Below are 286,839 nucleotides of genomic sequence, written 5' to 3' on the forward strand. Positions count from 1 at the left end.
TTAGTGAGGTTCCTCTGTACTTTTTGCTAAATCAGTGGTCTTGACTGACTGTCAGATGAAATAATAGAAAAAGAAAATTGCATGTAATAAGAATCTTGAAGAATATTGTTATATTTAAACATAGTGTAGAGTAAATGGCAGGTGGGGACATACTATAAAATGGTGAAAATAAATAGAACTGTGGACAAAAAGCCACGTTAAAAAAATGAACCAATTGATGTTTTATAAGGCTTTGATGAAAGCTTAAGAGTTCCTGTCATAGAGTAAATCTAAACGCTTTACAGGTCAGTTACTCTAGTTAAAAAAATGTAGACAGACAGAGTCCAATTTAATACACTTGAACTGTTTACTTTATTTAGAATGAAAAAACAAATATGTCTACGTTCTGTTTTGGTGTAAAGTTACAAACATCCTTTGGGACTCATCAGAAGATTCCGCTTCATATTTACCTTGTGAAAATAAACCAAGTACGTCTGTGTAAGATGATATAACTGGCATATTGACTCAGGTCAGGCTGCTATGGCTGTCAAAAACAAATATTGAATGGTCACTAACACACACACACACACACACACACACACACACACACACACACACACACACACACACACACACGTGGTTGGTTGAATAAAAATGATTGTTAGTCTTTAGTTAAGACAGTTTGCAAAGCGTTTCCCTGACTGTGACACATTTATTTCCACTCTGAGGTGCACAAAGATAGGCCAGCTATATTGTAGCAGATTTGTGTTTCTAGTGTGGGACAAAATATTATTAATTTATAATTGCCAATTATTCATTATTATTATTATTATTTATATGAAAAAATACAGCGCACTAAAAAGGCAATTTTCCTGGCAATTTGACTCACCTCATCACTACTTCGTGATCAAAAAAGAAGTTGCAGGATAAAAAAAAAGAAGACATAATGTTGGCGGCGGTGAAAAGAATGAAAAAGATGAAGCGTGATAGGTGAAACACCAAATTGTAGTGAATAAATACATTAAACCTGAACTTTACCCTTTATTTTTGGGCATTATGTATTCTAATGTCAATCAAATATTGAAATGTGATTTTTATATGATTGTGTTGAAATGGATTAATTATCACAGAATAGACGTATCATGATATTAAAGGTATCCTATCATATCATATCTATTGTATCTTGAGTTACCCTCTGAAATCCCACCACTGGCTGTTTCATTCCCCTTACTGTTGTGTTCAACAGCAACAAATGTTTTCTAACCAAAACAATTAAAACTCTGAAATTGTGGTGCTTAACAATAAAAAGTACAAAAAGAAAACATATTTCTGTTTCATAAAACATGATAGAAATTAATAACATTTCTAAAAAGTACAAAACAAAAATGACCAAAGTATTATTGCATGCAGTTGCTCAACATTCAAAAGTACAATAAAGTCAAAAACATGGATTTAAGATGTTTCTGCTGAGTGTGTGGAACATTTGCAACTTGAGTCTTATCTCTTATCAGGAACACAGAAACAGATTTAAATGTCAAGGTTGTTTCAACATGACTGTGCTCCTCGTCAAGGGCCCGTGTAGAATACAAGTTGTTGGTCTTCTGCTGGGTCAGGATTTATCCAAACTTGTGTAGTCATGGAGGGGACGACAGGGCCTGAAGCAGCCCTGAGGATCATGGAGGTGAATGTTTTTCAGCTCATCTCCATGACCTCATCTGTAGGGAATGTCTGTGTAATTCAAGCATTAGAGCAATTGCACTGTTGGGCTAAATGTGTACAAAAGTCACTGTAGACATATAGCTGAAAACAAGTCCTCACTGCACCACTTCACAAGGCAGGAAGACCACTGTCATTAAACAACACACTCACATGTGCTCGCTTGCAGGTACAATCAATAAAGGTCATGTGCTGATTGTTGCTGGGCCTCTCAGTTTCTTTTAAAATTCCTTTAACCTCTCTCCGTCTGCTGCTCGAGCCCTACAGACCCGGATGAGGCGGTGGGCGAGCAGGTGGAGGGGCTCGAACTGGAGGAGGTCCCTGTGGAGGAGGAGGCAGGGAACCAGTCGGGGAGCCAGAAGGTGGAGGGCTCGGGGGAAACATTGGCGGGGCAGGTATGTGCAGGTTGGTCAGAGGGAGAGCCCGGTTAGGAGGTGGAGTGTAAGGGGGCGGTGTGATGGGAGGGGAGGGACTGGAGGAGCCGGGTGGAGGTGTTGGAGGAAGCGGTGGCAGGGTTGAGAAAGAGAACGATGGAGATGATGAGGGGCTGTTGGGGGTTGGTGGGAGGCTGACCTGAGGTGGAGGTGGAGGCTTGTAGATCTGAGATGGGTGGAGGTTGTAGTGTGGGTAGTGAGGAGAGGGAGACTTTGAGCGGGAGAAGGTCATGCACCTACCCTGATGATTAAAAATAAGAGCAGATATTAGAGGAACTCACAGTGCTGAAGATTAATAACAAAACATTTGATATTTGATGAGATGGGCATGTCCATGTGGGCCTTTGTCCAGAGCAGTGACTGTGTGTGGCTGGCTAGCCAAATGGAAAACGATTGGGCAGTTTCTGAAATAATAACTTTATTTCATGAACCACTACAAAAGCCTCAGGTTGGTTTACTTTGCTGAGCAAAGTTAACTTTCATAACAGCATGTAGTGCCTTTCTCCAGTGTTTTTACACCAACATTCAGCACATTTAGTTTTGAGCTTGTTAGCAGAAATGCTGTCGACACGCCTTGTTTCCTTCCATTGATATAAAATAAGATTAACAGTCAATATTCAAACAGTCATATATTTTGCCTGTCATGTATAGTCCTACAAGCAGACAGAAAATCGTAGAAAACATCTTGCTAGCTAAACACAGTGCAGTGGCTTTTTAGCTAGCTACGGAATAAGCTAATGGTTTATTAAATTTATAAAATAATTCTTCACAGATGTTTCTCTGATAACTGTTAGTATTCGGTTTCGTAGCTTCATATGTTAGCAGTAATGGAGTAAAACCACGTTTATCTAATACCAGACATAGTCTACTAAATTGGACATAAAATAACATGACATGTGAAAATATCATTTAAGAAATGTTTTGTTTTGAAGAACATATGATTTGTCATTCAAAGTAGTTCCGCTGAGTTTGTTTCTCATCATGCTGCTTTATGTTAGTCTTAAAGTCTTGGACCTTGTAGATGATATACTTGCAAGAAGAAGTTTTCTAAACCTTTCATTTCCCACAAATTCTTTTTGCTTTCTGTTTGAAAATACAGATGATACAGCAACTCTCCCTTATAGAGGTCTTGCCCTTTGGAGACACTCGACATGCCTGTGTCTTCAACCTTAATCACAGCTGCCGTTGAGGACAGTTCAGGGCTTTCTGTGCTTAGCATGGACAAAATAAGCTGTCGTCACTCTTGCCCAAGATGAAGTCATGAAAGAGAGACTGCATATTTAAGAAAAAGCTACACCCAGGCCCGGGGACGAGATGCACTGAGGGGATCAGGGAGGTTCAGTGATATGGGATGACAGCGCTGCTCTGTGCCTCTTATTTACCAGAGGGGCGAGATGACCTCTGAGACAAATCCTGGAAAAATGTTGCATGTCATACATAAACAAGGAAGAAAAAATAATGTCAACTTTTATCATTCCCTCAGTGTTATGAGACAGTGAATACCATATATTTTATTGTCTCTTGGACTCTTCCATTGTTTTATAAAGTCTCAGCCAACCTGAATATTAGTTAACACTGAAGACAATGTAATAATATAGTAGTTCAATGTTTTATAATAATGAGTTTATTTTGCTGGGATGTTCTTAATGATTAATTTCCCTGTTAATTACCATTAATGGAGACGCAGACATTTATGTCAAGTAACAGGAACCTGACTTGTGTTTCTGTCTGGCAGGCAGTAGGATCAACATGCCTCCTACCCTCCTCCTACTTCTCCTAAAAGGATTCATTTAGGGGAAGTTATAAAAGCAAGGCTTTGACAAGAGGCTCTTAATTGCTACCAGAACAAGCTTGTTTACTGCAAACCATGAAGGAGACAAGTGCCCAGCTTTTTTTTCTTTTTTTTCCATGCACTAATGAAGAGTTTTAAAGTGTGTAGGACTACCTGATACACTTCTAATTAGAGTGCAGTGTGTTAGCTATAATAATTGTGCCTGATATTTCCTGTGAGCCCAAGGTAACTCTACATAAACTGAGCATATTGCTTGACTGTTTTTTTTTTCAAAATTGTATCAAAGTTGCCCTGAAGTAAGACCAGCTTGCCTTGTTGACTGGTTGACAGTTTCAGAAGGATTAATACTGAGAATAACTTGACAATAAGATAACCAGAACTTGTGTTTAAGTTGACAATTCAGAACAAATACAAAAAAATACTTAACTGTTGAAAATGTTAAAAGAATAACAAACTGTTCTTGCTTTGTTGGATAAGATTATTTATAAAACGAATGGTTATTAAATGTGATTGTCTCTGTATCAGATTCATACATATTCTGCTGATGGGAATTTAATGCTGCAGCTGAATTATAGAGCTAAAGATTTTCAGGCTACACTTCTACACTTCTCTCTAAAAAAGTTCACCTTCATTTACTTGTTAGAGGAGCACTTGTTTAAATATGGTATTCTGTGCATGGTGTGCAATCTGTTTTTGCACTCTGGCTTTAATTTAAATTGTCTGTTAGTGGGATATGTTGTAAACTGGTCCATAAAACGATTTCAAATGAACTGCTTAAAAAAGTCAAGCTTCCTGCTTCTTAGCACTCTGAGTGAACCACATTCAGTCAGCTAATCTAATCACTAACAGCTATCAAACACTTGCTCTGAGTGAAATACAAATCATTTAGTGGCTGTAGATGGAAATATTTCTATTAATTTATTGTTATGTTATTTTTACTTTACAGATGTCTCTACACTATCAGCTTAAGTTTTAAGTGAACTATATTGTACCCCTGGGTGCTGGGCTTCTGTTTTTCCTTCTCCACCTGTGTTCCTGAGGGCTCAAACAGCAGCAATTGATGGTGATAATGAAATCCATAAATCATGGCCACACTATAAAATCCTTTAAGACTAGAGAGCCAAAACAGCTGTGTGGTATCTTATACAGGTTCATGAAAATAACCAGCCAGTCATCAGACAGTTAATAAAAGGCTGTGTCTGAGAGCAGACATACTGTTTGGACTTCTTTTTTATAGGTTAACAAATGAAGTTGTCTTAAGGTATTATGGCTTAACCTAGACAGGAAATGATGCTTAAAGAAGGCGGAGGGGCCCTGCAAAAACAAAGTTTATTGGTATCATCTCTAGCCAAAAAGATCTGATTACACACTTAACTAGTTGCTGTACATTTTGCTTGTTGCACTGGCAGATATGTTTACTTCTTACAAGAAATTTAAGCATAATTTTTGAAATTAGACTAACATTCTTGCTAAGATTCTTTCTAATCTCACTTCTCTCACAACTCTGAATGTAGCGGCTGCCTGCATTTAATAACATTTGTTACTCAGTGAAAAGTGCAGCATAAGCCTTTTTTATTCTTATGGATGATCAATACAGAATCCCCTCAAACTCCTTTTCTTCAACACTTGAAGATCCCACAGTCTCAGACGCCGTGTTAGCTGCCAACAGTGGAGGTCATCACATAGTTATCCCCCCACTGCAGCTGGCCTTTGAGGAATTACATTTGCCTTTTCATAACGACTTCTTCAGACATCTTTACATCGCAGCATACTGCAGCCAGACGGTGCAGACCAAATCCTAACTCACCACAAGTTTTCCCATGAGCCTCTCTGTTCACACTTCATTGCTTACAGCTGGTCAGTTTTCTCAGCATTTTCAGATACAGATTAGTCTCGGCCAAAAAGCAAAAGCAGAGCCAAGGCTTTACGTCAGGCTGCTCTACAGTCATATTTTAAGACTATCAGTGCAGCTTTTCAGATATTCTTACCTTGTCACCTGGATGAGGTCTCATTACAGACACACGGTCGTAGCCTTTCCTTAAAAGTACCCACAATGCATCCAGTTTGCTCTATGGAAACAAAGAAGACATACATCTTAATTTCTCAAACACCTGAACAGGTTTATGGTATCTTTTCATTACACAACGCCTTTTAATCAAATTCCTGCAGCCATCTCACAGCAACACAGAACTAAATCATTTTAGTTCGTTGTTAGCTGACTTCTCATAGTTTTCAAACAGCAAATATTTGTCAGATAAGAGCAGGAAATGCAGCTGTTTTTCTTCACAAAACTGCTGGCTGTGCATCCTTGTTCCCTGTAGGTCAGTCCTAAAGGAGTCTGGTTTCTATTAGTGATCCCCCTGCGGACTGGAAGCCTTCAGAACAACTCCTTTAACCCTGTGCTGGCCCTGGAGAAAGCGACTGTGTGCCAGTAGTCACCTCAGCATGATGACCTTAACACTTCTTGTGCTTTTTTCACTTTGACATTTCAATAATGCTATAACTTACATATACTCAGACAGATTAATAATGAGGGATTTGTAGCAGATATTTACTGGATACACAACACATGCTAACAACTTTTAAAAAAAAAAAAAAGAATTTTTCCAGAAGAGTTTTTAAACAACCATGAGTGCTTGCATTAATTAAATGTAAGCTGAGCTCACAGACTTGTTGGACAACTATCTAACAAATCCTCCACCATATCTTGTTTTTTGTATGTCCCTCAGTTGAAATGTATTATTCCTGTGTTTATCAGTTTAGTCAACAATGAGACTTTCTTCAGACCAGATAAATCCCCCAGACAGTTTCCTCCTCCTCTTGTCGTTGTTGTTTACCTGAATGGGTGAGTACCACTTGCGGGGCCCCGGGGGTTTGTGCATGCCATTGTTGAGAACCCTCATGGGGGACGGAACATACTCCTGCTCAGGCATCTTCACTTTGGCATTTTTGGCCTTTTCCAGCTTTGCTCCTTCTTCTGTGGAGCCTTTTTCTCCCCAACGGACCTGAAATGGGGAGAAAAGAGAATCATAATGGTTCTTTACGCTACATTTAATGTATCACTAGCTGATCGGGAATAGATGGTCAAGAGTATCTAAATGTCTTGGTATTTAAAATGTATACATGAGATTGTTTTCAGAGTAGCGCAGGTGTTATGGGTTATTGGGTTGCTTTCAAGCCCTTCATCCTTGAGGGTTGAGATTTACATGATCTCACCTCCATCCTTTTTATTCCTCCTACTCCTCTCCCTCCGTAGTACGAGGCATCCACAGTCGGCCATTTCTTCTTGGGGGATTCAAAGTCTTCATCATCCTGTGGCAGAGGGAAAGTGAGTTGGTGTTATTGTTATATATTTATTCAAAAAAAGCTACTTCCAGTTGTAATCACAGGCAAAAAAAAAGACTTTGAATGTTTTTTTTCCAAATGCATACATTTCAAATAACACCCAGAATTTGAGTAACTTGTTTGAAATGTCCTTTCATTTGTCACTAGGAGTTAAATGAAATGCCTCTGTGTCTGGCCTCCCTCAAACCCCACCCTAATTTCTGTCCCCTCTGTGATGTCTGTCAGATCAGAGGAAATTAGAAAGCCCACTGGCTAAACCTTTGCTGTTTCAGCTCTCTAATACAGTCCCTCTGACTCATAATCTACCCGGATGTTGGACAGCAGAAGCCAGAATGAAGGCTGGAATTTGTCTTTGAGGCCATGAAAAAAACATTTTCTAGTTAAATTAATTTTCTTTTAAACAGGTGAAATTGATGCAGCCTAATGTGCTTCACTGTCCAAAGATATCTTGATGTTTTTGTGCAGAGGTTTTAGGCGGTCAAAAAAAAAAAAAAATTGTTGATCAAATTTATGTGAAATAATATGATGAGTCAGTTGTTTCTTCAGCGTTAACCTCTAAGACCCAAAAGTGATTTGATAAACACGAATTAAAGAAAATCAACATTTAAAAGAGTGAAGGTAAAAACAACAGTAGAAGTCAGGATTTCATTGTTATTCTAAGAGGGCGTTAACCCGCATCACATTTATGGAATTACTTAATGAGTGAAATCATAGATTAATGCCAGACAGCGAGAGTGTGACTCTGCATGGCCATTTAAGGTTTACAATGTCAGAATAATCAGAAAAATTACACAACCTAAGCACTGCCAGCTGTCTCAAAGTCTTAAATAATGGGATTTTTCTTTTGGAGACATAAGAAACAGATCAGTGTGCACGATGCAGCTCCTACCGAACTCTCGTCCACAGGTGGTGGTGGCGGCTCATGGATGATCTGAAACGATTGCATGCGAAGAGAAGGAAGTGAGGAAACAACAAAAAGTCACAAACAAGCATCTCAAAATAGATTTTTTTTAAATAAATTCTACATGTCACAGCAATGTTTATTTCGTGTGAAACAAGTTGAAAAAAACAGCAACACATGGTGGAGGAAATGTTTTCCTCCTTCATGTCTCTTCTCCTTTACAAGCGCAATCGATGCGCTGACCTAGAAATCTGCTCGCCAGATTCTTGGGCCTGACGCTGATTAGGGAAAGGGAGGAGTACTGGGCTCATAAATGTTGCATTGTTTGCTCTTACTCTCTGTATATAGCAATGCAATCCATTACATATGCTATGATATATCATATATGATATTTATTATTATTGTTTGTGACGTTATTTGATGCAAACTCTCAAATGTCAGAGCAGGTTGTGTGCTTCTACATGTTGTGGTTGCACAGGTAGTGCACAGTTGATACTACGCTTAAGTCTCTGTTTTGACCTTTTTCTCTTCTCATTATATATGTCACCACCTTAGCTGTCAGGGATTTTTTTTCCTGTAGTTTTTCTACATAAAATGCACTTGGCAAATTAAGTGATTCTAATTCAATTTGTTCCATTTTCCTCCGTGCATCACCAAATGCTGGACCTCAAACAATCCCCCATGGTAACCCAGCATCGCTTTCCTAAACAGACTTGCTGCACAGACTCCAATTTGCAACTTAATGGAAGAGAACAGAAAAAAAAATAAAGTAGGAACAGCCATGTAGTAAAAGCTGACATCTCTCTTTCTCTATCCCTCTCTCTCTCTCACTTTCTCTGGCAATTCCCAACACTCTTGTTTCCAGCACTGGAAACATTGAAGTTGGATGTAAAAGAGGCACTCTTCATTTGAGAGGACATGGACAGATTTTGGTAAAGGAGTGGCTGCCTATCAAGAGACTTTGATGACATATTTTCATGCTGGTGGTTTGACCACTGTCTAAATACTGGCACCGACATGTATGCACAGCAGATTGCAACCATTAAGCTTTCTTTCTCTGGTGAGTTATCTTCCCTCTCAAACTCTTAACCTAAAACAGCCTATTTGAGTTTTTGTTTCCTGACCACTCACTGGAAATTCAGCCCTAATGACTGATGGAAGAGTTTGCTAACTCTTACCAGTGGAGGTCTACCAGTTCATTTATCCTGGAAGTGTTGGCCAGAGGTCACCTTCTGTGACCTCTTGGAAAGGCAATTATTTCCAAGGCACCATAATTACTTAAACACACGTTAACCTGACAACCTTGACCTCTTCTGATTGTGGACTCATATACTGCAGGGATGCAAAAAGGCCAAACGCTCTTATTGACTCTTAGACCCTGACGTCCTCTGCAGGGTGAATGTTGTTGAGGTTAATGAGATGCCGTAAGGGGGTGTTACCCAGACCAAACAGACCAGCAAAATACATCTCTCTCTCTGTCTTATTGTCGAAAAAGCAAATGACTGCATTCCAAAAGTATTTGAAGCTGCCTAAAGTTAAGAAAGAATCGAAACAGACGCTTTCTGTTAAGCAGCATGCGGGCATGTTTTGATTGCATTAGTGTTTTTAGAGGAACTCACCACAGTGCAGCAGAGAGGCCAGAACCACCAGAGGAGAGCCAAGACCAGGAGCAGCATGAGGATGAGCAGAGCGATGGCCAGGATGGTCCCATCAGACTGGAACAGAGACAGACACGTCAACACAGACCGTCTGAATATGGAGAGCACCATTTAGATGTAAACCACTTCTCTCGGCTTTATTATTCATGCGGGAAAGAGGCTGTTTGGTTGGATCTTTCATGGAATCAGTGCTTACAAAACATTGTTTACATTGTCTCTTTTTAGCACGACTGCACAAGTCATTTTTTTTCTCTTTTATCATTTGAATAAATCATTGGCCATAACAAAAGGGTCTGAAGTTAAAGCGTGTACACTATATTGCACTCACACAGCCCACAGTGGTAATAGTGACCGAACTGGAGATGAAACTCAGTCCTTCGTTCATACTGACATAAAGGTTTGCTGCCCTGAAAAGAAAGGGAAAAATATCATGTTACTAGTTATTCAAGTGGTGTGTTACAAAATCAGAGTGGATGGGGTCATATGTATAAATGTCAGGACTTACATCCCTTCATCTTGAAGCACGGGTGCTGGGCAGAGAAGATATGTATCTTCCACAATCAAAGGCTTTACCACTATGGAAGAGACAAACATTACAACGGTGCCTTGTGGAAACAATTTAATAGTATTTAATTTGAAAGTATTACCACCAAATCTTGAATCAAGATAAGATAAGATACGATATTATACGATACGATAACTTGTTGCAACAGCCAAAGTCAAGGACAAGAGGAGTCAAGTTATGGATGGAAATGCAAAACACATGGATACAATACTGACAAAAATTAAGTAGAATATGAAAAAAATATTATAAAAATTATGTACACCATCATGAGATGATCGGTTATGGACAGAGAAATGCACAACATTGTCAGAACGTACACGGTGTGTCGCTTGTTTGCTGATGTAATTAATTGAAATACTGCAGACTATGACTATATTCAGCCTGGTTACTGTAAGATTAATCAGATTGCCTGACTTACATCACAACTTCCTCGTAACTGTGAGGCGTCTGGAAGAGCGAGAAATAAAACCATGCAGATTTCTAAAGAAGTGAAATGATGTCACTTCTTTCAGTGTGACTTGATTAACAAACTGTCTGATGGGAATGCCTCTTCAGAACAACTTCTTTGTTGTCTGCTTTGTCGTGATGTTTCTATCTCCTCTCAGAAACACTGATAGAACTATTTCACCATTGCTTTTGTTTTGCAGGCTAATCCAGATCTCCTCCTTATCCAGCTGGCTTTTAGGAAAGCAGCTCCAACTCGCATCATCGCCCAATTCTGTGTTTATTCTGGCAGGGGGAGTACATACCCCAAGACTGAGGGAATCAACACAAGCAGCAATACAGTTCACGGCTGATCTTCTCTAGAAACACCATGCAAGCATGAGAGGAGAGGAGGGGGAGATGGGGGAACAGTGCAGCCAGGAAAGCTCTGCGCCAATATAAACTGGCCCAGATATGGTCCAGCTCAGAGTTCATCTCAAGATCCACCTTGCACTCAGAATGGCCTCAAGCTAAAGTGGTAGAGCGTAACAAATAGGTCTCGACAAATTTCAACAAATTCTGGTAAAGAGCTGGGGGGGGGACCTGAGTTTACAGATTGCCACCACATCAATGACATGATGTTGACCAAGAGGTCAGAAACAATCTGCAGTCAATGTCTTGTAACGTCTGATGCAGAATGCCTCTGAAAGTGGAGGTCAATTTCTCAATAATTCTGGTGTAACCATCTGTTACCGTTAAACGACTTCCAGCTAAGACTTCTTTTACTGTGATGTGTTTCGGTAAATGTTTCCATTAGTACGTGTAGCGCTTGTTTATCTGTTTCTCTTGACTCTGACTTAAACAACTGATCAGTTACACTGCAAACTTGAAAAAAAAAAAAGAATTCTCTCTTGTTTTACCTGCAAACAACATGAGTCATGTTTGCACAAAATAACAACATCGTGATGAAACCGATTAGTAAAAAGTTAAAATGCAGGCTTTGTCACGTCTGTCCTCAAAAGGAGAAAAAAACGACTTTTAAAGTGCTTGCTAGTTAAATATGACATCAATGTATTACGGCCACAGAAAAGAAAGTTGTTATATTACAAGGATAGTCCTACATTTAAAAGACAAATGTTTTAAGAGAAGAAAGTCGTGATATTACAGATTAGTCATACATTTACAAGAATAATGTTGTAAACTAAGATCAAAGTCTTTATTTTACAAGATTAAATTTGGAAATATACTAGATTAAATTCGTTATTCTACAAGAATAAAGACGTAATGACCGTTGGGCAAGTGTTATAGTTAAAGCAAAGGGATTCCATTCATTTTTCAAAGCATTTTAAAAGGCAATGATTTCCATCGGAAATTTGCACATTTGTTTCATAAAATGGTTTATTCAGAATGTACATGGTTCGTATGCTTGACAAGTTATTTTCAATCTGAGACATTACCTAGAATCATTTTTTCATTCATACTCAGTTAGGCAAAATGGAAAACGTTAGTTTCTTTGAAACATTACGATTGTTTGCACCAAGGCTATTCCTTCAGTAGAAAAGATAGTCTTTTAAAGACACTTAAGAAGAACTTAACCAGATGCTCCATGTTCCTCTTTTAAACACAGGAGGGTGGCTGCTTTTCTGCTATGACCTTTCAAACTAACACATCTAACCATTCATTAAAGTCACCACTTTATTATTTTACAATTACAACTTTAATCTTGTGAAATTATGTCAGAAACTTTATTTTTTATTTTTTTCTAATTCTCCAATTGTAGATAAATGGCGTTTGAAGTGTACATGATGCATTTCAGGTAGTCAGGGAATTTAAACACACTGATCGGCACGAGGAGCGTTTTAGCGGCATACGCCATGTGTACAGATCTACATTTTCATGTAGCATCCATAAATAGAGATAAGTTTGACCAGAACTGAATTGACTGTTCGTGTTTTACCGATGGGCTGACTTAGACATGAGAAGCTTCTTCCTGCCACTCCATATGTGAAAGATCACTCAACATTCAGCATTTCCCAAATTAATTAATTACATCTTCAAAAACGTGTCTCTTGAGTAACATGGCTGAATATTATCCATAGCACAGTTTCAACATCTGTCACCAAAACAAAGGATAGCTCAGAACAGGACTTGTTTTTGCTGCTACTTTTTTCCTGGAGACACAAAGTTAAACAGTGATTCATCTGTTCAACATATGCACTTACATACCGCTGCTTTTCCTTTGAGCCATTTTACAATATTTGTGAGAAAAACAGGACTGGAGAGGAGGAGTCATTGAGGGTAAGTAAAGACATGTTAGAGAGAAAAGAAATGGCTTTTATTTTCCACATATTCCTCTCCAGGGGAGCCAATGTTGGCCTTATTATTTTTATTTACAGTTAACCCCTGATGTGAAGTAAATAATTTCCAGAGAATTGCGTGTAAACTTTCTGAGAGTTAGTGAATTCTGGAGGAGGAGTTAACAAGCATTATTGGATTGACGTAAGGAGATCATTTTACTCTAATTGTTTCCATGTCTGCAATGTGCCTGCAGGGAGGTTATGCTGTATTCTGAGGACATTTCAACAATAGTTTAAACACTGATAGGACTTTTTAAATACAGTTCATTGAATTTTATTTGAAGAGTAAGTTGTGCAGAATTTGCTTTTTTAGAAGATGTGCAGAATCTTGATGGCATCATCAAAGTAAACAAAATGTACTGTAGGAAACTCTCTCTCTCTCTGGATTGCTAATAAGTTCAAACTGTGTGCTAACTGTACAGATGTGAGAAAGCAGAAAAGATGGTAAACATGCAACGTGGTACTAACACAGAAACAGGCAACTTAAATGCAAGCCTAGAGAAAACAATAAACTCAACGTTTCCCTCAGAGGAGCAGACATTGTGTTTATGTCTCAGTGCTCATGAATACCTTGCCTTGTAATTAGACCAGCACCTCCTGCATCACTGTGGCACGCCTTGTAGGAAGTGGTTTAAAACTGTTACAATAAGCTACTAGTAAAACAAAAACATATGGAATCTGGCTGTATCCTCAAAGCCTTTCTTCTGCTGCTATGAGTGTGTACTGGTTTTTCTTGTTTCTGGCTTCTTTAAAGGTTGTAAAATGACTCAATATGTTGCCTTGATTAAAACAACCTCAGTATGGCTACTCCTTTTTATCACAGATGACCTAGTGCAGCTGACCTAGTGTTTGACTTTTGGAAAGCTAAGCTTTAAGAAGAATTTTACAACACACTCATCTGTTTATATAATGCCTGTATCAGCTTTTATAGTTTGAGTCAATGTACTCAGTAAAAACATTTGTGTAATGAAAAAGTTAATGCAGTGAAGCAGTGAAATTGAGAAGAAGCTCAGTGATGTTTCACTCACTCTTTGTGTGGGTCTCGTTGATGCGGAAGCTGCACAGAACCTTATCGACGTTGCGGGCGTGTAGGAACCCATTTCCTCTCACCACTACTTGGAAGGTCTCTGAGCGAGGAGAAGGAATAGAAAGGTCATCACACACAAAAAATCTAAATATATTTAAGTTTTATTTAAGTCCAAAATAAAACCCAAAAGCCATATAATGCTATAAAAAATACTGAACACTCTCCCTTATTGACTTCACCTCACTGTGTTACTGACTGAAATGACTTTTAGGAGACAAGTTTTGTGGTCAGGAAGGAAATACAGTAATACTGAACACATGCAACAATAACACCTTGTTAAATTATCTAAATAAAACCATGCAATGATTAACATTCATCTTAAAAAGGAGATTGTTCTGTGGTCTGTTAGTGTGATATCATTATTAACCCTCATGGGCCTTCTTTGATTCCTTATTACTTTTTCTAATTTAAAATGAATTTTTCATACAAAAAATATATATATTTAATTGATGACCTATTTTTAAACAGCTTTTTCCTCTTACAATCTCCAACTAAGTCAATTGAAACAGTAAATGATTTAGACATCCAACTGGAAGTTTGACCTCTCTGGGATCATCTTGAACCAAAACAACATTCCTTTTATATATATATATATATATATATATATATGTTGCAGAATATTATTATAGTACATTATTTAAAAAATATTAACCTATAAGTAACAGTAACATGTTGTTTTATGTCTTTCTTTTTTGTCCGATGTGCAAGCCTTATTAGTGGTTAAGGGAAGGGTTCCATTATTGTTAGTTTTATATATAGATACTGATAGATCAAATATTTAAGGAAAAAGTTAGATTATGGAATGATCATCAGTTTTACACTTACAACTGGAATGAAATGACAACAAGCTTAAAATTATGTCTCTGAAATATTTGTTTTAGGTGTTACACAAGGATCACTTCTAGGCTCTGTATTTTTTTAGAATGTATAATGTAGTGTCTTCAATTACTGATGTTAATATCTTAATGTGGATGATATTCTGTATTGTTTTTTTTCTGACTTTTCAACTTGCTCTTGAGTCCTAGAACTGTATTGTTGGTATTTTCAGAACGCTAAATCCTTATCATCCTAACTTTGACATAAACACAAGCTAATAGTACCTGATGAAAGGATAAGCGCACAGTGAAAAAAACTCTCATCACAAATATTCTAGTTCTCAGTGCCCAATATACCCACATGCAGAACTTTTATATATCTTACCCACTTTACCACATGGCCATCACAGCCCAAACAGCAATGCCTTCAACAGACCCAGGCTTGTTATGAAAGCTCCAGGTAGTGACAACACTGTTACTACCTACCCTCCCACATGGCCCCATAGTGGCCCCTCAACCAAAACGTAACTATTCCTATAAAGAAAAAGAACAGCAAAGACCACAAAAGAAAATAGAAAACCCCAGAGAAGTCTGAGGAGAGCTATAAGAAAGAGGACAAGGGATGTAGAGCCAAGGGTGAGTTGCCCTGTCTCTGGTGCCTATCGCTCAGGATAGGGCTGTTAGCCTACCTCCCCCTACTCCCTTATTTAATCCCCGTTTAATGAGGGAAGAGAAGTGAGGAAAAACAAATGAGAGAAATTGTTTTCTCCTACCATCTTCATTTGACATCTTCTTGACAGTCTTTCGTAAACCCTGTCCATGCATTCCCAGTTCTCCCAGTAATGAGATAGCTTATCGTGCTATGAATCTTTTACATTCCACTTTGATTGGAAGAACCCTAACTCCTCATTTTAGCTGTTCAGCTTCTGCTGCCAAATCTGCATACTTAAACCTTTTTCTTTGGTATGCTTCCTCCACAGAGTTTTGCAAAGGAACTGTCAGTTATATGAAATGAACTATCCGATAACTCGCAGACCAAAATACAATGTCAGGCCTCAGTTTAGTGAAAACTATTTCCTGTGGAAGAACGAGTTTTCCACTCAGGTCTAACAGCATCTCCCAATCCTAATGATTGGAAACAACAAAACCAATTTCATGTTTGTTTGTTTTTATAGAAAGTGATAATTATTAATTATGAATATTTGTTTTTTGTGCAACAACATGCAAGAACAAATTCTAAAGATCAGCACTAATTTATTTTATAGTCATTTTAAGACAATTATCTCAAACCTCTTCCCCTCAGTGCGACGTTGTTTTTACTGAGTATTATTCTGTTTGAATTCATTTGAATTCTGAATTTTTCTGTCTGTCATCGTCAATGTAAATTATTCAAACTTGAACTTTTTAGGCCTAAAAAGGTTTAATTGAATTATAGAAATTGTAAAGTTTCAACTATCATCCTGCTGTTTGATTTCTGTTATAGCCGGTGTCCTTAAATGTTTTAAGATCTAAAATAAAAAGACCTGAGAGCAGATTCTATAGGATGTTGATGTTTTTAGCTCGACTGCTTGACCTACTAACTCTCAGATTTGACTCTCTTAAAAGTTCTCTTTTAACGCGAATTTTAAGGTTTTGTAAATTGTACTTTGTCTCCCTTGTCTGTAACTTTGTGTTTTTCTGTAGTCTTGGCCAGGTCTCCCTTGGAAAAGAGGTTCTTAATCTCATTGGGGCCAACCTGGTCGAATTAAGGTTAAATACATAAATACAAAGTTATTGAGTTGTCTGAAGAATATTACTGAAGAGGTTACTCATCCTACCTCCTGCACAGATACTAGAGGGCTCAGCTGCCAGGATCTCAATACACGACTTCTTCAGGATCTGAGGAGAATAGGACAAAGGTAATGCAGAGCTCATCAATAAAGGTCTGTCTATTCAGCAGTCAGCCAGAAGATCTCAAAAGTTGGAGCTTTTTTTTTTTTTTTTTTTACAAAGCAACATGTAGGCTTTTAAAAATATCCTTTATCATTACTATTTGAAGATTCTATTTTGTTGCTTGCACAGTTAGTACAGCGTTTATCTCTTTCCGATTGTGATTATCTATACTCTCTAAACTGAAAGACTGGTTTACATTTGTCACAGGGGTCTGATGGCTTGAAGTTTCCGTTTATTCTCATTTCTGTACTGCAGATGGATATGCACCTGCTGCTCACAAGGAACAAAGTCATGGTTATCCGGAAGATGAAGAAGAGTGACTCGTGAAGGGCTTCACGCTCAGATAAATAAGAAATGACATCTTTCAGGTTGCCGCTAATCTGTTCCAGATGATGGACAGCTGCCAGACCTTTAACTCTGCTCACAACTTGTACCCTTTTGACGACAGCGGTATTACAACAACATGTTTTTTACTCATCAAAAACAACCATTTAAGTCATCATCACCAGGTGGGTCTTTAGAGATAAAAACCTTTTGATAATGTTTAAAAGACTTCATTCATGATGATGAAAAGTGAGAAAGTCACAGTTGCAGTAGGTTATCATAGAATTCGTCTGGCATGGACAAAATTACTTATCATGCTTTAAAACTATTTTGTATTCTGTATCTGTTTGATCACTGTGTTTGTAGATTAAAGTAGAGGTGACTAAAGCAAATACATGATGTTAAAGTAATATGACATCATGCTGACCTCTAAAATAATTGTGACTGTTTCTGATAGAGTAAGACTATATTTGACTCGTGGGTGCTGTTTGAAAATGATTTTGAGCAGAACTGAAACACTTACTGAGTCAATGACGCCTTGCAAGGCCTCAAATCCATCGTTGACAGGGAAGACATGATCCTTACTGTCAGCAATGTTTGCTAGCTGGAGAGAAAATATGTTTTTACAATCAAAAATATTAAGTGCATACTTATTAATCCAAGTCACAGATGTATCTTTGTTAACAGCTTAAATGATTAAAGGGGGACTCATATGATATAATTGAGTTTTGTTAAGACACGCTGTAATCCGTAAACTGCCAAAAACTTAAATGATGATGTATGTAAGACTTTTAATATGGTTGTGGATTTCTTTTAATCTGGGCTAACTTTGCCTTTAAGAAATAAAAATGACTTTGTAACTAAAAAAAAAATTGTTTCAGTGTTTTACAAATACTTTTTTAGGAGCTTAAAAAATACAATTATCATTTTTTTCTCTGTGTAGTTTAAACATCATGACACTTTAACAGTAAAAAAAAAAACACACACCTGTGTCTCATTGAAATCCTTCACCCCCACGCAGTAAACAGAGGCACCCAAACTTCGGGAGCGATTGGCCTGTAAGGTATGGAAAGATTCAGAACAGAAACAGGTAAGCTTAGCAACTGGGTTCAACTATGATCAGCATTTCATAACATTCAAAAGGCTCATATTTGCCCAGCATCTGACAAGAGTTTACAAGAAGCTGGGCAACACCATTAACAATTGAGACATCATAAAACAGTAGAAACATCACATAGATGCATGAATGCCAAACAGATCAGACAGATATTTTATTTTTAAGTAGTAATGCCTCTGTGTTGAATGATAACCTCAGAACTCCCACAGCTATCAAGAGCAACATTTCCAGCTACTGAGAGCTTCATCCTTCTGGCACAAGATGTGAACGTTTATCTGTCATCTGCATCTTGCGTTTGCACACCTTTATCTGTAGTTTCAGAATAAATCACATGACCTCAGTACATATGCAAGGAAAACCACTGGGCTTCAGTACAGACTCTGTGACCCAATTTTTTCCTGACTCTAGGAGGAGGATCAAAGTGGAGGTGTATAGGCGGGCAAGTTTTTGATCGGGTCCATCATGTGTTGGCTCAAATGTTCCACATGGAAATCATTTGTAACCCATTTAACTTCTCTTTTATCTCTCTCACCTCTCTCTCAGCGTAGTAGAAGAGATCCTCGTGCAGCTCTCCGTCTGTGAGCGCTATGATCACGCTTGCAGTGCGATAACCTGCAAAAAAGAAAGAACTTGGTCACCTTCGCTGCAATTTCACTCATCTTATCCTCCAATATAGCCTAGTTGGATGGCTCAAATTCTGTTCTTACAGCATTACTAAATTACAGGTTGGAAGTCATAAAAATGTAGGCTATACCTGACAATCCTTATCCAACTTTTCCATAGAAAAAAAGAAAATTGATTGTGAAAAACTGGAGGGAAATTTAACCACAGTCAAGTCAAGAAAAAAATAGCTACATTGAGACGACAGCTGATGCTAACAATCACGCACTTCCTGGGTTACCTTTTGTTATTTTACATCACATTAGCTGGTAGGTTGTTACAATTAGTTTTAATGTGTTCCAAGTTAACATTGTTTGATGAATTGAAGCATTTTCTCTTGTTCGATGTTTAAATACCCAACTGTTGGTTTGTAGAATCGCCCTTGCTAATGGTTATATTATCCAGAAACTGTCTGGATGCTAACGTTTTCTGTTATCTGACTGCAGCTAATGGGTCGTTGCTGGGCAATCATTGAGGAAAATAATTGATAACAATTTTCAGAATTACTCAATCTACACGATTACAACCTGGAATACTGCGGTTTGGCATTATAACCTAATTTGAGCTTCCATCTTGAATTTGACCTCAGAGAAATATGACCAATAAGATCATTTTGTCAGTTGCAAATAACCGTGCCTTGTTAAGATTTCTGAAATGTTGTACAATCAGCTGACAACTTAGCATGATTAATTGTAATATGAAACAAAGAAAAGTGATACTGACCTTCAGTGTTTCCATAGTAAATCTGCTCACTGGCCTGAGACAAAAATGAAGGGCTGGTTTGAAACAATATATGATCAATCTTGTGGCATGCAGTCAATTAAGGAACGCCTCTGTTATTTAACACAACATCCATTTAGCTCTCTGGACAGTGTTGTGATTGGACCCAGCACAGAAATAAAGCAGATGCTAATGGGGAGTTTGACATGCAGAGGCTGCTCACCCTCAGGATGCCCTCGTGCATGAAGGTGTCTCCTCCAGGTTGAACCCCCTGCAGCTCCTCTAGACCTTTACGAATGCGTTCCCTGAGCAGACATAAAAATATAGAGGTTAACAATCTCATTTTTTTCTAACATGTTTATTTTGTCAAATTCATTTGTGAACATACTTTTGACTAAAGCCAGACACTTCAAGGCGTGGTAACAATAACAGTTTCCATAAGGACAGAATTTGCAGAAAATACCAGCAATGTGTAACAGATGAGTGAAAAGAAACAGTATTGGTAAAACTGTTATGGAGATAGACAGGAAATTAGCCAAAAAATATATCTTTGTAGAATAAGATACAAGGAAGCAGTGATGCAGTAAAAACATTTTGTGGCCTTTTAGAAATTCAGCAGAAAAAATTCAAGACATGTAAGCTGCCCACAATGTGTCAAAAAGCACGCAGTGAAGTATTTGTCCAGATAGAGGACAGATCAGACGGATCACAGGGAGAAAAAGTATCCAACTGAAATCTCTTCATGGTCGTAAAAAGCAGAGAAATCATAACTTTGTGTAACCTTAGTCCAAATCTGGTATTACACTCATTTCTTGTAGCTGCATGATAGAAAACAAAGGATTAAAAGTCATTTTTTGAGGGGATCTGCACCCACCTGTCTTCTGTCAGGCTCATTAAGATCCTTCCCTCAGTGGAAAACACAATGAAGGACATTCGCAACTGTGGACTGAAGAAAGGAAAGAACTAATTATTCTCTATTAGATAAGTAACATAATTCCATGTTACATCTTTTCCCATGGTCACTTGACTTTTTTTTTACCTTAAGAATTTATGAGCTAGATGTTCAACAAAGCGGTAGATTTCAGTCCAGTGATTCTGCACACTCCCAGATCTGATGAGAGAAATTAAGAAACAAATTAATGTGAGGATTTATTCTTTACTGTTGTGATAGATCGACTGTATACGTGACTTCTCATCTGTGCTACTATTGAACAATATGCCACGGTGTATTAAACTACTTACAACTGTACAAAGACAGTATATAGCCTTGTACCCCTCTTATATTGAAGTACCACTGACTAAAAGAGACACAAACAACAAATGGACGTGTCTCTGTTTTGTGTCCATAGCTGTTTGTTTCTACTTGTAGTTGTTTGCTTTTATCTGGCATCTCTAGTTTGCATCTCTCTGTGGTCATTTTGTGTCCCTTTGTACTTGTTTTTATCCCTCTTGTACTTTTATGTGTTTTTTAGGTCTTTTGTGTATCCTACATTTCTGTTTGTCTCTCAGTTTTGCATCTCTTTAAAGTCATTTTGAGTCCCTTTGTTCAACTTTTTTGTCCCTTTGTGATACTTTGTGTGTTTTGTTGTTCTTCATGTAAATGGTGAATTTACATGAAGAACAACCGCCCACGTACAGGGGTAAACCAAAAGCTTCTAGGCTAGACTGGAGGAGGTTGGGGTGATGTTGCCAGCAGCTGTGGAGTGTGAGCAACATTGGTGTAGGAGGAATCAGTGAGAAGGAAGCTGTGATTACATGGACTGCCTTGTGAGAATTAGCTGTGATTGGTTTGTGAGTGATTAGAGGCAAGGATTCAATCTGCATGCTGCTCGCTGGGGTGTATGACTTGGGAGTCCTGCATTTCATAACTCAAAGCTTCATTTGATCATGTCTCTTTGTAGTATTTTGTGCCACAGTTTGTTGTCATTTTATATATCTTTGTAGTTGTAGTTGCAGTTGCATTTCTTTTTAGTAGTTTTGTTGTCAGTCTCCAACATCCTGATTCACAAAACTACTATAGAGAGAGACAAAATAACTACATTCATCATAACTTTGCAGAGGTTTACTGGCCCCCATTTTGACCTGAGCCCTGTGCCTAGTAGCCCAGTGATCCATTACTGGAATAAACTTTTAATGAGAAAAGAATTTAAAACAAATGTAAAAAGAGGAGTAACAACAGTTTCTTACGCCTCAGATTACAGTTTTTCGTCATTTAATACACCTGCAATACTGCACATACATGTTTTCAAAGTCAAATCAGTTTTCTACATTAAGCTTTCCTACTGCTCTTGGGTTACAACTAGCTCTCTTTCTGCCTCTCTCTCTCACACTGTCTCTCTCTATCTCTCTCTCCCTCTCCCTCCCTCTCTCCCATCCAGGCTAATCAACTTCAAAATAATCTGGTGCTTTTGATTTTAACTTGATATTTTAATTGGTTTGGATCATCCACACATAAGGAGTTGCCAGCTAGTCTTATTATGCAATTATCTTTAGATAAATAGTTGTATCAGGTTGATAAATAACTATATGGGAGCTTGAATGTATCATTTTTGATGATTATCAAAAAGTCTTTTATCTAAATTTTGTTTTTACTCTGTGCTTCCCTCGACATTTCTCCAAGTGCCTATTTTGCCAGTGTTACCATGACACGAGTCCCACCACAAACAGCCGGCCAACAGGCTGAAACACAGGAACATCTGGAGGTAATGGAGAGAAGGCAGTGCACAGAGAGGGATAGAAATCAAGCAGATACTGTAAGATTCCAGAGAGGGCAGGTGGAGGACATCACAAAGGCAGCAGAGGGCTTAGATCACACCCAAAGAAATACGTTGTTTTTTGTTAAGTTTAAAGAACAGCCATGCATTGAATTGAAGTCTGATGACAAACGCTGTCAGTGCATGCATGTTATATAAACAATTTGCTTATTTTCCCTCAGAAACACAACAGTGAGGCTGAAGTTGGCACCAACATTTACTGTAGGACAACTGGAAAATCCATCACCAGCTCTGCAGGAAGAGTTACATATTGTAATCCCCAATCCCATCATCAAAATGAGAGAAATGAGTTGAATGATGGTTATTGGGTTGACCTAGTTGGCAAACACTTGGTTAGGTAAGAAAACAAGCTGTTTAAAGTCAGGATTGCAGAACAAAAATGGCATAAGCGAAGTACTCTGTTGCAGTCCAAAGGAAACAGCCTGGCTTAGTTCATTGTCAATGCCAGAGGAGCTATGTGATCATATTCAGCTACAGTTTAAAGTGTGTTCCCTTCTAGTCCAAATCAACCGAGGTAAACACTGTTCATGTGTGATATTCCGACTTGTAATAACCATTTTCACATGACCATAATGACATCAGTTTTACTGAGAAATTATTTTTGTTTCTATCCTTCAGACAACTTAAAAAATGCAAAGAAATCTAATGAATAATTTAATCAATGTGACTGATAAGTTATGGGTCAAAGTTGTAGTTGAATGAAATGCCCACGTTGCATTTCTGACAGGAAACAGAGATAAATGAGAACCAGGTTAGACAAACATGGAAAGTATTTCCAAATCCAGAGCAGTGTCTCCACATTACGTTGAAGGGATGCCAAACATCCTGTTTCCTTCTTCTGTTTGCGGCTCATTTATGAATTTACCTGGAAGCAATTTTGGATAAAGTCTACTTACATGGCATAATTTATGTTAATGATGAAGAACACCGAACACAGCAGTCAAGTCTGCTTCAGCCGACTGTAGCTGACTAATGGATGGGGGAAACCCTACCAATAATTAAGACCATCTGAGGATGTATGCAAAGCTGAAATGTGGATTAAGAATACACAGTAAGTAATGCATCATCAGTCTGTCAGTAAATATATGACACCAGGGGCTGTGATGACATTTCATAAATGATGATGACATGATGATAATATTTTGGCAGACAGGAGAATCCATTAAACAGCATGAATGAATGCATATTAACTTCATGCATTCATATGCATTCATTAAAATGCATAAATCAATGCATCATGAAACCTGAGAAGAGGATTCAAATCAAGCTCAATAGGGTAATACACAACAGATTTATCATAGACTTTGAAAGTTAAATTAACTTTTCAACAAAGACCATCCTTATCCTCCCCCTTTAAATATGTCAGGTAGTGTGTGTCAGGTAACTCACTTGTCCAAAACAAAGTAGAGATCAAAGCCTCCGAAGCATGAGGAAGACCCAGCCTGCCTACTGTCTAGATTTGGTCCAGCATTACCAGCAGCAAGAACAACCAGCACAGCACCAAATACCACTGACAACCAGGAGCCTCTGCAGCAGGAATGCATTATTCCAGTAGAAAAAGCTTGAATATAGGATGAGATGATGAATTAAACCAACTTTGGTGGGAGAAAATCAGTTAATCCTTCATGCAGGTCTTCTTTCAATCCTCCTCAGGTATCTTCATCAAAAAAGCGATATTCCAAAGGGAAGCAGTGACTGTAACTGAAGTGGAGCTGAGTGAGCATGACAGTTGTTGGGACCCTCTCATCATCACTGGATCAGACACAGCATGCACATGGATGAGAGGAGCTCCACCAACCCCCACTGCTGCTTTTTCTTTCTCTAAGGACAAGGCCGTGCAACATAGAGATCATCAGACCATGGATGTCTAAGAGTCTTTGCAACACTTGCCTGGTTATTCAAGTCTCTCTATCTTTCTTTCTCTCACTGTCTCTCTCTCCCTGTTAAAATACACTTACTCTAAAGAGAAAGAGAGCAGTTAAAAGTTTCAGGTGAAAAACCAGAGTGTACTGCCACCTGGTGGTCATAAGTAGACGCTTTTACCGTACGCCAAGAAAGATCATTTTAAATATAACCTCAGTGAACCTGAACATATTTAGGAAATAAAGGAATGATTTGCTTGCACAAACATAAATTCTTTGCTTGTATACATCAATAATTTTTTTGTTTGCATATAAATAAACATACTTTCCTTTCACATACACATAGGCTACTCAAACTAAACTCTTGCAAAAACATACACTGTTAAGATTTATTTATCCAGGTAATTGACCCATTGAGGGCATGATCTCTTTCACATGGGTGACCTGGCAAAGAGGGCAGCAGCACAATTCATAAACATTACATGATCAAGAAACTGTTTACAACCATTAAGTTCAGAGCAAAACACAATTAAAATGTGCATATTGTTGTGTGCAGGAATTGCAGAAGATGTAAACACAGATAACAATTTGAAAACACAGGCACTGCCCAATGTTGTCTTTTAAGATATAGAGCCAAAAGCTTCAAGCAACGAGAATATTTGAGGTAAGAAATGGCATTGAATTTTAATATTTAGATTTATACGAACATGAGCCATTCCAGGGCTGTCATCCACATCTCTCTGGGCCCCATAGAGACACAGAAACCTCAGGACAGTCAGACCAAGTCTAACCTAGGTGAAATATGACTTTTTTTGTATTTTATTGTCATTTCTGTTCTATCAGTGTTCCTGAGTGATACAACATTATGTATTTACGGCTGCTCTGAGAAAGTTAGTGTGTATAAGATCACATTGGTAAGAGAAAGCTTGGACTGAAAAAATGTTGACCCACATATTTTTTTTTTCTTATTTTTTAAGAACCGTACGTAGCTCAAGGAACTACAGATTTTTGGACTTCCGCATTTGCTGTATTTTTCACACCTGAGGCTACTTAATTTCAGTCAAGCTGCTCTGTTTTCAATTAGGGTGCATGTTAACAAAACAGAGCTTCAGGATTGCCAACATAAGCAGGGCATGTCACACGTGTATCGGGAGTCTCAAAAGTAAAAATGGAAAAATGAAAAGAAAAAAAGCGAATCTCAGAAGTGTTGAAAATGTAAGCCAATACGGAAGTGCAAAATCCTAGAGATCGTAGAGTGTCCACTTGACGGTCGCTCCAAGAGCCCCGGATGTCACATACACACCACATTCAAAAAGGCCAGTTCTTTAAACCAGAAATGAACATGTTTACAGCCTGGTTAAAAAATTAAATGAACATTCTTTTCTCCCCTGCATCTTTTCGTTTATAAGATAGCCTACATTCATGCACAGCCTGCTCCGACCTCCACCTCAGCGGCAAGGAAGTGTGGAGAACAGGAACGTGAGAAATACGCCTACAAAGGAGAAATCCTTCTCACATCTCATCCCATCTCCCCCATCTCATTTTTGTTAACAATGAGTATGGTCTTTTATCTGCTCTTTTGTAAAGCGTCTCCAGATAACATTAAATATGAATTGGCGCTATACAAATAACAATTGATTGATTAATTGATTGATATGCAAAGACAGAGGTTGACACTAAGTGAAGTGGCTTTTCAAGACCCTTGGCCCCACTCTTGTAACTGCTGGCCCAGGAATATTAGGCCTATGTTTTATTTATTAGCTAACTTACCTTATCCTTTCTATACTTTACTTAGCCTATGTGTCTTTATATGTCGGCACTGATTGGCAGATATGGCAATAAGCTAATTTTGATTTAGCCTACATCATGTTCAAGGCGAATCCAGCGGTCTTGCCAAGGGGTCGAACTTGTTCTTCCTGTTTTCATACTTTGTCACGCTCCGTCGATTCTTCCGTTGATTTTCTTTTGTTTAGATATTTTTTCCTGGCTTTTGGCTTGGAACTGTTAGTTTTAGAAACAATGTTGCCATAGTCTTCTACTTTATGAAAACCTGTGCTACAATCCATCTGAATGTACAATCCAAGTGTAGTGAGCTGTGCAAGTGAAGCTGTCAGAGGCAGCTGCCATGACACGCATGTGCGGATGCTAATGAAATGTTCATGCTGTAGCAGTAATAAACAAGATCTCTCATGAATCACTGAAAACACCAATATAACTCGAAAAAGATGTGAAATTATAAATGATTTGTTAAGTGTGTTTAAGTGTGCCAGTGGAATGGGTAATCAGGTGGCGACGAGTCTTTTAATTGTGTGTGAGCAGGCCATATCAAGGCCTTAAAAAAAAAGAAAAATCCTCAATGGTTTTTTTTGTTTTTTTAATTTAAAAAAGCATTTTCTGAGCAGTACATTCTGTTTATTTGTACACTTCAGACCAGTGTACTATTTTCCAACTGCACCAAAAATCATGCATTGAACAGTTGGGTTATTCCTTTTGAACACTTTGTATTCACATGCCACTGGATCAAACACTGACACGCAGTCATCCGGGAACGACCTGGGGGTTGAATACCTACAATCACAGTTCAAAACAGTTAATATTACAAAATGTAAATGTGTCTATAATTTAAATATTTTTTTCTTTCAGAAGAATCTGAAATGTTGTGATATATCTACTTACGCGGCACAACATCCACTACAAGAACAGTCCATACATTCACTGTTTCTCCAGTTAGATCCTACTGCATGCCATGTCATATCTGTATCGTCTTGGCAATGGGTCATGCCTACAAAAAAATGTATCCACAGTTATTACATGGCATCCTGGGTGAATTTCAACTATATTTTGGATATGAGGATAACTTGTTATATATTGTAGGGCTATAATTGATGTACAGAATCAAAAAGCTTTATGCGTGCACAGGTTCCTGTGTTACCTGGTTTTAGGGCCTTAGAGTAGCATTGTGCATTTGACATGGACAAAAGTGCACATAGCATCAGAGATAGAGCCACACATTTCTACAGAAGGAAAATAGAAACAATGTTTTAATATTTTACTGCAGCATACTGAACCCATATGTTCATATGCTATTTGGCAACTTGGATATTCATGTGATTTTTAGTTAGGCTATTTTATTAAACCACAACATGAGACCCCTGCTATATAGACAGTTCACTAGATTGTTATACAGTTTTCTTAACATCCATGATTAACATGACTTTATCCAAACATAACACAAAGACAGCTCCCAAGAACAAATGGTAACATCACCAATCATCAATTTTTAAAAAACTCACCATGGTTGCAGGAAATGAATACCTGTCTCTAGTGAATCCTGTTTGAGTAAAACGATAAATTTATTGTTCAAGCAGATCAAGCAGAGCGCTGTCCTTTAAGTAGTGTGTCTGCAGGGACTTTGGATTCAAATAACAGGAAGGGGGTTGTCAGTTTACAAGAGGTCACAGCTGTTTGTTTAAATCTTAAAAGGAAAAAAAGAGAACATACAGGTTAATCACACAATTTGAAAAAGATAGTTCACAGAGTCACTGCTATTAGGAATATGTTATGCTGATTTGAGGTTGAATTTGAATATAAAATGTATTCATTTGTTGTTTGCATTGGACCACCCCTCAGCCTTAATTAAGAAAACATGTTGGGATACCATCAGTTGACACATCATGACCGGAATGATCATCTTATCATAAACTGTCTGGATCATAAGAATAAATAGACTAATTGTTAGTACGTCTTTTCATGAATTCATTCATCTTGATAATTTTGTGGATAAATCAGTGAATTGTGTCAACCATCTTAGGGTAATTCATCTTTTGGTTCTGTGAAGCTGTAACCTGGTGAAACATCTAAATTGTAGCAGATCTATGTTTGGATAGGAGCCAACCATATGTTGTCAACAACTGTTACGTATACAAATCACTGTCATGTCATCTTTATTACTTTAAAGTGATGTACCCAAATGGAAAGGAATTTGTGGGCTATACCTTCTAGTAGAATATAAGCCACACTGTGTGATGAAGACTTTGCCCATGATTGCCAATGATTGTGAGATCTTGGTCAGCATGGGTCAGCAATGGTCTGCTCTTTGTCAGCCATGTGTGTTGTGTTTCTATGTTGTCTGACCATGGCTGAATAAATCTAAAGTGATCCACAGTCTGTTTTACGGTTTCATCATTGTTCATCTACTACAGAAATAACCCCCACCTAACACTGATAATACTGTATGTTCAGAGCACTTTTCAAGACAGAAACTCAAAGTGCTTTACAGAAGCAATTTAAAAGTGCACATACAAAAACAGCACAAGTCAGACATACACAGATATCCTTTCTCTCCCACAAAAAAATTAAGCTGATTTAGGTCGTTGTTTGCTTTCAATACCATCTTTTGATAAATCTATCCCTTTTCAGCACTGGGCAACAGAAACCCTGTTTTCAACTGAAACTCTTTTTTCCCATGAGATTGAAAACACAAAATAATAACTATTTCTCACATGGGAATTGTTTTGGAATTTAAAAAAAAATATAGGCCTAAATTAAAATAATATATATAAAAACATATATATTTTATTTAGTTTGTCAAAATTATAGAACAAAGACATCCTGACAGGGCAGGATAAAACACACCAAGACAGCCATGTGCAACAAAACAAAACATAAACAAACAATAAAAGACAACAGTGGTAGCCTCGTTCTGTGAGGAAGGCCCTGAAGTGAAGACCTAACCGATCACGCCTCAGATCAGATGCCCAGCTGCCCCTCAGCAGGACATGGCTTGGACAGAGACATGGAAGGAGAGGGGGTGGGGGGTGACTATTCTAAATTACATGGTTAGAAAAATGATAAAGAATACAAATTGATCCATATACATACATACTACTACATGTATACATATGCATGCACAGTAATAAATAAACAAATTCATTTACCACATATATATTGGTTTCAGATTGTGATATAAAATGGGTGTGTTTAAAAAAAGAAAGAGAGAAGATGCATATACTTAAAAATATACCATAGACTGTACATATTAAGATACATACGCATACACATGTAGGCTACACATACCATGTACATATCCATAATAACCTCCAGGATGTTAAACAACAACATCTAAGTATAGTTACATTACACATTTTTAAGCCAGACAGGATAAGGCTCAAAGAACGTCCTAGGTCACTGCCCAGATCTTCAATAAAGGATGATGCTTGCTCCATAGACATCAACTCCAAGTAGTCTTTAAGTCAGCTGTCCATGTCAAAACAATTCGGCTTTCTCACCTTCCAATTAATAAGTGCTATCCGTTTGACAGATAGAAAAGCTAATCCAATCAAGTGTTGTTATTCTTTTGAAGGTACCCCATCTATCTTATTTCCCAGTATACCCACTTTTGGACTTAATGTGAAGTTTAAGTATTTTGCACAGAAGATCTTTCACATTGATCCAGAATTTCTGGACCCATGCCAGCACAAATCAGAAACATTACAGTTCATTTTTCTTCAATTTGTGTGGGGTGATAGGCTATATGACCGCCACAGAATTTTCATTTTGATAATTTTGTAACTTACACATTTTGAGAGGTGATTTAAATGACTCAGTATTGCATTCCACTGATCTGTTGTGGTGTACACCCAGATCTTTCTCCAATTGTGCGAGCATAGATGTGTTACAATAAGCAAAGGAATGACACAGTAATTTGTACAGTTTTGAGACAGTTCCTCCAGTGGCTGCATCTTTTAATTGAATTTCCATTTTTTTATTGTCCAGAGTGATGTTTTTAATTGTATAATTGTGCAGTATAGATTTCAGCTGTGAATACTGAAAGAGGTGTGAATTACTTAAACCAAAATGTATCTAAAATTCATGGAAGCTATATCTCCATCTTTTAATGACTGATCAAGCACAGGAATATTTTAGTTTTGTCATATGTTTTAGAAATTAACAGCGTATTTTGTAGCGAGAGGATGTGAAATGTACCACACTGTGGTGGAATCATGGACCGTAAATATTAACAGTCTATGGTGTTGGAATACAATTAGGCTGTAGGAATCCAGTCCACGTTTTGCGTCATCCACTGACGCGCCACAATCTGGGTTGCCAGTTTTTGCTGCAATGACGCCCCAACTGTCTGTCGTTTTCTAACCGCTCTGTAAAGGGAGGATATGGAGTAATACATGGCAACAAACCACACAACAGAAGGAAGGGAAGCTTGTACGCACATTATATTTGTGCTGTCTATAACCTTTTAAATGAACAGAGAAGTGCCTTTTGTTGATCTTACTTGTCTCGACAGAAGTGTTTTAAGCGTCAAGACAAACATGGAGCTATAAAATAAAAAGGTGAGCCTCAGCAGTCAGCGATAGCGCCTTTTAGTACGCGGTTAGCCTGCTAAGCTAATGTTAGCATGCAAGGCCAGCCCACGGCCGTAGGTCCCCTTACATAGCTGTGAAATTAATGATAAACATTGAGCTAGAAATCACGTGTAGTGGATGTGGAAATCACAAGTAAGCGCTTTTTAATGTTTGGCTTAGAAGTCGTATTCCCTAACAGGTCTCCATATTGTATAATCCACTTTACAGTGAATGTTTTTAATCTAATAAGGTACATTATGTTTCAGTAATGGGCTGTCTGTGGATACGTGTATGTATGAATGTCACGTTGTAATAGGGCTGTAACAAAGGTCCCTAACTTCATGATTTACAGTTTATTTACTATTTACCAGAAAGTCCATTATACCATCTTTAAACGTGTTTTTACCTGCAATTCAAAACCTAATGAGATCAAATGTTGTTTTATAGTAAAATGCAATTTGTTTGAAGAAATCTCTTATTTATTATCCAAAAATTGTAATTAGTATTATTATTTTTTGCATTTTTTTTTGCATTTAAACGTGAAAAATATTGTTTAATTGTTGAGTTTTTAGTGCTATTGCAGCAGATGTAGATTCAGCATAAGAAAATCATGTTTATCTCATAGTATGAAGGGTTGTTTCTGTCAGAAAGTAGGCCAATTTCATGAGGTTTGACACTCTTAAAATCACATTTGTTTCCATGTAGATAAATATTTTTGCATGTATCTTTAGATATGTGTGTGTGCATGTAATATTTTAAATTAAGCTCAACCTGCAAGCATCGATTTTGATTTCTTTCTTAGACGTGTTTTTGTTTTGTACGCTCACATTACCTTAAATATGTGGCTTACCAAACTCCTGCGTGATCTGGTCATCGTCCTGAACTGACCTGCCTGCCCAAATGAACAAACACTACATCAAGAAGAACAAAGTGACATCCTTTACAGTTACCGAGGTTAACTTCAGGGTCGACTCTGGTTGTTCACTTCTTACTTGGGTAGATCACTATGGTTACTTATGCTGAACATAACCTACTCCTCAGCGTGAAGTTCGAGATCATGTTCAAAATAAGAAATCTAGTCTGCTCACTGACCATCAGATCTCTTGAGCTGAGAATGAGAGGGGAGGAGAGAGATGCTGTGTTTCCCGTTAATATTCTGCATAGTCTTCAACTACGTTTTCCTATTAATTTTTACAAGAAATATAATTATAATCTAAGAAATATATTATATTAAACATTCACACATGCCACAAAGATTAAAAAATATATTTAATTCAAGGGGAGAAACAGGATTATATATTTGGATCTGTTGTGCACTAAGTGACATTATAAGCCTTTCACTGTCACATTTTTTTCTCCGCAGTTTTTGCTGCATTCATCGCTGCAACTGTGTTTTCATTTTGGATTATGTATTTAACTTCTTTATATTGTTTTTAAATCACAGTTTGCTCAGAGCTTGTAAAATGTGACAATCTGCTGATGGCCGACTTGTCCATGATTGTGAAAGCCTGGGTCTGTTGAACACAGTTTGTCCCTCTGGTTCTGCCACCTAGTGACATCAAAGTTGCATGCAATCCGACCTGGCTCTTCAGACTAAGGTCACATTGTAAAAGGTCCAAATTGTGGATCCACAGATGAAAGTGGCCCCAATCTTATTTGTAAAATTCAGATTCCCTATGAAAATTGATCTTGGTGGATTTTGAATACATGTTTTGTTTGTCTTCTAAACATCTCTCCTCTAAGTTTATTTTCTTTTCTTTTGTGCTAGTTTGGTCAGCACTGACAAGATTGTTTGAGCCCTTCCCAGGGCCCATTGGGCCCAGGAAGAGGATGCAACGAGGTGGGGATAAGGATTTCCAGTTATCGGCACGAAAGATGGGGACATCCCTGCTTTTCCAGCTGTCAGCTCATGAGAGAGAGCTGGATTTGGTTTTTCTGGACCACAGCTATGCCAAGCCATGGAACGCCCACCCAGATGCCAGCAGCGCCCGTCCCACAAGGACGCTGTTTGTTACCCCTCGTCGCCAGCCTGAAGCCTTATTGTGAGTCAAAATGAATCATTATCTCTACCTGGATTGGGTATCATACTACATTGCTGTGATTAAATGAATTCAGTGGTCATCAATGTAATTGATAAGCAGTTTTTTGCCTTGTTGTAACTTGATCTTCTTTCTTTGTCTGCAGAGACAGTGATTCTGTCATAGATGTGGAAACAGTCACCCCAATACCTGTTCCTCTGTATGATAACCAGAAAGCTTTAAGTGTGATGAAGGAGTGTGAGCGACATGTTCTGTTTGCTCGAACAGTTGCTGAGAGTCCTCCTCCACCAGAGGACTGGGAGGAACATATAAACAAGTAATTAAACCTCTGAAGGGATCCTCTCTTTATCCCCCTCTTATTTTCTGCTGTATTACCTTACATTCTAATGTTACTATAGAATAAGTGTTGCTCTAAATTAGAGTGCATTGTATTCTGTTTCAGGATGGGATGGTCAGTGGCCCAGAACAAACTGTTCAATAAAGTACTTAAAGCACTGCAAGCTGAAAGACTAGCCCGTTTGGCCAACGAACATGTAAGTTTGAATCTTTTTATTCCATTTTATTTTTAAGATCTGTACATTTGAAGGATTTTTGGATGTCCTTCTGCAAACTTTGAGTGCTGAAATAAATTGAGTTCAACATTTATTGCTGTGTGTAATTACCAGGTTATGATTATGTGAAATGCAGTGCTTCATTTTGTTTGTTTGACACTAGTGTTTATATAGCTTTATATTACCTTTCTGTGGGATTAATCTAATGCTCATGGATGTTTTCTTGCATGCAAAGATTAAAAGGGAATAACAAATGGGTTTGGCAAAAACCCTTCCACAACAGATCATAAAATGACAAAACGCTGTTTTCATTTTTTTTTTAACCCTCATATTTGCTTAAACTGTTAATATTTGTAACAAAACATGAACTAATCAAATGTTAAATATAAATATTGAAAGAAGGGAGCCTGATGAGGTCATGTTAATTTTGTAACTGAAGCCAAATAAAATTGGCGAGACAACACTTATTTTTAAGTTTTGTAGATTCAATTTCTGCATTGTTGTGAATATTTTTTAATCAGGCTGTATCGAGTGGTTCAAATAAGGTTTCTTGTTTTATCTTTTTTATCTTAGGCTTCCAATGAGCCAATCTTGCGGAGGATAGCTGTTGACAAGTGTGCAAGGAAGGTCCGCCATGCCTTAGCTAGTGTGAACTGGGACACCAAATTGACGCAGTGGTTACACAACATTATGATTGAATCCTTAAGCCTTGCTATGCTAGCTGCATACCTGGATGTGTTGCAGACTCTCAAAAGCAAGGTATGAACTGTCTATTAGAATGTATTATAAAATAGTCTGCATATCCTGTCAGGTGTGTGCTCTAGGATTCTGGATTCATCACTATTACTCTTTGTGTCTGTGAAGTTGCCCTTACTGATCGACAGAATGCTTCTAACGACGACAAAGACTGGAGCGCCGAGTGCAGAGGCCCTGTCACTACTACTGAAACGGCCCTGGGACCCCGCTGTAGGAGTCCTGTCCCAGAATAAACCAGTAAACACTTTCAGTCTATCCAGCTTTTTCCCTTTGTTCTCTGTGATCTTTAGCAGTTGAAAACCACAACCGTATCTGTTGATTTCATGTTTCAGTGCAAGCTTCCTGGATCACCGCTCATCCTAATAGCGCCATCAAGCCCCACCAATCCGGCCCTCTCTACTTCCCGGCGAATGAGATTCTGGCAGTCACAGCTCTCTTGTTTGGGAAAGGTATTTCTTAAAGAAATCTACATGTCTAACCAAAGTATGTTTTAATGATTATTAGATAAAGATCCTATAACAACTGTTCTTGTGTCAGGTCATCCCAGTGCACAGTCACGTGAACAGCGGAGCAAACATTGGCATCACTCAGTGCTTAGAGCACATGTTGGGCACTGTGAGGGCAAAGGTCATGGAGGTAGGACGTTCTGTTTTCCAAATCATCTACCGGTAACTGTTTTTCAAGTGCGATAGTGATGTTTGTGTTTTGGTCGGGGCAGATTTTTTCCCCCTTATTGGATAGGACAGCTGAAGAGAGATAGGAAATGTTGGGGGGGCGGGGGGGCATGCAGTAAAGGGCCGAGGTCGGATTCAAACCCACAGTCGCTGCGACGAGGACTACAACCTCTGTGGTGAAATACATGCTTCACAAATATTGCTTGTTGCTGTCCAAATTTGTTTAAAATACTCTCACCTTGATGTCTTAAACTAAATAATAAAAATATATTTTTTTACATTTATAAGTCCTCAACTCTGACCCTACAAAACAGCTTGCTTTCATTAGCTTATGATGCAGTTATTGATTTAAAATAAAAATGTATAATCCTCCTCAGTCTTTTCTACATTTTCTTAATCCTGGCAGTGTACTTTCTTTTTGTTGTTCATTACTAACACATCATCCTCTGTACGTGCACATTTGACAAAAATGAAATGCTAGACCTAATGTGTTAAATGTCTCTTTGAAATTCGTTACACAAAAATGACGTATTTCCAGTTACCTGAAAGGTTTTATGATCATTGTTTGTAAGGACAACAAAGAAAATCAAACTCTGTAAAATGCTTCTTTAGTAGTCTAATATTTCATGTTGTACTTGATAAGCCTGCAGCTGAATTGATTGTGTTTAAAATTTATCCACCAGGTGCACAGTCACTTCCCCCACAAACCCATCATCCTCGTTGGCTGGAACACAGGCGCTCTCATTGCTTGTCACGTAAGTCATTTATAGATGTGATCTGTGGAAAGAAGCAGATAATCTTTTTTTTTTCTTTTTTTTTTTTACAAGGTCATATTTGTTTATTAACCACTGCTTGACTACAGGTATCTCTTATGGAGTATCTGACAGCTGTGGTATGTCTCGGCTTCCCCCTTCTGACAGTCAACGGGCCAAGAGGGGTAAGAACTTATAATCTGCAGTTTTCCCTTTTCATGTTAATGCTTTTTATTTTTCGTTGTTTCTTGTAGTAAAGGTTGAGGTGTTATTGGTTTGCAGGATGTGGACGACCCCCTGCTTGACATGAAGACCCCAGTCCTGTTCGTGGTCGGCCAGAACGCTCTGCAGTGTAGCATCGAAGGCATGGAGGAGTTCAGAGAGAAGCTGCGGGCAGACAACAGCATGGTGTTGGTGGGAGGAGCAGACGACAACCTCAGGTCAGTCACAACCACTGATTTGAAGTGTCAGAAGAAAACAAACAAACAAATAGTACTCTTTTTAATTCAGTGTAAAGATTTTGATGTCATTTACTTGTGGTAGAAACATTAAATTGTCTCCCTCCACAGAATCAATTCAGCGAAGATGAAATCAGAGGGACTAACACAGACCATGGTGGATCGCTGTGTTCAGGTTAGTCATTATATCTTGAAATATCATTTTACAAAGTTAAGTCTGGAGTGTTTCTCAACTTTTGCAATATCTTTTAAAAGCAATTATATTTATGATGAGGAGGACTTTATCTTCTTTGATTTCTGACTGGCAGGATGAGATAGCTGACTTCTTGTCAGGCGTCCTCACACGAGCAGAGGGACACAGTCATGGCTCAGGTGAGATGAGGGACATGGACACAGAGAAGAAGAAAAGGCCTCGACGTGAACTTCCCTTTGACATGGAGCGAGGACGACCTTCATCCCCTGCTCTTAGAGTTCCCATCTCACCTTCAGGCTCAGAGGTCAGTAACATCAGCGAGCATAAATGCATTTTTAAGAGGTTTGAAATGTCAACGATTTTCTTTTGGTAACAGGAACCACCAGGGCTGCATTACATTAATAAGTTCATTACGAAAACCCTCTAGATACTTTCTGATATGTTTACTTCTGCATAGAATAGCACACTGATATAGTGAAGGAATACATCCATTGCTTCAAATCCCCAACATTGGGATGTTTTAGACTATCTGACCAGAAATTACTGAAAATCAGTGAAAGCAGTTGTGGTAATTTTTTTTTTCCTCCAGGTTTTAACTGTTTCTGCTTACTATAGTCACTGAATTCAGGACTGATATCTGTAAATTATCTTTTTGAATGAGGACCTCACACAAACTTGTAGGGTTGGTATGGCAGGGAAGTTCTTTTAATATCAAATTGTGCCTCTCTTTTGAGTCCAAGAAGAGGCTGGTTGCTGCCACTTTTATATCTATGCTGGACTACGGTAATGTTTTATACATGCATCGTCTCAATGCTTACATGCTCTGGACACTGTGTATCTTGAAGCTCTTAGGTTCACTGCTAAATTGAAATCCCTCACTCATCACTGTGTTGTATGTACGTGTTGGATAGACTTCTTTGACCCTGCGCAGGCTTACACAGTGGTTATCTACAAGTCTATGTTAGGTCTGCTGTCTTCACACCTTCTTACCTTCATCAGTCAGAAGAGTACAGGAACTTACAATCTTCGATCCCAGAACCTTTTGTTATTTTCTGTTCCAAAAGTCCAAAAACTGAACTCGGGGAAAAAGGTGTTTGCTGCTCCCTTTACTTGGAACGAGTCATAAAAAGAGCTGAAACTTAACGAGCTGGTCTCATTGGATGCTTTTAACACAATACATTTACAATGTGTACATTGTTTAGTTCCTGAAACCATTAATGAATTACTTGCGTGTTTCTCATCTTAAATCTTGTATTCAGGATCTGTCTAGTGTCTGCAGCAGTCCCACTTCAAGTCCCAAACCTAAGACGTCTGGTCTGTCACCAGCACAGAAGTCCAGTCTGATCACAGCAACACAGCTCCTCAAGACACACATGCAGCGCTCGGGCACAGTACTCACCCACAAACAGGCTCAAGGTTAGTTTTGTAAGCACTAATACGTCAGCACTCACGATAAGGAATAGAACTTTTGATAAAGTTCACTACATGCTCAACTAATACATTACCTACAAATTCACTCTCATCCACATGTGCAGAGTGATCATTGGTACCTGTGCATACACAGTACTCACATTTGCCCCCACTTCTTTATATAAACATGTCACAAAGAGTCATTCACCCCAACTTCTGCATCAGCCGAGCATACACGATGATATATGAGACGTGAAACTGGCTGCTTGTAAAAAGCAATTATCACAACACGACATATGATGGGGCAAGATGGAACATGACTGAAATACTCTCCTCTCTTTTTGTCTTTTCTCTTCTTCAAACTTTCTTTCCGTCTTTTTTTCCTATCATTCCAGCTCAGTTTGCTGCTTTTATGAAACAAAACATGCTTGTGAGGAAAAATCTTCCTCCTGGCACACCTCCTTGTATTTTTGGTAAGTGTCTATCTCTCTTCTTTCTCTTTCCTCTTTGTCTTTTTTTCACTTCTTTCTGTGTTTCCATTGCCCAAGTTTTGAAAATGAAAGTCACATATTTAAACACTGCACTCACTTAACGCCCAGTGCTGTGAATTTTACATATCTCACAATTGAATATCTAAAAAGTGCATGTTCAATATTGCTAAGCACTTTAGCAAGTGGTAGTAGAATAAAGACGGTACAAATGGGAAAACATTTTGGATTAAAAATCAATAGTAGGAGATACAACAGGCTAAAACAGTCAAGGTCAAAGGCACTTAATTAGCCTGTCTGTTCTTACATTTGTTTGTTTTTGTGGTGCAGTGCCAGTGACCAGTGATCAGATGGAAGGCCTGGACAGAGATGAAGTGAGATCGCATGGCAAGAGGAGGCAGATGCCTAGTCCCACTCCAAGCAAAGCCTCAAAGAGAGCAAAGATCAAGGTCACCATTGTTTCCCAAAGTGAGTCAGCAGGGGGCACCATCAGCCCGGCTACACAGGAAGGTAGGACATTTTGGAAGCAGTAAATTGATATTTACTTTGAAGGATTATTCTGGTTTCTTTGATCACTGAGAGAACTTTCCAAGGCTTTTTTAAAATCAGGATCAGAGTGGATACTCAGAGATGATACTCCTCTTACTTGTGACGTGGATTGATATAATCAGTAGACTGCAGATGAATCTGAAGTAAATACAGATCTCTAGATAAAATGATTTGAACAGAGACATGTTTTTGTTCTCTTTAGAATATTGCTCAAGAGAAAGTAGAGCAATTTATTTCACAAAAAGTATTGTACCAATTGCAACATATGACTACCAAGTTGTGCTTGTGTCAGTATTTTTGACACTGCATTGCCAGTATTAATGTACAAGTGAAATAACAGGTGATTTGATTCCTTTTCATGCAGTGGGTGTCTCTGGGAAGCCCTTAACAGTGACCGTTGGACAGACTGTTGCTGGAGCCAAGGAGCTCTCTGGACTTCTCACAAGCCAACGGTAAGCTAACGTGCCCTGCTACACACAGGCACATTCAGTCTAGAGGGCTTAAACCCGCCTATACACATGCCCAATCCCCAGCCTTTTGTACAAAGTGTGTCTGGTGCAGAGGGATTAATGAGTGGTGGACTCAGAGAAGCTGAGTGATGGCCAAACAGCACTTGCTGGGGTAGCTCCTGAGTGGACTGGTGGTTATGTGTGTCACTGCAGGTCTGGTAGTGTCTCAGAGGTGTCTGGTGCCCTGTCCCCAGGCTCCAACTCATTCAGCAGCAGCGTGCAGCCTTGCATGGTGTCAGGGTCGTCCACAACAGCCCAGGTGCAAGCTCCGGCTACTGCCCAAGGTATCTCTGTCCTGTCCTGCCCTGCACGCTGTTTGAAGTCTCAACTGTGCAGCTAATCTCAATGCAGTTGCTTCAGCAAAACAAGCAGCTAGCCTCTAACAGCTTTGTAGAGAGAGATTACAGTTTGGACCTCTGGATGAGATCAGTGTGTGAGGAGAACATATTTAAGCAAACGTCATCATTGATCACCTCTTGCGCCATCGCTGTTTGTCTCGTCCCAGACCTTACCCTTTGGACATGTTTGTCATGTGATGTGTGTATGTGTGTGTGTGTTTGTGTCAATCTAGATTAGGCTGGGGGGGAGATTGAGTTGGAGTAGAAATGTATTTAGCATTAATTTCACCTGAGTTTTCACCCCATCAATTCACTGTCTTTTTGTTTGTATGCAGCGGCTTCCGCCAGCAGTCTACTTCAAGGTCTAAGTTTCACTCTTCAGGAGATCGTCACCAAAGCTCCTAGCCTGCCCTCTGCAGCAGCAAACACAGGCAGCATCCAGGTACCTCTTGCATATATTGATATATTTGAAATACAGCCTAAAGCCTAGTGCTTCCTGGACTCAAAAAAGTGTATGTTGGTGAAGCTTTATAGAATGGGATACATGCACTAATGCACTCGTGCATTTACATCAGCCTGTAAACAACAACAAAATGTGTACATACCCTGAGAAAATGTGCCTACTGTCACAAAAGTTTTCTGATGGCATTAAATGAAATGAACCCTTGGTATGTATTTATGTACATTTACTGAGTCCTTAACACTATGTGCACTCTTCTCCTCCATCTTCAGGCGGTCTGTGGGAAGCCTCAGAGTCAGGTCCTGGGCTCGGTCTGTACCAGCAGTGGAACTCTGCTCCGGACGGTGCCTGTAGTCACCACAGGAGGAGTGGCTAAAAACACCGCCATCCACCAGCTGCTCACCAACGGTGGGCTGGCCAAACTTGCCAGCAGCTTACCCGGCTTGGCGCACATCACCAATCAGACTGCCGGTATGTCTCGCGCTGCCAAAACAAAACGGCCACGCTGAAAGCCCAGGGTTCACTCATCCTTTGCTTTGGTAACAGTAGTTCAGGACACCTGTAGGCCAGGGAGGATTATCACTGTAGAAGACAGTAGAGAGCCGCTCAGTCTACGTGTGTGTTGAAGGTTTGTCTGGAAGAGCCTGACAGGTGTTAGACCCTAGAGTCAGATGTGCAGCTATTCAGCATCCAGAGGACAACTTCAAATATGTTAATGTTTCATTTTCAGAAGAGCTATGGGAAAATCACATGGTCAAAAGTTTGAGTTTCAAGTTCATGCTTGAGTCTGTGTTAATGTGGAAAATTGATGCCATTGAACAATTTAATCGTATAAAACTATTTGATACAGAAAAATCATGATTTAAGTGAAATACGAGGTTTGTGAGGTTGACCAATTTTAATAAGAAACTCAAGTTAAATCCATGGTGCTTTTTGTTTGTTTTTTGTTAGCATTAGCCATTCCATGTTTGTGTTCATTTTGTTTGCCTCTTCATGTTGTAAATCCTTTCATTCAATCACCTGCTTAGAATATCCACAAGTTGATGCTGACATCTCAGAGAGACATGTTATAAAGCAAAAAAAAAGCAGCCCATGGCATTACTCAAGTTGTGTCCTTGTTGTAACAATAAAGACTGGAATCAAACTCACTTTTTCATTGCTGCTGTTTTTTTTCTTTCTTTTACTGTGAATTGCTCTCTCCTCTTGCTTGACTTAAATGTCAAACTTGTTTTAATTCTCCATTATCTTCATGTCAAACACCCTGTTGTTGTTTTAATTTGTTTAATAACAACAAAACAGGTCCTCCTGATGATTTCTTCATGACATATTTGGCAAAGTTTGTGTCACGTGATGCTAAAAGTTTCATTTTGGGGATAAGCATGAGTAGCTGTTAGTGTAAAGTGGTTTTGTTTGTGTGTCAGTAGGGCAAAAAGCCCCCACATCGATAACAGTCACCCTCCGAGGAGCACAGCCCAGTAGAGGGGGATCTCTCAGCCAAACTGCTGACATGATGCCGGCTCGCACCAGTGAGCCTAAGGTGTGTCTTAATGAACCATTTGACGACTCCTCATGTAGGCACATTTGACCTATAGCTCTTTATATGATAACTTACATGTAGCTGCATGTGTTGATCTGTATTTGTTGATTCATGCAACATCTGCCTTTTCTGTTTTTATAAATGATGACATTGTTCATACAATGCAAGGAAATGTATCTGGGTTTATCATCAATATCTTCACTGTCACTGCTTCCATAGTGCCATAATTTTTGTGTTTTATCATAAATAAAAATCTGCTCCAAATGTCCATCCTTCACTGCAATTATCAGATTATTTTAAATTTACACTACACACCAAGTGTAGAACACAAATGAATGCACAGATGAGTTGTTTAAGTGTATGAACAAATTAACAAATTCCTTATTCTTTTAACAAGTTTGATGTGTGGATTACTGCTTTTATTCAAATTGTTGGTAAAGATGTTTTTTTTTTTTTTACAGATGCCCCTTTATTTTAGAGTATGCTGGGCGGGAAAATATAGGGTTGAGTAATAATTTTTCACACTTTAATGAACAATCTTTCTAAAAAATGACATAAAAACCTGCTTTGACTGCAGAGTGAAAACAACTTCCTCAGCTAAGTGTTATCGGCATCTATCTAAATAGGCTGTGCACAAAAGGGAGCTGCACTTCAGAAAATGTTCATCTGATCAGGCTGAAAATACCTCACATTATTTCTGAAGAGTCTGCATGCACTCTGGAGCCTTTTTTTTTTTTTTAGAGCAAAAGAACTAGATGTCGGTCAAGAATTTCATATGAATACATTGTAGGTGAATCATTATTTACCCTGGACTGTGAGTTTATTCATTTCTTTGTGCCCTTTTACAGCAGTGAAAGTCTCTGCTCAAGGTTTTTCGATTTGGTGACACATCTGATGAAGTTGGTTCTGTGCCAGAGGCATCTGGGAGCCACAGCCTGCTGATGAGACGGTTTCCTCCCTGTGATGAGGAACACACTACCCGACAACACGCATAACACCTGCCTCCCATCCTCCTGAGAGGGGGCTGGAGAGGGTATTGTCTCCCTTGACTGGGGCTGAGCTGCTGGGACACATCACCTCTGTGTGCAGATGGGAAGCACAGACTCTAATAACATTGCTTTGTTGGTCTCTATGCTACAGTCTGTGCTCTCTATTTACACCTTTATGTTTTATGGGAACACATGGTATCCTCTGAGAATGATTCCATGTGAGAAGAAACTGCAACCCCAGAGTAAAATAATTCACTGTACAGCCAACAAAAGTATCAACAAATGGAAGAGGTTTCCTCTCGTTAATCAAAGGACTAGATATAAATAATTAACTTGAACGTCAGATTGTTTGTGGAGCGTTTTGATGTCACAACTAAATATCTCCGTGTTTGTGAGATGACTTCACTAGAGTGTTAGTCATGCCTTCGTTATTATTTATCACAGTAATTATATTCACATCACTAAAGCTTTTCATCATAATAATTGCTTTTTGTGAAGCAGTGTTCTTCCACAATAAAAAGATGACAACCGTATAATGTGTTAGAGGAAAAACTTATTTTAATTGCTAATTAAATGCCAGAATTGGTCATAATATTTTGATTTCAGAAGCCGCATTGAATAGCAACGTTAAAGTGCCATGCTAGTGTGGAATAGTAAGAACTATTTCCAGTAAAAGCTGCAGTACGTCTACAGTCCAAGTCTGTCAGCATTCATGTTAATCAGCACATTTTTCTCTCCCCCCTCTTTAACCTCATGTTCTGTGATGGCACTATTCCACCTCTGTACATTGTCATAATTTGACTGTAAATGGGTTTTTGTTTGAAACTGCCACAGTAAAAATAATCTGCATCAAGACTCTAACATTGTGTCGGTCTAAAGATGTGTTCCTGTTTGTTCTTGTAGAATTGAACAAGCCATGAAACCGTTCTTATTCAAATGATGATGAAGGTACTTACTCTAATGCGTCATGGTTAAACAGCAGTGTTGACAGCAGCAGAGATACAGCCTGATCATCTCAGCACACATCCGGTCTTACATTCCACACATAGGCCGTGCTCGGATCAGATAAAGAGTGGAGTGTTTCTCTTCCAGCTTATCTAAACCAGACTTTGTATGTAATAGTAAGAGACAGGATGGCTGTTGCCAGACAGACAACAGAACTGCTGGTAGAGTTTCACATCATAATCATCATAATCTTCAGCTGCAGCAGCAGACAGAGTCCACCTAAGGTCTAACCATTAAGTCCACTCCACATATAAGTGGTACAAATTTGGCTGTAGTCTAATAAAATAGAATTATTTATTTGCTGTGTAACACATTTCCTAGATGTTCTATTTTTAATTAAAAGGTTTTTTTTTTACATTACAGCGAGCATTAGCTGCACCTTCAGCTTTTACACTAATATGAATTGTACTGTTAAACACTGAGGAGAGTAATATACTTTGTGGGGTGTAAGTCAGAAGAATATCGGACAGATAACTGTCCTAAACAATACACTTCAACTAGCCGTACAAAAAATGTACTTACAGGTCGATATCTACAAAATAAGCTTAAGAATAGCTTGTATGGGCTTCTTGATGTTGGCCCATCTGTTTGTATAAATATATTTATTAAGAGCAGTGATACCAGTGTGGGAACTGAACACGCTGCAAGTGGGCTGAGAGCTCATTATAGTTTCTGTTGTTTGACTCTTAAAATGAACTTTTTGCCCTTGTTTGGTGCTTAACTTAGTCTGCATGTATCTGTATGGCTTCTTTTTTTTGCACTGCATTGCCATAGTCCCACTTAAAAAAAAAAAACATTGTTTTAAATGCATGCAATACTGTATTGACAAATAACTAATCTTGGGCTCAGAGTTATCTCTTAATGTTTAGATTTCAATTTGTGCCACTGCTTTTTTAAATTTGGTTGGTCCTATAGCTGATCAAGAGGTTCTGGAAAGAGCAAGAGAAAAGCGGACAGCAAGCCTTTTGAAGACAAGAAAATGTGATGTAAAAGAAGCAATAGTTAATGCTATTCATTTTTTTTCCAAGTGATCAGATTATATATGATTAACCTTAGGCCTCCCTGTCAGAGAGGCATCCCCTTTCTGTTCAGATCAATAATACCTCCCTCGCTAATCAGTGCTCTATTATTTTACCCACGTATTCTCGGAATCTCCAACAGGTGGCGCTCTGATCACTAAAATTCGCTGGTGTCTTCTTAATGGCCAACTTAAGCAGCGACTAAGTTCAAGATCATTCCGTTGGTTTGTTTGTTTATATATCGGCTACCTGCGTGCGTGTGACGTCACGACTGCGTGGCTGGAGTCGAATGCGCACGTGAGAATGTCTGTGCGTGCGTACAGTCCGCCTTTACGCTATGTTGTCGTTTGCGCTCCTGGGATTTAACAAAACAAGCTAGAGGGTGGATTTTAAGATTTAAAATAAACTGTAAAATAGAAGAAAAATGTTCTAACTTCTTAAGAACAGTTTCAGCTGAACTTTTGAATTGTATATGAACTGTTTCAACAGGCCTTCTTTCACAAACTCTGGCCTCTGGGAGCTGAAGGTGATTCTACTTTGGTAGATTAAATAGGCTACCACTGAATTAAGTCAGGCTTTATTACTAAAACAGGGAGTGTAAAGGAAGCTGAGGGGAAAATATAACCACAATAATAACTCATAGCCTACTCAATATCAAGTGAATCAAATTATAGTCCCCCGTGTCCTCTTCAAGGACCCCTGATGGAACGACAAGGGAGCAATAAAAACGCGCAGGGGCATCACCGACGTGTAAAAGCTCATTTCACAGCTACGGTGGGTCTGCCATATCATCAAAGTTTGTCAAGCAGTCCTGTGCACAAGCCCGGAGCTCCGGCTGCTGAAGGAGAAATCACCGGAGAGAGGCTGGATTTAAAACCCGCCCTCTAGAGGGATCTCGTTTTCCCCCCCAAAAAACCTCCCATTTCTCTCTCTCTCTCTCTTTCTCTCTCTCTCTTTCTCTCTGTCCATCTCTCGTCCTTTACCTTTTATCCCTCGCCTTTCGCCGTCTCCCCCACCACAATAATGGATCTCACGGCGAGATGTTTGCTTCTACTATCCTGTCTCGGCGTGATATTGGCGATCGATATGGAGTCGATTGATCCGGGCTACTATGTGGACCCCATTGCCACATCAGACGCGATCGACTATAAGGATCCCTGTAAAGCTGGTGAGCTTCTTTTTTTTTTCTCTCTCTTTTCCTTTGCTGTGTGATTTACCTTTTAAGAGGAGGCTGAAACATGCCACGAATCTGTTTGGGTAGCTTGCAGAGAGAGAGAGAGAGAGAGATCGACCGGAGAGACGCTTTTTTAGAGGGATGACAGCACTGGTTGTAGTTTGTAAAAGGTTTGAGGGAACATTATGTGCATTTGTTTTGTACTGTATGACATAGTTTGTGCAGTTTGAAAGATTTTAAGCACACACACGAGTCGCATAGAATAACAAAGCACAAAGAGTGGGTGCATGGTTGTAAGACTGAAAATAAAATAGGATGTGTCTCTGGGTGAATTTGTCGAGACTTGAAAAGTTTTGGCTCAAGTTTTTGTTGAAAAGTTACAACCGGCTCTTTGCAGCAGATCTGTTTTATTCTTTAAAATGTGGTCCTGTTCTTCCTGCTTGCTGTGAGTTATTAAAAATACGGAACTGTTGGTCAAACAAAGAAAACCGTGCACTTTGATTTTCTTTTAAAGACTTTTGCTCCCTTTCTGGTTGGTGTTTGTCAGTGCACAAATAGTCTTTTTTTTTTTTTTTCACCGGCTGTTCACACTGCCACTAAAACAAAGTGGAGGAGGGGAGAGAGCAGAGTACAGTGGAGCTTAGAAATTGTTCTCACTTTACTCTGTTGGATGTTCTCCTGTGGATCAAGGTGTACAAATGTCTGGACATTCTTCTTTTAATTTGGCAAAAGTATATCTGAATACTTGTCACTGTAATCTGTTTTGTGTGTGTGTGTGCGTGTGTTTGTGTGTGCGTGTACTGTGAACTCACTGTCTTGCCAAATCCCTTTGGGGGAGTTTGAACAGATTGTGTTTTCCATCTGGTGAAAGTATTCAGGTTACAGATACGGAGAGTTGGCTTCAGTCAAAATGACCTCTAAAGTCCTGGAAGTTCTTACTGATTTTGGCATTTGACAATTTCTGATGTGGCAGCAGAGGGGAAAAAAAACACACAATTCAATCATCCAGTCCCCGTCTACGATCTGTTTTCGTCATCTTTCCCCTGAGAGGCTGAGTGAAAGTGTCTGTGAAGCTTCAGGATTGTTGTGGTTTTACATACACATGAAAAAGTCAGGCTGCAGATGAACCATGTCCGTCGTAAGAGCTGCTGAAGATGTTGCTTCCTGTTTGGTTTAATGGGGAGCCGTTCAAGTGGTGACATTAGGTTGTTGTGCGTCAGCTGTGTGGATTTTTAGAGAACATGGACGTGATGTTCAGATAGAGAGGTAAACTGTTGAAGGGTCGATTGTGCCATGTTTATCTTTTTAAGCGATCGACTTTATTTCCAAGAAATCGTTGGTGATGTGACATCAGGGAACACTCGTGCTTGGTTCTCCCCATTCACGTTTGGTGTTTGTTTGAGTGAGGTTGTTACCATTATTAGTAATAAAGTTTCAAAACCGTCATCTGCGTGCTGTGCCGCTTTGTTTATGATTTCTTCTGAGCACGTCTCCAGACAGGTGGTTGAGAGACGATCACAAGCACAAACTCCCACTCTGCAAACCCTCCCAGTCTGCAGCGCGTCCAACACCCACCTGCTTTTCTCATTCCTACTAAGCAGCAAAGTAGCCAAGATCTCCTAGCTCTCCCTTTTGCTCCCTACTCCTCCTCCTCCTCACTCTGTTTCAACACACCAGAAGTCTAAATCTTTCTACTGTCATCTCGCATCTTTAACTAGCATGGGTTTGATGGTTCTTGAAAGATTGATAATTCCTGATTTGTTTCCTCCTCATTTTACAGCACATCGCTGCAGAGTCACCTTAACCGCTTTCTTTGGCCTCGAGCTCTTCATTTTATGTCACACTGCTTCCACCCCGGGAAACGGCTAACGGCTGTGTGAAGTTTCTGATGCAGGGAAGCATTTTAAGCTTGTCCTCTGTTTTGCATCACAGTTCCTTTTTTTTAATGACCGACTATGGCCAATTAATTCAACTTTACGTGAGTGTTGGTCAGTTTGCTAATAGACCAAGTTGTGAATATTACGTTTAATGTCCTCGTGTAATTTAAAGACACGCTGAATAACTTCCTGACTTTTTCCCCACAGGGCACATTTGCCACTCCGCCCTGGTTAAACCCATATAATCCCTCAAAAATGTTCCCATGTAGACAGGATTAAATAACTCATCTCTATCACAGGCGTGATAGAGATGTGCATTGATTGAAGCAAGCAGTGCAATAACACTGAAGTAATGCCGTCTATTTAGGAAGTTAACCAGTGGAAAATTCCTGAGTTTGCAGAACTCCAGACTTGGCAGCTTCCCAGGAAGTAATTTAGGACCCTGGCAGCATGCTGAGATTAGATCCACTCATTTTGTAATGAAAAATGGATGAGAACCAGTTGAGTTCATTGTCTGCTCTGCTTAAATAATAATTATGAGAACAGGGACAGGTTTGAGGTGAACAAATGCTTTTTTTTTGCTTTTTCTCTCTCTCTCTCTGTTTGTTTAAGTGTTGTTTACATTACTTTTTTTTTTCTGGTGATTTCGCTCCCGTGCTGCTGTGGCCTCGGCTGCAGACAGGTCAACCCTGAACACATCCTTCTTTTCTTGTCCTCTCTTATGCGAGTGGTTTTCTCTCCTCTCCTCTCCTTTCCTCTCCTCTCCTCTGGCTGGCTCTTACACAGACTGTAGGTCATTCACCTCGTGCCAGGCTGAAGCATGGCTGGGCAGGCCAGTCTGACTGTGCCACACCAGCTCAGGTGAAGTGAGAGCAGCCCATTCATGAGGGGGGTTCAATAGGTTATCTGCAGTGTTGTGCTAACTGCATATGAAGAGTTTTTCACTCCCTGCTACTCCACAAGAGAAAGACTTAAAGGTACAGTGTTTCACCTGATGTGGTTTTGTCATTTAAATTACAACAGATGGGTTCTTTTTTAGGATCGAGTTCCAGAGTTTTTTTTTTTTTACAAGTGTGTTGGTTTATATTCTCTGAAGTGTCACTCAAGAGCCTCTTAAGAGCCTCTGAAAAGCCTTTGTGGCAGAGTACATTAGGATTATTTAGTAGACAGGCACTTCTGTAGCATGAGAGATTTATAAAATGATGTTAAGATGTAAAACAATCCTCTGCTTAAAAGCATCAACATGTATATTTTAACATTAAGCAAACACATTGGGTTTTATTGAGTTGGGTTTTCTCTATCACTGTCTCCTTTATCAAAACTATGCGGTTTTCTTTACCTTGTATCTTTGTTCATTTGATTCTTGAAAAAAAATGGCCGGTGAAAACACCCACCTCCTCCTTTTAGTCTTGCTTGGGCTAATGTGATGGGGCTGCCTGTTGAACTTCATGATTGGGCTTTTAAACAACACTTAAGCTGCTGCTTTTCTTTTATCATGGATTGCAGGCTGTATAGGCGAGCCCACACTGGGTGTTTTTCTTACATTACAGGACCCCTGCCGCTTCACTCTCCGCAGGGTTCAGGTGATTAGGTAGCCGATCTATGGCCGGATCTCGCTGCACTAGTTGGAGCAATATGTTTGTCGTCAGAGCTAAGTAATAACTAATCTTGCATTGCATCAATACAAAGTGTGGGTGCAGAGTCTAAGTAACAAGAAATGCTTAGAGAGAGCTATTTTAAATAGTCAAAGGGACATTCAATTAGCCTTCCGTAATGAGCAGTGTAATAGCCACTTCTTCATTTCTCGCACTTTGATTCATCTAAGAAAAAAATCATCTGTGCTTCTTTGTTGTTTGTCTGAAGGAATTGTTTTTTCACCTGTGGTGCATACTTCAATTTTTTTTCAGCTGACGATAACTATTATTTATGGAAAGGGGTTGAAGTGCAATGAAATCTACCAGATTTAGTTTGTCAACAACCTCATTTAAACTTTCCTTTGGGCATGTGGGCAAGAAAGCCCACTCTTTCCTCACATCAGGCTGTGTGAGTGATTCTGCTGTCCAAAGAAGTCTGGAAGGTCAAAATGAGTTTTGTCAAAGGTGAAAATCCCTGCAGTAGAGATTGAGTATGATGAATTATTTATCCCTGTAATGAGGTCAAATGCTACGTGTTGTTGACATGAAAAGAAACAAATGGCTGCTGGGCTGATGAGTCATTACAGGGGGTTTGACTGGCAGTATGGTGTATCAGTAATCAGTGGCACAGATGAGCTGGGAAATCCAATCTGCTAATGGGCTTGATGGAGTGTGAAATGTTAAAGGGGCGGCAGTATCTTGCCGTGTGCCCTTTGCATCTGGCTCTCATTTTGTCACTAGAAGATTGAAGCTGCTGTGTGTTGACAGTAACTCAATGTCTTGATGAGACTTCAGCTCTTTTATTCGAAAAATAATTACTCAAATCTCAGGCCTGGAGCTTGAGACTTGAGCAGATTCTCTTTTCTAATTATACCTCAATTAACTTTTTGAAATGAGCAAGAGAGCACATCTGTCCTTGTCCTCTCCTACCTAGGACTCAAATTGCAGTGTTAAGAAATATGGAGGTAAGCATTTGCTGAAGAAATAACAGCTGGTGTTGTTTTTACAAAGGACAGAAGTAGCATATTTACACAATGGAAGTCCTGAATAATACAATTCATCACTCCTCAATTGGGATAATGTAGTTCATTTTCTTCTCACAAACACTTATTCTTATGTCGAAGGGTTTTTTTCTGCTTTTTTTAAATCTAGATTTAAACCCACAGTGTTTGTAGGGACAATGACTTCAGCGGCCAGCGTCCAGGGCTGCTGCAGAATGAAACCTGAAAAGTGATACTTACAATGTCATCTAATGGTAATCACCTTAACGCAATACACTATTGGCCTCTATTGGAATTCAAATGCAGCGTTTGTTTCCAAACACAGGCTGTGAAAGGCGGTGCCAGGGTATTGTGATGCATTCCAGGCTTACATATTGGCCAAGCTTTCTCATCCCTCATCATTAGGGCTTGTATAAAGAAAGCTTGTTTGAAACGTCTCTATAAGCACAGTGAGGAGTAAAGCGAGGCCTTTAGCCGAGCTGGCCTGCTAAATATAGGCTGGTGTTAGTGTCTGCGTAGGCTTAGTATTGATGTTTGTGCAGGTTTCAGTGGCAGATGTCGTGGTCTGGTATCCACAGAAGGAGATTTATGGGAATAGTCCTGGAGTATTTGACACCACAGAGGTCGAGGATAGGGCATTACATGAATCAATGGGATTAATTTGATTGAGATCTCCTGTGTAATCTGACTGGATAGGCTGATAGATGGGGCGGTTTTAGATGAGGAGGATTATGGTGGTTAAGATTAACTCAAAAAAAGTAAATGAAGGGGTGGTGGGCATATTCAATCCATTAATTCATCAAAAATATCTGTCATATCTTCATAATTAATCTCATAAATCTGTTATGTGTACACACACATAGATTTACACTTCATCTTTAACCCTCTCTATTAGATTTATAAGATGCAAAAGGTAAAATGAACCTAAAAAAAAAACCCTTCTATGATATAACTATTCAGCTTGGATATTTGTGCTGCAGCTTTTGTAATTAAGGTAATGAACAATGTTTGGAACAAGATGCAACCCTGGACTATGGTGATCACTTGCCATCTGCCGCGATCACTGGGTTTTTTAATCTACACTCCACCACACGAGTCTCCCTGTGTCATATCAGTGCGGAGCTACGGATCTAGATGAGTTTATCACCTTTCTCCATAGCCTGCCCTCAATCCCAGCCTGGAGTTTTGTACAAAAGATTCTCTAAAACCATGTGTGTGTGGATAATTAAAGCCAAGAGACAAGGGGGTTAATCCGCAATCCCTGTGAGTCTTTCCATAAACCTGCAACAGCGTCTCCAGGACGATTTGCTGTGCCCGGGGGAAATGAGTCCTAATGCCGCCAGGCCGTGCATTTGCTCACTTCAATCTCCACCGTTGTCTGAGAACAATGACACTGCGGATTAGCCGGCCCTGCCTTCAGCACAGCGGTGGAGATTTGGGCAGAGAGCTCAGCCCTCTGTGAACCTCATGGGGGTGGGAGAAAGCCTGCCCCCGTTTTTTTGGTCACAGCCCGCACATAAAACTACTAATACGTGCAAATTGACACTGCATGTGAAAAGAAATCTCATCCTAGTGTCACTTAATTTCTCCTCAGCCAGTATGAAGTAAAGAAAAGTTCCATGGAATTGTTTTGAACACTTTTTTTTTTTTTCTCTTCCGTTATGATATGACAGCAACTTGGATTTCATTGTTTCAAGGACTGCCTGTTCTGTTCAACTCTGGAGCACTTCTGAGAATAAATCATTAAATTGTGAAGATAAAAGAGAATACTGTCCTTCTGTAGCCCCCCCCCCCCCCCCCATCCTTTACTGCGCGACATCTGGAAGCTTCCCCTTATCAGCAGTGTTTTTGGCAGTGTGAGTGCTGAATGTGAGTGCTCTGTGTTGTGTCTCAGGGATTTAGTCTGAGGGAATTAGTGTGTTTTGCGAGCACAAATTAAAGGATCCCTCTGACCTCTGGAATTTAAACCTGTCCTCTGTGCGTGCCCTGTCATGCCATCAGTGATCTACACCTTTTTCTTATTGCTGTCATTATCCTGTAATCCCAAACAAAGTCGTTCTGCTGTGCAACCTCTACGACCTGCAGGGCGGAAGATGGGCCTGTGTAAACCAGAGCCGACTCCAGATTGTTTCAATAATACTCTGCTAGTGAATAGGGATGCATGCCTGCCAAGCGTTGTTTTTTTTTTTCTGGTCTTTGTTTCTATTGTGCTTTTTATCCCCATTTTCCCTTGTCTCAGACCTCTGTCAAACTTTTATAGCAGTTCCAGACATGAAAGAGCATTTCCCTGAATGTTTTTCTGCTACACTTAAGAGGAAAACAAAATTTGATTTACACATTTCTTGTATCAGGTTGACACTATAAAGGTTCTAAAGATTCAAATGTTTAACAAATGCCACCTCTTTAAATCACGGTCATTCATTCTACAGTTTAGTGGGTCCCTTGGCTTCCTACCCCTCTACGCCTGTCTCCCCTTCACCATACTAACCTCCAAACACACATCCAGACGGCTCTCATTTTCTCTGTGCTCCACATCTGCCTTCCCTTCTCAGAGCTGTGGTTTGGGACCAGAGGATGTCCCTTCTTTCTTTCCTTTCCCATCTCTCTCTCATTGTCATCCTCTGTTCAGACGGGGATTACTGTGCCAACTCTTTGCCCTTCTCTCCCCCTCTGCCTCTGCCCCCCACCCCCCCATCCCCCCAACGCAACTTCTGCATACAAACCAGGCCATAAATTGTAGAGTTGTGGTGGTGTTAAGAGCCTGTAAAAGTGAGACGACTCCTAGCTTATCCTCAGCAGAAATGAGGCATATAGTAAGGAATCCCATAAAGCACATTCCTCATAAAGGGAGACTGTTTGGTTATTTTTTCTCTCTCCTTGGCCTCATTAAGGACCTTTTACATGTTCAAGGTGCCCCATATTAGTCCATGGAGGCAGTGTCAGTGTCTCACTGTATTACATATGATTTTTCTCATTAACTATCCAGAGGCGCCAGAGCACACAGTGTGTTTTTTGTAACATCTGGATTGAACATGGTTTAATTAATCACATCAGTGGGCAGGTTTCTGAGTTCAAACTTTTTGTTTTTTTGCACTAAACTTTCACAAGCCATGCACAATATGTTGCTTATATTACAGTCCATATAAGGACTGAAATACTCCTTATAAGGGACTTTTGTTATTTAGACAGACATGCTGCACTTTCACGTCTCTTTTTCTGTTTACTGTTCAAAAAAACAAACTCAGGGAAGGAATGAAGTTTATATTTGTGAATGAGTTTGTTTTACATGCTCTAGGTTGTCCGCGAGTGCTTTGACCTCGGTGCAGCCTCACTCTGTCTGAGTGGCAGGAAAAGCTTGAGGCAACTGTCCTCCTCACAACGATATTCTCTAAATTGTGCAGTTTTCAAACAGTCTTCTGATATCTGCCATCTCTGTTTGTCTGTTTCAGTTGCCTTTCTGGGAGACATAGCTCTGGATGAAGAGGACCTTCGAATGTTCAAAGTGGACAGAATCATAGATTTGGCTCAGAGAACTGTCCACATGGTTAATCACACAGACCCAGGTAACAACAACAAAACAAGAGGGGGAAACTCCACATGATACTTATCAGAGTGTTTTTGTAAAAACAAGTTGAACTTTGCTTTCTGTACACAGACTTTTGAACTGTCCAAAGTACTTATATCATCTAGTTGAGAGTTTGTTTTGGCACATTGCCACACCTGTACCACCACGGTGGACAGTAATTTTTAGGCTTTGTAAAATGTGTCTGAATGAAAAGCAGTACTTAAGCGACAGCTGTGAGTCAACAGAAACCAATAGTCTTTACAGTCCTATAAAGTATAGGTGAGCATGAACCGACATGAGCGTGCATGTTGCTGTCTGTGCTTGAATGGTTTCAGTTCGCTTCTTTTCATCCGATTTAATGAGCATGTTGAGGTAAAAAGAGATTTTGGAGGATTAAAAATATGTTAGAACTGTACTTAAAATACTCACTGAGTAAGACTGATTGCAGACTGAATAGTGACCTCTGGAACAAGGATTTAAGATGAGCCTTAGGATTGAGATGGTGTATACAATTATTTCTAAAAATTGATTTGAGGTTATTGAGTGCGTTTAATTGACGCAAAGAAGAATACTTAAGCATGGTCGTGTCTCTTCACTGGCCCTGTCTTCCCTATGTTATTTAAAAAGTTGTGTAATTTGGTTTGAAAAAAATAATGCCAACAGAAAAATAATAATGAAATCTCTATGAGCATTCCCTATCGCATTAGATTTAATCATGTTGCTGTAATTAACACATCTTCTACAAGTTTGTCTCCAGCAATATTTCTTATCAGTTCGCCGAGGAGATTTGGCTGTTATCAGACTTTTCCTCAACACATGCACAAGTGTGGACATGCTAATTGATCTCTGCAGGCTGCTAAGATTTACTTCCTGCAGGCTGAAATTCAGCAGAACACATTGTCCAAGCAGAAAAGAAACATGCTGCGAACTGTGGCCTACATCTTAATCAAATCTAGTTTCAAACAGGACGAGAGCTGGGGGTGTTGTAATGGAACAGCAACCTTTGTGCTGCTGAATGTACTGAAACCAAATGTACTTGTTTTCTTGTTTCTGCAGCGATACTTTTAGGATAACGTTTATTGTGAAACCAGCATGTTTTGGCTTGTTGCCTTCATCAGGGTCATCCAGGTGAAGTTCTACAGTGTTTTTTATTATGTTGAAGTGAAGCCCTCCTATTCCACTTCCTCAAAACAAGCAAAGCAAACAAAGCTTTTCAATGGATACCATTCGACAAGTTTATTTTAATATATGCTAAAGGATTCACTAATGATCTAACTGAGGGACATTGTCTATCGAGGGACAGGCAGTGCAAACTTCGGCTATAAGTGTTGTAATGTGTAGCATCTGTTTATTTGCTTCATACTTGGCTCTATACAAATAAACATTGAAGTAATTATTGTATTGTATTCTAGGTTCTTGCATCAATAGGTTACTGCAGGTCCTCACTGAAGTGAAACACTGACAGATTTATTTACGGGATCACCTTCAAACTGGAGTGAAATCAGATGTTTGGATCTTTATGTGGAAAGAATCTGCAGATGCCAAACCCTCCAAGCACATAAACATGTTCAGCTAAATCCATATGATTTGGTTTGTAATATTTAAAAAGATAAAGGAATGAACAGAAGGAACAAAACTAAAATGTCCTTGTTTGTACATCATGAATCTGTTCAAACACACCTGTGACATTCCTACCCTTCATTAACTGAATGAACTAAAAACACATCGATAGTTATCAGACCGCTTCAGTTGTTCAGATGAAAACAATATGAACATATCCTACTTTACAAGGTGAAGAGTCTACAGTGCCTAAGAAAGGGTGATGCAATGTAGCATACATAATCAGAAGAGTTGATTCCTTGGAAGGTCAGAAGTCTTAAGTGTTTACCACATTGTTCATGGCCTGTGGTTTATAAGATAATGCTGTCTCTGTACTTCTCAACATGTCCTGCTTAAAATCAATGTTTACATGCTGAGGCGTCATTTCACTTTGCAGAAGTGATGCAATCCTCCATGAGATAGCTCAGGATGAATCTAATCTCTGTTTGTTTAACTTTTCAGCTTCATGGAAATAATAGAAACCTATCCATGTGAAACGTCTTCATGTTCCTTTACTGACCTCATGCTAAACATACGATGCTATTCAGAATTGAAGTTGTAATGGAAGAAACATTCTTATTATTTCCCCACAAAGCTGCATCATTCATTTAAAACCATTAAAAACACATGCGTGCTGTTATCTTTGATATTTGGGATGCACACTTTGTCCTATAACACTGAATATTTCTGTGAAATGGGTTCATATCTGAAAGAGTTTAATTAACAGTGGTTGCTTCAAAAACAAGTTGTGCCTGTTCTGCAGCCTAATGAAGAACAGGAGGGCGATTACACTATGTGTGTTTCACATATGGATGTGTCTCATTATAATGAGCAGGTTTAGGTGGGAGCTTAGTCTCCATGGTTACTCTGCATTAATGTGCGTTTGAGTGACATTAAAATGATGAAACTCATTTAGAAGAAGAAAGGAATAAGCTTCAGTGAAATCCCTTTGTGCAGAATAGGATGAACAATGTTATTTGAAGGAAGAAAAAGTAATTTCCCTAAATGAGCCTAATAATTCGATTTTCTGTTCGTTTAGTTTTAGGATAAAAAGTGGGAAACATATTTGCTCATTATGAATTAAGTGCTGGTGAAACTTTAATTCTGTCAGACAGGAATGATTCATCTTTGTTGTCTTGATTTTCAAATCTTCAGGATCAACCATTCAGAGTATCCCTAACAGGCCGGGCTCACGACGTAGGAAAAGAGCGGCCACCTCCAGACCTGAGCGTGTTTGGCCTGAAGGTGTTATTCCCTATGTCATCAGTGGGAACTTTAGTGGTAAGTAAAACATCTGTGCTCATTGATAGAAAAAGTCCATTCTGCTTTTTAACAGATAACATTTTGTATCCTTAAAATGTCAGCGATTTTCAAAGTCTGGTGGTCCAGAATGAAAAAAAGGACACAGTGTTTTGCTTCAGTTATGCACCATAACTCCAGTTGCAACAAAAAATGAAGCACTGAGGCATCAACTTTGGTTTCAACTTTTTTTATAACTCCTCGAAATGAAACAACAGATGAAGAAGTACATAGCTCTAAATAACAATGTGTGATTTGAGTTGTGTTAGGTAATTGCACAAAAGTAAAATACATTTTTTTTTATATAATTGATAAAATATTGTGTGTGTGTGTGTGTGTGTGTGTGTGTGTGTGTGTGTGTGTGTGTGTGTGTGTGTGTGTGTGTGTGTGTGTGTGTGTGTGTGTGTGTGTGTGTGTGTGTGTGTGTGTGTGTGTGTGTGTGTGTGTGTGTGTGTGTGTGTGTGTGTGTGTGTGTGTGTGTGTGTGTCAGCTCCACTGATCTCACTTTCTCTCTCGTCTTATTCAGGAAGCCAGCGGGCGATATTCCGGCAGGCCATGCGGCACTGGGAGAAGCACACCTGCGTGACCTTTATAGAGAGGACGCAGGAGGAGAGCTATATTGTCTTCACATACCGACCATGTGGGTGAGTCAGTGGGGTTTTCAGCTCCCACATGAAGACACTGAACAATGGTCGGGCTCTGTTGAGCCTTCATTATCTGCAGCTAATTATGTAGCGTCTTAGTACTCTTCCTTGCTTTCCGCTCAGCAGCCTTTCCCCATTGTTGATCCTTTCTGTCCGCAGTCTCTGTGTGAGCTGTTATTTCAACCCCCCCGCAGGTCCTGTGAGAGGTGACCAATCAGTGGTCAGGAATGTCTCCTATGCCTCATCATCACTCCTTATCCGTCACTGACCACTGGTGTCATGCATGATGTACATAATTGCGCCCAAGGGGGAGACTCAGCCTCAGCCTCTCCATAACCCTGTTTACCACTGAAGTTGGATTTAGTGTCCACTCAGCATTTCCTCTCAAACAAATACTCAGAGGAAGCTCTGGTTGTGGTTCTAGTTGTTGCTAAGCGACAATTGACAATCTGTTTGGACGTTTAGAGGTCTGTTTGTTTAATGATAAAATATTTTTAGATAAAAGCATTTGGTGCACACGAACCAGCACACCCTTATAATTTAAGGTTTGAGGGAAAAGAGGCTAGAGCTATTAGAGAAAGTATTAGAGAGGTTCCCAGGGGACACACAATCCTAAAACGTTCCCATGTTTTAACCTCACACAGATTTAGAAACACAAGCTGGAACCATTATGTCATCACACACAATGAACCTCTCCCACTGATATGCATCATTCAAAACAAACAGCTTAACAGAAAGAGGATGCAGATCATGAAACTTATTTTTTTTTTTCCAAACAACTGTTGATAGCCATTTTTAGCCTGGCCTCTAAAGCAAAAGCGATGACATTATCCACGCAGGCGGCAGCGGTTAGCAGTGGGAATACTTGACTCTGCTGCATATTCAGCAGGTCCCCATCTGTCCTGTGCAAAGTTCAAGGCGTGTCTCAGGAGAGCCTGGCTGGGCTCGCAGTAATTAGAGAGCTGCTGTCTGGCCCACAGGGCAGCCATGTGTGTGCCCGTCCTCCACACTCCCACACTGAACCTTTCAAGTCACGCTGAGATGGAGCGCCGAAGCCAACCAGCCTCCGTCCTCACTCTCAGCATTTGCATTGGCAGGCGGATGAATGAATGTCACTGCTGTATGTGTGGATGACAGGTAGCCTCATTAAGCTTTCTTGTAAAACAGACCAGAGGCTGTTAAGGTAATGTCGTTCTCATTACAAGAGTCATTATATATGTTCAGAGCAGGATGAAATATAGGCCAGTTAGACGTTACAGAGCCCGAGACACATTCCTTCTTCTTCTTCTTCTTCTCCCCTGGGGAACATGATTCTTTTTCTGGCCACTTGCTGTAGTTACTACTCGCTTGTTAAGGGTTTTTTCACGTACTAAGACATAAAATGTAGCCACTATATTTTGGCTTTGTTAACACTGTCTGTGTGTGTGTGTGTGTCTGGCTGTTGATTCACAGGTGCTGCTCCTATGTTGGTCGTCGAGGAGGGGGCCCCCAGGCTATATCCATCGGAAAAAACTGTGACAAGTTTGGTATTGTGGTGCACGAGTTGGGTCATGTGATCGGATTCTGGCACGAGCACACGAGGCCTGACCGAGACGAACACGTCAGCATTATCAGGGACAACATTCAGCCAGGTAGGGGCATAGGTCTCTCAACAATGACATTGGAAAGAAGAGACAAAATAATAAAAAAGACACACAGAATTGTGAGCCAGTTTTTGCTCATGCTAGGCCTGCTACGCTCTATTAATCCAGGTGTTTTTAGAGATAGACAACCCCACACAGAAGGCTTCTCATGACACATTCAGTAACCAGGCCAAACACCAACAACTACAACCTTAAGTACTACAGCCTGAAATATCACTGGCTTTCGCATGCACTAATGCAAGTGGCTTATTGGAATCTCTAGCCTCATTGTGTGATTCAGACGGAGTAAAACTGTATTCACCTTTGGCTCACATACGTAAGGTTGCACAGTGTGACTCAGCTTCATGTTCCAACTGTTCTTCTCACTGTCTCTTCTCACAGGGCAAGAGTATAACTTTCTGAAGATGGAGCCGGGGGAGGTGGACTCTTTGGGAGAAGTCTATGATTTTGACAGTATCATGCACTATGCCAGGAATACATTCTCCAGGTAGGAGCCAAGCCAAGTTCCACTGCTTGCACTCCAGACTTAAAAACTGGTGTTAGATCAAGTCAGGCTGAGCAGTTTCCCACTCTGCTGCAACCTTTTAACCCTTCTTGTTGTTTTCCATTTCTGCTGAGAGTCATTTTTTTTTTAAACATTATTTTATGACTATATTGATCTGTAATGCACCAGGTCTATGTCTTTGGGAGGCTGCTGAGAAATGTGGCAGGATTCCCAAAGAACTGAAAAGAAGAATGAAACACTTAATTCCCCTCAATAATAAATCACTTGAAGACTAACACGTAGCCTGAGGACACAAAGACAGAAAGGGCTTACTGTTCCTTCAGTGTCTGTCTTGGATGTGAATTGTTTCTTCACTATCGGAGTTTAAGTACAAAGAGACAGAAATGGCTTTCCAGGGAAAAGGTGGGTCTTTAGTGGGTATTTATATGTTGCTACTACAAAAGCTCTATTTAGAACAAAATGCTCTCCTTCTCTGGCCAAAGTTTCTCTTGGGTGAAATGTTTTTAAACAGCCATTGCTCCCATTGCATGTGGTTTAAGTAGATGGGGGAGCACTATTGTGATTTATGTAATATTTGGATACGATTTAAATGCTTATTGCTGCATTGGGAATGAGGAGGGTCAAAAAATAATATGCTTGTGTGAAACAGCTTGTGCTGACGACTCCAGTTTCATTGAGTATTTGCTTCATCATTTTTTCTTGCATCCTGATGAACATCTTTTTCCACTTTACTTTCTCATTCAGCTAACAAAGGCTCTGAGCTTTGTGTCAAAATGATACAAAATAAACACCTCTGACAAACTTGAATTGATTTTCTACTATGGTTTTTTTTTTTCTAAGAAGGGAAAGCCAAGTCTTTGTAGCAGTAGTGAAAGTGCCAGCTTCCTTCCCACAGCCTGCTCAAATTAAGGCCCTTCTCCTCGGTTCATGCTGCTTTTGCACCAGCAGCTGCAGTAAAGCAGCACCAGTCCTGATCCTGCTGCTGAGCTAGCCCACTTACAGTAGCCCTGCTTCCTCACAACATAGTTTCTGCACGCCACTTTCAAGGCTACGTGGAGCTTCTTGTAAAAGTTGTGCCTCAAACTATGAACCGCCTCATTATGCTCCTAATGACCTTTTCAAGAGGCTTTGATGATAAGTAGCGTCGTGGTCACCCGAGGCCTCTTCAGGGACTCTATTTATATATTTATTTATTTATGCCTGCTGCATAGTCTTCATATAGAACCTTCATAGCATTCAGGTGTTGTAATAAAATATCCTCTGCAGCACTATTTAGGCCAACCCCTGAAATGCTCCTACCTATGGTAAGGAACGGACAAGTGGAAATTTGTTGTACTCCCCAGGCTTTAAGACACATGTGACTTAAAATGTGTGTGTCTTAGACTTTGGGCAGTAGATAAATAAATAGACAAAAGTGGCTGAACTGTGTAGGCCCTGTATGTAGCCAAACTTGGTATTGAAATGCTGAACAGTGGAAACAACCTGCATAGAGGGACCTCTGTTTTTAAAAGCAGAACTGTGAATGTGTCATACTTATGATGCCACTTTATTTTGTTGCCAGCTGACCCCATTCACTACTCCCTGTTGTTGCTACAGGAAGTCCCTCCAGATGTTGTGATGTCATGCAGCACTACTAACTAAAAAAAATCCCAGTGACAAACACTGGTCAGTCTAGGATCTCACTCGAGTCATCGCAGGCTGTGTTTAGTTTGAAGTGCTTTTTACTAACAGGGTGACTATAGCCTAAAAAGACCCCTTGGGAGAAGTTGACTAAGATTTAGTGTCAGTTTAAGCATACTTTACATCAAGTTATATAAATATTATGGTAACCACTAGCTGACATGGGCAGGATGTGACCTTAGTCTTGTGTATGAAAGCGGCATTTTGACCATTTGACTCTATTGCATAGTTAAACAATGTGGGGTAATCTTTAGGACAGCTGCAGGAACAATTGTTTTCCAGTGTTTTACCTATAGCTGGAATATAATGGTCAGCAAGAAAGCCAGAGCTGCTGTAATATATTCCTTGTGCACACAAAAGTTAAAGCAAAAAAGTAAGTCCTGACTCACTTTTACCTAACTCTGATAGGAAAACCAGCTGTTGGCTCTCCCCTTGTTCTTACTCCTCAGCTGTATATGTATTTTTTCACTTCCCCCACCATCAACTCTCCCATGCCCTGTGTGACTCTCTTAGTGTATGGGCCTCTTCCCGAATCAACTGCAATGCTCCTGCGGCAAACAGAGTCTGGGAAGCAGAGAGGGAATCTTTGTCTAAGCTGAGGCTGCAGCTGGGTGGAGGCCAATGTACAGAAATGCCTGTCTGGCCCCGTGCATCCTAACTGTAGGTCAAAAATGCACTGCACATAGAATAAGACTGAAATTCTGCACCCTTTCTTTTCAAGAAATACATCATGCTTGGTTTTAGTGATTCGTTTAACACATTGAAATAAAAAGAATGTGGAAAAATAGAGGCATATAATAACTTCATTAGCAGGTTAGAACCGGTTAGAACATGAAAGGTACTTTTTTGAGCTGAACAAATTCCACTGCAGCTGATAAATGTTTGTATAATCATAAAGAGAGGTGTTTTAGATGATAGGTTTACAGATTAGATACAATTTAGATTACAGTCTGCTCAGCACTAAATGACAGGAGATCCATTGAGTTGATTTAGCTCTCAGGTCAAGAGTTGTGATCTAAATGTAACACAGTATGAACCACATTTTGCTTCACAATTCAGCAGGCCTGCCCTAAAGTATGTGTATGTCAGCTAATCCACCGCTCCAGCTCCAACTCTTTGTGTAACCATGTTGATCAATAAAAGCCCCTTTAGACTGACATGACAGAGGACTGACTGCCACTGCTGGGGAATGTTTCACAGAGCTGTATTAGCAGACAAGGGGCTCCTGTTAGCTTTTCACAGGTCATTCCCAGCACTTTTTTTTCTTGAGCACCGATTGGCTCATGTACCTGTGCCAGTGGCTGTCTTTGTTACCCCATTATTAGCAGGGGTGTTTGCTCTGTGTTTTACAGTAAATCACCGTGGGAAGCCAGGGCTTTTGCCGTGGGTGTTGTTTGAAAGATTTCATGGCTTGTCTTGATGTTTTGCAATGTCTCCTGGGGACAAGCAGAGCTGATCCCCTTTGCTTTTTTGTCTCAGCCGTGTTACCCGACCCACAACTTTGCACCCCTCTTTCCTTCACTCCAGATATATTTTTTAGTACTAGTGCATGGATTGGTGCCAACTCAAATAGAGACCTGCTAGTGTGCCTTTTGTCTGCTTTGACACCGGCTGCAGCGGCGTTTTTCACCAGCAGCCAGCATACCGGCTCCTGGAAGCTCACAGACATACAGGCAGGCAGGCAGGCAGGCAGGCAGAGTCTAAACTGTTAGCCCAGGCTGCTCTGTTTGCACATGCCTGGCGTTGATAGGCATGTCACCATGGGAACGACTACGGAGCCAGGCCGTTGCTCGCCAATACTTGAAAAAAATGGAGATGATAAACTAGCAAAGTGTCAAGTGAGACACTACTATGAGAACTCTGTTCTGCTGCGCCTGGTTGTTGTTTTTGTTTTTTTGTTTGTTTTTTGACAGTTTTCATATTAGACTTTAAACAAGGCGTGTGGCTGGTGTTCACCTCCCTGCCTTTTCCAGATTGTGCAGGTCATTCTCAGTAACTCTGGAGAAGAGTTCTTCGTTTGGGTCCATCTGTAGAGCAGACGTGTGTGTGTGTGTGTGTGAAGAATGATGTCAGCATTAACTTCAGAAACAGGCCGTGTGACCCTTGACCTCAAGGAGACTGTGATAAGTGAATGCAACAGTACATCTGTTACAATTTAGCCTGTGACAAATAGATCTGAAGGATCAAAACAAATAGATTTGTTTCCTTTTATTATGAAATAAAATGAAAATAATGACAATAAGGACCCCATCATACATGTAGACACACACGTACTTTAACCTTCACGCTTTTTGGTCAGACATGGAGAAGGAAAAAGTATTAAATAAATAAAATCAATGGTTCTGTATTCTTTTATTAGGAGAAAATGATTGAAATGCACTGATTGATTTTTACATCTCTTAGTTCTTGATCAGATATGTTTAGTAGGCTAAATCAATGTTTGAAAAAGAGTCAGGATTGTGTGCACACTGTCAGTGTTTTATGCCACATTAACGTCAGTCTCTCTCCCTGAATTACAGAGGCATTTTCCTGGACACCATCCTGCCACGCTATGATGTGAATGGAGTACGACCACCAATTGGCCAGAGAACCAGGCTGAGCAAAGGGGATATCACACAGGCACGCAAACTCTACAAATGCTCCAGTAAGACTAAAATGACAAATCCTGTCTGCTGTGGGTTTTTCCTGCCTATTTCTTTGCATCTGTGTGCAACATGAGAGAGAGAGAGAGAGAGAGAGAGAGAGAGAGAGAGAGAGAGAGCTGTGGAAATAGCCACGCAGCTACTCTTGATGTGGTTCTTTGGCTACAACGTCCGACAATCCCGAGCTGGGAGGAGTGCAAAGACTACCCAGGGACAGGAAGTGTGTCACCACTCGTTCCCAGATAGACCCAAAGGAACAGCTGTGATTGAGGAAGAGAATGACGAAAAGGATGTTGGGAACAGGGCTCATGTCCACACATCACAGCTTGTACAACGTAAACTGTGAGACGATACTCTAAGGAGCGTTACGTAAGCCTTTCTTAACCACTCACTGTGTTTACGCTTTGCAGAGAGGAGAGAGAGGATATAATGCTGTTGGAGTAAACACAATTGATTACATTAACAGATGTACATTGTGACCAGTCTCTGCTGAATATATTTTGCTTCAGACAGTTTAATTACAGATCAGTCCAGGACAAACTGAGCTGCCAGCCTTATTTTAAAGCCTAATGAATATACATTGTGACCAGAGCTGGACCAGCCGGTGTGGTTTATACGATTAGGACCGGAAGTTTTAACCCTAAATGAATCGGCTCTTCCTTCACAAAATTCTCTGTCTCGTGAGAAAGAGTCTGACTGGATGTTCTGACTCACTTTGTGAGGGATGAGGTAGTGAGTCTCCACATGCTCTTGAGGAAAAAACCTCCGTAAAGCGCCACGGATCTCCCATTCATGCAGCATTCCTGTTATCGTCTGTCATCCCTGGTGTGAACCTAAGTGCTTGTTAAGGAGCTAGTAATTGGCAAATCTCTACCGAGCATTATTACACACAACTCTTTAGCTAGTTTTATTGCTACAGCACAATTGATGGAAGCAAAGAAAAGTCATGGGGAAATGTTTCCTTCCTGCTTCTGTCTTTAGACAGAAAAAACTGAAGATGCATAGTTCTCTTGATCACTTCCTCTAAGTCTTAATGAAACACATCTACCCCCACTTGGCATGCTTCTTCCTCAGATGTTTTTACGAGGCCGTGTTTTGTGTTTGGAATCAGTTCTCTCACACTTGCACGCTTAGTTTTCAGCCAGTCAACGTAAGGCAGTTTCTTTCACAGGTAACACGAACATAGTGCATAACATCCTCCAGAGGCCTTGTTTATTCATCGTGGGTTTATTTTTGTTTATTTTATCTTCAGAGGATGCTCACACTCTCATTTCTTTTGTGTGATCATCATCTGGAGAAGGTGGGGGGAGGGGGAGGGGGGGGGGGGTGAATGAGAGGGGTGTGAGGTGCAGGGTTGTGTGTGAACATTGTCAGCAGATGTGCCTTTGAACATGAAAGAGTTGTCCTTTACTTCACATTTGCTGTTATGATTCCAGCTCCAGTGTCTGTCCCTGCAGCGAGGTTTAAGGGGATTTACCTTAGAGCTGATGGCTAGAGAGCTTGAGTTGAGTGGCTTAGGTGTTATTCAGGCAGGAACAAGTTGACAGTGCATCATGCTCACAGCTCAGGCCTCACGTGTGGGTCTGTGTGCGTTTGTTTCTGTGCTCAGGATGTGGGGACAGTCTGCAGGACAGCAGCGGGAACTTCTCCTCGCCTGGATTTCCAAATGGTTACTCAGCGTACATGCACTGCATCTGGAGGATATCAGTCACACCGGGCGAGAAGGTACTGAATGGAAATGCCAGGTCAACTTTGAACCCTTTAAATCAAGACTCACAAAGTGCTTAGACCAAAGCAAGGTCTCAGTTACTTGATATGAATCAAGAGTCAGTGTTTTTTATTCTTTAGTTCACTGTATCAGTACCCACTTTGTCTTTTGCTTCTTAGATCATTCTGAACTTTACCTCCATGGATCTGTACCGGAGTCACCTATGTTGGTACGACCATGTAGAAATCAGAGACGGATACTGGAGGAAGGCTCCTCTAAAAGGTTGGTTTTTAAGGAGTTGTACCCAAACTGGGGCTCCAACTTACAATTCATGAAAATATAGCTTCATTAGATCATTTGATTGTAAAGATTTTAAATGTCTAAACATCTTATTTGTCTAGCCAAAATTCTATCAAATACTGTTTACTGCGATGGAAGAAAAGTAAAGCTAGAAAGTAGCTTGACTTGGTGTTGCAATTTGTTTTTGCACTATTGATACAAGGATGAACAGCAGTGGCAGCTAGACAAAGGTTTTTACATGTGTTTAAATATATAAAATATTGAGATTATTTACAGGAACTGTAGGGAAAAGCCACGTTTTTGATTAGTCCAGTTACAAAATACACCAGACACTTCCATTGGTTCCAGGTATTCATACTGACAAACATTGTATGAATAAACCAAACTTTAAATACTAAATTAAAGATGCTTATTGTCAATATAGTCTCTTTATATACCTCACAACTGCCTCACAGCTGAATTTGTTGTCTGTAAAGTAAAAAGCTGTGTAGAGAATGTTCACAGCTATCTCAGGTGTCATAATGAAAAAAATGTGCTTTTTATGTTTGTGTCCTCACCTGTGACCCAGGTCGTTTCTGTGGTGATAAGCTGCCTGAACCAATCATCTCCACCGACAGTCGGCTGTGGATTGAATTCCGCAGCAGTAGCAACTGGGTGGGAAAAGGATTCTCCGCCGTCTATGAGGGTAAGCACCCGTACTCCCGACCTCCCTGAACCCCGCTCCAGTATGTAGCTCAGCTGACTGAACGCATGGCCGCTCACACATCCAACAATGTGCCTAGAAGCTGCAGTAATATCCCCAGTTTATTGGCTCCCCTACTGCTGATGTGTGAGGTTTTTTTACACTGCATTAATTAGACTTTAGCCGGCCTTCACATTAAGCTCCATTGTTTCCAGACGGCGCGAAGGGTTGGTGTGTATGTTTGCGTGTGTTGGAGCTGATGGTGCAGGTATATCCGTTAATCCACCCTGCATTAATCAGAACAGTGAGCGTTTGGTTTCTTTCCAGGCATGTGCTGATGATATTACTATCAAGGGGAACTCAGTATTGTTTTTTTATTGTCACATGCAGCTATCTGTGGTGGGGAGGTGAAGAAAGACAATGGCCAGATCCAATCCCCCAACTACCCTGATGACTACAGGCCCAACAAAGTGTGCGTGTGGAAAGTAACTGTAGCTCAGGGCTACCATGTAGGACTTACCTTCCAGTCTTTTGAAGTACGTCACCTATCCTTCTTTAAATATTTTCATTCAAGTAATTCTTTGCTGTGTGAATATTACAACTTATTTGAAGATTTTGACTAATGTCCCTCTCTTATTTTCTCAGATTGAGAGACATGACAGTTGTGCCTATGACTACCTGGAGGTGCGCGATGGAAACTCTGAAAACAGTCCCCTGCTGGGCCGATTCTGTGGCTACGACAAGCCAGATGACATCAAAACCAGCTCCAACCAGCTGTGGATGAAATTCGTGTCAGATGGCTCGGTGAACAAGGCTGGCTTTGCTGCAAACTTCTTTAAAGGTCAGACATTAAGGGTCATAATCTTATTTTACGCGTTCCAGCAATCGGTCTGTCCGTTGTTTTCTTTTGAATATTACAGCAGTTAACATTTGTAACACATTATTGCACAGCCAGATTCTGTGCGACCCTTTTTGTCTGGCTCTGGGGATGTTTTGAAGAGTTTCTTTTGTACACCAGCAATCCAGGGGGGCCGGCGAACAGGGTCCTAACATATCTTTGTGTTTTCAGAGATGGATGAGTGCTCCAAGCCGGACAACGGTCGCTGTGAGCAACGTTGTGTCAACACACTGGGCAGCTACAAGTGTGCCTGTGACCCGGGCTATGAGCTGGCTGCTGACAAGCGCAGCTGCGAGGGTAAGGACAGGGAGACAAGTCACCAGCTCTACTCACCTTTTAATTTACACGCTAAAGCACTTTACAGTGTTACTCATCCAGAAACAATAAGCTCAGTCATTCCATAAAGCCTACTGTGATGTCTGCGCTGGCTGATCACTGTCTTTTAAAGATTTGGGACAAACAATGCAAGCATTATTTTTAGCTCAAATTACATGTTGTTTCAGACCTGACAATAAGTAAACAAGCTGCAGAATATCTGGTTGACCACTTAACCACCGTCCACCCCCTCTAGAGGAAGTCGGCTGTCACTACAGCTTTATGTCTGACAGAATTCAATTTATTAAGTAGCTTCAGTTGAAAACAAAGAGAGCACAAATTAAAGAGCATCTAAGTATTTCTATTAAACAAATTACACAACAATTAAAAAAAGAAAGGATGGATACTATCTGTCAGATGTGTGATCAAATATATTGTCATATCCAACAACCCCCCAGGGGTGACAAATCAGCTTTACAGAGAACATTTTCAATTCAACAATCTTAAAATATGCTCTACTTTCATATTAATATTCTGTCAACTGTCAAATATAAAAAATGTTGCATTAAAGTATAAGGAAACCTGTTTTTAAATAGAGATACAGAAAAAATATGTATTAGTTGTGTTTCTATTGCATGTAAAAAAAAGGGAGCAGCATATTCTGGGGATAGTGCAAACACAAACAAACAAAGAAGCTACTATTTAAGGATAATTATATCTGCATTAATACACAGTGAGAAAGATTATATGTGAAACTGGTATATCTGTAGTTCGTGTGTATTGCTCTTCAAATAACCATTGAAACGTACATTTTTTACTTTGCAACATTTGGCCACATTTAATAACTTTAAATCCATGTGTCAACAAAACATGTATGCAGTTGGTTAAACAATGATTCACTGAAATATTGGCAGAAAATAGCAATGTACTGAAATGGGCGACACTAGTTTGTTCATCGTGTTGTGTTGCATAACTGTTGCAGAGCTTTTGTGAGTTGTCACACGCAGGTCAAGCACTAATCCCGATTAATTCAGGACACAGGAGGATACATCACAGGGGCTTTTGTTTTAGCTGTATGGTTTATGACATAAATGCATTTGGAGAACATCCTGTGGAGACATACGGTGATAAGCTGTTTTCTCTTTTCTGCACATCTGCATGTAACTACGAAGCTAACTATTACTTGTCTCTTCCCATGTTGTGTGTTCTGTCCAGCTGCCTGTGGAGGTTTCATCACCAAGCTGAACGGGTCCATTACCAGCCCCGGTTGGCCCAGAGAGTACCCCCCAAACAAGAACTGCATCTGGCAGCTTGTCGCCCCAACACAGTATCGCATAACTCTGCTCTTTGACGTCTTCGAGACTGAGGGCAATGATGTGAGCACTGGGGTTATTTTGAATCGGCGCGGGGTGGGTTTGTTCTGTGTTATCTCTCTGTCATTGCACAACTTCATAGCAAACAAAGCCTTAGTCTCCTCCAAGTGTTTTATTATTAAAACCAAATACACTGCCTCTTCACACGCTCTGTTTCTCTGCACAGGTTTGTAAGTACGACTATGTGGAGGTTCGCAGCGGGCTATCAGCCGATTCAAGATTACATGGGAAGTTCTGTGGGGCGGAGAAACCCGAAGCTATCACCTCCCAGTACAACAACATGCGCATTGAGTTTAAATCAGACAATACCGTGTCCAAGAAAGGCTTTAAAGCACAATTCTTCTCAGGTGAGTCTCCTAACAGTCCTCCTTAATGCATCACGTCTTCTCTTTAAGTCACTCAAGCTGCCATCAGGCGTTTTTCAAAGGAAAACAGTCACCAAGGTTGTGTCCTCTGTGCTCCCGCAGACAAAGATGAGTGCTCCAAGGAGAACGGAGGCTGTCAACACGAGTGTGTCAACACCTTTGGAAGCTACAGCTGTCAGTGCAGGAGCGGCTTTGTGCTGCATGAGAACAAACACGACTGCAAAGAAGGTACCTGACCTCAGATTCTTGTCACTTTAGTAGAGTTGCACATTTTTTCATACTCTTCACTTTTTTTGTAGCCTGAGTAGGTATTAAGTAGACTTACTGTTTGAACGCAATCAAATTGCACAATACAGATATATGTGATGACTGAAGGATGTCTTTTTACAGCCGGCTGTGATCATACTGTGAATAGCGTGAGTGGAACCATTACCAGCCCAAACTGGCCGGACAGATATCCCAGCAAGAAGGCCTGCACCTGGGCCCTCACCACCACTCCAGGCCACCGCATTAAAATCGTATGTGTCACTTCCTCCTGCTCTCTGTATACTTTCTTTGGTCAGTCATTTCTTTATTTGTATTTGTACCATTATGTAACAAAACTCCACTGAGCTGTTATCAGAAGCTGCTACAGAACAATGATGTGTGGCTCCCCCTTCTGTTTTTATTTGTATTCATGTCCAATATGTCACTGACAGTAAGAAACCTATTTTAAAACTTCACCTTTTTTTTCGCCTTTAGGTAGACATTCTTTTTCTATAAATAAAACTTATCACAGTCTAAAAAATGCCACTGATTCAAAGTTGAAATTCTGTTCCAACACTTTTTTTTAACAAGCCTCTTTGCCCATCGTCCTCTTTAACTACAGGCCTTTAACGAGATCGACATGGAGGCCCACCTGGAGTGTGCGTATGACCACATAGAGATTTATGACGGGCGAGATGGAAAATCTCCAAGTCTGGGTCGCTTCTGTGGAACCAAGAAGCCCCCACCCATCACGTCGACTGCAAACAAGCTGTTCGTTCGCTTCTTCTCTGATAACTCTGTGCAAAAGAAAGGCTTCGAGGCTTCCCATTCTGCAGGTAAGAATAGACACTATTAGAGCAGTGCTCAATTTTTCCTCTTGCTAAATGAAAAACCTAATAGTAGCCAAGAAGACAGAAGACAGTAAAACCTTGAAACCTTCATGTTTTGGGGGCATCAAGTTGATTTCAGGTTAGTTATTGACAAATCAGACTCCACAGCGGTGTCTGGACTGAACACATGCAAGTTTAGTTTTGCTTACATTTCACCACCCTTTCTGAGAATGATTATGACTCATATTTAACAACAGAGCGTGATTTAGACTCCTTTGTATCTGGATGACTGTGAAAACCACAAATGAGCCAGAGACCAATACGCACAGCAGCTGTACTCAACCCTTGTACAAAATGACTCAGCTCAACTTTTCTGCTCACAGAGTGCGGTGGTCACCTGAAGGCTGAAGTCAAAACCAAGGACCTGTTCTCCCACGCCCAGTTTGGGGACAATAACTACCCCGGAGCCTCTGACTGTCAGTGGGTGATATCTGCTGAGAAGGGCTATGGGGTGGAGCTCATCTTCCAGACCTTTGAGATTGAGGAGGAGGCGGATTGTGGCTATGACTACATGGAGCTCTTCGATGGCGCCGACACCAAGTCCCCTCGGCTGGGACGCTATTGTGGCTCGGGGGTAAGAGCATTTCTCTCTGACAAAAACAGCTGACCTCCCAGCACTTTTTCTGCTGTTTTACAGTAAAAGTAACAACGAGGGATTTCTGAGAATTACTAGAGAAACTTTGGCGGGGGTTTGTGAACTGCCCTGGGCTTTTGACTCACTCCGACTTTAATCGCTTTGTTAAAGTTGGGGTTTTCCTCCGGGTTTGGGAGTGTGGCTGTGGAGGCGCTTGTAAGTCGACTCACTTGCTTCGCTCCCTGGGTGCTGATAGCCTATCAGAGCCTCCGGCATTGGGCTGTAACTGCGAATTAAGCAGCCAATGCTAAGGCTGCAGCCCAAGTCTGGAACAATGACACCAGCAGGGAATAGAAACACAAGTTTCCTCAGGTCAGAGAACAGCTTGATCTCATTTACACACTTCAATAATAAGCTTGGGCTTTTCACTCACGCCTGTTCACTTGAATCGTTTGCTGGAGGGGATATAACACCCTCAGAACCCCCTGGGAGCTGCTTCTCAATCAAGTTTCTTTTTATAAAACAGGTCGAAATAAACTGACACAATTCAGTCAAAAGTAGTTGAAAGCTAATTATAGTGAGAGAAGGCTTACTTTAGCCCAGGGGCTTTTCTCTGTTTAATAGTAGACTACACATTGTTCTACAATCCAGTTTAAAGTGCATTTCCCCATTCCTAATAAACCAAGACCTATTAGCTGTTGTATATACATAATTCATGTTGAATGACACCAGTCTGGTGTTTTACTCTTGGTTGCACAGGCTCGTGATGCAGTGCTTTCTGATAGTCACAGAGCAGCTGCCTGAGCACCTCAACCAGCTAATTAATTTCCAGTATAATGTCTGAATTAATATTCATGTGATAACACTCTTCTGACAAACAGCCAGGTGCAGTGTTGCATAGCTTTGGGGCTCACATAAAGCAGTTAATTCTCTTTTTGTTTCACTGGAAACAGTTTGGCGACTCTTTACTCGTGGCAGCAGAAATATGTGATGTGTTGTGCTGTATATGGTTTTGTTCAGGGAAGAAGTAAGCTCTGTGCTCAGGTGCACCTGGAACTAATCATCAGACTGTATGTTATCCTCACTTCAATAGAAGCTAAAGCCTTATTTTCAATAAAGCTACAAAGGGCCAGTCCCAGTCCTAGGTCCCTTAGATGGCCCCTGTCTTTCACAGAACTGGCAATCCTCTGCAGTCAGAAGCCATTGGTCATGGTCGCTGATTTGACTTCAGGTTCAGCATGTGACACGTCTTTAGTTTGAATTGAAGTGCAGTCAAAGAAGCAGAAAGCAGCAGCACAAATGAATCTGTTGCTTTGTGTCTCCTCACAGCCTCCAGAGGAGATCTACTCGGCTGGTGACTCCATTGTGATCAAGTTCCGCTCTGACGATACAATCAACAAGAAAGGATTTCACGTCCGCTACACCAGCACCAAGTTCCAGGACACACTGCACTCACGCAAGTGACCAGCGGGGGCCGGAAGGGGCCGCGCGGGGCAAAGGGGCAAACGTAGGGGCCCCCAGGGGAGGCGCCAGCCCGACGCTCGGAAACCTTCGGCCACCAAGATGAATCAGACACGACAGAACAGCCGCAAGACCACCAACCGCACCTCAGCTCCTAGGGGATCTAGCTCCCCCCGCAGACTGTGAGGAGTAAAGCCATTCTGCAGTACACCTTGATTTTACCTTTCTATGGTTAGGGTTGGGGTGGGAGGAGGAACGTCCGCTTTAGGCGAGAGAGTTAATTGACCAAGTCCCCTCCAGATCTTTTTTTGTTTGTTTCTTTATTTTTTAACATGCCTCCTAATAAGAGGCACAAAGGAAAACAGTGGATTCTCAGGACCTGTAGGAAGGCAGGCATCAGCTGGACAGATCCCTGCTTTTGTCGGGCCAGCCCACCACATCCGGGGGGTGGGGGGGGAGAGGAAGAGGAGTATGGGAAGGTCTCCTGCTCTCCTCTCCTCTCCTCTCACTTTTACTCCTTTGGTTCAAGGATTCCTATCTGTAAGAGGATAAGAAGGACTTGACTTGAGATTCTGATACTGTATGTCAGTCAATTGCATGTAATTACAAGGAGAGAAGGAAAACTGTACAGTGACAACACCAGCATTTGTAATTGGCATTGTCCTGGCAACCAGTGGCAAGATTCTCGTTGTTACCATTAACAAGGAAATTAAGGAAGCAGTTATCTTATTAAAGGACTAATAAATGAATTGTGGTCCATGTCTTCTGGTTGGTAATTGCTCGCCTGACGACTGGCTTTTACTGTACCTCCATGTAAAAAGAAATGTGTATGATCTTTCAAAGGGAACATGTGCTTTTCATAGCTCAAACCAGTTAGCACTTTATAGTGAATTGTTCCAAAATCATGAGCTTATGAGTTTTTGTGAAATGCAATGCCAGTTCACTTATTTTTAAATGCATTTTATCTCTCTTATTCTTCATTGTTTTTTATTTCTCCATTTAGTCCCTCAGGCATACTTGAACATTGTGTGTGCCCTGCAACATGGGGTAATAAAGATATGACTTATGTTTCAGTGTTGAGTTACAGTTCTGATGTAAAATAATTTCTCTCCAGAGAAACTGCCTTTTCATGGTACAATGAAGTATTTCTCAAGAACCAAATGAGCCTGGTTATTTATTGTTAAAAGAAATGACATATATAATGTAAAGGTGGAAAGGTACTGTTGAAATTAACCCTATAATTGCATTCTAACGTGTAGCCATTGGTCTATGTTGAATATACTGTGTTGCACACTCGTTCCTTTCCTTCGTTTATTTCTCACTCAGCATGATGATGAGGATAATGTGCGGCAGGGCAGCAGTCTGACACATCTGTCTGATGTCTGACCTTTTCTTCGTATTATTAACAGTGGTCCTCTAACGTGACATTTCAGTTAGAGCTTGTCCTGCTCTGCACTCGCTGAGCTGCCGTGGAGTGCAGTCAAGGTCATGCGAAGAGGCGGAGTAACACACAGCTGAGGACAGAAAAACTTTCAGAGGATTATTCTTTCACCCAGGAAACATAACAAACATCTATAAATACCCCCTCACTTGTGTTATTTTTGATTCACTATTTATAGATTGAGCTTGTCATTTCAGGTATGAAAGCTTTTCTTTTTCCATCCTGCTGGATATTCATTACCTTACATGCAACCTCGCTCAACCTCAATCATTATTCCATTAAGTTGTTGCTTTTTAGAGCAGAACAGTGTTGATGCACAAAATCTACGCTACTGGCAAAATTTAAATGGATGACTTTTTTTGAAGGCAGCTAACGATAAATAAAACTCAGATAAAACAACATCAGGATTCTCTGGGTGAGACACAGATTTCACATTGATAAATATTCCTGAACGGTGCTTTCTTTTTGAATCTGTTGTTATTCCCTAATTGAATTCCACATCTTTTTTTTAATTATACAATTAGTCATAAATAATTTAGCCATTTTGTATTAGTTTATAGATATCAAATTGAAATGTGTCTTTACTGCATCTCTAATGTGACATGTATTATAGCCAGAAACAAAAGGAAGAGGCCACACATTAAATCATCTCAATACAGATTCTAATGTGAAAAGAAATAGAGCATCTTTAGTCCAATAAGTTCATGCTCTTCTTTCCCTTTCAGAAAGAAACAATAATTATTTATAAACACACTGGCCATACGTGTAATTTAAAGTGAAATGTTAATATCCATACAAGAACTGCTGCTGTTCAAAAAACACCTCGACAACTAATTTAAATGAAGCACAGATATTCAGATTCTATAGAAGCTCCTCAGTAAATATATACTGACAACATACAGTAGTTTATTTTTTTCCACTGCATCGTAATGTATTTGATGCTGATGCTGCTGCAATTGAATAAAATAGAGGACTCTGCTGAACAAAGGCTGCCAGGGTTTTTTTCTGATTTGACCAAAAGAAATACATTCTTAACATCCCTCTTCTTTAGTTTCCAGCACAATGAGTAGGAACGATTCTGTATGCAGAACACCTTTCCTTTTGTTCAATGAAACATTGATGCGCTGCAGTTCAATGTAACATCTGAGCTGTTTCTTATGAATAATTAACGTCAGCCAACTGGAGATGAGATGCTGTCTGCTGTAGCTCTCTCGGTAACTATGTGACTGTAAGTGAGCGGTGACAGGTCTTCATCGTTATGTAACGAGAGAGAAGAAAGCAGTGCTGAGCCTTCACAATAACAAACGACTCCAGGCTTTTCTGCACCTGTTTTTATTTGACTTTTACAAGGAACACACAATAACAGAAATGTACTGCTCTCTTCGCAATGGTGGGAGTCTCTCTCCCTAACCATTATTGTGTTATGTAGCTTGACAAATGGCCCTCACCTTCACCGCGGGGCAGAGCAGAGCCGGCATCGATGGGAGTGTGAGTGGTGCTCTAAATTATGTGAGAGCAACGTTACTTGTTGCGAGTGCTTACGAGCGGGTTGGAGGGTGAGTTTAGAGTACACCTGAGGACCTGACGAGAGGTTTTCTTTCAATCGGTTCTGATGACAAAAATAGATCTAAGATATAAACATGTTTAAGGGTCTCAAAAGAGGATCGTATCTTGTGGTGTGAAATGTGTGAGAGCAGCAGATTGAAACATTTACATCGCACATTACTTTTAACAAAACTGTGCAGCTTGAAATCTGAGCCACATCAGGACATCATAACCTTTTGTTTTAGAAATATGGCTGAAAAAAACATTCAATATCCATTACAGAAAACACAAACCAAAAAAAAAAAAAAAGGTTTAAAGTGCCTGTGAGTCAAGTGGACAGAGCGCTCTGCACTGACGGTTGTTCACAACGGTAGATCACGGCACAGTCAGCGGCTCTTCACAACTCCATTAGTTACACTGATGAAAACTGTGAGTCAGCCAGAGTTTCACAACGATTACTCAATCATCTCCACCTCAAGAGGAAACAAATTAATCAAAGGTGAATCATCATATCAACCGAGAAAGTGGTTGGTAAACTCATAAATATGAGTCACATATCGTTGACACAATATTTTAGGACTAACATTCCATCCATCGTTACAAGTGGAAAAGATGGATTTGGTGATGGGAAACAGTTTATGATTGTGTGATCAATTCTGACATCTTTGTGCTGTGAAGTTCAAATCATTCACTGATCTGATAATCCTCCTGAACATGGGAGGAGAATTGAGTGCTTACAGTTTCTCATGTTTGCATACAGAGGGTCTCCTCGGCCTGACATCAGTGTGACTTTGAGTGAAGCTTGGATCAGGTGCTGACTGATTGCCAGGCCAACGCACCCAGCTGTCCTCCCACCCAGCACACAACGGCTCCCAAGGCTGCTGCAGCCATCACCGCCAGGCTGGCCTTCAGCACAGCGCCGGGGGGTCTGCTGAAACGAGCCGGGGCCATGCATGCCAACATGGCCACGGTCACGGTCAGGGTGAACAAAATGGAGACGGCGGTGTTTATAGCGACTATCTGGCCGAACTTGGCGAAAGGCACAATGACACAGAAGAAGAGAGGGACAGTGGAGATCACCGTGGTAACGGCGCTGGACACTATCGCCACGCCCACATGGTTGACTGCCTCCAATGTCCGCCTCTGCCTCTCTGTAGCAAGATCCTGCAAAAGAATGAGTAAGTAAGAAAAGCTGCTCCTCTTTACTCAAAAGCCTTCAGGGCGCGTCTCACCTTAAGAAATTACAAAATCTTAGTCATTAGCTTGTATTAACATGTGCACAGAGGAAGCTGAGGAACGTTTTTTTTCAATTGGTCATAAATGGGAAAGTTAACACTCTCGTACCGAGTTTTGTCCTGGCGTTGAGAGCATTGCATCTCCAGCCAGCAGGTATCCCTCCACCAGGTGCAGACAGTAGTCCACTGAAGAACCCACAAGTATAGAGAGAGAAATGGCCTCCACTGCTCCCATCTCCCAGCCCAGCCAATACATGATGGCCACCACTAGACAGATTACTCCTGCGCAAAGTCAAAAACTCACAATAACACACATGATCCAAACGTACGTCTTCATATCCAAATTGAAATTATATTCATGAGTGTTTAAATAAGTCGATAAAACTTCTAAACTTGAATGAGAAACGTCAGGTCTTACCTAGTATGGTGATGAGCACTGGCAGGAGCAGTAGAGGATGAGCAGTAAATACAGACACAGCTGCCACACAGATGGCCAGAGACAGCAGCAGACTCCAGAGGGCACTCTCCACACCTACAAACAGAGCAGAGAGCAGTTTTTAGCAGATTTTCACACACTGCTGCTCCCACTCTCCCTGTGGATTAAGCTGTCTTCAGAAAGAACAAAACAAAACAAAAAAAGCATCTCTTGACATGCAATGCCACCTCTTTACTTGCCTATGATTTCCATGAAGATTTGCTTCCAGTGCTCGCAGGTTTGGAAACCCCGTTGCAGAGCGGAGGACTTGGGGAGAGAGGTGAGCTGCTCCTGGATGAAGGTTTCCCACTGGAGGAAGTCTGAGTAGGTTTGAAAGGAGGATTTCCCCTTGTATGTGGTCTTTGGATGAGAGAGGTAGAGCAGAAGAGTTGATAACGTACAGCTTTGTGATGAAGAGAGATTTAAAAAAAAAAAGCATGCAGGAAGATTAAGAGACTTACTGACTCGAAGGCCATGGACAGCCAGCGGACCTTTCCTCCATGCATTCCCACAGCTCCGTGTGAGAGCTGCCCCGGGAGCAGGTTTGGAGCAGGGAGAGAGTGACAATCAGGGTGGAGCAGAGGCAGAATAGACGACAATTTATTACCTAAAGAAAAAAGGGAACAGATGAAATTAAATTAATTTAACTTCACAATCAAGTGCAATTTTCCGTTATCTCTTTGTTAAGGATTTGTCTCGATAGGATCATTTTTACTCAGTTGTTAGGCACTTTTTACAGTATTGTATTAAGATATAATATATTTGTATTATCATTCTAATTTATCTATTACTTCTGCTCTAAAAAGAGATTTCACTCTGTTACCTGATGGCAAACACTGCGCTCCTCCCGGTTTCACGAGTTTTCTGTTTGCACTAATCGCTTTACAGATTTGGCAAAGATACCCCATTTCCTGGAAGATATCAAAGTCTGGATCCAATATGATGCTGCCCTTTGAAGAGATTCAAACACCATGTCAACCACATTAGAAAAAAATTGAACAATCTGGCTCTGCTGCATTTCTGTTGATTATTACGAGGTGCTGACACAGGTGTGACCCTTACCACATCTCCAATCACATGGTTGTCCCTGCGCCCTGTTCGGTTGACGCCCAAGATGCCAAACACAACAAAGACCATGGCCCCGGTGTCCACCAGAGGACGCACCGCCGGGTGGCCACACGCACCGCTGCTGCATGGGTTGAAGCCAGAAGTTTTGGATGGTTTCTTCTTGGCAGCAGATGAGGGATCTTTGAAAAACACAACCAGAGGAAATCTATAAACAGCGTTTATTTATGCGCAGTAAAAATATGTACAAGTGAAGTGCTGTTGAAAATCCTCAAGTGGGTTCAGAGAGTTCCACTTTAAGAGTCTAGATTTGAATAGGGAGTCATATCAGAGCATCTCTACTTATAAGACTCAATGATACTAAATGATATAAAAGAAGCTCCATGCAGTGTGAAAATCGCTGTCCTGATGGGCTAAAAGCCCCTCTTCATGTAGTAGATGCTGTGACACTTGCTCGCTCACCACCAGGAATAGGGACATAAAAGGATCCCTGTGTGGGTCCATCAGGCCCAGAACTGATGCCACAGCCAGGCGGGCTGACACACACACGGGTGGGATGAGGTCTCAGGCGGCGCTGGGCAAAGTACAGCCTCCTAACAGGAGAAGCAGAGCTGAAATGACAGATTGTTCCCTAAATCAACATGACAGTCAATCTAAACTTATTTCCATTCCTGTTTTCACCTGCTATGCTGCTGCGCAGATAATGCTCCATAAAAAGCAAACTCTGGCGCCCAGCCATGACGGGGGTCACACGAGGTGGATGTGATCATCCAGCTGGGGTACGGATGGTACACATGGGAAACACACACTGTCATTCTGCCAGTGTAATTGCTGCAGGGCTGATTATAAGCCTATTGAGATGAAACAGGATTAGTTTTAAACCACTTTTGTAGCACAGATTACAGATGGGAGACGTAGTGATACAACAAATTATAAATATCATTAAGTTGCCTCTTTTGCCCTCTAACCTGAAATGATGGCACCTCTTCATGATCTGGGCTGCAGAGTTTCCAGGGGGAGGGAGTGCTGGTGTTAAGGGAGAAGCGGTAAAGGGTTGTAGAGGCTCCAAGGTCCAACTTTGATATGTACACTGTAAGTAAAGAGCCTAAGAAACAGTACAAAGTTTAACATCTTTGAATGTCAAAACATGTTTATTTTTTATAAAGAATGTTCATTTTAGGTGCTGAATCTTTTACTTGTTTGGTTTGTGCTTAAATTTGGTCTCACTGAGCTCCGAGCAGCAGAAGAGGTCATTGTGCCCGGTGCGCGCTGATGTCCTGAAAACTTAAACGCTGATGAAGAAGTGTGGGTGTACAAAAGGTGGGGCTTCTCCATGAATACACCTGCATGACAAAATGTGCATTTCAGGTATTTTATCTTCGGTCCTCAGAGGATAAATGAGGAATATTTTTTTCCACTGCCACAGTCATACCTGAGCACATGGGGCAGGAGATACCCTGACCGCTGAGGTTGCTCCTCAGAGCCAGCAGGGACTGGAGGTTTGTGTCCTGGCGGAAAAGAAGGGGGGCATGAGTAGCCGGCCTCAGGAGACAGCAGCACCCGGCAGATAAGAGCAGAACCAGGAGAAAGACACCTGGGATGACAGGAAGACTATGATGAACAATGGCAGAGATGGGAGGGACTGATGGAGTAGATAGAGCAGCTAAGGGACAGATCGAGAGCAGGGATCAATTGCAGCAACTCCCGAAAAGGAAGAGGATGAATACTGCATGATGGGGACTTGCTCCTCCTCTGGTAAGATTCATTCATCCCCCTCAGGCTGAACAGAGATTACAGCATTGTTTCAACAGTTCGTGTGCTAGCTGGAGGTTCCTCTTATGTCTAAATCAGTCATTCTCGAAGTGTGGCTCAAAGAGACAGAAGATTGGCCGCAGGAGGTAGTTTAAAAATAAAAGGGTTTTATTTTTCATTTTCACAACTCACTTTTAGCCCTCATTTAACTCATTCTTACATGTTATCATATATGTTTGTGGATTACTTACTGGGCCCTGGATTTACTTCAGTTTTCAAATTGGGCTGTGGCATTATAAGGATTCTTATTGGCTGATTCTTCATCAAAACCTAGAGTATGAGAAATATATTTGAAACCCCAGGTGAATTCTCAGTCCACATCTCACCTAGAACAGCTCTTCGTCGCTCCACAGCTGGCTCTGCCACTAAATGCTTCAGGGCCCATTGGAGATTTGCGCTCACCACACCCGCATGCTGCCGCCCTGGAGGGGACAGAGGTGTCTCCACTGACAGGGAAAGAATAGCTGTATCGCTGTCTGCGTCACAGGAGCCTGGAAGAGACAAAGACAGGGGTTTTATGGTGGCTGGACAGCTGCTTTTACAGCCTGGACTCATTCCCCTTCCCCGAGATAATAATCTCACCTGGCTCCATCTCCACTGACAGAAGCGCCACATCATCATCCTCATCTGACAAAGGACTGTGGCTCGCTGACAGCCCGGAAAACAGCTTCCAGCTTCAGGGGGAGGAGGTAGTTTAGTGGGAGAGACAGCTGAAGGGATTACATTGTGTCTGTGGTGTTGCACAGCATGCAAAGAATAACATTTCACACAAAAAGTAAGGAAGGAACAGCTCACCAATTCAGCCAGGCATGTTCCTGCGGCTCCACGCATTCAGTCCAGATGCAAAGCGCGGCTGGCATCAGGATGGATACCCAGAGCCAGCAGCAGCTTACAATGAGGGCCATGAAAAGGCCGAAGTCATGCACGGCTGGGATCTAAGTGTCAGTTAAACGAAACACATTGTCAAGGACCTTGAAACATTTAATTTGTGCTTATCGCATGAACACGGCAGGCTGCTGAGAGAGGTACTTCTATTCATCCATAGCTGGGCAGTCTTTCAACTCTGCCAGTACAGATTCTATAAACGGCTGACTTTCTGTCCCATTACCTGAGAGAAGGTGTTGGCAGCATAGGCAGCCGCAGTGGTGAAGGAGGTGAGGAAAGTAGCTCTGCCAGCAGTTTTTATTGTGTAGATGATGCGTTGCTGCGGCTGACGCAGGTGGGAAGCCTGTCTGAAGGTACTGATGAACACAAATACATCATCCACCCCTGAGCAACAGTGAGAGAACAAAAAGAGTTGCATCATCATAAATGATGATAAATACACTGGGAGAAAGTGCTGATTCACAATTTTTGGGAAGAAAAAAAAACCCTCTTTTGCTAAGAGTTTGAATGAAATTTGTTGAACAATTTTACCGCTAACAAATGGTGGCTTTATGCATGTTATCTTAGCTAACCAGGTGCGGGGAGTTGTTTTAAGGGAGCTTATGTGCTGCATTATTTTTTGTTCTGGTGCTGTCACTTCCAAGATTCTCGACTGGTTGCCTCACAGTGGACAAGAAGACATCTGGAGCAAAAGATCAGGTCCAATAAATAGTCCTGCACAAGCCCTACACTCTAAAACACTCCATTCTTTACACTAAGGTTTATTTTTTATTAAACAGATGTTTTGCAAGAAGCCATGCCAGGAGTTCCTCTGTTTACAGCCTTTTTGCTAAGCTACGCTAACCAGAGGCTGGCTTTAGCAACATATTTGATACAGACACTAGACAAGGAAACTACTAAGCATATTTTCTAATTGTAGAACTTAAACTAAACGTGTGTTTCTTTCCCCTTACCTATACCGATGATTACAAAGGCTGCAACTCCATTGAGAATGCCAAGATACCTCACACCAAAGACAACATGGTACAAGAACAGGGCCGTCAAGCAGCTCAGTCCAATACTAGTGAGTCCAAAGAAAGTCAGAAACACTGCAAGACAAGAAAATAACAAAATCCAAATAACTCAAATGGACAATTCAATGGTCGAGCTATGCAAGGGGAGTAGGGAACAGGTCATACTGTACCAGAGAAGGAGGTAAGGACATAGACGAGCACAGTGATGCAGGCTCCACTGATGACAGCCAGCATCATGTCATTGTAGAAGGTGTGTCTCACCTCATCATCAAACAGCTCTGTTCCCCCATACAGCACCTTCACCTGGCTGGAATCAGGGACGCAGACACAAAAATAGCATTCAATTTCAGCACTTTACATCAGTGTGCATTATAATTACATTATTTGTCCATAACCCCTGAAGTTATAGATTGTGCATTATAATATCTGACAAATAATGTAAGAATATCTTGCTGACCTGGTGGACTGCTTGGCCAGCATTTCAGCATACTGAACCACAAAGGTTTTGAAGCGAGATCTTTGCTCCTCTGCTCGATCCTGCAGGGAGTAGTAAGAGGGAAGAGGGGCTCCAAAATGGATCTCACTGCGTAAGAGAGAGGAGGAGAGATGCTCTGGTGACAGACTCTCGTCCACGTACCAGTAGAACTGAGGGTGGGTGATGGCCAGACTCAGGGAACCTGAAAATACAGACACAGCACTGTTAGGACGACTCTTAACAGGTAGTCTTCTATAAAAATTGTCATTTTCTCTCCCTTTATTCTCCATGAATGAAAAAACCTTCAATATCAGCCAGGTCAGGGCCCATGCCGTCGTAGTAAATCTTCCCTCCTCTCTCACTGGGGTAGAGGTAGGACAGGAGGGAGCTTGGAGGGGAGCAGTAGGACGGCCCTAGTGGCAGATCCCTCAACATCTCCAGAGGCTTCCAGCAGAACTGATTAAACTGCGGATGCTGCATGAGCAGTCGCTCCACATGATGAACCGTCTGCAGACGTTCCGGGGTGAAAATGTTTCGATCACCTTCCCCTTGAGCCACAAACACTAGTTCGATCCTCCACAGAGCCTGGCTCTGTATGTAGTAATTCGGAGCAATCCTTCTTCTCCTAATGAGCGACAAACTTGAATTTCCCTCCCACGATCTGTCCTTGTCCTCCTCTTCTTTTTTATTAGAGTTCTTGTGCTTTTTCATTTTCTCTTGAGTCACATCCTGCGCTGTCCTTTTATCTCTGCCCGCTGCAGAGCCTCTCCTCTGATCATCTCCTGAGTCGACGGTGTCGTTTTGAAGAGTGGAGGACCTCTCGCCCTCATTATCCGTCCTGTTGAATGCTCCCTGCCTGCCCAGCTTCTCCAGCAAAAGCTCCTGCAGGGCCTCGGCCTCACTGTTATCTAAGTCCCTCCTCAGTCTGTCCCAGGAGCCCAGTTGAGTCTTCACAGCGATGGTGAGGGCATCAAAGCGCTCGGCAGAGAAGTGACTGTGGACTTCAAAGGCACTGTAGGAGAGGTCTATGTCCAGAGGAGGGCAGTAGAGGAGCATGTAGGCAAACAGGGAACATGGGAGCAGGATAGCTGCCCCTAAAACCACTCCACTGGCCCAGGGCTGTGTGTACACCCACCCCAGTGCCCTCCATGGCCCACAAACTCCAACCTCCTCAGACAAACAGCTCTGTCCTTCTGCATGAGCTACTCCATCCTCGTCGTCATCCTCCTCCTCCTCCTCCTCCTCCTCATCTTCCAACCCTCCCCAGCTGGTCTGAAACAGCAGCGGATCATCCTCCACGTCCATGCTTGCACCTGTCAGGGAAAAATAATACCAATTGTTGTCATCACTCACTTCAAGTACCAACTATCTTCCTCTCCTCAGGCAGGTGTACACAAACACAAAATAAATGTTTGAACTACATGCAGCTGACACAAGCATCAGACAGAAACAAAGGGCAAGGTGTCTTAGAAGTTGAAATCAGTGAGCAAGGACAAGAGAGTTAAGTCTGTCCTTGGGCAGCTGTCAACAACAAGGGTGCAAACGGAGGAGAAAATACTTTTATTCTGTTGAAATGATACTGGATTGGCTTAACCCTGCTTTAAGATGCTGATCACAAGAGCTTTGGGGTGAGACAGACGAAAAGCTTTGATTTAATTCTTCTTTTTTTCCGTGTGTGTGCCTGCCATTATCACCCAGGGACAGCCTGCTTGTGCGTCTCTACATATCAGTAGTCAAGGTAGCTGTGTCTGCTCTGCAGCAAATTAAATCATCTCACATGTCCAATTACTGACAAGAAGAGCCAGCTGCGATATTAGACAGAGTTGTGGAATAAGAAAGGGTTTATCTCCTGTGACAAGCACCCTTTGACTAATAGTGTCAATAGGTGCCACTTTTTTTCCTTCTCCTCCTCCACACTAAAGATGCTCTACACAGTTTGAATTCAAGTGGCAGTGAGCCTTCTAACTGCAGTAATTTATCACTTTAAAACAGGGCCTTAAGGTCAGCCAGGTAAGACAGTGAGATTCGATTGTCGCAAAATGATGCAGAAAAACTAGTTCATGCATTTGTTACCTCCAGACTGGATTATTGTAACTCTCTTTTGTCAGGGTGCTCTGGCAAGTCTCTAAAGACTCTTCAACTGGTCCAGAACGCTGCAGCTCGTGTACTGACCAGAACCAGGAAATGGGACCACATCACTCCTGTCTTGGCTTCTCTGCACTGGCTCCCTATACAGTCTAGAATAGAATTCAAGATCCTTCTTCTCACCTACAAAGCTCTAAATGGCCAGGCACCATTTTACCTTAAGGAGCTACTAGTGCCGTACTGTCCCTCGAGAGCGTTGCGGTCCCGGAGTGCGGGCCTGCTGGTGGTACCTACAGTCTCTAAGTGTACTATGTGAGGTAAAGCCTTCAGTTATCGGGCTCCTCTCCTCTGGAATCGTCTTCCAGCCGGGGTCCGGGAGGCTGACACAGTCTGTATTTTTAAGAATAGACTTAAAATAACTTATAGTTAGTGCTGGTGTAGACCAGCTCTTAGTTATGCTGCTATAGGCTTAGACTACCGGGGAAACTGGCACCTTGAGCTCCTCTCTCTCTCTCTCTCTCTCTCTGTGCATATACAGTACATCATATTACTGCATGTATCTATCTGTAAATCTCAGTCACTAACCACCTACTTTCCTGAGAGCTCTTGAGCTCTCTTAGGCCCCTCAAGATCGTTGGTTGATGGCCTGCCAGAACAAGTAAGGTCTTTTACCTGCTTTTTGTAACATAACCATGAGTAAGGTCTTTTTACCTGCTCTTTAGTAATGTTAACAGACAAAGAGTAAGGTATTTTACCTGCTTTTTGTAAAGTGTCTTGAGATAACACTTATGAGTTGACGCTATACAAATAAATTGAATTGAAATTAAATTGAATTGAATTGCTCAGCTCTGAAGTTTAGGAGAAAACCCAATCATGAAACAGAAGAATTTCAAAATGGTTCCATTAAATAAATATTTTTTAAAGATTACTTTTACGGTTGGAAAGCAGAGAAGAAAGAGTCTTGAGAGGCTAACCTTGGAGGTAAAAATGAACTGGTAGCTTGTTGTTTAATTGGATTTTTTGTTTTGTGCTCTTACACATGATTGAACTTTATTTCATGGTTCTGCTAAAGAAGAACAAATGCTCATGTCCGCTGAAGAAAGTTCACAGCTCATGTGCGGTCACCATGTCAACAATGTCAGTCTCCAGTTCGATGATCATTAAGCTCATGGGTGTTCCCATATTTTATAGCCTGAGCTCAACACTTTCCCACTTTCTAAGAGGAGCAGTTTTAATGCTCTTAAATATCCACAGGATAAGCATTTTGTTAATGTGTTTCTTTGCTGGATTCCCCTTTTATGGAAGAGATTAAAAGAGCCTGTTGAGTTGAAAACTAAGCGCTCCGCTGTGTCTAATACGCTTTGAAAGAAGGACCTATTTTGGGCCATTTTTTTTATCGGTGCAACACTTCCTTTTATTAATAACTATGTCATCGCTCTGCACAGACAAGGACTCTGGTTCACCTTTTAACAGGAGAGCAGCAGATCAGCATCTGCCTATACTGCGCGCAAACATAGATGGAGTCGGGGAAGTCTGGTTTTAGGTATAAAAAAAAATGGAATCAAACATTCTGGTCTAACAAAAATGTTTAGTAATTTGCAGTTATTTTTCAATACTATTGCTTTATGTTTCAAAAATAACAAGACAGTAACTTGTTTCAGCTTACAGGCCGTGATTTAAGTCTGTACTTGTTATCTGCACCCATCAATTGCTGCTGTTTCAAAATGAACACACGTTGTTTTCCACAATGCCGAAAGCAAAAATATTTTTCCTCTTCAAACATTTCTAATAACGTTTCATATGTCAAAGTAATATGGCTAATTATGTGACCAATCTTCCAGACGTAGGTGAGATATAATTGTGCAATTACAGAAAATTAAACGAACTACGGCTGCTAATTTTGGTAATTAGATTATTTTAATCCTGTTACGTTTCGTCTCTGCCTCAACAGCTTGTTTTGATGCTGCTGCTCTCATCATCAGGAGATGAGAGGAGGCATGCAGGCAAGCACAGAAACATGATGAGGGAGAGGTGGGGTGGAGGAAACGGGAGAGAATAAGCCTGGGGAATGACTGTAGTCACACAGAGACACAGACACACACACACTAACAACACAGCCGTCACTCTTCAAACAAACGACCAGCACCTAAAAGATCTTGCCTGCTGTTTATTATTCATGGAAAATCTAAATGAGACTTTCAGCATATCTTCATTTCTCTGTCTGTTTTTAAACCAAACCAGACTGATCAGTCCCTAGATGTCAAAGTCTGACAATCTGAAGAACTAATTGAAGACCGGTATGCAGTGCCTGCAGAGCGCTCCAACCCTCTATCACCTTGTGTGCACCTTGCAACAGACAGCATGCAAGTACAGTGGAGGAGAGAAATCTACAGTGACGCACGGCCTCTGGGAAACATCCTTTTCTCTCCGCTTGACGAGACTGACGTGTCTTCGCAGTCTAAAACATTGCAGCTTACATACAATAATCATGAGCAGTGTAAAGCTGCATAGCACTGCAGAGCCCAGTCTAACTAATATGTTTACAGGCTCCCACAATCGCTCATTCCGGATTAGCAGTACGCAAACTATTTAAGCACTCTGCAGGAGTGGAAATGGAGGGTAATTTGGCCCCAGCTTTCTGTCTTTATTCAAAATATGTTGCTGACATGACACAGCTCATATTAAAGCTATGCTGCTCTTAATATTGAGGCTGTTTCCTTGTCTTCGATGTTGTTCTAGTTTGCAACTAGAGACATATAAATGCACTGAAGCCTAAAATTAACAACTGTTTGCACATTTTAGATTTGAAATCCTCCCATCATTTTATAAAAGAAGCTGCTGATGTATTATGTATGCTGTTTGATTCTGTATTAAATACCCCTGGCTTATCTCACATGAAAAAACTCAGTTTTTAACTTTCTTTATATCTTTCTGATATCATTTAATCCCTTTAAACCAGGTGGAAGTACAGCAGCTGTATTTGATCGACTGTGTTTCGCAGCACTCAGCTGTTTTCATGCTGCTTGTGTAGTGTTCAGTCAGTTGTAAGCAAAAATGGGGCTGAACTGTAAGCTCCTCTGGACCTGAATTTTTCTCATGTTTTTTTTTTTCTCCAACAAAAAGGTGGATAAGCGGAGTGTCAGCAATTTTTTTTCCCTCCACTCTGTCTCTTTGAATGTTTGAGGTTGGTAAGGTATGAGCTCTGAGCAATCCCAGCCTGCTGTGAGCCTGAACTCATCACCTCTAACATCTCCATCATTCCTCCTTCAGCTCACCATGCCTCACTCTCTCGCCCCTTTTCTTCCCTTCAATCGTTCCCCCCTTTTTTTTTCTCTCCACACCTCTACCCTGTCGACCAAGGTGAGGGATTTGTAACCTTCTTTGCTGACAGCAGCTAAAAATAACCCCCATCCTCTTCAGTTTATCTCCTCTCCATCTCATCCAATATGGATATCACATGCTGCCTCCTGCCCCACACACACTCACGCACACACACGCGCACACACACACACACACACACACACACACACGCACACACACACACACACACACACACAAACACACACACACGCGCACACACACACACAGCCTGGTGTAAGGTCAGCCAGCATACCACCTCATTTAAAGGGGCATTGATTTCAGCACCAGTGCCCTATGAATATACTCCTTATGCATGAGCGCTCAGCAGTGTGTTTATAGAGGACGTGCTTCCTTTTCTTCACGCGTTGTGAATACGGAGTCAAGTCCAACTCTTGAGATCCATTTGCACCTAACAACGGTGTTCATTTTCTTATTGTCGACGAATTTATGCTCGCTCTGTGCCCGGTGTGTGAAGCCTTCTGGGGCTTAACCAGGCAATTTCTCTCACTCTGCTGAATAAAACTGATTAAATAAGCTCCATATAACAGCAATGGTACTTTCATTTTTTCTGGCAGCGTAAAAAACAACACATTCAAAGACATAATGAAGCCTATCTCCCAGAGCTGATCTGCTTCAGAGTTATTCTCATGAACCATACTTGTTATCCAAGCTGATAGGATGAGCTGTTATTGTTCGTTTGTCTTGAAAACAATCTTCTTACTTTTTACGGATAGTTGCATGGCTAACTGGTGTCAGTAATTCATCTTTTTTTTTATCATTAAATCAGACAAGAACAAAAGCGCTTCTATCAGAGAAAACATCTGTAACACTGAGGAGACTCTTACCTGAGGCTGATGAGACGAGAAATACAGGTGGAGTGTTCAGGCCTCCTGGGTCCACTTGTAATGTGCTAAACTTGTGCTCTTTAATTTCATATTGTCCATGTTCTATTGTGGCTGGAAAAAAAACATTTACTGTTTTATTGTCATAGTTAATAACTCATCAATAACAAGAAACATCAGGGGAATCCTCACAAGAGAAAAACACACAAATGTCCATTCACTCCCCGAAACACACAAATATTCTAAAGGAAACCTGCAATCTAAGCAGTTAATAATGTGTTGTTTTCTGCTCCCCGGTCCTTTATCTTTATCGTGCACCCTCCCCTCCTCTCTTACCCGGTTGTCCAGGCGACAGAGTCAGTGAGACATTTCTTCCCAGAAGCTCCTCTCTCTCCCATGGCTTTGTTCAGCCTTCTCTGCTGACTGGCTCACCAGCAGAGGAGAGGAGAGGCGAGGGGGGGGGGGTGGCGGGGGGGGGTGGGACGCAGCTTGAAATCCTCTCTACATATCTGCTGGAAGACAAAAGAGCCTGCAGGGCTAAATCCACAAATTCAAATGTGTATTTAGTTTGATTCCACGAACATGCAGCTGGTTTTATGAGACTTAAGGGGTAGAGCTGTCATAATGCTGCAGCCGAGTCCCCTCCATCGCTGTCAGAGTTGGTATGGTCGAGTCTAGCCTCAGTTGGTGGGGAGATGGGGTGTGTTAGAAGAGGGTGATCAGAATAACTGGCTACAGTGGGGGAACAAAGTGCAATAAGAAACAATCACCTGGAGTTAAAGCTCATTCGCTTGTGGTTAATCTCTCAGCAAACTCGGGTCTCTCACAGCAGACACAAGAAAGCAGTTTAATATGAATCAGTTATTGATGCAATCTGACTGCCGTGATAAATAATAACACTTACAGGGTTTCGGAGTTCACTGATATGACTTGTCATGTTGTTATTTCTTGTTGCGCAAAAACTGCTTGGCTTGTAGTGCCCTCGCTCACTCTCATCTAACATTAATGACGAGCTCCTGCCTCTCTCGCTGAAAGTCATCCATCCGTTCGAGTCATCCATCAGCTCACTTCTCCACCTCTGCTCAGGTTGAACTCAGATTGTGTTGACTTTAATTATCTATCATCTTGATGCAAGGGGAGATGGCTCACTCTATGTAGCTCTTTCTATAAAAGCGGGTTCAGTGTGAAGGCTTGGAGTTACGTTGATATTAGTACACGGGTGTGTTTGCTCCCTCCAGGACATCTTCACCCTGATAAAGCAGCAACCACAGTCCCTAACAGACTTTATTTCAACCGCTTCAGATCAATGAAGGGAAGAAGGATGAGCAAAATCATATCTATTGCTGCAGCACTGTGGGAGACAAACAAACAGACCTCATAAAAACTGATCAATTGTTTTAAGTGCATGCCATCAATAACAGCCAGACTCAGTACAGTGTCCTTTGTTAGGGTTTAATGAGTCGCCCTAATCTCAGCAGACTTCAATCAGTAAACATGTATCAAACATTGGCAGGCAAGAACTCAGAGGCAGTAGACAGTACACATTGATAATAATATATACTTAAATAATACAAAATATACATAATGGAGTCATTCATACGGCCACACATGCACAATGATCACACACATGCTAACGTACACCGAGGCTTTCAGAGAGACTGACTGACAAAATGTTGTGTTCGCTCCATGATCACACAGAGAAGCAACTTTTTGATGGTCCAGTTAAGGCAGGTCTTCTGTCAAAGCCTATGTTTGAGGACTGTGATTTGTTTTGGTTATGATAAGAGATTCACATTAAACACGACAGCGCTGCAGGGAGGAATTTGGCGTAACAACAGTTTCAGTTGGGAACAGATGGAAAAAGATGAACAATTAGCTCACGTCAAGCAACATTACACATTAAAATGACTGATGGCACAGAAGAAATGAAATCTGGCTAACTTTAGATGTAAGCTAAAGTTGGGGGGGAAATTGCATGCAGGTTGATATCTGCATAACGACTCTCTTATACTCCAGAAGTGTCCTGACTACTGGACAGGGATGAGTGATTGAGAATTTGATCCTAACAGGAAACTAGTGAAGAAATGGTTCAAAGAAAGGAAATGAAGCTACAGAAAATTGCATTTCTACTATCGTGATTTTAAATCGATCAAATGTTGCAGTGCCCTAATCCCCTAGCATAATCTCAACTATTTATACACCTTTTATAATCATAGAATTAATTTCTGTTCTCTAAGTACTTAAGCTTATATATACAATTCACAGGAAAGGTTTTCAAATCTACGTGGGAATTCTTTTTAAACTTTATATAAACTAAGGAGGAAAATGTATGCAGGGAATGTTTGGTCTCTTTGTTCATCAGTACACATCACACTAAAAGGTCAGTGCAACAGTCTAATGAGTCGATATGTAAATGTGTCTTTGAGAAATAAATATTTTTGATAAGCAGGAAAAAAAAAAAAAAAAAGACAATCTGCATTCACCATCCTCGGAGTTCTGTAAATGACTGTGCACTGTCTACAGTGTTGCATTGCAGTCTGCATCGATTGAGTATGAATTTCATTTCTAAATCTGGTGAATTATCTGAAGCTGGGGGATTTAAGTTGGAACACATCTAATCTAACATCATTTTAGCACCTGCTGTAGTGGCTCAGAGAAGCCAGGTTTTCTTTTTTTTTTTTTTTTTTAAAGGAGAGAGTGGAATGGAACACATTTTGATCACAAAAAAAAAAAGAGAGAGAGAGAGAGCAGCCTTGAGATCAACACAAATACTCAACATAACATCTATATTTTACAATTACAGCAGCAACCTTATACCCTACAAACATTTTGTTTCAAGAATGATTTTGTTCTCGGCTGTGTTGTTCTTATTTCAACTATACAAATGACACATTCCGCCTGAGTTTGTAATTAATTTCTGTCACAACGAACACGTTTACAGTGAAAATCGACAGCCCCAGTTTATCAGTCAGGGCGACAGCTGACAGGAATAAAAGACATCTTAATGTTCTATGGTCATTGGTCCATGAGAGCACAGTGGTACTGCTACACATGGCAAGCAAACACACACACACACACACACACACACACACACACACACACATACACACACACACACGGACATTTGCCTTCAGTGCTGTAAACTCACATACACTCTCATACTCTCAAAGCTGTCCTATGACTGGGGATTTGTTGGTATGCTCCGGCTACCACAGATGGGTCTCCCGGATCTCTGAGATGATGTTATTGGCCTTTTTGAGCGCCTGTAACGGGGGGGGGGGAAAGAGGGTAGTTAATTTACTGGCCTTGAAGTAGATGAAAGAAGAAGTGAAAGGACTTGCTTTTCCTTGATATTCACAGAAACTATTCAGAGAACAAAAGCATCAGCCAGTTTTACCTCCAGCATTTGCGCAACCTCTGTACGCTGCTGTGCCGTGTCCTGTGACTCAATGAGCAGCTCCTGCAGCAGTTGCTGTTTGTAAAGCTGACCCACCAGCTCACTCTGCAGATGCTCTTTCACAAAGTTGACCAGGAAGTGCATCACAGTCTTGGGCACACTGCAGACACACACAGAGCCCCGAGACAAAGTCAGAAAATCAGCATCAATAACAACTAATGGAGTCTACAATAGACAAAGAGGAAGAGATGGAAAAGGGGAGATAAGCCCCCCCCCCCCAGGAATCCTGGACTTCTCCCAGACAAACCTGTCTTGGATGCTTTTGCGGACAATGAGGAAGTAGCACTTGATGAGGCGTTGGATGACCTCACAGTCCCTCTGCTCCCTAGAACTCAGCTTGCGGGCCACAGGCACTGCCTGGCAGAGAGAGGTAAGGTAAAATGCTGACAGTCTGCAATGTATTCACTACTAAGTGTTTGGTCCTGCTGCTAATCCCACAACTCACTGTGTCAAGGAGGTTAATGGCCTGGCCTTTGCTGGGACTGCCAAAAGCTGCAGCAGGGGCTTTCTCTTCTGCTACCTTCTCATTCTTCCAGCGCTTCCCTCCATCGAGGCCCTCTGCCTACCAGCAAGAAATCAAGAGTCAGAGGGTCAAAGCAATTTGGGCTGAGCTTGGAATTCTACTATCAGCTTTAAAAGCAGTGTACTGATTGGATGTGAAACAAAGAAAACAACTTCATCTGATTATCCTGGTGGAATAAATGATAGATGTGAAGTACCTGCTGTAAAGGACAAATAACTACCTGCTGACTGTTGACAGTGGCTGAGACCTGTGCTGCATCCGTAAAGTCTGGATGTTTGGTGTTGATGTAGGCCAGCTCTATTGCTACTAAATTATGAACCTAAGGAGAAAAAGCAGGGAAAAAAACCACCTCAATCAGTTAAAAGAAACTCAGTTGATAGCTACTTTAATTAGTATAGAGAATCAGTTTATCTGTGGATTACCATATCATTAGTTATCGGCAGGCGCTTTCTCAGTAATCCGGTCACCACTTCCACAATGGAATCATGCAGTTTGGGGAAACGTAGGAGCTCCTAGCAGACAAAGACACACATTTTCTAAATATAGTGCCAGCATTAATTCAGTGCTGATCTTGTTTTTTTAAAAACTCAATCAAACATCTTTTGTCAAACCTGTGTGCTATAGGAGGAGCAGTGCTGGATGATCCTCTGCAGCTCTTCATGAACAAGCTCTACACAGCGTAGACTGGGCTCCTCCAGTCGCTTAATTTGCCGCTTCACCAGCAACTCAAAGGACACCTCAGGCACGAAAAGTGCTGGCCGCGGACCCTGCAAGGCAACACACAAACACAGCCATGCACCAACTCGCTCGCACAACAACTCGTTTTTCCTCCGAATAAACAAACGTCACTCGAATTTGGATTAAACAAAGTGCCAGAATAGAGATTAGGAGAAGCTCACCGTAGCATTGCGGATGGCAGTGAGGATGTCAAGCTCAGTCAGCCCTCCCAGGGGATCGATGGACTGCAGAGTGCGACCAAAGGTCTCATGGAATATGTAACACATCCGAGCACCGCCGCAGCTGTAAAAAAGATGGGTTCAGCTGTGACACCAATGCAGAATCTCAATGCTGAGTGTCAGCAGTGTTACATACGAGAAAATTAAACGCGGTAAAACCAAAAATGGTCAATATTTGCTTCCTACATATTTAAATACATCAATCACCGTGTGGTAAGAGAGCTGCAGAGATGCTGATACAACTCAAATTTACAAACACATTTCCCTAGGGGCGTACATCATAAAACTATTGTCAGATAATGCTAACTTTTGTAACAATGGTGCTAAATTAGACGATAACCCAAATCATTACAAACCATTCACTAAAACATGAGCAAAGGCTGCTCTCATCATGGATGTTTTTTAGTATTCAACAGAGATACAGTAACTGTAGAGAGGACACACTCACAGCTCTGTGGTCTGAATGTATCTGGCTGTTCCCTCGATGGTGTTGCAGTAATCGCTGGCGAACTTTGTGACAATCTGCAGCAGTGTGGCGCTGTGGTCTTCTACTGGCTGGCCATAGCTGTTGAGCCTTGCCTGGTACTGGGAGCTCAGCACAGTCACTCTGGTTTTGAGATCAGGCAGGCAGTCCCGGATGTGATGCATTAGAAGCCTGCTGAGAGTTTTGGCCAGATAGCGGGAGCCAGCGCGGGAGGCAAGAGAGGGGTAGTGGCGCTGCAAGAAGGCCTGCTCATCCCTTATTGAGTCCTCCAGGCTCTTCTGGGTATTGATGTCATGCTGGCTCCTTTAGGAACAACAATTAGGGACAGAGGGAGTGCAGTCAGATAATCAGGGTAATAAGCAAACTAACAACTTGACACGTCGCTGTTCTGTCAAATCTGAAGGGGGTGGCAGGAGCTCAGGCTGTAGGGACATGGGTTGGGAACTGGAGGGTTGCCTGAGTCTGGTTGCTGGATCAGTGCCAGAATACTTCTGAGTACTGCCAAAGTGCACTGGCAAGGCACTGAACCAGCAACTGCTCAAGGCAGATGACCCAGAACGCAGCAGCATGACAGGTCTTCAACCTACCTAAAAGAGCACATCACTCCGCTGTTCATATCCTTCCACTGGCTCCCAGTTCTTGCTCACATCAAATTTAAAACCCTTGCCAGAAAATAACAAAAACAGCTCCTCCTAACCTGAACTCCCTCATCCAGGTCTACAATCCCTCCCGCCCACTGTGCTCTGCCAATGAGAGGCGCCTGGTCCTACCCGAACAACAGGGCCCTAAGATGCAAGCTAGACACTTCTCTTGTTGTTACTGCTTTTATTGTTCTTACTCTTAGATTAACCTCACTACCTTCCTGTTTGAGCTTTCAGGTATGTTAAGTATCTCTTGATAACAGAGTGAATATTTCCATTTTGATGAATAAAGTATATATAATTTGAGAAAATAAAGAATATATCAATCATAGTACTAAAAGCAAACCTGTTTACTACCCCAATGATCCCAAGTCTGACTGGAATGACTCGACCCAGAAGGACTTCCAGTGCATCTGTCCCTGCATCCATCAGGTCCAGCTTACTGACTACCAGCAGTGTTCGGCGCCCTAAGACACACAACAACACAGAGACCTTTACTACACGTATTTTACAGAAAGTTATCAGTCATCCCAATTAAATTGTTTTTGTTTTTTTGAGAAAGGCAGAAGTAAAGTGTGCAGTAAAACCAGCAAGGCCAAAAATATCTGATGTAAAAGTATTTAGACCAGTAGGAGAACATCTGGACAAAGAAACTGATGTTTTAACCTGCCCACACTCTAAGTGGCATCTTAACATCGTATTGTAAAAGAATTAGACACATTCTACAGGCAGATTCTCAATGTGATAATGAAAGCTAAACATACTAGTACCTCTTAACTAACAGTATGCTGTTCACGATAAAGACATGGCAGGTTCAACAGCCTGAAATGACTTCAGCACAATGCAGTCTCTATGCACATTTAATAATTCATAATGCATTTCTACTTAAAGCTTGTTACGTAATAATCAATAATGAAGCGGAAAGAAAATGGAATGAAATCTAAGGAGACAAGTTGTCTGTAAATAAATATAGTGTCCTACCATCTGTATCAACCTCACGAGCCAACTTCAGGGCATCAGAGGTAGCCAAGTCAGAGTTGGCAGGAGAGACAGCAAGTATGAGTGAGTTTGGATTTGAGATGAAGGACAAGATCATCTCTTGTACTTGATTCTCAATGTCTTCTGGCTGATCCCCGACAGGAACCTGAGGTAAAAACAATGTTAAGCCTAACACAAATGGGGTGCTGCACTAAACATGTGATGATTATGCATGTCAAATGCAATCAGCATTAATCATGAACGAGTGCAACTATGTTTGTACATACAAACAAAATCAACCAAAATAAACATCCTCACCAAGTGGCAGATTTTACCTTAGTAATTCCAGGTAAATCCACAAGGGTGAGATTCATCACTTTGGGGGAGTATATCTTCAAATAGATTGGCTCGGGACTGATTCCCTTAAGAGTAAGAGAAAAGTAGGAGAGTCATGAATGCAGTTTCAAAAGCTTCATTTAAGGTGTCATTGAGCTCACATCAGTACTCTATTTCACCTTGTTGTCGCCTGAACTTCGCTCAGTCTCTGCTTCGATTTCCCGACGAATTTCCTGAAAATCTGAGAAGATCTGTCAGAAAGATGAGAGAACGATGCATTAAAAAACACAAGCACATGATAGAGGACAAAGAAAGCATTCACATTATTTGAATTGTTTGAATAAATGTACCTGGTTCTTGCAGTGCAGGAATGTACCCCATTCTTCAGCTTTGACACCTGAACAAACAAATAAGACTGAGTGTAAGTAGTTTCACACTATATCTCCAGGGAAATAAACTGTTTGGGAGAAGTAGGGAAACTGAAAAGATTACAAATGGATTCATATCATGCTTGACAGATGATCAGAACGAACAAAAATGTTTCGGGGGGGGCCACAAAACAAGTGACAAGGTTATACAAAGACTAGTCCGTGCAGACCAAAAATACAGTGACCTGGGTAGCTGTTTTGGACATTTAGTTTTACCCCATTTCCTGAGAAAGTGATGAAGAAGAAGAGGAAGAAAGACTGAATGTTAGCAACCACAAAAAGAGCTTCTTCAAGGAATGCAGTTTAAACAATAATTGAAATTGTGTGATAATCACACAAAAATACACAGAAGACAACAAACCTGCTGTCCTATTCTAACATGCTGATATCCATCTTATTCTAAACTGCAGTTTATTTAAACAATACCTCCTTTGTTTACAATAATAAAAGTGATGAGTGAATGTGAAAGTACCATTCTCAATCTTCAGTCTATCCTGCAGAGGGGAAACATTAATGAGCTGCAACACGAGGGGTCGTCTTGTGACTATTCCTGATCCCCGAGGCAAAAAATCCCGTCCAACCAGACTTTCCAACACGGAGCTCTTTCCACTGCTCTGTTATGGCACATAATGAAAGCAGCTGTTAAACCAGCATTACACCAGTGTGCAGAGCAGAATACACATATTCAATTTGTGATCAAAAACCTTTAGCTTGAAGATTCTTACAATTTAAATGGAACCTCTGAAGATTAAGCACAGGTTTACTTAATAATGAATTATCTAATTGTGTCATATATTATTCAAGCTGACCTGGGATCCAACCACGACTATCTGCGGCAGCTGTATGCTCTCTGCACCCACTGTGAGGAAGACCTCCTGCAGCCTGTTGATGGTGGGAATGAGGGTTTCCATTCTTCCAATGGACTGGTCACACTTACTAAAACGGAGAAAACATTGAGTGACAGACAAAGTGACAGATGGGTTAAACTACAGCTGAAGATAGGTTAACTCCAGACAAACGCAAGATCTTAAAATATGAATCCCCCGAAAATGTAATGCATTAATCTCTAAACAGAGGAAACTAAGCAGAACACTTGGCTGATTCATTGCAACATGTGAAGAAGAAACCACGAGATGCACTGAATCCCCTTGAATGTTTGTTTCTGTCGGGCCAAGGAGAGCGGTCCTGATGAGAGGGGTGTAACACCATGTTAGATCATCACTGTACCTAATCCCACCACCAGATTATTATTGTATTATTGTAGATTATTCACTGAAGCAGGATTTAAAATGTTAATCTAGCTCACAGTCATCAATCACTACTCGTTATCATTACATGGCAACAAATGATGAAGCAGCCCAGGCCGAAGCTAACTGAGCTGGCTAAAGCTAAAACACAGGAAGTGAAAGAGATGTGCTAGCTCGTGCTAACGCTAACGCAGAAATGTCGTATCTCCTTACCTACGTTCATAAAATAATGCCTCTCCTTATCCAATGTGTCCGCACTTCATAGTTTTGTAAAAAAAAATAAAGGGGTTAGTTAAAATCTTTCCATTTTTGTTGTGCAAAATAGGCAGAGGAGGAAATAAGCGTCGGTGCACAACACAGGCAGCGGTGACACGAGTCTTCAATGATCTGATTGGCCAGCTGATGACTCATGACTGTTGCCGACATCTGATTGGTCGGCACGCAAAATACTCACCGCATGGTCCCGCCTACACTCTATGCTTGAGACCCAACCAATATTCAGTCTATGGACCCAACTTGTTTCTTTCATATTTGACCGCTGTCTACTTTTTTTTTTACAGTCAAATTTCTAAGTTTAATATCACAGACTTTAATATCACTGAATATTTACAGACTACACTTTTGTCAAATAGCTGATCTATTTTTTTTGTACATTCTTAATTTTTATTTTTATTTAAATTGTACTGTGTTCACTTTTTGTCTGCAATCTTTGCTCTTTGCTGCTGTAACACTGTAAATTTCCCCATTGTGGGATAAATAAAGGATTATTTTATTTTATCTTATTAGCACATCACACAAAAATAAAAATCAACAACTGTCTGACTTTTTTTTTTTACTGTGTTTTAATGTTTGTATATATAAACATGATATTTACAAATCATACAATGAAAATCAGTTTAAGAATAAAACATGTATCACCTTCTCACAAATGATTAATAGAAAACATCAAGTCATCATGCTAACAAATACTTTTCAGTAGAAGTTAGTGTCAACTGAGGGGTTGTAGCAGCCAGAGATCCTGCAAAAACCAACAGCACAAATGGACTCTTATGTTGATGAGGTCTTGAGTCAGTGGCTGCTACACCAATGACAGGGACCTACACCAGTGGCAAAATCTCCTTATCCACAAACATTGATCATGGATAAGAAAGCCCTATTACTGAGATAATCAACAGTCAGTGCTATCTGTGTTCACTCAGCAGCTGATCAGGCACATAGCTGGGGCCCTCTGCAAGAAAACTCAGTGACTTTTTCTGTGCCTCACATTCTAAACATTGTATGCTCTTCCAAGCACAGAGCACCCTCAAAACACAATCACAATAAATAATTCTTAGTCCATGTAGGAGGTGTCCATTCCTTCACCGTCAGGGTGAAGCAACCTTCCCGCCAGGCGTTCAATGTCATCAAGGCTAAGTTGTCGAAGTGAACGTTCATAGTCCTTGAAGAAAAACAAATATATACTGAGACAGAGCAAGATAAAAAAAAAATATATCATTCTCGAGAATGTGATGAGGAGCTTTTAACACTGATAAACACAAAAATAACACATTTAGTGTCAGCAGTTTTACAATTACAAAAGGGAATATGGAGGACACTTGAACTGCTAATATCAATAAAATGTTGGAGAAATAGGTCCCTGAATTTAAGTACCTTAAGTATTGTTACTAACAGAAAGTTAAAGATCAGATGCTAGATTATAATAATATTCATGTGCAAGAAATGATCATGTTATTTACTTCTGACTAAGGTTGTATTATTGATACTTTTTGATACCACGAGTATTAGAACAATTTAATCTCCATTATTTAATGATCAACAGTATTGACAAGTATTGGAAAGTGGTCAGTGTATTTGTAAAATTTAGACAATATGCAGAAGCTTGATTACAATTTTTGAAGATTAAAAACAGGAAACTACCCAATATAGGGTACCCATTACTTTTGTTTTAGGTGCTGTGCTACTGAATAAAGCATCAATGTTGTCTGATTTTTTACAAGTATAGTATCAAATTTGAATTTTTGGCATAGTGACAACCCTACTTCTGACATATATATGTGATGTATATTCAACAAACATACATGGGTCAAAAGACTTTAAACAAGGATTTGATGTTTCCCTTCTGTTGAGTCTTGAGCCTCAAGTGCGAGCAACAAAACATTTTAAATGACAATTAGAAGCGATGAATACCCACGTCAAAATGGATTATCAATAATACCTTAATAAGCTGTTCATGGACTTTTGCTGCATCAGCTGGACTAAAATGTCTAGCAAGGATAGTAGACACAGTCTGCCACACTCTTCCCTGTGAGCTACTGCTGCTGCTGGCAGCCATCCCAGACGCTCCAGTCCTCTCTCCCACAGGACGGATTACCAGATTCAATTTAGCCTCTGGCCCAATGGAATAATCACTCAAACTGTGTTCATCTGAGGAAGAAAATAGAGTATGCATGCAATCATCAAAAATGTAAACTTTTAATCAATGTACTGAATAGATGTGTGTAAAAAAAGCAATTACAGTTATGCACAAAGGTTGCGAAACATCTGACTGTTGAAAAAAATCTACCTGCAAGTGCTTTCCCTTTATAGAGCAACCGCTGCTGGTTCGCTGGAATGTTAAGACGTTCAGACACAAGTTCCTTTACTTTGGATACTTTCTCGTCTTCAGCCACCTGAAAGATGATCAAAGTGATGTTGCAGTTGTACTGATTAAAACAATACATACATTTTGTTTTCAAAGACATTCGGCGAGCATTCTGCCTTCCTGTTTAGCTGAAGAGTATCAAAGATTAGATTAGATTCAACTTCATTGTCATTGTGCAGAGTACAAGCAGAGAGACAACAAAATGTTTTTGCCGTTCTAACCAAAAAAAAGTGCAAAAGAGCAACAAGGTGCAGTACAAACATGAATAGGCATAAAGTGCAATATGGTAGTAAGGTAATACGGTAAGCTGGTGCAGAGGATAACAGATAAGACTGGTATATTATAGAGCAGCATTGATGGATATAAGATAGTTACAGTATGAACAATATTTACAGTATGGACATTATAAACAATATGTTAATAAATATCAAGTGGAATAGGATATTATAAATACAGTCAAGTAGTATAGGAAGTGAAGTTTAGTGCAGTTCTTCTTCGGCATCAGTTTTACATTAAATCTTAGATATAATTCACACAGGGGGCATGTGCAATTTAATCTTAATAAGCCACTGGACCTTGACCACAGCACTGGTATTTGTCCCATTACGACTGTAGACATGACAGATATTAAACATGTTAGAGTTATGTTAAGAGCAGAGTTTAGTGAATCACTTCATGCCATTGACAACTTAGGCTAGGTTAATAAATAATAATTAACTATAATAATAACTAATAACATCAATGTTCCTTCTGTTCTGTACAGTAAAGTCTCTATTTTAACATATGTCACATACAAGGGTGAGGGCTGACCTACAGGAAACAACTTAAAGACAGGCTGTGTGAACAAAGTCAGACACCGTGTCCAGGATGAAGCTAACTATCTCTTGATCCACGACAGAGCGAAATGTGACGCTACAATATCGTACACGAGTTTAGTCACAAGCATTACATATATTGTTGCTTTACGTGCAGTCAGCTTAACATGCGAAAGGCCTGTCGCTTTCTATGGTCGCTATCTCGCTATCTAAAAGGCTCGTCATGTGGCTAGCGGGGCTACTAGTTAGCGAGGAGCTAGCTTGCTATACAGTCCGTGGCTTACCTGAACACTACACTCTTTTCCTTGCAGGGGTTTCACGGTAAGAATCATTTTCGATGTTAGCTGTGAACAAAGCTCAACCACTAAAATATCGGTTCACACGTTAAGCAACAACAAAATCGACCCCAGAATAACGCTACGTTGCTAGCGCGACTTAGCCACAGGGCATCTCTTGTCAACAGCCCATCTTCCTGTTCTTCGACGGTCGCGGGTTGCTAAGGTTACATCGACGCTCTGCTGCCGCCCGCTGGCAGGAGTATTGTCTGCCCCAAGTGCAAGACATTCACCCAGACACTTCTGTAAGTGAGGCAAGAAAGAAGGAAATTAACACTTTATTTTAACTCTTCTGTTTTTGGAAAGACCATAAATAAATAGCCATAGAAGGGAAGATGAAGGGTAACAGACCCCGACTGGGCTTTGGAATAATTAGAGTCTAAATTATAAAAAACATATATCCACACACCCAGTTCCTACATCGTAAAAATGATTGTTTACTCTCCATTTTTGTTACACGGAGGACTGAGCTTCAGGCATGTTTTTGTTTTTTTTTATTATTTATTTTTGGGTTGACTTTAAAATAAAAAAAATTAAAAATTAAACTAGCCTTTAATTGCTTATTGGGACTAAAACCAATATTGTTTGTGGGTATAAATATGAAAATATATATATTTTTTAAATTTAAAAGAAAACAGTAGCCTACTATTGTGGTACAAACTCAACTTTGAATTGTTTTTCTTCGACATATATCATCTATAGGCTATTTAATCAAATACAACGTTGTAATTTAGGTTATCAGGTTACCATGGAGAGTAAAACATTTTATCAGTACACACAGCCGACCTTTTTGTCTCTTTCCGAGGTGTCAGATAGCTGGGGAATTCTATGATTGATACGCATCGCTTAGTTTGCCTGAGATCCATTCATCCCCATGGGCTCGGAAATACCCCAAGGACCATCTGACCCAAATGGCATCCAGTCAATGCATTTCTCATTAGAACCTCCCGGATGGTCTCCTCTGTCTTTGTCATGTGATTGCCTGCTGTCAGTGCCCAGCTCTGACCAGCCCCGAGCAACAGAGGAGCATGTTTCACTCGGGCGTGTACACAGGAGATGCGCACCTGTCGAGTGGACTGTCTCCTGCCTAACAGGGACAAATCTGTTGAGGACCAGTGAGGGAGACTTCCACAACGCCAGACCGGCTGCATGTGGTGAGTGATGTACTTTATGGTTATGTTATATTTAACTGGAGATTGCATGCAGCTGTGTTTATATAGCCTACATTTATTGGACACATAAAACGCCGTTCTCAGATTATACCAACTCATCCATTGGTTACAGAGGCTTTTATGTGTGCGCATTGCTCCAGGCGCACATGCGACCCACAATGAAGACATCTATAGTCTTAATCATATTCCTGCAGGGACGCAAAGTGTGTGTGACTTAATAAATAGTCTTTACAATGACCTTGTCTGAGGCGTTTCATAATATCTTTGATTTTACTGCTCTTGTGATGTCTTTATTAGTATAATTCTGGTATCTTTGTGAAGTGTCCTTGAATTTCTATATTTCAATACAGTAGACTAATACAGTGATTACATAAACATACTGAATTTATAATCGCAATTTGGCATAAGCTACCCCTGATAACCAAATCAAGTGCTGCAAGAGGTATAACAGCACTGAACAAACAGAGCATATGTATGGTCTTCTATTTATTGCATGGGAAAATGTGTCATTGGATTATACCTGACAGTTTTCCTATTCAGTCAGTTAAAACATATACCCAGACATTACTCACATTACATATTGCTGGCTACTTCTGTACATCTGCCCATCCAGCAATCTAAGTTTTTACGAGCCTCTTTGTTTTTCTTTCTCTATATAAAGTAATAATTTGAATGTTCTAAGCCTAGTAAGCAAATATATTGTTTCCTCCATTTATATTCATTTTAATATAAGTAGTTTGGGGAGAGGCAGATACAGTAGAGGTTGACTCTCCAACTATAAGTTAACTGAGATTGTGGGGACAAAAAGGGACTTGATGCAACTCATTGTCAGACAAAAATCCAGTGTATCGTCATCCACTATCTCTACGTAGATACGTGTATGCATGTTGTATTTTGCAGTGTTTTATCATCTGGTGTTTACAGGTAATGGGTACACTTCGGGACCTCCAGTTTGCCCTGCAACTTAAGATCGAGGAGCTCCGCCAGCGGGACATGCTCATAGATGAGTTGGAGCTTGAGTTGGATACAAAGGATGAGCTCATTCGGAGACTTCAGGAAGAACTGGATCGCTACAGAGCCACTGTCACCATTCCAGGACCTTCTGAAGCTGGAGCAGGTTCACAACATGAGACTTTAGTATTATGTTAAAGCATCAACAGGTAGCTGAACAGTAGCCTTAATCCTGACTTACTGTCTGTGTCTTCTGTAGCTTGCTCAGCTAAAGTGGAGCACAAGCAAGAAGCCAAAGGGAAAACCGTCATATCTGAGCCCTTCACTTTGGACCCCGTGACTCTGGCCATGGTTTCACACAGAAGCTGTGACAAAAGCCTGGAGTAAGAGCACAATTTAAGTCTAAAATCTGTCTCTAAATTGTTCAAGACGTGGCGCCTTTCTGCAAGACTCAGAATCAATAAATATGTCTGATCTTTTTTTAAATAACTGTGGACACAGTATCACATTGAGTGTGTTAAATAACTTCAGTGTTACTTCAGTATCCTCCTTCATGTCCTCAGGTCCCAGAGACTGATTCATGCAGCGTTTTTGAAAAATGACTTGATGAAGAACCTTGATGAAGGGGAAATCAGAGCCATTACAGCCTGTATGCATCCCAGCACCATCAATCAAGGCTGCTATGTCATCCAGGAGGGGACCAATGGGGCTCAGGCTTATGTTTTAGAAGGTAAATAATTTTCGTTTTACAACTTCTAAGATTAGGATGTTTATTACATTTCTTTACATAACATAACATTGCATTTCTTATGTATTACGTTTGTTCAAGGTGTTGAGCACAATGCATATAATGAAAAGCTTCACCATATTTGTGATATTTGTGTATCAATTAATTTTTTGTGGCTCAGAGTTTGACAAGATATTAATCTCATGCTGTTGTGCCACACATTCGTGTGTAAATTGCATCTTTGAGCGAGAAAAGATGAGGCACTTTGGGGAATAAAGAGTGACCCACATTGATCGGTGCTTGATTGTCCTCAGGAATCTTGGCTGCTTTAATAATGTGACAGCAGGAGGGTATCTTGTTCTATCGTTGTCTGATGTTGGACGGTTTGGCTCAGGGATGATTGTTGGTTGTACAGTATGATTCAGAGTCTGGAAAGATTTTCCCTGTCTCCATGTTTCCTGACACAAAAAGCATGCACATAACAGTTCTTCACTTTGTATCTTCACTGACTGTGTTCTCTTTAACAGAAGGGAGGCTGGATGTGACAAAAGATGGATTGAAGCTTCTCACAGTCGAGCCAGAAAACATGTTTGGAGAGTTGGCTCTCCTCTACAGCTGCACCCACACCTTCTCTGTCTCAGGTATCAAAACGTTGTTTTGTATTCTTGGTCTTACATCAGACATCACTGGAGATTTGTCACATCCGAACAGTGTTGTTGAGTTGAGTTTGAGTGTGATAAAGTGAGGATTTATTTGTGATATAAATAATTCCTGTTTGAACAGAAATCCCAAACAGGCAGATTTATGATGCTAGTGGACACTAGATGTGTTGAAATTTAAAATCAAAGATCTGAGATAACACACAAGCTTCAAACAGTTTTCTCAGAGATGTGAGGAATTTCAAACATGTTCTTCTTCTGCATATACCCCGCCTGTCCCACTTTCTCCTCTTCTAACGACAATCCAACATGCATTAACCGCTTTTTACAAACATTGTCAGAATGAGTTCATATTCTCTCCACTCTTCTTGTGGTTTGATAAGAACTTATCGTACATTTCTAGTGAAAGAATGAGTGTTATTCCTTACAGAATAGAAGGTGTGCTGTCATTTCCTCCCAGCAGCTGATCCAAGAGTCCTTTGGGAAAATGTTCTTATCCATCGCCACATGAATCTGACCCGCTTTCACAAATAAATTGGCTGTGGAAATCGCAGAGAGAGGTTTAAATTGAAAAGAAAAAAAATCTGTTTATTTGCCTTGTTTGGTCCAAAAGCATCTCATTCCAGTTTTTAAACTGTTTTCTCTATCTCACGACCAGTCAGCCTCTCCAATTTGCTGTTTTCTTTACTATCTTCTCTTCGGTAACAATGCTGAGACGTGTTGTCTTTTTTTTCTTTTTCATTTCTGTCGGCACCTCTGTTTGATCTGATCAGGACACACCGTATTTATCCCTCTCCTCACCTGGAATTACTTTTTTTTTTTCCTCATCATTGCCACCTGAGACCATCAATAAGGCTGTGTTCTTTTTCATATTGAGGGTGATAAAGGTTGCAGCTGAAAACACGGCTGTATCGTCAGACCTTTGGGGTCAGTGTGACAGAGGACTTACAGCAGTAAATGTCTCACTTATTTCAAAAGAGAAACAGCGGACACAGCATTACAATGAAAATAAAGCCATGCATTGCCTTTTCACAAGGTGCTAGAGTAAAAACTGATGATGCAAATCTGAATGGGGGAATTGAGAAATCAGGGCTGCACCATGTTATCAGATGGTTGATCTAATTAGACTGTCTAGTGGATATCTACGTCCGTTTGCAGGAAGCTTCAGTGAACCAATCAATACGGGTCATTATTAATTTACAAGACCCTCTTTCAAACTCCATTTCACAGAGAGAGGGTAATAATATTTTGGGACGTCAGATTAGATTTAAATTAAAAGCTATTCCCTGTAAGAAAGAAAGTACTTTGATTTCTTTATACTCCACATGGGGAGCATTCAGTATAGTCTCTTAAAGCTGTAGCTGCTTTTTACATCTACTTGCATCACTTCTTGCATCCTAATTGTTTTACCACTTCAGCTGCAGTGTCACTTACACTCCGTCTTTGAACCTGCAGCACAAACCGACAGCATGCTATGGGTTATTGACCGCAAGAGCTACCAGACCATCCTTATGCAGAGTGGACTCAACAGCCTTTCTCATTCGATGGAGCTGCTTAGCAGGTGAACATCACAGCCCATTCACTTGATTTGACACAGAGCAGGCTCAGATCGCTCGATGCAATCTAGCATCTTTAACACAGTATCTTCCAAGGGTCACGCTCTTTTTCAGACATCTTAATGGTGCATTTAGGTTTTGTCACCCTGTCCAAAACCTCCCTATCCTTTCTGTATGTTTTTAAATATTCTAATGCACTGAGGAAAATGACACACGGCCCTTTTCAGAACTGCCATTGGGCTTGACTTGTTAACACACTTCATTTGTGTCTGCAGCGTTCCGTTCCTGCACTCGTTGCCAGAGGATGTCATCATGAAACTGTCTGACCTCACGGAGCAGGTACAAATTAAATACTTAAAACCTGCAGCACAGTGTTGTGCAACCAGCAATTCGTCTATTTATTCAAACAGAATACAGCCGGAAGATTATGTGTGCACACAGATGGAGCGCGTGTAAACAATCATGTTTACATGCGTTCCCCTCAGCTTTCTTTGTTTTGCATCAGTTCACTAGTACCTGCTTGGATGGAATCAGATTGAATCTTTTGTTATTACCAGCCTATATTTTCTGTCTTTTCATTGTTGTTTTCCCCGCATTCTTTTCTAATTATATTTCCTATGTTTTCTCTTCTACCTTTAATTTTTATTTCCACAGACGCACTATTCTGATGGTGACTATATCATTCGACAAGGGGCCACAGGAGACACCTTTTATATCATAAGCAAAGGCCAGGTAAAGCTGTGTGCTCTCTGCCTGCAGCACAGATGAAACATGGCTTTTCAAAGGAAAACGATATAGATTGTGGAGGACAAAATGTCAGCACAGCTTTAGAAACAGCTCTCTGATGGTCATAATTGAGTTCTACATCTATTGCTTTCCCACATCACCTCTTTTTCATTCCCTCTCTCTTTGCCTCACTGTTTGATCTGCCAGGCGAAAGTGACAGAAACGAAGCCGGGCCATGAAGAGCAGTTAGTCCTTTCTCAGCTCTGTGACGGACAGTGGTTTGGAGAAAAAGCTCTGTGGGGGTAAGGAGGGAAAAAAGTGTTATTGCAGAGGGAATTATGCAAAGGATACAGTAGATTTTAATGAAAGCAGTGCATGACGGTTGAAAGTGATATTTGTGGCATCTATGACATTATTTCTAATTATTGTGTGCTGTGCATGAATAAGTGTATGTTTCATTCTGTGTTTAGAGAGGATGTTCGGACTGTTAATGTGATCGCCTCTGGTGAAGTGACGTGCCTGGTCATAGATAGAGAGTAAGAAGATATATCTTATTGAAAATACATTTCGATCTGATTCAGTTGCTACAGCTTGATTTTTTGTAATGTAATTATGGTGGGTACTTGGAAAAGAATCAGATGTTTTGTGCTTCAGGACCTTCAAAGAAATCATCGGTGGGTTGGTATTTGACTGCAGTAATGAGCTGCAAAGCCAGGAATCTAAAATCCAGTGAGCCGCAAAAAAAGCACAATTTCTACAAATTTTATGGGCATGCTGTCTAGAAAGCACAAGGCATAACGTCGCCCATGTTTTTTTCTATGAGCATGCCAGATAAGGACCCTGACCTCCTCTCATCGTCCACTTTAAGTGATTTCCAGATAATCTGCACTCTGGCCTTTGGGGAGTTTGGTCACGTCGACTTGGTGAGGCTCAATCTTACAGACGCTCGCTCACAATGACTCCTATCTCCTGTGATGCTGCCTCCTCTTCTAGATTCTATGTTTCTATAATGTAATCTCTCTCAGGTGCAACTAAGGAGCAACATTCAGTGTGTGTTTGCCATGAGGGTCCTCAAGAAGACGCTGATCCTCAACAACAGCCAACGAGAGCACATTCTGAGAGAAGGACGCATCCTGATGGAGGCTCGTTGTCAATTCATAGTCAGGTGTCTGCTCTTCAACACTTATCTCACTTATTTTATTTATTTCATATTTAAAGTTTATAAAAGGTTGCCTAGAATGGTAATGATTGAAACAGATCTACAGCGTGAACCTGTAGTGGTCTGTAGCTAAGAAATGATCATGGATTTAAACCTACTTGTAATTTACATACCTAAACATACAATTAGGCTCCAAGTTGGGACAAAAGTACAACTTCCCTTTTAATTTGTTTTTACATTTCTTTCTGACCACAGGCTACATAAGACCTTTAGAGACACTGAATGCTTGTACATCTTGACAGAAGCTTGTCTTGGTGGGGATCTCTGCAGTCTCCTTAAAGATAGGTAAGTATGATAGAGACAATTATGATGAAAGGCACTTCTCGTCACAAGCCCCTTTGACACACACGCACTCCTGACAATTTCTAGAAAATGCCATGACAGTCTGCCCCTTATATATTCCAGAGTACTCCTTTTCCATATTCCCCTCACAGGAGATCTTCCCTGTCAGATGCTGTAGAAGTCACTGTGTAATGTATCCTATAACGTAACATATCCAAAGATGTCCAATGCTACGTGTAATTGGACATATTCACAATATGAATGGATGAGTGGAAAAGAACATATGGCTGCATACTTGCTCATCATCCCCTCCTGCTTGAACTGAATTTTTCCCGACTATTTCCTCCTGCGTTCACACTGAGGCTCGCTCACATTTTACTCATTATTCAAGTTAATGGATAATATTTGAAAAAATCAACTCGTGTTCACATTGTGAGCTGCGTTTTGGAAATTTCAGGAGTGCAGTGCACAAATGAGAGGCGGTGCTTATACAATTAAGACTCAACATGGGAATGAATACATCTGTCTACACCACATTTGATTTTTTTCCTTAGGGTGGTGGTGGTGGGGGGGGGGTGCTGGATGGCTAAAAGAGGTCTTCTACATTCTTTTTTCAGAGGATATTTGGATGAATGCAGCGCCCGGTTCTTCACAGCTTGTGTAATTGAGGCGTTGACCTTTCTCCACTGTCGAGGTGTTGTCTATAGAGACGTTAAGCCTGAAAATGTTGTTCTGGATCACCATGGTTATGCCAAACTGGTACTACAATCTCTTACAAACTTGTGTCTGCATTTTGATCAGTCTTGAAAGTTGTACCAAAGGTAACAAATTTTGTGATTTATGTTTTTCTAGATTGGCTCGAGATGCCTAAAGAGAATTGAGGTGGGTAAGAAAACCTGGACATTCTGTGGTACCCCTGGATATATGGCTCCTGAAATCATCCTAAGCAAAGGCCACAGTTTATCTGCAGACTTCTGGTCACTGGGAGTTTTTGTGTTTGAACTTCTGAGTGGTTGGTAAGTTTTATGGTTTTGTGCAGCCCACCCTTTTTAAGCTTATTTCTTCAGTTATGGATTGAAGTGATGGTGATAGGTTCATGCTTTTCTCTGCAGGCTCCCGTTCAGTGACCCTGACATGATGAAGATTCTCAGTGAAACCATTCGGGGCATCGATCACATTGACTTTCCAAAAACCATCAGCAAAAGCGCCTCCAGTATAATAAAGAAGCTGTGCAGGTGTTGTATATAATGTAATGTAATTGTATATCATACAATTATAATGTGTGTCCTAACGTTTTCTATTTTTAATAGTGCTTTTACAGACATTAAAACACACAAACAGGTAGAAGGATATTAGTGTTGCAGGTGTATTGGACATGTTATGTTCTATAACACCACCTCTTGAGTGACAGAATCTGATTACTAACTCAGTTTGTTTGTTGGTGTGTTCTTGTTTGCTTTCCATCACCAAGGAGCAATCCCTCGGAGAGAGTGGGCAGTCAGAGAAACGGGGCCAAGGACATTCAGAAGCACAAGTAAGGCGGCAGATTTATCGCAGCGGAGAAAAAACTCACAAATGGCCAGTGCTTGTTGTAAACAAGCTTTACAGGTTGTGATGCTTTGATTATTTTTCAGATGGTTTGATGGATTCAACTGGGATGGACTTTGTAAAAAAACATTAATCCCTCCAGTAATTCCCAAAGTAAGTGATGATCAGTTTTTCTGCTATTGCAATGAAAGGATCTACTTTACATTTCATGCAGATTTTTTTACCCTGTTTTCTGTCTTTTAGGTTAAGCATCCTTTGAACAGCCAAACAGATGGTCATTATACAAAGGGCTCGTCAGAGCTGTGTGTGAACTGGGATGATTTCTGATGTAATAGCTGTGAACTGGAAAAAAAATCTGTCTGATAACTCTTTTTCTTTAAGGTTTTGTCCTTTAAAAATATCACTGCCCTCAGTCTTGCTGCCATCAAGAATCAATTGTATATGAGTATTTTTTATTTTTTAATGAGATCAGAAACTGCAGATATTGATTGATAAAGGAATCACATTGCTGCCTGCTCTGTTGAGATCAGACTGATTCTGATGTAGACTCTCTAAAGATCTATAAACTATAAAGGTCAGTGCTGTCTCTGCTGTTGGATGTAACAGTTTTATAAACCATTGTACTCATGTCTCTATGGATGAATGTAACTCAGTAAACCAACATACTGCAAAACACTGTCTCCTCTTCCGTTTTATTTCTAATCTGCAGGTTCACCACCTTGAGTTCCACTGTTCTGGTGCAACTGTGTCATTATCTAATGTCCCAAAAAACTAAAAATGCAACAATAAGCGGTAATTTAAAAGTGACGTCAGAGTCATCGAGAAAGCGTCAGTCACAGAACAGCAGCGGGATAAATACAGGAAATGGCGTTTTCTAATTTCAAAATAAAGTAGCCTTACTGTTTAGTCAAAATGATGTTTCGTTATCGGGAAAAGTGGCAATATGCTGACATACCAGCAGTTACATTAGCTTAGAAATCATGGGAGGAGGCATGCTTGAAGTTCATGTTCTGTATTGACAGAAGGGTACCTCACCACAGGGGAAATATTTGTCTTGTAAAATAAACTAAAACTAATTAAATAGAAATGAAAAAATGTTAATGAGGAAATGCGAAAGATAAACATAAACACAACAAGACAACTTGCCTTTTTTTTTTTTGTAGTTTATGTTTGTACGCCTCATTTTCTTTGTCAACGTGACCGTGATATTTATCATAAAATCACATCTTCTTAATGAACATTTTTGTGATAACATTGAAAAAAAAAAAAAAAAAAATTGCATCTCAATGTGTGAAAAAAAAAAAAAAAGTTAAATTCTTCCTCTGCAGATGGCCAGTTAAGACAACTTTCATGTTTCATTGAGAAACCACAGATGTTTGCACGAGCAGTGTTGTCGTCGGACGTTTTACTTCAAAGGTTATGACCGGAAGCAAAAGCACGACGCCTCGCGCTTGTCCTGTGGACAGATTTGGATGGATTTGCGGCTGAACTAGAAAGTTTTGTAGCACAATCTGAGGAGACTTTGGAGGCCTGCGGTTTAACAAGGTAGGTTTCGTATGGTAGGCTATTCGTTTGATTTCTTTGGTTGTTGTTGGTTTATTTTTGCACGTATTTCTGCTCGGTAGGCAAACAAACACTTCGAAGGCTCACATTACGATGCACAAATACAAGTTTAGTTACAGCCCGCTGAGTTGCACCCGGCCACCGAGCTGAGACTTTGTTGCAGCTGAATCATTCTGAAACTTTTGTATGCATTTCAAATAATTGTTTGTATCCCGCTTAAAATCATTCACAGATGATACACGCCTCACAACGGTGTGTTTCTTGATGCTGCGTTCAAAGACCATTTGCAGAATTAATGTAGGATAAAGCAGAGACTTGAAGGTTTAATAGACATGTTTGCAAGCGTCCCTACAAATTCTTTAAAGACACTAGGGTGCACTTCTGTGTATCTATCAACCTTAGCACTGAGCTGTGGTATTTTGTTCCTGATCCAGCCTGGGAATAATTATAGTTGGCTAGTGTTTCCGCCCAGAATTGTAGTTTTTCTGACATTCCTTTCTTCCAACCACGGTCAGTGCATTTCTCATACTGTATCTGCTTTTTGTTTTTTTTTGTTTCTTTACCTGCAGCTCTGATATTCTGGGTCATGCTACATGTTTGAAGCTGCCCTATATGGCCTTGTTCCAACACTCTGGCATCCTCTTTTTGAGTATTTGACAGCTCTAGTGTAGGCTGTAGTGTGGCCGCCGAGCAGGGCTGCAAGATCTGCCACTTACTGATTCAGAGGTGACCTGTGAGGTGTGTTGACAGAAAGGCTAAATGTGGTGCACTACCTTACTCGCATGGTGATGTGTGAACCTGTTGCTGGCGAGAAAAGGCACAAATGCTACACTGTCTGTGAAAGTAATGACCCCTCCCCCTGACAGGAAAGGTGTTTGTTTGGATGGATGTCTGGTGAGGTTTTCCCTTATTCCCCTAAAACAGGAAAATGTCAGTGTGACCCAACGTGTGTGTGTGTGTGTGTGTGTGTGCGTGCGCGTGAGTTCTTCAGGCTTAATTTAGGAATCATAGCCAGAAAAAAAACCTGTGCGTTTCCTTCATTCATCGTTTCCTCCACTTGATGCCCGGGTAGCCTCACGTGTCCCTGCTCCTCCCTCCCCCTGCAACTCTCTCCTCATCTCCCCTCAGGACCATTCACTCCTCTGGGCACATTGGAAGAGCTCCGAGTTCATTCCTGCTTGTGCTGATGCTGGTGCTGGTGCCGGTGGTGTTGGTGTTGGCAGGCCACACAACACTGTCCCCTCTCTCTTCCCCATAAAATCCTCCCCCCCTCCTTGTGTCACCTCCTGTAGTTTTTTAGGTCAGAGGGAAGCATTCCCCAGCTCCGCTCTCATCACCACAGAGGCTCTGCAGGCTACTGTACAGAGCTGCCTCTCACTCTGTGTTGCAATTCAGAGAGCAAATTGAATTTTAAGGGGAAGAACTTAAGTCTGGCTCTACAAGAAGGCCATATACATTTTTTGATATTTATTATTAATTCTTAATATGATTGGGCTGTTAATGCCTACATTTTAGAGACAGGACAGTGGACAGAATCAGAAATCGGGCTGAAAGGGTCGGACCCAAACCTGGGCCACACACCCAGAGGACCATGTCTCCGCACATGGGGTGGATGTGCCAACTGCAAGGACACCTGCGGCTTTTTGTTTGTGTGGAAATACAAAGGAAAATAAATTCTGCAATCTGCATCCATATTTTTTTTAACTCTGTAAGGCTTAAACTATCAAATAATTGTCAAGAAATTATTTTCGTTGGGCCCAGGTAGCCTAGTGGCTACACCATGTACGGCGGCTGTAGTTCTCCCAGGCTGGGTTCGAATCTGACCTGTGGCTTCTTTCCTGTATGTCATTCCCTACTCTCTCTCTCTCTCTCTCTGATTTCTGACTCTATTTGTCCTTTCCTGTTCACAGGTTCTTTCTGTCCTGCATCATGCATCTCTGTTGAGTACTGATTTGTTACTCCATCTTTTGTTGGTTTGTAAATGTATGATGTGGGTGACTGTGGAACAGATATGCTTTAAATTGACAAAATCCCCCTTAATACCTGCTGTATCATATGATACACACATTTTACTTACCTGCTGTATCATAACAAAGAAAAAAACCTTCTTCGTTCTTTACCAATATCCTACCAAAACGTTTGGTGAAGCTTCCTTTGGCATTTATTGACCCTGTTAGGTTATTTCTCTGACTTTATCCGACTCTTTTTTTTAATTGACTTAATGTGAAGCTTGTTTTATTAAGGCCTCTGATATAACATTTGACATGAAAAACCCCTGAAACCCTGACCATGAAACTCGCATTTACATTTGATTCCAGGCCAGATCTCCAAACCAGTTTCTGGTTTCTGTTTTTGAACGTTCCACATCCTTCGCTGCTCTCTTGTTTGTCTACCTACTGAAGCTGTGAATCTCTTGTGTGCTCTCAGCTCTGCCTCTGCTTGTCAGCGTGTGTCAATGTGCACAGACATGCAGACGGCCTCGGGCTGCTGCCTTCCTGTGAGCTTGTGTTCTGCTCTTTAATGGCATTTATTGTTAACAACAGCTGAATGTAAATTTATTTTCAATTTTTACAAAATATAGTTTGATGGATCAGACAACCTTTTCCCCAAAATGTACATTTTGTACGTTAAATATCACTTAAAGTAGTGCCTCCATGTGTACCCGTCTTTTAATATGAATGAAGTGTAAAAAGGCATTCATTCATTTTTTTTCTCCTCTTTGCAGGCTATGAAAGTACATTTGGTTTATATCAGTTTATTTTCTCATGTGTTTGCTATTTCTTTTGTGTGGTGTCTTCCAGGGAGTAAAGGCTTGGAGCACAATGGTCCCTGTCTGGGCCTTGACAATAGGCCTGATGAATGGGAAAGAGAGAGAGGAGGGAACGATGGGGAGAGACAGAAAGGGGCTACAGGAAGCTCTCCTTACAGCCGGCTGTCATTTTCTTTTATTGTGTCACATTTCAAAAAGCCCTTTGTTTTCTGTCTTTTACTGACTTAAAGGAATCAATGGGATAAGCAGCAGTTTTTTCTCCAGCAGGGGTCAGATTTTAAACTCAGATAAATTGAAGCTTGAAGTGGATTCTGAGTGTGGCATCATTTTGCCCATACAGGGAAGGGAGGCAGCGCTGGAGCTTCATGGTCAGAGAGGAGGGGAGGGGTGTGTGGTATCAACCAGTATCCCCTCTCCTATTGGGTACTGGGGGAGAAAGTGGGTGAGAGGTTGAGGGGTGTGCGGGGAGGGGAGTGCATGTGGGAAAGCAGAGATTTATTCAGTGAGGTGAATTCCTTGCTGGGAGTCAAGAAGGGACTTTGACGAGCAGCACCTTGGCTAGGTTTTTGTTTTGGGGCTTTAGATGTTCTGAAGTTACCCCCCTCTCATCTACACTTACTCACTTACTCACTTTTGATATGAGCAATAAAATGTTTGGCAGAAAGTGATGGGGTTGGACTAAGTCGGTCCTCCCCCTCACCCTATCTCACCGCCAGCCCCTTGCTACCTTACACACCCTGGGGTCTCTCTCAATCTCGACATGACTGAGAGTAACCTCAGAGGCTGTTTCTTTTAAGCCAATCATTATTACTTCCTCATGTCTCTCCACCACCGCCACTCACCCCTCCTCCCCTGTGTGCAGCTCAGGCCTTTGCTTCTGTTCTTGTTCCCTCTGAGCGGTGCCAACAAGCATGCGTCCCAGTGTGGTGCAGCCTTTCAACCAGACTCTTAGACTGAGGTTTAACTGTTTCACAAGTGGAAACATGTTTCTAAAGATATCTTCTTTAAGGCTTTGAATATTAAAGGTAGAGTAGACTTTCTCTTGTAAGATAGATGTGTCAAAGTAAAAATCTTCTGACGCATGTTTACAGCTCTTACGAAAAACAAGTGGTGATGTGAAGAAAATGTATGAAAGAAGACCTTTACAGCTACAGAAGGATCTCTTTTGAGACTGAGGTAACCTAAGGCAGCGACAGTTGGGGTTTTGTAATGGGGTGGGGGAGTGAGGTCATGAGACCTCAGTACACTGCTTCTCATCTCTGCCCCAGGCTAGTCTTACAGGCTACATCATATGCTACTTGGATAACATATTGTAATATCTGCCTGAAATGTCACAAGTCAAGTTGCGTTGTGGGTAATAGAGACACCAGTATTTTTTTGCAAGCAATGAACATGCTTCGAATGAAATAGATAGATAAATGCTATTTTTAGATTGCAATTCCGCAGCTATTGGATGACTTCGTCCCACCATTACCCTGCCATGAAATTTACTCTGAAGTGGAGACGTTACATTAAAAAACGTTAACGTTAAATGTCCCGCTTTGAACTGGCAATATAAAGAGGCCACAATATAGTTCTGTCCATTTTTACGATGTCATTTAAGTCTCGTTTATTTTCCAACACTGATCCTTTTGGGATGTGATGAATAACTTTTCTTTAGCTGAGTGTCGATCACTGTCGCTAGAAAATCCTGAAAAAGAAAGCATTAACAACTTCAAAACTCCGACTCAAAATAAATCTCTTGTTCCTGTCTTCATTGTCTTTCTCTCTCTTTGTACTGACCTGCAGCTTCTTCGTTGAAGATGAAACTTCTTATAATTATATTTTGACCGATGAAAGTGGCTGAACGACTAGTCCATTGGTTCATTGCTTCATCAAGCAAATAATGTGAATAGTGATTGTCTGGTTTCAACTATATCAGTGTGAGGGTTTTGATACTTTTTATGATAAAACATTGAAAACTTTGAACTGTTATATTTAGAGAAGAGCACTTTGTAGATGTGCACTTCAGCTTTGGGATATTTTACTGGATACATATTTATTTGTTTATTTATTTTTACAATTTAAAGACATTTTGCAGACTAAACAATTCATTATTTAATTGGAAAGTCTTTGCAGTATTATGATATAAACTGATATAAACTCAGGCGGATTCAGATATTCTGAATTATACTTTACTATTTCTAACAAGGTGCAAACTTCAAACTACTTTTTTGTCAGTCAACTGAAATCATTTAAGGATAAATTTGCACTGAGCTGATAACTCAGCCTGACGGATTTATTGGTCGAGTTCAACCATTGACAAGTTAACAAGTATCTCTGTCATAAGTATCTATTAAGATCAATACTGATAACAATGTTTAAGAACGTTTTAGTTTGTTTTAAGTGCATTATAACAAAATAAACTAAATCAAATGGATGATAAAACAGGTTGAGACGAAAAGTAAACCTTATTCAATGTGCTTCATGTTTGTGTGGCGCCCTCTGCTGGAGATGCTGCATGTTTTCGTATTCCTGTATTGTATAGCAGAGCATTAAATGTTCCTCACTTTACTATTTTTGTTCCTTTTCATTTTTCCCATCCTCTCTTCTCAGCTATGCATTTCCAGGAGTGGTTACGGTCACTCCGTTCCAGCGCTGGACTCAAAGCATCGGAAACTGAGGACCTCTGGAATCTTCTGCCGTCTCTGCCTCTGTCGTCCTTCTCTCTGTCTTCCCTCAGTCTGTCCCCCGTCTCTCTGCTGGGTTTAGGAGCTCTTGCCTCTCTCACTGCGTACTGGCTGGTGACCCGTCCTCGGCCCATGCGTCCTCCTTGTGATCTCCAGGCCCAGTCTGTAGCTGTCAATGTGAGTGGATCATGATGGCTTTGGGCCTCAAAGTATTACTTTGTTTTTGTGACGGCATCGTTATTGTAGGAGGGTGGTGAAGTTTTGGATTGGGTGTGTGTCATAGGGAGATCCAAGCTGCAGGCGATCGGCTCTTCTTACAGATGATTCACTGCTGGAGTTTTACTACGATGACACCAGGACGGCCTACGACATGTTCCAGCGAGGCCTGAGGATAGCAGGTGGGGAAATATTCTTAAGACATTTCACTGAACCTTAACCTGAATTTTCTCATTCACAAGATAAACAAAAAATTTCAAGCTACCATGGACTCATACTCAGAATAATGCTTAAGTTAGCATTGATGTGTCACATCTGTCTGCTGTGCTTTAGGAAATGGCCCGTGTCTGGGCTTCAGAAAGCCAGGGCAGCCCTACGAGTGGATCCCCTACACTGAGGTGTGACATGTTTAAACATGAATTGTATTTGATCTCTAACTCTTTGCTGTTTTGTTAACTGAGCACCTCAAACCTCTTCAGGTGGCGGAGCGGGCGCAGGTGCTAGGCTCAGGGCTGCTGGCTAAAGGCTGTCAGCCCAACCCGCAGCAGTTTGTCGGGATATTTGCACAAAACAGACCAGAGGTATGGAATCATCACTGTGAGGATTATATTATTTATTCTCATACACAGATCTCCAGAGGTTTATTGATGTGTAGCCTTCTCTTAAACTGGATCACATTTTTTGATTAACTTACGATTAAAATAGGATTTTTTTTTTATTGTGCATCCTGAAATTGAGCTCTTTTTTTCAAATCGAGAGCTGGAGCTGGATATGGGTCTCCAGGGCAGCTCATATTGGAGTTTTCCTGCTCGCAAATATTTTTTTTATACAACCATCAGGCATTTTTGTTATTCCTGTGTGATGCTGAGAGTGAAAGATCATTTTCTGCTCCATCGGAGCTCTTAACCGCTCATCAGACACGTCCAAACACTTAGTGATGTTTGTTGTTTCAAGCTGAATATGTTTAATTTGCTTTATAAATCTGAACTGCATGGTGAGGTAAATCATAATGCATTTTGGACGTATGTTTAGATAAAGATCTCTTTAAAGCGCTCAGTAAAGAGGGTTATGAATGAGTCTAACCGTGCTGCTTTGTCTCCCTCTGCTGGTCAAAGTGGATTATCTCAGAGCTGGCCTGCTACACCTACTCCATGGCTGTGGTGCCGCTGTATGAAACGCTGGGGCTGGAGGCCATGGTCCACATCCTCAACCTGGGTGAGAAAACCTGCATGTGGATTTAACTAAATATTATTATTATTTAAAGGAAGAGTTCACCTAAAGTACCTGTTCTATCTCAGGTTTCATTTTTATATTCAACTTATTTGACTTTATTTTTAGTGAAAATATTGGATTCTTTTATACCATGTGGTCTCAAAGTCTAGATAAGCATCACCCTTAAGAAGATCTGATAATGACACAAACAGTGATAACTTTGAAAGAGTGTTTGAGGGGGAAAAATGTTTTAAAAGCAAAATTGACTTCAAAATTGTGACGTGAAGTCATGAGCAGTTCTAGCAATACGATTACTGTACTTGAATAGAAAATGTGAATAAGATCCTACATACGGTAACCTACTGTCCACCACTGGTTACCAGTTAAGACCTGTAGTTCATGTTGATGGTTTCCCATCTAGCCCCCAGAGTATTAATTTGTCTCAGGCGATTAAACAAAAAACATAAAACTAAAATCCCAAGGCTGAAATACTCGCATTAGGTGAGACCAACTTCTTCACATCTGGCTTGACAGCTTAGAGTCCGGCCCCCACAGTGTCTAGCAAGAAAAAAGCTGTCCCTTGTACAAATGTAGTTGATGACCCCTAGTTGATATCCTTGCATTTGACTGCTCTGACATTCCTGCACAGGTTTAGTAAAGGATGTGAGTTTTTTGGTGTCTTCCTAGCTGAGATCTCTCTGGTGATCTGTGACCGGGAGGAGAAAGCCGCGGCTCTGTTGGAGAACAAGGAGAGAGGCGTGACTCCGACGCTCTCCTGCCTGGTTCTCTTTGATGATTTCAGCGAGGCCTTTGTGCAGAGGGCGGAGAATTGTGAGGTGGAGGTTTTGAAACTGGAGCAGCTCATGGTGAGCGGGTTGGAAGTACTACGTCCCTGTAATGTAGACTCATTTAAGTGTTTCCCCTTTAATTAAGCCATCCATGGTGATATGTAAATTGCCTGAATATCTCCTCCTTGTCCACTTCTTAGAACCTGGGCAGGCAGAACCTCAAAGATCCTGTGGTGAGTCTATCAGCTGCTACATCAAACTGGTCCCAGTATATAGCTAATCCTCCGCTAAATTCCAGGATTATAGTGTTATCCTTATAAGATATCATTAACGCTCACTTGTAAACATGGCTTAAATTAAGTGAGGAGGTAGCCTGTTGTCACATTCTCATGTTTTATTGCCTCCTGCTGCAGCCGCCCCAGCCTCAGGATCTGGCTGTGGTTTGCTTCACCAGTGGAACCACAGGTAGCGTCTGATTTCTGCCTAATTATCCTTCACTCACATCGTTAGACAAGTGTCCTTCAGTGCCCACTAACTAACCTCTCCTCATGGCACCGCTGTAGTTTCCTTTGCACTGCAATAATGCCTTGTTTATTTATCCAGGGAAGCCCAAGGGAGCCATGATCACCCACGGCAACATCGCCTCCAACACTTCCTCTGTCATTAAGATCCTGGAGGTCTGTCTACATTTCCACCTCCTTGTTTAATTGAGAACAGGCTCACAGCTAGCATCACATCCCGTCTGCGTGTGTCTCTGTGTCTCCGAACTGTCCCTTTCCCTGCTGTGGCTAATGGTATGATTAATTGGCTGTTTGATTGCCCCTGTCGCTGCCAGGTACTTTAACTAATTGCCCCTGTGTAAAGACTCTGCTATCTAACTGCTGCTGAAAAAGACGTACGGTGTGTTTGATTGCCTGCGAGGCTTTTATCGCTCCCCTGTGCTTTGCTCATTTTTCTGTTTTCTCTCAGGGTTCGTTTGTGATCCGGCAGGAGGATGTGTCAATCTCATACCTGCCACTTGCCCACATGTTTGAAAGGATGATTCAGGTAGTTGATCCAACTCTCAGACATGTTTTAATGGTTGTGTGTGTGTGTGTGTGTTTAAACATGAGGTACATTTATCTCTGTCTCAGGTCTCCATGTTCTGCCATGGGGCCAGAGTAGGATTCTACCAGGGCGACATTTCTCTTCTCATGGATGACATTAAAACTCTCAAGCCGACCTTCTTCCCTGTTGTCCCTCGCTTACTCAATCGCATCTATGACAAGGTCAGTAAAAACATTCAAATGTTATATAACCTTGGAGGGCCTATGGGGCACTCAGAAGGCTAGCATCAGTTTTTTTTTGGTTGTGTTTGTGAACATTTTCACTGATCTCTGTGAAGATCCTGGGTTCGGTGACCTCTCCTTTGCGTCGAGCTTTGCTCCACTATGCTGTGAAGAGAAAACAGGCGGAGCTCAGCAGCGGCATTGTGCGAAACAACAGTCTGTGGGACAAACTGGTGTTCAACAGGATCCAGGTCAGTTGTTTGAAGCTCCATTTTTACTTTCCCTATTTTGCTGCTAATAATTATCACAACTTAAGACCTACACAGCCAGTGGCTTGTCAGAAATCCACCTCCAATGAAACTGTCATTACCCACCTGTCTTTTAACAACTTATTTCCCATCAATCACTGAACCCTAAAGTTGTCACTGCCTATATTTTTGCAGAACTCGACACAAAAGTTCAAGTGCACCAGCAGCCCTGCATATAGTGAATGTATTTCTATCCAAACTTTACAAGCGTAGCAGTGTTCCAGTAATCAATGCCAAAATCACCCAGAGCGCTTCAGTCCTCTGGGAGTGTATTGGAGAAGCGGGAATGTTTTGGCTCAGTATGGTCAATGTAGACAGAAATATTTTCTGCGGTGAAAAAAAAATGCAGTTATGTTTGTCTTCCTTGTATCTACAAGACAATTGTTTTTTTTAACCATACTTATACTCTGCCTGCATGACTTGTATATCAGGCCAACTTAGGGGGAAATCTGCGGTTTGCCCTGACGGCTTCAGCACCCATCTCCCCCACGGTGCTGTCCTTTCTAAGAGCCACGCTGGGCTGTCTGATCTTTGAGGGTTATGGACAGACAGAGTGCACCGCAGGCTGTACTTTCTCTATGCCGGGAGACTGGATCGCAGGTCAGAAACCTTTACATTGTGAACAATTGTAAAAAAAAAAATCTGTTATTAAAAATTATTTTTCCGATTTGCTGATTGAAAAGTTGAGATAAAAGGGTCATCGCAATTACCCAGAGCCCACTGGTGTCTTAAAATTGTTTTTGTTAAACCAACTGCTGAAAACCCCAAAACCTGCCATTTTCGAAATGACAAAAAGCACTTTTTTGCATCAAAAATCTGTATGCCGATCTCTTTATTGAACTATTTGAAGATTCATGTTATGTCATCTGTGGTCTCTCTGATTTTAAACTTGTTTTCTCTGAATTGCTTGTTTCTGTGTGTGTGTGTGCCTCATCTGTTAACGCTGTGCTAAGGAGTTGTGTGGATGTGTCTTGGTCAGGTCATGTTGGTGCTCCTCTGCCCTGTGCCATGGTGAAGCTGGTAGACATCCCCGACATGAACTACTATGCTAAGAACGGAGACGGAGAGGTGTGCTAATATAAAGATTTCAAATGACATATTTGACTAAAAAACCTTTTGTAATGCTGAAGTTCTCCACATCTTCTTTTGTCAGATCTGTATTCGTGGCCCCAGTGTGTTCAGAGGTTACCTGAAGGACCCAGAAAGGACGGCTGAGGCCTTGGACAGTGACGGCTGGCTGCACAGTGGTGATGTGGGCCAGTGGCTCCCAGTAAGATTACACAAGATAATCTGAGCTAAACTGAAAGATAATTATTTTCTTGACTACTGCAAGAGAGCAAATGTTTTTTTTTTTTTGTACTTTCTTCCATCAGAACGGGACACTCCGCATCATTGACAGGAAGAAGCACATCTTCAAGTTGTCCCAGGGAGAGTACATTGCTCCAGAGAAGATTGAAAATGTCTACATGCGTTGTGTTCCTGTGCTGCAGGTGTTTGTGCACGGAGATAGTTTACAGGTACAATACCATACAAACGATGAATGTGGTCCAAAGCTAAGCAGACTTAACATGTTGTGGTCTAAAGAGTTGATTTTCTCTTGTCTCGTGTTTAGTCTTTTCTAATAGGCATAGTTGTGCCTGATCCTGAAGTATTTGTCGACTGGGTAAAAGAGCGAGGAATTGTGGGATCATATGAAGAGCTGTGCCAGAATCATGTATGTTTAATAAGTCCTTATTCATTTCTCTTGATCACTAAAGATGACTTTATACTTTTGAACCAAAGTGATTGGGTTATTGATCTTCCATCAGGATGTAAAGAAGGAAGTATTAGAGGATATGAAAGCTGTCGGGAAGGAAGCAGGGTTAAAGTCTTTTGAACAAGTAAGGAGTTTCTCAGTTTTTTTGAGAGTAGGCACAAACCCCCACGATGCCAACTTTTTTTTGTCTTTCCCTTCAGGTAAAGGACCTTTACCTGCACCCAGAGGCGTTCAGTATCGCCAACGGCCTTCTCACCCCGACGCTAAAAAGTAGACGTGCAGACATCCGCAGAGTCTTCCAGGAACAAATATCCAACATGTACAGCAAGACGGCCATATAAAGGACTCTGTTCAGTAAACAACACATAGAGGCTTCTGTTGTCGAAGAAGGGAAACATGGGACATGGACCTGGGAGCAGAAAAATCACTTAACGTCTAGCAGTGCCTTATCTCATACTTGGGTATATTTTGGGATATTGATGAAGTTTTACCTCACATCCACCTCTTGCACAAAATGTTTTAACTCTTCACATAACAGGTTAGACCAATGCAACCAAACCACATCTCCTTTTTTTTTTATTCCAATGTCACTGTTGTCTTTGACATTAATTCAGAGATTAGATTCACGACTTGGTTTACTGATAAATCTTTTCTCTTTTTTAACCTTCACCTAAAGTTACATTTTTTAAACTAACGAGGGTTTTAACCAGCAATGATTTGTAGAAACAAAAATGTCTGAACTGTATATATTGCTTATACTGAGATTGTTGACAGGACACTACTTATTCCAGTGATGTGAAACTAAACAGAAATAAAGGTTAGTTACAGAAAATACTTGTGATTAAATGTTACATGACAAAATATCACAACTCTTGCACTCACACTGGAACTCATGCAGTAGACTTATAAGCAGCATATAATAATAATTAATTTCATTAAATCATTTTATTTCACTTTTGATTGCGTGCTGACATGACAGTTTAACAGATTGTAATATTAATACATCCAAAACCCTAACACAAACTAAATGTAATGTTAATAAAAAATATCCACTATCTTATCTTTAAACTTCATTATTTAGAAAAACACCTTCACTTAGACAGTTAAGTTACAGAACACAAAGACCATCGCTTGAAACTTTCCTTTGATAACTTAAAATGAAAACATCAATTATGGTATGACAAATCCAAAGAAATCTACTGACATGATCTGTGAACAATCATTATTTTAGTCCCATTGACCAGAGCATGTTCATCGTACTGAGGCTGTACCTGACTTAGCTCCTAATCAAAGGGATGGAAGGGCAGCTTGATTTGGTCCCTGGTGCAGATGTTACAAAGACGGGACTCTCTGTAGGTTGTTTTTAAAAAAAAATATTACTTGCATTTCATGCACCTCTGGTTAACAGTCTGACCATATGAACAAAATATTTGCTTCTACAGTTTCCTCTGCCATTTCAACAACATGTTTCCTATTGTTTTTGTCTTATTGTTAAGTTAAGAAAAGCAGTTGTCATTTCCTTGTGTAGGCGTTGGTGCAACCTAGAAATCAATGATTTCAATTCTTGCAAACAGACAAACTGAAGCACAACAATTGCACAATTGATAGCTGGCTGAACAAAAGGGAATAGTGTGTCATGATTGTTGTTTTCCACCAGAGGGAGCACCAGCCTTTGTTTTGGAGAGTTATTCTTCAGTAAACGGCAAGTTCTTCTCTCCGCAGCCTCAGTGATCGACCTTCAGACGCGGCTTCACCATCCCACTTAACACAAGCATGTTTTCACATCCACAGTCAGGAAAATGTAGGCACAAAATGCAAGGGTGATGCTAACAACACCATCCTGTACACCCCAGTGAAAAGCCCTCACAACATGGCACTGAGATAACCAGCTGAGGCCCAAAAAAACCCAGAAAAACATTTTCTTGCTGATAACCTGCAGTACATTAAGTAACATTCAGTCTGTAGTGTTTGTAATTTCAGAGTTGGGTAATAAAAAGTGTATTTCACAGATTGTGGGTGACATAGCAGATGAGACCAATAAAAACACTTCCGAGCTCATTTCCTACTTTGGAAACAATTGTCTATAGACATCTCTGAAACCAAGAAGTGTAACCTTGTTAATTAGTTCTGACGAGAATTGTTTGAGTCCTTACTGAAAAAAACAACAACATATTGGCTTATAATGTTGCACTTGGCTGATGGCTTAGTTAATGTGGCATTTCAGCTGCTCAGAGAGTTTTTTTGTAGAGGGAATGAGACATGAGAATATAGTGCAAGAGGAATGAGGGGTGATGAGGCCATAAAGGAAACAAACTAATAATCAGGTTAAGGCTTCTGCTGTCTCTTTGAGCTGCGCGAAGGAGCCTGAAAAGAGTGCAATCCATTTAGAGAGGCATGAAAGGAGCCCTTCTCAGTGTTTCTGCTCGCCTCTCTCAGTCGTCAGCGACAATGGACAAAGCACGCAACTCGCTGAGCTTGGCCTCGGTCTCCCTCTCCCTCTGCTCATCAGTCAACCCTGCCTGGTCGATCTGGTCTGTGAGGTCGCTAAAGATGTTGTACATTTCAGTGAAATAGACAACCTGGGGGCAAAAAGGAAAAAGACAAAGACTTAGTTTGTGATGGTAGGAAGAAAAGTGATGATTGGACACAGTCAATCCACAGACATTTCTTCAAAGCTTCTCAGAAAAAAACCCCTCCAAATTCAAACTCTGTTCCACTCGCAGTGTCTAACCTTACTTTTACTTACACTATTTGGAAGCTGCTGGTCTCAAACCTCTTCAACCCTGCTAATGAGAAGTGATTCAAGAGAAGAGGAAGCCCACAGATATCAAACAACTCCGACAAAGCCCCAAAAAACCCAGCACTTCAGCGGGTAGTGACCCTGCTTTTCTCTCACAATCTGAACAAGAGATAGAGAGTGTTCGCTGAAAGCTTTCTTGACACTTCCCACCCCTGCTTCTTCCCCTTAGTTCATGAGTCAGGCTCCCCTGAGAGTTGCTTTGATGATTAATAGACTTTAATCACATTACAAGACTCCAGAAGAGTAGGCAGAGAATGAAAGTACTGGGAAATACAACCCCTTGAAACCCACACACACATCTCAATATTTATTCATGCAGAGATGCGTACGATAAAGCATGCTCTTAAGGGGGCATTGTTGGCTTCTTTGAAATTGCATGTGTGTCCTATTGTAGGCCAAAACGGAAAGACCAACCAAGATTGCAGTAGGAGAAACGCTTCCTGATTCGCTCAGGGCCGTGACAGAATAAGAGCTAGGTCAAGCTGGAAATGAACGACAAATCACGCTTCGTTTCAGAAATAATGTTCGACTCACTCTGTCATGAGAAGATTTGACTATGTCAGGCAAAAAAAAAATCTTCCAAACGACTTTGTTCAGGTCAGGCTTTTAAGTGCTCAGTCTGAAGGACCTGTGGATGTTTATACCAATATTTGCCACCTAAACCACATGAGTGGGCCATAAGTATCGGGTAACTGCTGTTTGTGGGGGTAAAGCGGATATTTTTTCCTTGAAAAGTGGCTTGTTGACAGGACCATCGGAAATGTCCATATGGCCAGTGATGATAATGTACACCATATCAGTGTCTGGGTGCCCTCTGTAGGAGAAGACACTATTATTACAATTAGTCGAGTCACCACGAGGAGTAAACGCAGCCTTATACAACTGTGACCACCTACGATCCAGAGAGGAGCCTTTGGGTAAAGCAGAGCTTCAATTAACATGACTTCTGTCTGTACATTTCAACATACCCCAGTCCCAAGCTACTTAGTATTTATACAGAGAGATTACACTTTGACCTCTAAGCCTACAAAATAATAAATAATTTAAGTCGTGTTCTATTCAGGAAGTCTTTAAACAATGAGAGACCACTGTTTCAGGAAACAAAGAAAGGGAAAAAATGTAATCATGTGTTTTTTAGAATGAACAAATGCAACAGAGATTCAAGACAATGTCTCAATTCAGTAACATCTGTACAGGTGGACAGGTCAGGCCAAGTGTCCCACTGACAGTCGCTGGATGGGACTCATGAAGCTGAAGGCTCACAACAAAAGCAGCCTTTGTGTCTTTTCCTGCTGCCGCTGGGAGCGGAGCAGCAACAGCGAAGGGAGAAGGGAGTGGAGGATAATACTGAGCACATGCAGCAGCAGCAGCAGCAAGGCTGGGGAAGAGGTCCTCTGTTCAACTGGCCACCCACGTGTGGCTGCGAGTGTGTTAACATTTGTGGATGCTCATTCATGTGTGTAAGCTACATGAATAAACATAATAGGGAAACATTAAAATTGACTTATTTTGACTAATAAGAGGTCCTGCAGCACATGAAACAAGATTAAAAACATGATTTAACCTTAAAAGAAAAAAGAACATAAGCTCAGTTTGTGGTTTACAGCCGATTCTAACTTCAAAGTACTTCATAGAACTCCATCATTGTCATTAGGTCCAGGATAATCTAGTTTACCAATTAGGAGTGTGCCAGTGACAGTCCCAAAGAGGAAATGACTAGGGCAGGCAGGTGTGGGGCGGGGGAGGGGGACATGGTGGCGCTCTCTTGAGACGCCCAGCTGCTTTAAGAGAAGCTTCAGGTTGGATAATGTCTTTCTGCAGGGCTGCAGCGGAGCCAGACCGTGGAGGCCTTCCTGGACTAAACGCAGTAGTGTGGGCCGTCGCTGGGGGTTAATCACATTAGGGCTGCGTAGAGGGAGACAGACTCCCAGGATTATACACTCCCTTCCATCAGACACTTTATACGCTGTTTAACCAACAATCAGGGCGTAACAGCTCATTGAAGGGTGGGTGAGCGTGCAGGCGTGAGTGCTCCATTGTGTGTGCTTCCCCATGGGGGCGACTACTAACCTGGGCCCTGATAAGAGCCTCAAAACTGGGCTGGAAGTAGTCGATGCGACTGTGGTAGAACTTGGGCATCTCGTCCAGCAGCTGCTTGTTCTTGGCCTCAAAGTCTTCCTTGACTGGTCGCAGCTCCTCTCTGGCCTTGGGTGCAGAGGAAACAAAAGAACAGGTTACCAGCGGTAACTGGCAGTTTTAAATTTACATAACATCCACTCATTTAACCTTCAAAATCATGCCATTTTTTTTTCATCACATTCTTCCTCAAACACTGGTGTTGCACATAATGAGAAAAACAAAAACCTGTTAAGAAAAACAAGTTAGTTTAAAGTATTTCAACACTGGAGCCATCTCTTGTGTGCTTTTTTCTTATTGTTCAGAGAGATATTTGCCTAATTCCAACGGAGAAGCAGTGCAAAAAAAGGCTGTAATCACGACCACAGTGAGGAGGAGTGGGTAATGTGGGCAGACTTGGCTGTGAGTGGACTCCAGCACCACTGATCTGTGTGTGAATGTATTAGTGGGTAGTCTTCTGTAGGCATGGAGTTATGGAATGCACAATGGATATGTGTGTGAGAGGGTGAGAATTTTTTTATTAAAGGGGAAGGGGTAGCTGCTATATTCAAACTACATATTGTTTAGCTGCTGCATTATGGTGTAGTCATTAGTTAGTTTTTTTTTTACACAAACCAGTTAAAATGGCCTACGAGAGTTTTGTTAGGATCATTTCTTTAAGTGCACATGGATTCAAAGGGCAGGGATGCAGGGGCCTCTTCAAGGCTTTGTTCCCCTGACAGTGCTTTTCTCAACGTGTGTGGGTGGCTCGCCATGTGAGGATGTGTTAGAGGCAATAGCATAGGCAACACTGCAGCGCTATCTGTGAATGTGTGCGCTTCTGTAGTGGCTTCATACTGTGTATGTGTGTGTCTACAATTCTCAATTACGTGCCTGTAGATGTGCAGCAGTGCCTTTTTGAAAAGGCACTACTTGAGAGCCTGGTAGCTTGCGTGGGTGAAGGAGCGCACATGTACAGTATGCATGTGCTCAACTATTTCTGTTCATACCCAGTCAGCATTTGTGTCTTTTCCCACTTATTGTGCTCTATTCAAAATACGTGCAACATGCAAGAGAAGGTGAACTCTGCTCCTGTGCAGATAGAGGTAGCATTGGAGTGGACCAACACGTGCACTGATGCACGCTTTCGACTCACAGTACCTGATGTAGTTTGACCATGGCGGGCCCAGTTTTTTCTTTCTCTTCATACTTTTCCACTTTAGATTGCAGTCGTTTGTAGTCCTGCAGCGCCTGTTCGCGGCGCTTCACTGCCATGTTGAGGCTGGGGAAGACGCCACCATACCTGCACGAAGCAAACAGACAATCTTAGCATTCTCTGGGATGATGAACAGGGCACTATACAAAATACACACACAAATACAATCATGTAATCAAAAAATATCCAGACACACACTTAAATGGGGGGAATAAAATCAAGGAATCCTTCAAGGAGAAACTAAAATCATTAAAGCAGCTGTCTTCTCTCTATGAAGTACATTCTCTATCACATGCTCGCTTAATAAAAGTCATTATGAGTTAATAAAATCCTTCTCCTCAACATATTATTATAGAGGTACTCTCAAACCCCAGAGGACAGCTCTGCATTAAGTTTCTTCTAATCTATTATCTAATTACTGTAGTTCAAAACGGCATGAAACTATTCATTTTGTGACAATTATCATAATCCAAATGAAAATATATTCTTGCAAGAGGAATCCTGGTCTTCAGCACTAAAAATAGGAAAACACTCATCTGTAACTTAGCAACAGGAGTCTGAGCTTCATCCTGGGACTTGTTGCACTGGTGCTATTGCTGTTTATAATGGGAAGCAGGAATAATATATACAAGGAATATTCAACCCAATATATAGTAAACAATTGAATGAATGAGAGATAAAAACAATTGATATAACTACAAGATTAATGCATCATTATTGTCCAGAACATTTTTAAAATGTTATAATCTTTTATTAACACAAAAGCCGTTCTAGGGACAGACGCGGCAAATTAACATCCACTATAAACACTATGATAATTGCGTCGGCTGTTTTCAGGATGTCTTTGTATATTGTATATGCCCCTTTCAAATAAAGTGTAATAAATTAATAAAAGGCCCACCATTATTCTTTAAAGTGTGGTAGTTATGCTCCATTTTTTATTATTTCTTTAAAAGACAAAGGACATAAGATAGCGCATGAGCTATTTGACGTTAATGTTTAGACCGGCCTATGGTTAATCAGGTCCACCCAGTGTACCTACTCATCTATGTTTTATTGTTCCTGGTTATAGCAGGATTTCATAATGTTGTCCATGACGTACTCATTTTTTCATTTTTCTTCTTTCATTGCATGTATGCTGTTTTTGTGTTTTTTGTTGATGTAAAGCACTTCGTGACCTTTATCTGCGAAACGCGCTATATAAATAAACTTTTATTATTATTATTTAAAACTAGGCAAACATGAAGAAATTAACTTCCGATAAGAAAGAAATTGCTTGACCTTTCTTTCATGTAAACACAGAGCAGTGACAGTGTTTTCAAGCAGGCCACAAGATTATTCACCCAGGTGTCTGCTACATGTGAGTCAGTGATAAAAACAATCAGAATGCAGAGTGAGCTATAGCATTTTTGAATGACTCATTTAAAGCATTTCATCATCTGTGTAGGAGCACTACTACAACAGTTTAATATGTGTGCCTCCTCCCATATTGTAATTGGCCACAAAATGTGTGGGCTTCAGGATTTATTTTCCTTTTAATGTCAGTCCTTGTCCTGCTTTGATCAGCAGTAACAACTGATAACCTGTGTACTGATTGTGAAATACAATAATACAGCTGCCTTTGTACCTTAGCTAAGTTCTGGGGGGTAAAAGTGATGTGAACCTAAGCTCAGTCAGACAAGCAATGATTGTTTACTACAGGAAGTTAAGCAAGGAGTGGTCTTGTAGCATTTGAGTGACATCACAGAGCCTAGCTCAGCCCAGCCCCGCGGCCCACGCTCTACCGCTATTTATAAAATACCACTTTGGCCCTGTTTATGGCAGGGGTGGATGCCGATCCTCAAGTCTACTATCTGTTCCAGTGTACACATACTTGAAGCGCCAAGGGATTATGTAACTGCCCTCTAGGCATGACTGCACTCCAACACGATCCTATTGGCTGTTGACAACGTAGCGGCAAACCAGCTTTCGGCTGATGGCATTCTCACCAGCACACTTCACCTGACAGCACGGGGAAATTTCCTTATGACACCGTGATCACTGTCAGCCACTACTATCTATGAGAAAACTGAGGAAGTAAGTAAGGGCCGCTACTCTCCTGGCACTGAAAGAGGAGGAAGAAGAGCTAGACTTAAAGCCAATTGCTTGTTAACCCTTTCTTGTCTTTCTCATACTAGCTCCAGTTGTCTCACAGTTACACTCTGGTGTCTGTGTGCCAGAAGTTATGGTGACTCAGCTGTGTCAAAGGCTCCCACGCAAGACTATGCAGCAGAGTCCTGGATGAAGGTTAATATACAGACTTGGTGATGAATGTTTGTTCTAAAATTGTCCAGGCCTCGGACATTTCCCTCGATGTCCTGGCCTTGGCTGGATAACTACCGGTCAGGCAGCTACGGGTGCATTTGCTTGAGTGAGGTTTAACACTGGTTGAGGACTGTGCGGGGGCCAAGGGCACACCACTGTCCATGTGACAGGTCAGGGTGTGGTGAACAGGCTGGATGGAAATAGCATCTGGAGCAATGAGTGTGTTTATGAGCAGCTGCCAATCCACAGACAGGCCAGGCTGTCCCGTCAGCCAAGCCCAAGTCTGGTCTAGACACCCTCAGTCTAGGAGGCTTGCTGTCCCTCTCAACGTCCACCATCACATAACTCACTTTTAGCAAAAACACACAGCTAACCACTAAAAATATGGCAAAGGGCATTGTTTATGTGTAAATTACAAACTGCAATGTGTCATGTCTCAGAAAAAGACTGAAAGTGTGAGACAAGGTTGAATCATGTGGCAAGTATTCTAAAATGATGCTTACTGTGCAGGTAGAATCACTACGACCTGTTGTATAAATGGCTCAGGGCAGTGGGCCATGGGAACTTAATTGTGTGACGTACATGCCAGTAGAACCTCTTTTGTGTCAGCAGGGGAGAGTTTGATCTGCCACAACTTGTCTTGTACGTTGCTGATCCAAACTCATGACAACTCATGTAGCTCGCCTAGTTTCATGAAATACCAGATAAAATGAAAAAAGAAAAGGTTGGAAAAAATCATTGGTAAATAACAAAGCAGAACAGAGATTACAAAGACAAATTTTAGATCAAATTGATTTCCTGCCACTGAAAAAATGTGTGTCATCCCCACAACTGTGGCTAAATAGCTTGGTTGGCTCCTGGCCTTATGTTCTTGCTCTAGAGGCAGAGTCCTTCCGTCCTCCAGAAAGAGTTGAATGTGGCTTTTCTATTCAGTGCTCAGTCCAGGGTAGAGGTCTCAAAACAGGATTCAATTCTGTCTCATCCAAGAGAGCAACGACGCAGAAAGGGCTAGGTTAGGAGGCCTAGATAACACAAATGTCTCATGCACACGCACCCCCCCCCCCCACACACATAAACACAGGGCTGTCACTTAGTTACCCCGCTGAGAAGGATGAACTCAAGTCTGGGCCTGAGAGACAGAGACACACACACACACACACACACACACACACACACACACACACACACACACACACACACACACACACACACACACACACACACACACACACACACACACACACACACACACACACACACACACACACACACACACACACACACACACACACACACACACACACACACACACGGGGGAAGATGTGGGAGGATGCCTCTTTTTGTTTGTTTACTGTACATTTTACCACACCAAGAATTAAGGATGGATGGCAAATTTTTTAATAGCAATTACACATGGATACAAGCTGTACCCAACACACACACACACACACACACACACACACACACACACACACACACACACACACACACACACACACAGAGAACCCATTCAAGGTCTTCCATTAACATTAACGTTTTCCTTCTCAACTCTTCACTAATATTGTGACACAGGATCACCACAGAGTATTTGTAGACAAAGTAAACAATGACAAATATTCATTAGTGATGGACTAATGGAATCTTAATGGAAGCTTTAAAGTATAGTAGCTTTTGTGTCTCAGTTTTCTATAGAGGACACTTTGATACACTCATAACTAATAGCAACAGGAGAAAAAAAGTTAATGAAGAGGTCACTTAAGCTTTAAAAGTCATTTAGGAACTTCCTCTGTTTTATTTAAGAACCATGTTAATGCCTTACTTTATGGCCAAAATACAGTCAGAGTATGCAGTGTCCTGAGACAGTTCTCCTTTTCAACCAATCCACAGCTCTGGGCCCATGAAGCTGGGCCCTCTGCCATATTGTGAGCCTGCCCACACGTCCGCCTGCCGCCCACCAGGAAGAGGAAATTAGAACCATTCTATCCTGTCATTGCTCCGCCACCAGAGTACACGAGGAAGAAAGGGGTCACACACACACACACACGCACACACACGCACACACACGCACACACACACGCACACACACACACACGCACACACGCTCACACGCACACACCCAACCCATTCATGTTTTTCGGTAGGAATTTCTTCTCATTGGATACTTTCAAAAACAAGCTAACAGGCATATGGGGTTTAACATTAACATGAAATAGAAACGTGTGCACATGCTTTCTTAAAGAGCATATGTTGGATCTCCTGGGAGGAGCCAAGAGGAGGAAGCAAACCTTAACAAGCTCTCCGGAAGATGGGTGGGATTGTCCAGCCACTCCCTTCAGTACCTCTGCTTTGCATGTGTGTGTGTGTGTGTGTGTGTGTGTACTGTGTGTGTTTGGTGAGTGTGAATTTCTGAAGACGTGAGCGTTAGGGAATGGAAAAGCACTCACTGCCTGCTCAAATGGGGGCGAGTATTAGGAATGAAAACCAAATAAACTTTCTTCCAGACACACTAACACCACAGTAGAACCACTCAATACATTTTTACAATCCATGTTACTTCACTGCAGGACTTCCTGTGGTCCAGCACCATCAGGGTGAAGAGCAGAGCGGGGTCAATAATACAAATATTATGGGACACTGCCCTGAGTGTCATATGGATTTACAACATTAGGAACAATAAGCCACAAAAACTGTGCATGACTGCTTTTACAGTATTGTAGTTTTCTTTTGTTATGCAGTCAATTTATCACCCTGGGTGGAAAACTCCACCACTCTGCCAAACCAAAATAAAATCCTAAACTTATCAGAAAAACTATGAGGCCTAGATTCAGTATTGATAAATTTAGAGCCAACCTTTGACATAGCAGCAACAACAAACTCTAGAAGAACCACTAAAAACTCAAATGGAAACTTACTTTTTCAGAGGGTCGATAACTGTCTTCTGGATCTGGTTGACCTGAAATAAAATAAATCTTTTGTTAATGTAGGCAATAAGCACCTCTATATCAGGGGATGTGAAACTACAAATTGTTATTCATTGTCAACATGAGTTACATCAAAACTAGAGACTGAACAAAATAGCTCGTACATCTCTCTCTCATTAGCTGCTAAACTAATGCGGCTGAACAAACATAAGCAATTGTGTATATTTCAAACAGAGCACTCAAGAAAAATAAGGAGGGTGGGGGGGGGGGTGCTCGCAAAGAAACTTTCGTGACGTTTTTTATTGTACACAAGCCCTGAGGAGAAAACCCTGAATATTCATTGAGCTTGCGATACAAAAGGATGAAACTGTCAGGGGACGGACATGAAAGCAAAGCCCCACTGATTTCAAATCCTGTGGAGGGTGGGCTGCCGTACAAGATGAAAGTTCTTTGCAAACAAACATTTTAACAATAACAGTTTATATTTTTCTACATTTTCCTTCTGGTTGCCAGAACCGACAGGGGAAGGAGGGAAGAGAAGGGAGGGGGGTTAAATGGAAGTAAACGAACATCCCATCTTGAGGCCTCCAGCCCCGGCACCAAGTCTCATCGACAGAAGTTGGTGCAAAATTAATAAAGTTTCCAGCATCATTTACATTGCAGATTCCAAATGACTGTTAACACCACATCTTCCAGTATGACAGAATGCTAAGTTAACCATGCAATCAAGTCAAGTGAGGAGTAAATGCTAAGTACGGTGAAGGAGAAATTTAAAAGCAGCGAGATGTGAAGTGACAGCTGCATGAGAACAGTGAGCAGCTCCACTTATCATATGTTCACTCACTATTGGAAGGACAGTCAATCACACAACAACAAGGAAGCAAGATCGCAGCTGTGCTTTGTAAAAATGCCCTGACCATCTCTGAGAACATACAGCAACACTCACTGCTTCACACCGGCACATTTCCAAGTACAAAATGGTTGATTGTGGTTTGAGGGAAAACAGAGAACCAATAACAAATAAGTACATGGGAATTCACATTTTCTTTGTTTTACATATTCACACCATCCCCCCTCCCCGACTCGAGCTGCGCCGCTGCTTCTAAGGTGAGAGCATGCAGCGAGGAGGGAGAACAACAGCGGCAGATTTGCTTAAGCATGCTGGTGCCCTCTACCCTCTGCCCCTTCCCACAGAAAGGGGGGGGGAGCTATTCCTTAGAGGCCCTGCAGAGCCCGAGGCCGACGCTCAAGCAGTAGTCTCCATCAGTGAGTCACGGGGCAGAGGCCATCCTGGCACACAGGCCTCCCAAAAATACACACAGATCGCAGAGGAAATCAATATCCCTCCAAACGGAGCATCCTCTACTGCGCTGCCGCCATCTACACTGGGGCTTAGCTTCGGCAGCAGTGTGCCGGCGGGGCTGTGCGCCCTGCTCAGCCCCAGAAATAAACACACAGACCTGGGCCACTGCTGCCTTCATTATCGCTGCACGTTTTATCTGCTGGCTCTCTCACTCACGGGCCCTGCGGCAGAACATCTCGTCTCAACACTGAGAGAAGAGCAAAGGGTGGATGCTTTTGTGTCTGTTTTGTTGGAGCAATAGGGTTTGCTGTTGGTGCCGTTAGAATCAACAGTCAGCTTGAAGGGAGAAGCTGGAGTAGTGTTCCAGTGAGCTGTGCTGGGTTTTAAACACCTAGCAAACCTGAGGTGATATTCCACACAGCAGACTGACCAAAAAGTGCTCACAATCACTATTCTGCCTTTAGCTCACTTTCAGCCACTCTACAAAAAGGAGCCACATAGCCCTGCCCAAGCCTGGAACTGAACATCGTGTTAGGGTGAGGATTTTTATTTAGTAAGACTGAAAGAAGTACTGAGAAAATCAGGTGTGACCTAGCTGTCAAAATCCACTCTGGATCAAAGTGTGTTTAAAAAAAAAATAATACAAACACGTCAATACAGTTGGTGACTGTTGTCCTCCTCAAGTGAAAAAGTGTTGCTGCCTAGCTGAATCACTGTCAAATACATCCTGGCTGCAGAGCCAAACTGGAAAACTACTCAGCTTGGAGCCAGAATATGGAATCACAACTATGCAGTATAAATAAATGCCACTCTTTTTGCAACTAGATAATACTTTAAAAGGGAAAATCAAAAATTGCATTAAAACAAATGAATGAATGAGTTGATGGTATTGAGGAGGGCTGTGCAAGCTCAAGCAGGGTCCGACACTGGTGAAAATGGGTCTTCAGTTCTGGATTCAAACAGTCAAAATGAAAAACAAAAACAAAATGTGATGTTCTATAAATATGAGGAATGTAAGAGAAACAACATACTGAAAACAGTCAAACTGGCACAACTGCTCTTCTAGGCACTTGACCAAGCCAAGTCCTGGATCATACACACCCCGGGTCACAAACCCACACTCTCCGTCCAACCCACATTCTACTGTGTCTAGTCACTCGAAATTGCTCCAGTAAAATTTGATGAGCTGTGAGAAGCTAGTCTGAAAGAATGGTTAAAACCAAAAAGAAAAAGGAACAAAAGTCTGCTACTAAATTGTTGCCTTTAGTCAACATTAAACGTTAGGCATATTTTTCACCAAACAGAGTAGTTCTTCTTTTCTTTGCGACTTAGATCAACTTTAATCTGAGTAGAAACAAAAAAAAGGGACTGATGGATTTTTTAATGATGAGAAGACTTGAAAACATTTAATTTTTTAAAGAAAAAATAAAGTTTTGGTTCCAGCACGGACGCTGTGCCGCACAAACATATTGGAGAAAAAATTTGTGGTCATGGTTTTGAAGGAATATAAATCATGTCCACTCAACCCAATACATAAAATGCAGATGGTGCGCTTTTCTTGGGATACTGAACTACAATTTTTGACTCAGAGTGGGATAAAAAATAAAATAGACAATGCACTTTTTTACAAAGGCTTTCATTCTTTCCACCTTTTTTGATCATTGTTGTCTAAAGGTTATGAAATCACTCCGGTACACAACTAAATGTGAGAAGAAAAGGGAATATTTTTATGGCAACAAATGTGAAAAGCCCAGAACACCTAACAGCAGAGCAATGAGTCAAGAAAACACAGATGGAAAAAAGTCAATCGGTATATGCCTTAGTATGATCTCCTGTGTTCTATTGTATCTTATCCTCTTTAAAAGTCTACTCTTCACAGTGAAGTGCCTTGAGGATGCACACATGCGGTGCCACTATGATTCACATTATAACTACCTTTGGCAATGATTCTAATCAAAAACCTGAAGTGCACCCAGCGAATAATCTGGAGAGTCCTGACAGCCAAAGAAGAGATGTTCACAAAGTACAGCTGTAAGAGAGCGAGCATGCTATAATGCTTAGAGTTATAGTAAAACAAAAAAGTCTGCCTATCTACGGTTTCCACTAAGGACAAAACATACAAGAGTGAAAAAGATAAAAAAGAAACACAAATATTTCAAATCAGTAACAAAAGAAGTAAGAGAAAAGTATATGAAGGAAATGATTGTCTTCATCAAGCCAAATTTACGTGTGGCTCCATAGATGGCATGTCATGTCGTCTGTGATTTCCCTTATGTTTACTTTTCTCAAGAGTTAGTACCCACAAAATGTAAAGCTGTGATGGGAGACAAGCATTACAATAGACGTGTTCACTACACAAGCTGTGACCATATGAATTGCATGAATGCTGTGGTGTATTCCCTTGTTGTGAAAAGCTCTTTCCATTGTACAAGTTATTTTAGCCGTCAGTGAGTCACAAATGCATCAATCTTCACAGCTGATAACAAGTAGCTGGAGCTTAAAGAGGATGATGCCACAGATGCTTTTTAAACACAGCAGAAGGAAAGACATACGGATAGTTTTTAGTCCACAGGCTGCACAATATTGACTAATATGAAAATATGCATTTTCAACAAAAACTTGTCTTCATTCCTTTTTTTTTTTTTTTTGTATGTCTGAGGAGAGAAGTTTCCCCCGATACCAATCTTGTGGTATCAGTGCCAACGGCATGTGCCAAGAAGAGAAAGCAGAGAAAGATAGAAGAAGACGCAGATAAAACACTGAAAATCTTAAGTGTGCAAAAATGTGGGATTGAGTCTGACCTTCTCCTGGTTGAAGGCATCCATCCTTCTCATGGCTGTATCCAAGGCAGTCATGGAATCCAGGAAGGCCTGGTCCTGTTCACAAAGAGGGTTACTCAGCAGGTCTGCAGAGATCTTCACCGCTGCTTTGGACATAGCTGACAGACAAACACACACAAAGCAGAGGATGCTGTTGAAATGTAGAAAATGATGCTCAAGGAAAAGACAATAATGCAGCAGCAATCTAATTAAATTATTACAGGAGGTGCCATTTCAATTAATTCAATGCCGCTTTATTTGAATTTTTCTTTAAACCTTAGGGGGATAAATAGTTAAATAGAGCAAGACTGAAGGTCTTTCATCATTTTATGCATTTAGGTCTTCAAAAGTAACCTTTAATAATAACTTAAGAGTATAGTGGGACAGTTTGCCTCCATTGTCAAAATCTGAAGGGAGGAAGGGGGGGGGGGTGTCAGGATGAATATTCAGTAAAGCACCAAGAATCTTAGCAATGTTTCTACACTGACAGCACCAATTACTGTTAATCTGTTCTCATGCAACTTTGTTTAGACACATAGCACATATCAGATCATGGCTTCACTGTCAAAATAAATGAGCTTCACTGAGGAGTCACTAGCTGACATTAGTGGCTGTGGTGAAAATGGGCTTCATGGAGATCTGGAACAGTGTTTTCACACTCCCTTGGGATTCTCTCAAGACCATTTTCAACCAATCAATTATGACAAAGTGACATTTCTGCATCCTTCTCCTTTTGACAAGGAACAAATTGTCTGACATGACATTGTCTGATTTCACTTGATTACAGGGTCATAAGAATCAAAGGGCGACTGAATGGTGGTGCTTTAATTATAAGCACAAGTAGTGTGCAAATAAGGGAAGCGGCGGTCCCTAATAAGCTGGGGCTGAAACAGCAGGAACTATTTCTCAGTGTGAAAAGCAGAATTATCCCTGCTACTTTCACTGCCTTCTGTTATGTCGTCTAATTGAAACGGTGAACCACAGTGTCCCTTGAAAGACATTTTCATCCCTCACCAGCTAATTGGGAGAGCGAGTTCAATAAAGCTCTGCATATCAGCCCCCTTGACTTGATAAATGATTGTTCATATAGAAGGCAGTGTATAAAATGCAGTGGCGACAATCAGAGTAGGTCCAGTTCTTTGTTTGGTAGCAGTTGCTGGAGACAGGACCTGTGCAACAGATGGAATCCATTAATGATAATGAGGGCCTGACAGCTATGACACTTTGATGATGCAGACATCCATATTCCAGAGCACAAAGGAGAGGAAATGAAGAAGCCTCTCACTCCTCCATCCATCCCCGCTCCTCCACCCCCACAACTGACTACTTACCACAGGCCATGTCTACCGCTGCGTCCCAGATACACATCTCCAAAACCAGCAAGTAAGCAAATAAAAAGTAGAGTAAACATGGTTTCTGTGGCCGACAATTTCATGAATAAATAAATGAGGCAGACATGGTTAAAAAAATGGAGCCCTAACTGAACATCCCAAAAGAGATACACTCGTAGATCCAAATCAAACACACTACGATAGCCTGGAAAAGCCTATACAAGATTAAAGGGAAGACTCAAATTTTTCATCTCAATTTCAAGTTGTTCGTAGAGCTGAAACACTACCAAATAAACCAAGACAACCAAAAGTCTTTTGTAGCCTTGAGAAACCTGCCAAGCAACATGTAAGTATGTTGGTGAACAAGTAGAGATCAATGGCACACCCGGCGCCAACACACAGCTTGGTGGTAGAACACACCTAAATCAGCCTCGGTACTTTTCTTCATGTCTTTGTGAAGCTTTTTCGTCTGATCCTCCAGCCTGTAAGACAAGAAAAATATTATCAGTCAGCCTCTGGTTTAGTAAAACAGTAACACTAAAAAAACAAAAGGGAAACAGCAGCTAAAATGCATGTTTAACAATGGCATTCATCAGGAACAGAACAGGAAAAACAACAAAAGTGACAAAAACGATAACAGGACACCATCTCTACACCTGTCTCATAAGAAATGTACATTCTATATTTCAATATCAAGTTCAGTTTCTTCCACTGTTAAATGTGTTCTGTAGAAAACATTCAAATCAAAAACATTCAAAAGGAAATTAGTATACAAAAATATGGTTCAACAAAAAATTACACATTTCATTGATTCCACATAAAATGTTATTACAACATCCGTTAGCTACCTAATAATACAGGAAATCCTTCTTGTTACTGTCAACTACATTTGCGCTCAAAAGCATTAATGTCTTCAATCATTCCACAGCACATATTCCATTGATGGGTGTTAAAAAAAGGCAATTACTAGACTATGGAGGCAGAAAACACATGCCATTCATTATATCAATTAAGGCAAATGAGGGGTTTAGAATCTCCCCTGAGACTGCTGTCATGTCACTTCTCCTGGTTTGATGAAAATAGGAACGTGATGGGGTTTCACTTCAATGTTTGCTTTAAGAGATTAATTTTACTCGGAAAACAAAAGCCATGTAAACCCATAGGATTTCTGGTCGGGGCACTATGGCAAATGGTCACATGCTTTAAAATATTTGTAACACAAAAAGCATTGGAAATAAAATTGGCAGTGAGTTGCTTCATAATGCAGAAATTTGACAGCTTTGTGTATTGTGAAGCTGTTTGGGGGGGGGGGGGGGGGGGGGATAAAAAGGTTTCTACAGCATAACTATAGATGCAAGAACAAAACACTAATGTGACCTATTCCCTCTGAACACCTTCTTCTTCTTCTATTCAACCAAAGGATATGGAGTCAGGCTTTGAAGTAATGAGCCTTTTTAGGTCATCATTTGTTACTGTTGTTTTTTCTTATTGGTCCATAGAACACACAATGTATTAGCTGACAAATTTGCATGTGCAAGTCACAGGACAGAACCAACAGAAAAATTATCATATAAAATATTAATAATTGTGCTACTGTAGATTTAAACCAAAGAGCATGTGTTGTATAATCTCATCAATTTTGAAGCAAAAATAACTTGGACTTAGTTTACTACAGTCGTTTTCAAACATATATAATCAAACAGCCCTGTCATAACACATTTTGTTCACTTTGTCACAAAATAGCATGTAAGGTCCCTGGCAGCTCTTCAAATGTAGCGTACACATTCTGTAATATCAGCCGATGTCAGGCAGCATTTGTAGTATGACAGCTTAGATTTAGAATTGTGATCTGTATTGAAATTACATTTTTCAAAGATACCAAAACAATAGGTTACTAAACTCCAAGCAAGTAGGGTCTAAAGGTAACAAAAAATGTTTAATTATTTTCTGTCAAAACTCGTTTCTGCATGCTTTTGTTTGTCTTGACATTTTTGGGGATTTTGCACTCAATCGCCACAGACCAGATGGAGGTTGTTCCAAAAATGTCACTTGCAATAAATGATGTAACTTCATCCCTTATTGTTCACACCACAAGAAAAAAACATCATTCTGTCAGAACAATCTCCACAGTAACTTCTTGTATTTTCTCACCAACTAGATGTAACTGGGTCTCTTATCAGTTGTCCTCTAAATTAATGAAAAATGTACTTATTCCAGAGATTTACAACACAGACATTAGTAATTGCAGCATATGGTACTTACATTATAGACATCACATTAGCAATACTTCAGAGAGGATTGAGTCAGTATCTAAAAATTAATTAATTAAAATATCTCCCAGCATTTCCATGCAGCTATTATTATTATTATATAAACTTCAGTTTTTAAATCACATGAACAGTTTGTAAATTGCGTCTACAATTGTCAAAAGAAAAAAGTCTGAAATACAAATATGCGGTCAGTTTTATCATTTGTGTTTCTGTGAAAGTAAAAAGGAAAAGCATTTTGGAATTCATCACACATAGCTAGCCTTTGTTATGAATGTGATTCTGAATGCCAGTGGAGTCAATGGAGGGCATCATGTAAAACAAACTAGAACTAAAACAGTCTTGTAAATTGGCTGACACAGTTAACACTTTAGAGTAATGAAAGGAGACAAATATGAGATGAGGAAAATAACAGTTTAACAGTTAAACCCTGCCAATCATGGAGACTGGGTTTGCGGGATAGTGGGTGAAATCATCTCACCATGTAAACAAACTAACATGCTCTGAGACCAATGCCTGTACACTCAAGATGTGTCCTTGTAGTGTTTGTTTGTGCATATGAAACTCATGTTCCAGATAGCACCTCCTACTTTAAAATGTGTTGCACAATACGGTTGCATCTTTCTCTGTCAGCACTGACAGTGAGAGAGTTATTCTGGCTGAGTGCCAGGTGAGCCTGGAGTCTCTTTCCAAAAGGTGCTAATAGAGTGGCCTAGTGGAACAGCTGCTCCTTGCTCCAGTGCCCCAGTGATGAGCCTGTGTGGCCACAATCACCTAGCCACGATCTCATATTAAAAACTGGACAGAGGTAACTACATTTTGTATCATCGTTCACACACAAACCCTTTGTATGGCACAAAAAACAGAGACCATTTGACCATTCACACTTTTGGGGACAGTAACTTTCATATGAGAACTGGTCTGGTACTGCAGGTCCATAACTGACTACGCTTATCAAGTGAAATCACAAAACATGCTGACATTAGTGTTATCACTAGTATTTCATTCTGATATGTGTGCCTCAAACAGGTTTACCAATGACAAATATTTCAATATGTTCATCTTCACACATTGATTAGATGCCACCAAAACTTAAAAAGACTGATGGTCATTAAGCCAGATAGTATTCAATCAGCTAAATACAGCAAGCTTCTCATGTATGAATTGCATGGTGTGTTTTTTACCTAATGGCTAATAGATAATTTGATATCTGCTAATTGCAAAAAAAGGTAAAGTGCATGTGTCAACAACAAGGTATAGATAAGACACGATAAGGCATACAACTCTATGCAATTTACAATAAAAGAACACAAGACAAGACAACCATAAAAACACGTCAAGTAAGGCATAAAACATATTAAAAAACAAGTTTGATACAAAAAAACACTAAAGGCTGTAATGTGTCAACAATGCACCTGGAATTCTATATATGGGGGGATTTTTACATCCTTGCTTGCCAAAGCTTGGCTTTTGAACTGTTCAACAAAGGCAGCAATTTCCAGATGTGAGTTGCCTCCGAGAAATTGCTATTCAAATTTTAAAAATGTTTATAGACTTAAATGTAGAATATGTAGAATTTTATGACAATGTTGACATTAAAATATATAATATATAATATATCACTTCAAAATTGTCCATGTTGTTCCATGTTATATTTTGTTTTTTTGTTGAGTACTTATATAACCTCAAAAATTACCAACACTTAACAAAGCCAGAAAAATCCGTAATTTTATAGTTGTAACGGGAGGTGTCTTGTCGAGGTGGCTGCCATGATGAGCCGCCATGACAGACAGAACGCTTTTCGTTGCTGTGGAAACACCGGATGTTACGTCAAAGACAGCTAACGTGCAGTACTTTTGCTGTATATTCTCTTCCAGTCTGTTTCACCTGTTCGTCTTTACAATGTCATTCAGTGCGATGGGAGGGTTATGAAGTAAAGAATCAAAAGTTTGAACATGAATTGAATAAAGCCTATAGTTAAGCTATTAGAGGCATTACATTGCATTTGTAACCTATACTTATCTGAGATTATATACAACTGATAACACAAAATAAAAGGTTATATTAGACCAAACTCCCTTTTGTCGAGCACAAAGAAAGCAAAAACAGGACTGATGTTGAGGCATACCAAGTATATTTAGGTCACAGAGGCTCCACGATGTGTTGATATGGATCTCTAGGGTGGAGAACCTGAATGTCTCTACATGCCTGCTGCTCTGACTCATCTATAAGGTCTATTGGCACCACACCTTCCTGATAATGGGCCCTCCTACTCAACAAAACCTGAGAGGGAAATGGTGCTCCCACTCATTCTACAGGGCCCTCGGGGAGTTTCCAGAACCTCTGCCTCCCAGTAAAAGAAGGCCCGGATGTAACGAGCTCTCAGGTCTTGGGTGTTTATGTGCTCTAAAACCCCTCTGTCCTTAATAGGTAGGTAAATAATAGCTTCCAGCAGTTTAAAAATATAGGTTTCTCGTTAAGGCACTTACATCTTCATGTTAAAAAAACTTGAGAATAGGCCTATCTACAAATGAAAAACATTTTTTTTTAAACTTAACAAGCCAGCGGGCCACATCTGGCCCCCCTAAGCATCTTATCCGGCCCCCAGAATACACAGTAAATTATCTCGGCTGAAATACACCATTAGTATATTTCTCCTCTGACACAACTTCTTCACATCAGGTTGACAGCTTTCAGGTTTATGTGCAAGCATATTTTAAAGCCTGGCACCCAAAAAAGCTGGACCTAGTACAAATGTAGTTGACGACCCCTGGCCTAAATGATGCCTTTACATCAAATTTGATAAGATTATAACTACTATCATACATCTGAATTCTTCAGCGGTTTAGATTAAATTAAACAGACTTTCATGATTTCTAATTTCACACAGCACCATAGCTTAAATGTGGATCCTTTCACAGTTCAGTTTTGAAAACAAAAAAGTGACCAAACAGAAAAATGACTGTCAAATTGTGTGTTACAGAGAAACTGAATGTAAGATGAAAGTCTAGTGTGAGCTTCTCAAGAGTTCTTTGTTTACATGCAAAGCTAAAAATCATCGAAGCTCAGTTATAAAAGAAGAAAAATATCTAATTCTGGATCAACATTGATGATGTCTATAAAAATCTTTCAATGTCTTTAATTTCTAACAGGATTCAGGAGAAATGTCTTTGCCGGTATGAAGGCTCTAAAAGATTTACACATATGGATGCATGGACCTCAGTGACACTCTAGAATACATATAAATAAAGTTTTGAATTCATAATGACTTTTTTAACTACCAAACTGTCCATATGGATATGGATGCAACAAATAAACAACCTCTTTTATGCTATAAAACAGACCTTGATTAAAAAGTGAACTTACTTTTGGAGCTTGTCATATTCTCGCTCAAAGTCTCTTTCAACCTACAAAAGAAAACATTTCATTTAAAATGTTGGAATTTCATAACACATTAGGTGAGTTACATTTTATTGTCCTTAACCGTCAATGAATAAACAGAGTACTTTTTACAGTAAAGGGAATTAAGTCCAAAGTACATTTGATCAATTCCACATCATCAGAAGAAGTTGAAATTATACTGATAACAGTTCTTTTTTAAGACATAATGGTGTGAGATGAATAATGCTAACAACAACTAGTGATATGTTTTTGCAGAGTCAAGGCGCATGCTACCATGGTTCAGTGGTTTACTCCTTTGACTTTATCCCAATAGTTCCTACTTCTCAGGATCAGGGACTTTTTTCGGGGGCAAGAGACCACAGCTAACTAATTGCACTTCCAGCGGGTTCCAGCGGTTAAAATGCAGGTTAAATACTTCAGTATATCGAGTTTCAAGGGTCAATTGGGCTAAAACAGCTTATCCAACCCTGTTTCTAAAACATGCATGCATACAGAGGCTGCCTTGGTTCCTGTCTTGTGGTTTTGTGGGCTCTCAGATTTAAACACAGTGGCAAAAACAACGAGGAAGGCAACTGACACTTGGTCACTAGTGGACAATGTAACTGGGAGGCCTCTAACCCACTCCCTGTTTTTTTTTCCTGGATGGCACAGGAAGCTGGAAACCCAGTCCGACTGTGACTACCGGGCCACACAACCATTACACTGGAAGTGGTTTTCTCCTGCAAAGAGAACACCCACTCATTGTCACTTCAAGGTAACCACCTCTGCCCCCTTACATGGCTCAGACGAATTGGCATCTGATAATTCTTTCTAATAACAATATTTAGAATACTATCAATTTTGTTTGCAAGCCCAAATATTGCAACATAACCTTCCTCAAATCCTTTTCACAAGACATAAACCCTTGAAGTGTATCTATTCTTTTTACCTTTAATTACTTTTTGTAGGTCCTTAACCTTTTAGACTGATTAGTGAATTGGTGCAACTTTGAATCTGTACTTACAGTTTTAGAGACAATCTGCTTCTTTGGTTGTCCAATCTTGAAAGGAATCCTGAACACAAAAGAAACAACAAGTGACAGACATTAGCAACTGGAAAATGACAATCCAAAAAGGTTGAGATACTGGGCACTAAGATTGTCAGCAGTTGCATGATGGGTAACCAGAGAAAGGTACAGGTCAAAAGGTGAACAGGCACCTCTTTCAGAGGCCTGACATGGACAATCTAAAGTTGTTAATTCCTGCCCCTCTAGTGTGTTCAGTCAAAGCCAAGTGCATTAACTTCATGTCATCACTAAACACATCTGGCTCCCATTAGAGGCGGATATCACTACACAGAAGTGGTTGTCCCTTCTTCTCAGCGTGGCTTCACTTCATGACCCCAGCTGGCAATCAAACACAGATGCACTCGCTATATTGAGTAGAAAACACCAATTGCTTAAATCTATTGGAAATCATGACAATGAGTTTAAGAAGTAAACTTCAGACATATGCTACAAATCAATCAATCAAAAACACAAAAATTCCACATGGTTAAGTGTTTTACTGGAGCAGTATTTGCACCTTATCTTTAGACTGAAAAATACAAACTTTTCTTCACTTGTAAAAGACAAACACTGACATCTTGCCTGTAGTTTTCGTGAAACAAAAAAGAAATATTCTCCTCCTTAGTTAAAACACACTCTTTTATCCCCATTTCAATACCTTGCCTATGCCTTAATAAGTTGCTGCCAAGCGTCAGAGAGCTTTTTGGAAACCATGACACAGAAAACACAGCCTTCCCAATGTGTTTGGCTGTGTAGGTTGTCATTGATGTGCCACTAATAGCCTGAAATCTAAGGTATATGATGGACAGTTGCTGCTGACAGGCGGGGTGAGGCAGCAGCTGCGTCAAAAGAAAGGTGTGTAGACTAATGAGATGGAAAAGGGAGGGTGTGATGCAGAGCCTCGTTGTGCAACCGGGGTATGCTACTGATGTGTGGGGAAGATCCTTTTGATGACAGCTCAATCACAAAACTCAACATGGTCAAATAACAGCAGTATTAATCCAGTAAAAGAAGAATAAAAAACAGGTTTCACTAGTGGCTAAGGTATCAAGATTCCTTTGATTTACAAGCTCTTTACTGATTCCATGCTGCATCAAAAGCCAATTCTCCTGAACCAAAACAGTTTAAGAGTTAATCTTCATCTCATAGCAATCTGATGAAAATCCGATGCCTTATTGTTGCTTTTGGCCAAGGAAAGTAGTTTCACCCATGGTGTCATCAAATGGGTGAGCCAACGTGGAAAATAACCACTGAAATTACTCACTGCCATCTTACGTGACTCACCTTTCTCCCATTACCTGATTAGCTCATTTTAACGTCAAACTACGTACACAAAGTACGTACCATGCTGTCTTTGTTGTATTTTGGAAATATGATGCCATATATTTTCAGAAACATATTTTGAACATTAAGTCAGCATTGTCAAGCCAGAACTTGCATTCCTTAAGACTAGTTTCTTGTCGCATGTAGACATATTATTATCCCTTCAAATAAGTGTGATTGAGCCCTACGCCTACATAATTTTTTTATGTTTATGAATGGATACCATATTAAGGCAGTACTGTATTAACATACGACTACACAAGTGACTCAAAGATGCTAATGGGGTTATGCTTAAAGGTATTAAGCCCCTCTTACTGACATGGAACGCAAAACAAATCAGACATTTGACACTCAATCCTCTTTGGAACGATAAATGTCTTCTTGCTTAAAATATTTGTAAATGTTTTATTTTATGTGTATGTATTATATATACGTATATTTTCAAAATACAATTAAAGGGAACCTCACTCTATGCAAGAGGGAAACAAGGGGACAAGCAGTGGGGGTGTGCAAAAATATATTCTCTTTGCAAGATCAGGATTTTAATCACATTTTTTTTGTAATATTGATTTAATATTGTCTTAAAATATTAATATTTTAAGACAATATTAAATCAAATCAATAATCAATATTAAATCTATTTTGCAAGGCGTGGTGTAAAATCAACAACGCGGAAGTATTAGACCAAGCAACAGAGTCCGTTATACGATGCTAAGAATTACACAGAATCCTTGCTTGTGTTGTACTTACTCTCTGATGTACGTCGCTTTGGATAAAAGCGTCTGCTAAGTGAATTGTAGAATTGTAGAATTGTAGAATATTTGCCTTTATATCAGGGCTACTTAACTTTCAATGGAATCACACTATCAACAAATGAGTGGAGAACAACATACTGACAAACAGTAAATGTAATGCAGCTGTTTGATTACATGAACGGAGATCATAGTGGTCGCATGCATACACTCTACTGACTACAAGGGGGCTGGCAGAGGAAACTCCTGGAGAAGTCAGAGGGAAAATCTGGCTTTTTGCGTTCACACAAACAGCTCCTCCAGTTAAGTTTTTCTTAATCTTGGCGTCTGATAATTAGCAAATAATGTGATTTGGCTGAGAAAAAAAAACTTTGGACGCATCTGTGTATCAGCATAGAACAGTCCCGGATAGAATATTTACTGTAGCCTAATCTCTCTGCTTTGGTGGATTGTCGACACACTTTGCAGTTGCACACTGCTAACAGTTAGTCAAAAAGGAATGTCCCTTTGTTGTTTTATGATCTTTTAATCGAATGCAGTGATGGTGTAACCAGTATCAACTGATATTGGCATTTCTGAAATGGTTCATGTTTTTCTGAATGGACAGTGAGTTTCTTCCAACATAGCAACGATGATTTGCCACAGCTTTTGATGTTTGCTCCCATTTAGTGGGTGTGTCAGAGAAAGTCATGTCATTCATAGCAAAGACCCAGTGGAAGAGTTAAATATAAATGTTCTATACAGCCACCAATGCTTCATGAAGTATACTTAAATGTTTGGTTTCAATTATCTTTTTTTCTACAAATTGGCAGAAATGACCATGACAGGAGAGACTGTATAAATGTTAAGGTGGATTTTCCCTTGACTGTACCAGGATATTTGTTAGGGTAAAAAAACCCAAGAGCTGCTTAATTTTATATATTCCAATTATGTCCACAAGGAGCCAAAGGAAAGTGGTCTTTCTCCTCAACTGCTCATGAGAACTGGCAGACACTCAGAGTGAAGTGTGCTTCGAGGAGAGAGGGGGAAAATGTAGCAGGAAACCAGAGGAAAAGAACAAGAAATGGAAGTCACTGTGAGAATCCTTTTCAACGTTTTTCACACAGCATTATTTTTGTTGGGGACGTCGAATTTAGAAGCACTGGTATGTTGGAGCCTGTGAACCTACAAGTAGTGTCTGAGATGGCAGAGACCCAACCACAAGACAACCAAATACCAAAAACGTCTTTACTATATCAGCTGAAGTCCTATTTTTTCTCTGAATACAGCTTAAAGCTTAGCGATGACAGGCATGGGTGGTTGTGCTGAACTTTGCCTTTGAATTTATTATAAATATTTTAGACAATCAGATTCATTTTTAGGGGCGTGTCTGACTTAGATTTGGCTGTTAACTAAAATGTTTGACAACTCTCTCTTTTCAGTGAAACATTAACCTGACGTAACTTGAAATAGACTCATGTTTTACCACATGAAGACAATCTATCAGGGATTTTGGTAAGCTCTGGCTTTAAGTCTTATGATTAAACTTTTCTAACTGACTTGTATTTTTTTCTTTAAGTAGATGAAAGGTTAATCTAGCGCCATCAAGTTAGCAAAAACTCAGCTCTATTTTAGGATTGATATGAGACCAATTTTTTAGTGAAACGTGTTTATTCTGGGTTTTTAACATTGGTTTGTTCTGGAGAAAACAAGGTGTCTGAAGATAACACAACTCACTCAAAAACTAAAAAAAACCTAGGATAGTTTCAGAGAATATGATTTGTTTTTAAAGATAATGTTTGGGCTTTTTTTTATTTGATAGGAAATGTTGGAGAGAGTTGGAGATGACATACAGTAAGTTCAGTAAGAACTAAAAGTCAAACCTGTGGCCAGTAAGACAAGGACTGTAGCCTCTGTACATGGGGCGTCTGCTCTATCAACTGAGCTAAACCAGCAACCCCAAAATAAGATTTTTAGAGAAACACACAAATTTGAATGAGAGGTTAAAAGAGTTATTTGGTCATTGCCTACCCTGGGCCCAGGTGTATTAAAAGGTCACATATTGAGCAAAATGCACTTTAGCATGGTTTTCCAACACTAATGTGTCCCTAGCCTCTTTACAACCCCCCGCCCCCCCCCCCCAATTATGAGAAAAGTCTATCCTATCTGTCTTTTGCCAGCTTAACTTTACAGTAAATGTGTGCTCAAACAGACCGTTTGGAAATGATCCCTTTGTGACATCACAGAGGGCAGTAACCCATCCCCCAGGTTGGTGACACTCCCTCAGCTAGGTGTTTGTTCTGCCCTCTGAGTCTGCTTTTCCAACGTAAACAATTGGGCATGGTGCGGGAGGGCCTGAGCCACATCCCCTTCAAGAGACGCGTTTGGACAAACACAGCTCAATTGTATTTAAAAGCTATAGACAGAGAAACAGCCTGTTCTGATCAGGGTTGAAATAGAGGGGTTTATAGGCGTGATCAAATACAGGATCGGATCAGACTTCTTGGAAAGAAACTTCACAGACATGTTTTTGGGACCTCTGAGACATATTTAAATTTGTTGAAGTAGTATAGTATGTGACCTTTAAAAAACTGCTTTTACACATTTGCTGTCATTGTCAGCAATCCATTCAACTTGCATTTACAGAGCTATCTGATCTTTGCTCTAATAGGCTACACGTCACCACCATCGAGTGAGCACGTAGGCAAGAACAAAGACACAACAGTCTTCTCTATCCAGGACACACATTAGCACCGGCTGGAAGAACCAATGGCTTTTCACAAAAACTGCAAATGTGTACGCCATTAGAGCGATAGTGCATCATTTGACCTTGAATATTCCATGGAGCACAGAGGGCCAGTTGAAGATGTTGGGAAGTTGAATTGTTCAGATGATGACCCAAAAGTCAAGCGTCTTACGTCATAGAAGCAAGTGTGCAGGCCCTACTGGAATGCATCAGTCAGCAGAGCCCATAAAGGACTCTTTTTACTGACAGAGAACCCCACTCTTGACCTTGTGTTTGGCGGTGGGTGCTTGCAGAAGCATGTCAGCAGCTACTGACCGTTTGACTGAACTGAAAGACGCAGTCATTCTTACTTGATTATAGTCTTCAACAAGTGACATGAAGAATGCATAACCTCTTCTCAAGAGAGTACAACAATGTCAAAGATGAAGTCAACGAGCTTGTTATAATGTGCATTATTTTCTTCTCATTTCCTCTTGAAATACAATCAAGCAATGAATTTATTAAAACCTCTTGTTTAACTGTCAAACAGAAGTGCACAATCAAAAACCTGCAAGACACAGCCTCTCATTAAGGATGGGCCTTTCAAGCCAAAATACTATTCGAAAGGGTACTATTCAATAATTATTCAAATATTCCACCCGCCAAACACACACAGACTAGGGCTGATAATATTAGGAAAAAAACGGCTATTGCAGCAACTTTGACAGCCCTGTGGCAAAGTTGAGACAACAGGTAGGGAGAGAACACTTTCCTTTACAAACTTTGCTGCATGTGATTCACATGAGTCTTCTACGTGTGTGCATCAGGTGTGGACTAGGGCCGTTGTGGTTACCACAAAACAGAATTATCACAATATTAACAAGCCAACCAGAGGGCATGGAGGCCACAGTCACAACTTGACGTGCAGTGCTCTCTCACCCCACCTCAGGTTAGTTCGGAAACAATGGCAACTTCACTAGTACCTAATACAAATGTAACTTCACTAAAATAAAAACGGGGCTAATTTAGATGAGACAATTTATCAAATCTGCCCCAAAAAGATCCCTTTGAAACAAGGAAACATATTTAATTTGATTTCTCACTCTCACCTAGGAAATAGTATCTAGCCCAGATTATTTTCATGGTGACTCTTATTCATTATATCATTTTCTTAACAACAACGCCATGACACTCAGTGACACACACAAACACTCGCGCCACGGAACATTGTGCGAGCAGCACTGTTGCCAACGGACAGCGCCTGGTGCTGAAACAAAGCACCGTCACAGCAGCAACAGTTATCACACGTAACATCTCCTCATTAGGCTTTTGTCTATATTGTTTTAAAACCTGTACATTATGATGTGGCTACAAAATACATAAGAGACAATCTTGGTACTTATGTCAAAACTGGCCTCTCCTATCTCTCTCTCGCTCTGATGCGACTTTATAACAAGCCTTTCCAACAAGGCTCACCTTTTGTGATAACAGAGTCCCAAGGGACACTTTAAAGGGGGTTTGGTTTGGTTGTTGGTTGTGTCACATAGATGAAAAATAATAAAAATGTTTGCAATTCTGTACCCACTGTTTTGCATTGGAAATCTGTGCAAACAGTTCACAAATCTGTGCGGTCAATGAAGTCTGGACGTTGTCAACAATATCCGTGCAGCCCTCTCTCTCTTGTCATGTTATGTATTAGTCAATTAGTACTACACAGGGTTTTTTTTTAAATAAACGCACTGTCTTGCATTTTTCTTTGTAGATAAAAAGGCTGAAGAGGAGGTGATTCTGGTGATAACTGTCGCTGCCGTGACAGGGCCTTGTTTCAGCACCAGGAGCTGTCTACTGTCTGCAGCTCTGCTCTGCTCCGTGGCAGGAGCCTCGTCTCTGTCACTGATTGTCACAACGTTATTAGGGAAAAAATAAAATAAGTAAAAGTCACACTTTAAATAATTATGGGCCAGATATAATTGCTGGCATACCAGTTTCTGACTCCTGATTCCCAAACACATTTTGCTAAATAAATAAAAAAGGGGTGGTGCAATACTTCACACCGTGCTGATGAGCCACCCTTGATCACCTAGGTGCATCCCTACCTCTCTTGCTTGTAAAAAACAATAGTCATCACTGAATCCTGAGTGAAACAGTATACAATGAAACATTTTGCTAAAAGAAAAAGACAAGTTTTTGGGGATGTGAAGGGATTTTAAAATTTGTAGTCATTGTCAGTAAGCCTTAAATACATTAGACCAAATGGGTTATTATTACCATTAACAGTCATCACTTTGCCAAAAGTGTGTTTATGTTGAACTAAAGATCCATTTAATTCAACTAAAAGCCACTGTATTTCTTAAGATCCCCAAGAAAACCATTGGTGCCACACAAAGAAGGCAAGGGAAGTCACTAAAACAAACTTTTAAATAAGCAAAAAAAGTCATGGCTTCGAAACATTTAAACAACCCAAACAGCATGAATGGAGCACATAATACTACAGACTTTGAGTCAAAATTGGAAGACATGATGGAGCCAATGGTCAGACAAAGACGTCATTGAGCGACTGCTCTCCTTAAAGCAAAGGTTTTAGGGAGTTTTTCCTCGTCTCCTGAGAGAACGTGGGTTGGGTCATGAATTGGCTCTGATGTGGGCCTGTTAACCAATTGATATATTGTGTATCGTATATAAACATTATCTAAATAAACAAGTCTGAGAGAAAAGCCAATAATCAGATATGTTCAAAACAAATTATGCTGTTCACAAATACAATTGACTTGTTGTCATTTGGCTTACAATGACAGCACAGCCTTGTTTGCTGTTGTTTATTTTCTCAAAGATGTCCCCAGCTGGATGGAAGATCTCCCATTACCAGCCTTGAGGATTCGGCTAATATCTGTGCAGTTCATCCATGCAGACTATGTCATTTTGCCAACTGTTCACACCACCTCTCTTCATTCATTGAACACACAATCATCATCTGTGGCTTCATAATAAATTACAAAGCACTGCAAGGACTTAATATGTCCAGTTATAAAAGGGACAACATTTTATTTGAAAGTAGAGATGCACTGATCCACTTTTTTTCAGTTCCAATCCGATTCTGATACATGTGTACCGATACAGATACTGATTCAGATATTTTTTTAAAATCATAATTAAAGTTTTATTGTTGTCGCTTGCTACTATTATTTTGTATAAGGCTGCGCAAAGCTGTAGTAAACCTGGCATTGCACTGTGCTGGCTTCACTTACAAAGAGTTAGCAGCAACAACTGGTAAGGTTATTAAATTAAATATTTTAGACTAAGAATTGAATTGTTTTGTTGTTTGACTGTCTTGATGTTGACTATTTAAGGGCACTTTGCAGTTAAGTCTGAATGTCTTCAAAGCAACACTGTTTGAGCTGAGCATGTATAGTGCCAATAAACTTTCTTGATCGTTTATGTGTATCTGTTCCATCAGTCCGATATCAGATATGTAAATTACGTCAATAAAGGATATTACAAAAAAATAAAGGGCGTTGTCACACACAACAATTCTGACTTCAATGCTGTGGTTGATGTACAATACGACTGATATTTTTCATTTGACAAGTCTTGAAATACTATATCTATAAATATATATGCTATATATATTGAAAATCATCAAAAAATGTGACATCATAACATGGTGTGTGTGTGTGTGTGTGTGTGTGTGTGTGTGTGTGTGTGTGTGTGTGTGTGTGTGTGTGTGTGTGTGTGTGTGTGTGTGTGTGTGTGTAAAGCTCTCGCTGTGTGCTAACACCAAGGGGAACCTCTCGTGTGGAAAAATTAGGCCAATTCAAAAGTGCAAAAACTGCAGTTTGCAGAGGGGCTGACACCAAGAGCCCTGGAAGTCACATACATACCCCACTTAAAAAGCCTGTTTTTACAGCAGAAATGTACTTACAGCCTGTTTCGATTAGTTACTGTCCACACACAAGGCATCTGATTTGATTTTATGAACGATACTTGTTATGTATAGTTAGTCATGTAGCTGACCTGACTTCACAGGTTTCTTGCGATGTAACAGTTTATCAAGAGACATAAAACCTGCCACGGCTCCAGCTCTTAGCCTGGTGTTTAAATACATATTTGCCATCAAAAATACGCCAAGTTACTTTCAACAAATACTTTAAATGGAGTCACTGCCTCAGCTTTTATAATCACAGTGAATTTCATTGCAGAGCAGTATTGTAGAGTTACATGGCTTCCCTTGGTTCAAGTCAAGTCAGACTTAAGGAAAAGCAGCATGTGTTCAAACTCATGTTAACTACATGCATTCAAACATTTGGATGCTCCTTTATGCCTACACTTTTTTTGATTAACCACCCAGCTTTGTTGGTAATGTTTAAAGTCATTAACCTACCAATCTACTTTCTGGTAAATAACATGACCCATCATCATTATCCTGTGACTGCCTACTGATGATCTTTAAATGTACTCAGTGGTCACCTTGTTGAGCCCACAACAAGCCTTGTTTACATGTCCTGCTAAAGAAACAACATGTGGTCATTTACACAGTGCTGGCTAAACGATATCACCTGAACTTCAGAAAGTTGCGTTTGAAAGCGTCAAAGTTTATGATTGCAGGTTTCACAGCACAAACTAAACTATGTTGTTTCCACTAGTTAGCTGCTAACTCGAGTTTATCTACAGATTCTTCAACCGAAGTTGACAACAACATCCGTTTGCGGCCAATTGTTTATATAGACATATAAATGAAAACCACTCAGGTACTTAAAACAAATATCCAGGAGATGTTTTTATTAGTTCGCCGTGAGTTTCATAAGCTAGCGCTAACTCTGCTCACTGTTTGCGTAGCACTACCAGGAAATAGCCGGAGCCCTGTCGACAAGCTGGGTCAATATTAACGTATCCTCTTAAGTAAAACTTTTTAAAACAATAACCTCTCTTAATGATGTAAACGAAATACATACCAGCTCATTTTGAGTGATCTTTTATTCCGATTTCATTGGGTTATTATGTTGTTTTTCGAGGACCTCATCCCTTTGCAGTCGACAGTCGAGCATGAAACCGGAAGTCAGGAGCTGAGCCGCTCGCGCTTCCTTTGAGGAAGTTTTTCACCAGATAAACAAAAAAACAAAAAAGCGACAAAAGCTGACATACGTTATAATGTGTTCGCATATTTCGACAGATGTCCAAATGTTTTGTGTTTTTTGACTCTGAGAGTGTTCATACTTCTGGTTTATTTTAAGTTAAATGTAGTTTTACGTTTGTGTGTTATAATACGCGCTTTAGTGACCCAAGTAAACCGAAGGCAAGTGATATTTTTCTTTATTCAAGTACTTACATAGAAATAACAAAACAATTGCATTACAACAAACTTAAGTGCCAAGTAAACAGAGGAGCACAACTCCCCATCACAAGGATATAGTAAAATTCATGTCAATATTCAGCTCATCATGAAGGGACCTTATTATAAGGTAATAAAAACATGAAATAGGCTAAAGACATCCACAACATTTTAAACAAGACCTCTTGTTTTCTCAAAGGAAAAAAAAACAACAGAACAGCTATCCCAGTGTGTGTTTTCAATTGTCTGTCTTGAATTGTTGTCAGGTTTATCCCATTTCACCCATTGTGACTTTTATTTTCATGCATAATAAAGAAATGAGCACCACCCACAACGTCTGAGGGCAGCACTTTGGAACATTTCCGTGCACATGCAAACATGAGGATATACTGCAAGGAAAAGAAAACACAACACAACAGAAAACAGTGAGTATCGACTTCATCTGAACACCATGGTGTCACGGTTGAAGACCACAAAATCCCTGAAGCCACCCTGTAGTCCATAAATTGACATGAGTAGCCTATTATATCTACGCATTATTGTAATCTCTTTAAACGTGAGGTGTTTAAAAAAAAAAAAAAAAAAAAGGTTTATTTGTTAATTTGCAGGAATGATCCGTAGCCTTTTGTCCTGCCCAAGGCTAACTTCCCAGAGACTAAATCAACAGTTAAACACAAACATTAGCAGAAGGCTGCCTTCAACTGCGAGCTGACTGAGGTCACATTTATGATTTGTTGCTTTTGTGGAGATCTCATCACTTATTGTTTTTGATCAGCCAACCCTGCAACCCAGTTTGGCACAAAGATGGCTGCTGATGTTGGCTCATATCCAACATGGAGCACAGAATGAGGATGAGGCAAATTCTGATTTCAGAGCGTTCAGCCGCCCACTTTTTGACAATAAAACAGAAAAAATTACATCAATTATTTTTGGAGAAGCACAACTAAGAGGGGGCTGTTTCTGAGTTTGTTTAACATCGACATATATCTTTAACATTCACACATTACAGAGAATGGGTATTGTGCAGACAAACAAAATGCAACCTGTTATGTTGTTCAACCACCAAACTATATTGAGGGATTGGGATCATATAAATTTTACAAAATCTATCGGTTCTTTAGAAAAGTGTCAAATAACAAGAGTGACAAACACATTGAGAACACACGACTGATGAAATATTGAGTTTGCAAAGTTGTAATTACATGGCTTCATTTAGACGCGGAGATAGTTTGGTGTAGTCTCCGTCTGACTCTGCATCTTTCTTTAACACATAAACACAGTTTTTCTTTTTGAGGAGGCCACATTCTATTTATCATAATTACAAACATCCATTCTCACCAGTAAAAAACTCAAATCAAGAACACAAAAGAGAGCATCATATTTGGTCAAATAAATTAAAATGATTTAGAGAATATTATTCTAAAGAAAACATTACATATAAATAATATTTTTTCCTATCGCCTCATTTAGTATATCTATTTAGTGGGGACTCCATGAGGCTGTCTGCTACAGGATTTTTACATTTGTGGGTATTACTCAATGCAGAATCTAAACTTCAATCCCAATTGTATCTCTGAGTGTTAGTTATTTGATGCTGATTGAAAGATGTGTATCATAGTAAAGGTCTAGAATTGTCAGTGTTTTTAACTGCAAGCTCGTGTCATCTTAGTGACATTCTGTCGCAAATTGCTTTAGAAACTTAATTTGTCGACGACGATTCCTGCAATAAAAAATAATGTATTTCATAGTAGTCAACTATTGATTTACAGTTAGATGTTACAGGGAGAGTGAACTTTAAACTGTATATAAAAATGCAAGGAGGCCTGTTCATTTAGCATGTAGATGAGCTGAGAAAAGACTATGAGGCCACATTAATTGGAAAGTAAGTGGACACTTGCCAGGCAGCTGAGACGTGAAAACTGGTTGTAACAGGAAAGAGAACGCATGACCTTGGAAGCTCATTTCTGTTTGCACTGTGTTCTCTGTGGCACCGCTTTTCTCAACCTTTCTTTTGGCCTTTGCAGTAGTTAGTCGATACTCTCTTTAAGTCTGAATGCTGCGTCTTCTGACCAGTACAGTACTGTGTTTTTCTCCAGTTGATAACAATGCTGTTTTGAATTCTGTGCCTAGCATACAGCCTACACTCCTTAATAGTCAAAGAGCAAATTCATTAACCAGAAACATTGTTAAAGTAGATAGAAGAAGAATGTAATGAAATGATAAGATTATCAGCAGTTTTAACACTAAACAAAAAGGATAAATCTTAAGGTAAGTGCGCCTGAAATAATAAAACCAACAGTTAATGAGAAAATGTGAATGTTTTTTTTCTTACACCAATGCCAATATTTTTGTCATATGAGTTACAAATTGGGCTTGACAGAAGAAAATAACTCCTAAATTGTGATATCCACGATTTCAATCATTCATTTAAAAAAAAAAAATGTTAACCATAAGTGTAGTATATAAATTGTAATTGATGAAAATTACACAATATTGTTTTTTTTTTGCATTTGACTCAAAGAGTCAATCCAGTCTTCTTAGACTTAAACATCTTCCTGCTTTGCAAAGTGAAGTTAAAATGAAATATTTCTGAAAAAGCAATCAATGGGCATCCATTCATTTTTATCAAATTGGTCATTGCTGTGCTTTTGTCAATATTATAAAACACCTTCAGTGAGGAACGATTCGTGAAAAATATTGGCATTGCATGTACTATGTAAAAAAAAAAGGGAAAATTATCCAATCATGTAGTCTCTTGCCTGTCTGAGAATATAAATATTTCTCTGTTCAATTTGGAGGATGTGTTAATTGAATAGCCTTGTTTGGGACTACGCTGGAGGAACACATAATGTAAAACATCTTGTTGTTTATTCAGAGAACACATTAGTGCTTCCTTTAACCAGTTGTCACTTTAAAGTGTACCCATGGTGCAAATGCTCTTATTCTTTTTTTTTTTCTTTTATGGAAGATAATACACTATATTTTGTGCTATTGTAGCACTCCAATAAATGATTGCAATAACATGTGACAACAAAATATTCTGTATTATAACTACATTACTAAAAGCTTTAAGACACATTCTGCACAGGCGTTCAGTCAATTGAAAGTTCTTGTGTATGCAGACATTTGTATTTACATAGTGTGCATGGAAGCATGCACATATATGCACAATTTAATACTGACTTCTGGTGCATTTGACCGTTTAGTACAAAAGTGAAACTTCTACTGTAACTACCTGCATACATGTTTGTATACTGTACAAAAAACAACAACTCCTTAGTTCACAACTCTGTCTCAGTCTAACTGTATTAAAAAAAGATGTAAACATGGATAAGGATATTTCATTATTTCCCTCATATAATGCTGCTTTTCTTTTGGCGACTTAAAACAAGTGGTTTAGTCTTTTTACACTAAAAATCCTTTTTTATCTTTGCTTTCATATACTGCTTGTTTGCAACCCAGTGTCATATATTAAAGTAGTTCAGTCTGTCTAACTGTGCTTTGAGCTCATTTGATTTACGGGTTGGTGAATGTGTCATGAATATATTGCATATAATTGCAGAACTCAAGAAAATGTAAAATGAACATTATTGGTGAGCTTTCAAAAAAAGCAACAGAAATTATATCTGGTAAACAACATAAAGTTACCATAGAAAAAGGCAACAAAAATACACAGTGTCTCTCAGTGACTATAAATAAATAAGTATTGGAAAAGGCATCGATTGCTGCAGGCATGTTTGCTTTATCAGTACAGGTTACAGGACAGGACATCAGTGTGCTTTGTGTAACCCATTCAGTCATTATGTGGGCTTCACCAAATTTTGCAGAAAAACCGAGATCTGATGTTTGCTTGAACTCAACACATGTGCTAAGCTGATATCACTGCTATGTTTGGCAAATGTCAGGCACAATAATAAGAACAAGGTTGCTGTATTACCACAATACATTTGGCACATTCTTAAGAAAAAAGAACATTCAAATATAAAATAAAAAACAACACCTCAACAAAAAACAACAAAATAGACAGTCAAGTGCCACTAATAAGGTATTCATGACAGTACAGAAATATAACCAATTGCACTTTAAAACAGCCAAATAAAATTAATTAATGCATTCTTTTCAGACAACACACCCTTTAACTAAGCTCCACTGTAATTTTGTCTGTTTTGACCCCTGTGATAGATTCTGGCTTCTTTCCAATTAAGAAATTCTCAGTAAAATTTACAAAAAGTGTATCCAGACCAAACCTCACAGATTTTGGACAGAATATGCCGTGGTGCCGTTCTTTGTGTTGGCACTGTGTTACAGGAGGCTCTGAGTTGCTTCCCCCTCTTTCTCTAACCAAAGGCATCAATCTCAAAATAGAAGTAACTGAAAAGAGCAGGCGATGCAAAAAAAGAGGAAAAGAGTCACCTATTTATCTCATAGTGGACGTGGTCCTGTCTTCCTTAGTCTCTCTGTGGGGCATAGCGAGAGTCCATGTGCACGTAGTCACGGTCATGATGTCCCCACCGTTGGACCCCCACAGGAGCTGGGTGGCGAGCTGTGGCTCCCAGCCGCCCCACTGCCCTTATCAGATGGCTTCTTGTCCTTCTGTTTCAGGTGAACCTTTGCATGTCTCTTTCTCTCGTCACTCCTGGCAAACTTGCGTCCACAGAACTCACAGGAGAAGGGTTTCTCTCCTGTGTGTGTGCGGATATGTGTGGTCAGGTGGTCGCTCCGGCTGAAGGAGCGCATGCATATTCTGCACTGGAAGGGTTTGTGACCTGTGTGGATGCGTAAGTGACGTGTGAGCTCATCTGAGCGGGAGAAGCGTCTGTCACAGTTCTCTGCAGGACAGGCATGTGGACGTTCGTGGACAGGGGTTTTGCTGGGACGATTGGGGTACTTCCTTGGTCGGATGGGCTTTAGGGTGAGAGTCTGTGGTGGTGGGTGGTGCTGAGGAGGGTGCTGCTGCCCGCCGATGAAACCTGGGTGAATCTGCTGCTTGTCTTTAAATGCTCTGATGGTCTCCAGGGGGGTTATGGGTGGGGGATTGACACGGATGGGGTCCATTGTCTGGAAGGGCTTGTGCTCCATCACTCCAACCTCCCCCTGGTGATGGAAAAGGTTGTAGTCAGGGATCATGGAGAAAAGGCTGCCATCCATGGGGGCTTTAGATGTGGAGTGATAGTCATTGCCGGGGTAGGCAAGTGCCGTGCTGGTGGCCGGGCTGTGGTGGAAGGAGACCTGGTCCTGGTACAGGTCGCTACAGGTGGAGTATGCAGGCAGCGGAGGACCGTATACCTGCTCCATGTCTGATGCCTGTCCGCCCATGCTGGCTGCGGAGGATGATGTCTGTGTCGTTACTGTGCCAGGTGATGGAGAAACGCCCAGGATCCCCGCACTGACAAGGCTGATGATGTTGTTGTCAGAGCACCAGCCAGAGCCGCCGATGCCACCTGACGGCGGGGTGTCAAAGGCAAACTTCCCCAGATAGGTGACAGTCTGCCCGCTGCGGTTGGACTGGAAGCTGGAGCCATACTGAATCTCTCCTGATGTCTTGTCGCTTCCCATGCCCAGATCCATGATATTATCTAGATAAAAGCAGATAAAAAAAACAGATATTAAGAACAAATCTTAAACATGGATATGAAATGCAATCATTTAGAAAATCCTGTAAAAGAGAAATTGTGGCACAAATTGTGGGGGGAAAAAAATAGAAAATTCACTTTGTCAAGCTGTTTCAACTTGAAGTGACTGTCCTCAGTTTGCCCAAAATTCAGCTTTCCTGCATGTCTCTGCAATTGTTTGGTGAACAAGAGATGAAAAATAAAAGAAGTCCAGTGTAGTTCATAAAGAAATGTGAACGCTGTCAGACCTGTAAGTTAAGTGAGTGACTGCTGCATGTGAGACAGTGGTGTCTCTCTCTCTCTCTCTCAGATCCCACAAGCCCTCATAAATCAAGACCTAAACACCCCCTTTGATCCAGTCATTGTGTCCCTCAGGAGGACAGCCAAACTGAATGGCAAGATCTGATTTCTTTACAGCGGGGAGGATTATAAGGCAGACGCCACATCTATCACGCTCAAGGATTCAAAACACATTTGCAGCAAAGAACATCTGCACATAATGGGGGTAAAATTTCATGTGTTTCCTTTCCAATCTCTGCATTAGCGAGCTTAACGCCATTTGCACAAATATCCTTGATGTTTTAATTGTACAGAATGTTATACTTCACGCTGAATACGCACACCCGCACACACACTTGCACACACACATTTAACTTATTTTTAAAGATGCCATAAAAACTATCAAATGCTTAATAGGAGATACATTTTCATGCTGATGAGCTCTGAGAGTTTGATGTGAGACAATTGAAGATAATTCTTTCTTAAACAGAAGTTTAAACAGACGTCTCTTTTCATTTGCAGAAAATCATACACAGGGGTGCTTATAAACTCACTCCCAGTAATTACAGCCTGCTGGAATTTGGCTAAAGGCAAATCGTAATGAAACACACAAAAGCAAAATTACATATATTGCACAATGCCTCTCAACACATGACGTATATAGGAACTGTGACACTTGTGGCATGTTTTTTAAGGCATGTATGAGAATTAGAAAAGAAGCCTGAGTTGATATTAATGTTTTTTTTTTACTATGAGGTTTTGGAAGTCATTTGAGCAGTGGGACATTTAGACAGAAAGAAGGGCATAGAAAAAAAGTCACCACTATTTGTTTCATAGGTCAGAACTGAAGAGCAAAGCACACACCTGCTCTACCTGTAAATTCTCTGAGTGGCACTGTAACATACATTTTTGTTATTCCAACTAAAAATAGTACACGTGACACAATACCATAGATCTACTTTTTGTGTTAATTATGTGCATGTCGCCTAGATCAGACATTATTAAAATAGCAGCACGCACCCTCACGTTGCAACTTCTTTTTTTCGAATCAGGTAATTTAATTTGTTTCAATATCTACCAAAAGCGGCAACATAAAATATATGTTTTTCTTGTATTTTTATATTTAAAAAAAAAGTATATCTAGTTATGGACTTGTATTTAATTAACTTATTAAAAAATGAACCACACAATTTCTTTTTTTTTTGAGACCTGACGCTGGGGAAAAAAATATGACGCATGGGTCTTTGGTTAAAAAAGGGAATATATTTAGATATAAATCCAAACTGAGGTAGTGTTTTAATTTGAGAACAAAACAATTTGAAAAATGTTAATCGTGGCCACAGTCTCACTTGCTGATGTGCACAGCTACCCCGGGAAACTAAGGATTTAGAATATTTCGCGCATCATTGACCCATCACCTCAGAAGGTGAGCCCGGACAATTAGTGATTGATTTAATGCCAACACTGAGCCGAAACAACTAAAGTCAGCTTCATGCGGCGAGATGAATTCAATAGAAATTTACATAGGCTATAGAAATATATGAATCCATACCTTCGGCCTCGCAATCAAATATGTTTCAGGGGCCTGGTGTATAGGTTTCACATAAGGAAAAGCAGCCCCCCACACACACACGCCTACTGAAATCAAATCTGTGACAGGTTCAAGAGTTACGAATAAAAGTCATTGTCTTGTTGACCCATCTTTGCGGATCGGTGTCAGGAAAGTTCATCTGTGGCATTTATGGTTTGACCACTTTAATTATACACAGTTTACTGAGAACATGCAGATTTCAGCTCAGTCAGAGCCGAGTTCGTTTTTACCGCGTGAAACTGCCTTTTTCACAGCGGTTCATATTTCTTCAAACGCGGTCAGATTTTTAAATTTAAAGCCACTGCAAATAACGCGGATTTTCCTTAAATAATCTGTAATCTAATTTCTTTTTTTTTTACAAGTTTTGATATGAGTCCAGTTTCTCATGTTGCGCTTGGAATTTTGACATTTCGTCTGATACAGACGAGGCTGCAGAACAAACAAAAAAATCACATTGTCGACCTCAAAGAAAGTCATCTAAAAGGTGAATTTGATTCATGCCAGGCAGTGATACACCTGACCCCATAAAGTAGGCTATACCGTGCGAGTACCTGCCTTTGTGCGCAATAGCCAGAGCGCAAACAGGTGCTCCAAGCTCAAAGACAACTGTTGCCTTCTCGCACACCGTAGTTTGAACCACTTTAATGAAAACATACACACTCACACATGCCAGATAAAGTAGGGTACAAACTTACCTGTGTTCATCTGTGAGTAGTGATTAATAGATTCCGTACTGGTGAAAATGTTCATAGACGTCGGAATGTCCTCTTCTGGGTAAAGACTGTCAGGGATCGTGTTTATTAAACTGCTCATGGTAAGAGGGAGCTTCTCCGCTAGTTTCCCTGTCATAGTAGTGAGATTCAGTCCGACATTTATGAGGGACAACGCGCAGGTATCCAAGAGGGCAAAAAAAAAAGCGTGTGTTCTCAAAGTGGAAAACACAGGTGTGGGGAAGAAAAAAAAAAAAGGAGACGGGAGTAGGGATGGATCCTGTTGCTGTAGCTGTCCAAGTATCCCGCGGAGGACGAGCAGCGCCGGTTCTCTCCTCCTGTGTGATCACGGGCTATTGTTGTTATTAATGTGATCACAGTGGACGCTGGGCTGCTTGTGGGGGAATTTGAAGTCTGTGAATCAATGGAGGAGGTGGTGGTGGTGTTGGTTGCACAAGAGCGGCTCTACTTGCTCTATTGGAGCTGGATAGGGGACTCCAGTTTGCCTGTATTAAATAGGGGGATGGAACATTTGTGTGACGTAGATGACCATATATGGACAGAGCACCCAGCGTAAGGCTCTCCGCTCGTCAGTTGGTGGAAACTACAGAGTGCATGCAAAACGCTCCGAAGGATAGAGAAAGTTAACTAAATCTACCTGTCACCTGCAGCAGAGTCCTTCTCCTCCTTTGTTCCTTCTTGTGGAAAACATGACAGCGAGTTAGCTTCATTATTGTCAGTATTTTGTGGACTATCAGGAACAAAGCTCAGTGCTATTCAGGCAGCAGTGTGGGCTATGAAAGAGTTTATTGTGTATTTTTTCCTCATATCATGCAGCCTACCCTTTTTTTGAAGCGTCATTTGTATGAAATATGCTTAAAAAACATTGGTGGGTGTTGTCCTTGATGGCCTTACTAATACTATTAAACTACTTTTTGTCAAAATAATACACTTTCTTTGGATGCTTTGTAGCCTATTGCAGTACACTGATTCATAACCCTCTTCTCATGCAGCCACTCTCACAAAGACAGTAATTGACGGAGTTAATCGCTTGTAAATATTGCAGGCGCTTTGTAAATCCAAGTGGCTTGCTTTGACTTGGAGCCCAAGTGACCGCTTAAGTGGAAACTCCAAATAAGGCAGTGTCCGGCCCCGCCCCTTCGTGTCTGTATTTGGACATGTAAGTTCCGGGTGAAGTGGTAGTGGAAAAGTGATCGGAAGCCACAGACGTTCAGAGAGATGTCAGTGGACAACGCGTCATGGATCACTTTTTCATCAACTTGCCAACTTGTGAATAGCACCGCTGATTGCCTCATAATGTTTTAAAAATATCCCCTCATGATTTGGTTTGTTAAAAAAAGAATCGCAGACAGCGTGGGTTTATTCCCGTGTATCACATTCAGATAACAGTTCAGTTAAGATTTGCTTAGTTTTGGTGTGAACTTACCTTATACCTATTTACTGCTGTATCTGCACCAAAATAAAACACACAGGCCTCTGCAAAAAAAAAAAAAAAACAATCATAGGAAATATTGAATGAAATGTCAAAGCCTGAATATTCAGACCTGAGAAATTAATAGTACCTCAATGAACCAGAAGTGTAAACAGAGTGTGTGGGAGAATTAGTCTGAATCATGCTCTGTGTTTAGGGGGCTTACACAAACAGAGCAGCCATTACCACAGGCAAGTCCTCAGTGTATGCTGTGTGTGTCTCTGTGTGTTTATGAGGAGCAGACCTACCAGCAGGCACGGCGGAGTCCTCTCAGGGCATCTTGATACCTACAATCAACAAAACAGACAAACAGGGATTCTAATGAACTTGATGCTAAATTTAACACATTTTAGTCCAACCACTTTGAATGGTGACTTCATCATCTGCCTCATACTGACTCACTCCATTTGCACTGGGTCAAAAGGCACAAGTTGAATTTGCCCAAAATAGGATGTCTATGTGCTATTCTGAGTTGTTAACTAATGTCTATCAGCATGCGTGTTGCTATCAACAGACCCTGATAAAACACTATATGTTACTTTATTTTCAAATATTCTGCCCCTGTCTTAAACCTGTGAAACCAAAACTGTTAAATCTGTATAAATACTTAGTTTATAGGCTGTTAATGTTACATACTGTACCTTATATACATTTAAATAAAGAGACAAGCATGGTCTCGGTGAAACACAAGAACAGGGCGGGACTGCTTGTGAAAAGTTTGATTTCCTTCAAGCAAACTGCTTTACAAACAGATTGTTGTTTCAGTGTTAAATGATGAAATAAATACTGAACAAGTACCTCATCTCTGGAGATTTATGTGTAATTGGGGGCAGCTGTGGTTTAGTATAGAGTCGGTCATCTCTCAACCCGAAGGTCGGTTCGATTCCCAGCTCCTGCAGCCACATGTCGATGTGTCCTTGGTCAAGACACTTAACTCCAAGTTGCTCCCTCTGCTTAGGCGGCGGCGTGTGAATGTGTATGATTAGGGTTAGTTAATACCAATGGACACTTTACACTGCAGCCTCTGTCATCAGTGTGTGAATAGGTAGGTGTGACCTGCGCTTTGAGTAGTCAGAAGACTAGAAAAGCCCTATACAAGCTCAAGTCAATTTACTAATTAATGTGTAAAATTTTCAATTTATTTGTTGTTGTATTGCCTTGCATGATCCCTTAGATTGCACCTCCATACTATGCAGTGTGTGCTTAAGGTTTTTATTAAGTGAGGAACCTGCAATAGTATCTTGATCACTTTATAATGTATGTGTAATTGATGTTGTCCCTTATATCATACAGTATTTGTTATTTATTGTGAAAGGCCTCCATACACACAACTGATCATTTCAATGGTCAATTATTTATTTAATGATCAGACATTTATTGTATATATAAAATGATTTTTTGAATACTTTGTACCGAGCAGGATATACTTGTTTACTACTGTGTTTATATCATTTTATAGTTTATTTTTTAGTTTATTTTTTGTGAGACTACAGATCAATGTCATTGTACACTGTCCCCTGATAAATAAATTACAAATACATTTCGCCATGTTTATTTGGATTATACTACAGCCTGACAGTATGAGGTAATGCAAAACCATGTCCTCATAAATGAGAGGTTATGCCTGTTGTAACTGTTATTTAGACCACCACAGGAAGCTGCCTACAATGACCAATGCAGTGGGAGATCCCTGGAAAATGGGTGCCTCATCACTCATGTGTATGGACTCAAACTAGAGAATTCCCTCAGGTCTGAGTGAGGACTTACTGTATGGCAGTTTCCCTCCTCAGGGGAGGTGTTTTTTGTGGCTCTGTGGTTGGAAAGTTGGCGGCCACACCTGGAACACCTACCTGTTGTAGGTTTATGCCCTCGACTATGAGCTTGGTCACATGGAGCAGGCCTACAGCGTTTGTCGACGGGTTGCGGTATCCTGGCTCCTTTGCATACGGGGATTCCATGGAAGCACGGACTCATTTGAAAGCACAGTGGAAAACGCACAGGGCACTCTGGATGTATAAGCAAATTAGGTTGTTTTTTTTCCAAGCCTCATGGGGATGGCATAATTTCATGTTCCTATCTGTTATTGAAAGAAGTGGAAATGTTTCTAATTATAACGGTTAATTTACTTTTGAAGCAAAGGCCTCTGTTACCATTATCATAAATACTTACAGTATGACATGAGAAATAATATCTTATTAGGCTGACCAGTTTGCAAAGATGAATGCTCTAATAACTAAAGGATTCAAAAACACTGCAAATCTACAAACTAAGACTCTTAAAGCACTCAGCTTTTTATTTAAGCTGACCTGCATCACATTTTGAGTTGACCCTATAGAGAATCTTTGCTTTAGATGAAGTTAAAGTAAGAGTTACACTGTAAGTGTAATGGTTACAGACTGGGTACAGACATCAACCAGTATTTTTGCAATGATTCAAATTGAACATCACTAGGACTTTATGTCAGTCTGCATTTATGCAAAATAAAAAAAATGTAATCAATTAATTAATCCATCTTCATTTGTTGTGTTGAATAATACACTATCTAAAGCACTATCTCAGAACACTTTACAAAAAGAGCAGCTCTAGACTAACTCTGTCTTCCAGAGTGAATAAGAGATAGAAACATGCATTTAAAACACTTGGTCAGTGCAGACACCTTAACAAACATTCTACTTTTCAAAAGGTGCTATTTAGAACTTTGTCTCCCTCATCAGTAAGTGTAAGAAATCCTTAAAAATAAGGATATAATGAGAATCTTTTTTTCAGAGGTTGTACCCAAATCTCCAGCTGGACTACACTGCACTGAATCTCTGCATTTAGACTTGCAGAATAATATCAGTCTGTTGGGGTCAAATGCGTGTGATGTGCAAAGTGGTCTGCAGACTACTGTAGGTATGCATCGAACAGATGAAACACTCAAATCCATCTTGCTGCTGCACACAACAAGCGATGAACGGCAGAAATTCTCCAGTGACATGCATCTACTCTTCAGCAGCAGATAGAGAGAGTTGAGACTCAAGTCATCATGCATATTAGATCACTAAGTGCCTGTTAGGCAATTGCATTGATTATACAAATGTCTTTTAATTAATGTAAACTTGAATAAATTAAGAAAATATTGAATGCTTTTCTGATATCATCAGGGGATGTGAGAAGTGATTTTTTTCATAGAGACAATATAGTGTGCACGGGTGACTATAGCTGTCAGTTTTTCTTAATCAGAATATTTCAACTCTCCTGACATTTAGAGTAAAAATAAACACATTGAAGGAAGCTGAGTGGCAAAACCCAGCTGTTTTGGCAGGATATCGCCACGTTATAAAGGAGAAAAAAATGCACAGTGTATTTGGAAGTACAAATCTTGGCATTTCAATGGTGTACTGATGGATTCAAGTAGGTGGTTTTTGGAAGAATGCTCTCCCACTTGGCATGCCTCACAATGAGTGTGGAATTATACTCCCTTTGCCAATTGTTCAAAATGTGATTTCATAAGTCATATGAGATGGGTAAATCAAGGTCAAGAGCGATATTCAAACTGACGGATACTTCACATTTGTTCAAAAAGCAGTGGTCTGTCTAAGTGTGTGTATTGTTTGGTTGTATTGTTTGTGGATGCGGCTGCTTTGACTGCTAAGTCGGGCAAACAAACAAAGCGAATGCAGGACGATCTGATCAATGATCTCCCAGAGTTCATGGAGGGGGCACATAGGGGTTTACCAAGGCTGGCTTAACCACCAAAGGAACAAAAACCTCCATTACCTACTCCTGCCGAGCCCACTGATGAGACACCAAATTAGGGTCAATGAAACCACCAACTAAAGATTGATCATCAGAACTTCAAAGTGGCTCATGTAAATCCAGCCTTTTTCAGACATCTGGGGTATTGATACAAACTCCTCCCTGAGGAGGGTTGCTGGTTAGAAACCGATATTCCTCCTGGGGGGGTACTCTGACCCACCCTCTACAAAGCATCTCCAAGTCTGAAAAGTAGCTCCTCGTAAACGGGTTGAAAAGTTTATCCACAGCATCCTCTGCAGACCTGCCAGGTGGGCCTCTTATGTAACCTTGCACAGTTCAAAACCGGTTCATCGTCCCAAAGTTATACTCAAGGACACTTCAACATGTAGAGAGCTGATTTTACTTCAAAAGAATCAATCAAGAACCTGAATTAGCTCAGTGTTTCCAACCGAGGTGAGAGTGGTCAATGGAAATATGATAAACAATTACACAAACAGCAAGTTCCCTACACTCAATACATACCACAGGCCCTGCAGCCCCTCCCCTTGCTCTGTCTCTCTGCAGAGTATTTTGGTTCAAGTTCCACTCCGGCATCCGGCTGTGTTGCGGTCTCGGTTTCACCTCCCACTTCCTTTTTTTGGCCCTGACGTGTTTCCGCCCCTGAATTAGAGTCGACTCTTTCCACACTGAGTTGTGATATCAGGCTGTCTTCCTCCTCTTGCTGACAGTGTTCGGAAACTAATAAGAAATCCCCAGTGAGGTCAAAATCTATCCCGAATCTGACGCTCCAGACCACAACACTGAGATACAGAGAAACATCAAGAACATAGCAGCTGGTGCAACACAAAGAGGAAATCTCTGTCTACCTGAATGATAAGATAGAGGCAAAGAGGGCCGGCCTGTTGTATGCTTTGAAGAAGTGATACTGTTTAATTCAGGGAAAGAATGAATGAATGCATTTTACATCACTGTTTTGACACATGCTTCTACACCAACATTTCTGACATTGAGAATTCTTCAGTCCTCGTAGTTTTTGGTGAGAAACTGCAAAGTGGCAACAGGCTTTCCTAGGTTAAACCTGGTGATGAAGGCCAATAGATCCCATTTACCTGTGAAGACAAGAAAGACACAAACACAGAGTATTATTTCTGGTAATTTGGATTGAATGTGTTTAAAAGACAGTTTGTTTTCAGTCTATAAAGATGAAATACATATCAAATAACTAAGCTCAATTACAATCGTTCATAAGAGTCCATATTTTATGTTTACAATACACTACATAAACTTAGCACAATGTGAGTGTAATCTCTGCTGCATTACAGGAGCATCATTTCTCCTGACCACTTGGCCCGTGTTAGAGGGATCTGAGGCCTAACTGAGCAGCACATGGCTCTGGGATGTGAGTCACTGAGAACAGCACTACTGAAAATAAAACATGTTGCTGTAATGATGGAGGTGGGAACGCAAGGACGTATTGGCAAGAAGATATGATTCAATTGCCTGGACTGTTGCTTTTTTTCTTCCCTCCCCTTTTAAACAAACACCAGACGGCCATCCGGCTGGTATGACAATATCACTTCTTAGATTTTGACAAACCGCTGATTCCCTGCAGCTTCTCCTCCCTTTAGAAAAAAAAAAAAAAGACAATTTTACAATTATTATTCCAAGGCAACAAAACCCTGTGTGCTTTAAAGTTGCAAACTCCAACAGATTCTAGAGGGAAGGATTGTATGTTTGTGTGCATATTAGACAATGCCGCGCCTTGTAATCCAGGGAATGGCTGACTTTCTGGTATTTCCGTATGTGCAGGGATTGCATTAACAGATGCTCAAGAGAAAGAAAGTTAATCTTTTGCAAAGAAAGCCAACTCTTGAAATGCTCCAAATATTAAGCAGGGATGGTCTTGTAGTTAGGAGCCGAGTCTGATTCTGCCTGGGTAAAAACATTACGGTTTTTCACTTCTTACTGCAGTTACTTTACAGGCCTTCGCTGTGGCTGTTTTCATCATCAGGGAGCAACATTTGTATCTTCCCAAGGAAGACATCTGAGGGAAGAAATACCCTTTACCACTGCCAATCAAATCAATGCAGGAAGAAGTAAGACAGATTCTTTAAATTTTTGGCAAATTGTCTTACTAAAGCCATGATTTTGCAGCCTTTTTTAAAATTATATTAATATATCAGTTTTAAATGTCAATTACATTATCACCAAATTATTTCTCAACTTTTTTTGTGCTCATGCAACCCATTTCATCCTCCTAACATGTTTAGTCTATGAGCCTGACACCTCAGTTGCGGACACACAGTCGGTGTGTTCGACTGTGCCACGAGGTCAGGTCAGGTTCTGAGCTCAGCTGGGAAAGACTCTGAATAATAACTGGGAGACAAGCAGATGAGTACCTGAATGTTGCCAGGTCACTGCAGAAAGGGCTCTGATAATCAAGTGAGGGCAATGGAATCAAGTGACCTGTCCGTATTGTAGGGCATGGTCCCTGTGGCCCCTCTGGCCTGTGCTTCAGTGGGAGATAATTCACCGCCTCTGTAGATCCTCAAACTCCTCTAAAAGCTGAGGGGTGAGGCAGCTGGGTGATGGACTTTACACAGACTATTGGGATATGGTTCATGACAGATTTCATACATTAAAGGTAAAACTTGCTCTTAACCTTTCATAGGCAGAACCTGCCTCACAGCAGTGTAAGGCAACATTTCCTCTAACAGAGACTGTCACACTGAAGATCATTTTATTGTAACGATCGTCGGGAGTCAAAACCAGGCACTGCTTGTAAGGCTTTACACACATAATCCTGTCTAAAGCTGTGCAACCATTGGGCGCAATCCAAGAAGAGGCAAATTCACAATATCTAGTGCTATCACACTGGCTGCTACCCTGCAAATGCCTAGACTTACAAGTGACCTTAAAATAGGCTGGTGTGTGTTTGTAGCGAGGAGACGTGTTTCCACCTCTCCCATCTGCCTGCTCATGGAAAGGACAGATAGTGTAGGACCTGAGGGCGATGTTAAAGTCTTCCTGCCTTCCCTTTTGTTTCCACCTTGCTGCTCCGTCTGGGTATGGCAGGAAGATCAGGACTGCTGTGAGGTGACACAGAGCTGCTACATTTAGTGGTGTGGGCGGTGTCCCTGTTAAACCTCTTATAGTCTCTCAAAAATACTCCAAACCAAGTAAACCTGTTCATCACAGGAGAGTAAGAGGAGTCAAATCAGAGCTTATTAGAACTGCACTGAGCTTTATCACAACATGCTCATAGTCCTGTCATTATGAAGGGGATGTTCTACGTGGATGGGGGGGAGGGGTCAGAGGTCATCACCTCTAGACCAGATATGAGTCTTGCTTGAAGAGGCTTCAGCAGGGAGGTTGGCTGCTGAGGAGGTACCCAGGTTCAAGAACGATGTCATAGCGCTTGGCTTCAAATCTCAGACTCCCGTCAAATAGCACCATATGTTGTTACCAGATGCGAGGGACTCCATATTTATCCTCAGAGATTCGTCACATATTGAATTATTATCAGTTAGTAGATTTTTCATCTGTGATATCGCCAAAATCATTTTTGTATTTTTCCTGTAATTCCCATTTTCATTGCTAGATGATCCAAACAGTTAGTAATCTGAACAATTGTTAATTCATATTTTTTTAAGATCATTCAATTAATTGTTGCAATTAATGTCTTTTGTCATTTTTGATTTATCTGTGATCATTGCATTGATAAAGAATCATCCATGAGGTCAACTGCTCGTGACAGTGAGTGAAAATGTCCTTTCACAATCATAACTTCCGACATTGCAATGTGGTGTCATCAATTATTACTCATTTCAGCAGTGGATCTCTGGATGGAGGGAGTTCAGAAAACTCTAGAAACTTCAACCTTAACAAGCAGTCTTTAAGATAAGAACAACAACTAAAAAAAAAAAAAAAAACCCAAACCAGCCAAAATTTAACACGTCAAAGTGTTCCTTGAAGGCAGCCGACTCCTGGCTGAGGCTCAGGCCTGCTGTAGCAACCAAATCCTGGCTCTCTTGACTCCACGCAGCTCTGATTAATGGTAGAGGCTGTGGGTGGGTGGTAGACATGGATCTGCCCATTACCACACTGCAACACTGCAAATGGCTTCAATTACTGTGGAGTGTGCTGAGCTGGCAGTAGGGGCTCTCGGAGGCAAGATGAGCAACGTGTAGCATCCAGCAGCTAACTCCACTGTGATGCGTTCATTAACACAACATGGGAGTCACGTTCATCCTCTTGCTTATTATTTACCACAGAATCTCAAGGGGGGGATCTCAAGGTTTTCCATCTGTTTTCTAGTAAATATTTAAAAATCTATCTGATGTTTTTTGATCAGTATTTGTAAGGTTTAAGTAAGCAGACAGGGGGAGGATGTGTGAGAAATGTATGTACAAACTACCTTGTTAGCTGAAACAACAATGGTTAGCCTCCCTCAAGGCCTCATCGTTTCTCTCCCCGGCTTTGTAACACTGTTTCCCTTGACAAAATGACTTGGCGGCACCAAACAGTCGCAGGACATATTGAGGGCTTGCCAAGTGGCTAACAAGTATCACGAGGGCCTGTGTGCCCCTGCCTGCCCCCCACTCTGGCACTGGGGCAGCCTTCAGTCAGGCACAGCCTTCCTGAGCCAGAGCGAAGGGGATTCCCCCACGATCACGCCCTTGTGCCCCGTGCCAAGAGCGAAGCCCCCTGTAGTTCCTTGTGTCACAAACCAGCTGTCTTCGTCAGTTCACTGACCCATATTCATAACCTTAACACAGGAGGCACTGCAGACTCCCACAGTCCTCACAACAGCCCTGCTCCACCTCTCATTGTTCACCCACTTTACTACTCAAGTGATGGTCAGAGATGAAAGAAAAAAAGACGACAAATTTGCAATAAAATTGAGTCAATGACTGCGCGACTGGAAGTGGAAAACGATCATTAGGAGTCTCCCACCCACGACTAAATGCTCTCCCCTTTGCAAATCACATCAATTAATGTCATGGGCTATGAAAAATGCTCTCTGTGTCATGCCACATGGAGGGAGGACAGACGCTAATAAGTGAACATACTTAACGGAGGAGGTGGGGAGACGTGGGATTCCCTCCGTTCCTCTTGTCTGAGCAGGAATTCCGTGATCATCACGGCCAAGTAGAAGCCAAAAATAAAACAGCAGGTACGACACAGAAATCAACCAAGCCAATAAAAAACATTAAATTGAAATGTTTCCTATTAATAGAGAAGGACTAGGCTTTCAGTCTCAATATGTCACAGTCTTTAGCCATTCCCTTCTTTTCAAGGGCAGTTAACCTCTTCAAAATTGACCCATCAAATAAACATTTGATTATCCAAGAGTGAATATTTTAATTTAATTTCCTTTGAATAGAGAGAGTAGTATGAAGGAGAGAGGAAGTACAGCAGCGCGAGTTAAACTCATCCAGTAGATTAAGGATGGGTGGATCCACTCAGTTCAATCGCTTCATAATGTGGGCGTAACTACAGTATCAGAGCAGAAACGAGGATGCTCCAGTTTATCATGTGGCCCAAAAATGATATTAAAATATTCCAAACAGCAGGCAACTATTCACGCTGTGATTTTCTTCAGCTTAACCAGTTCTGACACAGTGACTACAATAACAATTTGATAGGAGTTCTTCTTCCCAAATCTGAATTTTGGATATGTTAAATACTCCAAATTCCATCTCTATTGACATTTATTTTCTTCCAGAGGTATCAACATCAAACAGACTTCAAACTAATGTGCCTCGATTGTTTGCTGACATAGCTGTCAAAACTTCAAACAGAGACTGGCAGCTTCACTCATTCACGTCCACAGCGCTTGAAGTCTCAAACCGCCCCAATCTCCCCTCAAATCACCGGCTGTGACCCGAGTAGAGCAGACAGACGGGCACGCCTCCTGTGAGGTGCTGTACTTGAACATCCAGGTGAAGTTTCCCAAACCTTCAAGAGACTTTTATTCAGGGGAAGGAAAAGTCAGAAAAGCTGGAAAAACAAAAACTCTTACTTCTGCTAGGCAAGCACGACTAAGGTACAAAACCATCTGATATCACATAGATATATTGAATATGGTATTATTCATGTGTGTGGACATGGAGGAAACAGATTTCAGGTTTGGTTGAGGTTAACGGGACGTGGTCAGACAGACACGTGCAGGTGTGCGTGGGAGCTGACAATACTCGTCTTGACCCCGCAGGCGTCAACACTGCAGCAGACTTACTCACTAAACTCATTAACATGTCCATTGTTAACCTGAAACATCTGAAAAGAAAATCATCTTTTTTTTTGAATGCTTCGATTAATTATTCATAATACACATAACTGTTTGTGCTTTACTCTTAATGTACACACCAGCGAGATAAGTGGGTTTCTGTGGTCTGGCTGGAGTTTATTTCCAGTACATTATGTAACAAATCAAATCACTAATAATAGATACAGACATTTGTTAATACGGAAACACGTCACTCTAAATAAAGGATTAAGCCCACTCAAACAAATGAGGCAATACCTAAATCATTCTTATGTTGTCAGATGACACAACTTCCTACTTTGTGTTAAGAATATAAATATTTACTTGCTGATGCTTAAAAAGAATTCTTGCAGTAGTGTGATAAAGAACAAAAACGACAAGGACAAAATACAATAACGTCGGTAATTTAAGAGGAAACATTCAAGCTTTGACTTTTAATGATTTGTTGTTATCTCTCTAATGCTGATTCAACAGCTAGTGTTGGTGTATGATGAATGATACTGCAGTGACCAAAATGTTGTGAACTGAAGGTGCTGGTGAGTTGAGTCATTACCGCGGGATGAACTCTCCTTCTCAGCCAGGGACACCGATGTGTCTGGAGGCTGCTCAAACAACATGAACTGGTAGCGGTGCAAACCAGTCTTCTTAGGCGGGGTTGGAGGATGATATTCTGCAGGGAAAAACAACACGAGAAACAATGGAGTAGCTTTTTTAAAGTTACGATTAACCAGTGGTCACGATGGTTCCATTAAGTTGTAACCATGAACTTGTGGTGCAGTGGACTTCTATTTTTTTCGCATGTCGCACATGATCTTTAATACCTGTTCTGCAAGACAAAAAACTTCATGTCTGACTGTCTGCTGTACTAAAACACTTGTTACAGCACTCAGACATGTCAGATGCAGAACTAAAAAAAGTTGGAGCAACTTCAATGTTACACATTAAAAACCTTAAGGGCTTAACTGGACTCACATGATTATAAAACAAAACAAACAATAAATGTAAAATATACAACAACATCATGCTGCCTCCACAACTAAAAGGGATTATGTCATTAAAATACATGTTAAATAAATGTATTTATAAATGTCATACTGACTGTGCTGACTATGGACAGTGCACATAAATCAAACTGTGTGTATTGTATGTGTATTCTATCTATATTTCAAATATCAAGGAATCAGCAGAAAAGTCCATAGACAAGCTTTTAAAATTAACTATTTATTGCAAACCATACCCACCAGTGAGGGTCTTCCCTTCAATCTCTCCTTTCTTCAGTGCATTGCCCTGATAAAACAGACACAGAAACACACAGGTATAACCTATTTGAACATTTTTGAAGGTAAGACAAATGTTATAAAAACTAACAAAATAAAACTCAATGCTTATGTTCGTTTCTTCTTCCACAGCAGAATGATTCTGTGAACACTTAGCTCTGTGGTTAGTCTTTGAATTATCAGCCACGGTACAAACACAAGAGATGAAGGAGAAGATCTATTTGTTACAGACCAACCTGCAGTTTAATTCTCACTATGTTAGATATTGTTGTGTGAGTGATTTTAGCAAGTATTGTTCAAAAGTACACAGAGTTGATGATTGAGAAGAAGATAATAATTGATAGCTGGTAATAAAAAAATAACTATACATGAAGCCCCCATTACCAGACAATTTATAAAACTGTTGATAAAAATGTGTGAAAGTCAAATATATGAAAGATCTGTTATATTCATATCTGAAGACATTTCCTCAGCAAATTAAAACAGTGAGAGGATTTCCAGGAAGCAATTTCCCATATTATTAATTGTATATTAACTTTCTGTTGCCTAGTGACAGATATCATGTTACCTGAAGTGAAGCAATGATATTTTTCATAATCATTTCTATTGTATACTTGTCAGGTTAAACTCCCCCAGCTCCACGAGGCACACAGTCAGGCACCTCACACAGGAATGCTTGTTTAACAGACTTGGCTGCTTAAAGCAAGATGGCTACGAAAATCCTCGAGTGGGAGGATAAAGACCAAATATGTTGTCCGAGAAATGGCCCAAAACCCACTTGAGGTAAGCATGGAAGTCCCCATCACGGGCATCAAGTATAAGTTCAACCACCTATTTCTGCACACACAGGCTCCCTCCGCAGGGTGACAGAGGTACTGTGTTACTAGACAGCGTGTGAGGACAAAAGACAGGCAGGAAAAGAGGCTCTTCTCTGAACTCCTGTGATCTTTCTGCAGACATTTGAGTTTGCATGAAGAACACATCAAGAATAAAACAAAAATAAGAGTTTACAGGGGCTGAGGAACAACCAGCTGCCTTTTACTTTCCGGATGCAGTCTAAGAACATACTGTAGAATGGTAAATTGTGGAGTTTATTCATTAAGACATCTGGGGTATGATAAAAACACATTTTGCTCTGAGGTAGAATGATCTCACTTGAAAATAGGATACAAAATATGTCACTGTTGAAAGCCAGACATGATCCCTCCAATGTATATTCTCAAAAATAAATTCATTCTATACTCCTGACAAGTATAGATTAAAAAATCTTAGTTATATGGTAAAAATTTATATGAAATGAGGTTGTGTTTTTTTTTTTTTTTTTTTTTAAATTCTGCAACTGGCAGCTGATGAAATACTGCCATGGTATTTAGTGCCAAATACAAATGTACAACTCCATAGTCATAAGCACATAGTGTGTATGCCAGAATGACTGAGATACACTTTGTAATGATTCATTTACAAATATTAATTATTTAATGTGGGAAATGTAGCAGCAGTATCAGAGCATGTGTCCTCTATTGTTCATCCTCTCTTCTTTAAAACTGCTCTTTAGAAGGTTCAGCAGTAAGAAAGAGAGAGCAGAGCACCAGTGTTTACAAAGACTGATAAAATATTCAGAAGATTAGTTTCAACTGTGAGGATCTTCATCTGCTGATCAGTGAGAGGAAAAAAAAAAGCTTTATTTAGAAATAGCAAGAGTCCTGCAGCCCGCAGGATCCAAACCCATTGCCATAGCAACAGGTAGTCAACATTTGAGCATGCAACATTTTCCCATATCTTAGTGCTTGGTTCTCGCTCACTCTCCGTGGCACCCCCTGCCCTTTTAATTTCATTATAAAGCATCAAGAGAAAACAGCAGCAAATGAATCTGACATTCGTATTCAGCCAAACAATAAAAGTCAAGTCAATAAAATGAAGAATTGGCATTAAAGTATAGTCCCATTCACATAATATTCAAATCTAAACAGTAATTATTTTTAGGTGTTAAAGTGGTTTACCTTTACATCGTGACAAACCAGGCAGTGTTGAGGCCTCTGACTCTTGTTCTGGTGTTCACTGGGGAGTGACGGACCCCCTCACACTAATCTACAGGACTTTCTCACATGGTGGGCGAGCCTCCCTCAGGGACCCCGCTGTGGGGGCGGGCACAGAGCGTGAAAAGTTCTGACCGCTAAATGACTGACAGCTGCTTGCTGTGTTAATTATGTTCCCTTTGAAAGGTTCAGCTGGAAGTAAGGGCTGTAATAAGTGTATTATTTTATTCTTGGAGAATTTTCTTGGAAGGGCAAAGTTTGGATAAATGTTAACATGGGGGTAACTTAGAGTGAAACACTGACAATGTAAAAGTACTGAAATTAAAATGATAACTCACTTTTTACTTGACAGGGTGGAAGACAATGCAATTCTACGTTATTCAATTGATTTAATGTCTTTTTAGCCCGTTGAATGGTTTTCTTGTAAACCCCACCCATGCAAAAGCTGGGATGATGATGTCATAAAAAAATTAAGGATATTATCTGATTACAAGGCTCCCACAAAGTCTGTAAAGCCCACCAATGAGCTCATGAACAAGCTCTTACACGGGTCTCACATTTGAGTTCTATGGTCTCCAGCTGACAGGCGTTATTGCTGCTTTCACTGAAAGAAGTTTTTCATATAATAAATCCATAACAGCTTTGATGGGGGAATCAAAAGCCACATCATGCATTGATGAAGTTAATCTTGGATCAATGATATTTTTCAGCAAGGATGAAACTTTGAGCTCAGGGTTTAAAAAAGTCAAAAGTGTTGATACTACAAATCTCCGACACTGTAGAGCTCCCCAATTAAAGCAGGACCATTTCACATTTTTACACCGTGAGGATTAAGTGCCTTCATTTGGATATCCAGAATAGGACTTTACAGAAGTGAATGGTGTTACTGTTTTTTTTTTGTTTTATACACAAGTATGCTGAACAAATGCATAATCAAACAAAGCAGAAGCGACCCACAGGTGGACCATCTTCTTTAACCCCATCTTTGAATGCTACAGTTACAGCAAAAAAAGCAAACGTTTGGTGATTTTATATTGCTTTATCACCTGTATTTCCATTTTGACCTTCCTGTTGTTGTATGTGCATATCACAGTGATGTCGTTTATAGATACTTGCTAACTATACTTTTTTTAAATTAAAAGACAGAGCTCAAAAGGCGAATGTAAAACTACAGCATCACAAATGTCAGTGAGTAGCTAGTTAATAGTTTCTCCCATCAATCCTTAAACCCTGACAATCATTTGACTTTGGTTCATCCTCCAACAGTACCAGAAGAAATATGCAAATCACTGAATCTTGTTAGAGAGAGAGAGCTAATTCCAGAGTTATTAGGTGAAACAAAATGTGACTATGCTTTGCATCGTCGTACTAGGGGAATACCCATTCCTGTAGCTGTGACAGTGAATCACACAGAGGAGTGTGGGAGAGGCAGAAACTGACCAAGATAAAAACTGAAAGTGTCAAAATGGCCTTGTTACTTAACATACTAAACAGAGAGGAACATCACACTCTAATACATGACAGCCTGTCAATCTTTCATGGGAGGAGGATTCGTTTTGAAGGAATGACCAAGAACCAGTTAGAATTAAATTATTATTAAAGGAAATTATGACACCCAAATCCACAGAGGACGAGACTAGGTATAGTGTTTTGACTCGTTTTTTGAAATGTTATTGTTACAGGTCAAATTCAATGCTGAACACTATCACTGATTGTATTTCAAACCAACTGCAACAGTAAGTCTAGAAAATAGTCCCTGAGTTTTTAAATTGAGGGTCTCAATATTGTTTATACTGTGTTGACAACGCTGCAGATTGTTCAGACATCTACTGAGGTGTTTGTGGCAGCAGGGGGGTGTAGTGAGTAGGGACATCAGGTTTCAGACGGAGGGCCTTGAGTTGAAGACCCCAACAGGAAACACATGCCCAGGTAAGTGGCCCTTAAAAAAGACAGAGGAGCGAGGAGACAATCTTTAAGAGAAGTGAGATGCAGAGAGAGTCCCTACAAACTGTTGTACGGCTGATCTGGGATTAGTCTGGATAGGGCAATCATAGAAATCAGCATAGTGACAATAAATATAGAAGTCAGTATCAGAAGTTTTCATTGCCATATATAGATTGAACCTGAATGTTAATGAAACAAGTGTCACTGAAGGTTACATGCTCTGTTTATATAGGAGCTAGTAACCTCTTCATATCTAATGTAGTCATGTTGTACACATTCGTCCTTTCTCTTTCTGTTGTTCATCGGGGCCCTGCTTGCCTTCATTGTTTTACTGACTACACTGACTCAGTCAAAGCAAAAAGGATCCCAAACAACCTACACGATATGAGTGATGAATAATTCTGAATAATCTGGAAAAAGCACTGCAGCAGAGCTTTTTCTGTGGGTCACGTAACAGCCTGACACTCCAACCACAAATATTCAGAGCAAAAACTCTGGCTCTCTGTTCTGTGTGAAGGCTGATACAGACCAACTAATTTATCATAATCAAAACAAAGAGTAAGAATTAGTTCAGTCAGAAGCATTATTATCTGCCGTGAAATTGTTGAATGTCGCTCTGGAAATTCCTCTCAGGACTAATAAAGTATATAGAAAAGGAAATTCTTCTGAACCAAGCACATATTCTTGCTTGGATGCACTTCCGATCGGTCTAAAAGTGGCTGCCTTAAGTAGGGTAAGTTTGCTCAACAATACGTGATCTGTAAACTCCTCCAGGCCTTAAAGAAGAAGATGAGCTGTGAGTTTGTATAATATGTCTACATAACTTCCGCTAGGAATCCTCGGAAAGAGCCAATAGGTAGGAGTCCGTGAGGAGGTGGTGGGTAGGCACAGGGGTGCGGTTTCACCAGGAATACCCACTTGCCCAAGAACCCTTTTCTTTCTCTGTGTGGGTGAGTGCTTCCCTTTGTCGGTTACTCATGCACCTCCTTGTATATCCACCGCTTCCCTCCCCCTCTGCTGCACACCCTGTAAACCCACACCTACGACAACCAGCACCCACGTCCTTCTAATGCAGTTCTGAGAGCATCATTCTCCCTTTTACTTGCAGTCAGGCTAACAGACGGGGAGAGAGAGCATGACAGATGGTGTTCACAGCTCTATTTCTGAGGCTGGACTTGTACCGCCACAGCCACTCCTCCCCCCCTCGCCTATTCCACTCAAGCCAAGTGCTTATGACTGCCTCCTCATCTTCGCCTCAGAAATCAGCCCATTCATTTGCAGGGTTATTGTGAATTAAAAGTATGTGTCTCATAAGGAACCTCACACTTCGCAGGTTAAACACAGTTTTTCCCCCTCTTTAGTGGCATAAAGAAACACATGACTGCTAAAATAGGGTACTAAGTTATCCAGAGAAAGCATAACATCGTCAATTTAAACAACATTTCTGGATTTAAAAATACTAGATCAAAAGATTCTTTATTATGGGGGGAAAAGAGAGCAGTGAATTCAATAGAAGTACTTAGAATACTATTCAACACTCCGTCTTCAACCATCAGCCCATCCTCAATTTTATATGTCCATTGTTATTCAAGTGTACCATAATGCAGGATTCTCTTTAAACTGCAAATACGTTGCTGCTGACTATAAGAATTTCCTAAGATTTGGAGGCCAGGAGATGCTCACCATTTGGCAAGAATGCAGCCACACACACTTAGTGGTTCCTGTGACCATTAAGCCACATAAGGCAAAGGACACTAACCACTCAGAATACCTCACTGGTATGTCGGGCTTCTGTAACCCGCAAATGAATTAACTCTCCACCCCTCACCAAATTCAGCACTGAAAATAACCTGGAATCCCCAAGCTTGGGTCCATCTTTGTCAGGAGGTGCTTAAGGCTGTCAAAAGTGCTGGTCAAATTCTCTCAGGATTGACATTAACCATAACCAGAATATGTTTTAACCAGCAACAATTAAACAGTAATTAAAAAGCAATTTTAGAAAGTCACTAAAAAGTAACTATACTGGCAATTTATTTTGGAGGATATGGTTCTTTACTTATGTATTTCTATTGTTGATACTTGATCCACTACAGAGGAGGGTAATTGTACTTTTTTGTCAATGGATCAAATGAAACCTTTGGTTAGCAACTTTGCAGTTTACAATTACTATTAAAAACACATTAAACTAATAAGCTGATGTGTTTTATGGATAAAAGCCCTCAGCAGTAAATAATGCAGTTACAATCTGCTCTACTTTTGGAAGCTGCATCAAGTGATTTCCACAGTTATGCATCAATAATTATATATACAGTATATGACCTAAGACCACATTTTGTTGGAGCTTTATGGTTTAGTGTACAACCAATTATTTTCTGTGGGAGTCATTTAAATCAAACAGACCAGTGAAGTTCGTTATTACAATCAATTGCAACCTGCATGTTCACAGACAAGAGTGAGTTACTGCTGAATGGCTTCTATTACTGCAGACAAGCAACCACAGTTTATCTATTTGGAATTTATTTAGGTAAGGGGCATCAACCTCTGATATACTGTTAAATAACTGAGTCAAAATATGTATGCAAAGACTGAACCAGCTGGTAAAGAATGACCTAAGAGGTAAGCTAACAGGCGGCTTCACCTTTTCAACTGGTGCAAACTCAATTTTCACATAGGTAATCCAGTGTTCTTAAAAAAAAACCTCCTGTGTGTCCTTTGCATGTCACAAATGTTTTTCTCTGATAGGTGAATATAGCACAAAAAACAACTTTGGCCCAATCAAGACCTGCATTTACCGGGAGGAATGCCAGCCTTTACTTTGTAGCAGGCGACCAATACCGTAGTTCTCGGCCAAGCAGCTGGTATGTTGTATCGTATGGTACTGTTAGCAGTTATAGCATGTGCAAGGTATGTTTGTTTTTCCATTCATTATTTCATATTCATTCATTTATATTAATGTAGCTGCCGCTTAGCTCCAACCCCATCAGTTAACACAGAACATTAAAACGTATATGGTAGTGGTTTTACTCCAATTGTCTTTTTTTTCATGTCATAATGAAAATAATTACCTTGAAATGAAACTGACAATAGTGAATCAATTGAGCCATAAAGCGTAGTAATAATTAATTCTGGAGTCTTTGAGGGCCCTGTTTAAGGTAAGTGGGCCTTGGAGTCTTGGATGATTAGTTGGTAAAGCAACCTAATGGTGATCAACTGAGCAGAAAGGAGTGGCCTCGGCAGGACAGGGTGAAGCGAGTGGGGGAGTCACCCATGATCTGCTTCAGTGCATCAACAAATTAAACCAGTTACCAATAGCCTGCTAGACTAATGGCTTTAGTAACGAAACTCATTTGGCTTTGGTAATGAACTGAGTTTGAAACACAAACAGTCCAGTTATTAAGCGAACTCCAGCCATCACTGACATCAACCGACACACTGTGATGTACCAACCCTACACTACATTGGTTGGGCTCATTAGCAGGGAAACATACCATTACTCAAACCACTGGCTTAAGAAACTAGCCAGCCAAACTCATTATTAGACTCATCTATCCAGTCTAATTTGCATACATTACACATTTAACAAAGCGAGCTGTAGTGTGCTGGGTTGGTCATCTCATTCATAAAGAGCAGATTGGGCCTAACAGGGCAGAGTAAAGGCCAAAGTGAGAACGTTTTAATAAGATAATTTTTATCTAACCTAGGTGCTGCTTCCAAGCCTGTACAGCTCCTGTGTGTGTGTTAGCAAGTATGGGTGCTGATGAGTCTGTACTTAACTACTGTTGAGGGAAGCCCAAGCCTGAGTTCCCAAGGTAACAGTCAGTTTGAGTGGGGGCTGACTGACTCATTTTTAAAGGGAATCCTGGAACCTGAACAAGGCTGCCCACTCGCCCCACCCCCAGCTTCATCAGCACAACAAGCAAACAAGGCGCTGACATGTCCCCTTATAGGGCTTCCCACTGACGGGGGTGGCACTGGAAAATCCCAGCCGGAGCTTGCCTACAAGGAGCATCAGTAGACACGCACACACAAGCAGGAGGCCTTGCTGCTGCGTGATCACAGTGGTTTGGGGTGGTAAGACCAAAAATCCAGAGATAGTAAACTCATACAAATACATCCAGGCTCATGCTTGTTTTTTAAAAAATATATGAGGTGATGGGGTAGATGTAAGGGGGTGATAGAGGAAGAGAAAGATAATTCCTTTTTAAAAAGTTAATGGTATATATGTGAGATATTTTTTGACGTGTGAACAGTGACACAAAATAAGAAACATCAAAACGCAGTGGGCACAGGCATGGAGAGAGAAAACGAAAGAAGAATAGAAGCGTAGGATGAAGGAGGAGTAGGTGGACAAGAAAACGAACTCTTTGCCCACACAATTAATCTAATTATTAGGAAATTAAAAGTGATCAACAGGCGTGTAATTGACCATTTAATTAGTTCAAGGTCAGTCTTCAGTATTCTTTTGACTTTGGGAGAATGGTAGAAAATGGAAACATTTAAGTTATACTCACTCTATTTACAGTTACTCGGTAATCCCACAAATCCCAGTGTTTCAACATAGATGTGATATTATGTTTAAATTTCACAACAGATTAATTTAATATTAATCAAATATTTTGTATTTCCAATAAAACAAAGACAACTTACAAATTTGAGTATTAACAATACATTTTTAAACACTGAAATCTGACGGTCAAACAAAAAAGGGAACATGTACTGTCAGTTATCCCTGCTGTTAAAAGTAGCAATTTGATATGCTTCTGTCCTCAGTTTTATCTGTTGATAACTCTACAGTTCATTCAGTGTCTTTAGTCATTAACAACTGAGAGCTGGTACAAAGGGATTTAAGAGGCAGCATTACTGTTTTGAATCACTGGATGTTTAATTCTTCTATTATAATTGAGGCAGAAGCGAGACAGAGGTTATGGTAACTGCTGGAAACCTGTCCCACTTCACAGAAAGGTTAATGAACCTTACAAGTCCTATGGGAGATGGAGTATGCTGTTAATTTGACAAACGTGGGAAATAAATGCTTTTATGCTTTTATTGACGGTGACCAATAGCGGCCTTTGCTGAAATGAAAGGTTTTAGTCTTTTGGGTGCTTTGCTATGAGGCAAAACAATAATGTGGAATGCATTTGTTGAAAGAAACTAAGTACATAATTGTTCAGATAGCATTTTCAGGCCAAAAAGCATCTTCATTATTAATTCCTACTTTTGGGGAGCATATACTGTGCAAAATGTACAGTAACCTGATGTTATGAAACGCCTGCCTTTATTATGAATACATTTGTGGGAATGAGGGTTTTTAAAAAGCTGTACTTTAGAATCTACATATTTCCACATTCCATTTAATGCACCATTGATCTGGGTCTCATTTTAACAGGGCACCAAGGGTATAATATCCTGACAGCTGGAGAGAAAAGTGTGTAACAGTGTCAGCTCTAACCTGAATTAGTCGGGGAGGGGGGGTAGAGGGATTCAATGCAAAAGGTGGCTTTGATACGTGTGTTCAGGACACAGGTTTTAGGCACAGTACCAACTATGTATACAGTGTGCATGATTAAGAGATTAAATGGATAATCTCCTTCCTATTCAAAGAGCTTGACGGAGGAAGGGATCTGGTTTTACAAAGACAGAATTTCTCTAAAGCTTCAATAAAACCAACATTCAGAGTTCAGATAGACATCCAAGTTCATCAGTTACTCAAAAGAGAATAGTTTTGACTATCTCAGGTATAAATGATTTTCTTTATATTTGTTCATCTGGGAAATCCTGGGCATTTTAAAACCTTAGATGTACCTTTTTCTTTTTTTAGGCATAACAAAACAATTTTCACTTGATTCTGTTTTAAACATTTTCAAAAAAGAAAAAGAAAATCTACAACACTAAACTGTACAAACTGTATATGTGCATGCATCTATGATAATACCCATTCAATAAAATACATAGTAACTCTGGAAGGGGTATCATGCTGCGCAAGACCTTTACTTTTTTAATTTAGTACATTAAGCTAATTATACTTTTGAACATGCATGTTGATAAATGTATGCAGGTAAGTGAATAGAGTCGTTAGCTCCAAAGCTGGCTTTGGTATTGGTATTACTGATACCTGATATATAATGGCCACCACCAAATCAAAACCACCCTCTTATCAAGTCAGAGGAGTATTCACTGTTGGGGCTGATTGGTGCCGACAAGTATCAGTGGTAAGGTAAGGCCAGTCCTAGACTGCATGAGCTAGACCAATATGAAAACAGACAGAACATGACCGAGGCCATTTCTTCAGCTTCACTGCATGATGATGCTTCTTCAGCCGCTCCATCTCCTCGACTGCAACTTGGTTGAATAGTCCGAACGTCTCTGTTTATCAGAGACCTCAGCCAGGTCATGGAAATATGAATGATTCAGAGTTGAGACCGATCCTTGGACAGGACAAGTTTGAACAGCTGTTTATAACTGCTGTGATTGTGACGGGCTGGTGAGAACAGCAGGTACCAAAACCTCCTTGGAGTTGAGAGAAGCTTTACTCAACGAGAACGAGGGTTGTGGAGAGGCAGCATTTGTATCCAAGTATAAGATACTTAATGTGATACTTGTTAATATAGAGAGTAATGTATTCATAGTGGTAATCTTGCATTGTTAACAGTAAGGGAGCAGTTTGAAACAGGACTACACCATCACCAATGGGGTTTTCTATAGGCTCAATTCCTTGGAAAACTTGGTGAGAGGAAGAGACAGTTTTCTGGCAAGAGATTAATGGAAAAGTAACCCACACCTCCAGAGTCCACAAGTGCTTCTAACCAAAGACTATTTCTCTTCCAAGGGGGAAAGGGTTGCAGTCTCCCCACTCTTTAGTGATTGCTGGCATCTCCTGGCAACACAAGATACTGAGAATGTAGAAGTCCCTTTTCTTCAGGTTACAGGCATCTTCCTTTGGTGATGGTTCGGCAAACTTAAAGGCCTTTTATTCAGAGATAGTGATGTGCGCAAGGGGTGTCTTGGGGTAGCGGAAAAGAATCCCTCTCTGTTTGAGACCTATTATCCAGTTTGGGTTTTAGACCTGTCATCCCGTTGAGCATTTGAAATAAAACATTTAAAAGCTTAAATAAAACCGTTCTGTTACTTTATTACCATTTTAAAAATATATATGTATATGTTTCATTTTACATAAACAAACCATTTATGTTGCCATTCTTTTCAAGGACAGATTCAGTAACTTCTGTTGCTAGAAGGGAAGGTAGGCTCTTAGGGCGTTTAAAGCTTATTAGTTATGTTAGTTGACTAACTGGTATTAAACTTGTCTAAGAAAACAAAGCTAAGGCTGTCCTAACCTTACAGGCCAGTCCAAAATATCTCAGTGAAACTGGCCCTGGTCTTGGTCTTTTTCAAGCACCCCTTCTCTTCCAAGCCAACTTACTCACTTTCTCACTTTCTCCCAGCAATACCATGGGCACTGTTTCCTTTGCCTGCATGCACAATGTTTGCCAGAGGAACACACAAGAAATCCAAGCTCCACAATCCCTCTTAACCTTTGACCTTGGCTTATTGTTACCTGTGAGCAGTACTGTGGCAAACATGCTGTACAAGTACTGTACAGCCCTGCAAGCTGTTTGTGTTCTGCAAGTATGGAGGGCAGGGGAGGAGGGAAGGAAGAGAGGGAGCTATTTAATCCCCCCCAAAGGAACTCCCCTCTCAACCCGTATCGTGAACTCACAGGCAAATCGCGTTGCTGGAAGGCACACCACACACACACTGCTGTCTTTTTAATTTCATCAGCTGAAAGAAATCTATACAGTGCTTAGGAATCCGACTGAGCAGCGGAGAGAAGTGAACTATACAGCACCCTTGAATGTAAACAGGTTTCTCACAAACTGTAGCATAAAAATACCACATTGTAAGAAACCTCTTGGCTATGATAATGGTCAATAGTACAGATCAGAGGTCTTAGTAGATTTTACGGTTGTTAGTCCTACAGCATATCAATAAGCACAAGTTGAACAAATCCAGAGAACAATCCAGAGGAAATGCAGCAATTGTACACAAATTATTCAAGGATGGGTGGTTAAATATTGGCTTCTTCTGAATGCATTGTATTGATGGTGGCTCTTTCCTTCCCATTATGAAAATAATTATTTCTGAGGATATTAGGAACGCTGTCATTAAATCCCAATTCAGTCAGATCCTTGTTTTCAGAACAGAAATGGGCTTTAATCTGCACAGAATGGACTCAGCTTGTGCCTTTTTCTTATTATTAAGTACTTAAATAAAACAAAAATAGAAATAATCATCATTTAATATTCATGAAACAGAGCAGTGCCAAACATTCTGTTTAAAGAAGATTTTTAAACATCGTTTACCATCTTTTAACAATGTTGGACAGAATATTTTATTTATCACAGTTGATCCCCTGCACAAGTGCCCTTTTCACGATACACAATTTCACTCTCGTCACACAAGTTTTTATATATACTGCAGTTTCAAGTCCTATATTGTGGTTTTCTAATTCTAAACTTCAGAACAACTTTTGGAAAACAAACAATCATAATCATTACATAGAGTTAGACAGGCCACTGATATGTGCCAGCTTTGCATAGCTGTCACACTTAATTATCATGCCAAAATCTAAGAAAATACATTGGCTGCAGGAGGTCTTTAGTGAAGTCTTTGTTTTTGTGTACAATTAACTGGCAAGCATACTATATACTTAAGTAAGGGCTATTTTAGGTGAGCATAATTGTTAGTGAGTTGTTTTTATCAGCATGCCTCACTCCCCTTCATTGTACCCTATCAAGAGACACCCCTGTGAGGAAACATTTTCCAGTCTGGGCCCCAGCAACCCCCCACTAACCCTGACATTTGTTCATTTACCCGCCCATTTCTCCACTTCTGGCTTCCGAGCCCGCTTTTTTTCCACTCCATGTCCACGTCAGTCAAAATTGACCAGTTTACAGGGAAACAGGTAGGTAGACTCCAGCAAGCCCCCCACCTGTACCCTGAAACGCATGAATTTGCACGCAGGGCCGACTGCCAGAGATCCTGCTTTACTGACTGAAGTGGAGGGGAGGGTGGTGGTGGTGGGGGGGTATGACAAAGACGACAGCTTGTGTGGGGGAACATTGTCTGCGGCTGCGACTAGAAATCTTTTCAGGAAAAACAGGATTTTATACACAATGGTCGTGGGTGTGAAGAAAGGGGGCACATATTAAAAGAAGCGCCTTTATGCGTGCGGAGCTACTGGTTTTTAAAACTGCATTTGCATGGAGAAGGTCCAATCTGTTCTTTATTTTTCACCCCTACTAGTCTATAGTGTGACAGACTGGATCAAAGAGGGCTTTCCAGGTTGTCCCTGTTTTCTTGGAGAGTAATTGTGATATATCCAGGACAGATAGCACGGTAGAAATCAATGTAGCACACTGACTGACACACAGCAGGCCTACTTAAATAATGCAGATTTAAAAGAGATGCAATATGAATTTCTTCCTCCCACTAAAGCCTAATGCATTTGTTTAAAACAATAAGAATTAGGCAACAAGGGAAAACTATAATTTATGGATGATTATTCTCCCATGGCCCAATCACAGCTTCTGACAGGAAACCATGGCAGCTCACGTTCTTTATGCACTGAAACCTCCTCAATCATCTCACCACGGCAACCACAGCAGGGAGGTCAGTTGTTTAATAGGCTTGGTAGGTTATCAGCTACAGTACTGTGTGTGCATGTGAGTACAAGTGTGTGTTTGTTGTATGTGGACGGGGGATGGAGCTGACAATTGAGCGGAGGATTCTTATGTAATTCTCCCTTTAGGTGGCGGAGAACAGTGAGAGCAGCAGCCCACACTGAAGAAGAACCTGTTTGTTAATAAGCTGCAAGATAAGATCGATAGTATTATTAAAGGCTGTTTGGACGAGAAAACAAGGGGGTCCAGATGCAATAGAGCAATAGGGACACATCCACAGTGGCAGCAAGTTACGCAGGTATGATGTGGGCATGGCTTGCAACAATTTTGTGGTTTAAACTGGAAATTTGCCAACACCATTTTTCCCTTTCTGCTACTGATTCAGATACCTGGACTTGGCTCATACAGAGAAACAAAGTATTGGTGTAAAAACACTGATTGTTGACATTACATTCTGAGTGCCACATTATGTTCTTGTTACTGTCACACGATCATGTGCATAATATATCATATATTTTGGGAGGTAATTGGTTTTGGCTGGGATTGTTGCATTGACCAATGCATGGGAGGCAATTGTAATTTTACACTTCAAACTAGTAAGAATCATGTGCCTATAGCCTCTTCTGCACCCTTTCGCACATGCACACAGATCCATGCTTGCAGACAGCACACACAGTCAAACACACAATGAAATATACAACCTTAGAAAAAGCCACACTGCAGTCCATGCACACTTAAAAAGTTTTTAAAAAACTAAGGTTTTAAGTAAAAGCTTAAAAAAGTAAGGCTAACAAACACTAGCACACAAATCTCACTCAGTGTTTTTTTTTTAGGAGAGTCTGATTAGGTGTAGTGAGGGAATGACTTCCGCAGGCTGAACTCCACGTAGGAGCATCTCTGACATTTGTCTGTCGTTAGCTGACAGCAGGATGAGCACCGCTCTAAATGTTAAGCACCTCCAGCTGGGCCTCCATGTTAAGGGCTATTGTTGACTTGTACCAAGGGAGGTTTTAGATAGTTTTGAAAAAATATGAATGACCTGCATGTTAACTGTATCAGGCTTTAACTAGTTCAAGCTGCAACATAGATGTACAGTACAATAACACAATGTCTATTGTGCTACCCAATGCATGTCTTTAAGTTTTGGCATAACTCTTAATCACTCACAGGAAGCAGATGCTTAGTTTACGTCTCATATAAATATACATTATTGACAACAATCTGTTCAAATTCTATAAGTCACTTACAGACACAAAGAACATGTGTGCTGTGCTGTCAGTTAAAGTTTAAACAAAGAACAACAACAGGGCAAAGAGGGGAGCTGGATTGGATAAAGTTGCTTCATATGACTCGGAGCCAGGAGGCACTTCTATGTAAAAGTTTGTGAAACCATAAACAAGCAAACTGTTAACCTGGGTTAAGAGCATGTTTAGCAACTTTGGAGGGAAAAAAATCACATTAAAAAGGAAAATTGTTAAATTCCTTTGCGCCCACCCCCTTGTCATAAGATATGGATGTCCCGTAAGGTTATTTGTGTTTGCTGGGAAATGAAGTGCTCAACTGGATTAAAAACATACTGCATATGTTTGGAAATCTGTTTCCCTGGGCGTATGAGTGGAGTGAGCGAGCGTGAAGCAGCAGCTTGCGTCTCCTCCAAGAGAGAGGGCAGACACTCTCATCATTAGCTGGGCTACAATGTGCTCCTCTACCTGCTCCAATCTGCACAGCCAGGCTCCTCTCTGACGCCAGACAGATGTTCCCAGCACGAGGTGCAAAGGACCGAGAGGGGAAACGAGAGTGAGCAAGAGAGAGGCAGAAGAATGGAAATATTCAGCAGAGTACACAATAAGAGTTTAATTATGAATAATACCAATGGTTCTTTGTTCTCACAGTGAAGCTAGCTATGGTTCGCCTGGCCTTTGAGAAATGTTTTTGGCTTCCATATGGGGGCAGCTGTCTGTCAAAAATAAACACTTAAATCTTAACATGCCACAGTAGGATAATTACAGAATAAAGAACAATGCAATTATGTATGTTTATTTGCAATACTGGAGAGGTGTTTCTGCTAAAACAAACTTAGGGCTCAAGCTGCGATTAAAATGTTATTTCAGAACTCAATACTATCATTTTCTTTTTCTCAGGTCCTAATGATTTGCGAATTTGACTGTCTTTAGTTTATTATAAGCTATACACAGAAAGAAAGTGTATGAAGGAATGTTTCTATGACAACACAAAGAGGGAGTGCCGTACTTGAGTGGAGGACTGTTTTGACTTTTCCTCCTTTAAGAATAAAGATCTCCTAAAAAAAAAACCCTCAAACTAAATTACTGAAAGAATCATTAGTGCAAAAAAGCAAATAGCTTTTTCTTCAGTGAAATTAACTGTCAAAATATGAACTTGTAAAAAAAGAGACTTGTATCTTTGCATTAATTCACACACTCTTTCTCGTTTAGAAAACCAAAACTGCCCAAATAACACTTTTATCTTTCGAAACAAAAAACTCTTGTCTTGGGTTTTGGCCTGTTGGTTTTAGAAAAACAAAAAGACAAAGTTAAAATCACAAGTATACAGTAATGCAGTAAGAAGTTACACGCCTAATCGCTTGTCGTTAAAGGACATCTTGAGGTGTGGAGCAGACGATCTCTGCAGGCCGCAGAATTCACAAACACAAAGCCAGCTGGTCTGATACAGTCACAATACTTCACTGTTTGTATTTTCCTGACCGGCAGCAGAACACAGGCTCTGTCCCCCTTTGGGAGCTGCTACAATAGAGAAGGATGTAAAAAGCATGCAAATCCCTCATGCACCAGAATAATGATAAGCACAGAACGCTGTGTGCTGAACTGTCCTTCAATTAGATAGTGAGAGGAAGTTAAAAACAGGTGATGGTTTAAAAGTCAAAGAGCCTGTTGGGTTTAATCTGGAGATGAAAAACTAAACGGAATATCTCAAAACATCATGATGTTAGCCTCTTGTCTTACTACAACAAAACTAATAGCATTAATACCTTTGACTCCAGTGGATACTGTTTACATATTTGCATGTAAGATTTTTCTTTTTTTACAAATTCATTTTACAAACAAATTACTTGAGGCACAGAAAATCCAAGAATGATCTTTATGTAAACACTTCTGCACAGCCTTAGTATAGAAAAGCTATTTCAGACAGAATGCATCTTACAAGGAGAGAAACCCTCTGCAGACAAACTTCATACATGATAAAGAGTAAGAAGAAATCCATAAAAACCTAAGGCTACACATTGCTGTTTAAATGGGATTTCACAGCGATAATGAACACCTTGGCTTTTCTCAGAGCAGGAAAAAAGCTTTAACTCTCTTGCAAGTTCTTATTGCATCATGTTGACTCACAAATCGCCAAAAGTATAATGAGAGAAGTATTAACAAGTGAAAGTAACACCCGGTGGTGTATTTGTATAAGCTGCCTCTATTCACATACTAATGATTTGCTTGTTACAGTAATTATCGCTGCGAGACCATACCGGAACATCTGCATTGATTTAGACTCTGAGAGAGCAGAGAGCGGGAGGGAGAGGCTCACAATCTGGATTGCCACTTCCACAGCTAGACAACAATCTGTTGATGGTTATTTTGGTAATTGTCCATAATTGATGTAAAACACTGAGTGTGTTGCAGAAGATTCTAAATTACAATTTCTGTAGCTCGCTGGGTCATTGAAGAATGGCCTCAGTGCTGAAAAAGTAAAAAAACAGAATCTAATAATGTGAGTTCTGAAAAAAACTGGACAGCTGGTGGGAGAAGACAAGACACTCAGCCACACGGTGTACACTTAACTGCTGGAGTTAACGAAGCCTGGCAGTCAAAAGTAATGATGTGACACCTGACATGCGCATTAAAACAGGATTGTCTTTTACATGTCAAATTTGGTGGTTACATTGCTAAATTATAAATGTGTTTTAAAGCTTCATGGATGAACCAGAGTAGCCTGTACAGATATAGTAAGTAACAATATCTACTGAGTCATACAAAAGCCCAGCCAAAATGAACTAAAGAAAAACACACAAAAAAACAACCTTTGTAGCAATAAATATTTCTGGCTTAAGCTTAGAGGAAGTTTAGACAAGAATCTGATCTTTCAACCTCTTGTTCATTTAACAACACAGCAAGGAACACAAAAGAAAACACCAAGAAAACAAATAAAATCAAAAAATGCCTAATGCCTGCTGGAGAAACAGCTAGACAAGACTAATGGTTAATATACTGTTTTCTATTCCAAGTTGTGTACCAATGACCAGTTATGATCATTAAGTTTGTTTTCAAAAATAAATGAAATAGGAGCTCAGTAAAGCAAGTGAGGGTGAGAACAGTCGACTAAGTAATCCAGCTAAATGATATCTAGCCTCACCTGGAACACCAGCATTACTGCCTGGCTTTTTACCGATTATACATCTTAAATGAGTCTTTTAAAGTATTCTGTCTAAAATTTCCAAATGATGACATTACATTGTGTATATCTGTTCTATGGTCAGTCAGAAAACTGTGCTTGTTCTATTTATGGTTTTCAGCCTTTGAGCCGCAGTTTGTCAAACCATAAACAGTACAACTTCCTAACACAAAAATCCAAACAAATAATTTATTTCTCCAATCGATTATAATAAAAACCTTTTTTTTTTTTTTTTTTTATCAATTCAAGATATTATGATAAATAATTTAAAGGAATTGTATTTATCTTTTGGGAGCCTGAGGAATGGTAATACACACTCACCTGTCTGTTTCTATAACTAATGCTAACATGCAAAGGTCCATGCTATAGTTATAGATGAATAGCGCACAGCATAAACACTATGTGAGGCAGCGTGCAGTAAGTTGCAACACATATGAAACACTCAAACATCTCCTTCTGTGGTTCAGTTAAGAGCTAGCATCATGATGTATCTCAAAGGTAAGTGATGAGTCTCTAATACACGAGGAAGCCCAGTGTGTCCTTGTTCTGCAACCAACCCTTCTCTAATGAGACCTCGGCTGAAGAATCTGTGTAAATCTGTTGTGCCGTGCTACATGGTCCAGCCTGACCTCGCTTCACTTGAAGCTGAATTAAGGGAAATCTTGTACTGCTACAGATATGAGTAAAAAGTACACGCTAATTATGGAAACATCTACAAACTGGGGCAAGATTGCATGACCTTGGACTATTGAATATATTTGCAAACAATATGGCGGCTAGAGCTCATAATGTTTAACAAGCAAGGATCATAACACTGATCCGTTTGACACATGAAAGCACGACCCCTGACTTCAGTTTGTCTAAACCCACAATCAAACATTTGGAGAGATGAGCATTTGAAACACCTGACATGAGAGAAAATTCCTCTCTAAACCTTGTGATTATGAAACACAATTATAGCAAACAAATGAAGAATATCTCAATTATATTTGTAAACTAGTCTGGTATTTCTCCTGCAATTAAGTATATATGTATTGATATACAATAATAATAAATGACCAACTGCACTGAAACTAAATCCAACATGTTCACTTTAAAAAAAAGAGAAGAGGTTGTGTGAAGTCACCTAGCCACCCTGGTCAATTAAACACCTCCCACTAGGGGTTGGCATCACTCAAAAGGCTCATTAACCCTTCTGACCAACCACCAGTCACAATCAGACAAACACCACGTCACATTGGCCAATCCCTACATGGACAACACAGGTCAACGCCCACACAAGTGACAGGAAATTGAATTGCTGAAGAGAATGTGGTCTGTCTGAGCACTTGAAAGACATTTGTTTATTCGGGCTGTTGATACGACCAGTCAGATTATATGCTTGGAAAAAAAGGACTAAGAGTGATTCCTAATGTAATTTTTAGGTGGAAATTACTGTTTTTATGTATATTATTGATGTATGAAGGTGATATGAGGTAAATATGTGCAGAAACTGAACGGTGGTTGCATAAATCATCTCTAAAGCAAAGCACAGATGCGCTCACAAAAATTCTAAATGTATTCCCCTTGAAAGGTTTACTAAAAAATATTCCAGATACATCACATTTGGATTACTTGGCGTACAGCATTGCCTTATAAAAATGAAACGGGAGCAGTGATACATCGCTGAAGCGTCTTTGTGTGCTTGTTTTTAAGACCACTAGTCTTAATCTACTGGGTTGATCTCCCGGTTCCCGCAGGATTAAAAAATGTCTGCAAACCTCCAAATATTTGAGGCAATCAACAACTCAACACGCATTTGGCGTTAGAATGCAAGACTGTGAAAACACACAAACGAAAGGATGAAAAGGAGTGAAATATGAAGAGAAATAAGGGGATCGGAGCCGTGCCCATTTCGGGGGTGTAAAATATGGAGAAGTGTGGATCATTGGGGGAGCTGCTCTGCCTGGGGGAACAGATGAAGGGAGGACACTCTGCCAAGATCTCTCCACTGGAGGGGGAGCTGAGGGACTGGAGCTCTATGGGAGAAAGAGTGTGCGCCTCACATGCTGCTCTCCTCAATCTCAGTCTCACACGCCTGCATTGACACGTCCCGGGCTCTCTGCAGCAGAGGGAAATTGCTGCTGACAGGGCCTTGCAAACTTTCACAGCCATTTAGAAAGACTTACTCCCACACTTTTGTCACAGGCATTTATTGCACAAGATACATGATATGAAAAATTAACATTTTTTCAACTTGGCATCCTTTTTTCACCAAGTTAGGCTAAAAAAACCATTCATAATTTTTCAGCCCTTGCGAGCGGCCCCAGTGCAGATGTAAACACGAGACATGCCAAGAGAGACCTAGAGATTATGAAAATGCACAATTTTCAAGAAAAAATATCCAAACACTACTTTGAAAATGTTATACCACATGAGTTCCTAATCCAATAACAAACACTGTGTCTGTGTCGCAAAGATGAGGCTGTTTTTAAAGTGAGAGTGGAGGTTTTTACAGACTCACTGTACCTGGATGTCCACCACCAGCCAGTGTCTCCAGTTAGCAGCCTTTGGATTGTTGCGACTTGGAGCATCAGGATCAACCATCACCAGAACATACACCTTAGCCTGCAAACACAAACATAGTGATATATTAGGACTTGGTTTACAGACAATGTGCTTTACTACAGTGCCACACACAGTGATTGGCCCAGAGGCAGCTCCAGTAACAACGGCACCTGATCCCTTTTGCTTTCTAAACACAGCCATGTGCTGTTTGTGCATCACATAGCCCAAGGCTCGACAGCCATCTCTGCAGCGAACCCCACTTTGTTTAAACACTTCAAAACACGCCCTCCCTTTACTATCATAGCTTTGACTTTTTGTAAGTAAATAAAAAAAATGCTGCAAAGTGTGAATTTTGTTCTATTCAAAATATTTGTGGTTTGTTTTTTACGCTGTCACTTGATTTGTCAAGTGGGTGCACAAAGCTGACAAAAACCAGCTCATACCAGAAGGTTGGGTTTGCCTTTTGTTTGCTTGACACACAATCGTAACAGTCTTACTTCAGCTGTCAAGGCCAAAATGTTGCTTAGAAAAAACACATTACAGGAGACAAATGTGTTCCACAATGCATGAAATTAAACAGGAGTAAAAAGATGATGGACATGAAAATATATATAATCTGCAAAGATGATAAAACATGCTGTTAAAAGCCAAAGCACAGCTCTGTCTCCTCTCTGTTATCCGCAAACTTAATATCATTACTGTGACATCAATAAAATGACAGGATTTTGGATCCAACACCCAATCCTCTCGTTAACATATTCACAGTAACTTTCTGCCACTTACACAGTATCTTTGTACCCCTCAATCTGTCAATAGATAAAGTGAGAGAAAAAGCATCTTAACTAACACTTGATCACAGTTATTGGACGTTGACTTGGCGGCTTAACTGCCGGAAAATCTTCATTCTGTCTGTCCCTAAAAGTTAGAGAATTATGAGAGCAGATTGAATTATTGCGAGAGCACATTTGTCATCCCTGGTCGTGTGCCTAAAATCTGCCAGACCATATGATGGGCTTTTTTTATTTTGTTCACTTCCTCTACAAACAGAGACATTAATGAGGGCTGTTTCTAGTCACGTTCTCCTCTCTTAACATATAATGCAGCATAATGATATCATATTTAATGCATATAAAACAGATGCAACATTTCTTACACCCTAACACTGACTACCAAACATTTCAAAGAATCAAAATGCCTGTGTGTAAACATGAGCCATAAATTTCTGTTTGTTGAGTCCTCGACATTCTTCTTAAAGGGCTCTGAAATATTATCGTAAGCCGATGTACTTGAATGAGATAAAGAAGTAGTCATGTATTTTTCTGCAGATGCTCATTTCCAGAAGGATTCTCTGCCTACCTGACAAGCAGTAATAAGCGTAAACAACTAAGCCTAATAATAGGATAATACTGTAGTCTCAGCGATAGTGCCTGCAGGTAACATCCAGACACACCAGCAACAATAGAGCCTCCTCCACAGCCTGTCAAAAGTGACTCTATATCAGTGACCCCCCCAGGCAGCTTACCAACCATGACCTGTTGCCTTCTGAAGAGTTGTAATCCTCATTTGTACATGTTTGCTACCAGGCAAAGACACTGTGATAATGTAGTTACACTAATATTTAATTCAGACCCTGATGTATTCAGAAATAACATTACAGCACACACATGCACACAGATACACACAAACAGTCTAAGAGGTTATTTAAGCATTGAAATTAAAAATGACCTGCAGTCACAATTATCACAGAAAGGAATAGCACTTTATAGGATATTTCACGTAAGTTACCATGGATGGAGATACAGTGTATGGGACAGGCTTAGATCTTCAGAAGCCAAATTTAGAACAACATAAGAACATTTCACATTCGGATTCAACTGTAACAACAAAATCATGGACTATTTTAGGTGGGCACTGTATTTCAACGATTTCTGCGCACATTTACTGCTTGAATTTCTACCTGTAAGAACTTGGCTGGTCCAGCTGGCACCGGCAGCAAATAACACAAGAGGCTCCCTCCATGCTTGCACTTCACACATTGTGGCATGTACCCTTCTCTCTTACAAGGACATTTTTTCCCTCCATCTGTCAATATCCACATTAATTACACACAGATATGTGTGAAAGACTCCAGGGAAAAACAGATGCATATTCTGCCATCTGAAATAATTTATCAGGGCTCCAACAAACTAAATGTATATCAAACATGTTTTAACAGGACTAATTCTCATAAATGGATACTGGAAGGCATACAGTTTCTACAAATATGTGATTACTCTCATTGGCTAACAACAAAGTTAACAATTAAGCCTTGATGATGCTGCGAGTAATCAAATCTATTACTGGTGATATTTCGGAGGGCAACAAAACGATAATTTAAGCTTTAATGTTCCTTGGTTTAATGTATATTTTTTATGCAGTTAATTGATATTATAGTAAAATATGAAAGATTTCACCTGCCCCCTCTGTTATTGAGGTTTTATTGGTATTAATAGGACTTGTATAAATCTGAGAGCCAAAGGCAGAAGTGAAATTTGGGTAGGTGTCAGCCACAGACCACACAGCTATGTTGGGTCATTATACAGGAGGGGATATGAGGCTCCTGGGTGCAGGTTGGAGGTGGGGGAGATTGAGCCTGCGTTCTCTTGGGATTAACCTCCCACTGCCTGCAGTGATCCCCGCAAAACGGCCCAATGGGAACACACCTTAGATGCCATGCGGGTGGAATAAACTCTGCAGCCCACTGGTTATCTCTGTCGCAGCTACTGGACAGTAGTGGAAATATAGGGGGAGGAGTTCTCATCAGGGACACCTCTTGAGACTGGAGGGGATGGCTTTTACAAAGTAATTATTAATTATATATAATAGAAAGTCTGAAGTATTTTGCATTCGGTTTGTTTATTTTTTTATTGTTAACAGATGACATGAAACACCAACTCCAAGTCAAACACATGGTTTCACAGCCCTGAGTTTGATTATTGGTCTTTCCTGTTTTTATTTAATACCCAGGTGTTACTCAATTCCCTGTTTGAATTTATCCAGTCTGAGTTTAGTTTTAGTGTTTCCTGTTTTATTTTGTAGTTCTTGCCCCCAATGTGACTTGTCTAGTTCTGCTTCCTGCCTTCGTGTGTTTTCCCTCCACTGGGATTGTGTTCCCCACCTTGATTGTTTTCACCTGTGTCATTAGTCTCACCTGCGTTTGATTACCCCAGTGTGTATTTAGGCTCTATGATCCTTCCCCTCTATGTCAGTTCATTATGTCTACCTCCCAGAGGTGCTAAATGGCTTTTTGTCTTGAATACCAGTGTTTCCAGTTCAGTTGTCCTTGTTGCTCCTTGTGATTTTATCCTGTTTTGTTGGTGATTTTGTTTTGCCTTTTTGTCCTTTGTTTAGATAAATCACATTGTTAGCCTGCACCTGGGTCCATTATCTTCTTTAATTGTGAAACGTGACATATGGAATAAATAAAGTGTTTAGAAAACCGAATGATGGGGAAGAACAAAGGCAGAGGAAAACCAGTGTCTCTGAGGATGATAACTACTGGCTTACCTTTGAGTGAACTCTGCTGGGGATGAGAATCAGAGAGATGTCTAATCGCTGCTCTCGTAGAAGCAGCCTGTGCTATTGAGCCCCGCTCTGCTAACTGATGACACCACGAAGGGCGAGAGAGAGTTAGCAAGAGGGAGGGAGGGAGGAGAAGCCCCTGTGTGAGTTTACAAGTTCATACTTTATCCCTGACCCAATACCAAACAGTGTCGTCCGTGCAGCTGCCTATTAATACACCCATCGCTTTATCCTCCGATTCTTCATCTTCTTCAATGATTCATTAAATGGTCATCTGTGCTCACAACTCGACCTGGGGCAAAGCAACGCATCGATCTCAAAGCCCTGTTTAAGTAGCAAAAACACTTGAACTCGTTTGGTAATTAACAGGTATCTGTGTTGTGATTAAGAGACAGCGATGGCTTAACAACCATCGACTGCAGCTTAGGGCAAGGTTGAGAGATCGATCTGGAAATACAGGAAAATAGAAACTACCAAACACGATTGTAATAGTTAATTTTTGTAATGATGATGAAACTGAAGCAACACTTCAGCAACACTAACCAAACATTATGATTAAATATTTTAAATTGAACTGAATTAAAAAACTAGTATCAAGTGAATTTGTGGAGCAAGTATTTGTCGACTTTCTTTTAACACGAGACACAGTAATAAGGTGTCGTTTCGGAGGCAGGACACTGGAGAAGTTTGAGGGTTAAAGAGCGAATGATTGGGATGGTTAACAGAGGTGCGACTGCCAGGGTCAGAAAAGGAGGTTCATCCTGGTGGAGGAGAGGTCAAAGGTCATCCAGGCAGCCGTAATTGAATCCTGACTCGAGTGTGGGGCTGTAGACCCGAGATGAGATGGAGATAGAAGAGGGTTGGTGGCATTCACCTGGAGGTCACTAACCTTACAGGTTAGGAGGTCCTCATTGTCATTAGTAACAGCTGAACCCCAACCCTGATCTGCAGAAGATTTGAAACCTCATTGTTTCTGACTGTAAGCAGTGACAAAACACCTGTTTCATAGGCAACCACAAAGGGCAGATCAGGTGTCCTGTCACATAGGAACTATGTATTTCTAACAATACTTAAATATTTGTATACCTTTGTAAAAGATCCATTTATTATTAAATGTTTTAGGTTTTTTTTTTATTATTACTTTGAAGGCAGGCCAGTGGATAACAGGATATTTAAAGAACAAGGTGCACACTTTATCATATCACATTTGGTCATTTATCTAATGATGATTTGTGTATTTTGCTGTTTCTGGATGAAAGCAATCATGCCTACGACGTAGCCACACTAGCTTAGCAACTAGCCGTTAGCTTGCCTAGCCCTTTGTTAGTTGAGGCCGGTAAGGCCTGTTATGTTGATTTTGTTAGCCAATTAAATTAACATGCTTTTCTTGTCAACATCTGTGTGAATTATTATTATGAACTATCTACTTAAATATTTTCAACCTAATGCCATGTGTGATAAAGTTGTAAATATTTATGGTATGTTTGCTTGTGTATGTGTGTATGTCTAATGGTTATTTGTAGTTTTGTAATGGTTTTCTTTGTTTGTGACAATTATAAAGTTAAATAAAGATTTCATAAACCGTCAGTTGATGAGTCATCCATTGCCCTGGCTGGGGATGCTACACTATGTGTTATTAACAGGAAATAAGAAACAGAAGTCACGGATGCATAATTCTAGGTTTCACTCTCTTTTTGAAAGGTCAATAGTGTAAGTCACTGCTTGTTCCATCTTGTGTTATTCAGAACTACCTGTGAAAGTTGGTGCAGCCTGTAGTGTATTAAAGAAACACAGGAAAACAAAACAAAGGGATGCAAAATAAAAAAAAAGCATTACAGTAATGAATATCTCCTGATTCTAAAATGCATACATAGTAAATTATAATACAGAATAAAATATCTGCCATTAGGAGCAAAATTTCCAAAAGATGTATCACACTGTGAACCGGATATTTCCATCCCAATTTTCCCCCATTTAAAGTAGCAGGCAGATCTTCTAGCTCCCACCTCCAGTTATATTGTGACTGATATTACTCGTCTTCTTTGTGTGTTTTGTTGTGTCTGCTTCTTGTTCTTCGTTTGTTGTTTAATAGCTGTACATAACAAACATTTATGAGCATTAACACCACCTGGATTGTGGTGTAAATAATTCCAAGTGTGACGTACCAACTGTGACTGTATGGGACAAATATTAATGGTGTTACAGGCCTATTATATTGCTATTACTCAGCCACATGAAGCAATTCTAGTTTGAGCTTGGATTTTATTTTAATTTAAAAAACAAGGCGCTCTAAACTGATTTCCCTGACAATTTGAACATTGTCAATACTTAATGACTCCTTGCAGTGGCGCTTATTTCATGATTGAGGGTAACCTGAACAGAAATTAATTGGCCGCAGAAGAAGCTGACAGCAGGATTAGAGTAGAAGGAGACAGTAGGCTAAAGTCAGACAGTGGTTAAAATAAGTTAAGAGATGTGTTCGCTACTTTCAAATCCAAAAGAGGTTAGACAGAAAAATATGTTCCAAGCTCTTTTTACTGCGACAAGAGGAAAGGTGAAGGACGCACCCAGCCAGCAGAGACAGGAAAAATCATTCCTACGAGTAAACTGGGGTGATGCACGAAACTAACAATAGTGCTCATATCATTTCACAGTTTTATAGTTCTGTAAATGTCATTAACAAACTCAAAACATCAACGTTGTTTCATCACAGTTTTTGTCAAATTCTGTGAAACTGCACTAAATTGCAGTGAATGAAACCCGGCACTTAAACTTTCTTTGGGAATTTTGTATTCTTCAATTCATCAGATATCGTAATGTATCATATAATTGTACTGCAATATATCGGGGCAGCTAATAGCTAGCCTGAACATTACTTTACTTTAGACTGTATATAAAGTTGAAGTCTGAGTGACATCACCCATCGATTTCTGAAGGGCTGTTTTGGAATCCCATCCAGTTGAAATATTGGAAATGTTGACTCTTATCAAACTTTCAGTCAACCACATAACAGGCAAAGAGCTGGAGCTGAGGCGGGCCTAAAGCCTCCTGACACTGGATCGGTCATGTCCCTTATTATGCAAGATTCATGTCCTTGATAAAAACAAAACAGGTGAGTTATAACTACAACCCCCACATCCAAAATCTTTTAAGTATTTTTAACTGAAATTGTACACAGTTTGCATCCATGTTACAAAAAAAGCTTGTAGTATCTCAATAGATTTTGAGTATGGACTTCATGTCGAGGGACTAAATCTCTGCCCTTTTCTTTTAAATCTGTCACTCACAGGTCCCTCAAAAAATAAGACAATAATCCCAATAATAATTCAATGGAAAGCCTTTTAAAGCTTCAATGAGGAACCTTCGTTTTGTGTCAATTTTGACGACCCCTGTGGACAAAACGGCACATCTGATTTGACGATCCTGTCTTCACATATGCAAGACAGGGTCGTTCGGCTTGTTTCCTGACAACAATCTGATCCTGCTACCTTTTTAGCCTTCAGAGGAATCACTCTGAAAATCTTTTCTGTTGAAAAATAAACATAGACATTTCTGCTGTGTGTGCTTTAGAAAGCTTAATCTGTCTCTGACCCTGTGGCAGGGTCAACAGGCATTATGAAATACTACAAAGAAATTATCAGTCTAATCGCTTTGGTTTCTGTTTGCTTTTGTAGGTCACAAAGAGGCATCAGTATTAATTTCAGTCTGCTTCAAAACAAGTTTAAAACTCTTCACTGAAGGCATATATAAAAAAACATAAAGGTGGTGAAGAGAAATCTTTGCACCTTAGTACAAATTTTTTGCTATAGATGGTTATGGAATTGTTAACAGGATGATTTGGATAGTTTCACAAAGCTACTGACAGCAACAGGGACTGGATTAGCATTCAGATATATTATTGACACATATAAATGATATTCAAACAGAATGCCAATACTCCTCGGTGTGTTCTTAAGCAACTCACACAGTGCAGACTGCTCACTACCTCCAAACCTGCCTATTTTTAACTCGGCCTCCCTCCCACACATGAGTGGAGTGTGAAGTGGCTCATAAATCCACACTTGGAGGAGCCACATGGTCAAAGGAAAGTCACATGTGGATACAAACGCATATTCTAGGCCTAAAGACAACACCGCTACAAGATCCCCGCTGGGTAGCCAAACAGAGGCGAGAGCTACGGCAAGAAGAGGCAGCAGTTCAAGAGGAATCAAAGCAAAATATGGAGCACAAGTTTACATAATTACATAATCACATTAACCATTTTTTATTTGTTTGAACATAAAAGCATGTATTACAATGCTACATTTAATCAAATTAACACATGACAGAAGGTGAGACGAGGCCAGGAATTATTGTTCATAGATTATACTGCACATTTAATATTAATGCCCTCTCTCTCTCTCTCTGTGTCACAAGCTAATACCTACAATATCCATTAATTTTCCCATTTAACCACAAACAAGCAGCCCCCTGATTCACTGATAACATGTTTGAATGCAGTTAGTCTTGAACTCTGATTATAAAGCCTTGTACTTCTGTGGATCTGGCTGGAAATGCTATGAAGCCATAGCTAACAGTAAGATGGTTCACAGTCTGATTGGAGCTTGAGGGGGGTGAGGGAATTAGCAGCAGCCTAGGGAACCATTTCTGCATTTCTCTCAACGTTGAAGACTTCTTTCAGCGCACCATGCTTGCAACACAGCCGTGCTCATGTTAAGCTTATTAGTCACCCTGGATGCGATCTTGCTAGCTGAGGCTTTCAACACTTTCTAGTTGTGGCTTTACACACATACACCTACTCACTGCCATGGAAGCATTTCTGCAAATGCACATGCTCAAACACAGTAACTACCACTAACAGGTACTCTGAAGTAACATGCAGCCAGGCGCTGGGATGTGAGCCTCTGATCCAGCCCGTGCTAAATGAGGCAAGAGGGAAATATTTTTGTCATGTACTTTGGCTGCTGCGAGCAAAACACAGTCAAACAGGGCAAATTACAGCACTGGACTCATATCCATAATTAGTCTGTCAAGCATGTCACACACTGAAAAACATAGAACTGCTATTTTACCACCAAGTGCGACCTATAAAAGTTAATGGTGAGAACATTTTTATTTTTTCCCCAGGATTTGGGGATCTAAATGCACTATTTGGTTCTAAAAGTACTCAGGGGAATTTGGGGAAAAATGGAGAGATAATAAATATCTTCTGGGGTTTGAGGATGTTTTGGCTTTTGCGTGATATGTGCATCTAAAAACAGCCGGTTCACAAAGTGCATGACATGAGATTTGATAGATGCAAACACCTAAAGGTCATATTTAACATGTGTTTTACAAATTAGCTTCATCTGGGCCATCATGTATAATATGGGCAGATATTAGGCAGATTTTCCTTTGGAAACCACATTTTTTCATATAAGAAAAGAGAAAAATAGAAGCTTGAGCAAAATCATCAGTGTTATTTTAAGAGGAGATGAACTGCTACTGTTACATATTTTTGCCACTTATTTATGACTCAAGATGTCTATTGTTGCAATATATTTAAATGACAAAATTAAAGACTTATAACACTTCATGGAGAAGCATCCTGCACGAACACAATCTGAAGACGGTGGGATTCATGCTGCCATGAAGGGAGCTTTAGTTGTAAGCACTCTGACACCCATTCCTATTTGGCCATCAGAGCTGTTAAAGGTGTCAGGCCTGTTCACAGGCACTGTGTGTTTCACCAGCCAAGATGGCTTCCACATTTTTTCTATCATGATTAATTATGGTTTCTGATGGTAGTACAGTGAGAAAGTGTAAATTATTCCCACATTTTCTTGTGCCCTCCGTTCAGTCACTGTTGTGTAGGAAGATGCTATTGACGCCATCCATGGATGGCGACCAAAAGGCATCTACATGGGGTGGCAAACTCTAGTGCCTATTAAGGAGTGGAAGTGGTAGTGGGGGGGTGCTTGGCGTGTGGGCTGAACCTAGACAAGACTGCCAGTTGACGGGGCCAGATTTTCCAGTATGGAAGAGTCTTGTTTCAGTGGGCGACGCTGGGTGTTGGGAGACTGGGAGAGAGGACTGCCCAGGGCTTGGAAGCTTGAAACAGAATATTTCAAACAGACAAGCACCGTCTGTGTTCCAGTGTCACCAGCCCACCCGTCTGACAATCAGGGCCATGTCATCACACGGGCTCTGAGTAATTCAGGGAGCACTCTTATCACCTTAGAAGATGTGGCAAATTCAGACGTCAGAGCAGTCTGAGGTCTCAGCAGCAGAAATAGCATTAAATGATACATAGCACAGACATAAAGTACAGTAAAATGTTCACCTACAGGCAAAACATCAAGCACATGAATAGCAAAGCTTGGTGAAATGCATCCACAATACATCGCTTTGCTTTGAACAAAATCCACAATATGTCTTCAAAAAACACATACTGCATGCTGCACTGAAAATCCTTAGTTTTGGAGAACTGGTTGAAATAAAATAATTCATCTGACAGATCATTTTGTGTATGTTGATATATTTAGCGCTGTCAGGGAGGACATCACAGAGAATGGCACTTATATCACAATGCAAAAACTGTTATCAGAGGAGGTACAGGTTTATGGTTCAAGGGCTCGTCCATTCATGGAGAACAAGCTCAGCCTCTCTGCCTGACACACTGATAAAGACAGCACAAATAAAACAGCTCCGCAGCTCCATCTTTGCCTCTCCCCAAGGGAATAATATATCACCCATCTGAATGTGGCACATATTGAATCATTTCCAGCGCTGATGATTCATTTGAATAAATCAGCCTTTTTTATTTTGCCAACTTGAACTGATACTGAAATAAGGAAAACTGAAGTCACATTGTTAGATATGAGGAAGGACAGGTGTTAGAGTGTTCTATAGGACTGCTAATCCTAATCCCCTTTCAAGTAACAATTAATGACTACAGCAATAATCTTCGCACATATGTTGTTGCAATTCCTTTTTGACTGTCAACCATAACCTGCCTAACTCACATAGACCAAATCCAGGGGGGATATGTCGCTGCAGGCAGATAGGATCTTATCCAGGATTTGCATAGATAAATGCACAGCAATAATTCAAGAAGCACATGGGACAAACGTAGTTTTGACCTGAGATATATTCTCAATCTGACCATATACAATTGACGAGAGCTCTCAAGAGCTTAATTTTCAAATACGGTTGATCCACAGAAAGAGGTTCACATGTTTGTGTAAACTCTTGACAAAAATCAAATATTTAAGGGGGAAAAAATTAAATATGGAAGCTTTCAAAACAAAAACTTTCAATGTCTTCCACAAAAAGCTGCAGATGCACAGGATCAGCCTGTCGGCAAAAATGAAAAATCAGCAGCTTGTGCAATGAAAGGGTTATATCCGCATTCAAGCTAAGAGACATACTCTAACATACACAGACACAAATCCTGTTGAGCTGAGCCGAGCAGAGATACCCTACCAGCCCTCCAAGGCACAATTAGGATTTCACGGGGGGAAGAAATCTACATTCCTGCACACATGAAAAAAGTCCTTTCTCCCTCCCCACAACAATATCAACTTTTTTACTCAAGGAAAAACCTGAAGCACCACTCGATAGGATTTGGACAAAGAAATAAAAAACAAAGCCAGGAAAAATCTAAATTTAAGCTGCAGTTGTTAAAGAAAAAATATTATGGTTGAGGAAAATCCAGTCCTAAGCCTCCCAGTTCCAATCAATTTCTACCTATTCTCTGCTAAACGAAGAGAAGCGAACACTCATAGTTTGTTTGAAGTGCTCGTCTGTGTGGAGCCGCTCAACGTTCAACAACATTTGTATGGACAGCCTCAGTGTATGATTTTAACACCTGTCAGACATTCAGCCCAGGTACAAGAGGTCAAGTAGCTGCCAGTCTGAAAAAAGGAGGGGATAGAGCAAACCATTTCATGCAATAAGTGGACATGTTACAGAAAAACATCACAGTTAAACATTATTGTACAGCACATTTAGGACAATAAAATATACAACAGTGTGCTGTCCGGTTAACTATAAAACAGAGTTGAAATCAAGACAATACTTTGTTTGCAGGAGATTTAGAATATAGTTGATAAACGATGATTATATCTACATGGTTTGGTGTACTACCAATAATGACAAACTGGTAGATTTTGTGATACACAATTGGTCGACTTAAACTCTTCTTCTGTGCATGAAGAATTATTTTCAAGCATTATGTTTCAGTGCAGGATTAAGTTTGATCTTAATCCTGCACTCCATTGTTCAGTAAAATGACGCTAGCACTGTATTGTTTTGACCTTTGAACTTAAATCAAAGTCTCAGATAGAAGATGTAAAATAACTTTACAGCAAAGTCAGTGCAACAAACAAGACCTGAAACAACCAGCTTATTAATTGATTATATGAACAAAACAAAAACAAAAAATCACAACTTTAATCATAACTGCAGGTAATTATTTCAAGAAAAACAGCAGGTTCATAATTGTAAAAATTAACTTATGTGCATTTACTTGTGTGGTCTTTGCATTACACTTAAAAAAATAATATATAAATACATACAACTGGGACTTACAATAGCTTCATTTGTTTTTGTTGATTTATCTATTTGGTATTGAACCAGTAGTAGCTTTTTATAGCCAGTAAGTGGGACCACATTGGACTCATGAAGACTCCTCATCTCGCAAAGCAAAAAATAGTCCCTCCACGTTTTAGCCAAAGATGTTAAGAAGTTAAAAAAAAACCTGCTATAAAGAGCTAGGTGGTAAGTAAACTATCGAGAAGAAAAACAAATGAAACCAAACCAGGGACTTTGCTCATTGTAGATGAGCTTGAATATTCTCCAAATAAAACAGACGTTTGAAAGTTTTTTGGGTTCAACCTAAGCATGTCCTTAACAGTAGAGGGGTACGCTGCTTATGCTTTGGCTTGTCAGAATGACTTCTGTCTTTATGTGGAAGTTAACATGGCAGGTCTTCACCAATAACTCTTTGATTTTTATCAAAAATAAACAGTTATCCCTGACACAAAACACAAAAAACTTATTAACAGATCATTATGAAAGTGCCTTTAATTTTCAGGCAACTCTTTAAACTCTTGTCCAAATAAAATGAATCAATCTTGCAGCACTTCCACATTTACTTTGACCCCATCATGTCAAAATTAACTTTGGCGATGGTAAGCTAAATACCACAGAGACAATAAATGGACTCAGGCTTCAGCTACAATAAATGTCTCAAAATGTAAACTTACAGTTTTGCTGATGCAGTCTGGCAAAAACCAATGCCCTACAGCACATCTATAGAGCATTATGACAAATAAGGACATTAGCAGTGCTCCAGTTTGACCAAGACCTTTTAGCTGCCCGGCCTGTGAAGTGGTGTTTAAGGAAGAACACATTGTAACCGTCACTACCGATCCTCAGATTTGTCGCATCTGAAGAAAAGGTTAAGCACATCGACTATCTGAAAATGCCCAGATCTGCAGTCAGGCATGAAGTTGGCACCCAGATAAATCCTGCCATCACTGTGCTTCAGTTTTCTCATTATCCATACCTCTCATGACATTCACAGAAAAGAAACAAAGCCTCCTGCCAACACCTACTCTGTGAGAGAGCTCTTTCAGTTCAGCTTGAAAGCTGAGAGCTCCAAACCTCCACACCACAGTGTGGGCAGTGCTGGCACAGCCGTGTGCCTAAGAACACTGACTGAGTGCAACAGTTGGACTAATAACCGAACAAAAACATATATATAAAATGGACGCACAGTGGGGACAGACACAGCTGAGAAGCAGGTTGACTTCTGCCCACCTCGCTCTTATTCAAGAGCAGAAAGATGTCCACAATGCCTCTCAGGTCTTAGTGCCATGAGGGGCGGTGAGCTCGTAGCTTCAGCCACTTCAGGGTATAGAAAATCACCTTAATATGTTAAGAAGATTAAGCTGGATAAATGTCTAGATACATTTTTTGAAAAGCCACGTAAATCTGTAGTGTTTTTATTTGGGGAGGGGCGGGATGTGAGTCAGTTGAGACGATCAACACAAACCCACCGAAATGAAGCGGGATTGGCTGAGGAAAATTGGGCTTATTTGAGATTTTGCATTTTAAGCTTCTTGAATCTAAGACCATCCCACCTCTTTCTTATTATTTTTAACACCAACCTTTGGGACAACAAAACTGTGAGAGAAAAAAAAAAACACTGGTCACATGTGCTACTGCTCTATCGGCTTAGACTCAAGAGTCTTAGACAAAGAAGAGGAAGAAGAAGAGGAAGAGGTGAAGTTGAAGGTCTCTTCAGTGAAGTGCTCAAAGTGCTTTTAGTATCTCTTTGTGCTTTTCTCTGGCAAATCACTCGAGTCAAATTAATTAATTGAAATAAGTATTTTCTAAAATGGATGGCTGACTTTTTTTTTATCCTAAGAATTAGAAATCTGAGGGTGTCCGCCTGTCAGCTCACTGTGCTAGAAATTGAGTGTGAAAACGCACGGGAGAAATGGAACAAATAATGTAAAGGGATTAACAAATCATTTGCATAACATTTTCTCTGCTTCCAAACGACAGGATCAGGAATATGACAAGAAAGGCAGTTTTATCATCGAATGTTCCTAGATCAATCAACGCATCAATGGACCTGATTGCTGCTAACATTAACAGCAGCCTTTTCATGTCAAAAGCAAAATGAATCACTGGTAATATATCTTTAAAAAACAGCCAGACGAGGTAACAAAACAAGTTTGGAGAAGCAGGAATCATCTGATGAAAAACATTCTTCAAAGACAAACTTGAATAGAGTGCATCTTTGCAAAGATACTTTACTTTCACTGTGCCAAACGTGTATTAACCTGTTTTTTTTCTTAACACTCCGTCTCTCCATCCAGAGTTAAGACAATAAGACCACTGGGGAGATGAAGGGGATGGCATTATGGAGAGTTAAGCATTGTGAGCAGCCCTGAAGCTGTTCCTAAAGAAGGTGAATCAGAGGATTGGGACACAACTGGAACTAAACCCTGTGCCGGACCACAAATGAGAAGCACAAAACATTTCAGGCAAAATGCCACTAAGCCAAGCATCTGGGTCTTAAGTAAACTTCACGTGATCACTTTTAACTTTGTGATTACTTAGTTCTTAGAGAAAAGAGGCTGTCAGAGAAAAAAAAAAGTCAGTTTTTCAAGCATAAACATCGGAGTAATCCTGTCCGACAACTAAAAGAAACTAACTGGAACTTTACGTTTCAATATCCCTCAATAACTTTCACACGAAAGAGCTTGGAAGAGAAGCTAGAGATGTGAGGCCCTGTGAAATCTTCAAATCACACAACAACACACAAGGGAAGAAGACAAAATGAAAATGGTACCAGGCAGTTTGACATTTTTTTTCATGACGATACTTTTGGGTTCATGGGGCTCAAACAGCTCCACACTGGACAGATCACATTAATAAAACCTACAAGTTTCTTACTGTGCCAAAGTGAGACAGAGTCGGCTCCAGCTCCTACACTGATTCCGAGGTAAATGTGGCTCATATAAATAGAAATTTAATCTTGTATGTTTGTCCAAGTATGCACATCCAGCAGATGCACTTCCGATTATGAATGTCTGTTTGAACAGATCTTACTGCCAATGTATATGAACCGACAAGATAGAATTTCTATGTGAATACTGAATAATAATGAAGAGGCAAAGGCTCAGGTAGAGTTTTTATTAAAGACCTGCTGCTTTTCCAAGACTTTGCTGTTGCCTCTGTGCAGAAGTGTTTGCATTTGGATCTAATGAATTCATTTTAACACCTAAAAACTAAAATGTGCACGTTTACTTTCAACAAGGGACGGTTGCATTTGTACTACAGAGTCTGTTGAGTCAGTTTTACACGTTGAACCACCTTCTTTCCTCAGATCTTTTGTCTTAGGGCGCAAATCTGTTATTTTCTCCTACCACTGCTTTCATAGAAACCTGACCATTGTGATCTGAAAGAGAAGCCCAGAGCTTCCTTAATCTGCTCTTATCCTCCCTTTGATAATACAATACATTTTTACGGTAATTAAAATAGTAAAGGTATTGCTGCCTATGACTTAGACCAAATAAAAGGTGAAGTAATACTGCTGTTGCAACAAAAGGGTTTTAAACTGTAACATTCAAAAATCAAATAGTCTATCGGTAATTAAGTGAATGCAGAGATGAGAGAAAAACAAGTAAAAAAGGGGTGATGGAGAAAAATGTGAAAATAAAATTAAAGATATGTTAGTATTGTCTGGTGTAACCTCAATTCTACATGAGAGAAATTTGCACTCTGAGGTCCAAACTAAAATCTTGCTGCACAACAGCAACTTACCGTACACCTGTAGTGGTCAGCATGCGTCGGACATGCTTCACAAGGTGCAAATTATTCTTCCTATGTATGGAAAGGTGGCTTAGGCGCTTTATTGCCTCTATTCACTCCTCTCAATGTGAATAATCAATCCGGTGCTCTTGGTAGCAGCAGGTTGTAATTCTTCCCTCTTCAGAAGCTCACATGAATCATACATGTTGTTGTAGTAATGGGCAATGACTGAATGGAGCGGGGACACGGGTCAGCTTAACAGGGTGTTATAATGACAAAGGGGAACATTAGCTAAGGAAATAAACTCCCTGAATCTCGTCCAAACATGTTGATTTAATCCAGCAGAGCCAAAAACACCCACCTGATCACTCCGAATAAGCAATTAGATGGATCTTACAGAACATGTTTCACTTGTTGACCCCTGCTGCCACACGGAGGCTCAAGGAAAGTGCCTCATCTCTTCATCTAAATATACATCCTCGACTCTTCTATGACTGAAGACTGTCGTCTACTGAAAATAAAGTCCCTATCTTTACACTATCCCATTCCCAACATGAAGACCTATCAGGAATCCTGCATGGGTGGACATGTAGGCTTTCCTAGGAATGACAGGGTCTGCTAAAGAGGAACCCCACCCTCGCTTTCTCCGGCATGCCAACACAGAGGAGAGTGGGCAGCTCTGAGACGGCAGCCTGCCGTGGGCACTGCCAGGCTTAAAGCTGCCCTGTCGTCATCAGAGGCTTGCAGAAAAGAACGCTGAGATACACCAAAAAAAAAAAAAAGAAAAAAAAGAGGAGGGGGATCGGTTCATTTAAATCCTCTCTCAACGCCCCCACATGTTTTAGCAAAGCATAAAAATCATTCACAGAGAGAGAGAAAGCGAAAGAGAAAAAGATAGAGGGAAATAGAGAGGAAACAGCTATTAGCAGCAGTAAGCAAGCTCAAGAGATCATAGTGAGGCAGCTCTAATCGCAGTAATGGTTTAAACCCTCATTCCATCCACCAGATGCAAGAAATGTCTACCTAAAAACAAGGCTTTGAAATCCCCCGTGTCTAAGAATGTGCCCTGTGGCTACGGTCCTTACTGGAAAGAAAAAAAGAAAAACAACAACTCCAAAACTGTCTCTACTTTTGGAACAACTATGAGGTAAAGATAGCTCCCGTGGCCTGTGATGTTTACACCGACTACAGCGAGCAAAAACGAACACACTTGTACCAAAATAAAGATTTTTTTTAATCTATATGTAGGTTACATTAAAGTCAGTGCTTTTAGCTTCGAAATCAGAAAAGAGAGGGCTTTTGTGGAAAGACATGAGAGCAAACTTTCTAAGATATGCTAATGTGTTTTTTTGTTTATCATTTGTTGCTGAGTTTGCTTTGTTTTATTAACTGCTGTCTTTATGTCAAGGAAAATTGAACAAAGAGAATATAAGTCATAACAAAGACATTACAAAGTTACAGTAGATGCATTATGAGAGGAATATGTATTGCATTGTGTAATCAGGCTGTTCACAAATTATATTAAAGACTCAATGAGGCACAGGGGAGTTTAAGAAGGTAGAAACCTTCTCTATGTAAAACCTAAACGTTCTTGATTTGTGCCAAAAGCTCACCTGAATGAGCTGCCGTGTAACCAGATATTTATAGAGCTCTTTAATCCTCTCTAGTTCAAAGGTCTTTGGTTATTTTTGGGAGTCTTAATTTTCAATATTCTTTTATTCTTTTCTTCAGGCAAAGCTTTATTTGAGGTTTTCTGTCCTTTTGCCAAGGTAACTGATTTCAACGTGAGAGCCGCAATAAATGTGAAAACTCATGCTGCTGCTGCTCCTTCATGAGAGAATAATAAGAGCATTTAGGTGGTTGGATTATTAAGTATAGATCTGTAAAGGACAAGTTGTTGATGCTTCATTATGTTTAGCAACTTCTTTCAGCAGTTTATAAAAAAATCTACATTTTTATTGAGTCAATCAGAGATCAACAGTATTGGTGCTGCAGTCTTGTGTTATAAAGAATGTTTGTATAGAGAGCAGGAATTTACCAAAACACACAAGTTTGATAATGATCCGTGCTGAGCATTGTTTTGTTTGAGACCTGATTTTATAACAACACAGTTAGTTTCTTAAGATATCTATCTTGTGAATCTAGAACAAGTTGGTCCCAATTACAGCTTTAGCTCCTCACGCATGAAAGTTTTCAAAGTCACTTCATACAGCAGCAAAGCCTCAGTGCAGATCAAATAAGAGAGAGAGATTTGGAAAACTGGGAACATGATATGACAGCCGATGTTAACTCCAATGTTGTACCTGTTGTATACTTACAGTGGAAAGCTACTGTCTTAAGTTGTGCTCCAGGAGTTTTTTTTTTTTTTTTTTTAAATAATCAGAATCATAGTTTGTCAGGAATCATTCACTTATTGTACATTGTAAGATCAATATGACACTTTTGTTTCTGTCTTTTTTGTTCATATTTAACTCTGAACTTAACAGATACGAAGAAAATGCATCAGAACATGAGACTAGAACAAAAGCTATGTTTTTTAAAATAAGAATCCATTTTCTCAACACACTTATCATGAGGTGTCTGTGCTATACAAGATTTATATTAAAAATACAGTAAAGAAAAGCTTTACTTGACATCTTCACAAATGACCCCTAATGACGTATAAATTACCTCATAAACCTTTTAAATTCTAATTGGACAGTAACGGTACCTTCTAGTTGATAAAGTAGCACTATCTAAAAAGGCAAAACCAATCTTATGTTTATATTGTAAAATCACGGGACAGTGTTTCAAAACCTCGAATGGGACATGAAGCAGATATAGTTCTTTATAAAAAGAGAGGAGCTAAAGAAAATAAAATAAAATGTAAAGTCTTTTAAAATATGCATGGTGACCTTCACTGATCTGTAATTTGTTTATCAGACTTAATGTCCAAAGTCATTTTGACTTCCTTCAAACTCTAAATGCTTCTGAGTATCATCAGGATTTCTAAAAATGCTTCATGACACACATGCCAGGCTTCACTTACGCAGAAGTTCAAGTGATGAATCGCTGCTCTGAAGTTTGAACACAGAAATCTGCAGTTTATGTGGCCCTTTGCTTTTGTTTTTGCTTTCGAGCACCTATTTAGAGGCGGGTTTACGGGCCTACTGCCCATTGCTATCCTTTACAATTACTCAGCAGGCACGCAGCCCGTCCCAGTAATAAAGTGGGTGTTGCAGTGGGTGGATTTGAGCATGAGCAGCCACTATTCTGTATTCCTACTACTGGATACATGAGCTGAGTGGCAGAGAATAGCAGCAGAACTGGCAGCATGGCAGGGTGACAGAAAGCGTGGTGGACCAGCGGACCAACCACAGAACCACAGGACACAATCTGATCCTTCAATATTGCCTTTATACTTATGTGTCGGGAGATATGGAGAATTACATTTGAAAGCCTAGTAAATAAAGTTTGTATTGATTTAATCCAACATGTAATCTGTTTTGCTGTCTGACACAGATTCTGGCAATAAAAGAGAATCATGTAAGACAGCATTATAGTTAATACGGCCATAGATCAAATGGAGTTTGGCGAAGAGAAGGGCAATAGATCATGTTCAAACTGGACTGCTTAGCTCTGGAATTCATAAAGTAGCTCCTAAATTGAGGTGGCTTTCAATTTAAGTTTTCAATTTACAGCTATAGGATTTGTTGTGCGTCTGATGTGATTTCATTGTCAACCTCAGGGGGGGTTCTGTGGATTGGGAACTGTAGCACTCTCAATCCCTTGCTCAACAATAAATCTACACTGAAAAATGATACACAATTTTTTTTTTTTTAGATAAATATCAGACAGATGATCATAATGACTCTGTGTTTGATATCTGACATGTCAAGAGGAATTACTATAAGAAGAACAATATACTATACAACATGTCATTAAAGACATCATGTACTGTTTATATTTCTCCTACACCCTGTTTTTCTTTTTATAACCTGCCATGGATTTTTAATACATTTAAATCAAATTCAACAAAAACACAAGATTAATTTATCTGACACTTCAACAAAACACTCTAAAATGACTTTCTACTTTGCCTTCAGCCAAACCCTCTCAATAAATAAATCACAGTTAGGAATCTATTTTAGTCTAAGGTTCATGGTATGGGTACCATAGTGATGTTTAGTTTTGTTTAAGTAATGTTTAGTTTTTACAACAAATGTTTCTACCAAAGAATAGAAGTTACAACACTTGTCCTCTAAAGCTTGCAGAGCTTTCTGTCATATCTGCTGAAAGCAATAACAGTAATGACACCAAACAGACAATAGAGATCTCTTCTCAGTATTTAACAGGGTTGGAAGATTTACGAGTCAAACTCAGTGACCGAAATAAGAACGACAGAAAGGTCCACTTTATAAATTATGGTTTAAACTGACTTTACCTTGTTGAAACACAAGTGTTGCTCGAGAGGCTTACAAGCGTGCTGTGCTAGCACCACCCTCTGGTGAAAAGGGCAATTACATCAGGAGTGTTGGCAGTAAGCACAGGTCATGAAGATTGATTGTGGCATAAGGGCCAAAGGCTGAAGAAAAGCTAGATATTAATTTATTATATTAATTAATTCAAGTCTATTCTTTTTCACAATGTGGTGAACCATTTGTTTGATTTTACAATAATTTAGGACACATCTACTGTACTGTCAAATATGCAGCTTGGCTTAACTATGACTGCACTCTAGTGTTTCAAAGAAGGAGCTGCATGTTTGCCAGATAAAGCTTAAAAAGACATTCCCCACACAGAATGTTAAAAAAAAAGAAAAGAAACTCAAAAAACATCAGACTTCTTTGTCTGAGGTTTGAGGAATTGTATTTGCTCTATCTGTTGTAGGGAGAGTTGAGTATTTCCTTTTAAGTATGAAAGTAGCACAAAAGTTGATTTACTGTTTGAATTATTATAACTGCACACATCCACACAGGCCTAGAACAATTAAACTACTGGGACAGCCTAAAAAAACCCACATTAAAACAAACTGACCGTAAGTCAATTCATTAATAAGCCAAAGAGACACCAAATAGCCATTCATTTGGTTAATTAATTAATCCTTTAAGCAATATTAAAAGCAGAACTGAAAAAAATTGGCTAGTTTCAGCTTCTTAAATGAAAAGGTCATTAGTTATGGAAAACGGAGGGGAAGGCCATTTAGCTGTTGGTTTGAGTAATATGAAGTCACCACTATAAATAATGTCATGAGAATTATTGTATGACCTTTGAAATTTCCTTTAACCTTAATACCTTGATATTAGTCTTAAAAAAAAAAAAAAATACTGAACATATACACACACACACAAATACTCCTTACCTCGTCTGCTCCGGAGAAGTTAATCCGTGGGGCTTTCCAAAGTGTAGTGAGCTTCTTTCTGAGATCCTTTTGAACTATGAGGCATTTGTCAATCTCCAGGCCTGGATAGATCACCTCCAGTTCACCACTATGTTGAGGAGATAAAAAGAGGACACTCAGTCAACTCAAATTTTAAGAACATTCTGTATTGAGGTGAAAACAAACAAGCCCCTAAACATACAAAGTCAACTTGTTTTAAAAAGGTTCGGATACGACCCTGAGCAAATAAGGGTTTCAGCACAACACTGAGTGAGCAGACAGAGCTCCAGATCAAATTCTCCTGTCTTCGCCATGTTCATTTTCACTTGATCGCAGTAGAGCTGTGAGGCGTAATGGGCTACTTACAGACAGAAAGAAGAATCCAGACAGCTCAGGGTGTCTGCTGTTGCTTCCACATGATGAAACTCCAAAACAAAAGCACATAACACCAGGAACGGTGCCAGCACAGCCTGCAGAGCAGAATCGTTCAGTCAAGAAGATGTGATTTTCTACAGACAGATAAGTGATATTTAGAACATGTTTTTTTTTTTTATCTGTTTGGTTAAAATAGTGTTTTGCCAAGCATTGACGTCCTGATTTAAGTGGAGGTAAAAGAAGCCTTGTCTTGCTGACTGATTTACAGAAACATCTTGTAATTTCACTTAGTGATTTTTTTAAAGAATGACAGTTCAACAGTAGCTTAAAATACATGTCAGTCATTTTTAAAAATGTGTAGTTTTGCTGGAAAAGTGAGTTTACTCCTCAGTGCTTCTATCTTAAAACAACTTGTAATTAAATTCATTATAAAGAATCTTTTTTAAAACCTTGTCATTTTATCTTTTGATTTAAATAGGCTACTTTAGAAATAAAGGTTCAATTTTCCAATGTTTCATCTGAACAACAGGAAATGTAATAATACAGAGTATAGGACAATACAAGAAAAGCAGGAGTCTTTGAAATCTACTGTTGACCCCTGCTGTCTACTGCCACATATTTGAGACTAAATTCTTAGTAGTGAAGAAAAACATGTTCTTATATGACGTCTTCATGTTGACACCTGCGGTCCATTCTTGGCCAATCAGAGCTTACTTTGACACCTGACTGCGCCTACACCTGTTTGACCAGCCTGACACATCAGCAGCACTACCCATGATTGTAAATAGCCTAGATGACGGCCACATTAAATTATTGTTTTTTCACATTGTAATTACAGTCAGCATCCACAGTACTTAAAGTGTGTGACACGCGGAGCTGCTAATGCCTCACTATGTAGACTAGATACAACGCGACGTCACAAGTGTACATTAATTAGCCTGCTTATTAAACTTATCAGTGGTTGTATGAAATGGCACATCTTGTGAATACATTTTAAAAAAGAGCTTCTAATGCTCGCATTCGTTAACAGTAAGCCTAAACTGCAATCAGCTTGTTCATAATTTATTCGGTCTCAGTGTCGACACCGACGCAAGTTTAATAGGAATCCGTCGAGATCACAGAGCACAGAAGTTTAGAGTCTAAACATAGCTGAATACAAACTGCAGCCTTCGTTTTTTAACTGTATTGACTTGTGTTGACATTACCATATCTCAGTCAGAAGTAGTCAACTTGTGTTGGGCTGCAGCAGGTTTCTTCTTCTGGTTCAGGCAGTGAACGACTGAGCTGTAAAAGTTTCATATGACACACACATGACTAATGAGCTTTTAATGAAGACTGGCGCGACAACTAGTGGACATGTTGCTCTTTTTTTATTTAGTAAATATTATGTACACATTTTCAAGAACACATGCTACAGAAATTCAGATACAGCTCCCAAACAATAAAAACAGCTCTTGGGAACAAAAACACCTGACGACCAAGGAAAATGTCATCTAGGCTTTAAACACTGAGAAAACGTTCAAGTTTTTTTCTTCTCATTTATTGTCTTTTTTTTTTCTTATTTAATTTTCAACAATTTCTGAACAAGGCCGCTTAAACTATGCAGTAGTGATTGTGCAGCATATATTATATATTCCTGGTGCTGCTAAAGCTCCCTTTGGTTTGTGCTTCTTTGCAGCGGTGATGTTAGCACCCAAACATATGGAAAAGGGCCCCTGTGACAACTTCTTAGTAATTTATGATCCGATCTTTTTTTTTTTTTCTTTTTTTTTACCTGATGTTGTCTACTTGTGAAATAATGTTGCTGTACCATCTAATGCAATTTTGAATAGAACCCGGTGCTACAAAGCAGTGCAAGTTTGTAGTTTCAAAGTCAAACATGTCAGTATGCATAGTACAAAAACAGTATCTATGTTAAACGATGCAATAGCTTGTATCAACTGCAATTCCAAGTTTGAATTGTAAGTCATCACACAATTGTTATTTATATGTTTTAATTAAAATCTTACTTCCAATAGTCACACTGTCTCAGCACTTTTTTATGCAGACTTAAAAATTGGAGTACATTAGAATAAAGCAACTCTGAAATTATGAACAAATTCTTAATCCCTGCATTCATTTCATGGTTAATGTCACAAATTGATGGTTTGTTATTTAGTTAGTCTAGTATGGCCTTGATAATCAGAGTCTCTGTGAAGTTAATTGTTTACGGCTTTATGGAGACGTAAACCCTGCGCAATGTTAAACGCACATTCCTTGAATTCCTTCAAACCAAACATAGATTGCTTTACATCCAAATTATGGATTATGTACATTTACAAATACAGACACAATCTAGAGAGCACCATGGTAACTGAACATATAGCAAACAAACTAGTAACCACAGTAGCAATACTTTACATTCAATACCATACACTATACTGTACATTAAGGCATGAGGTGTTGTTGATGCAAAACGCCAGCAGAAGATTCACTAAGAAATGCAATGCACTGAGGAATGAAATGCATGTCTAGGAAATGTATCAGTAAAGTTGCCAAGGCAAATTAAAACAATATAGACCCTTCTGCTGTAACATTTAACAGTATTTTATGTGAAATCTAGATATTGTTTTTTAGTGTTTAAGTGGTCTTAATAGGGCCAAACCAGACAATACTTCTGGAGGCTCCTCTCTCTGCCTATTGTCTGACCATTTGAGTCGATGTAATCAAAAAAGGTATTCAAAATGGCGTTATTAATGTTAACTTAGAAAAGGCCAAAAGTGTAATTTAGAGCAATTTAATGCTACAGCTTAGCAAACCAGCAACCCCGATGATCTACTGTATATGATACACAAGCAAGCAATTGTTGGTTTTTCACTTAACTGATTAATTCCACCTCGTGATTCTTAGCTCTTTTTAAGGCTTTAAATATAAGTCAAAAACAGGAGTGTTTAACCAATCATGTGCAGGATTTCTTTATCATATGCTGTAAAACAGATGCTGCAATCAGAATTAACTTTTAAAAAACAGTGGCATGTTTTATGGAGGAATCATAAGTCTTCATAATGTTATCTATATAAACACTTGTCTACTTCACTTGCTCTATAATCCTACTCTACTATGCGTCAACCGTTTGTTTGAATTGCCTGCTATGTGCATGTATATTACTACAGTATATAATTGATGTAACTGGAGGTCAGCACAGTTATTATTTTAACAACCGTTTGTAACTGCACAGTAACAAAATGCAAATTGGATAAGTCTATAATCAGTGAAGGTATTACTCAGTAATACTGTATGATTATGCTCACTGCCTGCAGTGCACAATATTAGGTAACTAAACAACAGTGATGCTAGTCACTTGCAGTTAATTTGATATTTTGTACAATTTACATTACTATCGTTCTTCACTAAGCACCATGCTTACAAGTCCATCCTACAATCAAGTACAGTAGATGATAATCTTAAATATACAATGTGCAAAGTAAATCATGAAAATAACATCATCTAACCTCCCCAAAGGGTTCTTGAAACATTTCAACATCATCTTGTTTAATCTTCAGTCGCTTCATTTACATATGCTGCGGCGTGTCATCACACCATACTGTCCATCAGGCTCTATTGTGTGTCTCTGTGGAAAGGAGTCCAGAAGTGTTGAGGTGTTTAGAAGAGTAAGAATGACTTCATCCAGTCATGAGGAGGCCTCCTGCGTGTACAAGTCTTATACTCATCCAACTTCAGACTGTCAGCAGTAACTCAGCTCAATCTCTAACGGCCCAATCACCACCAGTAACTGATACTTTAACACACCATCACAGATGGACAACCATTTTCCTCTGATGGTACTGTCAGGGTGGAAAGCTCAGATAGAGTTATAATAGTTAAACTGCTGCATTTCAGGTTATAGCCTATGCCACAAATACTTCTAAAATCAACAACATTTAGCAAATCACTGTTTCCTGACTGAAGAGCAATTGAAAAGACAAGGCAGAGTTATATTTGGGCCATGTTTCGAAGTTAAATACCATATCCAACAACTTTTAACAAGTGTCAGACAACAGCTCATGTTACCATTTACCACTACCAAGCAAACAATACCATTAGCGCTTTATTTCCTTCTTCCTTTCGTATAATGTAACGTAGTGGGTAGTATTAGAATTGAGGCTATGTAGCTTGTAATTTAAGCAAGAAAGCAGCTGACTGCTAACATAGCTATCATCTAAGCTGTAAGCCACTTAGCTAGTAAACATTAAACTTAGTTTGAATTAGCTGAATGCTGACATGAACTGTCCTTATAATGACAGCTACTGTAAGATGTCAGGCACTCCAGTTAACAATCAAATGACTTAGCAGAATGCAAGCATTAGTTGTTCTCAGGAGGACAGTTAGCTGCTAGCCACTTTCTAGCAATGATACTATGAGCTAGGAAGTGGCTGTTTGCTAACAATAGATTACCACAGAAGGGCAGCTAATGTTAGCTTACCTTTTAATTGGATGTCCAGAAGGATTCTTACTTGCCTATCCATTGTCTTTGTAATTGCTGATCAATCTGGATTATTTTAAATGACAGTTATTCATCAGAGAGTATACATTCATACAATTTAAAAACGAGAACACAGCAGTACAGTACAACAGCATATAAGCTTTACCCTTTGAGCATTGACAAAGGAAAAGGTCAATGTGTAAATATGGGAAATTGGCTCTGAGATGCATCGTGTGTTACTTTCCATGTTTGACCAAGCTGATGGAATCATTCACATTAAACTGTAAGGGTAAAATGTGTGCTCACAGGCCTAATCAAGCAACATTTAGGAAATATTCATGATCTGGTTTGTTTTTTGCTGGCGCTTTAGTAAAATACAGATTTATCTTCATATAGGATCTCTCATGTCTCAAGACACTGAATGCATTCATGTAAATCAAAGCCCTTTTGCCACAAATAACACAACAATCTGTAAATGCTGAGTGTTCAGACCCACATCAATTTGAGCTGTGTAAATCCTAACACAAACATTCAAAAGCAGAATGAACTTGCCCGTATTTTCATTAATCCACACAGGATCATAGTCAGCATTTTTAGAGTGAATGACTTCATTAACTAAGACCTGACAGGCTATACTACTTTAATATCCTGTGAGGAGATTATACTGTACACATGGTGTGGTAGATTGTACAAACACTTAAGGGCCAAGTGTTTTATCTCTGAGACTGAGAAGTTCTGTGTTGAATTGCTGGTTGTTGCAGCTGAGAAGCAGCACTTGGTTATCAGTTCTGGTTAGTTGATGGTTATGATCATAGGTGGAGATTCCTGTGCCAGCAGTCTTATTTTTAAAACTTAAAAATCAGAACATATAACAATTGATGTAAGTTGTTATTTGCGCCAGTTGCACTGTGCCATTTTTTTTCAGTGAGGTTCAAATCACTGAGGTTTAAGTCTCATGTACACAAAGCTAAAAATCTAAGAGAACACACACATTAATTAAACTGCCAGATTGAGGTGACCTTGCAAACCTGGAGGAGTGCCGTTTGACAGCAGAGGCAAACAAACAGGAGCAGAAACTGGTGTGCCTGAATAATTGGGGCTTACTTATCCAGCAGTGCTTGTCTTCTATTGTTTCTTTTACTGCTCACATCCTCCCTGATATTCTTCAGAGTGGACCCGGCCTTACCACTGGGTCAGATGACAGCAGAAGAGCCAGAGGAAGGAGAGTTTGAGTTAGGGGAAGATGGAATGTTCCAGAAGAGCCACTTGCGTTTGCATTGCCGTCTCTGGTATAGGTAGTCCTCCTTGTCACGCTCCTTACGTGCTCTTTGGTAGTGGTCATCTTCTTTCAGGTACCACACTGGGGGCCAGCGGTGTTTCTCAAAGTATTCTTGGTTTTCTGCATCAGAAGAAAAAGATTCAGATAATGTATATGCTATGTAGGATTTAACTCCATGAGTTAGTTTTTAATTGTGCATTTTCCCAGAGTGCAAATTTTAATCCAACATGTTTATCACTGTCAATTTCAAAAATATGAGATTAGAAAATTTTTTATATTTCCATTTGTCAATCATTTTGCTAAATAAATACTATAGAATACCTCTTGTGTAAAACTTAAACAGCCTTCATTTCAATCATAAATAACCGTACAGCATATGTGATGTAAAAAATATACTTGCTAAAACATTCATAACAAAAAACAGAGGATCCAATCATCTTTTTTATATTAATTGAAACAATACAATGTAGAAGGCAGAAAGAATTAGAAGAGTTCTATACTTTATAATGACATTAACTATTTTGCTTTGAAGTACTTTAAAAAAATCGAACTTCTCCTGAATATTCTAAATTTTCCTTTAAGCTAAGTGCAAATGGACACACTAGACAGACAAGGCCTCATAACCTATAACAACTGGTTGGTAGACAAGCAGCGTTATATGTTCTGGTTTATACATTGTTGAAAGAGCTTTTAAGATCTGTATAGGATTACCGGCATTTCTCAAATCACTCCCTAAACCATCTCCCTACCTACTTGCACCAATGTCGGCTTACTGAACAGGTGTAACACCTTTTAATATTAGTTATGAGCGACACATTATCAAAATGTAAAAACCGCACACACATCCGAGAAAGTTTAAGCACTGGGTGCTGGACAAAAAACATCCAAAGATTGAAAAAGTACTGAGTCCGCACACCGGAAGCTGCTCCAATTAAACTGAATTTAATGGAAAAATCACATGTAACGTTTCGGGCCCTCGCCTTCATCAGACATGAAAAAGTGAATGGACACACCTCCACATATATACACCCCCCGAGACACATTATCACCCACACTTAAACACCTTTAATTAGATAAGATAGTACCACACGATATCCCAAAAGGTTAAAATTATAATCAGGATCTAATTAACAACTTTCCACTCTCAAAAATGGTGCATGTATTTATTTGACTTTGAAATGTTTCATGTTTACAGGGACTTACAAAAACTAAATATATTACAAACATCTGATTGAAATGATAATATGTCTAAAAAAGAAATGCCACCAAAAATGTAGTGTTTGTATATCATACTGTGAAGTGACTTTAATGAGTCTGCCATAATGTTTTTTTGGGGACAAATTATAATTTGAGTGACATAAAGTCATTGATATATAAAGTTCCCGTTTCCATGGGAGTTAGGGGTGTTTGTCCCAAAGCTTGCTGCTATATGTATCTCCTCCGACCATAACCAAGTGTACTTTATTTAGCTGTGGGCGTGATGTCAAATAGAGTTCACTCCATGCTGGAGTGTGAGTGTGGAGGTAGTGGTTTGAGGAGGGCCCTAACATGTGAGTTTACCTGTAGACTTAGCCTTCATGTCTCGAGGAAACTTTCGACAGACACTGTTGTAGTTGGTGCAGATATGATGCAAACACCAGCCAGTGAGCTGTTGGGCACCATGGAACTGTTGACATAAAAAGTCATTATTTGGCATTTTTGTATTTGTGAACTGTTTTTATACATGACAACTATCTTTGTTTTTAGTGGCTCTAGCTCCATATTTGAACTAAACCTTAATTATAAGGACTAAAGATCTATGTTGGTTTATTCATGGGTAAAAAATTCAATTCTATCTTGACCTTAGTTCAGAGTTCAGGAGCTACCCACATACTTTCTAACATTAGCATATTAGCATTAGCATGTAGTTGCCAACATTAGAATCATATTCTAGTAACTGGCAACAGAATTATTGAGAATTAAGCTAGTACAGCCTAATTGAGATATATGGCTGTGATAAACCTTTCATGGCCCAGGATGCAGGGTTCTTTCACAAAATTTGAGCCTCATTTGACATTGATGGTCTAGAATATAAAATAACCTGAACCACTGAGCTTGGACCCAAATATTCTTGGTTAGCTGACTCGCACTTTGATATACTGTATTTTCAGGCTCCACCTGTTTGGTGTAAAGATCATGACAGCCTCCAAAGCAGTTCAGAAAAGCCCTCTTGACAAATCTTGTCTGCCTAAGCAATATATAATGGCTTTATTTGCCACCTCTATTTAGTGATAGCGGACACAATACCTGGGCCATATCCAAGTACACCAAAACATCTCCATCAATGTCAGCCCCCATCATCGCTGCCTCCGTCAATACTGTTACTGTGTAAAGCTCTGAAAAAGACATAAATGCAAGTCACTGCAGACATCAATTGAGAAACACACACACTGACTTTGTGTCATACACTCCTGTGGTTCAGAAGGTAAAACATATACCAGATGTAATACCTGTTAGTGCAACCAGGTGGGGGAGGCAAAGGCGATTGGCAAGAACAATTAGCTCCATTGCGTCCAGGTCAGGCCGAGAACAAAACCGACCTGTATAGAGATATTCTAGCACGGCCCTCATACAGCTGCGAGTTGTGTTTGGAAAGAGGACCTTAGAAACAGGAACATGTGACACAGTCATTATAAAAGATTGAGGGATTTTCTGTGGTTTGCATTTTTTAACAAAGCAAGAAGAAATCTACCGTCTCCTTTGCATTTTTACGATGTTGTGAAAGTACATGAAGTTAAACTAGTTTTACAAATCGTTTCTGCTTTAGCTTCAGAAACAATGGAAACAATAACATAATAATTTGTAATGTTCAAAGCTGAAAATTGGGCAGGGCATCTAAAACAAGTATTGTAGAGTCATGCCTTTTTATAATTTGAAAGGTATCTTAATCTTAAACTTAGTGTTTCTATCAAGTGTTGTCTTAATGGTATTATTTTCTACTGAGGTATTAAAACAATGTACTGTCCTCAAAGAGATACAGTATGTATAGATCATTAAGGCCAGAGTAATTGCATTACAACAGATTTACCTTATCTCTAATCAAATTATACCTTTTACACTGACCAAATTGTTCAGAGCTCTAGGTCATTACATGAATTTATCTTTGCTGCAATAGTGTGCTTTGTAAGATTTGGAAACCATTAAAGCAACAATATGTAACTTTTTCACCTTGAAATAGTAGTTTCAAAGGTAAGGTTGATTTAGTAGTACAATAACTTTCAACAATGGCATGTAAATTATGATAAAAATGAAATCAGTTGAAGTGTAGTTTGTTGACTTACCTCTTTGGTGCAGCTCTCCACAAAAGGCCCACCAAACATAGCTGCCATCCAGTCACAACTAGAGATGAGTAAAGGCTTATGGGCCATGATGGTCCCATCATCTAGCTTGAATACTACATCTGCAACAGACATGTGATGCACATGTTACACCTCCCTTACACCTGTATCCACTCATTCACAAAAAAAAAAAAAAAAAAAAAAATTCCTCTCACCAGAAAAGGTGCCTTTTGCCAAGCACTCTTTGACTCTGTTTGTGCGCCGTACATGGAAGGCTTTGGTGATTTCTTGGTTCATGAAGGCTTCATGGTTGAGTATATTTGCAACCATCATCCGCAGGTCAAAGACCTCAAGCAGCTCAGCAATGTGTGCAATGTGCATTAGCTCTTTCTCCTTCTCATCCAGCTGGCCTGTGTACAGGTAGCGCAGCACTGCTCTGAAAGGGCCCAGCTGCATGGACTGGTCCATATGCACTACAGTCATAGGCCTGGGGCTGTATGTGACAGGGTCATCCACCAGCTCCTCCTGGATGCTGACAAAGGCCCGGCTCCATGAGGAGAGCAGTCTGCCCCGTCTGCCCCCCTCAGAGTCTTTTAATGTCCCGTCACTAGTGCAGGCCCTTAGGTTGGCCCTGTCTCCATCGTTGCTGCTTTCGCAAACATCAAAGCTAGCAGCACGCATCAGTAGCTCACGTCCAGAAAGAGGACCACGAAGAGGCCTTTCATGCTCCTCATTTTGTGTGTCCATACTAAAGAGGTCATAAAACTTTGAAGAGGATGTCGCCAAGTATATCTTGTGTGCAAAGATTTTCTGTCGTTCCTGCAGAACCAGGATGACATCAGCACAGTGTGGGTCCTCGAGAAGACCGACTGGATGTTCCTCCGTGGTGGTCGGGGGAGGGGGCACAGTGATTATGGGTGGAGGAGGTTTTGGTGGCAGGAAGGGTGCCTGAAGGAGAGGCCGCTGAACATTTCTGAGGTGAGACTTCCAAAACTGCAGGTGGCGGCGAGAGATGAGCGCAGCCCTGATAGCATTATCAAAGACGTCCTTGACTCCAAATTGAGCCACAACACTGGTTTCATAATATGGCACTCCCAACTCTTTGGCCACCTCCCGGCCTCTTTCTGGAGGAAGGATCTCATTGGATTTAATTGGCCTGAAAAACAAAAGAATAAATCCCAAAAATCATTTTGGCACAAGAAAAACTAAATGAAATTAATCAAACAATCTCTGTTTTTCACATAAAAATGCTTTTTTTCATGCATTTTAATAAAAGGCTTACTACCTAGCTAAAGGCCTCCTTGCCCTGTTCACTGCCTCCAGGTCTGCATAGCGCAGGTCCAGCTGACAGCCCACCAAGATGACAGGAGCACGGGGGCAGAAGTGCTTGATCTCCGGGTACCACATGGTCTTCACATGGTAGAGAGAGTTAGGGTTGGCTATCGAAAAGCACAGTACCACCACATCAGACCTGGGGGTAACAAGAAAGGGAAAATTCAATCAAATCAGGCGGCAGCAGTCATCGTTGACTGATGTTGAAATTTACAATGTCTCACCTGCCGTATGCAAAACGCCGGTCCTTATGATGGTCCCCGAAAGTATCCCAGAGGCGAAGGGAAACACTGACATCATCCACCACATCTCTGGAGCGCTCTAATACCTAATCAGACATTACAAAGGCAGGAATGGTTAGCCAAATGTTGCTGGAAAATCACTAATACATACATGTTTATAGGTAAATGTGCACGTGAGCCACACTTGGAAAGTTTAGTACTATAATCCTGTTAAAAAATCTTGAATAAATAAAACATGCAGGTAATCTTGAATAAAACACAAGCTTGCAAACTCACCTCCTGGCATACTCTATACTGGTCAATTGCCCAGACTGTGGGCACATGTGTAGCAAGTAACTGGTACTGAGTCAGTGTGGCATTGCAGGCCCGGGCACAGATAAGGCGGGTCTTTCCGACTGCATTGTCTCCCACGACCACACACTTGATAGTTTCAACGTTTGGCCTCTCATAGTCCATATCAGAATCTGTCAGCTGGGACCTGTCGATAGAGGAGGATGCACAGAGAGTTGCATCAGCGCCTGAAATTTGAATCTAATGTCCTGTGCAGCACAGGAACAGGAATCAAAATGGATATTAGACACTGTGACTACTCCTCATCTGCACTGCTCGTTCTGCCTGCAGAGCTATCAATGGAGAGTCTCGTGACTTCCCCGTGCCCATTCACAAGTTCCCTATCCTGCTCCAGATACAGAGAAAAATTTAAAGGGACAAGCAATCAAAAAGGGTTTGGTCTTTTTAAGGGATTTGTCAAGTTTCAAACAGGCCCACTACTCCAAGATATTGGACACTCTTCAACACGTTTATTAATTGTACAGGACATTAGGTTTTGGAACAAAAAAACAGCTTCGTTTATCTGCTACTGTTTTTTAAAGGGTGACAAATCATGTAAATGGTAAATGGACTTGATCTTATATAGCACTTTTCCAGTGTTCTGACTACTCAAAACGCTTTTACACCACATGTAATACCCACCCATTCACACACTGATGGTAGTGATCGCTATGTGGCATCATCCATCAGAAGTAACTAATGCCATTCATACACCGCCACTGAAGCAGTGGGAGCAATTCAGGGTTAAGTGTCTTGCCCAAGGACACATCAGACATGTTGCTCAGCTGGGGATCAAAATCTCAACCTTCCGGTTGAGAGGCGACGACTCTACCAACTGAGCCACAGCCGCCCATGTCAAGGTTCCTCTCCAATCCCTCTAAATATCTGCAAGCCTAAAAAACCTTCCCTATATTAAAACACAAAAAGCCTAAAAGCTTAGATTGAATCATCACAAACATCATTCAGAAAAAAAATGACACCTACATTTGGTTACATGGAGGTAATAGGTAAATAGACTATTTTTGTCTCTTGAAAAGGGAAACCGATGACTCAGGTAGCCAGACTGGTTTCCAAGGGAACTGTTACTTGTGTCTTTGTGTGGCATAGCCTTTATGTTACAATCCTTCATTTATCAAACTGATTATGTTCATTTTCTGACAAAAAAAAAACCCATCAGCACTATATCCAATGAGAATAATAGATTATAATGCTACCATGTGTTGTAGTACAGACTTGTTTTATTTCTAACTTGTGCCATAACAAATTGTGTATTGAAAACTCTGTCAGAGTCCCAGATCCATGATACATGCTCAAACACACTGATAATAGTTTTGTCCCAGTATCCCTTAAAAGAGTTACAGTCATGAAAACCTTAGATCAGAATAATGACTGCTATGATTCTCAGAAAGTGCTTCATCCAAATGAATGAGCTCAGACACTTCTGTGGTGTCCCTGGATCTGCTTAGACCTGCTGATGATAGCTGCCCCTCTTTCTTTCAGCATGAGGCTACATGTGGGTCTTTGTAGTATAGCAATGAGTAAGGTCTTTTCTGCTCTTTTGTAACATAACAATGAGTACGGTTTTTTAACCTGCTTTTTGGTAATACTATAACAAATAGTCTTTTACCTGCTTTTCGTAAAGTGTCTTGAGATTGTTTTTGATTTTTGTAATGAATTGGTTTGATTGATGATTGATTGACATTTACTTTACCCTAAACTGCAGCCACATTTTTTGAGTAGGCTATAAAGCATGATATGATGTGCTACAGGAGTAGTGTTAAATTAGAAGCATGCTTTTATTCTCTGCCCAAGAGATTACTACTGAGGGTTACGATGGTTTTTTTTTTTGGTTTTTTTTCAAACAGTCACTTGCCATTCATAAAATCAGCCTTTCATTGACTGAACGATCTGCATTCCTATAGGCTCGGTCTCACCTCCGCTGAAGCACTAAAACATGTGACAGTCTGACCTTAGGCTGGGCCTGTATGACACTATAGAGATACAACGCCTTTATTAAAGCTCATTCACATGTCCTTTCCTGTTACAGTCTACACTGCGCAACTCGCCACTTCATTCATCGTTTTTAAACGCTCAGATATCCTGAAAACCCCTCACAACCCCTTCAGACTACCGTACACCATAAATAGCGTGTAAATAAGCATGCATCCTCAGTTATCACCCACAACAAAGATGATAAAATAATGCATTTCCTACCAGAACTACCGAACAGTCCCTCCTCCACCGAGACACTAGTCATGAGGCTCTGCTGCATTACACGTTATGTAACACCCCGTCATTGACTCTTGAGCCTGTTTATCTGCCTCCGTGTGTACCGAAGAAAACATCGAAAAGTGAATAAAAACCATAGTATATCCCTTGTGAGAAATGTCCGTTATCTTACCGCAACATAAGAAAGTGCTGCATGGGGTTGGTCGATGATCGAGACAGAAAGCATGGCACCATCGGATGCGGCTGGCACCTGACGGCGGCTCGTATTTAACTTCATCTTGAAGGCAAGGTGATGCAGGCCTGGAAAAGGGTGGCCGAAAGCCGATGTTTCAGGAAGCGTCCTCCGAATCAGTGCGATTTTCTGATTGCATTGCCAAAAACACGGCCGTCGATCTGAGGTGTGTTTGTCCGCTGCAGGCTGCAGCTCTGACTGTCATGGAACCACCTCCACTTACCGTAAGGCCTCCGCAGCTAATAATAGGCAGGCGCTCAGAGGGGAAAATAACCCATTCATTACAAAACACTGATCCACTTTCAAGGCGCACAAATCTCATTCCACAGCTGCTGAGCAGCCTGCACAGGCGGTATACTGTCACAAACGTTGTTGTTTTGTTTTGTTAGACCTCCTTCTTTTTCTGTCATTTTTAGCAGAATTGGGATTCTACTTTGCACAGTTCACAGTATGTTTATGAAGTGTGTTTGATCAAATTAATCACACATCCCTCATGCATTCAGACTAGGTTAGATAAAGTGTGCACAGCCTGCTAATCCTGCACAGAGTCAGAAGTGATTAACTCAGGAATGTTTTGTGTACAACATACAGCCTTTGTACACACATAAGGGGTGGCAGAAACATGAATAAAAAATGTCATTCAGCAGCACTATAAAAAAATGAAGAAAAAAAATGCATGAGTCATCAGAGCTTTTGAGTTTTATATAAGTAACCAGCTGTTCCCCGGAACTAAATTAACTCTTTGGGCTTCTTAAACTGTTAAATAAGACTGTATGAGTTCCTCTGTTCAAGCTAATCTCTTGACTCATTGACTTCGCAGAGAGAATAATGCACAAATAAATGTGAAATTATAGCTTACTGACAAGTTGTTGTTTTTTTGTTTGTTGTTTCCTGCACATACATGTTTAATAGGTCTAAATTAAAATATGATGTGTATTGAAAAAAGTATGAACCAGAATATCTTGAGTACTAAAGCTCCAGCATTGAAATAAGCCTACACTTCCCATAATGCCACAGAGAAAACATCTCTGTAAGCTCCTCCCTGTTGGTACCTTTCCACTGAGTAGTACTGCCATTCTCAAGAAGTTTGTTTAGTTCCCAATGTGAGATAATGTAAGTAGAAGTGATAATGTTTGATTAATAATATAGTAACTATATTACCTTTTGCTATATAATCAAATATGAGCTATTAAACCAGCTTATTTCCACAGAGTTCTGTTACCACAAGGCTGTAACATGTTATTCTATCATCAATAAATGATTCTTCTTGTATATAAGATATCATACTGACATTGTCTGGGATAAACAATGCTGTATTTATAGAATTTGGCACCATATTCAATACCAAAAAGCAAATTCAGACTCATTGCTCACTGTGAATCTGTAACTTATGTTTCTGATCAACCTAAACTACTTGGTGTCTGTAAGATTTTCCATTTGGCCTGCTAATCACACATAAGCCATGATTAAGAAAATGACTTGTTGTTGTTACAGTGGTGACACATGCAGTCAGCTTAGTTTATGTTGAGCTCTCTCGGCAATGCAATGACTGGTGTGACAACTCAAAATGCAAACAAAGATGTTTAGTCTCTGACAAATAAAAGGCTACTCACTACTCACAGGTACTGACAGGTGACAGCCATGTGCACAGATGCTGGTGCTGTGAAATAGAGTTTATTGCTGATCCAGTTAGTTTATGTTACTTTCTCCAACTGGTAAACATTTGATGTTGTTCAGAGAACTATGTAGGCTACATCCTTGAGAAACTGATACCTCATTTCCTGTTTTATCTCCGACCTCTGCAGAACTACACCTTTCAGACAACTCAGTCTAACAATGCATCTCTATGTTTGCACATCTTAACTGGAGGATCAGGAGTATCAAATTACAGTTGGCCTTTATGCATCCAAATATCTGCCGTACAAATGCCAGCGCTGCACTGCACATACTTTTTAAAGACATTTCGCAACTTGTTACACTTATTCATTAGTTGAAAAAGATAACAATGTTTTTGCCCTTTTCTGTTTCACTTCATAACTAGAGAGGTAAGTTGACACAGCATGTCAGCTTATTAACATTATACCAACCAGGTCACACAATGAAAAGCATGTATGGTGTCTTTTTCATAGTGGTGTTTATCTCGAGGACTTAGTGATACAGATTCACTCTTTACTTTCCCACATGTATAGCCTGTTTACTGCGGCTGCAATGTTCAACCTAATCCACCAGGTGAGGCTGACAGTCTACATTTCCATAATCCACTTAACTTCTGAGCCAAACAATGGACAAATAAAACAAGTGTAGAGAACAAGTGCAGTGTTCTTGTCCTAAATGAAAATATGTGGAAACTAGTATTTAATGTATTTACATGTACAATATATAAACAAGATAAGACACATAATCATGCTGTAGAGGAATATCTTTGCCTAAATATGAATTAGACATTCAAATAAGTCAAAAATAATGAATAAACGTTTAAAATAGATAATAAATAAAACCTTGAATTTTGTGTAAACAAACTGAAAGAGGGAGAGGGGATATAGAGGTTTTGATAACCTTTAGTAATCCTCTGTCACTAGAAATCAATATCTATCAGGGTTTTGGACTTTCATAAACTTTATAAGGAGCCAGGTTGTTTGCAGTTCTGACCACACATGAAGCAGTAGGCTGAATTTGCCAAATGCAAAATGAATTTACGATTAATAAAATGCTCTAAATTGCTGTAATTATATTGTAATAGAAACAGTATCATTGCACATTTGTACATGCAGGATAAAAATGAAAGAAGCTGTGGAATACAGGTGCAGGTTTGGTTTTCACCATGACATAAAAATCATCAGCCATACAGTAGAAGTGTCATCATGTAAATGTGATGTATACTTAACATATTTAAGAATTATTTAGAAAAGTTGAAAAACATTTCTGCACAACTTCAAAATTGAACAGTTGGTGAAATGCATGTAACATGCTATATAATGTGCAACGTATCATTTCTTCATTCAGTTGAAAATGAATGTGAACATGGAAATTGTAAATGCCTATATACTTAATGATTCACAAAGGGAAGCTCTGCACACACTACTTTGAATTGTGCAACAGTAAAAGAAGGATAAATGTTGTGTAAGCAATGACCATTGTTGACGACAGCTTTAAAGTGAACTCTGTGCATGATCAGAGTCCAGGCAGGTCGGGCTCTCATGAACTGTTCAGATAGTTTGATGATTGGTGCTGTCTGTGGCTTTCTTATTCTTCCTCTATGGCTGCAGCTGAGTCAGGCTCCAAATCTCTGTTCTCTCTGGACTCCTACCATGTCTCTGAGGAGCTCGGCTTCATCCTCCCTGATCCTCTGGTAGGTGGAAAACCCCTGTGAATAAGTTTTCTTCTCTTTGAACAGTTTTTACATTTTAACTGAGAAAACAAGCAGCTGTTATGACATCTCTTTACCTTGAGAAACCTACGCCTCTGAAAGGCATTGCAAAACATGAATGTCTTATTTGGGCATACTTAACAAGTTAACTTATTTAAACTGAATATAATCTAAGCTTTCAAATGTAATGAATGCAACTTTTCCTCTTACTGAAGCAGTTATAAAACTGTGAACTCGTGGCTGGAGGAATTGATTGAGGGAAGTTGATATCATGCGCTGTTCCTGTTTGCTTTGTGTGATGAACATGTTCTTACAGCAGCATGTATTCACAAAATGCCCTTTTGTTTAAATCCAGTGCAAACTTAGACAAGATGCCTTAAAATAAAAAAAATGGAAATACCTTTGGTTGCTGCATCAATTGACTTTAACATCTGTGCCCTGTTATGTTTCCATTGACATTAATAAGACACTTTCTTATGGTACCCATGTCTCCTTCAAAGGAAGAGCTCCCAGCATTCTACCAGCCATGGTTGGACATTGCTCTCAGAGTCCCAGAGCTGGTGCAGTCTCACAAGTTACGTTACCTCATTAACAAGGTAAGTGGGGACAATAAGCTGTAAAGGACAAACTATATGTTAGTGGAGCCACGGTTCAGTTTTACTCTGTCTGTGCAGATGCCGATGCTAGGCAGCCAGTTTCTACAGAAGCACAAAGAGTTACGTCTGGCCCACCTGGCCCTCAGCATGATGACTATGGGCTACGTGTGGCAAGAAGGAGAGAACAACACAGTTGAGGTATTCAGGTTTTCCTATTTTTTTTTTCACATTGACTTTCCCTGTCCTTATCTGCTTGATAGCTGTCAGTTTGTCCACAGTGTACAAATTATAGTAATGATGCTTCATCTTCAACAACCTTCCTCTAAGATGCTCCCAAAGAACCTGGCTGTCCCATACTGGGAGGTATCACAGCGCCTAGGACTCCCTCCAATTCTCACCCATGCAGACGCAGCTCTGGCTAACTGGAGGAAGAAAGATCCAGAGGGGTGAGGACAATTGTCTTTTGAATGTTGCCTGTTAAACAAGTGTCGGGTTTACATCTGTTTTTTTTGGTTTTTTTTTTTCATGTTCGTCTTCATGTCCCCCTGCCAGTCCTTTTGACATGGAGTAAGTGCATTTTCACTTTTTATCTAGTCCTCTACACATGATGTATTGCGATATTCGGATGTATGTTAAATTTTTTTTGCTTGTATCATACAGGAACCTGGAGCTGCTAGTCAGCCTCCCTGGTGGAGACAGTGTGCGAGGTTTCTTCATGGTTACTCTGCTGGTGGAGCTGGCTGCTGTCCCTGCACTGAGGGTAAAGATTTATACAAACACCTTGTACTTTTTTTTTTTTTAATTTATTTTATTTTTGGGCATTTTATGCCTTTATTAGAGAGATAGGACAGTGGATAGAGCCGGAAATGAGGGAGAAAGAGACTAGGGAATGGCACAGGTCGGATTCGAGCCCGGGCTGCCCGCTTGGAGGACTACACGCTCTAACCACTGCACCACCAGCACCCCAACATCTTGTACTTTTACTTTTACACCTTACATACATCTTATATAAAATCAACCTGCTGATTAACTGTGCTTCAGTTGTCGACTAAAATCATATAAACTACCTTGAAATGAGAATTAAATGGAGGACATTTGAAAATAAGCGGTTGTAACTGGACTTGTGTTGCAGAACATTCCCACAGTGATCAACGGTGTCAGGTGTGGTGACACTGAGGCTGTGGCCAGAGCCCTGGAGGGCATCAGCCAGTCTATACAGGACATGACAGACACATTCAAACTGATGCATGGTAATAAATCAAACCTAACTTAAAGTATAAACAATCCTGATCAGCAAATGATTTTATTTATTGCACTTTATCTGACCCAGTTTATGTGGAGCCTCCTGTGTTCTACGGCATTATGAGGATCTACCTTTCAGGGTACAGAAATCTCTCCCTGTTTTCATTTGACTTGACTCGTTGATTAGTTTACTGGAACATCTGAGCAGTTCTTTATACTGTAATGTGTAAAATATTAAATTAGTGAGTTTGTTCATGCTCAAATGCACAGGTGGAAAGACAACCCCTGTATGCCAAAGGGGCTGGTTTATGAAGGTGTAAGCACAGAACCGATGGAGTATTCAGGAGGGAGTGCTGCACAGAGCAGCCTGCTGCACTGCTTTGATGAACTTCTGGGAGTTAAACATGAAGACAAGAGCGGTAAGATGGCAGATTTTTCCACTTAATCAATAAAAAAGACTGCAGTGAGAAATGAGCAGGACTTATAACAATGATGCTGTCCTTATACAGGTGCCTTTCTAACCCGGATGAGGAACTACATGCCTTCTGCTCACAAGCAGCTGATCCAGGACATCTCGCTGCAGCCCTCTTTAAAGAGTTTCGTCCAGCAGCAGGACAGCGAGCAGCTTAACCAGGCCTTTCAGCGCTGTGTCACAAATCTGCTGGCTTTCCGCAGCTACCACATCAATGTGGTCAGCCGCTTCATCACTGTACCTGCTGCCCGCGCGCAACAACTTCGCAAAAAGAGCCAGGACTCAGGAGGAGATATGGTCAGCAGAGCACCGATGGCTTTAGAAGAGAGGGGCACCGGGGGCTCGGGCATCATGACCTTCCTAAAGACTGTGAGGGATCAAACAAAAGATGCCTTCCTGTCAGAGACAAGCAAAGGAGTGATGTACAACAGCTGACTTGGATGTATGACAGAAAAGTGTCAACCACAATGCAAAAAGTCACTGATAAAATGATAAAATGTTGACATGTCATTAAAGCATCATTTTGGCAGAAAGTGAGCCGCAGCCATCGCTTGCCTTACATGTAGCTTTGTTGTGTCTGTAAACAACCCTCAGCTTAATAGACATAAGTGATACACATCATCCAGTCCAAACCACAACTCAAACCATTCCTGTAACTCTCCATTAAATTCAACCACTAAGTTCTTTCTTTAATCTAACTGTAACCCAAAAATGCATCATACATATCTACCCCAGACCAACAAATCATGAGGACATTTGGACATTAAGGAACTTAAATGTTTTTTAACCACCTTACTTTTTGGGGACGTTGATTTAAGTGAAATAGATGGTTTGTCTCCTTTTTTTTTTTTTTTTAATATGGAGCAACTGTATTGTTCTAGTTTTGTGAAGTTACTAGTACCGGTGAAAAAGTAAAAAAAAATGGGAGATGTTTTCAGCTGTCAAAAATTGATCATGGGAGCACGTTTCATACTGCACCAAGTGAAACCATGGCAGAGTACTGACAACGAATCATTATAGTTCATACCAAAAGAAGATTTTACAAGAGCGAGACATTGAGCAAAACCAAAGCTGTCTACATGAATAATAGTTATTCGTCGACAGGCTGGAACCTGACCTTTCTTTCTCACAAAATAATCCTCCTCTGTTGCGTCTTGTCTCTACCGTGTGCTCTCACAATGCGCTTGTCATCTCGAAGCACAATGCACAAAGCAGAGCAGAGATACATCATTTATCAGAGTGGTTACCTCAGCACTCCTGCCATCCTCCTCCAGCCCACATCCAGCCCTCACATGCCCCATGATATACACTTCCTGGACTGAGAGTGCGGAAAACCCAGAGTGATGAAGGGAGGGATTGTGCCATGAATGGCTCACGCTGTGTAATCTTCACCTTCCCTGGCTCCTCTCCTCTGGTGTTTCATTACAATAGCAGCTTGGCAGGATCAGATAAGGCAGACGGTGTGGCAATTAGACATTACAATTCCCCCTGACCTGAGTGATCTACCTCATTTGCCCTCTTTTTTTTTTTCTTTTGCTGGTCAGCAGGAGGACAATGGAGAAAAAAATAGTGGTAAACGTTTTTGTCCTATTTAAACTGATTAATGAAAGGCAAATGCAGTGCCATTCATACCCCCCACCCCTAACTGCAAATGAAAAAAGATTTTATTGGGGTTGTATCAGCACAAAAAAGTCTGCAAAAACAGAAGAATTAAAGAGATGGGGAAATATACAACGGTATTCAAATTTAGGTTTTACAAGTATAAATATAAAATCTGTGTGTGTGCTTTACTCTGCTATTGCCTTGAGGTTAACTTGCAAATCCACTTTATGGATTTCTTTTTTTTTATTAATCAAACAATAAAAATCCAAGATATATATGTTTGACTTCCAGGCTACAACGCTGCAAAGTTTGTAAAAGTCTAACGGGGAGTGAATAAGTTTGCAAGGCGCTGTATAAAAGTTTATAACCAAGTAGATATTGGTTTGGCAGTCATTTAGGCTTTGTTTATTGTAAGTTGTTCTCCTTGACATGTTTAACCCCCTGAGAAACTGATTATGAAAAAAATGACAGGAAGAGGTGAAGAGGTGAAAGGTGGACAGAAACTGCAAAAGGATGCAGGATTGGGTGGCAATGATGACAAATAGTGTGTTCACAATTTACAGTTATCTGATTAGAGCCTTCTTCCACAGCCAAAGCAAATAATCCCCTTCCTTATTGCCTAACTATGGGGGACTCCCTGACAACCTGGCAGTAAACACAGGCTATCTCTAAGGATGTCTTCATTGTGTGGTCGAGACTGGGCCTGCACATCTGCTGAAGTCTCACCTTATATCAAAACCACCCAACTTAACGTATCTATGTTACACCTGCTTATGAATCATTTCTGATGTAGTGCCAATGTTTTGAGATGTTACAAAATTAAAGATGGCAGTTTTGGCATAATGTAGTAATAGCTTCTCTTAAATGTTCCAAATAAAGGAATAGCAAATCAAATGACTGATTCTCCTTATGGCAAAGGGCATCTGCAGTCCTGCTTGTTTTCTTAAAATCTTCTTGAACATCCATATTCCATCTATCAGAGCCGACAGGAGCCCAGGCGTTGGTTCTCCATTTGGTAAGACAATCGGATATCTGTGCCCCGGTGGTTAACCACAGGATATCCTGGATTCTGTTATTTTAAAATTGAATTTATGATGCTGGCGCTTACCTCGAGCCAAGCAAAGCGAGAACTTCTTCTCACCCTGCGATCGAGCAGTCAGGATGGAAAGACTGATTGCCTTTGGCGTGCACACGACGGGTGTAGCTGCATGGGAATTATGGGCTGCATGTGCAGTACAGTAGGTGACTCTGGGCGTTTCACCACTTTGTGCATATCTGGACTTCACTATCTTTGATAAACATCTTTGTCTTCATACACACTGGTCAGACACATTTTCATTGTTCACTTACTGGACAGTTGGGACGCACCCTTATTTGAGCATTATATCTTAATTAAGGTCTTTTATCTCTATTGTTTTACCCCAAATGTTCAATATCTTCACATATGAGAAGGTCATAGAGGTAAAGGGAAAAAGTTCATGTGAGTTTTCCCGTTCATAGTGGTCCAGATCACTTGCTCATTTCAAGAATAGAGCTTCAGTGAATACCACTTCTGGAGTTCAATCAGTCTAACTTCATTGAGTTTTGACCCATGACTGGCAGGTGTGCAATAAAACAATTGAATAAGGTTATTCTTTACCTTATAATTTTCACAATACCAAAGTTTTACATTATGTTTCAATAGAAACCTTCAATGCTAATATCAAACTTTATGCATGTCTGTATATTGGTTTCTTTCTTATTTTTCTTAAGACATATACAAAGATTGTTTACCTTAAATACATTGTTTTATACAATCATATTTATGTTTAAAAAGGGAGATATTATAGGGGTTACTGGTTGTCTACCAAAAACTATCACTGTAATGAATAATATTTTTGATTAATAAGGAAACAACTCTGGGCAGACACATATTTGTCATTAAATTAGATTCACAGAGCAACACACACAAGTCTGACAAACTCAGTTTCAATAACTAAAGTGTGATGTGTCAGCTTGATGATATATTGTTGCATAGATATTCTTTCCAAGCCCTACTCCTGACAACTCTCCTTATGCCACGGTCATCTCAAGGCCTTTGACACTATAGCACTACCACTTAAAAGGTCTCCATACAGCCCTTTCTAAACACAAGCCAAGGTGGCCATCGGTTACTGTGATGTGGGTCTTCAGACTTCACTTTTTTGACGATTACTCACCACTGAACGAGACATCAAGCTCATCCGTCACCCACCTCGTCTTTCAAATAATTTATGCATCACTCGTGCGGTCTGTTGGAGCAGGTTAGAGGCTTTTGATGTAGTCATCTTACACTTGATTAAAACAGCATGCCTGAAAAAAAAGAAAAAGAAAAGAAGCAGCTGTCATGTTCACAGCGGGCTCGAGAGGTTGCTTATTCAGGTGTAGAGTTACTGTTGTTGCTGGTGTTGAACATCCAGCTCAGTTGACGTCACAGGAAAGCACACGTCACACTGAAGCCTTTGTTCTTTCAGGAACAATCTTGTGACATTTTGCACCCAGTGATAAATATACTAAATGCTTCTGCATTGATTTGTCCTCAGGGTGTTTGCATCAAATTTGACCAATTTTCAATCTACTAAAGTTTTGATTCGTCACCTGACTTTCAGCAAATAATGGTGTGGTTCAGATGTTTAATGTTAAGCTCCTGTGATGAGAGTTTTTAACTTGGTGTAAAACAGACTGAAGTAAATATTGATGCCTCTTCATGGCCTACAAAAACAAACAAAACAATCAGAAAGAAGACATTGGTAGTGTTTTTGAATGCCTGAGACTGCTGCTGGAATCTTAATTTCACTGAGGGAACCTTCCCAAGGGATTAATAAAGTTCCTATCTGTCTATCTATTCATTTATCCATCCATCCATATCTGCTGCCACGGGGTAGGTGTGATATAGACCGATTAACAGGGGGTGACATTTTTTTGTCAAATAAACACTGATTACAAAATAAACAAAGAGGTCCTGATCTGTCTACAGGGGGTGCCAATATCAACACACAAAAAATAAATTAACCCGAGTTGAATGTATCCACCTAATTTCAACTATTTTCAAAACTTATGATAACCAAAAATGTGTGGTTTGGAGTCAGAGAATCATGCCATCATGCTTTGTTCTTATATGTCAAAGCACTCTGTAGACCATTGTTATAAAAATTGCTATTAACTGTAAATAAAATGATTTCTATGTCACTGGGAGATTGTGTAATGGACCAATAGGTCCCATGAAAAATGTTCTGCAAGAAAAAAACAAACAAATTAATTTGCTTAATTTAAGTACTTTTTAAAGTATTTCTTTAATTGTTTTGCCTCTCTTTGTCTTGAACACTTAAGAATAGTCCCCGGCATCCCTTTTCTCTCCACGAGAACTTTGCAGGGTTAAAATAAAAGACATTAGTTTTGCACTGACCTCCAGCACAGACAGCTCACTGACCTGTCCCCGTTTCACGCATGTTTGGCCCCTTTTAAATAAATGCACTTACGCAATAGAACTTTTAAACCTCTTCCCCCCCCCCCCCATAGACTGTGAAATATGCTCTGACAAGGTTAATGAAATAAAGAAATATGGTCACTACAAACTGCCACCCCGGTGATCTGGTTCATGCTTTCATTGTCTTCCTGCTTAGTGTCTTCACTGTCTGCTGATTCCAGACAGTGAATCCAGGGACAAAAGATATTTTAACACATCATGCAAATCTGTGAAGAAATCCAGATTTTTTACACTGTCAGTCTTATCTCCTTTAAACTCTATATGATGACTTGTGGAAAATAATTAACAGAGAAGTCATAGAGAAGTTAGGAGAGGTTTTGAAAGAACAGATGAACACAACTTTCAGTCATGATTGTTAAGACTATACATCTATTCATAGGATATTTTTGTTTTCAAATTTCATTAAGAGTTTAAGTATTTAAATGTTTTGCATGTATTTGGAAACATAATTAGATGTGGTGTATGAAAATGTTTTATCATTTAACACTTGGAATAGCTTCTGACAGGATCTCAATACCAACTGGCTGTTGTCTAATGATGATTAAGCCTCAGGAAGCTAATGCCAAAATGTCATGGCTTGCTGTAGCCATTTAACAGATAACATTGTTTGAGCTAAGACTTCCTCTTTTGTGCGATGGTTATCATTTACAGTTTAACTTACATCTCAAGATGCTCGACTGAAGTTGGAGTTAAGAGACAATTTCTTTAGCAAACCTCAACAAAGGAACTTCCCTTTAAGGTATTGTTCTTGTTTTGGTTTTTTAAGGGTTTTATGAGGTACCTGTTGGTAGTAAGTGTATTAGCAAGAGGAGAGGCTAGCTAAGTAGCTATAGTTAACAGAAAAACCAGCCTAAAAAACAATGAAGATGTCAGTGTTTGCTATATGTAGAATTTTAACTTTAAATTATAACTTTGTTTTGGCACTACTTTTGCGCACCTCATATGTCTTCCTCCGCCTACAGCGCAATGGGTCTATAGTGTAACACTACTTGAATCTTGCCTCGTACACTGATTGTTATATTGTGACTTTTCATATTGCTGTGTCCAAGTTTGTAATAATAATAATATTAAGTAACAGATGTTTAGAGATTACTCTGCTGACACAGTTTGTTAAGATTGTAGGCCAACAGAGATTCTATGAATCAGCTTACTATAAAAACATGTTAAGGCTGGCTAACAGTATTGTCTCTGACCCTAACCATGCCCTAAACAGCTAATATAAAATATTACCATCAAACCGGAGATACAGGGTCCCACATTTTAATAAGGTCAGACTGAAGAACTCTTTTGTACAACAGTCAATCCCAAAATTCAATATGGAGTTGAATCCCAGATCAAAGCATGTTGAAGGCCTCTGATCATTAGTTTATTTAATTAGAGCTGCTGTGATGCAAGACAAATTTCAAACTTTGTCTGACAACAAAGTCCTATCAATCACTATTCTAACTCAGTTGTCCTCTTGAACAGCTCCCCGTATGAGGTTACAGTTCTTTTCTTGACAAAGGTGGATTTCCTCCTCCTGGTAATGACTGCGTTTCTGTCCCAAGCAAAGGGGTTTAAGTATCTTAGAGAGTGGAAAATTAATTGATTGCCATTCGGTTAAGTAGTTGTCAGGTGTTTCTGTGCAATATATTATTAGTGCAATCCACGTCTTTGGGAAACCTAGAAAATCTAAAGCCCAGAAAAGAAAAGACAAGCTTGCAGGCCAACAAGTGAAAGGGACAGCAGAACTTCCTAAGCCGACCAATATCTTAGAATTTGACGTACCATCAGACGTAGGTGCCATGCAGAGGGAGGACCCTACTCTGAAGCCATGGTTTGAGAGAGTAACAGAGGGTGAGGGAGTCAATCAGGGCCAGGTTAGATGCATTGAAGAGGCCACCTATTTGATTAAAGGGGACATTCTCTATCAAAGAAAGGGCAGGAGTGAGTTATTGGCACTACCATTGAAGTTTAGACACAAAGTCATGGAGTTAGGCCACTCAATCCTGTGGGCAGGTCACATGGCTTTCCAAAAGACCCTAAGTAGGATCAGTAATTGTTTCGTGTGGCCAGGGATGTATACCCAGGTTTCACAGTTCTGTAGTTCCTGTGAGAAATGTCAGTTTACTTCAGGAAGGAGGTAGCACGCGCTCAATTGCAACCTTTGCCAACCATTGAAACACCATTTGAAAGATTAGGTATGGACATTGTCGGCCATTTAGAGAGGAGTTCCTCAGGCAATCGATATATACTAGTTATCTGTGATTATGCTACAAGATACCCCAAGGCTTTTCCCCTCAGATCAATTAAGGCCAGGCAAATTGCAAATTGTCTTCTTCTAATTTTCTAAAGAGTAGGGATAGCAAAGGAAATTTTTACTGACTGTGGGTCAAACTTTTTGTCCAAGTTACTGAAGCAGGTATATCAGTTGTTAGGTGTTAAGGGAATCAAGACCACCCCTTATCACCCCCAAATGGACGGCTTGATAGAGATATAACCAGACTTTGAAAAACATGCTGCGCAAGTTTGTCTCCAACACAGGTGCTGACTGGGACCAGTGGTTGCCCTACCTTTTGTTTGCCTACAGGGAAGTTACGCAGGTGTCTACGGGTTTCTCACCGTTTGAACTGCTGTACGGGTGACATGTGAGAGGGCCACTTGATCTCCTGAAAGACTACTGGGAGAGCCCAAAGCAAGAAGGAGAGAACGTGGTGGCATATGTGGTAAAATGAGGGAACGACTTGAGGAGATGACAGCTTTCGCAAAGGGACAACATGAAGTCAGCCCAGCAGCACCAGAAAGCCTGGTATGATCAGAAAGCTCGGAACAGAGTCTTCACTACAGGCCAAAAGGTACTGTTGCTTCTTCCTACCAGTGATAACAAGTTGCTGACCCAGTGGCATGGACCTTATGAAAGACAAGTGGGTAAGGTCACATATGAACTTTATATGCCAGAAAGATTCAAAAAGCACCAAACCTTTCATGTGAACCTCTTAAAAGAGTTGTTTGTCTGTGCGGTTAAAGATGAGGAGGGGACAGAGAAATTCTTCCCTACCAGGATAGCAGAGCCTGTTTCAGTTGATCTGTCTCATCTGTCCCCTCCTCATCAGGAAGCCATCCAACCTCTGTTGGACCCAGAACTCTTCAGAGAGACCCCAGGGTTCAGGTCCCTTATCCAGCACAAGATACGGGTTAAGGAGGGTGCTCCAGTTCGGCGGAGGAGTTACAGAATTCCTGAGCGGTTAGTGCCAATACTGCAGAAGGAGATTAAGCTGATGCTGGAGCTGGGAATAATTGAAGTTTCCAGTAGTGAGTGGTGTAGCCCCATTGTGCTGGTGCCAAAGAAAGATGGCTCACTGAGGTTCTGTCTTGACTTTAGGTATTTGAATGCCATTTCTAACTTTGATCCATACCCAATGCCCAGAATCGATGACCTGTTGGAGAGAGTTGGTGCGGCTGAAATACCGCTAAAATAAATACTTATTTTAGGTATTGGGCAAATAGTTTTATTACATATTTTAAAAAATATTTATAAAAAGGTGGCATGTTGTTTTACTAGTTAATAAAATGCAAACATCCATGTGGGGGAAAAGTGGTTTGCTCCAATTTATGGAAAGATTTAAAAAGGCTGTTTGATGCTTCATGTGGGGTTGCTGCTTGTGGGAGCCGCACTCCACAGCAAATCTTGTGTTTCTGATGCTGTTGTGCAAAATAAATTATAGCAGTTGATTTGCACCATACTTCGCCTCTGCCTTCATCACTAATATCCAGCCCCTCAGTGGTCATTCTTCACAGTCTGTTTGGTTACACCCATCAGCTGCTCTGATAGTGTGTGTGTATGTGTGTGTTTGTGTGTGCATGCAACATGTTTGTATGGTCAGATGGCTATCAGTGCAGAGTGCAGAGTGACCAATATGGGTGCCAACTAGTAGGAGCATGAAGAGCCTGCTGACGCTAAAGTGGTGGTGGAAAAAGATGCAACGTCTGCTATATGGGAATATTTTGGATTCAGGTACGGCAACGTTGAACAAAAAAAGTTTCCTTTGCATGGTGACTTGGCTCAGCCGGAGGTAGATTAAGGAGCTGGCTAGGAGGAAGCTCAGGGTAGAGTTGCTGAGGAGGTTCAGGTATCGTGCAGATGGTTAGAGATGCTACCTTGCAGCCTCACTTTGGAGCTACTCTACACACATCCAAATGGAAGGAGACCCCTGGGTAGAACCAGAGCCTGCAGGAGGGTTTAAATATCAACACCCAGACACCCCCTTCCTTAGATTTTCTGGAAAACTCTGCTGGAGTAAGGGTAATATGGAAGTAGTTATGTAAGTGTTAAATAATTAAAGACAAACAGAAGAACTGTGGATAGTTTGTAAAGCACAAGCTTGTAGTAAATTATTTCCTGTGTGCTGTGGGTCTCTGTATGTGAACTCAAACTTAGGTAAATATGAGAAAAACTCAACAAGAGGATTCAGTGACCAAATGCCCTTACAATTGAGTTAAACGTGTTGTTTCCTGAGAGACCTGGACCACACATTTTAAATCAGATTTTGATGGCAGCTAGAAGAATACATGACATTCAGTTTGCTTCCCTCACAGGATTCGCAGAAGCCCACACACGTCACAGCCTTTTGTCTTAAAGGTTAACACAACTTTCAGCTGTGTGACGGGGAATACAGCTCAACCTCTCACCACTGCTGACTCACTACTGGTCCAGCCAGGTGCGAAACAGACAACTGTGCAATCCCACACTCCTACACACACACACACAGACAAATGCAAATGTGCATGTCCAAGCCTTGCCAATTTGAGTACACATGCATGCACGTGTGGTCCCAGCACCTCATTCCCTCTGACCTGCAGACAGAGATACCTTGTGTTTGTGTGTGTTTACACCCACTTACCATACTTGGCTTTCTTCTCATGCCACTAGCTATTGTCCTCCTCCCTCTCACTCTGCTGATTGACTTCCTCTTCCTCTGAGTTGTCGCTAATGTCACCTTCCCTGCTGGCGCCCACACACTAGTGTTATCAACAGCTTCTCATCCGGGTTACAAAAATACAGGAAGCTCCACGGTGTCTCCTGCGTGGAAAAGAAATGTCCCATCTCTTTCTGTCAAACACTCCATGACACACAATACACAGAGAAGCATGTTGATGATAAGGGGGGCTGTAGGGTGTTTGAAGTCCTCGGAAAATGTAGACATTATCTGCACCTGCATGCTTGAACCTGAATTAAAAACTCTGACATAGATGAAAGCTTTGCCACAAGTTAAATGACAAGCCAAATCTGCAGATAAATGATCCAGTTATACAGGACATCATCTGATGGATTAGATTATCAAAGAAAGAAAAGATCAGGGCTGTTTCACTTCAATGCGTTTCATGGCAGTTAATCAATAGGCAGTAGAGAGAAAAGAGTCTTCCTAACCAGACCCTGCTGATGTTCGGTCACAGACTCTCTGTTCTGTTATTTTTGGACAGCAGTCTAGTTTGTTTTTTCTGTATGGGATAAAGCTCATTAATCCACACTGGCGATGGCTTACTTATGTAAGAAAAAAAAAGGGGGCTTCCTTTGCAGTGCAGCTACCGAGAGATGGAATGAAAATCCTGCAATGGTTGTCTAATCCCAAACTTCCCAGTAAAAACATTCCACTTCCTCCCAGGCGAGATCTGGGGTTGTTCGCATACAGAGCTGAGGCAGCCAGAGGGTGGGCTTCCAAACAGGGGACAAGGTGGAGACAGACGGGGTCAGGCAGATGGGAGGAGCGGTCAGGTGCAACTTACAGGCCTGGGGAGACCCCTGACATGAGGTCCTGCACTATTCAGGAACAATAAGAACAGATTTGTTCTGTCTAGTCACTTAAGGAATATATTCTAATATCTTTCAAAGGAGGATGTAATTGTGTGCCCCTGCTCAAGCAAAGACTGTATAAAAAAAGTAGATGTAGATTTAGGATTTAAAAGAGAACTGGGGAACTGCCTTAAAATCTGCTTTATTTCTAACATCAGAAAGGGACAACTCAACAGGTTGTACTGTAGAAAGAGGTTGAATATTATAATAGATTGACTCATTTAAGTCGATCTATCACCTTAGAAAACATTTTCTAAATTACTTCAATGTTTCAATCACTTTTTCAAGTCTTCTTTTGAAACATTGCGCTGTAAGACCCTTCTGAAAGAGGATCTGTTTTTACAAACGACTTGAGCAGGACTAGATCTGGACAATGTCTGGACTTGCCCTTTTACCCATGTACTACGCAGCTAAATATTGTCCTTGTGAGACGCTTTCTCTGCCACTGAAAATAACACTAGAATAGGTGAGAGATGGTGCCTATACTTCCAGGGGAAAGAAGAGACCTCCTTATTGGAATTATCAACAATGAAAGTGAGTGAAAATGTTGTACACAGACAACTAAGGGGAGAAGTAATGAGTAGAGAGCTTCCTCATGACAGTGGCTGGGCTAAACGCTGTGCAATGTAAAATAATTGATCAACCCACCCACTTGTTTTTTCTGTAAATGCTTTGATAATTACCTGATGTGCTCACACAGTGGCTCACTCTGACATCATACCAGGATGCTGGAAGGTTGAAGTCTGTTTAATGTCCTGATTGACTGATTCCAAAATTTGCTTTCTCACAAGGTCCCCCTTGGGCAATGTCCAGACATGTTAAGGAGCTGAGCACATGTTTTAAAGGGGCTTTTATCTCACACCCTCAATGGCACCTGGTAAGCTGTTCTGAAATGTGTAGTTGGAAACATTGAGGTACGGGTCTTAAGATGTCCAGTATGTATTCTAAAAGTAATGGTGATTTATTGACTGTTGTATAGACTCATAACATGTAATACACTACTAGTATTACTACTTGGCTACTATGTCTATCGCCTTAGTCTAGTATATTAGCATGTTAACATTTGATAATTAGCATCCAACAGAAATATTTGTTCAGGTATCCACAAAGGTACCACACTCCTGAGGGGTGGGTGAATATTATTACCAAACACCATACTTGAGATAATTACTGACAGACATGTTCAGTGACGACTAAAGAGCAGTGTGGGTGGTTTTATTGGAAACATACATCACAAAACTACATGTGGAATCTATTGTTTTTTTAAGGACAACATCTAACAACCAATGCAACATAAATGTTGATCGATTAACATTAGACTCAAGCTGTTCCCATGGACCGAAAGAGTTTTTAAGCTTTATAAACTGGTTTGACTGGTTAATGTAAGAGCACATTCAGAACTTTTATCCCATCCTGAGGTCAGCCCTCTGCTGCCCACACAGCGTGAGCTTACTATGCTCGTCTCCACTCCCAAGGCACTGTGTCAAGAAAAACTGTATTCATAAAGCAAACTATTACAATTTGTTCTGCCAGAACATGTTCACCTACGCCAACAACAACCCATTTTAGATTTAAGAACTAGTACTTTCTGCCATATAATTTACAAAATTGGGGAAGCCAATATTGTTAGCTTCCGCAGTGGGGTTAATGCATTCATACTAACAGATACTTGCCAAATGTCCTTGTTCAGTGTTTTCATGGATAAAATTAGTTCCTGAGAAGTAAAATATTTTTATAGCTAAATCAAGGAAACCCCCGAATATTGTTCCAAAAACCTCCTGTAAAACCTGGAAACCCCTATGTGGTGTCTTTTGGATTACTACTGTGTAGCGTAAATATACACTCAGAGTTCTGTTGTGTAATAACATAATCTAGTCTGCTACTATGTAATCAAATAGCAGCTGGTTTTAAAAACTCTAAAGTACTTTTTGTGCACACATATTTATATAATGCCCATTATATGCCGAGCTTACAAACCTGATGGGTCTGAAAGACTAAAACATATATCTGAGACTGCAGAGATCAAATCATTTTAACCTTTGTTACTTGACCGGCCACATAACATTTTATTTACTGAAATAAATCTGTGTGCAATTTTCAAACATCTACTGGCACCCTGGCAGCCTTAGGCACTTTGGTCTTTTAAGTATTTATTTTCATTATTATTCATCCTTTCTCGTTTGTTATTAACTTCCAGGAGTTTTATCCTGGCTTCTTATGTCTACCATGTCTACGTACACCATTTTTATTCCCCGTACCATCACATGGTAATGGTTATTGCTCACTCATAAATAAACACGTTCTCCAGACATAATTCAGAGAAATTATTTCCTTCTGTGTCAAGACAAAACGTCTGGCCAGAGATAATACAATCATTTTAAAAAGGCATGATCGTAAAACTCACTTGACAAATGGGTGTATGGCACTTTCTTCAGTTCGTATTTACAGGCATACTGTGTATTGAAATTGACGTTGCAAGCAGCAAATGAAGAGATATGTTTTGGCAAAACAGCATGGATTGATACACACATATACACACACATAGAAGAGTACACAACTTGAACCCTCCCCCCCCACCCCCCCATAGCAGAGTCAAAGTTAAAATCTTCACATTTCAACTCCAGACTCTAAGCAAGAGAGGTCTATAAAAAGTAATTACCCAGAACAGACTGTTGTAACCCCTTAGGGCAGTGTGACCTGTTCAACACAACAAAAGACTCAAGTCTGCCTTACTAACTAACTATTTCAAAAACCATTTAACAACTGTGGCCTGTCTCTTTGAGAATGTACATAATACAGATGTTTTATAATCTGACGACAGTCCTGTAATGCTTTACAGGTTATTGGTACAGTCCTAAAATGAATGGGCCTGTGAGATTTTTGACAAGAAACTCTTTTGGTCTTTAGACTTTTTGACCTCCTTAACAGCAGTTTGAGAGTATTTTTCACACTAATCCATAGAGATGGGACTGATCTGATCTAACATAGGTATCGGGTCCGGTATTGACCTTCTTTAAATATCGGTTAACAGAGTGACAGCACCGTTCCACGTCATGGATCAATAAATATCTTTGGGCACTTACAACATTCTCAGCTCGCACAGTTCGCCTTATACGTATACATAATGAAATTGCTGTGCCTTGCTTTCCAGAAAGAGGCAAATAACTTCTTCCAAAACTCAGAAATGTACTTGGCATGCCCCTTCAATAAACCCAGCAATGAACAGCAGAGATTAATGTTCATCCTGCAGCATGAAATTATTTGTCAAGAGGGGCCAAACATTAAAAAAAAATAACAGGACATTGTGTCCCTGTGCAGTCCCAGTATAGAGCAGCGTGAAAGGCAGATGTACTTTTATTGAGCTGATTATCCTCGAGCACATTGTCCTGCTGTGAGGGATGCTTGTGCCTCAGCTCCACTAAAGAGCGCCTGTGCTGTAGCAGTGCACTGAGTGATGTTTTTGGGGATCACTGACTTTTTGTCTCTCTCTTAGTTCAGTACATACTGTATTGTTTACGAGTGGATTCAGGAGTTTTAGTCTGATTGAGGAACTGTCATACAACTTCTTTTCTACTTTTGAACAACATAGTTAGCTTTATGAAACAGACAGTTACAATGACAACGGTTGGTGTGCATGCTTTGTGCATCATTTGGTGGGCGGGGCTTAGCGGAATGATACAAGGCAGCAGAGGAAGAGGTGTAAGGTTTAAAATCCATCTGAATGTTCATGTTGCTTGCTGCCCCTTGAATGAAAAAAAGAAAGAAAATTAACAGTCATTTATTTTCTAAGCCCCCAAGCTTTGTGGTTTTAACAAAGCACTTAAAAATCACTTGGATTTGCATTGCAGCATGTTTTATTAATGAAGGAGTAAAAAAGTATGGAAAATGTGGTTGCTTTCTTGCAAAAACACATGAAATCCAACATTTGTGTTTGTAGGGAGTTCTGAGAAATAAGCAAAATTATTGAAAACTGATGGTCGTCTATGGATAATGGGGCAGGATGCTCTGGCTGTGAAGTCCTCACCTGCTTGCCTGACACCAAGCAGACCCTGGACAAATGATCACGCAGCAGCTTGAATGTAACAGTCTCATGCAGACCAGTTTGTTCATTTAACAGATGGGCAAGGAGACAGGTTTGTTCACTATGCTTATTCTGTGTCTAAACTTTTGATGTGAAAAGCTGGTTGACAATTAGTGGGTTTAGGTGGAAAAGATGCTTCAGGTAGAACATGTTGCTCTAGAGTGCCACAATGAATGGAAAATATGCAACGTGTACATAATAAGACATCGTTTACTGGTTTTTAGGTTATTTTTGTTAATAGTACCCTCATTATAAAAAAATGCAACTCACACAGCAGTTAACACAACAACAAGAAGCATTTAAGAGAATGATTGTTCTCTGGTAGTCATCCAGAATTCAGAGAACCATGATTACAATAGTAACTGATTATTACATTCAAGATAACATGTTTTACTTCTAGCAATGAGAGGACCAAAGCTGGGGACGGAGGATACTTTTGTATTTTGTTTGATTAATGTTCAGTCTCCTGACGAGTACAGTAGTTGACTGATAGATTATTTTGCTCATCCACTGACTGTGTGTAAAGCTTGACAATGCTTACCCACCTCTCTCCATCAGGTCTCAGTCCCAGTCCCATTCAGACCATTGTGACCTCTACCCTGCTATTTTGGTGCACAGAAAGGCATGAGCCGGTTTGTCAACAGTACTGCCAATCATATTAATATAGCAATATAACATCAAATAATGAATTCAAACATTCCTACATGAATCAGCACAATACGATCTACGGATCATGAAAGACAACATGTTTGGTCAAATGTATTTGACTGATAGCTGACATCTGTAAACATGGAGGAGACAGGGCTTATGACCTATGCAGCAACGAATCAGTAGGGGAAGCTCCAAATGTTTTGGCTTCACTTTCAGGGGGCTTGAATGTCCTTCTTGTTATACAGTCTATGGCTGCAACCATCAAATAGTCATCCATGGATATCTTTAGTCAGGGGCAGCCCTACAACGATGAAGTTGTCTCTCAAAACCTGCAACCTTGTAGATAATCTGCATGATAAAACACAGTGTTCTCAGCAGTATGTTCACATATGACTGGGTTTTTGTATTCAGGTCTGCACAGTTGAGTTTGCTTTCTCCATTCTGCAACAGAAACATTATTGAAAAAGGAGTCACTGAATCTCACAGCTGATTACAAGAGTAAGATAGAAAGCTATTAAACCTCTCAGGGGAAAATAATGCAAGTAAGGAGTCTACAGCTGTGAGGGAGCTGATAGCATTTTCCTGTGGATAGGAAAATGGAGCAGCCTCTGTCCTACACCGCTGGTGGGAACGTCTGTCAGTAAGCCACAGCCGGGTCACATTAACTACCAGTTTTCCCACAATCTGGCCTTTATTAGGAGACTAATAGCAACTCTGGGATCAGGTAGACGTGAACAACCCTACTGAGAAAGCATTGAACACTGTCTAATTCATGACAAGTATGTGACAAGTAAAATATCTCCCAGAGTATGACAACGCGCCAAGGAAAGCAGTTCCTTGACTATCACAAAGGAGGAGGTTGTTGATCGTTAAGTGTAAAGAAGGTGGAAGAGTCAGACATGTTAATAAAAGGTTGCCAGTTTGAAGTCTGTTATTTCAAATTGAAATGTTACAGGGTTTAAAACGACATCCCAGCTGTGAGGTGGGCAATTCAAGGCCATGAATCTCATTTGTACAGCAGCTTTAAAATGTAGTTTGTGGGCCACTGTCCAGTTTGATTTGGAAGAGGATCTGTAACAAAAAAAAAAAAAAGGGATCTGTGACTCAAATTTTTACACTCACAAGGCAGGGGAAAGCACCCTTCCCTTCACCACTTCCACCTTATTCATGTTGAGTCACAAAGCAGCAAAAAGGAAGGATATTTTCCCACTTTACAAATAACTCATTGTGGTTTTCTTGGAAATCACGATGACCAAGATAAAGGAAGCTCAAAGCTGTGTAACTTCCACACTCTCTTTACATCAGCACTAATTCTACAGTGTTGAATGTTTAAATGTCTCCATGTTGCTACATTACCATGCAAATCATTTTAAGAAACATACAAAATCTCTCCTCAGTGTTAAACTCAGTGTTAAGGACATGTTTGATGGAAAACTAACCCATTGAATTAATGCTGCAGTGGTGGAATTTTTCTGCTGCTTTTCAGCTGGGGAACTGAGTTACTTCCTGCAGCTTAATCTCTGAGCTTTACATTTCAACAATTTAAAGAGAAAAAGGTCAAACACCTTGTAGAGTGAACATGTCAAATGGCTTCACCAACAGAGTGGCGTAGTGGATTTACATTATAAGCAGAGGTGGAAAGAGTACTCAGATATTCTATCTTTACGAATTAAAGTACAATACCAAAATAAAACATATTGACACACGACATTTAAAAGACTATGTGTATAATGTGTCATTTTACTTGAGACCATCACATAAAACATTTTCAAACAATACAACCATTGAAGGTTGCATAAATTGTAAATTCTGCAGACCATCCTTCTTTTCTTCAACAACAAACTCCAACAACAGTCATAGTCCAAATATTGAAATCAAAACGGGTCAAGGTCATAAGTGTTGTGACTTTCCCTAAATGACCCAAAGTAGACCAGAATCTAGGTATCAGGGACATTCAAGATTTTTTTTATCACTGCAGTTGTTTCTGGTGCAATTTTATTTTATTTATCTTTTCATTTAGGCATATACAATTTTTAAGGTAAGTAAACATGTGTGAGGTTCATTGCTGTCTGTGTCTATTTTTCACAAATTAATCCTTTAGGCAGATTAGTATTAGTAACGGTTGTATAATAAATCAATACATTCCTGTGTATTATTATACTGACTGTGAAAGCTGTGCCAGAAGTGCCTACATGCAGGTGCATTCATTGCAAGCATCCATAGCCTCTGCCTTGCTCCTTTGACAATATAATTTATATAATTCAATTATTATATAATTTATATATAAGAAATTCGTTAAAAATACTTTAAAATATGTCGTTGTTCACTATGTCGACTATACCTATAGTTTGGGGTTTCTTTTTTTGATGATTAAACCTTAGTTATGTAGTTTATAAACAAGCTAAGGTGGTAACTGAAACATTGTATAGAATAAAATGCCCTAAGTTGGTGGCTAGAATAACAAAATCTTTTGCAACTGTGCTTGTGGCACTAAGCTGTGTCACATAGATACAAAGATCATCAGTAGAAACTGCAGGAATCCCACTTAATACCTAACTTGGATGGATAAAGATAAGGTCATCTGTTCAGTTCTCTTGACAGGCAGACCCTTGAGCGAGCCTTTGATTACAAAATTGACATAAAAAAATTGAGGGGTTCATTGTGCTTATTTAGATACAACGTCAAGTTAATATTGTGGCATTTTATTATAGGTTTACATTTAATAAAAGTATCCAACTTCAAAATGTAAAAGAATAGTGTATTGAAGAACTGTTTTTTATTTAGTGGTTGGAACTAAATAATTAATAAAAAATGAACTAACACTCTGGTTTTGTTTTTGAATTGTTTAATCATGCATCTGATCCTTTTGTTTTTAAAAAGTGCATACCTGGTCAACACTATGTCCGGAGGGTTTGAATTGTTAGTTTTGATGATTTTAGAGGACATAACCCCGTCCCTTTATATTTCTCACGGATCTCATTCCCTCCCGAAAGTTTGTCTCTCCTCCCATTGAATCCCTGTTCAGGTAGGACAGTGTTATCCTTCATCTTTGAGGGAATCCTACGCCCTTTACAATGTCTACTTGTAACCGTGACTCCGAGCCACCAGGGACCCTGACTGCTCCAAATACAATGGTTCAGTTTTCAGCATTGAGTAAACAGGGGATGTAGCTAATATTATCAGCACAAAAATAGACGTTCCAGCAAGTGGAGCGCAGGAAAAGCAGCTGGGCATCCTGAGAAGGCTGAAGAGATCGAGTCTCGAGGACGCTGATGAGTCCCGGTATGAGCAAGTGAGGATTGAACGGCTTTGCAAACACATGGGAACCAACTTAAGTGTGAAAGGGAAAGAGTATTGAGTGTAAACTGAAGGGCAAGTCGTTTGAAGTGTTTGTGACGGATAAACTCGCAGAGGAAGAAACACGCGGTAAACAATGTCGTAACAGCAGCAGGAGGAAATGAAGTTGAGTGAACAGGAAGCTGCCCGGCTTCCCATTCAAAAAGTGAATAATCAGTGTTAATGATTCTGGGCATTCATTCACAGTTTCTTGGTATTCGTGCATACTTATCAGTGACACAACAATATGAAAGCTTTGTAATTTAGCTGGCATGTTGGCTGTTTCATGCGAACCGCTGCATTGTTGCTATACTTTTTAATTTCTCATCGACTTGTATGGTGCTTTTCCTTCGTCCTCTTCTATTTGATTTCTTTTTTTGCAAGAATTCTCATTGTTCTGGATCATGAAAGCAGAAACTTTCCACAGAACACAAATAAAGTGTAAGAGGCCCTAAAGTGAGTAACAGCAGGCCTCATATTTAGCACAAAAAAACCCCAATACTTTCCAGGAAGGTTAATTTGAAAAACCTCACAAGCCGATGGGGGAACAGAAAATTAATTCCAGACTTTTGCACCCAGTTAAAGGTATCACAAGAGCAATCAAATATGGTATTAAAATATCCAATAGAACAAGTCATCTCTAATGTGGTACTTTGGATATGGATCATGGCCTGACATGATCATGCTCCACTTAACTAAACATCCTTATGCACAAACAGAATTTATCAGTCTCCAATTTAGCTCACATCCTTATGATGGGAACATGATAAGACCTATTTTATTATCTAAATCAGCATTTCTTTCTTTCTTTTTTTACTTGTTTCTTTGTGCCTGTTTCCTTCTTTTGGTTGTGTTTACAACTAGCTGTGACCAAAGTATTCTCCACCTGACTCTTTATCCAATTGTGCTTATTTCTTGTTTCAAACTTAGAATATTTTGCGTGTGAGCCAAATGCAGGACATCAACAGATGAGGGATTTTTTTTTGTGTGTAGTCAGCATCAGTCGGGTGAACAGTCACCTCAAGTAGCTTTAACTGAAGAAGAATACATAAGACATGCAAGGCTAAAGCCCAGCAAAATCATTTGACTCAGCTTGTGCACGGTTGGCACAATGGCCACTTTATTGCTGCTCACAGGTGGCCCTTTAAAGTTAACAAACATCCTCTATAAAGCTGTTGAGAGACTTTGCACTGACTCATCTTCACCAGAACACGGCTCTGTGTGCACCTGCACACTCAAACGCAGGCAGAGGTTGCCAAGCACTGACAGAAAGACAGCCGAGAACATGCAAACACACGGTGACATTTACCTAATCTTTAACTTACTGATGTTGGAGCGGAGGTGAATACCAGGCCAGGGTCCTCTATAGAGTTTCCTAGAGGATTAGTGTCGGCCTAATTGCAAAGTGAGCCAGTAGCTATTCTTGTTCAGGAAAACAGAAAAGGGTTATGTCAATGAAAACAAAGTGAGTGGTATTTCTCCAAACAGGCTAGTAATTATTCCAGATGTAACCATGCTTCCCAGTACCAGAGCTGTTTACAAGCTCATGAATTTCTTAATGGAAAATATTCACCCCCAACAAAGTCACCGCCAGAGTTGTTGGATGTGTTACTAAGCGCACGCCTCTCGTTTTCCACATAAAACTGCTGTCTCTAAATTGCACACTTTTCAATAAAACCCCCTTTGAAAATGTAATTTCTTACCAGTCATTGCACTTTGGGAAGAAGGGAGGGAAAAGGAAGAAAGAAAAACAAACAAATAACCTTGCGCTTCTCTTTTAAATTTACAAAACAACAAGGATTAGATCACATCCTGGTTTGCATGTCTTCCCTTTCTTTACCTGTTCTTCTCTATGTATTAAATTAAGCATCAAGGAATAACTTAAAGATGTATGGGATCACCAGACTTTATGCTGAAAATGTTCTTTTCTTAAGAGATTCAGTTTAACAACCACTTCAGACAGAGCCATCCTTTAAAAACTGTTCAACAATTATGCCTGGGCAGGAATGAAAAGCGTTATAAGGTAATGAAATTAAAAACTTTCACATTAGCATGCAAAACATAAATTAAAAATGTTCTCCTCAGACAGCATCAGTCTCACATGTCTCCTTATTCACATTACACGACATCAGCTGATATCATGACATTTTTAAATCCATCTGTGCTTTAGTGACAGATTCAGGCATTTCAATGAGGCCTTATTAACCCCCTCCTGAAAATGAGGAATCCGATTTTAAATTACTTTAAAATCTTTTTGCATACTTAAAAAAAAATGGTGGAAATGAAAATCAAAATGGCGTTCCTGATATTGAGATTGATTATTAACCCATAAAACCTCCTCCATCATAACACCATGAAATCAAAGCTGCCAAACAAGCACGGCTCAATATAAATAACATGAGAAATTCCACTTGCTTCAAATCAAATAACTTGTCTGTCATGCTGCCAGCTATGTGTGTAAACCATTACATCTTGACACAGCAAGGAAGTCGCCGAGGTCCAGTGAGGACATTTGCAAACACTGTGGTTCATGCATTCCTCACTGTGCACAAAGCCATTCTTCATTTTGGCTTTCCACGCAAGCAAAGATGGTTTATCTGCCATACAAGACAAGAATGCAAACACTCACTTGCTCACTAACAAATACCAGGAGAGAACACTATGAACATTACTGGTTGAGTCTGTTGAACTCTAATGATTAAACAAGCAAATTGAATACACAGGGAGTTTGAGGTAAATTAGCTGATTTAAATCTTCTTGGGATTTGTCTATTTTTTTGCAAGGTACACATACTCTACACTCCTATTTCTAGTTCTAGAACCTACCTTAGCCCACCATATCATATGAAAATGACTATAAAAGTGCACTGAAGTAAGTGTTAACCACTTGCCACTGAGTGTGCATCATAGCGTCAGTCCTTTCAAGAGCCCTCTCACTGGGCGGCTGAAACTTCAAATGTCTCAGGGAAGTGGACACAGACTTGCCAAGAATGAACACATGAAAGGTTACAAGGACCCCTCTTGTTTTCGTTATTTGTCCCACTCACTGTGAGTGTTCAATGTGGTTTATTCTCCAAAGTTACATAAACCCATGGGACTGTAGTGCTACAGAAAAGGAGTCATAAAAACAGCTCTCATTTACTTTCCCTTTGACTCACACATATACACCAGCCACGCAAGAAAATATTTCAACAGGACTTTCGTGTTCCTCTTCTTCGTAGTCTAATGATTGTGGACAGTAAAGAGTAAACCAGGTTCAAACTTTCCAAAACAGGTCTAATGAAAAGACTGAAAGATGTTGTAAATATGTCCCAAATCCTCTGGACTGGTTCTTACTCCTTGATCAGGCACGTCCGCTGGGCATGGTACGTCCAACTGAGTGATGATCAGTCTCTAAACAATGAAGCATTCACTAATTACGGCTGTGTGTGTTATTTTTCCCTCAAAGTCTGGCTTACCTTCCAGCGTTAAACTTAGATACTGAATGTTTTAAGGTTTCTACACAGCGGAGGCCTGGACTACAAAGCAAGATAAACATACCCAGGGTTTCTTTCGGTTACCTGGCCTCACTAACTCTAACATAAAAAATGCATTCACTGAGCAGTCGCACGAAGCTCGATATCAACTCGATTTATCAACCCAGAGTTTCTGTGAGGGCGTTCACATGTTCAGGATGGTGTTAGCAGCACATGACCAATCACAAACATGATCAAGTCTGCCATCAGAAGATTATTTTATTCTACAGGCAAACCATGATTTAAAAAAATATGAAATGTTAATACCACTATATTAGACTTCAAGAACTGGCAGAAAAAGAAAAAAATCAGAACGTGAATGTGCAAATTAAGGCTTTTAATATCACTGTCCATCCTTAGTCCGTGATATATATCATCTGTTTTTTCCTTTAAGTAATTTGATGCACAGATATATTCTTGTGGCATGTATAATAGTATTCGGCTCAATATTCAGTTGCAGCCCCGATTGTAACAAATAGAGCAGAATAGAACTGATAAGAATATATATATCTATCTTATAAGTACAACAAGGTACACAGCTTTTCTCAGACTCTGTTGTAGGATGATATCAGAAAAGTACAAGTCGAACTTTAATCACTAATTTTCATTTTTAAAATCAAACCGAAAGAGGTGATTGCCGGTCTCTCTCCCTCCTTCCCTCTCAATCAGCTCACAGACCTCTGTGATCAAGAGATCTCATTGGCCTGTATGTAGTTTCATACAGGTTGATCTCTTATCCCTAACAAAGTTCTCCGGCTGCTCGAACAAATTTGACCCCTCTCCTCACTGCTGCCTCCACACACACACACACACACACACACACACACACACACACACACACACACACACACGCTCAGTCTTCTCATTCTCTTCTCTCCTGCAGACTGCTGTCAGCATTTGTTTGTTTGTGTTTTGTGTTGGAGCTTGATACTCATTTATCCACACACCCACCCACACACACTCATCACTGCATACACACTGACCTCCTCACAAGCATAACACTATGTAATTTAATAATTTAATATATTTAACTATATTGAATAATGTTGCAGACTATGTGTGGTCTCCCTCTTTTGTCACATACTGTTGAGGCAGGTTGTGACACCAGCTTTATAACAATTTAAATGAAATTGCTGCTAAATGTTAAATTACTGACAACTGGAGAGAATTTCTAAAGCTTTGAAACTGTAGCAATATGAGCCTTTAACCGTTGCCAATCCAAAAGGACTGACTTAATTTTTTAACATAATTCGCCAGAAACACAAGTCTTATCATCTTGATCGGCATCTTGTGCAGCTCTCTTTATATTTACAAAATTACCTGCCAACGAGAACAAATGTTAAAAGTGCACGGAGGTTCCTGGTACACATAATTTTTTGCGAGCCAGCTTGGAGAGTTGCGGGTTTGTAGAGCACCATGTGTCTCTTCATCAAAGCCCTGGGTTGCTGTCTGAAGAGAGAGGAGTCTCCATCATGAAGGCCTCAGTTTTCATATTTTCATCAACTGCATCCCGCCCCAGTTTTGCCACAACTTTACTGCCCCTGTTTACACCACAACGATTTTATCCAGAAACTGTAATCTTTTGTCGCGTTTTGGCTGTTTGTCTACACCACAACAGCGTTTTGGGTGTGTTGTTAGGAAAGTTTTGAAAACAGGTTCCATAGTGCAAATGACACTTTCTCTGTGTAAAATGGAAAAATGCTGTTATCTCTGAAAACTGAGCATATCTAGCAATGCCCTAGTACAGTAGGCTCTTCTTTCACTGGGCATTAAGGTTCCAGTCAATAGCCATGTGCGAGTAGGTGGACTACAATAAGAATAGCAGAGACCAGAGTTCTGTGTGAAAATGTTGACTTGTCGACATTTTCTTGAAATTTACTTGCTGTATTGTTTAGGGTCACTTGGAATAGGAACTCCAGCTCATTGTCTGTCACCACAAACATTCATACTTAAGCCATTTTCTTATGTTTACACTTTACCGTTCTGTGGAAGGACAAGTATGTGTGCATGCACATGTTCTTTCATTAGAAAGACACACAGCTGTGTCTTTGTTGTTGTTGTTGTTGTTGCTGTGTGTGATTGTTTTTTTTTTTTTTTTTTTAATCATTATTTTATTTATTTATTTTTTGTCTCTACATGAATGTGGTTGCTTTGCACTGGGCTCAGGATGGGGGGGGGGACTGTGAATGTCAGTATGCTGTCATTGAAAGAGGTTTTAAAGATCTATGTTACTGTTGCTGGTACTGACTTGTCTGCAATGTGACTGTTGTTTGGGGTAAAATGAATTAAAATAAAAACATTTAAAAAAAGAAAGACCCACCCCCCATGTTTACAACAATGCTGCTACAACATGTTTTTTTTTGTCATATTTGCATAGCTCAGTGCATAGCAGTTATCATCACAACGTTGACGTCAGAACCCAAAACATTCTTGAAAACAAAAATGATAGAGATGAACTTTTTAGAGGATATTTTCTGTGTAATCGAGCCGTTAATCAGCTGGTGCCAATTGATAGCGAGTGCTGTTGCTGCTACCGAATCAGTCTATCTGAAGGTTAGCTAGTTTGTTGGATTCTACAGACCCTTTAGCTGCAGCAACTTTACCCTTTTGGTCTATATTCACCAATGCCATCTGTCACATTTTTAGATGAAACATTTTTAATAAAAAAAACTTGCATAACCCCACTTTTCTTTTTCTGCCCAACACCTAACATCAGAAAGACAAAGAAGGTAACCATTTACCAACCTAATGAAGCACTTAGTTGCAGGAGCTAAAACTTTACCTACAAAGTTGGATTTACAACCAAACCGAGCTAAAAAGACAGTAAATACAGAACTTAAATTCCTCAGATTGGTAGAAAAATTAGTCCAAATGGATGAAAAAACTCCTACTAGGCCTAGACTTGCTTCGCTAACATGTTTGATTCTTGAACTTTGTAAAGTGACAGTATCTCCCTCAGTGTTGTGTTCCTCTGTAAAAGTGTCAAAAAAGCAATCAACACCGCAACTCTAAACCTTAAAATGACTTCACATTGGCATGATAGCTACCTAAACAACTTCCAACATCAGGGATAGATTGAGGAGAGGATGAATCATTTTGATGGCCTGGAAAATCTTACACTGTTTCCACAATGGTTACTAATCTCATCCAGGAGTAATTGATTTGGCAGAGATGAGTGATAATAGGAAAAAAACTGAGCGTGTCTTTCTAAGTATCTTTTCCCTATATGTCACCTTTTAATTTATCCGACTTACTTCTATTTCAGGGTTAATATCCGCTCTCCTGTAAATAGAGACAGAGAACAGATGCTGTGACCCAGCCTTGCCTTGTTTGCTCTTCCATAGCTCTCACAGTTTGATTCAGGTCATGATGGACAAGTGGAAAATGCATGGCAACCTCACCAGCTTTACAAGTTGTACAGAGATACAGGAGGATATTTCAAACTTTTGAAAAGATGGAATTGACACCAAATAGACAGAGGAAACTCTCAAAATTGTCCACAGACAATAGTCATTATATTTCAGGGTTCTAGCTGGCTCAGACAGAGCGGACACCTAGCTTTTGATAGAAACATGTGGGCTATTGCAGGGAATAACCCTAAACATTTTTGGATTTAGTCAATCAAACATCACCTTTTTACAAGGGAACTAAATTCCAAATTTAAATTCTTCCATATGACTTTATTGATGAAACAATGTTTTTTCCAACACCAGTTCAGAAACTGATAAAGAATCTGTCCATAAATATACCTGAAATGTCCATTGGCCAGACGGTGAGTGGATTTGAAGTAGAAATCTAACTTGAGTATGTTAATTTTTTATTAATTTGTTGATTATGTTGAAGATTTCAAATTGATTTGAAAGTGTATATCTAATGCTTCAGACTCATGCCATTTACAGCTTGCACACCAATAAAGGTCACAAGTATGTTCTTTGTAGAACAATACAATTCTTTGCTACAAATGGATGATGACGCAAGTGGAGGAGCTGGAAACTTGTCAAAGAGAGACAGCAGTAAGCAGTGAAAAGGTGTTATTGAGCACCAGAGCCTTGCAGTGCATAACTTTGTCAAGAAGGTGGCCATCACCCTGTGCAGAGGGAAAAAATAGCTGCTATTGAAAGACTGTATTAGTCACAGGAATAAAAGTCAATGAGAAAAGGTTTAGATTAAAAAAAAAGTAAAGTAAAGTCCATGACTGATGGCCAAGACTTATAGATGTTAGTTCATTTCTCTTTTCAACTCTCTTTGAATCTTTAAAGGATTATTGATGTTTCACATGTTTTTATTTCATTATGGCACCTCTTTGTTTTGCATCTATTAGAAGACATTTGTTTCTGTCTATCTTTCAACATAGATTGAGACTTAATTTACGCCAACTAGTCAAATCAATGGGGGCCGGTGGCCTGGCTGTTGGCTCATGAGTCCTATGTGCAGAGGCTGTTGTCCTCAGGGTGAGCGCCTTGGGTTCGAATCTGGCCTGCGGCTCCTGTCCCTCATAGGATTCCCCACTCTCACTCTCCCAGATTTCCACCTTGGTCCACTGTCCTGTCTCCAAAATGGAGGCATAGAAAGCACAACAATAAATCTAATACTAACGTTATAGTATATATACGCCCCTTAACTTTGACGTTAACTAAAACAGGTGAGTTACATAAAAACGTACCCCCAGGTGTCATGATTAGAGAAATGACCTAATGAGACCAAAGTCATTTTTGGCACCAGGCTGTTTACACGTTTGTTTCGCTGTAAAACAGGTATTTTAATAAGGACACTAATGGGATATTTGGGGCTTTTGGAGACAGCCTCAAGCAGACACTCGAGGAACTGCAGTATTTTGCACTCCATTTTCAACACCACTTGTTTCCTTTGAGGAGTAAAGACCCTTTCTTGACCAGAAACGCAAGCTCATTTCAGCTTCAAAAGTCAAATCCAATTCCAAAAGCAACATAGAAGTCCCAACATTTGAAATATGAATATGAAGAAGTTAAAGCACATTGAAACACTCATTATAATTCTGAAAAAGTTGCAACAATTGCATTTATTTTAAGTTTAATTTTCTCCTTTTTTTTAAATGATGTAGGTCACCAACAACACTCTTTTTTTATTTTTAACGATTAAGCGCTCAACAATGTTAATCTGTTGTGTGTCCGTCCCTCCATCCGCTGTTTGTGCTGGACAGACAATGTAGAGTTCATTTTTCAGAGCTTTTTTTCCACAGAAAACATGGAAACAAGTTTGGTGAGAGTGCTGACACTAAACCAAAACAGTTACGCTTCAGGTCCCAAAACAAAAATAAATAGCTCAAAGATGCTAAACAGCACCTCCGAGTTGAAAGGAAACTTCAGAGTTGGCGTTGATGGATTCATCACTGTGACCGCTCTCTTTCACATGAAGCCTTTTCATTCGTTGTTTTACAAATATTTAGAACTGCAGTTATAAAACATACAAATTACACAAATCAGAAGTCGGTGCTTTCATGCTGCTCTCCAAGAGGCAGCCAACTGAGTAAGTAGAAATATATTGATTAGCTAAAATTCTTCCTGAACAGCTTATTCTGAGTCTAATTCATGCAATCCCAGGCATACACAAATGGTGTGTCTTTCTGTAAAAAAAATCTAACCCAATCTTCAGAGCTTTTTTACTCCTGAAACTGTGAAGGACATTGAATGCAGATGTAACTCCCTATGTAAGAGTCAGGCCTTGGCCTCTGTCATTCTAGAAGAAGCATCTAATTCTTCTGACATGATACTAAATACATTGTGGGCTAAACTGTAACATGGCGTATCAGCTTTCTGGCTGTTCCCAGGAGGTGCTGTGTTGTGAAGGAGTGGTCTGCCTTGAGCCCGCAGAGGGCCAACAGAGCTCCTGGATTTAGGCAAGCTTCCAGCCCCCAGCACGCACACCAGCCCATCTTCCTACCCGCGGGACATTCTCACTGACGGCTTACACTGGCTTTTCACTGTGCCATGATGCTTTCATTAAGCTAGTTTATTCCCCGTTTTCCACTGCTGGGTATCTCTCCCATCTGCGTTCACTCACTGAGATCAGCCAAGCTGCTGAGGCTCTGCAAGACATGGATGCTTTATTTCAGTGAAGATGCACAGTGCTTTTATTACAAATCTCATTGCTTTCTCCATTACCCACAGCAATGGTCAGTGGTTAGGGGCCTGCTGGGCTTCTTGCTTTTTTTGTTGCTTCAAGCTCAAATATGCAAAGGAATGAAAAGAATGAACAGGCCTAGATCAATTTAGCAGTTTATCAGCAGCCATTGAGCTCATCTATATTCAGATATTTTACATAAAACTATAAACTCTGAGGGATCAGATTTAATTATTGTAAGTGTTTTGGTTCCTGTCTGTAGTACAACTAGTGTCATTCATTAGCCCCTCAGCGGGAATTGGCTGTATGCAGGAAAGCAGTCCATTTGAAGAGCAAAGGACAAAACACAAGCAATCCCGGACCCATCATCAGTCATCTAATGACTTAGCGTTAATTAGTGTCTTTAACAAACATCAGCATACCAGTGCAGCTCATAATCCCTTCATATAAGTAATTTCTCAATATCTACTCCATTCTCACTTCACAAGTTACATTGTAAGCAACAGCGATGAACAGAAAAGGACTTCTCTGCCTGAAGTCCTTTGTTGGTAACTACTGGCTACACCAGAATCCCCCAAAAGTAGGCTGTGGCTCCCAGAGTCTTCTATTGTTTTCAGATAATAGCCGATGGGTTTCAAGATTGCCGTTGAGTTTTAAAATTGTCCCTATGCAATTACCGGCATTAGTATCAAATATCCCCCTCCAAAGCTCCATCCTTCATCAAAAAAGTGATGTATTCGGAATTTGTTGAACTTTGGGAAAGTGACACTCACACAATTAGCTCAAGAAACTCATAGATGAACATGAACTGATTAAGAGAAAAGTTGATGCTCCCATTTTCACAGATAAACACATACACATAGCAACCACTGCATGGTACAGATTAATTCAAGCACAGAAACTCACACTCCTATAATCATTATGGACATACGTGTTTCATAGATTTATTTTGTTGAACGTTATTATGACAAGATGTATGCATCTTGTATGAATACCAGTCTTGCCAAAAGGTGTGTTAGTGGCGTGTTGATAAATCTCTGAACCCATTACAGGGGACAACAACTAATATTCAGGGCCTTCCAGTGTAGCCTTCAAAATATCCAGATATCTGATGGCGGATAAGCAGACCAAGACATTTTCCCCATACATTTCCCATCGTTTAATGTCTGACTGCAACCTGAGACCCAATAATGGAGTTGCAGGTAATATATGTCAACGGTGACCCAGTTTTGACTGCATTTGAATGCAGATATGTACATAAAGAATTAAGAACGCTGCCAATATACAACTAATACTGTCCAACACTTGAAGATTTGGGATTCATATAAAGATATGTTAGAAGAGATTAGGCTTTGAGCCTTGAGAAAAGCTCTAGTGAATTCAGAGATTCTCAGTTTTCATGAGAATGAGAGGTTTAATGTGTTTTGTTCGAGACCTGGTGACTTTGAGGGTCATGGCTTATGACCCCCCACGATTTGCACCATTATCAAAAGTCAGTCTTGTATGGAATCACCATTATCCCTAATGTTTCCCCACTCATTTATTCTTATTCATCTTTTTATTTGTAGCACCCTTTGGGCGAGAACACTAAGTCAGTTCTATTTTTTTTTGCCAGCCTCTGACACAGTGCAGTAATTGATGTACATGATGCATATCACCACTGAAACCAATAGTTCATCGCTATAAATTTCTCGGGATGTTTTTTGACCAGAAGGGCGCTCTTGGCATGGAAAATTTGGCTGCAGGGAGAAAGAGGGCTTGTGTACACTGCTGCCCACAAAGCAACAACATCATAAACATCCTGGCATCTGGCTTGTGTTCCCATCATAAGCTCTTCTCAAATTCAATTACCAAGTCAACATTCTCTGAGAGATGTTTAAGGGCTCTTGATGGAGTGCTATGTACATAACCCTGATTAGGGATTATGAATAGAAGAGATGAATACCACAAGACCATTGAGAAACACTCAAGCATCATAAATCAAAACCACAACGATCCTTCAGATTTCCAGCTCTGTTCAGTTCTGGTCCTTAGAATAAATTATGTAAATAAAAACATTTAACAACCGAGAACTTGGCGTAATGGTGAGAATTTTGAATTGTTGTTGCATCAAAGATTTACCTTTTCAGTAACACATACCAACACTTAAACTCTAGCAGACAAAAAGAGCTCCACAAATAATTTATGTCCCTTTCAAACCCATGCATTTACTTGTCTTATCTTTTTACCCACTTAACTACTGGTTCTTAATAGAAACCAGTGAAACCACAGAGCAGAGACTGCAAGCCAAAACAACCATCTCCCAGAAGGCTGTTAAACAACTCTCACTGCTGTTTTGAGGGTTTTCTTAGAATCCTCAAATACTGCTCAAACCATCTGGATAAAAATGTATTCTGTCTGACTTTCAACCCAATTCCTAAGTTTCAATTGTATTAAAGTTGTGAAGAGATTGTCTTCTTGGTCATGCCACTAAATCTATATCTTGAATTTAGGTAAGAATATTTGAAAATTAATCATATACACTATTTATCACATGGATATCATGGATTTTTACTCAACAGGTATTTTTGGACAAGGCACTGAACCCCAAATGGCTCCTGCTGCTACACCAAAGGTAAAAAGTAAAAATATTAACAATAATAATATTAATACATCCTCTGCCATCAGTGTATGAATGGGTGTGAATGGATGAAAGTGATGTGTACTGTAGTGTAAGAAGGCCTTTGAGTGCATGGTCAGAAGAAAGAAGAGTGCTACATAAGTCCAAGTCCATTCAAATTTACCATTTCCAAACTGAAATGGCCAATGATCAGCACACAGCCTTGCCTGCCACATAACTTACACTGCACAAGAACTGGGGCCCCCAACCACACAGCTCCAAGGTTCACAGGGACATTCAAATTCCCCCTCCTCGCTAATGTGACAAACTTTGTTTGAGTTATTGCATCAGGCTAAAGAGTTTCAGTATATCAGGTGCTCTTTTCAAGAGTGAGGGAAGGATTGAAAAAACGAGCTGGTGTGAGGTGAAGAAGTAGCTGTCCAAAAAGTGAAGATTCTGATTACCATTGGGTGTATTGTTCCACCCCTCACCTATGTTCATGACATTCAAGTAAAGACCGTAATGTAAGGAGCTTAGACATCCAAAGTTGGCTCGGAGTTCAGTCGCTATTCCTTCACATCGAAAAGAGTCAGTTGAAGGGGTTCAGGCATCTGATTCCTCTTGCCTCTATTGAAGTTTTCTGGGAACATCTCCCTTGGAGGAGTACTTGGGGTAGACCCAGAACTCACTGTACGGATTGTATACCACATCTGACCTGGGAGTGCATGGGGATCCTCCAGGGGGGATCTGGAAAACGCAGATTGGGTGAGGAATATCTGAGCTAACTTACTTGGCCTGCTGCCACCTGCCAATATGCTGCCACCATGACCGGGCCCTGGATAAGCAAAATGGATGGATGGATGGATGGATACACCATTAGTATTATTTGTTTATTGATAATAAAACTTATTATGATAACATTCTAAACGAGATTCAAGAATAAAGTGCCTTGTACTGTTGTGATTTTATGTTGTCCTTTAATGTTATCTGTCTGTGTTTGTGTTGTTTAATTTATATTTCTGTTTTATCTGTGCAGCCACTGACAAAAAGCTGCTAAACTGTATTTTCTATTCTAAACCAACACAGTAAACATACTCCTCATTGAGGGCCTGTGTCCACTAACATCATCTCTTCACTGGCAGCGCCTACAACCTAATTTTCAGAGCATTTCTCACCAGCGCTCACTATTGTTAGGTTATGAAAGTTGCCAGCGCAAAAATCAAATATAATAACAAACAAAGCCCTTAAGCCTTTTGTTGTTATATTAGCATGCTGATATAGGCAATTAGCTCAAAGAACCACCGCCTCAGTATAGCATCCCAGAGCATCATGGCGTAGACATTTTTCAATTGACCTAACTTGAAGCCATTTGAATTACCTATTTCCTAAAATGTGCTATATAAATAAACTTCCCTTGCCTAATTTCTTCAATTTGACCAGCAAGACTAGCCTTTATTGCACAGTGCTCTAAAAGCTGAGCTTGGATCAACTTTTGATTCCTTCTGTTCTTGTTTTTTGAGCAGTTCACTTTACACATTAAACAATAATCTAATTGATACTATTGAGAAGGCTCCATTTTAATATAGTATTATTGTCGGACAGAAGGAGGCCTTAAAATATTTGACAAAGAAAGAATGTTGGAAGCTGCTGCTGGACTAATGCAAGATAGATTGATGGGGGTTGGTTTCCTGATGGAGAACTCATATGAGGGCTACCACTGTGCCTGCCGCTCATATCAGATTAAATCTGCAATGGTATTAGCATGCAAATTGAAAAAAGGGGCAGTATTTCCTTTGGATTAACTGCCACTGCCTGTGACAATGTATAAGTGCTACACTATAGACCTTATCACACAGCCCTGTGAATTACTGTAGCTGTATGAGTACATGCCCACAGGCAACTTGAGCAAGGTCTTCACTGGTTTAGTCATAGAAGTCATTTAAAAATGCTGTTGGTCGCAATTTGAAATAGGTACAAGCATCACTCTGACACAGCAGAATTTGTCACGATGGATTCATGTGTGAGGATGTTATGCACTCACACACACACATTCACTCACACACACATACATACACATGCACACTCAGTGACATTTCAGTTCTGTGTCAGTGACAAAAATACATCTGGCTAGGATGAACACTAACTGATCATATTTTGTTTTGCCAAAACAAAAGTGTCAAAAAATATTGAAGCCTACATAAAAAACACACAACTACTTGAACATCAAGAAAAAAATCTGAATTTCTAAATTCAATTGATGCCGCAGATTAGAGTGAGTAAAAGCTATAAATTCTGATGATCATAACTTCAATACCAATTAATCTGCCCATATAAATTTGATGAATGACTTTAAACCTAATGTATCTTCTGTTCTTCATGATACAAACCTCAAGTACACATAAAGCTAATTCAAGCCGTATGTTGTGGGAGTTTCTGGAATTGTCCTGTCAGTTACAATATTAGATGAGCTCGCTGCATGATTCTCATCACTTCTCGCCTCTCTGGTTGCTTCATGTTTGCTGAAAGGATGTTTGTGGTAGCTCCGAAATCAGAGACACCAAGTATGTGTTGTGAATTGGGTCTTTGAGATGTGCTTTAGCTTGCAAAGTGCTTTGAAAGAGCTTTTACATGTTTCGACAAGTCATTAAGGTGTTACTCATCTAAAACGTATGGACTGGTCAGCCAGATCCTTGTGAAGCAGCCTTTTGAAAGTGGTGTTTACCACCACTGCGGCCTTACAAAAAAAGCTCAATCACTTGGTTTTTAGAGACATTTAAAATTGAGTAATTGAAAACACTTGTCTGTGTGAACGGATGTGGGCACCCCTCCAAAATGTATTCCTGAGATGCCTGGGCTGGAGACGGATCCAGATGGGTCTGAACTGAAACCAGATGGCTGGGTGAAGGGAACATAGCCTAGGTATTACTGCGTGGTGCATACAGACAGGCTCTTTCTAAGGTACAGGCAATATGATTTTGCCATATGTTTGGGTGCGTGTATGAAAGCATATGTGCATTTGGAGCTTTAAAGCACAAATGCAAGAGAAGACGTATTACTGTAATTCTTCAAATGCATGAGAGGGATAGTTAAGTTTGACAAAAAAATCTGTTGCATTATTCAACAAGCTATTCTTAGTGTTGGAAGGCCAAGTAACAAGGTTATAGTGTAACATTACTAAAAATAGCTCAAAGATGCAAATTCAAAAAACTCTGGTGCATGAATATTATTATTCAAAGTCAAATGTTTCTGGCTGCAAAAGATACTATAGCATTTGGACAGATTAGTTAATATTTGATGTTGAGCTGAAATCAATGATGGATTTATAGGCTCTGACAAATAATACATCACTGAAAAAAGTTGCAATCCTCAAAATTAGCTTTTCATATTTCACTTGGTTCTTGAAGGACACATTGCAGAGGTTACTTTGCAGTAACATCTGCACCTCCTCTGTTAATGGTACTATATGTGTACGTTTCTGTTGAATTTCTGAGAATGAAGTTGAATCAACTTAAAAACGACATTTATAACTGTTGCCAGGGTTACTTGAAACACACCAGTGCACCAGAAAATATTACCCTGAAAGAAAATCCTGAAGGCAGGTGTAACAACAAGTGAGTGCCAAAGCATCACTGCATGAACAGGAGCCATGCGTCTCTGGGAATGATGGTTAACAGTTTGTCATTCCAAGAATTCTGTGAATCAGTCTGCCCTATGGGTAATAGTGTGGCTCTGATATATTAACACATGACAAATGTATCTTTAAAAGCACAGGTCACGCAAGTAGACAATCTTTTTTTCCACCATCTAACTTCAAAAGCATTCCTATTAAAATTGTTTCCAATCACAATTAGCTGCTACAAAAGAAAATTGCAGCAAAGCACAAGATTGCACAATACCAAAACTGCACTTTTCTGTCCTTTGAATTCCATGTGGAGAAATTGGTCATCTCTGTTGTCTTACCAGGGATGTGAAAATATAGAAAGAGTTACATATGAAGCTGGGAGCTGAGGATCTGCAGCTTGCACAAGGACTCTTCAGGAGCGCTAATTCTTGTATGTATGTGACAACGAATCACTTTGATCTACTAATGTTGGAGCAGACACAATGAACCATTGAAGAGCTTCTTCATCCTAAATGTAAGTACATTTGAGGTACAAGAGAGTAAATTAATATTCAAGCATAAAACTCAAGGATTTAGAGTGATTAATGGCCAACACATTATGGCATTAATAAAGTTTTTACTGACATGGTGTTCATATGTGAGTGTTCGTCCACTTTTTAAGCATAGCAAGCCCGTATAATAGTTTTATATTGCATTCGTTTTTTTTGTTTTTCTTTTTGCATTGAATTCTAGTTTTTTATGTGATATAGGAGGAGCAACATTTCAATTATATGTAATGCAGTCAGCTCTGAGACGGTAAATAAGGTATCAAAAATTATGTTCTTTAAGACCAACATTGACCAAGTATGTAGTCTATATACTTGACTAGAAAACAAGGCTGTCCGTGTAGTCACTGTCATATCAAGCATTAGCAGTATGATTTAAATGAACTCAGTCATAAGGTTTGAGATTGTTTAATACTGAAATCTTTAAAAGAAACTCGAAACTTGAAATTGTACAATCGTGACCAATGCATTTTCCTGAGGAATAATTCCCATTGCACAACAGTGACTTAAGTACAGTATAAGTCATGTGTCTCATACTAACACTAAGAATGTGAAAACAGTTGCAGCAATTAACAGTTTTAGTGTAATGTTTTGGTCCTATAAGGTTTCATGCTGCAGAGCTGCAGCGTGTTTTCATTCCAGCCTCCAGATGTATAGCCCTGCTTCGCTACTCGTATTGGATACCCTTTCAGGAATGCAGATCCCCTGAGTTTTTGCGTTATGTTCAAGTCATGCAGACATCTGTTGGAGGAAAAACACCATCCATACAGATGCTACAGTATAAAATACAAGTTTGACGCTGTTAAAAAAATAAACTGAAACACTACACCCTCCATTCTGGGGACGTGACAATGACTATATTGTCAGTCGGAGTCATACTTTTTCTAAGAATTGTGAATCCCAGAGAGCCACAATGAAATGAGCTTGACACACAGCAGCGTCGGCTAATTTCGGCCTCTCTGAGTGGTGAATGCCTCTCACAATGGTAAATGAGGTTAGCTGTTCAGTGTGACCTGACCACAGAAACCAAATTTTAGTTTGGTTGCTCCACCTCTGGTGTTTCAATAGATTTTCCTCTGGCAATACATCCGTGGTTTCAAAAACACAAAACAAAATTGTTTGATTTATGGAAGCAATTTTAAAGGATTTATGACACCCTTTTTAAGATCAGTCATATTTCTCAGCACACTGAGGATTTGTGCATATTTATATCCAATCTTTTTTTTCGTAAGATTAAAAAAGTGACACTGTCTCTCCTCTAATCGTTTGGAGTCTCTCAACTTTCTGATGGCACAGCTGCATGCTGAGCACAATCGCTAAATCCTGGTCCTTTGTCATTTATTTCTGTGCAGTGTTGCTTTCCATAGCAGCAAATTAAGTGTTATTCTCGTGTGATCACCACAAGCAAAATGCATTATCCTCCTGACCCAACATCACACATCAAAACACACAGAAAATGTGCCACCAACTGGTTTTACATGTGGGCAAGTTGGTTATAATCATATTTCTGAAGGGTGTCTTGCGTCTCTTTCACTCCTCAGATGTAACAGTCTTTAACACACCAGTAACAGCAGTGTTTGAAGGTGTTGTTTACAGTAATAGCTCATGTAAGACAATATCGTTTGAAAAGCCCCCCCCCCCCTCCCCTTGTGGACACAGTTAGAATGGAAGTTGGTCTGGTAGCTGGAGCGAGCACTGAAGAGGTGCCCTTGAGCAAGGCACCGAACCCCCAACAGATCTAGGGCACTCATCTCTCCATTATTGCATATCCACTGGTCCTAGGTTTGTGCCTGTGTGTATTTCGGGCCTATGTGTGTGAGAAGCATGTCCCCACAGAGCGTAAACCAGAATTTCCCTCAGGGATTATTAAAGTATATAAAATAAAATAAAAAATAAAAAAAGTACTAGCACTGTCCTTCAAGTAACAGCTTGCAAGTGCTTTCATATAGCCAAACTCTTCGTATACATTTGTTAAAAAGCTCTAGTGCAGACATTATAAATACTTGCAAATCATTTTGTTAAGCTTCAAAAAGATGGCATGCACTTGTAAAACTTATTTAAAACTCTTGCTCATATTGACAGATTTCGTAATCCTATAATTATAGAGGAAGTTGCTGTCAGGCACACAGCAATAGGCTTTAGGCAGCATTCAACTTAGATGCAAAGTGACCTCTAATCGGTGCATCTGTGCCACTACCTCAATGTAAATACATGTAAAACTCTCACACTGCAGTTGGAGTTGTCTACTGTATGTTCACCCTCTGTGACCGATTTGTCCTTTCAGTGAACTCTGCCCTCTATCTCCAGCACCATGCGAGTGATGTCTGGTTTACTTCTGAAAACAAGGTGAATCACCTTCTTCTGCCTGACAAAGGAATTCATTATCCTTTACCCCAGAGGACGCACAACTGGTCTTCTCAAATGTGTTTGTGGTATGGCTATGCTCCAAAAAGGAAGAGTCTGCAGTAATGTGCTAACAAGGACGAGACCGACTTCCATTCTCATGAATAAACTCCCTGATTCACGTCTTCAGTTTCAGCTGAGACGCACCAAAACCCCCGAAAAAGCATAGAGAAGAAATAAATGCAAGAGCAGCAACATATTCATGGCAAGCATGAATATCAGCTCAACATCTGACACAAATCTTACATTTCTCAGACATTTTTTTCTCTCTTTAGTCTTTAGGAGTGCTGACATAACCAATAAGCAAGCAGGTTGGTCTTTAACATATTGTTTTTTGCACATAAGTCATCCCTCTGAAAGCTCCTTTACTTTAAAAGAATGAGAGGCTGAAATTATTTTTATTCTGTTTGACAGTTAAGCTTGACACATGTCTCTCCCAAAGACGAGTACATTTTCAAAACTCACAGGTCTAACATGTAACTTGTGTCTCTTAGGGCCTAGGGTGTTTATAATTGGTTGTGATGATATACAAATGCTCATTCATTGTGATGTTACCATCTTTCAATTACAATGACTTTATGAGCAGCTGGTCCAAATTTGGATTCCCCAGATGAGATAAGGTGCCAACAGCTTGACTTCATGTCCAATTGATAATGTTCTTGTAGAAATGAGCATTAAATCACAATGATGGCCAAAAACAACCATAAAACATAAAAGAGACACTAAGAGGCCACTACTGAGAAGTGTGATTACAGGTATGCAAGGTAAATATAGCTAAACTTTTCAGTATGTGGGACACTAGTGGGGGGGTATACAGTATGCTTGCACTTTGTATTAGATTGTTTCAGACTTGAATCCTGGCCCCTTGATCAATGATAGCTTAAAGATCATATTAGGCTAAATACACTCGTTCTTTTAAACACTAATATGTGTCCCTAGCTTGTCTACAAACCCCCCAATTATGAGAAATGTCCGTCCTCTCCCTCTTTCCCTGCTCCACTTTTCAGAAAATGTGTGCTTGGAGATTTCCCCTTTGTTACATCACAAAGGGCAGTCACCCCCTCCCCCAGGTGGGTGATACTCCCACAGCTCGGTGTTAGTTCTGCACTCTGTATCTGCCTTCTCACCGTGGGCATGGAGAGAGAAAGCCTAAGCCACCCAAGCCGTGTGTGGTCAGCTTATTTTTAAAGCTACAGACACAGAAACAGCCTGTTCTGAACAGGGCATACTGTAAATAGAGGGGTTTATAAGCATGCTTAAATACAAGACCATAGTGGATTTTTGGTAAGAAACTTCACAGATATGTTTTGAGGAGCACGAAGACTTATTTAAACTAGATGACAAGGAGGATAATATATGACCTTTAAAGTTCAACTCTTCCTCCTTTCTATGCCAGCACGTGCAGCTTCAAGTTAGTGGACTCTGAGCCAATGTGGAGGTCAACAGCAATAATTGCCTGGGCTTTATGTCAACAATACAGGTGGTTCATTTCCATGTTAAGAAAATTCTCATGGTTCAGGAAAATGCCAGAGTGATAATAAAGACATGCCATTTGAATATTCTGGGTTGATATTTGGACTCCACATTTCAATAAATACATGCTGTTAAATAAATGCTTTGCTTTGTTAGTGTGGAGATGGGCTTTTCATTTGTTGACATTAGAGCTTGGAGAAACTTTTTTGGGGCAGAGAGAATAAATAAATCATAAGAAAGCAAACACCCTCCCCAGTCTTGTTATTTCTTGTGAAAATTACCAAATTCCCACCAAAATCTAAGAACAACAGTCTACGAGAAGAGCACAGTGGGAGCTCCACATAGAGTCAGACATGCACACAAGCACAGCACTCCCCCGATGGCTCCGCTGATCCCGTCTCGCCCCTGTAATGCCGAAGATGGTAGGGGGGATCAATTCTTCCCCCCTATAACTCCTCCACAACATTTAGATTGAAGGCGTAACATCACACAGACTTAGATATCTCACTTTGAAACTGCAGTCTGAATATCTGAACGACTTCTATAACTACGTAACTAAAAACATAGATTAACAGCACCTGCTAGCTAACAGCAACCTGCTAGTTTGAGCTAATGTCAGACATACAGAGGCAGCTTACGTTCAGCACAAGACATACTGCATTGGGGTGCCGTTTCAGCTCTGTTAGAAGAGCATGCGCCACGTGTACAAAGCCTACAGTCATCATCACAGTGATCGTAGGTTCGACTACCAATTGTGACAATTGTGAATGGTGGTGCATATCATTCCCAAACGGCAACCTTCAGTGTTGAAAAATGATGTCAATTTTTTGGAATTTTGGAAGTGCAAAATCCTGCAGTTTGTCAAGTGTCTGCTTGAGGCTTGCTGCAAAAGCCCCAAAAGTCCCATACATAATCTATGCAAAAAAGCCTGTTTTTACAGCAGAAACGAATATGTTTACAGCCTGGTTCAAAATACGAAATTTTGTCGAGTAAGCTCATGTACATACTGTACAGGGGTGAATATCTTGGTAACTCGTCTGTTTTGATTTTATGAAGGATAAGCATTATTTACAAAAGGTGCGTACAGTAACCAACCTGAATGACAGGCAGGGGCGGTGTAAAAGTTTGTCAAGAGGCTTAAGGTCCACCTCAGCTCCAGCTCTTAGCTTGTCATTCAGTTGACTGAAAGTTAGGGTGAGACGACATTTCCAGCATGGCAACAGCCATCGATGGGACTCCAATGCCCACTGCAGGAACAGATGGGTGACTTCACTCAGGCTTCTTATAAAGTTATCTTAAAAAAATGCAATAAAAAAATAAAAATACTTACTGTATTCATGTTTGTAGTCCAGACAGTCTTTTTCTACCCCTCTTGATCCTCTTCTTCGTGTAGCATCATGACGTACATCACTGTGCCTCCTCCTTGTTGAAATTAGAACTATTGCTGCCACCGGAATCATCTCCATTAATAGATTTCAAACAGGAATACCCAATCTGTTTGCAGGTGACTCATGAAGGCGAAAGTCCTTTACAGCAACCCGCTGGTGACACTGTAAGCCCTGAAAAAGAAAAGAAGAGGCGTTGTCATTATCAAGCGTTCACGGATGGGTTCTGAGACTTCCATTAGCATGTAGAATCTGCTAGTCCTCAATTCTGAGCCTACAAAAGTAAAGTAGTCCATAATTAGCAGCAACAGTGTTTGTAATTGATTTTATGTGACTGTTGGTTTGTATTATCTATTTTCAATTCTTCATTGTGAAGCACTTTGTGGCATCTTTTCTTGAAAGGTGCTATATGACTAAATTTACTTTTTTACTACACACTAAAAAGCATGAATTTGTAACATTTGAAAGAGTCATTAAATACTTATGGTGCTCTCACACTTGCACAAAACCTCTGAAAAAGTCCTGAAATTTTCTTGGTGAGCTGTGTGTGAACACAAACAGCCAAATTTTCCATTCCAACTTTACCCAGAATTTTTCCTGACAGCCCCATAGTAACATGTTCTGCATGAGGTCAGGGTGAGCTGATGTGATAGCAGGAAATATTCAGGGTAAACCACCATAAGTGAGCAGTAAGGTTTAGTGATGTTTATATCCTGCGACTGGCACACAAACTTTGAGTGTATGTGTGCGATTAGTGCGATCACAATGAAAGTGAAGAAACTACTTCATTGTGATTTCTGATAGACAAATATGTTCTTTCCAGTTCTTTCATTTAAGGCTTACTAAACAACTTTTAGGGCAGATTTTCCGATCAAAACATAGAACAGTCATCAGACTGACACGTCACATCTCAAAGTCAATCATTTGGAGACAAGATTGTAATTTTCAAGTGATGATGTGCATTTCAAAGTAGATTTGCTTGTTATATTTTTGTCTTTTTAGGCCATAGAAAGTATTTTGTTGTGGTGGAATGGCCAATGGTTGGTGAGGGAGGGGCTCACTTTGTAAAACAAGTATGAAACATATTTGAGTTTCTGAGTGAAACATTAACAAGCCAAAGAAAGCGCCCTCCCGTCCGTGCGAACACAGAGCCATGATCAACAAATTCAGAGGGGGTTTAACTTAATTAGATTTTTAGGAAGTCAACTACACACTATTTTGTGTACTAGGGTATATTTTTTTAAAGATTCATTTTTGGGCTTTTTGGGCCTTTAATGGAGAGATAGGACAGTGGATAGAGTCAGAAACCAGGGAGAGAGAGCAGGGAGTGACATGTGGGAAGGGTGTGAACCTGGGCTGCCTGCTTGAGATGACAGCCTCAATACATGGGGCGCGCGCCCTAACCATTGCGCCACCAGTGTGCCCCTACTAGAGTATATTTGATGTATTGATTTTCAGAATGTTGCATTTTATGCTTTAAAAATTGTGAATGGTTTCAACTACACACTGCAGAGTTAATATACAAGCAAAAATTGACTTTATAGCATCCGACTCTGACACTTTGTCCACTGATTCCTGATTCTTGCCTGAGTTAAAGCCTGGTTCAAACAAATTTTGTCAGACAAAGTTTCTTAATTAGCACACACTGTATTGTAGTTAATGTTTTTATAGCTCGTCCATTTAGATTTTAAGAAGGATAAGAGTTATACATAATAACAGGTGTGGCTGATCTGACTGATGTGCGGTCGCGTTGTAGCTGTTTGTCAGGAGGCTTAAAGCCCGTCTCAGCTCCACCTCTGAGCCTGTTAATAGGTTGACTGAAAGCTAGTTTGAGACAGCATTTCCAATATGGCGACCACCATGGATGGGATTCAATAGTCCACTTCACAAACCAATGTGTGACATCACTGAGACTATGTCCTCCATGTTTTATTTTACAATCTATGGTGTCGAGTCCATTATTGACCAAGCCTGGACTGAAGTCATACAAGGGAATGCATAGAGCATCCTTTAATTTAAAAATAAAAAACCATGTACGGACTCCCGAACGTCTATCCCATCACTTATCCACCATAATAGTTCCGAAATTAAACTCAAAAACTGAGGTACGAACCAAACCTCTGTGAACATACAACCCTAATAAATAACCATTGTTTTAATGTGCATGCCTATTTTTTTCTCTTTACATTTGGATTAATATAACAGCATAGTCAAATTCTTATTATGTGATCACATACCTAGCCAATAGAGTTTATTCTAAACCTGATTTGATATTTGTCCCTAATATTTGATGGTGAATCTGAGAAAGGAAGGCGGAAATAAAAACAGATCTAATATATCAATAAAATAATAATAGCCTCCTTCTCCTAATATCCACATCCTTCACAATTCCGCAACCGTTCCTTGTCCCCCAATAAAGTGTTTACACTTCCTTATTTAAGTAAATATGGCCGCACAAAAACCTAACACAACTCCTATGCAAACTTTGAAGCATGTAAACCTATCTTTTGAGAATTAGAGGCTTACTGTTGATATGTCATACTGTATGTAAGTGGGGAATCACCTAGCTTTATTAGTGAACATAAAGTGGTGATAGGTAAGGAGCCCCTGAAGTCCCAAAGAGTGAAAAAAATATCTTGGTTAATATCTTGTGTGCACAAAAAAATAACTTGTGGGAACAAGATAATTACATAATCCATTCTGAAGTATTCTGACGAAACAGCTCTGATTTCTCTGTTAAGTAACCCGCTGGTTGAGTGGGGTGATAACAACCCTCTGGAGAGCCATACAAAGAAAACAGAGGAAATTGTATTCAGTTTACTATCTGATGCTCACAAAGCCACTATTTTCATTCATAATGAAACAATCAAGCAAGCGTCATCTTATAAATATTTGGGTGTAATGACTGACCATCTGTTGTCCTGAAAAGTTCACATTGATTGTATCTATAAAAAGACAAAACAAAGAATTTATTACCTCCGCAGACAGAGATCTTTTGGGGCGAGACAACAAATTCTACTTTTGCTCTTTACTTCAGTGATTGTAAGTGTCCTACATTGCTGCTATACCTCATGGTCTATTTGTCTGTCTTTAAAGTCTAAAATGCTCTAACAGTTAAACATCTGTTCAAATATTGTATTCTAAACAATGCAAAGACTTTATGAGTCAGCCTATGATAAAAACATGTTATGGCTGGCTAACAGCTTCGCCTCGGAAACTAACCCCGCTCTGAACACAGAATATAAACTATTGACATCAAACTGGAGATACAGGGTCCCAAGTTTTAAAAAGGTCAGACTGTAACACTCTTTTGTTGACAAGTCAATACAAAAATTTAATGCAGAGCTGAATCCCAGATCAATTAAGGCCTCTGAATAATTGTCTGGTCTTTGAATGTTGTGCCAAATGTTTGAACCTTTGTATCTTGTCTTAATGTTGATGTTTGCAAATGTGATGCAAGACAAATTTGCATCACAGACAAAGTTATTTCAAGTCAATCTTAAAATCAAATCACATGTAAGATAATAACTTAAAAAAAATGTTTGTATTATTTGCTAGATAGGGGATTGGTTGAATAAGTTATTTCTTAAGAAGTGCATATAAGTATGGCTGATGTTTAGTGATAGTGTGTATTAGTTATAGGCTATCAGTGAATTAGACTATTAAGTTAAATGAAAAAAATATAAACAGTAGCCTATTCATGTTTAGCTGTAAGGTCAACAGTGTTGGCCGATGTAAAATCATTTTATCAATTAGTAGTGGAAAGACCGGGACCACGGGCTTGAATACTGCGCTCTGATTGGTCCAAACGCAGAACTCGTAATGTTCAGCGCTCCCATATAAACCCATGCAGACCTAACATCGGTTCTAGCTGTCATGCAAGTCAAAAGGATAGTAAGGAGTCCAGTGTAGTGTAAGCTTGTAGCGTGCTTGAAATATCCTACATCTGTTCTGTTTCCTGTGCTGCAGAAGCTTTTGGAGCAGTATTCTTATGAATTACACACAGAGCAGGAGCCGTCTCTTTGCATTTAGTTGTATCTGTGTTGAAAGGACGATGCCTTTGAGAACCGGACTTTTTCTCCTGATGGTGCTAAACGCATCTGCATATGAATTGGATCAGAACGAGTCTTATTCGCCAAGAAGAGCACGCTTTTCTGCCAATAGCCCTAGTAAGTAACACGCCGCTTCCATTTGCATAAATCACAGAGTGCACTGCTTGCTTTCTATAAAGACCATTTCCACAATGCACAGAAAAACCTACATTTGCTCGTTCACAATGTGGATATTTTTACCCCACACATGTATGTTTTTGGCCTGTGCACCCATTTCTGTGAAAACGAGCGCTAGATTCAGGGAGAATGTTGCAGGATTAACGCTGTGGTTTTGCCGGTGTCCTGCCGGCAACAGATGAGCATGGAGCTTGGTGCTGACACCTGAGAGCGCAGGCTGTGTCATGCTGATAGTCTCTTTCTCATGGCTTTGGCTGCTGCATAGATCCCTCTGTTCAGAATTACAGTGGACTTGGAGCGGAGCTTTTAGTGCATAAAAGATAAAGCTTATGGTAGCCTTCCTGTGTTGCCTTCAAGTCAAAAAAAGAAGTAGGATACATCAGATTTTTTTTTTTAATATGCCTCTGAAAAGATACAATTTAGGCTGTCAAATGTAATCCTTTTAGTTTCTTATACTGTACATAAAAAAAAAGAAATAACTGTCAAAATCCCTCATAGTGAGCAACAAGGAATCATACTGCGTACCACATATCTGCAGTTTTGTTCTAATGTTTTTGTTAATACAGAGGTACAGCGCTGTGAGAAAATGCAGTGTGTAAAAGAGATGCTGAATACCTTTCTGCAGGAATTGCTTCATCATCATACGAATTGCAGCTCACTCTTTATTTTGAGAACAATCTCTGGTCCCTGATGGCAAGCAGACTTTATCTGACTGTGCAGGTCAACATGGGGCCCCAGATTCAGGAGTCTGCCAAGTAGGCTTAGGCTCTGCGGTGACATTTCTTAATGGTTATTACAAAGGGGTTTGGAGTCAGGCTGCTTGCCATTTCAGTGGATTCTTGGATGAAGAATTATGAGAAGTCAACTTTATGTATTCACTTATTTTCAGATTATGTTTAATAGCTCTGTTTTGGTGTAACCTTTAAGAGGGATTGTATGTTCTTTGAGCTGAACTTGTTATGGTCATGTTCTTCTTTTGAAAAATAGACTGAGGGGATTTGTGATGTTGCAGCATGGATACTTGATAGGTTTTTAGAAAGATAGGAATGAGTATTACCTGTAGATTGGTCAGGCTAATAAGTCACGTGGTTATTCTAAATTGAATATGATTTTTCTGTATGTGTATCCATGTATCTTCATTGGATCAATTCTGGATATGTAACTGGACTATGAATTTTGCTCGGTTTAACTATATATAGAATATTTAAGTGGTTTGAATGAAGGTTTCTTAATTCAGCTTTCTGTTACAGTTTTTAAAAGAAATTGATCCCAACATGTGTTTTTATGTGTGTCTGTTTGTATGCCAGTGGTACAAATGTATTTTTGTGTGTGTCGACAGGCATGCCAACAATTTTCAGGAAACTCTTTGGTATTTCTGGTACTGTTCATCCAAGCTCTGCTGGAAAGAACCAAACAGTGGAACAAAGGTCCTTGCCAAGAGAAAATTGCACTTTTGCCAAATAGTGTGTGAGACTCCCAGTTGTAAGGTGTCCAATCTCCAGTCAAGTTTGACCTGAGTGACTGTATGTCTTTTGTGAATCACCAAAGTATGAAACTTCTCTTTTGTCGGCCACATTTCTGAGCTGAAACCCTGGCAACCTCTTGTGTAATGAGCTCAGTGAGTGTACAGTGATTCCCAGTGAAGCTACTGTTGGCTCCCCTGCTGATGGTCCATTCTCTGTGCCCACAGCAGATGTGGCACGCTGTCTCAACAGTGCCCTCCAAGTTGGCTGCGGAGCCTTCGCCTGCCTGGAAAACTCGACTTGTGACACTGATGGCATGCATGACATCTGCAAGTCTTTCCTATACAGTGCTGCTAAATTTGACACTCAGGTACACACAGTAATTCATATCAAAAAGATTATATTCTCTCTGTTTCATGGGTGTAACTGTCAGGGTTAGAATGTGTGAAGCATTGCTGTTTCTTTTTTTTTTTACAGGGTAAAGCATTTGTGAAGGAGAGCCTCAAGTGCATTGCCAATGGCATCACCTCGAAGGCATTCCCCACCATCCGCCGCTGCTCCACCTTCCAAAGAATGATATCCGAAGTCCAAGAGGAGTGTTACAGCAAGCTGGATATCTGCACTGTGGCTCGATCAAATCCAGATGCTATTGGCGAAGTGGCACAACTTCCAAGTCACTTCCCAAATAGGTGAGCTCTTCTGCTCCTGTATGCCTTTTCAAAGTTATGAACTGTAGTACACGTTGTACAAATTTTCATTTCAAGTTAGAGATGTTTGACAGGCTATTTAAACCTATTTAAAGAAAAGATGTAGAAATAATGGTTTACCACATTAGTTCTTTACAAGGGAGTACATCTGACAAAGAGGACTCTTGTCCCTGTGTCTAAATCTAGCTAAAAATTACAAATATACTGTACATGACTTGCATGTTGCAAAAAATCTCTTGGACTCCAATTTATGCAGCATAGCAGATGGCTGAATTTGTATTGATTTCCATTTGGTGACCATCTGCTCCTTACATTCTTCTGTACAATGAGAGTAAATGAAACAAGAATATCAAGTTTGCAGGCTATTGTTCCTATTATTCTTGTAATTCATGTAGGATTGCAGTTTGGGAGTGGATACAAAAGGGGGCTAGGAGGGTGGAGCACATGGCTTAGTAGTGACTGAAGAAGGGAAGGTTACTCCCAGTTGCATGACATCAGACTACAGAGTACTGTGCAGATACAGACAAGTACCCACTGAGTGTTAGAAGGTATAACTGGAATATACTGTTGTACATTTGTGTCCTGTTGAAAAGTAAGTCTGTGATGCTTTGTTTGTCCTCCTAGGTTTTACGGTAAGCTGCTACAGAGCCTGATGGACTGTGACGAGGACACGGTGGACCGCATACGGACCAGCATGGTGTCGCGGCTGGGCCCAGAGATGACCATGCTTATTCAGCTGCTGCAGAACAAGCCCTGCCCATCCACTGCTGCGGCTGCAGCT

At 40.1% G+C, this 286,839-nt stretch overlaps 15 protein-coding genes across 27 annotated transcripts in view; 6 read left to right on the top strand and 9 right to left on the bottom strand.

Moving 5' to 3' along the window:
• Window positions 1-1,007: 1,007 nt before the first annotated feature.
• On the bottom strand, window positions 1,008-24,530 carry antxr1a (ANTXR cell adhesion molecule 1a). Its single transcript, XM_029281886.2, has 18 exons — window positions 23,989-24,530; window positions 20,865-20,936; window positions 20,700-20,771; window positions 20,049-20,130; window positions 19,829-19,862; window positions 18,978-19,057; window positions 18,316-18,384; window positions 17,852-17,932; window positions 16,890-16,950; window positions 14,199-14,297; window positions 10,331-10,400; window positions 10,154-10,232; window positions 9,787-9,882; window positions 8,156-8,197; window positions 7,138-7,233; window positions 6,759-6,926; window positions 5,910-5,990; window positions 1,008-2,370 (listed from the first exon to the last, which is right to left on the bottom strand). Exons 1-18 carry the CDS (start codon window positions 24,141-24,143, stop codon window positions 1,957-1,959), a joined length of 1,851 nt encoding a protein of 616 aa, XP_029137719.1. The 5' UTR covers window positions 24,144-24,530; the 3' UTR covers window positions 1,008-1,956.
• Window positions 24,531-26,818: 2,288 nt separating this feature from the next.
• Window positions 26,819-27,888, bottom strand: LOC110001734 (beta-microseminoprotein). The gene is made up of 4 exons (XM_029281756.2): window positions 27,755-27,888; window positions 27,394-27,475; window positions 27,138-27,243; window positions 26,819-27,029 (listed from the first exon to the last, which is right to left on the bottom strand). The coding sequence occupies exons 1-4, from the start codon at window positions 27,755-27,757 to the stop codon at window positions 26,900-26,902; spliced, it is 321 nt and encodes a 106-aa protein (XP_029137589.1). The 5' UTR covers window positions 27,758-27,888; the 3' UTR covers window positions 26,819-26,899.
• A 2,747-nt stretch (window positions 27,889-30,635) lies between these two features.
• Window positions 30,636-43,384, top strand: kansl3 (KAT8 regulatory NSL complex subunit 3). Of its 6 annotated transcripts, XM_065964984.1 has the most exons (22): window positions 30,636-30,808; window positions 32,589-32,862; window positions 33,005-33,175; window positions 33,302-33,392; window positions 33,984-34,169; window positions 34,275-34,403; window positions 34,499-34,615; window positions 34,704-34,802; window positions 35,524-35,595; window positions 35,703-35,777; window positions 35,875-36,032; window positions 36,162-36,225; window positions 36,359-36,547; window positions 37,503-37,659; window positions 38,049-38,126; window positions 38,472-38,651; window positions 39,055-39,142; window positions 39,353-39,483; window positions 39,873-39,979; window positions 40,270-40,468; window positions 41,419-41,534; window positions 42,383-43,384. In XM_065964984.1, exons 2-22 carry the CDS (start codon window positions 32,651-32,653, stop codon window positions 42,386-42,388), a joined length of 2,625 nt encoding a protein of 874 aa, XP_065821056.1. In that variant the 5' UTR covers window positions 30,636-30,808; window positions 32,589-32,650; the 3' UTR covers window positions 42,389-43,384. The 6 variants fall into 6 exon arrangements, with proteins under 6 accessions (XP_065821056.1, XP_065821048.1, XP_065821060.1 ...); XM_065964976.1 differs by lacking the exon at window positions 42,383-43,384 and having other exon boundaries at window positions 41,419-41,802; XM_065964977.1 differs by lacking the exons at window positions 30,636-30,808; window positions 42,383-43,384 and adding an exon at window positions 30,833-30,973 and having other exon boundaries at window positions 41,419-41,802.
• A 2,062-nt stretch (window positions 43,385-45,446) lies between these two features.
• On the top strand, window positions 45,447-73,690 carry bmp1a (bone morphogenetic protein 1a). The gene is made up of 20 exons (XM_020657123.3): window positions 45,447-45,715; window positions 53,683-53,796; window positions 56,553-56,678; window positions 57,223-57,340; window positions 58,793-58,971; window positions 59,365-59,470; window positions 63,688-63,812; window positions 65,420-65,535; window positions 65,698-65,800; window positions 66,387-66,503; window positions 66,891-67,036; window positions 67,146-67,341; window positions 67,570-67,695; window positions 68,929-69,089; window positions 69,253-69,433; window positions 69,554-69,679; window positions 69,842-69,969; window positions 70,320-70,533; window positions 70,911-71,161; window positions 72,491-73,690. Exons 1-20 carry the CDS (start codon window positions 45,571-45,573, stop codon window positions 72,623-72,625), a joined length of 2,913 nt encoding a protein of 970 aa, XP_020512779.1. The 5' UTR covers window positions 45,447-45,570; the 3' UTR covers window positions 72,626-73,690.
• Window positions 73,691-75,379: 1,689 nt separating this feature from the next.
• Window positions 75,380-89,277, bottom strand: disp3 (dispatched RND transporter family member 3). Of its 2 annotated transcripts, XM_020657112.2 has the most exons (22): window positions 89,192-89,277; window positions 88,859-88,969; window positions 82,871-83,881; window positions 82,551-82,770; window positions 82,264-82,400; window positions 82,034-82,168; window positions 81,304-81,464; window positions 80,991-81,130; window positions 80,778-80,869; window positions 80,522-80,686; window positions 79,816-79,977; window positions 79,580-79,726; window positions 79,352-79,488; window positions 79,065-79,234; window positions 78,846-78,976; window positions 78,381-78,565; window positions 78,142-78,268; window positions 77,780-77,925; window positions 77,519-77,678; window positions 77,262-77,375; window positions 76,953-77,125; window positions 75,380-76,772 (listed from the first exon to the last, which is right to left on the bottom strand). In XM_020657112.2, the coding sequence occupies exons 3-22, from the start codon at window positions 83,871-83,873 to the stop codon at window positions 76,416-76,418; spliced, it is 4,062 nt and encodes a 1,353-aa protein (XP_020512768.2). In that variant the 5' UTR covers window positions 83,874-83,881; window positions 88,859-88,969; window positions 89,192-89,277; the 3' UTR covers window positions 75,380-76,415. The 2 variants fall into 2 exon arrangements, with proteins under 2 accessions (XP_020512768.2, XP_065821072.1); XM_065965000.1 differs by lacking the exon at window positions 89,192-89,277 and having other exon boundaries at window positions 88,859-89,161.
• A 1,014-nt stretch (window positions 89,278-90,291) lies between these two features.
• On the bottom strand, window positions 90,292-98,284 carry si:dkey-32e23.4 (dynamin-1-like protein). Of its 3 annotated transcripts, none has more exons than XM_020657668.2 (18): window positions 98,123-98,284; window positions 97,468-97,594; window positions 97,131-97,272; window positions 96,844-96,882; window positions 96,581-96,627; window positions 96,410-96,481; window positions 96,230-96,316; window positions 95,898-96,060; window positions 95,263-95,383; window positions 94,240-94,578; window positions 93,735-93,855; window positions 93,447-93,602; window positions 93,258-93,347; window positions 93,056-93,154; window positions 92,758-92,874; window positions 92,560-92,669; window positions 92,253-92,412; window positions 90,292-92,118 (listed from the first exon to the last, which is right to left on the bottom strand). In XM_020657668.2, exons 2-18 carry the CDS (start codon window positions 97,567-97,569, stop codon window positions 92,062-92,064), a joined length of 2,022 nt encoding a protein of 673 aa, XP_020513324.2. In that variant the 5' UTR covers window positions 97,570-97,594; window positions 98,123-98,284; the 3' UTR covers window positions 90,292-92,061. The 3 variants fall into 3 exon arrangements, with proteins under 3 accessions (XP_020513324.2, XP_020513317.2, XP_020513332.2); XM_020657661.2 differs by having other exon boundaries at window positions 98,119-98,284; XM_020657676.2 differs by lacking the exon at window positions 96,844-96,882 and having other exon boundaries at window positions 98,119-98,284.
• Window positions 98,285-98,724: 440 nt separating this feature from the next.
• Window positions 98,725-101,840, bottom strand: ubl4a (ubiquitin like 4A). Its single transcript, XM_020657746.3, has 4 exons — window positions 101,646-101,840; window positions 100,469-100,574; window positions 100,121-100,329; window positions 98,725-99,343 (listed from the first exon to the last, which is right to left on the bottom strand). Exons 1-4 carry the CDS (start codon window positions 101,691-101,693, stop codon window positions 99,236-99,238), a joined length of 471 nt encoding a protein of 156 aa, XP_020513402.1. The 5' UTR covers window positions 101,694-101,840; the 3' UTR covers window positions 98,725-99,235.
• Window positions 101,841-102,259: 419 nt separating this feature from the next.
• On the top strand, window positions 102,260-111,209 carry prkg1l (protein kinase cGMP-dependent 1, like). The gene is made up of 20 exons (XM_020657807.3): window positions 102,260-102,850; window positions 103,793-103,985; window positions 104,079-104,202; window positions 104,383-104,549; window positions 105,074-105,187; window positions 106,661-106,766; window positions 107,037-107,100; window positions 107,416-107,493; window positions 107,695-107,789; window positions 107,958-108,023; window positions 108,142-108,216; window positions 108,311-108,410; window positions 108,513-108,652; window positions 108,902-108,991; window positions 109,606-109,747; window positions 109,841-110,004; window positions 110,101-110,223; window positions 110,460-110,522; window positions 110,623-110,689; window positions 110,780-111,209. The coding sequence occupies exons 2-20, from the start codon at window positions 103,796-103,798 to the stop codon at window positions 110,861-110,863; spliced, it is 2,052 nt and encodes a 683-aa protein (XP_020513463.1). The 5' UTR covers window positions 102,260-102,850; window positions 103,793-103,795; the 3' UTR covers window positions 110,864-111,209.
• A 733-nt stretch (window positions 111,210-111,942) lies between these two features.
• Window positions 111,943-123,920, top strand: acsl2 (acyl-CoA synthetase long chain family member 2). 2 transcript variants are annotated; one of them, XM_020657183.3, is made up of 20 exons: window positions 111,943-112,081; window positions 117,465-117,715; window positions 117,822-117,936; window positions 118,088-118,152; window positions 118,234-118,335; window positions 118,870-118,969; window positions 119,654-119,832; window positions 119,955-119,987; window positions 120,168-120,219; window positions 120,358-120,431; window positions 120,724-120,801; window positions 120,888-121,022; window positions 121,139-121,273; window positions 121,762-121,930; window positions 122,310-122,398; window positions 122,484-122,600; window positions 122,704-122,847; window positions 122,943-123,044; window positions 123,139-123,210; window positions 123,287-123,920. In XM_020657183.3, exons 2-20 carry the CDS (start codon window positions 117,467-117,469, stop codon window positions 123,425-123,427), a joined length of 2,151 nt encoding a protein of 716 aa, XP_020512839.1. In that variant the 5' UTR covers window positions 111,943-112,081; window positions 117,465-117,466; the 3' UTR covers window positions 123,428-123,920. The 2 variants fall into 2 exon arrangements, with proteins under 2 accessions (XP_020512839.1, XP_065821103.1); XM_065965031.1 differs by lacking the exon at window positions 111,943-112,081 and adding an exon at window positions 114,014-114,038.
• Window positions 123,921-124,016: 96 nt separating this feature from the next.
• Window positions 124,017-156,477, bottom strand: bin3 (bridging integrator 3). Its single transcript, XM_020657195.3, has 9 exons — window positions 156,338-156,477; window positions 146,568-146,616; window positions 145,529-145,569; window positions 140,316-140,377; window positions 138,547-138,683; window positions 134,434-134,474; window positions 129,163-129,304; window positions 127,957-128,091; window positions 124,017-125,665 (listed from the first exon to the last, which is right to left on the bottom strand). Exons 1-9 carry the CDS (start codon window positions 156,343-156,345, stop codon window positions 125,519-125,521), a joined length of 762 nt encoding a protein of 253 aa, XP_020512851.1. The 5' UTR covers window positions 156,346-156,477; the 3' UTR covers window positions 124,017-125,518.
• Window positions 156,478-156,678: 201 nt separating this feature from the next.
• On the bottom strand, window positions 156,679-165,439 carry egr3 (early growth response 3). 2 transcript variants are annotated; one of them, XM_020657929.3, is made up of 2 exons: window positions 164,892-165,439; window positions 156,679-162,290 (listed from the first exon to the last, which is right to left on the bottom strand). In XM_020657929.3, exons 1-2 carry the CDS (start codon window positions 165,043-165,045, stop codon window positions 161,212-161,214), a joined length of 1,233 nt encoding a protein of 410 aa, XP_020513585.1. In that variant the 5' UTR covers window positions 165,046-165,439; the 3' UTR covers window positions 156,679-161,211. The 2 variants fall into 2 exon arrangements, with proteins under 2 accessions (XP_020513585.1, XP_065821115.1); XM_065965043.1 differs by lacking the exon at window positions 164,892-165,439 and adding an exon at window positions 162,426-163,201.
• A 5,599-nt stretch (window positions 165,440-171,038) lies between these two features.
• On the bottom strand, window positions 171,039-221,255 carry LOC110002393 (phosphatidylethanolamine-binding protein 4). The gene is made up of 7 exons (XM_020657994.3): window positions 221,120-221,255; window positions 219,906-220,009; window positions 219,522-219,648; window positions 198,272-198,370; window positions 177,646-177,691; window positions 176,958-177,074; window positions 171,039-171,245 (listed from the first exon to the last, which is right to left on the bottom strand). Exons 1-7 carry the CDS (start codon window positions 221,120-221,122, stop codon window positions 171,154-171,156), a joined length of 588 nt encoding a protein of 195 aa, XP_020513650.2. The 5' UTR covers window positions 221,123-221,255; the 3' UTR covers window positions 171,039-171,153.
• A 10-nt stretch (window positions 221,256-221,265) lies between these two features.
• On the bottom strand, window positions 221,266-234,347 carry LOC110002009 (rho-related BTB domain-containing protein 2). 2 transcript variants are annotated; one of them, XM_020657624.3, is made up of 10 exons: window positions 233,278-234,347; window positions 230,823-231,024; window positions 230,529-230,632; window positions 230,258-230,443; window positions 229,188-230,128; window positions 228,976-229,094; window positions 228,145-228,295; window positions 227,942-228,030; window positions 227,216-227,321; window positions 221,266-225,775 (listed from the first exon to the last, which is right to left on the bottom strand). In XM_020657624.3, the coding sequence occupies exons 1-10, from the start codon at window positions 233,337-233,339 to the stop codon at window positions 225,570-225,572; spliced, it is 2,166 nt and encodes a 721-aa protein (XP_020513280.1). In that variant the 5' UTR covers window positions 233,340-234,347; the 3' UTR covers window positions 221,266-225,569. The 2 variants fall into 2 exon arrangements, with proteins under 2 accessions (XP_020513280.1, XP_020513288.1); XM_020657632.3 differs by having other exon boundaries at window positions 233,091-234,347.
• Window positions 234,348-236,216: 1,869 nt separating this feature from the next.
• Window positions 236,217-239,551, top strand: ido1 (indoleamine 2,3-dioxygenase 1). 2 transcript variants are annotated; one of them, XM_020657877.3, is made up of 10 exons: window positions 236,217-236,686; window positions 237,205-237,300; window positions 237,379-237,498; window positions 237,628-237,746; window positions 237,853-237,867; window positions 237,961-238,060; window positions 238,433-238,550; window positions 238,631-238,682; window positions 238,813-238,961; window positions 239,052-239,551. In XM_020657877.3, the coding sequence occupies exons 1-10, from the start codon at window positions 236,594-236,596 to the stop codon at window positions 239,447-239,449; spliced, it is 1,260 nt and encodes a 419-aa protein (XP_020513533.2). In that variant the 5' UTR covers window positions 236,217-236,593; the 3' UTR covers window positions 239,450-239,551. The 2 variants fall into 2 exon arrangements, with proteins under 2 accessions (XP_020513533.2, XP_065821130.1); XM_065965058.1 differs by having other exon boundaries at window positions 236,655-236,686; window positions 237,209-237,300.
• A 43,992-nt stretch (window positions 239,552-283,543) lies between these two features.
• Window positions 283,544-286,839, top strand: part of stc1 (stanniocalcin 1) — a 7,741-nt gene continuing 4,445 nt past the window's right edge. The window contains exons 1-4 of the mRNA XM_020658017.3: window positions 283,544-283,828; window positions 285,579-285,721; window positions 285,829-286,040; window positions 286,683-286,839. The exon at window positions 286,683-286,839 is cut by the window's right edge and continues 4,445 nt beyond it. Of these exons, the coding sequence (XP_020513673.1) occupies window positions 283,651-283,828; window positions 285,579-285,721; window positions 285,829-286,040; window positions 286,683-286,839 (690 nt within the window). The 5' untranslated portion in view covers window positions 283,544-283,650. The remainder of the gene's footprint in view (window positions 283,829-285,578; window positions 285,722-285,828; window positions 286,041-286,682) is intronic.

The sequence above is a fragment of the Labrus bergylta genome, chromosome 2 (assembly GCF_963930695.1).
Source record: "Labrus bergylta chromosome 2, fLabBer1.1, whole genome shotgun sequence".
NCBI lineage: Eukaryota > Metazoa > Chordata > Actinopteri > Labriformes > Labridae > Labrus > Labrus bergylta.

Excerpts from the sequence above, each read along its gene's own strand:
- kansl3 (XM_065964976.1), top strand. The coding sequence starts at position 32,651 with ATGCAACGAGGTGGGGATAAGGATTTCCAGTTATCGGCACGAAAGATG. Across the intron at positions 33,393-33,983 it reads CCCGTTTGGCCAACGAACAT|GCTTCCAATGAGCCAATCTT; the intron begins GTAAGTTTGAAT and ends TTTTTATCTTAG. Across the intron at positions 34,404-34,498 it reads TCCTGTCCCAGAATAAACCA|TGCAAGCTTCCTGGATCACC; the intron begins GTAAACACTTTC and ends TTCATGTTTCAG.
- bin3 (XM_020657195.3), bottom strand. Across the intron at positions 140,378-145,528 it reads GAATATGACAAGCTCCAAAA|GCTGGAGGATCAGACGAAAA; the intron begins GTAAGTTCACTT and ends CTTGTCTTACAG. Across the intron at positions 128,092-129,162 it reads CCATGGTCAAACTACATCAG|GCCAGAGAGGAGCTGCGACC; the intron begins GTACTGTGAGTC and ends TCTGCACCCAAG.
- LOC110001734 (XM_029281756.2), bottom strand. Across the intron at positions 27,244-27,393 it reads CTCTAAGGCCCTAAAACCAG|GCATGACCCATTGCCAAGAC; the intron begins GTAACACAGGAA and ends ATTTTTTTGTAG. Across the intron at positions 27,030-27,137 it reads TGTAGTGGATGTTGTGCCGC|GTATTCAACCCCCAGGTCGT; the intron begins GTAAGTAGATAT and ends CTGTGATTGTAG.
- bmp1a (XM_020657123.3), top strand. The coding sequence starts at position 45,571 with ATGGATCTCACGGCGAGATGTTTGCTTCTACTATCCTGTCTCGGCGTG. Across the intron at positions 53,797-56,552 it reads GGTTAATCACACAGACCCAG|GATCAACCATTCAGAGTATC; the intron begins GTAACAACAACA and ends TCAAATCTTCAG. Across the intron at positions 56,679-57,222 it reads CATCAGTGGGAACTTTAGTG|GAAGCCAGCGGGCGATATTC; the intron begins GTAAGTAAAACA and ends CGTCTTATTCAG.
- LOC110002393 (XM_020657994.3), bottom strand. Across the intron at positions 198,371-219,521 it reads ACTTCTCCGGAGCAGACGAG|GCTAAGGTGTATGTTCTGGT; the intron begins GTAAGGAGTATT and ends TTGTGTTTGCAG. Across the intron at positions 177,692-198,271 it reads GGCTGGTGGTGGACATCCAG|GGCAATGCACTGAAGAAAGG; the intron begins GTACAGTGAGTC and ends CTGTTTTATCAG.
- LOC110002009 (XM_020657624.3), bottom strand. The coding sequence starts at position 233,339 with ATGGTGCCATGCTTTCTGTCTCGATCATCGACCAACCCCATGCAGCAC. Across the intron at positions 230,633-230,822 it reads AGTATAGAGTATGCCAGGAG|GTATTAGAGCGCTCCAGAGA; the intron begins GTGAGTTTGCAA and ends ATGTCTGATTAG. Across the intron at positions 228,296-228,975 it reads TGGAGAGCTGCACCAAAGAG|GTCCTCTTTCCAAACACAAC; the intron begins GTAAGTCAACAA and ends CCTGTTTCTAAG.
- egr3 (XM_020657929.3), bottom strand. The coding sequence starts at position 165,045 with ATGACAGGGAAACTAGCGGAGAAGCTCCCTCTTACCATGAGCAGTTTA. Across the intron at positions 162,291-164,891 it reads CTACTCACAGATGAACACAG|ATAATATCATGGATCTGGGC; the intron begins GTAAGTTTGTAC and ends GCTTTTATCTAG.
- prkg1l (XM_020657807.3), top strand. The coding sequence starts at position 103,796 with ATGGGTACACTTCGGGACCTCCAGTTTGCCCTGCAACTTAAGATCGAG. Across the intron at positions 108,992-109,605 it reads TGCAGTCTCCTTAAAGATAG|AGGATATTTGGATGAATGCA; the intron begins GTAAGTATGATA and ends TTCTTTTTTCAG. Across the intron at positions 110,523-110,622 it reads AAGGACATTCAGAAGCACAA|ATGGTTTGATGGATTCAACT; the intron begins GTAAGGCGGCAG and ends ATTATTTTTCAG.
- ubl4a (XM_020657746.3), bottom strand. The coding sequence starts at position 101,693 with ATGATTCTTACCGTGAAACCCCTGCAAGGAAAAGAGTGTAGTGTTCAG. Across the intron at positions 100,330-100,468 it reads TAAAGGGAAAGCACTTGCAG|ATGAACACAGTTTGAGTGAT; the intron begins GTAGATTTTTTT and ends TTTCTTCCTCAG. Across the intron at positions 99,344-100,120 it reads TCCATGAACAGCTTATTAAG|GACTATGAACGTTCACTTCG; the intron begins GTATTATTGATA and ends TTTTTCTTCAAG.
- ido1 (XM_020657877.3), top strand. The coding sequence starts at position 236,594 with ATGGCTGCAGCTGAGTCAGGCTCCAAATCTCTGTTCTCTCTGGACTCC. Across the intron at positions 236,687-237,204 it reads TCATCCTCCCTGATCCTCTG|GAAGAGCTCCCAGCATTCTA; the intron begins GTAGGTGGAAAA and ends TCTCCTTCAAAG. Across the intron at positions 237,499-237,627 it reads GAGAGAACAACACAGTTGAG|ATGCTCCCAAAGAACCTGGC; the intron begins GTATTCAGGTTT and ends CCTTCCTCTAAG.
- si:dkey-32e23.4 (XM_020657668.2), bottom strand. The coding sequence starts at position 97,569 with ATGGAAACCCTCATTCCCACCATCAACAGGCTGCAGGAGGTCTTCCTC. Across the intron at positions 96,317-96,409 it reads GAAGTTCAGGCGACAACAAG|GGAATCAGTCCCGAGCCAAT; the intron begins GTGAAATAGAGT and ends CTTACTCTTAAG. Across the intron at positions 93,603-93,734 it reads CTGCCATCCGCAATGCTACG|GGTCCGCGGCCAGCACTTTT; the intron begins GTGAGCTTCTCC and ends GTTGCCTTGCAG.
- acsl2 (XM_065965031.1), top strand. Across the intron at positions 117,937-118,087 it reads GCGAGGCCTGAGGATAGCAG|GAAATGGCCCGTGTCTGGGC; the intron begins GTGGGGAAATAT and ends GCTGTGCTTTAG. Across the intron at positions 122,601-122,703 it reads ATGTGGGCCAGTGGCTCCCA|AACGGGACACTCCGCATCAT; the intron begins GTAAGATTACAC and ends TTCTTCCATCAG.
- antxr1a (XM_029281886.2), bottom strand. The coding sequence starts at position 24,143 with ATGCATTCCTGCTGCAGAGGCTCCTGGTTGTCAGTGGTATTTGGTGCT. Across the intron at positions 19,058-19,828 it reads TTACTATGGAAACACTGAAG|GTTATCGCACTGCAAGCGTG; the intron begins GTCAGTATCACT and ends TCTTTTTTGCAG. Across the intron at positions 5,991-6,758 it reads AGTGGTACTCACCCATTCAG|AGCAAACTGGATGCATTGTG; the intron begins GTAAACAACAAC and ends TTGTTTCCATAG.
- disp3 (XM_020657112.2), bottom strand. The coding sequence starts at position 83,873 with ATGGACGTGGAGGATGATCCGCTGCTGTTTCAGACCAGCTGGGGAGGG. Across the intron at positions 78,566-78,845 it reads TTATGTCCCTATTCCTGGTG|ATCCCTCATCTGCTGCCAAG; the intron begins GTGAGCGAGCAA and ends TGTTTTTCAAAG. Across the intron at positions 77,376-77,518 it reads AATCTTCATGGAAATCATAG|GTGTGGAGAGTGCCCTCTGG; the intron begins GCAAGTAAAGAG and ends CTCTGTTTGTAG.